This window comes from Oncorhynchus mykiss, chromosome 5, assembly GCF_013265735.2.
Source record: "Oncorhynchus mykiss isolate Arlee chromosome 5, USDA_OmykA_1.1, whole genome shotgun sequence".
In the NCBI taxonomy this organism is placed as follows: domain Eukaryota; kingdom Metazoa; phylum Chordata; class Actinopteri; order Salmoniformes; family Salmonidae; genus Oncorhynchus; species Oncorhynchus mykiss.
Window position 1 is genome coordinate 95,658,309 of NC_048569.1, and position 273,009 is coordinate 95,931,317.

General features: G+C 44.2%; 6 protein-coding genes and 1 non-coding gene across 16 annotated transcripts; 4 read left to right on the top strand and 3 right to left on the bottom strand.

Moving 5' to 3' along the window:
* Window positions 1-38,852: 38,852 nt before the first annotated feature.
* On the bottom strand, window positions 38,853-38,924 carry trnap-ugg. Its single transcript has one exon. It is a non-coding gene; the product is annotated as a tRNA-Pro (tRNA).
* A 2,203-nt stretch (window positions 38,925-41,127) lies between these two features.
* On the bottom strand, window positions 41,128-64,290 carry hdlbpa (high density lipoprotein binding protein a). 2 transcript variants are annotated; one of them, XM_036978909.1, is made up of 28 exons: window positions 64,156-64,290; window positions 62,572-62,643; window positions 58,059-58,173; window positions 57,683-57,834; window positions 56,765-56,980; window positions 56,140-56,346; window positions 55,526-55,741; window positions 53,506-53,709; window positions 52,936-53,043; window positions 52,741-52,845; window positions 52,166-52,244; window positions 51,880-52,019; window positions 51,690-51,794; window positions 51,008-51,121; window positions 50,668-50,754; window positions 50,405-50,536; window positions 50,010-50,228; window positions 48,445-48,666; window positions 47,931-48,149; window positions 46,175-46,331; window positions 45,664-45,824; window positions 45,407-45,511; window positions 45,087-45,221; window positions 44,734-44,877; window positions 44,305-44,484; window positions 43,659-43,775; window positions 43,098-43,250; window positions 41,128-42,779 (listed from the first exon to the last, which is right to left on the bottom strand). In XM_036978909.1, the coding sequence occupies exons 3-28, from the start codon at window positions 58,132-58,134 to the stop codon at window positions 42,684-42,686; spliced, it is 3,849 nt and encodes a 1,282-aa protein (XP_036834804.1). In that variant the 5' UTR covers window positions 58,135-58,173; window positions 62,572-62,643; window positions 64,156-64,290; the 3' UTR covers window positions 41,128-42,683. The 2 variants fall into 2 exon arrangements, with proteins under 2 accessions (XP_036834804.1, XP_036834803.1); XM_036978908.1 differs by having other exon boundaries at window positions 43,089-43,250.
* Window positions 64,291-77,019: 12,729 nt separating this feature from the next.
* On the top strand, window positions 77,020-118,488 carry LOC110524871 (ephexin-1). 4 transcript variants are annotated; one of them, XM_036978915.1, is made up of 16 exons: window positions 77,020-77,097; window positions 77,174-77,243; window positions 77,351-77,455; window positions 77,605-77,709; window positions 93,165-93,502; window positions 93,681-94,054; window positions 95,096-95,256; window positions 95,720-95,872; window positions 97,797-97,926; window positions 98,034-98,108; window positions 106,243-106,332; window positions 106,490-106,641; window positions 106,776-106,949; window positions 115,853-115,926; window positions 116,275-116,379; window positions 117,578-118,488. In XM_036978915.1, exons 5-16 carry the CDS (start codon window positions 93,184-93,186, stop codon window positions 117,763-117,765), a joined length of 1,995 nt encoding a protein of 664 aa, XP_036834810.1. In that variant the 5' UTR covers window positions 77,020-77,097; window positions 77,174-77,243; window positions 77,351-77,455; window positions 77,605-77,709; window positions 93,165-93,183; the 3' UTR covers window positions 117,766-118,488. The 4 variants fall into 4 exon arrangements, with proteins under 4 accessions (XP_036834810.1, XP_036834811.1, XP_036834812.1 ...); XM_036978916.1 differs by lacking the exons at window positions 77,020-77,097; window positions 77,174-77,243 and adding an exon at window positions 78,048-78,260 and having other exon boundaries at window positions 77,272-77,455; XM_036978917.1 differs by lacking the exons at window positions 77,020-77,097; window positions 77,174-77,243; window positions 77,351-77,455; window positions 77,605-77,709 and adding an exon at window positions 80,930-81,087.
* Window positions 118,489-118,639: 151 nt separating this feature from the next.
* On the top strand, window positions 118,640-215,058 carry farp2 (FERM, RhoGEF and pleckstrin domain protein 2). 5 transcript variants are annotated; one of them, XR_005051919.1, is made up of 27 exons: window positions 118,640-118,786; window positions 126,152-126,400; window positions 149,918-150,022; window positions 153,456-153,498; window positions 153,598-153,676; window positions 154,699-154,796; window positions 155,093-155,207; window positions 161,941-162,088; window positions 162,211-162,306; window positions 165,114-165,277; window positions 165,481-165,549; window positions 165,636-165,693; window positions 166,255-166,624; window positions 183,163-183,356; window positions 183,726-183,815; window positions 184,026-184,159; window positions 187,639-187,720; window positions 187,995-188,232; window positions 189,196-189,326; window positions 191,565-191,633; window positions 192,649-192,738; window positions 194,763-194,845; window positions 195,038-195,156; window positions 197,992-198,155; window positions 206,215-206,354; window positions 210,158-210,265; window positions 211,404-211,422. XR_005051919.1 is itself a non-coding variant. In XM_036978910.1 (27 exons), exons 2-27 carry the CDS (start codon window positions 126,200-126,202, stop codon window positions 211,999-212,001), a joined length of 3,291 nt encoding a protein of 1,096 aa, XP_036834805.1. In that variant the 5' UTR covers window positions 118,640-118,786; window positions 126,152-126,199; the 3' UTR covers window positions 212,002-215,058. The 5 variants fall into 5 exon arrangements, 3 of the variants coding, with proteins under 3 accessions (XP_036834805.1, XP_036834806.1, XP_036834807.1); XM_036978910.1 differs by lacking the exon at window positions 206,215-206,354 and adding an exon at window positions 211,911-215,058 and having other exon boundaries at window positions 211,404-211,555; XM_036978911.1 differs by lacking the exon at window positions 197,992-198,155 and adding an exon at window positions 211,911-215,058 and having other exon boundaries at window positions 211,404-211,555.
* A 4,997-nt stretch (window positions 215,059-220,055) lies between these two features.
* boka (BCL2 family apoptosis regulator BOK a) lies at window positions 220,056-231,745 on the top strand. Its single transcript, XM_021604830.2, has 5 exons — window positions 220,056-220,342; window positions 220,767-221,162; window positions 222,932-223,060; window positions 225,435-225,598; window positions 230,227-231,745. The coding sequence occupies exons 2-5, from the start codon at window positions 220,940-220,942 to the stop codon at window positions 230,350-230,352; spliced, it is 642 nt and encodes a 213-aa protein (XP_021460505.2). The 5' UTR covers window positions 220,056-220,342; window positions 220,767-220,939; the 3' UTR covers window positions 230,353-231,745.
* A 4,889-nt stretch (window positions 231,746-236,634) lies between these two features.
* Window positions 236,635-255,525, top strand: atg4b (autophagy related 4B, cysteine peptidase). Of its 2 annotated transcripts, XM_036978919.1 has the most exons (13): window positions 236,635-236,961; window positions 238,184-238,285; window positions 239,208-239,279; window positions 239,420-239,518; window positions 240,039-240,140; window positions 242,269-242,341; window positions 242,576-242,655; window positions 244,526-244,728; window positions 244,944-245,022; window positions 247,158-247,303; window positions 254,056-254,112; window positions 254,396-254,492; window positions 254,828-255,525. In XM_036978919.1, exons 1-13 carry the CDS (start codon window positions 236,952-236,954, stop codon window positions 254,899-254,901), a joined length of 1,194 nt encoding a protein of 397 aa, XP_036834814.1. In that variant the 5' UTR covers window positions 236,635-236,951; the 3' UTR covers window positions 254,902-255,525. The 2 variants fall into 2 exon arrangements, with proteins under 2 accessions (XP_036834814.1, XP_036834813.1); XM_036978918.1 differs by lacking the exon at window positions 236,635-236,961 and having other exon boundaries at window positions 238,150-238,285.
* Window positions 255,526-255,565: 40 nt separating this feature from the next.
* dtymk (deoxythymidylate kinase (thymidylate kinase)) lies at window positions 255,566-264,071 on the bottom strand. The gene is made up of 5 exons (XM_021604832.2): window positions 263,815-264,071; window positions 263,466-263,574; window positions 258,590-258,680; window positions 256,236-256,433; window positions 255,566-255,829 (listed from the first exon to the last, which is right to left on the bottom strand). The coding sequence occupies exons 1-5, from the start codon at window positions 263,942-263,944 to the stop codon at window positions 255,674-255,676; spliced, it is 684 nt and encodes a 227-aa protein (XP_021460507.1). The 5' UTR covers window positions 263,945-264,071; the 3' UTR covers window positions 255,566-255,673.
* Between the last annotated feature and the right edge of the window lie 8,938 nt (window positions 264,072-273,009).

A 273,009-nucleotide genomic window follows, 5' to 3' on the forward strand; every position in this document is an offset into this window, starting at 1 on the left:
ACAAGCTGCTTGTGGAAGCCAGGGGAAGATGGCTGATAATAGGAGCTTCACATCCCAACTGACCTTTTTCCTACTCTCCCCCCCCCCCCCCCCCCCCCCCCCCCCTCCTCCTCAATTGCAGTGACAGAAGAAAAACGCAAACAATCTGTGCAGGAGAGGACACACAACCTGCACCTTCTAAACCAAGGAGCTTGGTCCTGAATGGCGAGAGGTCCCCCAATCTGTGTCACCGTCGTGACCTGCCTTGACACGTGCTCCAACTTGTTCTAATACACATCAGAACATTTCCCAACCTGAGGCCATTTAACCTCTGACAAATCGTTAAATTATACACTAAGTGATAGACACCGGAAATGACTGACATGTATTTAGGAACAAGGAAAGGTTAAATTACCAGATTGATCTACATTGTAAAAAAATATATTGAGGTCATGAACTAATACGGGGGGGGGGGGGGGGGGGGGGGGCAGGTAGCCTAGAGGTTTGAGAGGCGAGCCAGCAACCCGGAGGGTTACTGATGTCAAATCCTAGATGCCATTGCCTGCCGTTGTGCCCTTAAGCAAGGCACTTAATCCCACACAACAGCAGCTCCCCAGTGTGACGCCCCCCGTTGGCTCCTATCCTAAACCTGTGTATGTGTGTCATTCAGAGGGGTTGGGGGTTAAGAGCAGAAGTAACCGTTCAGTCGGACCTTTGAAAAAAAGCAGTCGCTCTTCTTAATACCAATCTTTAACTTCAGAGTTACATAAAAGTACATTTGCTTCCATGGCAACGGGCCAATTGATGACAGGTTGTTGTTGTTTTTTGTGAGTAATCCATGTAATGTAATTAACTTCCTGTATGCCTGTATTGTCTGCAGACACCAATGGTCAGGGTAAACAACAATGGGAGTGTGTACAGTACTCTTAGACATCACGGCCATGCCTCTCGTCAGCCTTCCGGGTCTCACATGGACCTCGACGTTGACGTTGCCTCTTCACCTTTCTGGAATAATCTAAATCACGATAACAGGAAGTCAAAAGAGATGTGGCTAGCGTCAACAAGTGTGTGTGCGATAGATAAATACAAAACATCTAACAGAAAGACGGGAGTTTGTAACCTAGAACCCGTGGAACACTGGGGAACGTGCAGTGCAACATGAACTGTTATTGATAAATGTATCGTCAAAAATATGGCCGCCACTTGAGGACGTAGAAATGTTAACAACCTTTCCATATCCTCTTTCCAGGACACACAAATGGAGCTTCGGTGTATAACGTCAAACCTGTTTATTCAAAAGTGTGTATATAAAACTCAGCTGAAATGTCAGGGTCAAACTCAGAAAGAGTTCAAACTCTGCGTCCACCCCGATAAAAAAAAAAAGAGAAAAAAAAAGAAGATTTGCAAAGAATAAAAAGTGATTCGGGAGATACGGCCGGCCCTCATGTGGGGCGGCTGGTTGCAGGGGATATGTATAACTGCAGATAAAGGCTTCTGTTCAGAAACTGTATTTATCAAGCCTTTTAGATACACATCAGCCGTGAAGACATGGGTCGGGCCTTCATTATACCATGTGAATCTTCCCTCATTTACCTGGGATAGCATCTCCTTTATTTCACCTTCGAATACCCCTATCCACACTCCCATTCGCTCCGCTCAGCTGACAAACAAGATGTTGCCCGTTGATGCTGGCAACAGTTGGTAACAAATGTCTGGCTTTTGTTCAGCTGTCTCAAAGACCTCCCAGTCATTCTAGAAAAACCTAGAAAAATAACTGTTTGGGAAATCAAAGGTGCTCACTAGACGATACAACTCGGGTGGGGTGTGGCATGCAAAAGACCCTGGTCCTGATAGGCTGAAGAGATAAGGGGGTCCGGTTCATCCCCATCCTCAACAATCAAGGAATAATAAACCATATTATACAAAAATACCACATCTAGCTTCAAATTTTTTTCAAAGTTACCTCAAAGTCAAAATGAGTTTGTTTCACAGTGATCTTTTGAGCACTTAAAAGACAAAATCTCGGCTGTTATTTCAACAAAAGATGTGTTGCTACGCTGCGATGTGATCTTTTTAGAAAACGTGGTCAATTTGAAGATTTCTTTCTTCTTCATAATAACTTCGTGGACAAAAAAACAATTCAACGTGTAATGTTAGGATGTGTCACCTCCCAACCATTTATTTGTCGGGTATTTTATAGCAACTGTAGATAATAAACGGGTCTTTCATGTTATGTTCTTCTGAAATTGGATTGTGATGAAAGTGAAAAACAAAAACGGGACTGTCATCCATGTGTGTGTTCACAAATATGTTCCCAACATCTCAATAAAATAAAACCTTGTGTTGCCTAAGTTCATGGTGGGTTCAAGCAGCAAATGGAAGTGTGGCAATGATAACTGAAATGTTGACAATGCGTGGAAACACAAGCAGTCGTACACAATTACATGCAAAGCAAAGTCAACCGTATACACTCAGTGGCCAGTTTATTAGGTACACCGCCCCATTCACGAACATGGTTAGCTCTTACAGACAGTGAGCCACGTGACCGTGGCTTTCTATATAAACCAGGCAGACAAGCGTTGAGGCATTCAGTTACTGTTCGATTGATCGTTAGAACGAGTGACCTAAGCAACGTTGAGCGTGGTACGATCGTCAGCGCCAGACGCGCCAGGTTTCCATGTATCTCAAAAAACACGGCTTCCTGGGTGTTTTACCGAGGATGATGGTGCAAACAAACCTCCAGTCCTGAGGGGGCGAAAAAAAAAACAGCAGTCACTAACAGGCAAATAACGGAGCAGTACAACAGCGGTGTGCACTACGGAATCACGGAACGCACCAACTCGTCGGTCCTGGTCACGGATGGGCTATTGCAGCAGACGACCACACCGGGTGCCCACAAGACGAAGCGGCTTCAGAGAGCACGCGATAACAAAACGCTGGACAATTGTGGAAGTGGAAAAAACCATCACCTGGTTCGATGAATCCCGTTTCCTGTTACGTCAGAGTCAGGATGTGACGTAAGCAGCATGACTGCGAGGACCCCATCCTGCCTGGTGTTAACAGTACAGCATGGTGGCAGAGGTGTAATGGTGTGAGGAATGTTTTCCTGGCACAAGTTAGGTCCATTGATACAAACTGAGCAACGTTTCCATGCCCCAAAGAATTCCGGCTGTTCTGGAGGCATAGGGGGGGGGGTACTAGATGGGTGTACCTAATAAACTGGCCACTTAGTGTACATCAACTTCAATTAGAACTGAATTCACTTGAAGTCATTCTGTAATAGAGGACATAATCCCGACTGGCATGGAATTACTTCCTTACCTTGCTTCCTTACCTTACTTCCTTACCTTACTTCCTTACCTTGCAAAGTGAGCGAATGAGGCTCTCTTCAAAAAGCAATGACAGCAAACAAGAACAAATGTGTAGCCTTTTAAACTACAGTATATATTGGGAAATATAAAACTGTAAATAATGAATCATGTTACCATAACCACACCAATGTTGTGCATTCTAGCTAACAGATAGATAGATCCCTGTCATATTTCTCTGGCTGACTAGACTAAGCACAATACCCCAACAGTGTTTTGAATGTGAGCTTTTCACATTTACATGTTATTAGGGGATTTCTATAGAATGATAAAAGTTGCATCCTGAAACCTATACATGATGGCAAACAGAATGTAGTGTCAAAATAAATACATATTAACACCTTAAACAATTTATTGATGGCAATACTGTTGCCAGTAACCATATTCACTTCTGCTGAGAACGATACCTTAAACAACTTTGATATTTTCAAATGTTAGAGAAGCTATAGAAAATGTTTGATTATGGATTTCCCCTTTCCATTGGTTTTGGAATTTCCTAATCCCAAGTAAACAAATTAAAATGTGTTAATCTTTTACGTCTCTTTATCTATAGCGCTGTTTCATTTTCTTGTTTTAATTGTCAGTCTGTGGAGCCACATTCCACCACACAATGTGTAATCAGTGTTTGCTGTGTGCTACAGGGGTTTGAGCAGAGCTGTGAGGCGTGGGGTGATGACCTCAGAGAGGACCTTTCTAACAGGGTAATTACAGAGCCCTCCCTTGGCCCACTGAGGGGGTGGCCTTTCTCATCGCCACAGTACTGTTACACACACACAGACACACAGACACACACACACACACACACACACACACTCACAACCTCACAACTTAACCTAACAAAACATCTCAAATAAATATTGGATCAAAATATTCTATCACAAATGTATGGTGATTTTACACGGCTATATATATGCACACACTGTACCAATAGAGTGTCTATGTTAGGGAAAAGATCCCGCCCATCTCATTGGCAAGATGTGCCCGGAAACCCTCAACCCTCTATTGACATTTTTCCCCCCTAAAGAACAGGCCAGGGCAGCATAAACATCAGCAAGCTAAGCGTGCTCTCTCTCACTGATGTTGCGATGGGACCTGTCCCACTATCAGATCCCTGTCATATTTCTCTGGCTGACTAGACTAAGCACGAGTCAGAGGTATGAGCCGATAAAGGTTGTCTTTCACACAGCAACAACACGTACCCGTGTGCTTATCGCCTCGCCTCCTCACATGCAATCACTAGGACAGGAGGAAGGATTGTTACATTTTGACGATTTGTTTTTGCTTCCCGGGGACCGATAAAGAATGTGGGAATCTAAAGAAGGAGAAAGACTCATCTCTGGAGACACGGCAGGAGGTCAAGGGTCAAGGGGCAGGCCTGGATCTGTGAACCAGTGTCTTCATGCAAACAAAAGGGCCTTTCCTGTCTTTAGAGGTTTATTGGATGTTTATTGAAATAAGCACAAAATAACTATCAATTACACACCACTACACAAGAAAGGTTATCAGGAAGTAACAAGACAACTCGGAATGTTGTTTTTGCATGTTTGTATACAGACAGACAGACAACAACAACAACAAAAAGCATGTTTGAGTCTAACAGCAGTATTAATACGTGGATGGGTGTTAGATAAACCCCAATGGTAACCGTACCAACGCTTCTTCGTGTGACGAACGGTAACAGAAACATCTTCAAAGACCTTTTGGCATATTTTTTGTTAAATCAACAACAACAACAACAACCAAAAAAGAGAGGAAAAAGGGTGAGGTTTTACATCCATTTACCAAACGCTATCCTGTAAAACCTTGTTTGAAGGCTGGTTTGATCTTCTGAGACATTACTGTGCCCTTTTTAAGTCCTAACCTCGCAGTCATCCACCGAGGCTCCCGCTCAGCCTTTATTCCTTCATCCATAATGGCAGCAATTAAAGTATAAGGTAAACTTTTCAACAGCCCTTTTCTACCGGATGAAAAGCATTGTGTTGCAAATTGGTAATAATATATTCATCCCTAGGTAAACATGCCTGCCATGTCCCTTATACACAACGGAGGCGAACAAAATGAAAGTGATAATTTCTCTCCCTTTGAGAATTCTGTTCTTTAATTCTGACAGTAAACTCGTGGCTGTTACAGGGTGTTAAGTAGGATTTAAAACTTGTCAGACAAGACATGTTTGAAATTGCTTTAAATAAGAGCACTGTGTTGCTGTCAACCAGAGGCTTAGAGAAACATATCCTCACAATTGAGGCACTCATCCAGGCTCAGAGAGCCGTGGCCCTAGCACCGACTTCTCCATACTGGTCTTTACAGTCTCTTAGCACTGTCTTAGCACTGTGACCCAGCGCCCCCTGCTGGGGGAAACAGACACTGCCTCTGTCTCGTATTGGAGAGACAACACTGGATGAGAGGAAAAGCTTCCATGCTCTTGTTATGTTATGTTGTTATGACTTTTTTAGGGAGGTAAGGATAAGTTTATTTACGAAACAAAAGCTAGCATTCAGTATAAAGATTGACGTTTCTATATAACTAATGCTTGAAGCTTGAATACTAAGGGGAGGGGGCCTTATGTGTCCGGGGTGGAGTCAGCTCCTTCCGGGGAGGAGTCAGCTCCTTCCGGGGAGGAGTCAGCTCCGTCCGGGGTGGAGTCAGCTCCGTCCGGGGTGGAGTCAGCTCCTTCCGGGGAGGAGTCAGCTCCGTCCGGGGAGGAGTCAGATCTGTCCAAGGTGCTCCATTTTTTCACAGCAGAACCGCAAAACAGACACTAGCATTTTAACAACTTACTAGCCACTTGCTTATTGAAAACCCTGTAGGCAACAGTCATTGCATGATAAAATAGGGGTTTCATTAACATATAGCATTGGACTTAAAAGATCCTTTTAAACTCCTACACAGTGGAAGAAAAATAAAAAAGCCAGCGTCTGGTATCAGGATACTCTTTCTCCCAAGACAATGGTCTTATAGGGATACTTCAGGATTTTGGCAATGAGGCCCTTTATCTACACTGAACAAAAATATAAAACACAACATGTAAAGTGTTTGGTCCCATGTTTCATGAGCTGAAAAAAAAGATCCCAGAAATGTTCCATACACACAAAACAAGCGTATTCCTCTCGAAAGTTTGTACAAATTTGTTTTACATCCCTGTTAGTGAGCATTTCTCCTTTGCCAAGATAATCCATCCACCTGACAGGTGTGGCATATCAAGAAGCTGATTAAACTGTATGATCATTACCCAGGTTCACCTTGTGCTGGGGACAATAAAAGGCAACTCTAAAATGTGCAGTTTTGTCACACAACACAATGCCAGATATGTCCCAAGTTGAAGGAGCGTGCAATTGGCATGCTGACTGCAGGAATGTCCACCAGAGCTGTTGCCAGATAATTTAATGTTAATTTCTCTACCATAAGCCACCTCCAACATATGTCCAACCGGCCTAAAACGCAGACCACGTGTAACCATGCCAGCCCAGGACCTCCACATCCGGCTTCTTCATCTGCGGGATCGTCTGAGAACAGCCACCCGGACAGCTGATGAAACTGTGGGTTTTCACAACTGAAGAATATCTGCACGTTGTCCTCACCAAGGTCTTGACCTGACTGCAGTTCGGTGACATCAGTGGGCAAATGCCTACCTTCGATGGCCACTGGCACGTTGGAGAAGTGTGTTCTCCATGGATGAATCACGATTTCAACTGTCCTGGGCAGATGACAGACAGAGTGTATGGCGTAGTGTGGGCGAACGGTTCGCCGATGTCAACGTTGTGAACAGAGTGCCCCATGGTGGCCGGTGGGGTTATGGTATGGGCAGGAACAAGCTACAGACAACTAAAATGTACATTTTATCAATGGCAATTTGAATGCACAGATATACCGTGACGAGATCCTAAGGCCCGTTGTCATGCCATTCATCCACCATCATCACCTCATGTTTCAGCATAATAATGCACAGCCCCATGTCGCAAGAATCTGTACACAATTCCTGGAAGCTGAAAATGTCCCAGTTCTTCCATGGCCTGCATACGCACCAGGCATGTCACCCATTGAGCATGTTTGGGATGCTCTGGATCGACGTGTACAACAGCGTGTTTCAGTTCCTGCCAATATCCAGCAAATTCACACAGCCAATGAAGAGGAGTGGGACAACATTCCACAGGCCACAATCAACAGCCTGATCAACTCTATGCGAAGGAGATGTGTCTCGCTGCGTGAGGCAAATGTTGGTCACACCAGATACTGACTGGTTTTCTGATCCACGACCCTACCTTTTATTTAAGGTATCTGTGACCAACAGAAGCGTATCTGTATTCCCAGTCATGTGAAAACCATAGATTAGGGACTAATTAATTTATTTCAATTGACTGATTTCCTTATATGAACCGGAACTCAGACTTTGAAATTGTTGCATGTCGCATTGATATTTAGGTTCTGTGCACTTCCCCAGAGTCGGATGAGGATGCTAGCAGATAGCGCAATGACGGGAAGTCTATGGATAACGCTTGTTAACATTGGCTTCGAAAACTACCTTTAACTTCCTGTGCTAACTAGCGTTAGCGCAATATAGATACCCTTAGACTTTCAGTCATTGCATTAGCGCTAGTTAGCATTTTCCTTCATACTGGACACACAGACATACAAAATGGTGTCCACGAGTTCATCTGACTCTGGGGAAGTAGATACAGTCCCGAAGTATCCCTTTAACTGGAGATACAGTCCCTTTAATTGGAGAGAAGCATTAGTCGAGTAATTAGACGAGCATCGGAAAACGAGGAAAACACAACACGGCGTCTCGTTCTTTGCGCCAGAGATGGGTAAATGATATCTGTTCGCTTTTGGGATAATTGAACTGAGTAAATAATCTCAGAGAGAGAAGGGAGTCAATAAACCAACAGCAGTTTAATCTCTTGTTAATGGCCAGAGTCACGGATTACTTCCTCTATTACTCCCTTCTAAGAAAAGATAACCACTAAGCCTTTAACGTTTTTCTCCATTTTGACTGTCATGTCCATGTTTTAGTGTTGACCCATACACAGGGATGTTAAGGTTGCACCCGTCCTTCAAAAATCTGCAAATATATATATATATATATATATATATAGGTAGCAAATATTGTCATTTGACAGTCTACTAACAATCCATATCTGACTACCCAACTACGAAGGAAGTGTCAAACGCCACCAACTAGTACTGTGTTCTTTTAGCTCATTAACAGGGATTAAACACTTTACAAGATGGCGCGGGGAAACAACATTTACCACCAGCATCCTGTCTATAATTTGTGTTGCGCTCGTCAGTGCAATAACATAATGTGTAGGTCTCTTTCCCATTAGGCCTAGTAGTTTGGCTGGGGAAGAGAGGGAGGCGGGAAGGAGCTAGGTTGTGATGTGAGGCAGGGACTAAACCTCCCCGAGTACCTTGTCCTGTGAGCTAGCACACTCTCCTGCCAAGGCGAGCCTTTATCATACAAAGGGATTAGATCGCCCAGTGTAAGTGCCTTCAAGTTATTAGCACCTTCTTATACAAAGTATAACAGCAATCCCAAAGACATTGATTGCAGGGAACAGTTCAAATATGAATTCCTTATAGCTATTAATATGTATGCCTTAAATAGAAGCACACTGCTAAGCAGCTTATGATATTAAGAAAAGAATGTTCCCTCAGGGGCATAATATGCCAGTAGTGACAGTAAGGATAGAGATTCGTATTTACCCAGATTGGCTGTACTTACGTCAAGCATTCTCCAAGCTTGTGGGAGGGAAGATGGGGCAGTGGCAACAGCCTGGTTTCGATAAGCACTTACCGTGAATAAAAGACAAGCATGAAAGTGAGGTTTAGCCTCTTTAAAGATTCCCTACCAAATGTAGAGGCAGATAGGGCAGGTGCCTTTGGTTCCGGACGTGATTAACCGTCTGTGCCGCACTGTTCCCGTAGAAACGAGACATTGCAGAGACATTGTCCAAGCTTGTCCAGGTGGGGGACCCGTCATCCCAAACCAGAGCTTAGCAGTGCGTCGCTTCGAGCGAAAGATTAGGACCCGGGGAATTCAGATTCTTCTATTTTTTTTCATTCTCCAATGCATGCTTAATCCCAACCAAAAAAAAATCCCTCTCCTCCACATCTTCTTCTTTCCCTCTCTTGCCTCACTTCCATCTTTCATTCTGTTTCTCTATTTTATTCATCTTTATCTTCGTATTCTATTCAACATTTTTTGTCATTTTCACAAGCAGACTTGGGTTTGATTTGCTACTCAGTTATGCAGACAGTTTTTCCAGGGATAAAATAAGAGGGTTGTCCACCTGGATTTGTTGGGATAGGCTGGTACAGTCGTGTTCTCCACAGATAAATAAACAACAGTCGCTCCTGTATTGTTGGGGAAAGTGAGATAATATTGCTGAGCCAAGCAAAATTTCACCATCCCAGACCCATTTTCATTTTACAATGCTTATGTCCTCCTAGTAGTTTATATAATTCAATCCTGAGTAGATGCAACCATTCAGAGGGACTTCAGAGTGTATGGGATGCATTAGGCAGCCGGTAACAAGGTACACGTGTTCATATCTTAAGGCTGATAGAGGTTGAGTAGAGTTGGTGTCTTTCCATAGGTCTAGGTCAAAACAGGGTTTAAATATTTCCAGTAAGATCAGCTAGATGGTTGATACCTTTGCAGACATAGTGGCTGAGGCTGCTGGTGAATCTTGGCAACAGTGATGTGTACAGCATCTGTCTAAAGTCCTGTTATTTGTCATAATCTTCCATGTACATTTGAGTTACTTAGAAGTACGCTCTTATCCAGAGCAATTGGGGTTAAGTGCCTTGCTCAAGGGCACATCGGCATATTTTTTTTACGTAGAAATTAGCTCCACTTGGGTCAGCCACTCACTGTATAATCAACGTTAAAAAGGGACCCATTCTAAATAACCCACTGGTAAACAGTGTGTTTAACATGCATCATGTTGTTTTTATCAGGAACCATTTTGAAAACGTGACGGTTTCTCTCAACAAAAGGAAGTCATCGTCCTGTACAGATTTAATAAATATATCCGCTTTTGTCAAGGAAAAGGATCTGATTTTGGTTATTTAACCATCAAGAACAACTGAAGAGATATGACCTAAGATCATTTATACACTCAATGTTAGGCTGAAAACCCCCCCCCCCCAAAAAATACACTTTGTAATAATAAAATATATTGAAGTGAGATTGTGTAAATGTTGCTCAGATGTCACCCATTCTCCTTCCCCGAAACGAGGGTTATCAACTGAGGGTAAGGGTTTGCAAAATGTGGCATTAGGCATTTAAAAAAAAAAAAAAAAAGAAAAATGTTAAATAAGCTTTTTTTGAGTAAAAGCCTTCAAGGTGCTCTGTCAGTAAATAATATATAATTCTGCACACAGGCATGTGATAAGACAACTTTGTAGATATGTTGACACGCAGACAGAAACGTGTAAAAGGCCTCGACTTTCTATGTGCTGCTGATTCTGATCACACATTGGAGGACACGCAGATTCCACCGGAACATGTTTCAGCCCCAACAACAAGCGGGAAAATAGAAACAAATATGGTTCATATATGTCTGTAAATTAGACAACACGCCACTTTAACAACCAATGATTCCAACCCCCCCACCAAAACCCCTTATGTTTACCAACTCAATTATCCTTTTATCTCCAAGTGGAATTCGCTCGATTTGCCCGGGACACTTATTTACTACTTGTCCCCACGGTGTAAATGATGAAAGGAAGTGAAAGGGGATTCAGCAGGGTGGGAGGGGGGGGGGGGGGGGGGGGGGATGGAGAAAGAGTCAGTGTTTCATTTATTAGAGTAGGGAGGCATTATACAAGAGCATTTACCTATAATGGGTAAATGATGAAGAAAGATTAAAGCCCTCCTAGTACCCTAGGTTGTTTTCTAAAAAATGGTCACAACAAGTCGTACTGGTGACAATAGAGAGCAGAGAGCTCCAGACACCATTACGTCTCAGACACCAGACAGAAAGACCACTGTTAAAAGCCCCATCAGCTGGTCAGAAGATGGGAAATATGAATAAGGTGTAATATGAATAAGGTGAACTAAGTGCTCTTCCTTTTCAATGTCTTGTGCTATGGAAGAAAACAAGAGGAAGGGCATCTGTGTCATGAAACTGAGTAAGGAGGACCTACAATTGACAACATTTGATCTCACAAACCATGATTACACTGAATGCCTTCAAGTGCTCCGACCGGAGGCTCTAACAACGTAGCCTAGATGCTCTCTGCTGTAGTCTACCGCTCCTCTGCTGTAGTCTACCACTCCTCTGCTGTAGTCTACCACTCCTCTGCTGTAGTCTACCACTCCTCTGCTGTAGTCTACCACTCCTCTGCTGTAGTCTACCGCTCCTCTGCTGTAGTCTACCACTCCTCTGCTGTAGTCTACCACTCCTCTGCTGTAGTCTACCACTCCTCTGCTGTAGTCTACCACTCCTCTGCTGTAGTCTACCGCTCCTCTGCTGTAGTCTACCACTCCTCTGCTGTAGTCTACCACTCCTCTGCTGTAGTCTACCACTCCTCTGCTGTAGTCTACCACTCCTCTGCTGTAGTCTACCGCTCCTCTGCTGTAGTCTACCACTCCTCTGCTGTAGTCTACCACTCCTCTGCTGTAGTCTACCACTCCTTTGTTGTAGTCTACCACTCCTCTGCTGTAGTCTACCACTCCTCTGCTGTAGTCTACCACTCCTCTGCTGTAGTCTACCACTCCTCTGCTGTAGTCTACCACTCCTCTGTTGTAGTCTACCACTCCTCTGCTGTAGTCTACCACTCCTCTGCTGTAGTCTACCACTCCTCTGCTGTAGTCTACCACTCCTCTGCTGTAGTCTACCACTCCTCTGTTGTAGTCTACCACTCCTCTGCTATAGTCTACCACACCTCTGTTGTAGTCTACCACACATCTGCTGTAGTCTACCACTCCTCTGCTGTAGTCTACCACTCCTCTGCTGTAGTCTACCACTCCTCTGTTGTAGTCTACCACTCCTCTGCTGTAGTCTACCACTCCTCTGCTGTAGTCTACCACACCTCTGCTCTAGTCTACCACGCCTCTGCTGTAGTCTACCACGCCTCTGCTGTAGTCTACCACTCCTCTGCTGTAGTCTACCACTCCTCTGCTGTAGTCTACCACTCCTCTGCTGTAGTCTACCACTCCTCTGCTGTAGTCTATCACTCCTCTGCTGTAGTCTACCACACCTCTGCTGTAGTCTACCACTCCTCTGTTGTAGTCTACCACTCCTCTGCTGTAGTCTACCACTCCTCTGCTGTAGTCTACCACTCCTCTGCTGTAGTCTACCACTCCTCTGCTGTAGTCTACCACTCCTCTACTGTAGTCTACCACTCCTCTGCTGTAGTCTACCACTCCTCTGCTGTAGTCTACCACTCCTCTGCTGTAGTCTACCACGCCTCTGCTGTAGTCTACCACTCCTCTGCTGTAGTCTACCACTCCTCTGTTGTAGTCTACCACACCTCTGCTGTAGTCTACCACTCATCTGCTGTAGTCTACCACTCCTCTGCTGTAGTCTACCACACCTCTGCTGTAGTCTACCACTCATCTGCTGTAGTCTACCACTCCTCTGCTGTAGTCTACCACTCCTCTGCTGTAGTCTACCACTCCTCTGCTGTAGTCTACCACTCCTCTGCTGTAGTCTACCACACCTCTGCTGTAGTCTACCACTCCTCTGCTGTAGTCTACCACACCTCTGCTCTAGTCTACCACTCCTCTGCTGTAGTCTACCACTCCTCTGCTGTAGTCTACCACTCCTCTGCTGTAGTCTACCACTCCTCTGCTGTAGTCTACCACACCTCTGCTGTAGTCTACCACTCCTCTGCTGTAGTCTACCACACCTCTGCTGTAGTCTACCACTCCTCTGCTGTAGTCTACCACTCCTCTGAACATAGTACTTTTTTTAAAGTTCCAATGCAGCTGTTTTATCTCAATATCAAATCACTTCTGTGTAACAATTAAGTACCTTACTGTGATAGTTTTAAATTAAATTGCTTCTTAGCAAAGAGAACTTTCTCAAGTAAGAATTTTGCTAGGACTCTCTGGGAGTGGTCTGAGTGGGGAGTGGTCTGAGTGGGGAGTGGTCTGAGTGAGGAGTGGTCTGAGTGAGGAGTGGTCTGAGTGGGGAGTGGTCTGAGTGGGGAGTGGTCTGAGTGAGGAGTGGTCTGAGTGGGGAGTGGTCTGAGTGAGGAGTGGTCTGAGTGGGGAGTGGTCTGAGTGGGGAGGGGGAAAACTGAAAACTCTTATTGGTCTATTGATTTACCACCTCGTGATAAAGGGCATTATCATCATTTTCACAAATTCACTGTATTATTTCAACCTCATAGTGTGGAAATATATATGAAACACAGGAAAATCTCGTTTTTGACAGCACTGGGCCTTTAAAGGAAAAATCCACTCAAAAACTTTTGGTATTTTCTTCCATTTGTCCACTGTTAACACAGTCCCAAAAATGTTTTTGATATCAGCAGTTAAGTTTTCAAGATATAGCATTAGCAAGAAGCAAAATGTCACATCATCGTCATGACGTAAAACGCATCATCATTATGATGTGGCAAGTGACATTTTGCTTCTTGAAAATCCTATATCTTGAAAACCTGACTGCTGACATCAAAAACATTTTTTTTTTGGTACTGTATTAACAGTGGACGAATGGAAAAAAATACCAAAATATCGTTTTTGAGTGAATTTGTCCTTTAAAACTGCTTCCACTCCTCTCGAGAAAGTTATATCTTTGTCCCTGTGAGCTGGTTGACTGATATTACGCTCACAGTGGTCCATAAATTTTTTGACTGGACCATTTTTAGACTTGATATTGGTCAGGCTACACATTGGTCAGGCTACACATTGGTCAGGCTACACATTGGTCAGGCTACACATTGGTCAGGCTACACATTGGTCAGGCTACACATTGGTCGTTATAATGCCAAGAAACACAGTGGCATGACAGGAGTGAAAAACCTACCCTGAAAAGCTTGTTAATGACTTCCCATCCCAGTAATCATGGTTAGACATTGAAAAACATCTGGCTAACACAGTGTTATGCAGGACACTAGTGATGAATTTACTCCCTAAACATGTTCCTTTGTGTATTCCCTACCATCACACAGATCTAAGCCATCGTACACAGAGAAGCAGCCGACAGAGAAGCAAGTGACCGAATTTTCTGGGTTTATCAGGTACGAGTTATTAGGCACCTAAGAGTGTGGGAAATCCTATGGAGAAATATTATTCCCAGTAAATCTCAAAACTGTGAATAACACGAGCCAAGCAATTTACGCCAGAAGGTCATAGCAAAGTAAAGCAGGAAAATTGGCAGGAAAAACGGGCTTTTCCGGGAGAGTGAAATAGATGAGAGATGAAGGCAGATGGTAAAGTTGACGGCCTACCCAGGCGGGTATACAAAAAGTAATGAATATCCCTTGGTGTGCAGCGATTTTGAAGAACTGTCATTCTGAATGAAGTGAGATAAAAAAAAATATATATATATATATATTTTACCCAGATAAAGAAAGAAAAAAAGCCAGACCTTATACAAAAGCAGAAAGGACATGTGTCTGGCTGATGCAGTCCTTAACCCAGGCCTGACACCCTCCACCAACCATGTCGACGCAACTGAAACATCAAAACACCATTAGAGCTCTTAGTTCCAATACAAAATCCATTGAAAGCCTTTGGGCGTGCCGCCTAAGTCCAAACTGTGTCAAAAAATATATAATAATACGGATACTTTTCTGGGTGGAAAAACGCTTTCAGTGTAAACCGAAACGACTAAAACCCAGATGAGTAGAGTGCCAGTCAAAGTGAGACGTGAATCAGGCCTTCGTGGTCAAATTGCAGCAAACAAACCACTACTAAAGGACACCAATAATAAGAAGAGTCTTTCTTGCTTGGGCCAAGAAACACGAACAAAGGCCATTAGACCGGTGGAAATCTGTCCTTTGGTCTGATGAGTCCAAATTTGAGATTTTTGGTTCCAACTGCCGTGTCTTTGTGAAATGCAGAGTAGGTGAACAGATGATCTCCGCCTGTGTGGTTCCCACCGTGAAGCATGGAGGAGGAGGTGTGATGGTGTGGGGGTGCTTTGCTGGTGACACTGTCTGTGATTTATTTAGAATTCAAATTACACATTTAATCACCATGGCTACCAGAGCATTCAGCAGCGATATGCCATCTGGTTTGACCTTAGTGGTACTGTCTTTTTCAACAGGACAATGACCCAACATAGCTCCAGGTTGTGTAAGGGCTATGTGACCAAGAAGGAGAGTGATGGTACTGGATCAGATGACCTGGCTTACACAATCACCCGACCTCAACCCAATTGAGATGGTTTGGGATGAGTTGGACCACAGAGTGAAGGAAAAGCAGCCAACAAGTTTTCAGCACTCAAGACTGTTGGAAAAGCATTCCAGGTGAAGCTGGTTGAGAAAATGCATTGAGTGTACAAAGCTGTCATCGAGGCAAAAGGGTGGCTACTTTGAAGAATCTCAAATATCTCAAATTTGTTTAACACTTTTTTGGTTACTACATGATTCCATATGTGTTATTTCATAGTTTTGATGTCTTTACTGTTATTCTACAATGTAGAAAATAGTCTAAATAAAGAATGAGCAACTTTTGACTGGTACTGTATATATTTTTTTTATAATATAATATTTGAATCTAACAATCTACAAAACAAAAAGCTAAATTCCAAAAACAATGAATTTATGAATAAAGATTTTGTTATTATGCTTTAGCAAAAGAACACAGCATTAGCCATGACAAAAATGCATAGTATTGCAGGAAATTTACTTAAAAACTACATTTTGGTCTCAGTTGCATGGCAAAATGTGTAGAACTGCAGGGAATTAATTAGCTTTAACACTGCAACACCACCAACAAACAATCTGCTTCATGGAGCAGATGTCGAATTGTAGAAAATTAATTACACAGCCAAAATGGTGGCCTCTAAAATGCTCCGAAATTCAGCCACGCCGACCGCACCCCCTGCCACGCCCACCACCTAAGCAATAGATTGTTCCCATAATAATAATGTTGTATCATACACAAAACATAAGCTACAATAAGAAGAAGAATGACATAGAAACAAATGTAATAGATAGGTTCCATGCAAAGCAGAGGCCTAGATTGTTTTGCTGAAGAGTTCCACTTTGTTGACGTTAGCAAGCTTACTCACAACGCACAGAATAACTGGTAGTAGCATGGTAGCAAGAAGCCAAATGACTTCCTCGTAATTAACTATGTAGCTGACACCGGCCATTGTTTAGCATGACAGCGTCACTAGCCTAATTCTAGCTAAAATAACATCTCCACGTCGTTTTATTACAGCAGCTGCATTCAAACAAAAGTTTATCCTGAAACTTCACCTTTTCCACGGTTGCATCCAATATCAGGTGCAACGTTTTCTCTACCCCCCCCCCCCCCCCCCCCCCCCCCCCCCCCCCCCCCCCCTCCCACACACACACACTAGCTTTTATCTTATCTTTTTTTAAACACAGAATGGATTGAAAGCAGTCATAGAATTTGCTCCTGTCGTTGCTGCAGGAAACTAACGTGTGTCCTTCGAAAAGAGAATACAGCTGTGCTTCTCATTCCGAAGTCTTGATGCTATTTCCTTGAATAAATCATCCACGTCTATGGAATCCTTTCGGTTTCACAACACAAGACCTCTATTCAAGACGGAGAGAAAAGATTCTGAATTACTTTGAGATGGAGAGTTACCTAGCATAGAAAGGAATTAGGACCAGTTGCCAATATTGTGGATCAACTATGCACTGAATAAAAGGGGGTATTCTTGTGTTACCTGGCTAGGGACTAAAGCCACAATGGTCTTCAAACAAGGACCAACGCACCATTCATGCATTGATTTTTACTTCGGGGACCTTGGACTTTTCACAACAGACAATATCCCGGGAAGACAGGCATAAAGAGATGAATGGTCTGAATAGTCGCTGTATTACCCCTCTGGCCTTTGTGGGAGAGGAGTATAGGAGCTGTTTGAAGCACACCTCAATAGGTGACCTCAATCTCATACTCTCCTATTGTGATTTCTGAAAGCAGAATTCTGCTTTGAACGCTGTTGTCTTACATTGTTTGGCAGCTATTTGGTACGGAACACAACTTTGAAAGTTTTCTGCCATATTTTTTTGTTTAGCTACCACCTTCACTTCACCCTTGTGTATTGTACTGAATTTTCTAATGCTGAATTGTAAAATTTTCTGGGGAGGGGAAACACACAGACAAAGCAGAATAACAGGAAATGACTGCACTCTCCCTGTGGAGGAGACAGAATAATAAAAACTCTGGAAACATTTATTTTCCCCCCGACTGTCACGGGACTTTACCTTGAGTACTCAACAATTAGGATACTGTAGACCCAGGTATTCTCAAACTGGGGTACGCCAAATAAAACTGTGATTCGCTTTTCTTTCTTTTTGTTCTTCACATTTTTCACATGTTCATTTTTATTTTCCAAATGAGGCTATACATTTTTGGTGAGTTATTTTTTCCCCCCTCGCCTGCGTTGTCTAGTTTCACGGCCAAAAATAAAATTAAGCCATCTAGTGTTCAGCGAAATAACAACACAATAACAAATACAGGTAACCTAGTCAAATAATTAACATCCAATCACATTAACCGTTACTCATCCAATCACATTCACCGTTACTCATCCAATCACATTAACCGTTACTCATCCAATCACATTAGCCGTTACTCTCTCGTGGGAAACCTTCACTCTTGCGCAGACATTTAGAAACGAAACATGACCATTTGAAAAATAAGATGGGAGTTTTTGAGTGAGAATAAAGATGACTTTCGAGTAGTAAGACATGTATAAAAGCAACAGATTCCATTAATAAGAAGGGGCTAGAAGCATCTTATATGGTGAGCTACTGAGTGGCTGGGACAGGCAAGCCCCATACTATTGTGGAGGACTTAGTTCTTCCTGCTGCCGTGGATATGGCTGGGACAATGCTGGGGGGAAAAGGCAAAAAAAAACTATACAGACAATGACTTCATCAAACTACACTGTTTCACGGCGCATCAGTGACATGGCAGGAGATGTTTTGAAACAATTACTGCTTCACATATAAGCCAGTGAATTCTATGCGTGACAGCTGGATGAGTCAACAGACTGGCACAGCTCCTGGTATATGTCCGTTACGTTTATGGGGGGTCAATTAAGGAAGACATCCTCTTCTACAAACCACTGGAAACCAGGACAACAGGAGAGGATATTTTTTAAGTACTGAACAGCTTTGTGACATCAAATGGACTTTGGTGGTCAAGATGTGTTGGTATCTGTACTGATGGCACAAAAGTCATGACAGGGAGACATAGTGGAGTGGTAACGCACGTGCAAGAAGTTGCTCCCGACGCCACTTGGGCGCCACTGCATTATCCACCGAGAGGCTCTTGCTGCCAAGGGAATGCCTGATAGCTTAAAATATGTTTTGGACACTACAGTGAAAATTGTTAACTTTGTTAAAGCAAGGCCCCTGAACTTGTATATTTTCTGCATTATGCAATGATATGGGCAGCGACCATGTAACGCTTTTACAACATACAGAAGTGCGCTGGTTATCAAGGGGCAAAATATTCACACATTTTTAATTCATTGAGAGACGAGCTTAACGTTTTCTTTACTGACCATGATTTTCACTTGTCTGACCGCATGGATGATGACGGGTTTCTCACACGACCTGCCCATATGGGTGATGTTTTCTCTCACCTGAATGATCTGAATCTAGGATTACAGGGACTCTTCGCAACTATATTCAATGTGCAGGACAACATTGAGGCTGTGATTAAGAAGTTGGAGCTCTTCTCTGTCTGCATTAACAAGAACAACACACAGGTCTTTCCATCATTGTATGATTTTTTTGTGTGCAAATGAACTCAAGCTTACAGACAATGTCATATGTGATATAACGAAGCACCCGAGTGAGTTGGGTGAACAATTACGCAGGTACTTTCCCGAAACGGACAACACAAAAAAAACTGGATTCGTTATCCCTTTCATGCCCTGCCTCCAGTCCACTTACCGATATCTGAACAAGAGAGCCTCGTCGAAATTGCAACAAGCAGGTTCTGTGAACATTTTATTGAATCAGAAGTCACTGACAGATTTCTGAATAAGGCTGCGCTCAGAGTTTCTTGCCTTGACAAGTCACACTGTTAAGACACTGATGCCCTTTGCAATCACGTACCTATGTGAGGGTGGATTCTCGGCCCTCACTAGCGTGACAACTAAATACAGGCACAGACTGTGTGTGGAAAATGTGTGTGTGTGTGTGTGTGTGTGTGTGTGGCAGGCTTACAATGATGGCAACAACAAAAACACATTTGAGAGTGCGCTGACCCTGGTGCTAGATGGGGTACACAGCTGACCCTGGTGCTAGATGGGGTACACAGCTGACCCTGGTGCTAGATGGGGTACACAGCTGACCCTGGTGCTAGATGGGGTACACAGCTGACCCTGGTGCTAGATGGGGTACACAGCTGACCCTGGTGCTAGATGGGGTACACAGCTGACCCTGGTGCTAGATAGGGTACACAGCTGACCCTGGTGCTAGATGGGGTACACAGCTGACCCTGGTGCTAGATGGGGTACAGCTGGTGTTTGAATATTTGAAGGGGTACGGGACTATCTGACGTAGACTATAGTTAGAATGATGTTCAAATAGAAGGAAGATAATAAATGTGTCGATAAACTAGTAGAAAGTAAGTTCAAGAACAATAAAAGGAAATGACCACAATTATCTGACAAATATGGCGAATAAGAGAAGTAGCCTATATAGTTTATCCATCACCACATACATGAGGCAGTACTATTTGTATATGCCTGAGTTTCTATAAAGACATTGCCATCCATTTATGTTTTTTCTCTCTGTGTGCCCACCACCACCTCCCCCCCAGCTGCTCCAAGGGAGAGGCGTAGGAGTCCTGCCCTCAACTCCCACCTGAGTGACACTCGCTTGGTCTCTGCTGCTCGGCTCTAACCCCCCCCCCCCCCCCCCCCCCCCCCCCTCTCTCCTCCTAGCTCCTCAAACAAGAAGATAACACAGCTCTCGTATCACCTCCAAGAGGAGAGATTTGGCCTCTGTCCAAGAGAACCAACGAAGCAAGAAAACCACTGTCTAGACACTTAAGATGAACGAAAGGAAGGAATGCCATGTTTGACAGGAAATACTAAAAAAGGGCTTTTCGCTGGTGCCGAGCAAGTAGAGGACGCTGTAGTTCAGACGATGGATACGTTCCAAATGGCACCCTGTTCCCTATATAGTGCACTACTTTTGACCAGGTCCCATAGGCTCTCTCATCAAAAGTAGTACACTATATAAGGAATAGGGTGCCATTTGGGACGACAATCAATGTCATTGTGCTAGAGACCGTCTTGCCAAATCCTCTTTTCTAGAAGCAGTAAATGGAATGTTAATAACATGAATCTTAGTGCCGGACTACGACGCTCACTTGAAAAGACAACAATCAATAGTCCTTCATTACTAAGGTCCTATACTCATTACTAACAGACTATACTCATTACTAAGGTCCTATACTCATTTCTAAGAGACTATACTAATTACTAAGAGACTATACTCATTACTAAGATATTGTACTCATTACTAAGAGACTATACTCATTACTAAGGTCCTATACTCATTACTAAGAGACTATACTCATTACTAAGGTCCTATACTCATTACTAAGAGACTATACTCATTACTAAGAGACTATACTCATTACTAAGAGACTAGACTCATTACTAAGATACTAGACTCATTACTAAGTCCTATACTCATTACTAAGATACTATACTCATTACTAAGGTCCTATACTCATTACTAAGATACTAGACTCATTACTAAGATACTAGACTCATTACTAAGATACTAGACTCATTACTAAGAGACTATACTCATTACTAAGAGACTATACTCGTTACTAAGAGACACATTCACAATTGATATAAACATTGGTATTTATATCATGTACTGCATTTTTCACAAGACTTGGCCGAGACCCTTATCAAATCAAATGAAAATGTTATTCATCACATGCTTGGTAAACAACAGGTGTAGACTAACAGTGTAATGCTTGGTAAACAACAGGTGTAGACTAACAGGGAAATGCTTGGTAAACAACAGGTGTAGACTAACAGTGTAATGCTTGGTAAACAACAGGTGTAGACTAACAGGGAAATGCTTGGTAAACAACAGGTGTAGATTAACAGTGAAATGCTTGGTAAACAACAGGTGTAGACTAACAGTGAAATGCTTGGTAAACAACAGGTGTAGACTAACAGTGAAATGCATGGTAAACAACAGGTGTAGACTAACAGTGAAATGTTTGGTAAACAACAGGTGTAGACTAACAGTGAAATGTTTGGTAAACAACAGGTGTAGACTAACAGTGAAATGCTTGGTAAACAACAGGTGTAGACTAACAGTGTAATGCTTGGTAAACAACAGGTGTAGATTAACAGTGAAATGCTTGGTAAACAACAGGTGTAGACTAACAGTGAAATGCTTGGTAAACAACAGGTGTAGACTAACAGTGAAATGCATGGTAAACAACAGGTGTAGACTAACAGTGAAATGTTTGGTAAACAACAGGTGTAGACTAACAGTGAAATGTTTGGTAAACAACAGGTGTAGACTAACAGTGAAATGCTTGGTAAACAACAGGTGTAGACTAACAGTGTAATGCTTGGTAAACAACAGGTGTAGACTAACAGTGAAATGCTTGGTAAACAACAGGTGTAGACTAACAGTGTAATGCTTGGTAAACAACAGGTGTAGACTAACAGTGTAATGCTTGGTAAACAACAGGTGTAGACTAACAGTGTAATGCTTGGTAAACAACAGGTGTAGACTAACAGTGTAATGCTTGGTAAACAACAGGTGTAGACTAACAGTGTAATGCTTGGTAAACAACAGGTGTAGACTAACAGTGAAATGTTTGGTAAACAACAGGTGTAGACTAACAGTGTAATGCTTGGTAAACAACAGGTGTAGACTAACAGTGAAATGCATGGTAAACAACAGGTGTAGACTAACAGTGTAATGCTTGGTAAACAACAGGTGTAGACTAACAGTGTAATGCTTGGTAAACAACAGGTGTAGACTAACAGGGAAATGCTCTGTAAACAACAGGTGTAGACTAACAGTGAAATGCTTCAGAAACAACAGGTGTAGACTAACAGTGAAATGCTTGGTAAACAACAGGTGTAGACTAAAAGGGAAATGCTTGGTAAACAACAGGTGTAGACTAACAGTGAAATGCTGACTTGCGGACCTTCCCCAACAATACAGAGAGAAAGAAAATAGAGAAGTAAAATATTTAATAATGAAAGTAATAGATACACAATGAGTAATAACATGGATATATACACAGGGTACCAGTACCGAGTCGGTGTGCCAGGGTACGAGGTAATAACATGGATATATACACAGGGTACCAGTACCGAGTCGGTGTGCCAGGGTACGAGGTAATAACATGGTTATACACAGGGAGTACCAGTACCGAGTCGGTGTGCCAGGGTACGAGGTAATAACATGGTTATATACACAGGGTACCAGTACCGAGTCGGTGTGCCAGGGTACGAGGTAATAACATGGTTATATACACAGGGTACCAGTACCGAGTCGGTGTGCCAGGGTACGAGGTAATAACATGGTTATATACACAGGGTACCAGTACCGAGTCGGTGTGCCAGGGTACGAGGTAATAACATGGTTATACACAGGGTACCAGTACCGAGTCGGTGTGCCAGGGTACGAGGTAATAACATGGATATATACACAGGGTACCAGTACCGAGTCGGTGTGCCAGGGTACGAGGTAATAACATGGTTATATACACAGGGTACCAGTACCGAGTCGGTGTGCCAGGGTACGAGGTAATAACATGGTTATATACACAGGGTACCAGTACCGAGTCGGTGTGCCAGGGTACGAGGTAATAACATGGTTATACACAGGGTACCAGTACCGAGTCGGTGTGCCAGGGTACGAGGTAATAACATGGATATATACACAGGGTACCAGTACCGAGTCGGTGTGCCAGGGTACGAGGTAATAACATGGTTATATACACAGGGTACCAGTACCGAGTCGGTGTGCCAGGGTACGAGGTAATAACATTGCTATATACACAGGGTACCAGTACCGAGTCGGTGTGCCAGGGTACGAGGTAATAACATGGATATATACACAGGGTACCAGTACCGAGTCGGTGTGCCAGGGTACGAGGTAATAACATGGATATATACACAGGGTACCAGTACCGAGTCGGTGTGCCAGGGTACGAGGTAATAACATGGATATATACACAGGGTACCAATACCGAGTCGGTGTGCCAGGGTACGAGGTAATAACATGGATATATACACAGGGTACCAGTACCGAGTCGGTGTGCCAGGGTACGAGGTAATAACATGGTTATATACAGGGAGTACCAGTACCGAGTCGGTGTGCCAGGGTACGAGGTAATAACATGGTTATATACGGGGAGTACCAGTACCGAGTCGGTGTGCCAGGGTACGAGGTAATAACATGGTTATATACGGGGAGTACCAGTACCGAGTCGGTGTGCCAGGGTACGAGGTAATAACATGGTTATATACGGGGAGTACCAGTACCGAGTCGGTGTGCCAGGGTACGAGGTAATAACATGGTTATATACGGGGAGTACCAGTACCGAGTCGGTGTGCCAGGGTACGAGGTAATAACATGGATATATACACAGGGTACCAGTACCGAGTCGGTGTGCCAGGGTACGAGGTAATAACATGGTTATATACGGGGAGTACCAGTACCGAGTCGGTGTGCCAGGGTACGAGGTAATAACATGGTTATATACGGGGAGTACCAGTACCGAGTCGGTGTGCCAGGGTACGAGGTAATAACATGGTTATATACAGGGAGTACCAGTACCCAGTCGATGTGCAGGGGTACCAGGTAATTGAGGTAGATATGTACATATACAGTGCTTTCTGAAAGTATTCAGACCCCTTGACTTTTTCCACATTTTGTTACGTTACAGCCTTATTCTAAAATTGATTGAATCTGTTTTTTTCCCCCCTCATCAATCTACACACAAAAAATCATAATGACAAAACAAAAACAGCTTTTTAGAAATGTTTGCAAATGTATAAAAAAAAAAACTGAAATATCACATTTCCATAAGTATTCAGACTCTTTTACTCGGTACTTTGTTGAAGCACCTTTGGCAGCGATTACAGCCTCGAGTCTTCTTGGGTATGACGCTACAAGCTTGGCACACCTGTATTTGGGGAGTTTCTCCCATTCGTCTCTGCAGGATCCTCTCAAGCTCTGTCAGGTTGAATGGGGAGCGTCGCTGCACAGCTATGTTCAGGACTCGCCAGAGATGTTCGATCGGGTTAAAGTCTGGGCTCTGGCTTGGCCACTCAAGGGTGCACAGTCATGGGAAGCTATTGGTTAACTAACAAACTAACTAGAGACATTGTCGTGCCCTCTTCACGACTGTGTTGGTGTGTATTGACCATGATATATATTTAGTTAAGTGGACACCGAGGAACTTGAAACTTTCAACCCGCTCCACCTCAGCCCTGTTGATGTGGATGGGGGCGTACTCGGCCCTCTGTTTTCCTGTTCTCCATGATCAGATCCTTGGTCTTGCTGATATTGAGGGAGAGGTTGTTGTCCTGGCACCACACTACCAGGTCTCTGACCACCACCCTATAAGCTGTCTCATCGCCGTCAGTGATCAGGCCTACCACCATCGTGCCGTCTAATGATGGTGTTGGAGTCGTGCTGAACAGGGAGTACAGGAGGGGACTAAGCACGCACCCCTCAGGGGCCCCCGTGTTGAGGGTCAACGTGGCGGATGTGTTGCCTACCCTCACCACCTGGGGGCGTCTCGTCTGGAAGTCCAGGATCCAGTTGAGGGAGGTGTACAGTGTACAGAGGGCTCCCGAGTGGTGCAGCGGTCTAAGGCACTGCATCTCAGTGCAAGAGGCGTCACTGCAGTCCCTGGTTCGAATCCAGACTGCATCACATCCGGCCGTGATTGGCCCAGCATGGCCAGATTTGGCCGGGTTAGTCCATCATTGTAAATAAGAATTTTTTCTTAATTGACTTGCCTGGTTAAATAATAAACTTTTTTTAAATACAGTGATGGTGTTGAATGCTGAGCTGTAGCCAATGAACAGCATTCTTACATAGGTGTCCCTATGCATCATCTGTGTATCTGTTGGGGCGGTATGAAAATTGGAGTGGGTCCAGGGTGTCTGGGATGATGGTGTTGATGTGTAGCATTTCATGGCTACAGATGTGAGTGCTTTGGGGCGAACGTCATTTAGACTGGTCACTTTGGTGTTCTTGGGCACAGGGACTGTGGTGGTCTGCTTGAAACATGTACGTATTCGCCTGGTCTTGTGAATATCAACTGTTTAAAGGTCTTACAGTCGTCCAGAACAGCTGGTGCTCTCAAGCATGGTTCAATGTTGCTTGCCTCGAAGCGAGCATGGAAAAGCATTTAGCTTGTCTGATAGGCTTGCATCACTGGGCAGCTCGCGGCTGGGTTTCCCTTTGTAATCCATGATAGTTTGCAAGTCCCGCCACATCTGACGAGCCGGGTGTATTAGGATTCGATCTTAGTCCTGTACTGACGCTTTGCCCGTTTGATGGTTCGTCTGAGGCCGTAGAGGGATTTCTTATAAGCATCCCGGTTAGAGTCCCGCTCCTTGAAAGAGGCAGATCTAGCCTTAAGCTCCGTGCGGATGTCGATTGTAATCCATGGCTTCTGGTTAAAATATGTACGTACGGTCACTGTGGGGACGACATCATCGATGCACTTATTATTAATGAAGCCGATGACGGATGTCAGACCCTAACATCACGCCATACCTTTTGTGAGATAATAGTGTGTCATCACTTGAACGCAAGAGCAACCCAAGAACTAACAGCATTCTCAGTGGGTTGTATTTTCAGGAACAATTGTCATGACAAGTATTGTACGATTCTGCATAGGTCAAGTCTAAATATTAAAAAAAAACATGCAAATAGATCTGCAGACCAAAAAATAAATAAATAATGATATTCTAAGTCTGAATCAGGCTCCATGAGTGGAAGAACAAAAGCCAGTCATGGCCAATAGTAAAAACAGAAGAAAACCCCAGCCAGAGATCCCGACGGCCACAGGTCAGAACATGCAAGAGCGTGTTGTTATCGCTGTTTTACACCTCTGTAGATATCAAAGAGAAACAGCTCTGCTTCAAACCCAGCCAGGTGATTAGCGCACTATAAACACATTGCTTATCACTCTCTTTATGGGACTCAACTCCTCTGAGATTCCTCAGAGAAATGTCATGATTTTAATATGTAGATAAAGTAAAGTTGTATTGTAAGCTCCTCAGACCACCCAGGGCCTCAAATTAATATTTTCAAATAATTCACAGTAACCATATTTAACTGAATGGCAATGATGTCACGACTGTCATAGTCAATGCTGCCTTGTAGGAAACGCTTGTAGGAATATCACTTATTGGGATTCAACAATCCATTAATATTGTTGGCAAATGGTTACGCACAACTTGGCCCAACACAACCAAGTCTAATATCATAAAGAGAGTAAAGAAAAATAACTCAGAATATTTACTGTCATTTGATGGCATTTTAAATGATTTAGCCTTTTTCTGCCAGGGCACATTGTATCCTCATTCTTCCTATTTCAGCGGCCTCTGGTACATTCTAATGCCTTGATCTGAAATACACAGCGAAATTATGGAATACTTTGTAGTTTTTACCTCCCAGATTGGATTTTCTTTTGTATGGAGTAGAAAGACATGACTTTACAACTTAAAATGACTGGAAAATGTATGAATTCAAACTGTATTACTAATTGTTTTGGATATTGTCTTGGTCTATATGATCAGGACTATTTTCTAAATAAGATCACTTTTTAAAACATTGAATCTGTCTTCTCTTGAGATACAAAAAAAAAAAAATGTTATTTACAATTTTACTGCAAGATATGAATTGCCACAATGATGTTTGTTCTTAAAATTATTTATTTGATTAAAAACAGAAAAATTACGTAAATAGCCCACATTATCTTGAAAAATAAATGTAACATTTTGTTGTCAGAGTTTTTTGATGTTATAGAAAAACAACTACATGTGTTTTAAGTCCACAACAACGCTTAACATCGCATCAGGAGAACACTTTTGAGGTCTCGGAAAAATCTGAGAAATGTAGATGTTGGTGTGTAGTTACCCTTAATTCAAGTGCAAAACTTGAACTTCAAAACTTTTTTAAAAAACCTAGCAAGGGGCTGTTTGCTGGGTTTTTACAACGCATGTGATGCTAGAGTTTGCAAAAGAAACCAAGAAAATCCTTGGGTTTACTTGTCCCGATGCAATACAATGGACATATAACCACGTTGCATGATTTATGGATGGCAAAGGGATATAGATCGACTTTATTTCAGTCAATTTGACACCTTTTTATAAACTCGTCAACACTTGCTGTTCAGTTGTCAATCAACGCACAGTAAATAGTCTACTGTGCGCCAGGACTCCGTGTGGCTGGCTATGTGAAACACGCGAATGAAAATAAATGAATGTCAGAAAATTGTGATTAGGCTAAGTTGTTGATTTTGCCTCATCGTTACGACATTACATAAGACGTGCAAATTCACGAGCATCGCGCTCTCTCCCTCCGTGTAAAGAAATGTGACTAACCACATATATGACGAGATGCTCATGTCTCCGCCCTAACAATGGGAGTCGTTTTCCCAAAGGCAGGAAGGCAGGCGACAAGCTTAGGTCCAAAATAAGCCCATAGAAAAGCGTTGAGATATTTTGGGCAGATTTTGGCGAGAGTGAAACCTCTCGCTGCGCCTCTTCCTCTCTGCAGCGTTACTCTGTCACGGCTTGCTTTGTGACTGACAGGCGCCTATCCTACTAGTAGATCGCCAGAAGGTGCATATTGTTAATTCCAGTGGGACAGGGCTTGACCTACTAGTGAACTGAAACGTTTAAATAAAAAAGTAGCCTAGTTAATATGAAGTGGAAAATGTAGCCGGCTGAAAATGAATCTGCAACCGGCAGCCGACAGCCGGCGCTAATGGAAAACACTGACTGGGGAGTCCGCAGTCTGATGCGTCCCAAACTGAACTTTATTTCCCACAGCCCCACGGCTCCTGGTCAGAAGTAGCGCACTATATAGGGAATTTGGGATACAAACATGTGTCTGTCTACCATTTACTGGCCCGCCCATTGAAATAACAAAAATCCACAATGACCTGGAGACACAAAACTAACGGCTGTTCCATAATACAGAATATATCAACATGATCATTAGTTTGTATAGGCACATCCAAGTACAACTACAAAACAGACAAAAAAGACATTCAATACATCACACTCAATGACAACAAATGAATCAAGCAAATATATTATTCAAATGCATACTCATGATTATAAAACGTCATTGACAGGCCGACACAATCATTGTCATAAAATGCCTTTTACACAGATTACTGTTAGTTTGGCATTCATATTTATTCACCAGACTCAATGTCATGTCCAATACTTGTCGCCAAGTCACATCATATAGGGCGGGGGGGGGGGGGGGGGGGGTGATCAGGAAATATGATCAAAACTGATAAATGCCATGTATCAACACACATAGGAAACATGTTACGACGTGTAGGCTACCTTCTAGGTGCCAGGCCGCAGTGTCGAAACATGCCCTGCATCCGGGAAATATGAACCAAACTGATGTCGGAGAGAGAGAAAAAAAGACATTCAATTTGGAAGTAAATTATTGCCATCTAGCGAACAAGTAAGGACACTGCTTTCAGTAAACGTGGGGAAAGTGCGCCCTCCAGGGGTAAAGTTAGGTTATGGCATGGTAAGACCATGGCTTACATTTGGTTTGGTTTCTTGTCAAATCATTTGTTTAAAAAAAAAATAGATTTTTTTAAAGATGCAATTTGTGCACATTTTTTAAATGTGTATTATTTTTATTTTTATTAATAATACGTTAAAATGTTGTACCACAGGGATGTGACGTGTGGTTGCATAGTGGTAGTAGATTTACATCATGAAATACATGTCTACAACAAACGTTATCAAATTTACTAAGGCAATTAGGTGTGATACAAAGGAAATATTGGTCACATTGTTATCATGGACAGACATTTTAATTAGTATTCAAGAGCTTGAGTGAGAAAGACAGTGATGAAAGAGAAAGAGAGAAAGAGTGAGAGAGATAATGACAAAGTAAGAAAGATGGTGATGAGAGAGTGATGGAGACAGAGGCAGCAAGAGAGAGAGAGAGAGAGAGAGACAGAAAGAGAGAGGCAGCGAGAGTGACACAGAGTTAGAGAGAGAGAGAGAGACACAAAGAGAGAGAGAGAGAGAGAGAGACACAGAGACAGAGAGAGAGAGAGAGAGAGAGAGAGAGAGACAGAGAGAGAGAGACACAGAGACACAGAGAGAGAGAAACACAGAGACAGAGAGAGAGAGAGAGAGAGAGAGAGAGAGAGAGAGAGAGAGAGAGAGACAGAGGCAGAGAGAGAGAGAGACAGAGACAGAGAGACAGAGACAGAGAGGGAGAGAGAGAGAGAGACAGAGACACAGAGAGAGAGAGACAGAGACAGAGAGAGAGAGACACAGAGAGAGAGAGAGAGAGAGAGAGAGAGAGAGAGAGAGAGAGAGAGAGAGAGAGAGAAAGAGAGATTAATAAGGAGACATAGCCCAGTAGACTTATTTTAGTTATAAGTGTCAGACCGAAGCAGACGTTCGGCAGCAGAGAGACTGGTAATAAGATGACAGGTTCATGGAAAGACAGACAGACAGACAGAGAGCGCCCGGCTGCCCGCCACTCGAATGATCTTTCCAGTGTAGCAAATCGAAACCAAATTCCCTTCCTTCCTTCCAGGCAGCCATCAACGAGGAAGAGAGAGACAGAGATACCTAGGGCCACCTGGGTCTGACTCCAAAGACTGTCAAAAATCTGCGTCCCAAATGACACTCTATTCCCTATATACGTAGCACTCTACTTTTGACCAATGCCCCATAGGGCTCTGGTCAAAAGTAGTGCACTATATATATATATATATATATATATATATATATATATATATATATAGAGAGAGAATAGAGTGTCATTTGGGACGTAGCACTCGCCAAGACAATTTCCCTCCAATCACCTCTCTATCTTAATCTGACAGCCAGACTCGATTAGGAGGCGTGGAAATTACTTCTCTACCCACCAGCTGTCGTCGAGAAATTATCTTAATTGTGCCATGATTATGCCTCTAAGCTTTGGTGAGAGGTAGGTATACCGTACCTACTGTACATTGCTCCTTTTTAAAAAAAGGCACAGAAGGGATGGAGTGCTTTCTAAAGTATGTGGCAGGGTTGGGGTCAATTCGAATTGAAGCCAATCAATTCAGGAAGTGATTTGAATTTAAAATGGGGGGAAAAAAACAAGGTACTACTTCTGAAATCAATACCTCCTACTTTTCAGCTTATTAAGAAGTCATTGAAAATAAATGCCCTTTTTTTTTCAATTACTAAATTGGAATGTCAGTTTACTTCCTGGATGGACTGACTTCAATTCAAATTGACCCCAAAATCTGGTTTGGCTTAGGTTACTACTCTGTAAGTACGAGAACACACGCACACACACGCACACACACACACTCTCTCATAAATCAATCCGGTAGAAACAGGCCAACTACTAAGGATCACCTGAGCAACTTCAACCACCCACTGTCAGAAGACATGGGATGTGACAGGAGACATAAGAGTTCTGCTTCTGTCAGTTAATGACAGTGAAAGAAGAGATCAAGGCTGTCAACCTGTCACTGACAAAAGGCCAGGCCTTACTGCAGTGGAAATAAGGCCAGGCCTTACTACAGTGGAAAAAGGGCCAGGCCTTACTGCTGTGGAAAAGGGCCAGGCCTTACTGCAGTGGAAAAGGGCCAGGCCTTACTGCAGTGGAAAAGGGCCAGGCCTTACTACAGTGGAAAAAGGCCAGGCCTTACTGCAGTGGAAAAAGTGCCAGGCCTTACTACAGTGTAAAAAGGCCAGGCCTTACTGCAGTGGAAAAGGGCCAGGCCTTACTGCAGTGGAAAAGGGCCAGGCCTTACTGCAGTGGAAAAAGGGCCAGGCCTTACTACAGTGGAAAAAGGGCCAGGCCTTACTGCAGTGAAAAGGGCCAGGCCTTACTGCAGTGGAAAAAGTGCCAGGCCTTACTACAGTGGAAAAAGTGCCAGGCCTTACTGCAGTGTAAAAAGTGCCAGGCCTTACTGCAGTGGAAAAAGTGCCAGGCCTTACTACAGTGTAAAAAGGCCAGGCCTTACTGCAGTGGAAAAAGTGCCAGGCCTTACAGCAGTGGAAAAGGGCCAGGCCTTACTGCAGTGGAAAAAGGCCAGGCCTTACTACAGTGGAAAAAGTGCCAGGCCTTACTACAGTGTAAAAAGTGCCAGGCCTTACTGCAGTGGAAAAAGTGCCAGGCCTTACTGCAGTGGAAAAAGGCCAGGCCTTACTGCAGTGGAAAAAGTGCCAGGCCTTACTACAGTGTAAAAAGGCCAGGCCTTACTGCAGTGGAAAAAGTGCCAGGCCTTACTACAGTGTAAAAGGGCCAGGCCTTACTGCAGTGGAAAAAGGGCCAGGCCTTACTGCAGTGGAAAAAGGCCAGGCCTTACTGCAGTGGAAAAAGTGCCAGGCCTTACTACAGTGTAAAAAGGCCAGGCCTTACTGCAGTGGAAAAAGTGCCAGGCCTTACTACAGTGTAAAAGTGCCAGGCCTTACTACAGTGTAAAAAGTGCCAGGCCTTACTGCAGTGGAAAAAGGCCAGGCCTTACTGCAGTGGAAAAAGTGCCAGGCCTTACTACAGTGTAAAAAGGCCAGGCCTTACTGCAGTGGAAAAAGTGCCAGGCCTTACTACAGTGGAAAAGGGCCAGGCCTTACTACAGTGGAAAAGGGCCAGGCCTTACTACAGTGGAAAAAGTGCCAGGCCTTACTGCAGTGGAAAAGGGCCAGGCCTTACTACAGTGGAAAAAGTGCCAGGCCTTACTGCAGTGGAAAAAGGGCCAGGCCTTACTACAGTGGAAAAAGTGCCAGGCCTTACTACAGTGGAAAAGGGCCAGGCCTTACAACAGTGGAAAAGGGCCAGGCCTTACTACAGTGGAAAAAGTACCAGGCCTTACTGCAGTGGAAAAAGGGCCAGGCCTTACTACAGTGTAAAAAGGCCAGGCCTTACTGCAGTGGAAAAAGTGCCAGGCCTTACTGCAGTGTAAAAAGTGCCAGGCCTTACTGCAGTGGAAAAAGTGCCAGGCCTTACTACAGTGTAAAAAGTGCCAGGCCTTACTGCAGTGGAAAAGGGCCAGGCCTTACTGCAGTGGAAAAAGGCCAGAACTTACTGCAGTGGAAAAAGGCCAGGCCTTACTGCAGTGGAAAAGGGCCAGGCCTTACTGCAGTGGAAAAGGGCCAGGCCTTACTGCAGTGGAAAAAGGCCAGGCCTTACTACAGTGGAAAAAGTGCCAGAACTTACTGCAGTGGGAAAAGGCCAGGCCTTACTACAGTGGGAAAGGACCAGGCCTTACTGCAGTGGAAAAAGTGCCAGAACTTACTACAGTGGAAAAAGGCCAGGCCTTACTGCAGTGGAAAAAGTGGCAGAACTTACTGCAGTGGAAAAAGGCCAGGCCTTACTACAGTGGAAAAAGGCCAGGCCTTACTGCAGTGGAAAAAGGCCAGAACTTACTGCAGTGGGAAAAGGCCAGGCCTTACTGCAGTGGGAAAGGACCAGGCCTTACTGCAGTGGGAAAGGACCAGGCCTTACTGCAGTGGGAAAGGACCAGGCCTTACTGCAGTGAAAGGGAAGAGCTACCCATCAGTGCCATAGACTGCTAAATCATTTATTATGATTGACCCAGCCATAACAGTAGTCCATCATGCCCCTAACAACAGTAGACCATCATGCCCCTAACAACAGTAGACCATCATGCCCTAACAACAGTAGACTGTCACGCCCTAACAACAGTAGACCATCATGCCCTAACAACAGTAGACCATCATGACCCTAACAACAGTAGACCATCATGCCCTAACAACAGTAGACCATCATGACCCTAACAACAGTAGACCATCATGACCCTAACAACAGTAGACCATCATGCCCCTAACAACAGTAGACCATCATGCCCTAACAACAGTAGACTATCATGCCCTAACAACAGTAGACCATCATGCCCCTAACAACAGTAGACCATCATGCCCTAACAACAGTAGACTATCATGCCCTAACAACAGTAGACCATCATGCCCCTAACAACAGTAGACCATCATGCCCCTAACAACAGTAGACTATCATGCCCTAACAACAGTAGACCATCATGCCCCTAACAACAGTAGTCTGCTTTTAACAACAGTAGTCCATCATGCCCTAACAACAGTAGACCATCATGCCCTAACAACAGTAGACTATCATGCCCTAACAACAGTAGACCATCATGCCCCTAACAACAGTAGACCATCATGCCCCTAACAACAGTAGACTATCATGCCCTAACAACAGTAGACCATCATGCCCCTAACAACAGTAGTCTGCTTTTAACAACAGTAGTCCATCATGCCCTAACAACAGTAGACCATCATGCCCTAACAACAGTAGTCCATCATGACAAAACCGACCATACAAAGCCAACTGAAGCACATATGACATGGAGTAGGGATGTGGGGGTCATACATACAGTAGAGTATCGCAATATTATTTTTTGAATATATAATATTGATTGTCTAACTCCAAGTATCAATTCTGCCCCCCAAAAATAAGCTTTTTTTTGCTAAGCAGTTAAAGTTAGCTAGAGCTAGTCAGCTGTTCTACCTGTGCCAAAAATCTGTTATTTCACCTTCTATAGCTTGGCATCAATCTTTTTTTCTTTTTTTTTTAATGGTGAGCTAACACATTTTCAGCACTTTAATTTCCATGGCTGATTAAAACTCATGTTCTCATGGCTCTCTCGTGTCCCTCTGTACCAGTCATGGTGAGCAATATGTTTGAAACACTGAATAAAAATAAAAATCACATTGAGACACAGTACATCTAGAATAGTGATAAATCGTGATACATATAGAATAGCAATACATATATCGTGATACTGCGGTAAGTTGCGGACATTGAGGTCCATGGCGATTCCCAATCCTAACTTGGACTAGGTGGCCAAATCAACTTTAAAAGTAGACACGTTACCCCTGGTGCTGTGACCTTCTTACTGTGGATTGTGATCACATTTATATTACATTACATTCTAATCAAGAACTGAATGTGTACTCTGTAGGACCCACTACATTCCCATAAGTATGTGGACACCTGCTTGTCGAACATCTCATTACAAAATCATGGGCATTTATATGGAGTTGGTCCCTCCTTTGCTGCTATAACAGCCTCCACTTTTCTGTGAAGGCTTTCCACTAGATGTTGGATCATTGCTGCGGGGACTTGCTTCCATTCAGCCACAAGAGCATTAGTGAGGTTGGGCACTGATGTTGGGAGATTAGGCCTGGCTTGCAGTTGGCGTTCCAATTCATCCCAAAGGTGTTCGATGGGGTTGAGGTCAGGGCTCTGTGCAGGCCAGTCAAGTACTGTGCGCAGGGGCATTGTCATGCTGAAACAGGAAACGGCCTTCCCCAAACTGTTGCCACAAAGTTAAGATCTCTCTTCACTGGAACTAAGGGGCCTGAACCATGAAAAACAGCCCCACACCATTATTCCTCCTCCACCAAACTTTACAGTTAGCACTATGCATTGGGGCAGGTAGCGTTGTCCTGACATCCGCCAAACCCAGATTCTCCCGTCGGACTGCCAGAAAGTGAAGCACGATTCATCACTCCAGAGAACGTGTTTCCACTGCTCCAGAGTCCAATGGCGTCGAGTTTTACACCACTCCAGCCAAGGCTTGGTATTACGCATGGTGATCTTAGGCTTGTGTGCGGCTGCTCAGCCATGGAAACCCATTTCATGAAGCTCCCAACGAACAGTTCTTGTGCTGACTTTGCTTCCAAAGGCAGTTTGGAACTCGGTAGTGAGTGTTGCAACTGAGGACAGACCATTTTTACAGGCTTCAGCACTCGGCGGTCCTGTCCTGTGAGCTTGTGTGGCCTACCAATACCAATTCTGAACTGAGCCACTCCTAGAAGTTTCCACTTCACAATAACAGCACTTACAGTTGACCGGGGAAGCTCTAGCAGGGCAGAAATTTCACAAACTGACTTGTTGGAATGGTGGCATCCTATGACGGTGCCACTTTGAAAGGCACTCAGCTCTTCTGTAAGGCTGATGGAGATTGCAATGGAGATTGCAATGCTGTGTGCTCGATTTTATACACCTGTCGGCAACGCGTGTGGCTGAAGTAGCTGAATCCACTAATTTGAAGGGGTGTCCACATACTGCTCTTATGTTCTAGTTCCTTTCTGTGGGAACTAACTTGTGTGTGTTTTTCATAAAAAAATGCAATGCATTTAAAATGATATAAAATGGAAAACCGCTTGCATTTGCAGTCTTACCTTACATCATTTGGAACAAGATATTTCAATTCTACCTGTGTATTTTGTGCAACAGTTTGGCTAGGTTATGAATTAGATTGGCATAGAAAGAAACTGTGAGGCATGCTGTATCTGTGTACTTAAAGACCAGAAAAGGCCTTGTACTGAGGGGACTTTAACAAAGGTCTTGTGATGGAAAATCAAGATGGCGGGTGATGGTGATGTGATGCGGTTAAGGTTTACCTTAAAGCCAGGGCGTCCTGAGGAGGTTTTGAAGCCTCTCAGTTTTCCGCTAGTGTGCTGGGCCCCTGTGGCGGGGGGGGGGATTTAGCAGTCAGTGTCTGTCTCCTGGCTACTCCCATCCAGGCATCAGCTTTGACAGATCCCCTTAGCACGGCTGTGTCCCAAATGGCACTCTATTCCCTATTTAGTGCACTACTTTTGGCCAGAGCCCTATGGGGAATAGGGTGCCATTTGAGACGTAAAGTCAGTGTCTAACCTCCATACGACTCCAAGGTCAGCCTTCTGAAAAGAGGAGGGATTACGGCTAGTTGTGACACTGACACACTTTTGTATTTTTCTCAGAATATTGTATTTGAGTAGAAGAAAATGATATGAAACGGAAAGTCAAAATGAAAGTAAAATCTATAGCTAAATGTAAGCATTGCTATTTGCTACAATGTCAGACGTGGATCAATCGCTCCAACTATAACCACTCAATGATATATTGCTGACCTATTAAGGCAATCACAAAGACAACAGAATTTAAAAGATGCACTGCAGCCTCCCTAGCAACTCATTTAAAAAATGCACTGCAGCCTCCCTAGCAACTCATTTAAAAAATGCACTGCAGCCTCCCTAGCAACTCATTTAAAAGATGCACTGCAGCCTCCCTAGCAACTAATTTAAAAGATGCACTGCAGCCTCCCTAGCAACTCATTTAAAAGATGCACTGCAGCCTCCCTAGCAACTCATTTAAAAGATGCACTGCAGCCTCCCTAGCAACTCATTTAAAAGATGCACTGCAGCCTCCCTAGCAACTAATTTAAAAGATGCACTGCAGCCTCCCTAGCAACTCATTTAAAAGATGCACTGCAGCCTCCCTAGCAACTAATTTAAAAGATGCACTGCAGCCTCCCTAGCAACTCATTTAAAAGATGCACTGCAGCCACCCTAGCAACTCATTTAAAAGATGCACTGCAGCCTCCCTAGCAACTCATTTAAAAGATGCACTGCAGCCTCCCTAGCAACTCATTTAAAAGATGCACTGCAGCCTCCCTAGCAACTCATTTAAAAGATGTACTGCAGCATCCCTAGCAACTCATTTAAAAGATGCACTGCAGCCTCCCTAGCAACTCATTTAAAAAATGCACTGCAGCCTCCCTAGCAACTCATTTAAAAGATGCACTGCAGCCTCCCTAGCAACTCATTTAAAAAATGCACTGCAGCCTCCCTAGCAACTCATTTAAAAGATGCACTGCAGCCTCCCTAGCAACTCATTTAAAAGATGCACTGCAGCCTCCCTAGCAACTCATTTAAAAGATGCACTGCAGCCTCCCTAGCAACTCATTTAAAAGATGCACTGCAGCCTCCCTAGCAACTCATTTAAAAGAAACACTGCCTCCCTAGCAACTCATTTAAAAGATGCACTGCAGCCTCCCTAGCAACTCATATATCACCTGCTTTACTTAAAGCCGCAATAAGTCCATTTTTGGGCAACCCAACCAAATTCACATAGAAACATGTGTTATCTGACACTTCTCATTGAAAACAAGTCGAATAAGCAGTAGATATATTCTATGTGCATTATTTCTATGCTTTGCGTTATTTAACAGCTGAAAATACAATATTTTTAGTTATGGAAAATCTATTTTACAGTAGTTTAGATGGCATGGGATTTCTGCATAGTGCAGCTTTAACAAAAGGCACATCTCAATAGGTGGTCCAGGTATCATGACAAGGCACAAGTGTGTGTACTTTACTGTATTACCACTTTAAATATAGTTTTTCAACCAGAAAAGTGCAAAAAATAAATAAATAATAATTAAAAAAAAAAAAAAAAATGTAAATAGCTGGAGTGCGTCTTTAAGTTGGAATTCAGTTGCGTTGGTCGGGAATTGAAACCCGGGTCACTGCTGCTGCGGGTTCGCGTGGGATCGAACCGCGTCTCAAAAATCAGCAGAAAAGGTGCACTAAATAAGGTCACCAAAATGTCTGTTTTCGGGCTATACATGTCTGGCTGCGGTGCTGAACACCATACCACCAACGCATGAGATCTGATGAGAATGTTCCCAGTTGAATGTGGTGCAGAGGTTGTCTCCGCAATAGTAATTCGCATAATCTTCGTGTCGTGAGATTCCATAAAAACACCATTCCGATATTAGGAGAATTTACGCAGCAGGTTAGGATAATTAACATAGCAGGTTAGGAGAATTAGGTTAAGGTCAGGAAAAGGGCTATGAAAAGCCAACTGACATTTACTCCTGAGGTGCTGACCCGTTGCACCCTCTACAACCACTGTGATTATTATTATTTGACCCTGCTGGTCATCTATGAACGTTTGAACATCTTGGCCATGTACTGTTGTAATCTCCACCCGGCACAGCCAGAAGAGGACTGGCCACCCCTCAGAGCCTGGTTCCTCTCTAGGTTTCTTCCTAGGTTCCTGCCTTTCTGGGGAGCTTCAAAAATCTGCATTGCTTGCAGTTTGGGGTTTTAGGCTGGGTTTCTGACATCGGCTGATGTAAAATGGGATTTGACCCATTCATTGATTGATTATGGAAAATGCTCTCCTAATCTGCTACAAATAAGTAACTTCCGGTTGCAGCTGTATCAAAGTGGCGTGTTTTTAGGGAGTCCCTTAGCATAATAGCTAGCTAAATAGTATGATCTCTTCAAATATGTTGATTTTCAATGTACCGTTGAGCTTCAAAATGTTGGGCTCGTCCGGGATTTGAACCCGGGACCTCTCGCACCCAAAGCGAGAATCATACCCCTAGACCAACGAGCCAATACAAACTCAGTAGGCTAAAAAGGTCAATAACACATTACAACCAAAGATACATAGAGCTAATCCAAGATAGTCAACTGCCTGTCATTTTTAATGGAAGCAAATTACTCCTCGTGGGCAGAGAGAAGCATATTTTGCACATTTCCGTTAGGGAACGCCTACTCTGTGAAGTGGGCGCGTGCAATTACTAAAATCGCCCTCTTTCTAAACAACGCAGGTTCACTCAGTTCCTTACAGATTTTAGTTTTGGAAACAGAAAACTGTATTGACATGTATGAAATGTTTTATCGATGAGAAAATTTGCCAAAAAAGTCGGCCAAAATCCATCTCGCTCCATTTTCTCCCAATGCCGGCCACTGGGCTTCCTCTCACCACCATATTTGGTAGTGAGTGGAAACAACTACCGGATGCTTCACATTTACACATTCGGTGAAATATCTGTTTCATTGTTCTGTGTTTTGTTACATTATATAATTAATTACATAACATTTGGATTTGTTCTCTGCTAGCTTTGAAGTGACCGAGTTGTGCTTTTTAATTATATTTATAGCTACTTGCTAGTAGCCTCTGTCACAGGTTTTCATCGCGTATATTTGTTTCAACGTGAAATGGGGCCGAGGCTAACTTGATAACTAGCTATCAAGATAAGAAGATGAATGCGTTGTGCTTCACGGCTCTCTGGTGGCAAAATGCAGTTGCATTCGCTAGTAAGTTGTCTTTGGCTAGCTAGCTACATGCATTACAGTATACGAACAGTTTTTTTTTTTTTTACTCTTTAGTTAGCTAGTAACTAACACTTGGCTGGCTCGTTATCAACTCTGTCTTCTGAAATATTCACTCCGGGGTTACACTACAATTTATATAACATTATTATGATGATGATATACCATGAGTTACACATTCACCTACCATTTCATGTCTGTGACTCCATTCAGACAGTTTTACTTCTGTCAGCTTCCGGTGCAGGAAGTGTTAAGTACGCTGGACGTTCACCTCAAATCAAATTGTATTGATCACATGCGCCGAATACAGCAATCTAATCACTTCAATGCTGGTAACAGGAAATAGGAAAGAAACAGGAAACGGCCTTCCTCAAACTGTTGCCACAAAGTTGGAAGCACAGAATCATCTACAATGTAATTGTATGCTGTAGCATTAAGATGTATCTTCACTGGAACTAAGGGGCATAGCCCGAACCATGAATAACAGCCCCAGACCGTTATTCCTCCTCCACCAAACTTTACAGTTAGCACTATGCATTAGGGCAGGTAGTGAGCTCCTGGCATCCGCCAAAGATTCTTCCGTCGGACAGCCAGATGGTAAAGTGTGATTCATCACTCCAGAGAATGCGTTTCCACTGCTCCAGAGTCCAATGGCGGCGAGCTTCACAACACTCCAGCCACGGCTTGGTATTGCACATGGTGGTGATCTTAAGCTTGTGCGCGGCTGCTCGGCCATGGAAACCCATTTCATGAAGCTCCCGGCGAACATTTATTTTGCTGGCATAGCTTCCAGAGGCAGTTTGGAACTCAGTAGTGTGTTGCAACCCGAGGACAGATGATTTTTACGCGCTACCGGTTTCAGCACTCGGCAGGGCTGTGAGCTTGTGTGGCCTACCACTACCAATTCTCAGCTGAGCCGCTCCTAGTAGTTCCCACTTCACAATAACAGCACTTAGTTGAGCAGGACAGATATTTGATGAACTGACTTGTCAGAAAGGTGGCATCCTATGACGGTGCCACGTTGAACGCCACTGATCTCGTCAGTACAGCCCCTTCTACTGCCAATGTTTTTCTATGGAGAATGCATGCTCGATTTTATACACCTGTCACCAGTGGGTGTAGCTGAAAGACAAATCCACTTATTTCAAGGGGTGTCCACGTACTTTCGGCCACGTAGTCTGTTTTCCACCAAGCCATCTTAAGATCTGGATTTTGTATTCCTTACAGAACATAAGGATCTTGTGCCCTCTGCTCCAGGTGTTGCCATGTCAGACCCTCTGCCTTAAGCTCCTGCTCTCTCTCTCTATGTGAGTGTCCTGATCTGGTGCACTTTAAATGCAGTTCAAAACAAGTACAATTACCAGTAGTAGTCCTCATCTTGCAACTGGTGGGGGGGGGGGGGGGGTGTCAGGTTTTCATGCAGCCTAAACTCTAGTTAAAGTAGCTAGCTACATGTTCAACTCAACAAAAAAAAAAATATATACAATTTTCAATTTTTATTGACTTTTTGGACAATTTCATTTCCAGTGTCATCCATATTTGTTTCACTTCTTCTTGTAATGGTTTTTGCATAATCTTTCATATAAGGCTAGAATGATATAGACCAGGATTAGACAATGATGTCATATCTTTCAGGAAGTGTGCATCACCGGAAAAAATAAAAATAAAAAAATGAACCACCCACTGCCATGAACTGAATGAGACGACTGAACATTTATCCACAGCATTGTACTGTACGCCTCCTGATCTCCTCGGGACTGTGACATCACCTCTGGGGTCTGGTTTATATCACTCTAGAGCTAAGGCTGATAAGAGGGCCATTGCTATGGTTACAGAACAATCTGCATAGCAACTGGAAGACAAAAAGGGACTGGACACTGACCCCGGGTAGGTAGCAGGATGAGTAACATCACTAGACAGAAGACAGTTCATTGGCACAGAATGGTCTGCTCTTTTGCTTCCGAAAGCCACGAGTAGAGAGTTAAAAACTTCATTTTCAAAATGTCACAAAAAAAAAAAAAAAAAAAACTACAGTATGGAACAAGTATGGTACTTTAACAGTTAGTGTGTAGGGTATTGAAACTTCTGGAGCTCTAGTGTTGCAGTAGGATGATTACAGTACAATCTCCAAAAGCATCTGGCAGTTTGAGAGAGAGTGTGTGAAATAGTATATCTGTAGTGAATCACCCCTCCAAAACAAAAAAAGTTCAACAAATGAATAAGGCTGCATGATTACAACACATCACTACCTGGCCAGACACCTCACAAGCACAGTAACAAGCAGACAGGATGAAAGACTGGAGGACAGAACCACTCCGATGCAGCAATAAGACTGAGACCTGAATGAGATGACGTAACACAGTTCCACGAGGAGTGGAGGGAGAGCAGTTGAAAACAGACAGCTGGCCACCACGGTGGTCAAGCTTCTTCACTTCAAATCAAAAGCTGAAAATGGTCAGACGTGCGTTAACATGTCGCCAGAGGTAAGTCAACTCCCTCCCTCCCTCCCCCAGCCCCACACACCCTGCAAAGGCAACTAAGGGGCAGCTCAGTAAACCTAAGAAGCGTTGCTTGGGTTCCCTTTAACAGCTTTGGATTTGGTAACACATTTCAAAATCATTATGAAATGTCAAGTTTCGGAAAAAAAACACTGAACGTCTACCTGAATATAGACATAACCCAACAACCCAGCAATGTTTCTTATAATAAGTATAATTTGTTTGTTTTTTTTTTTGTTACAGAAAGACCCATTACTGAATGCAAGAAGACACAAAGCTGAAGTTACAGGTCCAAATACAGTTTGGTTGAAAGCATTTCAGACTACACCGTAAAATCTACAAAAAGGCAAACCAAGTTATGTAGACAGAAGAGAGAAGCATGAAACATTTCCAGGACTGCAGAGACTTCTGTGGGGGAGGGAGGGGGGGTCAGCGGTCAGTCCAGGTCCATAGGGTTGGGGCAGGCGATGGAGGGGAAGATTGTGTCGTCAGGTGGAGGTGAGGGCCGTCTTGTCTCCTTCGTAGCAGCACAGCTCTGCTCAGAAGCGCTTGGGTCCCCAGGGAGAAGCCTTGTTGGTGGCCGCCACAGGAGCACCAAAGCTGGGGAAGTCCTCTGAACTGCTCATGTCTGGGGCCTGGAGAGAGAAAGAGAGAGAGAGAAAGAGAGAGAAAGAAAAAGAGAGACAAAAAACAAGTACATGTCAGTGATCATCGAATGACAAATGACTGCATTCCAAAACAAATCAATGAAAAAAAAAATTATTTTTTATAATAAGGACAATACAAACGTATCCTGGATCCCAGATCTGTGCTAAATACAATAACCACAGGAAAAAATATGGCAAGACATTATAAAAAGATACGGGACCAGGCTAGCACAAAAAAAGGTAAATGGGTCAGATTTGTCAAAGGAGGGGGAAAAAAAAGAAAAAAAGATTCATCACCTCTCTCACCTTCTCACTGCCAGTTTGCCACGGTGCCTCCCTCACCACGAAGCCTTTGGAGGAGCCTCGCTCTCGTCCTCCCTCATCCATCGAGGACGCACCGCGGTCACCAGTGGGCTTCATGTACGTCATCTTAGATTCATTCTCATTCACGTCAGCCATCTGAAAACAGGTTTGATTTTTAAAACGCTATGGGGGGGGGGGGGGGGGGGGGGGGGTTGTTGAAGGTACTCTACATTCAAAGGGAATCAGAAAGTGTGTTCAGTCAAATGAAGAACCAAAGATTATCGTGGGGGGGGGTCACAGAGGACAACGCATCACAGAGGATATGGAGAGCCGTGGTGGACACCAAGGGCCAAGAGGATTAAGTCAATGGAGGATGCCCAAAATGGCTTTCAAAGCCCAGGGTGAAGTTTCCCCCTAAGTACAGATCAAGAATCAGCTTCCCTTCCTGAAATCCTAACCTTACCCATTAGTGGGGGGGGGGGGGGGGGGGGGGGGGGGGGAAGAGACCCAGGATCAGCATTTAGGGGTAAATTCACCCTCCACCACTTCGACAAGAGTACTCACATATTCCTCTTCCAGGTTGAGGAGGTGGTCGATGGCTTCGTCCACCAGCTCAGGACGACCAGTAACAAACACCTGATTGGGGTCAGCAGCTCCGGGCTGGGGGAATCTCAGATCCACCTAAAACAAAAACACAGGAAGAAAACATGGTCAGTTCATCTGGTCATTTAAAGTGGAGGTCCTATGTGATGTTCCTCCAGAAACAAAAATAGCATTAATAAATACATTAAATATATATATTTAATAAATACATTAAATATATATATTTAATAAATACATATATATATATTTAATAAATACATTAAATATATATATATATATATATATATATATTTTTTTTTATTTATAAATTCTTGTCTTTTGTCCATTTCAAATGAAGCCAAAGAGGCATTTTTATATGAATCCTGAAACACATCAAACAGTATGTACAGATTGAATACGTTGAATAGATTCCCAGAATTCAAAGCGACAAGGCAAGACTACCCTGTAAGATCTGTTCCCACAACCTTATCCAAGACAGACGAGCCCTGGACTAAAATCCTATTTCAATAGACAATTTTCATGGAGCATGCATTTGAGTCCAAGACTGGTATTTATGTATCAGGGAAACTAGCCCACTGATAAAGGCCACCCCCCCCCCCCCCCTCACCTTGAACTCATCCATGATCTTGCGGATGCCTTTGCCACGGGCCCCGATGATACGGGCGTGGACGCGGGCGTCCAGGGTGATATCCTCGGAGATCATCTCCTCCAGCTCGTCCACGATGGCCTGGATGGCATCCCTGGCAGCTGTAGCCTTGTGCTCATACCCCGTGATGGTGATCTGGTCCTGGTGGTGGGGGGGGGGGGGGGGGGGGGGGGCATGTCAGGACTATAGAACTTACATGAGGGGAACATCAAGTTGAAGGCTTTCAATGAGCATTTCCTCATTTACTTGCATAAACCCACCCCCCCACCCCAACCCCATTGGAGAAGATCCAAGACCAATTTCCTCTGGCTTTCAACAATGCTTTTTTTTTTTTTTTGTTGCAAAGGACAAGTGGCTTGAGGACAGAAGAATTGACCACAGACGGTGTACCTGGTTGTCGTCGTTCTTGTCTGGGAACTGGATGTTGACGTCGTGTTCCGTGCGGATGTTGGTTATTTTGGCCCCCTTACGGCCAATGATCTTGGGGTGATACTTAGGATCCACAGTGATGGTCAACTTGAAGCTCCTGAGGGACTGCAAATGAGCGACGAGCACAAAACATCCCCAGTCAGAACCATGTCACTCGTTCGCCTGGTCTTACAGCCGGTTTTGGGGGCCGAACGCCAGATGGCATAACAATGACTCGGCAACAGACTTAGTAACTTGTGATTGACTTGCAGTCCAACACGTTTTAATACTGTGGTTCTGAGATGTAGAAGAGCAGTGAAGAGAGCAACACGTACCCGATCCTCCTGCTCAGCAGTCAGCTCTTTAACGCGCTCCAGGAGACCCTCCTTAGCGCGGTCCAGGTGATTGGCCAAGCCAGTAATGGAGATTATGTCGGACTGCAGCTCAGGAGCAGGCACTTGAATATTAACCTGGCGGTGGAGGCAATAGTAAAAAAAATAATAATAATTTTAAAAACCATTACAATGTTGAATCAAACATCCAGACAGAAGAGACTGTATCCTGAATGAGTCCCATTTCAGCTACTCAACTAAATTTAAAAAAAAAAAATTAGAATACATTTAAGTAAAAATTGACAATGAAACTACTCACGTACCTCAAACTCATCCATCATCTTACGAATTCCACTTCCTTTCTGCCCAATGATGTAACGGTGAAGCTCAAAAGGCACTTCCACTTCAGTGGTGACAGGGACCAAAGCCTGTGGGAAGAAAAGGTAGTGAAACACAAGTTGAACTACACATGGAAAAAAAACACACTGCTCTATACGAGTCACATATAACCTCCGTAAAGAGAGTTTACTGTACCAGCACACAGACAGACAATTTCAAAATGTCCAAGAGAAGGAGTGACCTTGAGTGCCTCCACAGCAGCCTCGCATCGCTCCTTGCGGCCAGAAAGCACGATGACGTCACACTTCTTCGGTGCAGTGGGATCCACAGGTGCTGCCGGCTCTTCAACCATCTCCCCGTTAGCCTCTCCATTCTCCTGCACTGCAGCCTCGGCCGGGGGAGCTGGGGAAGAAGAGAGGGGGGGGGGGGGGAAAGGTTGATTAGAGAGAATGAACCAGGCAGTTGGAACAGTAGAAATCTGAAAGACTTGCTTCAAAAAAAAAAAAAAACCTTCTCTTAACAGTCTAGGATCATTACATTTAGGTCATGTAGCAGGCGCTCTTATCCAGAATGTCTTACACAGTGCATTCAACTAAACTAAAAAACAAAAAAAACAGTAGATCAACCCATACATCAGTCATTGCCTGTAAAAGTCTTTGAGTGCCGATCTTAAACTAGTCAAAACTGATCCCATAACAGCCTCAGCCTCCTCTGACTCTGAATTACTGCCCGAGAATGACGGGGTGCTTTACCCGCTGGGCCTCCTTTCCCCGGGCCGTCCACTCGCTCAGGGAATTTAATCTGCACGTTGTGGTCCCTGGTGATGCCCTGGATACGGGAACCTTTGGGCCCCATGATGGAACGGTGGAACTTCTGAGGAATCACACACTCCATGGTCACCTGGGCATCCTGGAGACAGAGGAGGAGGACCGTTAGCCAATCAGAGAGGACGGGCTAGTTATGACATGGGCATCATGGCACTGGGTGAACGAGACTAAAAGATTGATGCGTCCTTATGTCCCAGGGGACGAGTATGAGGCAGTACCGCCTGAGACTCCCCCCTCATCAGTGGGGTCACCAGTGTTCTATGTGAAATGTCAGCTCTAGTGTGACTGTGTTCCCATCAGGAGTGACACCAAAGACCTGTGGCGAACACAATCAACAACCTCTGCATCAAGACCGTTGCTTTCTGAGGCGTTAACCCATGTTCAGAGAGAGATCTATACACACACACACACACACACACACACACAGAACAAAATAATATATTAAAAACAATTGTTTTCCTTAAGGCACAAAAAGCTCCTCAAATTCTGTGCACTAATTTCTTTATATCCCTGTTAGTGAACATTTCTCTTTGCCAGGATAATCCATCCACCTGACAGGTGTGGCATATGAAGCTGATTAAACAGCATGATCATTACACAGGTGCACCTTGTGCCAGGGACAATAAAAGACCACTTTAAAATGTGCAGTTTAAAAATCACACAATGCCACAGATGTCAAGTTGAGGGCGTGCGCAATTGGCATGCTGACTGCAGGAATGTCCACCAGAGCTATTGTCAGAGAATCGAATGTTCATTTCTCTACAATAAACCCGCCTCCAAACTCATTTTTAGAGAAGTTGGCTGTACATCCAACCGGCCTCGCAAACGCAGACGTTATGGCGTCGTGGGGCGAGCGGTTTGTTAACAGTGTCCCATGGTGGCAGTGGGGTTATGGTATGTGCAGGCATAAGCTACAGACAACCAACACAATGGACAGAGATACCGTGACGAGATCCTGAGGCCCATTGTCGTGTCATTCATCCGCCGACATCACCTCATGTTTCAGCATGATAATGCACGGCCCCAGTCTCAAAGGATCTGTACACAATTCCTGGGAGCTGTAATTGTCCCAGTTCTTCCATGGCCTGCATACTCACCAGACATGTCACCCCATTGAGCATGTTTGGGATGCTCTGGATCGACAGCGTGTTCCAGTTCCTGACAATACCCAGCAACTGTACAACCATTGAAGAGTGGAACATGTCACAGGCCACAATCAACAGCCTGACGAAGGAGATGTGTCGCGCTGCATGATGCAAATGGTGGTCCCACCAGAAACTGACTGGTTCTGATCCACAACCCATTTATTTTTTTAATAAAGGTACAGTAGATCTATGACCAACAGATGCATATCTATTCCCAGTCATGTGAAATCGATAGATTAGGTCCTAATGAAATTTTATTTCAATTGGCCGATTTCCTTATATTGAACTGTAACTCTGAACAAAAAATCTAAATACAACAATTTCAGTGTAAATGCCAGCTGAAAAGTACTAGTGGTCAGGTTGAGACCCCGATTAAGAGCAGGACCACGGAGGCCATGGCCTTGAGAGACACTGGAGCTGGGCCGTGGAAGTGGAATCAAAAGGACAGCCCTTTTAGGTAAAACACCGAGGTAAGTCTCCAGTGGGAAAAAAAATAAATCGGTCCTAAATAAGTTCGTAAAGCCCTGTGAACTCACCAGGTCCTCGATGATCTCCAGCATGCGTTTCTTGGCTGCCTCCACGCAGTCTTTGGCTCCCTTCAGAGTGACCTTGTCGCTGTTGGCGCCGCTCCTGGGGAAGCTCACCATCACGCCGCCGTACTCGTCAGCGATGTCCCTCAGCACCTGCCCACGGCGAGCCACAAAGTACCGGTGGTGCTTGGGGTCCACATTCATTACATCCTCCACCACGTTATCCTGAGGGATGACAAGCAAGCACGGGGTTTAAAATATTCAAAATGTGTCAAACTAAAACACAGTGAGTGTATAATCTAAAGTTTGGGGTCAGTATCGAAATGACAGTTTCCTCCCTTACACTCTAAAAAATACACAGGAGAGTTTGATTCTGCTGTAAACACAAGTACGTAACATCAATACAAAACAATGCTGTCAGGAGAGTCTTTTGATAGGGGGGAAAAAAAAACAGGAGAAATTGACTAATCAAATCAACAAAATGTATTGATAATTTTTTTTATTTTTTATAAGTCTTTACCAAGCTCTTGATGAGTTCCTCCAGTTCCTTCTGGGCCTCTCTGACGGCCTCCTCTGTCCCCACCACGGTGATCAGCTCCTGGTCCTCGTCATCAAGTGTCGGGAAGATAATCCTGGCTCCAGTACTGTCACGTACTTTACGGATGTTACCGCCTCCTTTACCGATCAGGAACTTATGGTACTCTGGCTTGGCCTTCAGCTCAGCCGTGTGACTCTTGGTTTGCTAAGGGAAAGAGAGAGAGAGAAGGAAACATTTCTAGAATGTGCTGCAACATAATGGTGGAGCTGGTTAGTTCAGTTGACTTCTTTTAAAAAGTGTACATGGACTACTGACGACCAGGTTTGGGATTAGGGTGACCACGTCCCAGATTGTACCGGGACAGTCTCGCATTTTGGCTCTTTATCCCCCTACCAAACAATTATGTGCCGTATTTTACCAACAAATTAAATCTACAAAAAAAAATGTTTTTATCAAATAAATTGTCGCCTCAGAGGTGTCGGTTTCATTTATAACTGTCCCAGAGTTCCTGTTAGAGGACTGATAATCATCATAAGGAAACGAAGAAGAAGAGACTGGCAGTAGGGTAAGTGAGGTAGTGTATAGTGGTTTATGGTCATCCAACCACTAACACAGTTAGGAAGGTTGTTCAGGAAGGGTCCAGTATCGTGTTGAGGAGTTCTGACCCGTTGTCTCTCTGGACCTCTGTGTCCAACTATAGAACCGACTATTGGGGGTTTGAGACCCCTTCACAGCCTGTGATTGGCTGACCAGGTCAGCCAATTACAGGCAAGGGAGTGTTCTAGAAGGGCCCTTGGCGACCCCCTAACAACGCCAGAGGTCCAAAACCAGGGGATGGTAGCCTCTGCTGGGCTGGAGAGTTTCTCTCTAAAGTTTGTGGCTGTGTGTCCCAAGGCCAGAGAGGGTTTTTAACAAGTCCATGTGTCCCGTATTTCATTCAGACATTCCAACCGGTGCCGTATGTTGTGCTTATGACCAGATATATCTTAAGGACGTGGTGCTGGTGACGTTTAACACTGTTCCAATCGTCGTTGAGATCTGATATTCCGCGCAGCGCAAGATGACACGTAGGCCAACGTCATATCGTCAACCAATCACATTTGTCGAATCCTTTTTGGACTAAACTCCAGCTAAACTTGGAGAGGACCGCTAACTACTTACAAAAAGCGTGCTTCAAACGAATAACTACCATAGTAAGTAGGCCTAAGTAGCTGTAGCCTTATTAGACAAAGAGAAGGTCATTTCACCACACTTGGTAGGCTCTCAATTAGCTTGTATAAAACAGCCAGTCTCTCATTTCCGCATCACTGAATTTTGCACTTCAAAATCATCCCATATTTGGGCATTTTTAAAATGTGGTCACCCTAGTTGGGATGAACTCTATTTCAATTGCTTTTTAGTGAAGGAAAATTGGGAATTTCAGTTTACTTCCGGAAACTGAACCCAACCCTCATGACAACCATAGCCAACTGAACAAATAAAAAAACAAACCTGGTCCTCAACCTACTGATAAGTAAAGCCTAAATAAGATAAGAACAGGATCAAACCTTATCCTGGGCCAGAGAGAGCAGCTGTTTCTTCGCCTTCTCCACCTCCTCAGCAGGGCCCCTGATGGTGACCGTGTCGATGCCGGAGCCCTCGGTGGGGAAGTGGATATGGACGCCGCCACACTCTTCCATGATGGAGCGGACGAAACGGCCCTTAGAGCCAATCAGGGAGTTGTGCAGCTTTGAGGGGATGGACACCTCCATCTCTGTAATGTTGGCCTGGGTGGGAGGGACACAACCGTGGCATATGTAGTTCACCGGGCACAGAACGGAAACATGGTTTCGTAGGAGAGAGAAATTAGAAACGTACGAACATTATATCCTTATCGGCATTGACATAGAAGAACACAGGCCATCTTAGATGGCAATCATCCTGAGAAAAGCAAGTAACTTACCAGTTCTTTCTGGATAGACAGGATGCGGATTCTTGCGGCCTCACAGTTTTCCTTCTTGCCGGTGATGACGATCATCTCAGAGTTGCTGTTCTCGGCAGGCAGGTCAATCCTGGTGTTAGTTTCCTCACGAATCTGGAAGGAATTACTTTGTCACGTAATACCATTTCCTCCTCCCCCTTATTTTAAAAAGCCTGAAATTGTTTAAGAACTGTTCCCCCCAAAGTAAGTTTAAATTCATAATCTTATTAAATGAGAATATACACCTTCTTGATGTTGGCGCCACCTTTCCCAATAATGTTCTTGTGGAATTGTTTGAAGATGGGAACTGAGAGAAAGAAGCCATTCTCCACCTGAAAAAAAGACAAAAATCAAATCGTAGATAAAACAGCAAAGCAAGATTTGACATGTTCAATACACTTAAGGAAAGAGCTATCAAAATCATACAGAATCAAATGAAGTACTTCACCAGCACAATGTCTTGAAAGCCAAATGTACTTAACACAATTACACTAACCTTATTCAATGTCAAAAAAATAAGTTAAAAGTTAAACCTAGTTGTCTAAACGATCGACTCTGTGACGTTTTGTTTCCTGATCTACATACCATGTCAGCAACCATCTTCGCCATGAACTTGGAGCATTTCTCCACCTCATTTCTTGGACCACGCAACTGAACGATGTCACTCTTCGCTGCCGGGTCTGGGAAGTTGATGATGACCTGCAAATCGACACATTATTACTTTATGTACAGCTTGGAAAACTTTAAATATATACCTTCTCATATATATATATATATATATATATATATATATATATATATATATATATATATATATATATATATATATATATATATATATATATATATATATATATATATATATATATAGTAAGTGCTCATCCTAACCAAAATTAACATAGTTGTTTACTGTAACTATACAGCAAAATGTTATAGCTGTATACACTGAAGCATTTTATAGCATTTACCAGAGCCACACATGTACAGCTAGTCTAAATATATGGATCTGGCACACACGATCGTCATGGCTTCTAAGGCTGCGTTTAAAATCAGGCCCGGTTCTGAGCTTCCCTCCCCACCCCTCCCACTAATTGGTCTTTTGAGCCATAAAATAGAAATATATATATATTCTGCTCTGTTAATAATTGGGCCAAAGAGCAGAATCGTGCTGCCTGTGTAAATACAGCCTTGCTGACTGAAGTCTCACTGAGCCACGGTCTACGGCGTCATCGGGAGCGTTGCCACGGCAACATGGTTTGCGACTCACCTCAGGGAACTTGTCACGAACGTCCTTGATCTTCTCCCCTTTTTGGCCAATGATGGCTCTGTGAAAACGCTGTTCAATGATCAGGTCCTTTGTACGCTCGTTCTCCTGCAAGAGAGAGACGAAAGGTTGAGGGACAACTCCCACGGGGACATTTACAGTGACGAGAGAGAGAGAGAATCGTGATACTCACCATGCGCGACGCTAGCTCAAGCAGCTCCTTACTGGCTTCCTGAACCCCCTGGGGATCCCCCTCGATGCGGATCAGGTGGCTCTTCTCGTTGTCAGGGGGGATACGCACAGACACCTTGTGCAGATCTTTGATGCGGTTTACTGAACAGGGCAGGAGAATAAAAAAGTCACCCACCATTTAGTAATACGCTAAATATCTTAAAATACATTTGTGTATCTTTTTATTTAACATCTTACTCGCCCCACTTCTCAAACCAACCCCTGCTTTGCTTAAAAAAAACACTTACTGTTGGCACCGCCCTTCCCAATCAGGTGTCTGTGGAATCTGGGGTCCACACTGATCTCCATATAATCCATGCGGCTCACCTAGAAGGGGAAAGGAAATACAATCATTCATTTGATGCCATGTTTAACTAAGTCCTAAAACCAAGGAAACCAGTGTTGTTTACACAGTCTGTCGTTGGGACAATGAAACAAACTAGGCCTAGACTCAGATTAAGCCTACTCTTTAACTACAAAGCTAAAGCTCAAGGGAGACTCTCCATTGAATGCGCTTTAGCCCAGTAATCTAATAGGCTTAATCTGGGTTTTGGTAAACGGACGTCTGCATGGAGCCGACGAGGCTGTGCCTGGTCCGACTGCTTGGAGCGGACGAGGCTGTGCCTGGTCCGACTGCTTGGAGCGGACGAGGCTGTGCCTGGTCCGACTGCTTGGAGCGGACGAGGCTGTGCCTGGTCCGACTGCTTGGAGCGGACGAGGCTGTGCCTGGTCCGACTGCTTGGAGCGGACGAGGCTGTGCCTGGTCCGACTGCTTGGAGCGGACGAGGCTAGCCTGGTCCGACTGTATTCAGACGGTCTTTACCAGGTCAGTGACGATGGCTTCCATCTGACTCTGCACCATCTGCATGTCTTTGGTGGGGCCTTCCAGGGTGATCTTATCCTCGCCCTCAGTGAACTCAATGTGCACCTGCAATACACAGAGAAAATACCAAGTCAGACCGTGAGCTGCATCCCCCTCTGGAACAAACACACGCCAGCCACACACACACACACACACCTTGGGCATTTGCTGGGTAATCTTGGCCAGGTTCTGCCCCTTCTTGCCAATGATGAAGCGATGAAGCCAGGAAGGAGCTACGACTGAGGACACAGTATAGCTGTTGGCCTGGGAAACACACAGGGTCACGTTTAGAAACCGAGAACCCACTGAGGTCATGGGACATCCTCTTGGACCAGAGGCCCTGAAAAGGTGCTATGGTTTACACGTTAGTCATTTAGCAAGTAGCCTTATAGGAGATCTACTTACAAGTACATTCAACTAAGGTAAAAAAAACACATTCATTCACATTGCAAGTAAAACCTTTAAAATAATAATAATAATAATAATAATAATAATAATAATGCATCTACCTTGGACTAAACGTCAGTGAATGCCAGGCCCAGGCCGTGTGAAAGGTGCTGCGTATAGGTGTAATGTATATCTACCATGGCCCCAACTTCAGTGAGGCCTGTATAGTACGTACTGTGTAGTAGTGTGTGTTGCAATGTGTAACATATCTACCTTGGCCCCAACTTCAGTGAGGCCTGTATAGTACGTACTGTGTGTTGCAATGTGTAACATATCTACCTTGGCGTAAACTTCAGTGAGAGCCTGACCCAGCCGGTCTGGCTCCCCGCGCAGGATGACTGTCTCCGAGTTGCTGTCTGGGGGTGGGATCTCGACCGAGACGCCAGTTTTCTCCAGGATCTCCTGCAGGGTGTTTCCTTTGGGGCCGATCACGTACTTGTGCTGAGATTTCTTCACCTCTACCGCGATGGTGGTGGCATTTTTCTGCCGGGAGAAAAGGGTAAACAGAGCACTGGAAATTAGTGCAAAGATCAAGTGTAACTTGGTGCATTTGACAGTTACAAATATACCATTTTGAATATGTATTGGTCCCAAGTCAAATAAAATGTCAAATCTGAAAAGAAAGAGACACAGTCTAAGACTGCAGTCGTGCCACTGACACTAGTAGGAACCTTCACAAGACCTCAGATTACGGAGACAACTGAAGTCACGCCCTGGTACCCTGGGGCTACGTGACAACATTCCATACATGTTAAACGCAGACACTCAAATCATTCCTGTTTAGCACAATTTTAGCTAGCAGGACATAACAGTTGAAGTCTGAAGTTTACATACACCTTAGCCAAATACAGTTAAACTCAGTTTGTCCACAATTCCTGATATTTAATCCTAGTAAAAAAATCCCTGTTTTAGGTCAGTTAGGGTCACCACTTTATTTTAAGAATGTGAAATGTCAGAATAGAGAATAATTTATTTCAGCTTTTATTTCTTTCATCACATTCCCAGTGGGTCAGAAGTCTACATAAACTCAATTAGTATTTGGTAGCATTGCCTTAAAATTGTTTAACTTGGGTCAAACATTTCAGGTGGCCTTCCACAAGCTTCCCACAATAAATTGGGTGAATTTCAGCCCATTCCTCCTGACAGAGCTGGTATAACAGTCAGGATTTTTAGGCCTCCTTGCTCACACACCTTTTCAGCGCTTGGGGGTCATTGTCCATTTGGAAGACCCATTTGCGACCAAGCTTTAACTTACCGACTGATTTCTTGAGATGTTGCTTCAATATATCCACATAACAGATGGCATCATGAGGGAGGAAAATTAAGTGAAGTGCACCAGTCCCTCCTGCAACAACGCACCCCCACATGATGCTGCCACCCCCGAGCTTCACGGTTGGGATGGTGTTCTTCGGCTTGCAAGCCCCCCCCTTTTTCCTCCAACATAACGATGGTCCTTATGGCCAAACAGTTACTAGAGGACATTTCTCAAAAAAATACAATCTTTGTCCCCCATGTGCAGTTGCAAACCGTAGTCTGGAATTTTTTAATGGCGGTTTTGGAGCAGTGGCTTCCTTGCTGAGCGGCCTTTTAGGTTATGTCAATGTAGGACTCATTTTACTGTGGATATAGATACTTTTATACCTTTTTCCTCCAGCATCTTCACAAGGTCCTTTGCTGTTGGTCTGGGATTGATTTGCACATTTCGCACCAAAGTACGTTCATCTCTAGAAGACAGAACGTGTCTCCTTCCTGAGCGGTATGACGTCTGTGTGATCCCATGGTGTTTATACTTGCGTACTATAGTTTGTATAGATGAACGTGGTACCTTCAGGCATTTGGAAATTGCTCCCAAGGATGAACCAGACACCTCTAATTGACTCAAATGAAGTCAACTAGCCTATCAGAAGCTTCTAAAGCCATAAAATAATTTTCTGGAATTTTCCAAGCTGTTTAAAGGCACAGTCAACTTAGTGTATGTAAACTTCTGACCCACTGGAATTGTTATAAGTGAAATAATCAGTCTAAACAATTGTTGGAATAATGACTTGTGTCATGGACAAAGTAGATGCCCTCACCAACTTACCAAAACTATAGTTTGTTAACAAGACATGTGTGGAGTGGTTGAAAAACGAGTTCATGACTCCAACCTAAGTGTATATAAACTGACTTCGACTGTACCTTCCCCTCCAATCACATTCATCATAGCAATAGTAATATTTGCCATAAAGCAGGTTCAAAAGGACCATAACATTTCATATTAAAATCCTGTTGAAGACGACAGAGCATAGACCTTACACACCTTCCCCTCATAAATCTTCTTGATCATAGCCACAGCAAGGGCCACCTGCTCTTTCTCCCCAGTAATGACGATCTCCGTCTTATTGACGCTGGGTGGAGGGACGTTGATGCGGGCTCCCGTCTCCTGCATCATATCTGCCACCAGCTTGTTGTAGGCACCAGTGATGAAGGGGTGGAACACCTTGTCGATGTTCACCCTCTCCACAGCACGCTTGTCCTGGAGAAGGGGGGGGGGGCAGAGAGCAGACAGTCGTCAGCTAGGTTGTCCAACACGTCGGACTGATATAACAATTTCACAAACTGAACTGGCTCGCTTTCCGAACTGTGTTCATGGCAGTGTAATTACAGCGAGGCTAGCGTTAGTGGTATAGGGGCATGTTCATTAAGTGGGGTGGTTAACTTAAAAAAAAATGGCCGAAATTATAAAAAGATAGTTTTAGATAAAAAGGTAACAGATATGACCTGAAGTGGAAAAAAAAAATGTTGTGCCGCAAAGGATTCCATAGCGAGTTAAAGAGGTCATTGTGTGATAGTTTACTCTCCACTCGCTAAGTTGTTCTAGACGATGACACTAGAGCGATCGCTAGGTGACTGATACGACACCAGGTTGGCTACCTGCTCGGCAGAGATGAGCAGAATCTCGTGCTTGGCCTTCTCCAGGCCCTCCTTGGTGCCCGAGATCTTGATATGGTTGCTGGGGTCATCTGGTCTTGGAATCTGGATCTTGGTGGCAGTCTTGAGCTCCAACTCCTGCAGCTTCTCCCCATTCTTGCCGATGACAAAGCGATGGTGTTCTTTGGGGATTGCCACAGTAGCTGAAGCCTGGTGTAAAAAAAGAAATTATATATATTTTAAAAGCAACATGAAGGAAAATATGTTTATAAACCTAAGTTAATATTACCACAAAGGTAAATAAATAAAAGTAGTCACCTTCGATTAACTTCAGTAACAGTGCATGAATTCATATTGAAATGTGATGACTCATTTCATTTTTATTTATTTAGCCTTGATAGTCCACTCAGTAAGAATTGACACTTTTTTTCCCCAGGGAGTCCTGAGGTGGGGGCCTCAAAACCACACACTAATAGTACAACAGTTGGGAAATCACAAAGATCAGTCTAAATGCATCTCTGATATATACAATGCAACCTATATTGTTATAATGAATACAACAACCAAATAAGAACTCATCCCATCTACACAGACCGGAGTCTGCAGTCGGGACACCAGCTACACTGACCTGAGTCTGCAGTCGGGACACAATCTCCTTGCGGGCTTTCATCACTGCGTCCAGTTTCCCAGACACCATGATGGACAGGCCCTGGTCTTTAGCCATGGAGAGTTCCAGGTGGGCTCCAGTCTTATGCATGATGTCCACACAGACCTTCGCCTGATCTCCTTCACCGAACTGGTTGATGTCCTTGTACTTGCGCTCTTCCAGAGGAACGTGGAAAACCTAGCGAGAGTCATAAGTTAGCAGAGAGCAAACATCACATGTTTGAATAGACTTTTTAAAGGTCTACACACCCAGGTTTACCAAAGGCAGAAGGAAGTGTTATTCGCTACAACAAACATGGTGCAGTGTCCCCAATGGTATCCCTATTCCCTACATAGTGCACTTCTTTAGACCACAGCTCTATGGGCTCTGGTCAATAGTAGTGCACTATATGGAAATTAGGGATACCATTTGCTACAACAACAGTTTCTTACTCCTCCAATGCAACAAAGTGTTGCGTAAATGCTGCAGCTAACCTGGGTGACGACAGAGGGGGCGTAGCTAACCTGGGCGACGACAGAGGGGGCGTAGCTACCTGGGCGACGACAGAGGGGGCGTAGCTACCTGGGCGACGACAGAGGGGGCGTAGCTAACCTGGGCGACGACAGAGGGGCGTAGCTACCTGGGCGACGACAGAGGGGGCGTAGCTACCTGGGCGACGACAGAGGGGGCGTAGCTACCTGGGCGACGACAGAGGGGGCGTAGCTACCTGGGCGACGACAGAGGGGGCGTAGCTACCTGGGCGACGACAGAGGGGGCGTAGCTACCTGGGCGACGACAGAGGGGGCGTAGCTACCTGGACGACGACAGAGGGGGCGTAGCTACCTGGGCGACGACAGAGGGGGCGTAGCTACCTGGGCGACGACAGAGGGGCGTAGCTACCTGGGTGATGACAGAGGATTTGAGGGGCCGGATCTTGGAGGTCCAGGCATTGACTGGTTCCTGGGTCCCCTCGGGTGAAGCAGCCTTCTCAGGCAGCGGAGGGAAGGCATCCTTGTAGGCTGGGGCCTCCTCATCTCCAGCAGAACTAGACCCTGTGTCAGAACCATTAGAAACAAGCCACCATATTAAAAAAAAATATTAAAAAAAATAAAAAAATCACTGACTACGATTGTCTGATAAATGACAGGTACATGATCGGTTAAACGGCAGTTAACACAACTCATGTCTTGTCTTGGGTAGCATATTTGTTGAGATGGTCATTGATAACTGAACGCCAGACTACTCTACCCAGAGGAACAAATAAAAAAAAACTCACCACCTGCCTGCTCTGCAACGAGCCCAGAGCGGTGCTCGTTGAAGCTTTCCTGCGTAAGTACAGCGACTGAGCTCATGGTCGAAATCCCACGTTTACACGGAGTACGAGTGTGTCACTAGTAAAGGAAAAGAGGTCATCGTTAAATCAGGGTTAAAAAAAATACAACAAAATAGCCTGCATAGCTAAGACATGACAGACTCAAAAAGGGCAAGATCATTAAAAATCATTGATGTCTTTATATAAGGCCTTGTCTCATGGCTAGAAAATACAATAAACCATGAAAACAAATAAACCACTTATAGTTAAGGGTTAAATATATAGTGGTACAAAAACACATTTATCAGCTTGAATGGACTTTGATGTTAGGCCCCACTGACTTATCTACCGTTATCAAAAGAAGCCATGCCTTTCCAGGAGGGATAATCTATGTTCTAGCTATTACCTATTTCACACAGCAACACTTTCTTAGAATGTCTTGACAAATAGCTTTAGTGCACAGATTAGGCCAATTTAGCATAACCAAGAGGACAAACTGACTCATTGCAGTAGCAACATGTGATGTTGACACTACACACTGATCTCTGTTCAGTTCAGCATTTCCCACACTAAATGTTAAGGTTAGGATTGGGGGTGAACCTAAAGGCCTGCTGATAGCGATATTAATCTGGTGTGGATGGTTTCAATTTACTGTCCAAAACGCATTGTACGCAGCAAGCAACACAGCCAATGGACCGGTTTGTACCTTTAATAAAAATAAAATATAAATTAAATTCTCCATTCAGGTTGCAAAAGTATCGATTTCCTCCTTAACTAGATTTAATGGCGAGAAGGAAAAATAAATATTGGAAAACGTGTACTTTCTTAATGAAACGCCATTTCCGTCACCATGTTAGTGGCTAATGCTACTTCCTGATGTTGTAGGTTCAGCAAGAGGTAAACAGACTGATGCAACCTGATTGGCTGACCGCGATACACAACATCCGGAACTAGCATTCCTAGGCATTAGCCACTTTATCACGGTGATGGAAAATTGTGTTTTACAGAAAGAATTCATATTTTTTAGTCTAGTTAAGAAATTCACACCATTACAGCCTAACTGGAGAAAGTCCTATGTTTAAACCTGTCCACGTGAGATATGAGTGTATTGCCGGCTGCATGCAAATTCATCTGGACAGTAAGATGGAAACTAATCAAAATTGACATCTGCCTGCCTCTGGGCTAGGGGAGGGGAAGTGGAGCCTAGATCTGTACCTAGGGTAAACTTCACCACTACCTACATGAACAAATTACCTCGACTAACCTGTACCCCCACACATTGACTAGGTACCGGTAACCCCTGTGTATATCGCCTCTTATTTTATTGTGTTACTTTTCTTACTTTAGTTTATTTGGTAAATATTTTCTTAAAACTTCATGAACTGGTTTAAGTGCTTGTAAGTTAGCATTTCACAGTAAGGTCTACACTTGTTGTATTCGGCACTTGACAAATACATTGATTTGAACAACTAAGTTGAGTTGTTGGCCTAGGCCTTTCTAAGCTGGGTGAATGAGCTTTCCAAGGTTAAGAGGATTTCCCCGCTGACCCGTTCAGTTCATCCACCCACTGGAGCTTCCCCTAGGTACAGATCCAGGATCAGCTTCCCCCTCCCCAGTCCTAACCAAGTAGATCAGACTAGACCCTTAGCACATGCGCTAGGTGTAGGGTGAAGTTCTCCCAGGACACTCCACTTGGGTCAGTTTTGTACTTGCCCCACTAATGGTTAAGGTTAGGATTTGGCAAAGGGGGGGGGGGCCTGAGAACATTTACTAGGCTATTCCTCTGCAAACTAGTTTTGCTTCAAATGAATGAGAAGCAGTGTGTGGGGGGGGGGGCTTTATACATTCAAAATAGAATCAAACCAATCACATAACATCTACTTGAATGGGAAGGTCCACTCTAGTAATTATATTTTGTACTGGCACACAGCACAGTCAGTGGAGATGGTGCCTGGGATCCTTAGCATGGCATTAGTACAGCTGTATTCACATGCTTTCCAGAGCAGCACCCTTTAAGGGGCCTCTTCCTTCTAGGCTAGGCATCTTTAAGGCTGAGCAGGCCGAGTCAGTGGTGCTTTAGCACAGTGAACTACATACAGGCCAGCCCAGGAAAGCCATACTACTGGCGCCTCATTGGTTTAACATGGAGCAAGAAAAACAGCCTGGAAACGAAAAATGTAAAACGTTGAAAAGATTTCACAAGGTAGACTACTGAAGTGTTTCAAGCCTTCTCTAGAAAGATTATTTGAGAATGTTATATACAGTACCAGTCAAAAGTTTGGACACGTATTCATTGAAGGGTTTCTTTAATTTATTTTTTTACATTGTAGAATAGTGACGACAAAGCTATTGTAACGGATGTGAAACGGCTAGCTTAGTTAGTTAGCGTGGGCGCTAAATAGCGTTTCAATCAGTGACGTCACTTGCTCTGAGACCTTGAAGTAGTAGTTCCCCTTGCTCTGCAAGGGCCGCGGCTTTTGTGGAGCGATGGGTAACGATGCTTCGAGGGTGACTGTTGATGTGTGCAGAAGGTCCCTAGTTCGCGCCCGGGTATGGGCGAGGGGACGGTCTAAAATTATACTGTTACACTATGAAATAACAAATGGAATAATTCACACACACCCCCCCCCCCCCCCTCCCCCTCTTAGCTGTCATCCAGACAAGCACACTCAACCAGCTTCACGAGGAATGCTTCTACACCTGCATTGCTTGCCGTTTGGGGGTTTTAGGCTGGGTTTCTGTACAGCACTTTGAGACATCAGCTGACGTACGAAGGGCTATATAAAATACATTTGATTTGAATGCTTTTTCAGTCTTGAAGTTCAACATGTGCTGAGCACTTCTTGGCTGCTTTTTCTTCACTCTGTAGTCCAACTTATCCAAAACCACTTCAAATTGGGTGTAGGTCAGGTGATTGTGGAGGCCAGGTCATCCGATGCAGCACTCCATCACTCTCCTTGGTCAAATAACCCTTACACAGCCTGGAGGTGTGTATTGGGTCATTGTCCTGTTGAGAGAAAAAAAAATGATAGTCCCACGAAGCGCAAACCAGATGGGATGGCGTATCGCTGCAGAATACTATGGTAGCCATGCTGGTGAAGCATGCCTTGAATTCTAAATAAAATCTTAGAGTGTCACCAGCAAAGCACCCACACTTTCTCCTCCATGCTTCACGGTAGGAAACACACATATGGAGATCATCCACACTTCCTCCATGCTTCACGGTAGGAAACACACATATGGAGATCATCCACACTTCCTCCATGCTTCACGGTAGGAAACACACATATGGAGATCAGCCATTCACCGACTCTGCATCTCACAAAGACACAGCGGTTGGAACCAAAAAAAGCTCAAATTTGGACTGACCAAATGACAGATGTCCACCGGTCTAACGTCAATTGCTCGTGTTTCTTGGCCCAAGCCAGTCTCTTCTTATAGTTGTCATTTAGTAGCGGTTTCTTCGCAGCAATTCAACCATGAAGGCCTGATTCACGCAGTCTCCTCTGAACAGTTGATGTTGATATCTGTCTGTTACTTGAAGTCTGTGAAGCATTTATTTGGGCTGCAATTTCTGAGGCCTGGTAACTCTAATGAACTTGTCCTCTGCAGCAGAGGTAATTCTGGGTCTTCTTTTCCTGTGGCAGGTCCTCATGAGAGACAGTTTCATTATTCCGCTTGATGGTTTTTGCGACTGCACCTGAAGAAACTTTCAAAGATCTTGAGATTCTCCAGATTGACTGACCTCCATGTCTTAAAGTAATGATGGACTGCCGTTTCTCTTTGCTTATTTGACCTGTTCTTGCCATAATATGGACTTGGTCTTTTAACAAATAGGGATATCTTCTGTACACCACCCCTACCTTGTCACATCACAACTGATTGACACAAATGCATTATTAAGGAAAGAAATTCCACAAAGTAACTTAAGGTACACCTGTTAATTGAAATGTCATGAAGCTAGTTGAGAGAATACCAAGAGTGTGCAAAGCTGTCATCAAGGCAAAGGGTGGCTACTTGGAAGAATATCAAATATATTTTGTTGTTTAACACTATTTTGGTCACTACATGCTTCCATATGTGTGATTTCATAGTTTTGATATCATCACTATTGTTCTGCAATGTAGAAAATGGTCAAAAGAAAATAAAAACCCTGGAATTAGTAGGTGTGTCCACCTACTTGACTGGTACTGTATACACTAATTCAAAGTATTGCAATGAAATCCAGATAAATCTGACAAGCATCTGGTTTGTGATTGACCCAATAATATATAGCGTGCCACCCCCCCCCCCCCCCCCCTCTCTCCCCCTCTCTAGTATTCAAAAAGTAAATTGTCAGCTTTTGATCTTTATTTACTGAGCCAGTGGATGTGGCCAACAAGGCCATCTATTCCACTGCCTCCCATTTGAAAACTGCAGGTTAGAAGGGACTGCAGCATGGCTATAATTAAGAGCTTAGAGTAGTGTCACTTCTTACCAGCTAAATGGTCAGTTACCAGATAATCCGTCCTGTAAAGCTGCCTGTTCGTGTCAGCCTGCCAGCTTTTGCCTGAAAAGCACAATTAATAAATAAAACATACTGGTTTCACAACAGACAGTCACGTGATAAAATACTGGACATTCAATTAATAGATTAAGTGGTATATTCACATGTGAGGATTTATGGGGTGGGGGGGGAAATTAAACTAAGCTTTGACATCCAATTAATGGCTGGAGGGATCCCCCTATAGAAGTAGCTAGCATACAAATCTGGGCCTACTTGCTTGAAGGTAAAATGTAGTTTAGAAATAGATAAACCAAACATTGTTGTTTGATATTAGACCATTGTATTGACCACTAAGTATTATATTCTACTACTAGACTTGGCCAGCTTTGTCATATTAGCCTAATGAGGTGTACGTTGATACCTATTCCAGTGAGGACCACAGACTCCATTAAATTTGGCCTTTAAAATCTAATGCTAAATTAGCCTCATTCATATAAACAGGCATTTATTGAACTTTCACCCTAGTTCGTCAACAGTGATAGATTTAACGTGTTGGTGTTTTGCAGCTGAAAAGCTAAACAAGACATAGCTAGCTAACGTTAGCTAGCCCACTGGCCTACTTCTCTCCCTCATTCACAAGCTAGCAAAAAAAAATAGCTAGTTAGCTGGCTAGCGTTGAACCAAAAACAAACAAAAATACATAATTACCTAGCTAAAAAAAAAATAATCAAACGATGTGGAAAATTTGACAGACTATAACACGACAACAGATGAATATATATAAGGTAGCTAGCTAGCTAACCGAGCAAAGACATGTTAAAATAGATAAGCCAATATTCCCTGGTTCCCACCACCACGGCTAGTAACTGCGTCGACAAATGGACGCTTTAACATAAAACATATCTAAATAAAAAACGTTATTTGCGAAGTATTAGAAAAATAAAAAAATAAAATAAAAAAATAATTGCATTCCAGTAAAAAAAAAAAAAGAAGGTAAATGTAAACGCCCTATTGCGTTTTGTGTTTGTGAGACATTACTTGTACTGAAAAACTTTGTGTCGTCGCATTAGTTTCCTCGGTAATAAAACTGGTATAAAACTTGGACCGTCCGCGGTAATGACACGTAGCTGCAGTGCTAAGCGGCTAACTAGCTCCGGAGGCTAACAACCAGTTGTACCAGTGAAACTCATTATTAAAAATGTAATAACATTTTAAAAAAAACATGAAATCGAGAACAGTGTTTAGGTCTTACATTTTATTTCTTTTTTAAAATCAAAAAATAAATTGATAGCTACATATATTCTCCCATTTTAATACGGAAACGTTAGCATCCACAATAAAAGCTACACAAAGTCCACGTAGGCATTAAGGCAGCCGAACAAGGGCAGAAATGACATGGAGTCGACTCAGGCCAGAGCACATTTTTTTTTTTAAGACAGTGATAATATTTCACTGCGTCCTCGACAAAACTATCAGCCCCTCCAAATTGGCTAAATGTCGACGGAAATAATGAGCACATCGTCTTTAATGTTCCTCGTACACGTTACATTGTGAAACAATTTCTTAGCTACTTACTCGTGTTTATGTTCTCGTCTGCCCTGGGTGGTGCAGAAGCTGTGCTGAAACTCCACTGGCGAGAAGGTGGAAGTGTAGGCCGAAGGAGGGCTATATACCTGCACCACCCTCCAATCCTATCCTCTAACGTCACGCCAAAGAGCCTCTGATTACAGATTACAGATTTGTCATACAGTGAGAAGAAAAAGAAAATAGTATATTTTCATTGTAACACTATGACTACATTTGATTATGATTTAATCGTGTGGTGTATGTATCTGAAATGTTTCAGTTTTATACCGAATAGTTTTTTAAAAAATCCTACAGCTTGAGAAATCAAACACACATTATTAAACTCTTGACGAAAGATGACGTTTCATAAACCCCGAGTAGCTACAATTCAGTTTTTTTTTTGTCGCTATTTCTGATGCGGTAACTGTAGCCGAAAATGCGATGAGTGACTGTAACAAGTATTCTCAGCTGACATTTCATGCGTTTTGCAACATTGTAGCCAGTTGTTACATTGTTGTTGCACTGTCGCAGATAGTTAACCCCTAGTTCTCGGTCGATGATGTGGCTATAGGATTCGTGAAGCACTCGATGACGCCTTTAGTATAATCAAATGTACACGTATGCATTTTACTTTATTTACTTTACATATCTGTGCTTTAAAATGAATATCTATTTTTGATAGTCCAACTCATTCACATTTCCTTATAAATACGCCATTATAAATGAAGGATAAATGAATGAATGACGAATAAACCTTTTGGACAGATACTTTCTGATAAATAAGTCTTGACAATTATCGGCGCCTTTAGCAATGGAGCAAACGGAGCGGCTGCATCCCACTTCCAAAATAGGGGTGCGAACGTGTGTTTTTGCACAACCACTTTTTTTTTACCAGATAATTATGATCCATTTGGTAGCCATTTTCAATGACAGCAAATAATTTGAGCTAGTCTGTATTCAAATAGATATGTCCATTTTATATACAGGGTTGAGTCGGTTACTTTCTAATTGTAATCAGTTACTAGTTACCTGTTCAAGTAATCAGTAACACAATTTTTGGATTACCCAGACTCAGTAACGTTATCTGATTACGTTCCGTTACTGTTAGATTACTTTCCCCTTAAGATACATTAGAAGAAGACATACATGTGTATTACCAATTGAATGACATCTATTTGCAGGATAAATCAATGTTAACATTAACATAGCTGGCCATATATGGATGTTACATTTTATTTTATGGGTTGGTTATGTAGGCTTCTTCTAACCCATCGCTTTCTACTACATATAATAATAATACGCTTAAATTACAGTTGAAGTCGGAAGTTTACATACACCTTAGCCAAATACATTTAAACTCAGTTTTTCACAATTCCTGACATTTAATCCTAGTAAAAAGTCCCTGTCTTAGTTCAGTTAGGATCACCACTTTATTTTAAGAATGTGAAATGACAGAATAATTGTAGGGAGAATGATTTATTTCAACTTTTATTTCTTTCATCACATTCCCAGTGGGTCAGAAGTTTATATGCACTCAATTAGTATTTGGTAGCATTGCCTTTAAATTGTTTAACTTGGGTCAAACGTTTCAGGTAGCCTTCCACAAGCTTCCCTCAATAAGTTGGGTGAATTTTGGCCCATTCCTCCTGACAGAGCTGGTGTAACTGAGTCAGGTTTGTAGGCCTCCTTGCTCGCACACGCTTTTTCAGTTCTGCCCACAAATTTTCTATAGGAATGAGGTCAGGGCTTTGTGATGGCCACTCCAATACCTTGACTTTGTTGTCCTTAAGCCATTTTGCCACAAATTTGGAAGTATGCTTGGGGTCATTGTCCATTTAGAAGACCCATTTGCGACCAAGCTTTAACTTCCTGACTGATGTCTTCAGATGTTGCTTCAATATATACACATAATTTTCCTCCCTCGTGATGCCATCTATTTTGTGAAGTGCACCAGTCCCTTCTGCAGCAAAGCACCCCCACAACATGATGCTGCCAGCCCGTGCTTCCCAAAGCCTCCCCCTTTTCCCTCCAACATAATGATGGTCATTATGGCCAAACAGTTCTATTTTTGTTTCATCAGACCAGACGACATTTCTCTACAAAGTACGATTTTTGTCCTCATGTGCAGTTGCAAACCGTAGTCTGGCTTTTTTATGGCGGTTTTGGAGCAGTGGCTTCCTTGCTGAGCGGCCTTTCAGGTTATGTCGATATAGAACTCGTTTTACTGTGGATATAGATACTTTTGTACCTGTTTCCTCCATCATCTTCACAAGGTCCTTTGCTGTTGTTCTGGGATTTATTTGCACTTTTCGCACCAAAGTACAGTACGTTAATCTCTAGGAGACAGCACGCGTCTCCTTCCTGAGCGGTATGACAGCTGCGCGGTCGCATGGTGTTTACACTTGCGTACTATTGTTTGTACAGATTAACATTGTACCTTCAGGCATTTGGAAATTGTTCCCAATGATGAACAAGACTTGTGGAGGTCTACAATTGTTTTTCTGAGGTCTTTTCTGATTTTGTTTGATTTTTCCATGATGTCAAGCAAAGAGGCACTGAGTTTGAAGGTAGGCCTTGAAATACATCCACAGGAACACCTCCAACTGACTCAAATGATGTCAATTAGCCTATCAGAAGCTTCTAAAGCCATGACATAATTTTCTAGAATTTTCCAAGCTGTTTAAAGGCACAGTCAACTTAACGTATCTAAACTTCTGACCCACTGGAATTGTAATACAGTGAATTATAGGTGAAATAATCTGTCTGTAAACAATTGTTGGAAAAATTACTTGTGTCATGCACAAAGTGGATGTCCTACCCAATTTACCAAAACTATAGTTTGTAAACAAGAAATTTGTGGAGTGGTAGAAAAACGAGTTTTAATGACTCCAACCTAAGTGTATGTAAACTTCCGACTTCAACTGGATAGCTTTACATTAAAAACTAAATAAGTCGATCAGAATTCCATTCATTCCAATAAATGTTATACCCCTTCATCTTCAAGAATAGGACTTGGAAATATGGATGAAAAGATTGGCCAAATTGTTTTACCTGAGCATAACCCCAAAACTAAGGAGTTATTAGCCAGCCCTACTCTGTTGTTGACGATTCTGTTGTCATGGACGACTGATTGGGCTCATTGATTCTCATTGGATGGCTTTGAGCACCACTGAAAAGTTATATTTACCTGTGAAAAAGAAATACCATGTGCTGCATTTGCTATGGGCCTATTGTTTACCTTTTAGTTGGTTACACTTTGATATCTTAATAATACGCAGCTGTTTAAAGGGCAAATCCACAGATGAAACAATAACAAAATGGTTGCCCCGTCTCTGTTTTGGTAAAAAAAAAAAAAAGCTGAGGGATGGGCCTGGAGAAATGTAACCACTCTCAGATTAATAGACAGAGCAATGGATGCGAGGACTGACCATCCATGATATAAAAATAATTGTTTTATCCATGCTATGAGGCTATACAGTGTTTGTTTACATTGATAATGTTCACAAACATGGGAATAAAACAAGTTCACGCATATGGAATTATTTAGTGACCAAAAAAGTGTTAAACAAATCAAAATATATTTTAGATTTTAGATTATTCAAATCTAAAATTCAAATCTAAAAGGGGGATTCTTGATGACAGCGTTGCACACTTGGCATTCTCCCAATCAGTTATGCCTGGAATGCTTTTCCAACAGTCTTGAAGGAGTTCTCACATATGCTAAGCACTTGTTGGCTGCTTTTCCTTCACTCTACGGTCCAACTCATCCCAAACCATCTCAATTGTGTTGTGGTCGGGTGATGAGTTGATGCAGCACTCCATCACTCTCCTTCTTGGTCAAATAGCCCTTACACAGCCTGGAAGTGTGTTGGGTCATTGTCCTGTTGAAAAACAAATGATAGTCCCACTAAGCCCAAACCAAATGGGATGGCGTATTGCTGCAGAATGCTGTGGGTGGCTATTTGAAGAATCTCAAATATAAAATATATTTAGATTTGTTCAACACTATTTTGATGACTACAAGTTTCCAAATGTGTTATTTCATAGTATTTTTGATTGCTTCCCTATTATACTACAATGTAGAAAATAGTTTTAAAAAATAAATCTAAACCCTTGAATGAGTAGGTGTTCTGTAACTTTTAACCGGTAGTGTGTGTGTATATATATACAGTGGGGAGAACAAGTATTTGATACACTGCCGATTTTGCAGGTTTTCCTACTTACAAAGCATGTAGAGGTCTGTCATTTTTTATCATAGGTACACTTCAACTGTGAGAGACGGAATCTAAAACAAAAATCCAGAAAATCACATTGTATGATTTTTAAGTAATTAATTTGCATTTTATTGCATGACATAAGTATTTGATACATCAGAAAAGTAAAACTTTATATTTGGTACAGAAACCTTTGTTTGCAATTACAGAGATCATACGTTTCCTGTAGTTCTTGACCAGGTTTACACACACTGCAGCAGGGATTTTGGCCCACTCCTCCATACAGACCTTCTCCAGATCCTTCAGGTTTCGGGGCTGTCACTGGGCAATACGGACTTTCAGCTCCCTCCAAAGATTTTCTATTGGGTTCAGGTCTGGAGACTGGCTAGGCCACTCCAGGACCTTGAGATGTGTCTTACGGAGCCACTCCTTAGTTGCCCTGGCTGTGTGTTTCGGGTCGTTGTCATGCTGGAAGAACCAGCCATGACCCATCTTCAATGCTCTTACTGAGGGAAGGAGGTTGTTGGCCAAGATCTCGCGATACATGGCCCCATCCATCCTCCCCTCAATACGGTGCAGTCGTCCTGTCCCTTTTGCAGAAAAGCATCCCCAAAGAATGATGTTTCCACCTCCATGCTTCACGGTTGGGATGGTGTTCTTGGGGTTGTACTCATCCTTCTTCTTCCTCTAAATACGGGGAGTGGAGTTTAGACCAAAAAGCTCTATTTTTGTCTCATCAGACCACATGACCTTCTCCCATTCCTCCTCTGGATCATCCAGATGGTCATTGGCAAACTTCAGATGGGCCTGGACATGCGCTGGCTTGAGCAGGGGGACCTTGCGTGCGCTGCAGGGTTTTAATCCATGACGGCGTAGTTTGTTACTAATGGTTTTCTTTGAGACTGTGGTCCCAGCTCTCTTCAGGTCATTGACCAGGTCCTGCCGTGTAGTTCTGGGCTGATCCCTCACCTTCCTCATGATCATTGATGCCCCACGAGGTGAGATCTTGCATGGAGCCCAAGACCGAGGGTGATTGACCGTCATCTTGAACTTCTTCCTTTTCCCGCAGGACAGGCGGGAGACTCCGGCAGCTCCGGAGTGAAGGGCGATTCTGGCATCGCCTGGCTGACTGACGGCTCTGGCAGCTCCTGGCTGTCTGACGGCTCTAGTGGCTCCTGGCTGACTGACGGCTCCTGGCTGACTGAAGGCTTTGGAAGCTCCTGGCTGGCTGACAGCTCTGGCGGCTCCTGGCTGACAGGCGGCTCTGGCGGCTCCTGGCTGACTGGCGGCTCTGGCGGCTCCTGCTGACTGGCGGCTCTGGCGGCTCCTGGCTGACTGGCGGCTCTGGCGGCTCCTGGCTGACTGGCGGCTCCTGGCTGACTGGCGGCTCTGGCGGCTCAGGACAGACTGGTGGCTCTGGCGGATCAGGAAAGACGGGAGACTCTGGTGGCTCAGGACAGACGGGAGACTCTGGCGGCTCAGGACAGACGGGAGACTCTGGCGGCTCAGGACAGATGGGAGACGACGCTGGAGAGGAGGAAGGCTCTAGCAGTACTGGACTGGCGGGAACACCTGTAGGCAGAAGACGGAGAGACAGCCTGGTGCGGGGGGCTGCCAACGGAGGGATGGTGCGTGGAGGTGGCACTCTGTAGACTGGACCGTGCAGGCGCACTGGAGCTCTTGAGCACCGAGCCTGCCCAATCTTACCTGGTTGAATGCTCCCCGTAGCTAGGCCAGTGCGGCGAGATGGAATAGCCTGCACTGGGCTGTGCTGGCGAACCGGGGACACCATGCGTAAGGCTGGTGCCATGTGCGCCGGCCCGAGGAGACGCAATGGAGACCAGATGCGTAGAGCCGGCTTCATGGCACCTGGCTCGATGCCCACTCTAGCCTGGCCGATACGCAGAGCTAGAATGTACCGCACCGGGCTATGCACCCGCACTGGGGAAACTGTGCGCTCCACCGCATAACACGGTGCCTGCCCGGTCTCTCTCGCCCTCCGGTAAGCACAGGAAGTTGGCGCAGGTCTCCTACCTGGCTTCGCCACACTCCCCGTGTGCTCCCCCCAAGACATTTTTGGGGCTGCCTCACGCTTCCAGCCGTGCTGCCGTGCTACCTCCTCATACCAGCGCCTCTCTGCCTTCGCTGCCTCCAGCTCTGCTTTGGGGCGGCGATATTCCCTTGGCTGTTCCCAGGGTCCTTTGCCATCCAGAATTTCCTCCATTGTCCAGGAGTCCTGTGGTCTTTGCCGCTGCTGCTGCCTGTTACCACGCTGCTTGGTCCTTTGTTGGTGGGTGTTTCTGTAACGGCATTCCTCCTGAGGAGGAGTAGCGAGAAGGATCGGAGGACCAATGCGCAGCGTGGTAAGTGTTCATAATGTTTATTTAAAGACAAAAACTGAAGACTACAAAACAATAAAATAGAAAACGAACGAAACCCGAAACAGTACCGTGTGGCAACAAACACACACACGGAAAACAAACACCCACAAACCAAAAGTGAAACCCAGGCCACCTAAGTATGATTCTCAATCAGAGACAACTAACGACACTTGCCTTTGATTGAGAACCATACTAAGTTGAACTCAAAACCCCAACATAGAAAAACACACATAGACTGCCCACCCCAACTCACGCCCTGACCGTACTAAATAAAGACAAAACAAAGGAAGTAAAGGTCAGAACGTGACAACAGGTGTCTTTTATACAGGTAACGAGTTCAAACAGGTGCAGTTAATACAGGTAATGAGTGGAGAACAGGAGGGCTTCTTAAAGAAAAACTAACAGGTCTGTGAGAGCTGGAATTCTTACTGGATGCTAGGTGATCAAATACTTATGTCATGCAATAAAATGCAAATTAATTACTTAAAAATCATACAATGTTATTTTCTGGATTTTTGTTTTAGATTCCGTCTCTCACAGTTGAAGTGTACCTATGATAAAAAAAATTACAGACCTCTACATGCTTTGTAAGTAGGAAAACCTGCCAAATCGGCAGTGTATCAAATACTTGTTCTCCCCACTGTATATATAAACGTTATATATATATATATATATATATATATATAATTTATAAGTCCAAAAATGGATGTAGCAACTACAGATTGCCCCTTTAAGTGTGTCTAAAGTGTGCAAGTTTGAGCATGTGTCCATTAGTCTTATGGATTATTTTTATCAGCATGAATTAGATTGAGCAATAAAAGCCCTATTGTTATTCCATAGGCTTGGCTCTGCACGATGCATCTGTTATTCCATTGGCTTGGCTCTGCACGATGCAACTGTTATTCCATAGGTTTGGCTCTGCACGATGCATCTGTTATTCCATAGGCTTGGCTCTCCACGATGCATCTGATATTCCATAGGCTTGGCTCTGCACGATGCAGCTGTTATTCCATAGGCTTGGCTCTGCATGATGCATCTGTTATTCCATAGGCTTGGCTCTGCACGATGCATCTGATATTCCATAGGCTTGGCTCTGCACGATGCAGCTGTTATTCCATAGGTTTGGCTCTGCACGATGCAGCTGTTATTCCATAGGCTTGGCTCTGCATGATGCAGCTGTTATTCCATAGGCTTGGCTCTGCACGATGCATCTGTTATTCCTTAGGCTTGGCTCTGCACGATGCATCTGTTATTCCATAGGCTTGGCTCTGCACAATGCATCTGTTATTCCATAGGCTTGGCTCTGCACGATGCATCTGTTATTCCACAGGCTCTGCTCTGCACGATGCAGCTGTTATTCCATAGGCTCTGCTCTGCACGATGCAGCTGTTATTCCATAGGCTTGGCTCTGCACGATGCAACTGTTATTCCATAGGCTTGGCTCTGCACGATGCAGCTGTTATTCCATAGGCTTGGCTCTGCACGATGCAGCTGTTATTCCATAGGCTTGGCCATTCGTCTTTCCATTAAATATGTATGCTGCTGAGACTAATTAATAAAAAAAAAATGTTCATAGTGATGGCACCAAAAAAATTCAAGACCCCTGCTCCCAAGCTTTTACTTCTCTACCTTCAGACAGTCAGGCATCCATGTTGACAACTGACCTCAAGACCCCAATCCATCCAAGGTTTAGCAAATCAATCAGAGAGAGGAGTTAGATCACATCACAGGTGACCACTGACCACTATTTGCTCCTGATAGACTTTAAGATAACTATTGTCATTGGCATTTTGGGTTTATATTTAATCAACAGGGCACTGAGGGCAGAAAAGAGCACGAAAAGATAAAGTTAAATAGCCAAATTGATTGTTTTACAAACAGTGGACCTACCACATGGATGGACATTCATAAAATTCCATTGCGGGCCCGAGACATGCTAGGCTACACACCAGTAAACGGGGACCAACGCCAATGTCTTTTGGGTATCTATTTTTGTTGGTGTCTAAATGGCAGGCCTACCACATAGGGCAAAAAATTACATTTTTTTTATCTTGCCTAGGGAGGCAAAACGGCCAGGACCGGCCCTGCATTTATCATATCTAACATTTCCAAATCACTAATTCCAGTCAATCACCTATGTCTCATCATCAAGTCTGATAGAGTTGGTCATAGACAGGAGATCTATGATAACATATAAACACTTCAGTCGGGGGCACCCTGGAGGTCAGCCCCCCACAGATAGCATATGGACACATCATAAATTAGCAGTAAAATGTCTAAATCTTCCCTTAGTCTCGTGGCTCTAGCTTTTTTCGGGGCCCGAAGCGAGAGAGAAAAAAATGTACGTTTTAAATTTCTACACATTTTGCCGTGGGGCGTAGAGAATGTTTTGCAGCGACCCCTTGGAATATGTTCTGGGATTCCTCCAATGGCATTGAGGAGTACACCACATCAGTCATTGGCTTCATCAATAAGTGCATCGATGACGTCGTCCTCACAATGACCGTAAGTACATACACTAACCAGAAGTCATGGATTACAGGCAACATCCGCACTGAGCTAATGGGTAGAGCTGCCGCTTTCAAGGAGTGGGACTCCTTGCTTATAAGAAATCTTATAAGCTTATAAGAAATCCCGCTATGCCCTCTAACAAACCATCAAACAGGCAAAGCATCAATACAGGACTAAGATCGAATCTTACACCACCGGCTCTGACAATCGTCGGATGTGGCAGGGCTTGCAAACCGTTACAGCCTACAAAGGGAAGAACAGCCAGGAGCTGCCCAGTGACACAAGCCTACCAGACGAGCTAAACTACTTCTATGCTCACTTCGAGGCAAATAACACTGAAACATGCATGAGAGCACAAGCTGTTCTGGAAGACTGTGTGATCACGCTCTCCTCAGCCGATGTGAGTAAGACCTTGAAACAGGTCAACATTCACAAGGCCGCTGGGCCAGACGGATTACCAGGACGTGTACTGCGAGCATGAGCTGACCGAACGGGCAAGTGTCTTCACTGACATTTTCAACCTCTCCCTGTCCGAGTCTGTAATACCAACATGGTTTAAGCAGACCACTATAGTACCTGTGCCCAAGAACACTAAGGTAACCTGCCTAAACGACTATCGACCCGTAGCACTCACATCTGTAGCTATGAAGTGCTTTGAAAGGCTGGTCATGGCTCACATCAACACCATTATCCCAAAAACCCTAGACCCACTCCATTTTGTATACCGCCCCAACAGATCCACAGGTGATGCAATCTCTGGTATGGCAACTGCTCGGCGTCTGACCGCAAGGTACTATAGAGGGTAGTGCGAAAGGCCCAGTACATCACTGAGGCCAAACTTCCTGCCATCCAGGACCTCTATACAAGGTGGTGTCAGAGGAAGGGCCTATAAATTGTCAAAGACTCCAGTCACCCTAGTCAAAGATTGTTCTCTCTGCTACCGCACGGCAAGCGGTACCAGACCCCAAGTCTAGGTCCAAGAGGCTTCTAACTTTTAAACAGCTTCTACCCCCAATCCATAAGACTCCTGAACACCTAATGAAATGGCGACCCAGACTATTTGCATTGTCCCCCCCCCCCCCCCTTTTACACCGGTGCTACTCTCTGTTGTTATCATCTATGCAGAGTCACTTTAATAACTCTACCTACATGTACATATTACTTCAACTAACCGTTGGCCCCACACATTGCCTCTGTACCAGTACCCCCCTTGTATATAGTCTAGCTGTTGTTATTTTACTGCTGCTCTTTAATTACTTCTGACTTTTATTTCTTATTCTTATCCGTATTTTTTTTTAAACTGCATTGTTGGTTAGGGGCTCATAAGTAAGGATTACACCTGTTGTACTCAGCGCATGTGACTAATAACATTTGATTTGGAAGGATTTGGAAGGATTTGTATACAGTACCAGACAAAAGTTTGGACCTATTCGTTCAAGGGTTTTTCTTTAGTTTGACTATTTAGACATCAGAACTATGAAATAACACGTATGGAATCATATTTTAAACCAAAAACATTGTTAAACAAATCAAAATATATTGATGACAGCTTTGCACACTCTTGGCATTCTCTCAACCAGCTTCATGAGGTAGTCACCTGGAATGCATTTCAATTAACAGGTGTGCCTTGTTAAAAGTTCATTTGTGGAATTTCCTTCCTTCTTAATGCGTTTGAGCCAATCAGTTGTGTTGTGACAAGGTAGGGGTCGTATACAGAAGATAGCCATATTTGTTAATTAAAAGACCAAGTCCATATTATGGGAAGAACAGCTCAAATAAGCAAAGAGAAACAACAGTCCATCATTACTCGAAGACATGAAAGTCAGTCAATGCGGAAAATGTATAGAACTGTGAGCGTTTCTTCAAGTGCAGCGCTATGATGAAATTGGCTCTCATGAGGACCGCCACAGGAAAGAAAGACCCAGAGTTACCTCTGCTGCAGAGGATAAGTTCAAGTAACAGACACATCTCAACATCAACTGTTCTGAAGAGACTTAGTGAAACAGGCCTTCATGGTCGAATTGCTGCAAAGAAACCACTACTTTAGGACACCAATAAGAAGAAGAGACTTATTGGGCCAAAAAACACGAGCAATAGACATTGGACCGGTGGAAATCTGTCCTTTGGTCGTATGAGTCCAAATTTGAGATTTTTGGTTCAAACCGCCGTGTCTTTGTAAGACACAGAGTAACCATCCCATCTGATTTGCTCTTAGTGGGACTATCATTTGTTTTTCAACATGACAATGACCCAAAACACACCTCCAGACTGTGTAAGGGCTATTTGACCAAGAAGGAGAGTGATGATGCTGCTTCAGATGACCTGACCGCCACAATCACCCGACCTCAACTCAATTGAGATGGTTTGGGATGAGTTGGACCACAGAGTGAAGGAAAAGCAGCCAACAAGTGTTCAGCATATGTGCGAACTCCTTCAAGACTGCTGGAAAAGCATTCCAGGTGAAGATGGTTGAGAGAATGCCAAGAGTGTGCAAAGCTGTCATCAAGGCAAAAGGGAGGCAACTTTGAAGAATCTCAAATATATTTGGATTTGTTTAACACTTTTTTGGTTAGTGCATGATTCCATATGTGTTATTTCATAGTTTTGATGTCTTCACTATTATTCTACAATGTAGAAAAAAATTTTAAAAAATAAAGAAAAACCCTTGAGTGAGTAGGTGTGTCCAAACCATTTTTCAACAACCTATTGTCAGTCTAGTTAGTTGGTCATCTACGTGTTACTAGCTATACATGTAGTTATGTGTCTGTCATAATGAGCTATCTAGCTATAAGTTAACCCTGACCAATCAAATGGATAGGTGTAAGCCATTATGGTCATTCCAACTGATCTTAACTAGGTGTCTTTACTAGACAGACAGTCAGACAGAGCGAGAGAGAGAGGGTGGAGAGAGAGGGGACAGAGAGAGGACGAGAGAGAGGGGGGAGAGAGAGGGGAGGCAGAGAAAGGGGGGAGAGAGAGGGGCAGAGAGAGGGGACCGGCAGAGGGGGGAGAGAGTGGGTAGAGAGGGGGAGAGAGAGGGGACAGAGAGAGGTGGCGGAGAGAGAGGAAGAAAGTAAGAAAAATAGCAGTGCACATTTACTTAGACTTGAGTATTTCAACAACTCTTCTCTTCCAACTTGTTAGGCAATCACAGGGGAAGGATGGCCAGCCACACAGGAGGGTGATTTTCACTACGGAGTAGGAGGCCGTGCTGATGGAGATGCATGCTGGCCATTTCGGAGTGAAGCGTATCCTTGGCAAAATAAACCTACGCTTCTTCTGGAGTGGGATTGTCAAGGATGTGGACAGCTGGGCAAATTAAATAACCTTTTGTTTATCAATCACATTCTATTATATCTGACATTGACTGTCATATCAGAGAGCACACAATGTTTCAATGTGCCACGTTGTGCCTAAAGGTCAGTACCTGTCTAGTCTGCCAGAAGTTTAAGAGGGTGAAGACTGTGGCGCCGGAGTTGATGCCCATCAGTTGTTTCACCGTGGCACATGATTGGTCAACCCATCAGTTGTTTCACCGTGGCACATGATTGGTCAACCCATTAGTTGTTTCACCGTGGCACATGATTGGTCAACCCATCAGTTGTTTCACCGTGGCACATGATTGGTCAACCCATTAGTTGTTTCACCGTGGCACATGATTGGTCAACCCATTAGTTGTTTCACCATGGCACATGATCGTAAGTGGCACAAGTCACATTTTACTAAGTTGTTTTGTAATGGCTGCTTTTATTTGACCACAACAGAGTTCAATATTATAGAAATGTGTTTGTGTGTCAGTATCCTTACACATATGAGAATCTGCATACTGTAGGACACAGATACGGGTAAGAATAAAGTCAACTTCTCTGTAACACTTTAAATGTTTGGGGTGGAACTCATCGTACTCTTCACTAAATCCAGGATTGGCAACAGCTGGTGTCTGACGGTGACCGATCACTTTACCAAGTGGGTTGAGGCTATACCCATTAAGGTCAGTAAAAGGAAGACAGCGTGCTTAACTCTCCATTCCCATCTGTAACCCATTAAAAAGGGTGGTAGGAACCAAACAGATATTTGTTTTGTATGATACCCATCAAGGATGAAACTGGCGAGGCCACCTCCAAGGCGATGATTGACATTTTCAAAACCCACGGTTCTCCTGAGGTCATCTCGAATCACCGAAGTCGTGAACTCTGGAACAAGGTACGGATGTTATAAGTTATTTTCTGTTACCAATGGTTTGTTTTATTTTTTTTTTTACAATTCATTTTTTGTTTTCCATGGTACACAATCAGACATATTTCAACATCTTACATTGTCAATAGATATTTCTTTCCTACCCCCTCCTCCAGGTTTGGATGAATGGACTAACCAGACCCTCAAGACCCTCTGTAAAGGCTTTCCTCTTCATCTGAAGAGGAGAGGCGAGAAGGATCGGAGGACCACTATGCGGCGTGGTAAGTGTCCATGGTTCTTTTAATAAGAAATACTTAACATGAACACAACGGATACAAAAACAATAAATGTGAAACGAACGAAAACCGAAACACAGACACGGAAACAAACACCCACAAACACACAGTGAAACCCAGGCTACCTAAGTATGATTCTCAATCAGAGACAACTAATGACACCTGCCTCTGATTGAGAAACATACAAATCCCAAAATCATAGAAAAACAAACATAGACTGCCCACCCCAACTAACGCCCTGACCATACTAAATAAATACAAAAACAAAAAAAATAAAGGTCAGAACGTGACACCCTCAAGACAAGTCCCTTGATGGGTTCCAGGAACGGTCCACACGACAGCAGCATCCAGGCCTCCACCGAGTACTCGTCCTACCGCCTGCTGTACGGACGTGAGACCTGCAGATGTTGACTGATGGTCACCAATGCAAAGAAAAAGCCGTATCTCAGACTGGCCAATAAAAAAATGGAGGCAGAAGAACTCTGCCTAGAAGGTCAGCATCCCGGAGTCGGGATGCCGACCTTGTGATCTGTAAGGTAAGTTTAATGTTTAACTTTAATGTGTCAAGCAGATTACCACTTTTCTTTGCTATTTTCCAAAACGTAGCAACGCTTAAGCCATGGATTTCATGTTGAAATGTTAATTAACAAGGTACCCAAAAAGTAGTTTGAAGTAATATTTCCATATTATTAGCTTATCAAAAGAATGTCACGGAAATCGGCTTTGTTTGCATAGCGGGGATGAAAAGAACATAATTTAGGCTGTAATGATCTCCACAGTTCAACGTATTTGGGTTATCACACCGTTGATATAGCAACAGACGCTAATAGTTTTTTTTAATACCATTGTGAAGTGGGGGGGGGCACTTTTGGGCAGCGGGACATTATTTGGATTGACAGGCCCCCTGGAGGTAGGTGCCCCGGGGCCCCCGATGATGTGATCCGGCACTGGTCATAGACATGCTGTGCTTGAATTGGGCCATCCTGGTACACACGGGAGCCGAGTGCCAGGCAGCTCCTAAAATGTTTGACTGCTTGGGTACCAGCACCTGGCTTTAAAAAAAATATGACCAGCACCCAAATTGAAAAATATTTCAGTAAGTGTCGACATCATATAGGAGGATATGTTACTTTCATCACCCTTTACCGCCTCATCAAAACAAGATCAAGTTATTTGCAGGCTTTAATAGATAGAGGTCGAAGGTCGAAACAACACCAGTTCAGCTGAATTTTCTTGCAGCTCAGTTTCCCTGTAAAAAAAAAATGGGAAGTGCCAGGGTGCGGATCTAGTATCTAGTCCACCCTGTCTTACTCATTATGATCCTAAGACCAGCTGTCAAACACGGATCTGTTTTTACCTGTCTTTGTGCTAGACCCCCCCCCTCCCACCAGGTGTCTCCCATCTCCCCCTGCTATCCCCTGTGTGTTTACATATACCTGCGTTTTCTGTTTGTCTGTGCCAGTTCGCCTTGTCCCGTCAAGATCTACCAGCATGTTTCTCTGCACTCTAATTTTTTGTCCTGACCCTGATCCGGCCTTCCGTCTTGTACCTGCCTGAATCTGATTTGGATTACGACTCTTTGCCTGCTTTGACGTACCTTTTTGCCTGCCCCTTGTACTATAATAAACTCTGAGACTCGTACTATCCGCCTCCAGTGTCTGCATCTGGGTCTTAGCCTGAGCCAGGTCAGGTCGGAGGTCAACCCGCCCTGTGCAATTGGGTCCTGGACTTGACGGGCCCCCCCCCCATGGTGGTGAAGGTGGGAAACAACATCTCCACTTCGCTGATCCTCAGCACTGGAGCCCCAATAGGGTGTGTGTTCAGCCCTCTCCTGTACTCCCTGTTCACCAATGACTGCGTGGCCGTGCTCGCCACCAACTCAATCATCAAGTTTACAGACGACACAACAGTAGCAGGCTTGATCACCAACAATGACGAGGCAGCCTATAGGGAGGAGGTGAGGGCACTCGGAGTGTGTTGTCAGGAATACAACCTCTCACTTAACATCAACAAAACATAGGAGATGATCGTGGGCTTCAGGAAACAGTAGATAGAGCACCCCCCCCCTATCCATATTGACGGAAGGTGGAAAGATTCAAGTTCCTCTGCGTACACATCAAGGACAAACTGAAATGTCCACCCACAACCTCAGGAGGTTGAAGAAATTTGGCTTGTCATCTAAAACCCTCACAAACTTTTACAGATGCACAATTGAAAGCATCCTGTCGGCATCCTGTCGGGCCTGGTACGGCAACTGCCATGCTCTCCAGAAGGTGGTGTGGTCTGCACAACGGATCACCGGGGGCAAACTACCTGCCCTCCAGGACACCTGCAGCATACGATGTCACAGAAAGGCCAAAAAGAGAATCAAGGACAACGACCACCCGAGCCACTGCCTGTTCACACCGCTACCATCCAGAAGGCGAGGTCAGGACAGGTGCATCAAAGCTGGGACTGAGAGACTGAAAAACAGATTCTATCTCAAGGCCAGACTGTTAAACAGCCACCACTAACACTGAGTGGCTGCTGCCAACATATAGACTTGAAATCAATGGCCACTTTAATAAATGGATCACGAGTCACTTTAACAAGGACACTTTAATTAATAATGTTTACATATCTTACATTACTCATCTCATATGTATATGCTGTATTTTATACCGTCTATTGCATCTTGCCTACGCCGCTCGGTCAACGCTCATCCATATATTTATATGTACATATTCTTACTCCATCCCTTTAGATGTGTGTGCATTAGGTCGTTGTTGTGAAATTGTTAGATTACTTGTTAGATATTGCTGCACTGTTGGAACTAGAAGCACAAGCATTTCGCTACACTCGCATTAATTAACATCTGCTAACAGTGTGTATGTGACCAATAAAATTTGATTTGATTTGAGGCTCTCTGTGGAGACAATGCCTCTCCTGGGTGATTTCCTGCCCTGTGTGTCCTCTCATGCCTTTCTTACTCTCTAAAACCCAAACCCTAGGCTGTTAAGCCAGAGCATTTTAAAAATGGTGGGAGGCAAGGCGGATGTCTGGATAGATAGTGCCTCTGTAGCTTGGATGTCTGGATGTGAGCCAGCTCGACAGGTAGAGACTAGTCTCCCTCATACTCCATATTCCCATAACTTTTACAGTTAAATCCCCCCCCCCCCCTCCCCCTTTAAGTATCTGCTAGTGTGCAGACAGTGGCTGAATCAGGTTCACAAAGAGAGAGACTATATGGGCCTGTGCTGATGCACTATGTTATGTCTGATAGACTGACGTTTCATTGTGCTGAACTCAGGGAAAGAGATAGCAACGTACTGTGAGACAATACAGCTACGGAGAACACCGCGGATTTGGACGGTCAGAACTGAGGTGAGTTTGGGAACCTTGCGGCTGCTGTTTATAATACGAAGGAATACTGAGCCACGAACCAGACGACTTACCCCCACAGAGTCCTCAGTCAAGAATCAGCATTAATTGATAGCTGTAGATGTCATATGAATTCAGGTGCAATAGGGTGTACAATAAATAAAGCTATATCTTTAATTCTATCGCTACCACCAAAATGTGTTCTGGCTGTATTTAGTCAACAGTAGTTACAGTTGAGACCTCCGCAGTAAAGTTGTTGTTGTTGTTGTTTTGTTGTAGCTTTTTTTTCCAAAGAGGCTACTGTTATTTTTAGTCAAATGTTTAGATCCAAGGACACACGTGAAAACGTTCACTTTCCCTGCCTATCTTATCTCCTGTACTACTTCTTTAGAGAGCGTATAAACAGATGCACCCACTGGGTCCATGGACTTACGATTATTATCCTGTCTATGTGGTAGGGGGTAAACAGGGCTTTGTGTATTACTATGCTAATATCCTGTCTATGTGGTAGGGGGTAAACAGGGCTTACTATGCTAATATCCTGTCTATGTGGTAGGGGGTAAACAGGGCTTTGTGTATTACTATGCTAATATCCTGTCTATGTGGTAGGGTAAACAGGGCTTTGTGTATTACCAGGCTAATATCCTGTATATGGGGTAGGGGGAAAACAGGGCTTTGTGTATTACTATGCTAATATCCTGTCTATGTGGTAGGGTAAACAGGGATTACTATGCTAATATCCTGTCTATGTGGTAGGGTAAACAGGGCTTACTATGCTAATATCCTGTCTATGTGGTAGGGTAAACAGGGCTTTGTGTATTACCAGGCTAATATCCTGTCGATGTGGTAGGGGGAAAACAGGGCTTTGTGTATTACCAGGCTAATATCCTGTCTATGTGGTAGGGGGAAAACAGGGCTTTGTGTATTACTATGCCAATACAGTAGTCATTGGACTGGTTCTTGGCGCTGTAATTGTCTAATTTTGTAGCAGTGTTTTTAGATACTGACAAAGCCACTGAACGTTTACTTTCATTCACAATCTGATATATCGGTATTGTATGGTATGACTCCAGTCCCAAGTTCAGACACCAAGTACAGACACTAAGTACAGACACTAAGTACAGACACTAAGTACAGACACTAAGTACAGACACCAAGTACAGACACCAAGTACAGACACCAAGTACAGACACCAAGTACAGACACCAAGTACAGACACCAAGTACAGACACTAAGTACAGACACTAAGTACAGACACTTAGTTCAGACACTTAGTTCAGACACTTAGTTCAGACACTAAGTTCAGACACTTAGTTCAGACACTAAGTACAGACACTAAGTACAGACACTTAGTTCAGACACTAAGTACAGACACTAAGTACAGACACTAAGTACAGACACTAAGTACAGACACTAAGTACAGACACCAAGTACAGACACCAAGTACAGACACCAAGTACAGATACTTAGTTCAGACACTAAGTACAGACACCAAGTACAGACACTAAGTACAGACACTAAGTACAGACACTAAGTACAGACACTAAGTACAGACACTAAGTACAGACACTAAGTACAGACACTAAGTACAGACACTAAGTACAGACACTAAGTACAGATACTTAGTTCAGACACTTAGTTCAGACACTAAGTACAGACACTAAGTTCAGACACTTAGTTCAGACACTAAGTTCAGATACTTAGTTCAGACACATCCCAAGGGTGGAAAAAGAGACAAAATGGCCTTACGTTGACGACTTTACGTTGATGACTTTACGTTGATGACCTTACGTTGACGACTTTACGTTGATGACCTTACGTTGACGACTTTATGTTGATGACTTTACGTTGACGACTTTACGTTGATGACCTTACGTTGATGACCTTACGTTGATGACCTTACGTTGATGACCTTACGTTGATGACCTTACGTTGATTACTTTACGTTGACGACTTTACGTTGACGACTTTACGTTGATGACCTTACGTTGACGACTTTATGTTGATGACTTTACGTTGACGACTTTACGTTGATGACCTTACGTTGATGACCTTACGTTGATGACCTTACGTTGACGACTTTACGTTGATGACCTTACGTTGACGACTTAACGTTGATGACCTTACGTTGATGACCTTACGTTGATGACTTTACGTTGACGACTTAACGTTGATGACCTTACGTTGACGACTTTACGTTAATGACTTTACGTTGATGACTTTACGTTGACGACGTTGATGACTTTACTTTGATGACTTTACGTTGATGACTTTACGTTGATTACTTTACATTGATGACGTTGATGACTTTACGTTGATGACTTTACGTTGACGACTTTACGTTGATGACTTTACGTTGATGACTTTACGTTGACGATGTTGATGACTTTACGTTGATGACTTTACTTTGATGACTTTACGTTGACGACTTTACGTTGATGACCTTACGTTGATGACTTTACGTTGATGACCTTACGTTGATGACCTTACGTTGACGACTTAACGTTGATGACCTTACGTTGATGACTTTACGTTGACGACTTAACGTTGATGACCTTACGTTGATGACCTTACGTTGACGACTTTACGTTGATGACCTTACGTTGACGACTTTACGTTAATGACTTTACGTTGATGACTTTACGTTGACGACGTTGATGACTTTACTTTGATGACTTTACGTTGATGACTTTACGTTGATTACTTTACATTGATGACGTTGATGACTTTACGTTGATGACTTTACGTTGACGACTTTACGTTGATGACTTTACGTTGATGACTTTACGTTGACGATGTTGATGACTTTACGTTGATGACTTTACTTTGATGACTTTACGTTGACGACTTTACGTTGATTACCTTACGTTGATGACTTTACGTTGACGACTTTACGTTGATGACTTTACGTTGACGACTTTACGTTGACGATTTTACGTTGATGACTTTACGTTGACGACTTTATGTTGACGACTTTACGTTGATTACTTTACGTTGATGACTTTACGTTGACGACTTTACGTTGACGACTTTACGTTGACAACTTTACGTTGATGACTTTAGTTTGACAACTTTACATTGACGACTTTACGTTGACGACTCTACGTTGATGACTTTACGTTGACGACTTTACGTTGACGACTTTACGTTGATGACTTTACGTTGATGACTTTGTTGACGACTTTACGTTGACGACTTTACGCTGATGACTTTACGTTGATGACCTTACGTTGATGACTTTACGTTGATGACCTTACATTGATGACTTTACCTTGACGACTCTACGTTGATGACTTTACGTTGACGACTTTACGTTGACGACTTTACGCTGATGACTTTACGTTGATGACCTTACGTTGTTGACTTTGCGTTGATGACCTTACATTGATGACTTTACGTTGATGACTCTACGTTGACGACTTTACGCTGATGACTTTACGTTGATGACTTTACGTTGACGACTCTACGTTGACGACTTTACGTTGACGACTTTATGTTGACGACTTTACGTTGACGACTCTACGTTGATGACTTTACGTTGACGACTTTACGTTGACGACTTTACGTTGATGACTTTACGTTGACGACTTTACGTTGACGACTTTACGTTGATGACTTTACGTTGATGACTTTACGTTGATGACCGTACGTTGATGACTTTACGTTGATGACCTTACGTTGATGACCTTACGTTGACGACTTTACGTTGACGACTTTACGTTGATGACTTTTAGCAGAAAAACTATCGGTTTTCCACATTGATACCACATCATCATATGGATTTCTGTTGGGGAGAGTTGAAATTACAACCAGTTTTTTGCACAGTGGGATTGTATCTGTTTTGATCCACTTGATTTCTATCATACTGTGCAACGTATTCTTTCAGACTACATAAATGGTTATGTGAAAGTGCTGTCTGGAGTTTGGGCTTGCAAGTCCATTAGTAATCGAAGATCTCTTATGTCTTGAACCTAAAATCTAATTAAGACAAAAAAATGGTCTGTTTGGCCATAGATAAGGGACTTATTTTAGCCTTCGTCATGAGTCCAGAATATAAAATCTGTTTTGTTATTTAACCATCTTTGAGCTCCGTCAATGAGAATGAAGCCAATGACATATAGTACCAGTCAAACGTTTGGACATACCTACTCATTCCAGAGTTTCTTTATTTTTACTATTTTCTACACAAGACTTGCCTAAAGCTCCCCCAGTACCAGTTGAAAAAATTTATGGAAATACTGTATACAGTGCCTTGCGAAAGTATTCGGCCCCCTTGAACTTTGCGACCTTTTGCCACATTTCAGGCTTCAAACATAAAGATATAAAACTGTATTTTTTTGTGAAGAATCAACAACAAGTGGGACACAATCATGAGGTGGAACGACATTTATTGGATATTTCAAACTTTTTTAACAAATCAAAAACTGAAAAATTGGGCGTGCAAAATTATTCAGCCCCCTTAAGTTAATGCTTTGTAGCACCACCTTTTGCTGCGATTACAGCTGTAAGTCGCTTGGGGTATGTCTCTATCAGTTTTGCACATCGAGAGACTGAAATTTTTTCCATTCCTCCTTGCAAAACTCGAGCTCAGTGAGGTTGGATGGAGAGCATTTGTGAACAGCAGTTTTCAGTTCTTTCCACAGATTCTCGATTGGATTCAGGTCTGGACTTTGACTTGGCCATTCTAACACCTGGATATGTTTATTTTTGAACCATTCCATTGTAGATTTTGCTTTATGTTTTGGATCATTGTCTTGTTGGAAGACAAATCTCCGTCCCAGTCTCAGGTCTTTTGCAGACTCCATCAGGTTTTCTTCCGGAATGGTCCTGTATTTGGCTCCATCCATCTTCCCATCAATTTTAACCATCTTCCCTGTCCCTGCTGAAGAAAAGCAGGCCCAAACCATGATGCTGCCACCACCATGTTTGACAGTGGGGATGGTGTGTTCAGAGGGATGAGCTGTGTTGCTTTCACGCCAAACATAACGTTTTGCATTGTTGCCAAAAAGTTCAATTTTGGTTTCATCTGACCAGATCACCTTCTTCCACATGTTTGGTGTGTCTCCCAGGTGGCTTGTGGCAAACTTTAAACGACACTTTTTATGGATATCTTTAAGAAATGGCTTTCTTCTTGCCACTCTTCCGTAAAGGCCAGATTTGTGCAATATACGGCTGATTGTTGTCCTATGGACAGAGTCTCCCACCTCAGCTGTAGATCTATGCAGTTCATCCAGAGTGATCATGGGCCTATTGGCTGCATCTCTGATCAGTCTTCTCCTTGTTTGAGCTGAAAGTTTAGAGGGACGGCCAGGTCTTGGTAGATTTGCAGTGGTCTGATACTCCTTCCATTTCAATATTATCACTTGCACAGTGCTCCTTGGGATGTTTAAAGCTTGGGAAATCTTTTTGTATCCAAATCCGGCTTTAAACTTCTTCACAACAGTATCTCGGACCTGCCTGGTGTGTTCCTTGTTCTTCATGATGCTCTCTGCGCTTTTAACGGACCTCTGAGACTATCACAGTGCAGGTGCATTTATATGGAGACTTGATTACACACAGGTGGATTGTATTTATCATCATTAGTCATTTAGGTCAACATTGGATCATTCAGAGATCCTCACTGAACTTCTGGAGAGAGTTTGCTGCACTGAAAGTAAAGGGGCTGAATAATTTTGCACGCCCAATTTTTCAGTTTTTGATTTGTTAAAAAAGTTTGAAATATCCAATAAATGTCGTTCCACTTCATGATTGTGTCCCACTTGTTGTTGATTCTTCACAAAATAATACAGTTTTATATATTTATGTTTGAAGCCTGAAATGTGGCAAAAGGTCGCAAAGTTCAAGGGGGCGAATACTTTCGCAAGGCACTGTATACGGCTTAGTAGAAAAGTTATTTTATATACACACAATCACCTGACCTCAACCCAATTGAGATGGTTTGGGATGAGTTGGACGGCAGAGTGAAGGAAAAGCAGCCAACAAGTGCTCAGCATATGTGGGAACTCCTTCAAGACTGTTAGAAAAGCATTCCAGGTGAAGCTGGTTGAGAGAATGCCAAGAGTTGTCATCAAGGCAAAGGGTGGCTACTTTGAAGAATTTAAACTCTAAAATATATTTTGATATGTTCAGCACTTTCTGGGGGGTTACTACATGATTCCATATGTGTTATTTCATAGTTTTGATGTCTTCACTATTATTCTACAATGTAGAAAATAGTAAAAGTAAAGAAAAACCCTTGAATGAGTAGGGGTGTCCAAATTTTTGACTGGTACTGTACGTGCGATATCTCTGTCAAATCCAGCTACAGTATTTGTTTGCCTTCAGCTCAATGCACTTACCATTTCTACATGTATAAAAACATTTGTTTTAAAAGTGAGAGGAATAGAGGGGCTCGCGCAATTGGCCCAGCGTCGTCCGGGTTACGGGAGGTTTTGGCCGGCAGGGATGTTCTTGTCCCATTGCGTACTAGCGACTCCTGTGGCGGGCCGGCCACAATGCACGCTGACACGGTCGTGTACTGTGTTTCCTCCGACACATTGGTGCTGCTGGCTTCCGGGTTAAGCGGGCATTGTGTCTAGAAGCAGTGCGGATTGGCTGGGTTGTGTTTTGGAGTAAGCATGGCTCTCGACCTTCACCTCTCTCGAATCCGTACGGGAGTTGCAGCGATGGGACAAGACTGTACTACCAATTGGATACCACAACATCGGGGAGAAAAAGGAGTAAAAATAAAAAATTTACATAAAAAAAGGAGAGTAATGAGGAGTTTTCTCTGGGGCAGTATGTACTGTATCTAGCATCTCAGAGTAGGAGTGGGAATCTAGGATCAGGCCCCTACCGTCAATGAATCTGTGATCTAAAATTAAAACTGATCCTAAATCATCCCTCTTCCTCTGAGACGCTTCATACATATGGCTCCTCTACACAAAGACCCATTCACAAAAGCGCTGGCTAAATGCTTCCGCAGATGCAAAACTCCATTAGCTCATTCTGAGGGAACTTACCCAGCTGTTCACACCCAGCCACACTAGGCCATTTCACAGTTAAATTCCTCTGTTATTAGCTTTTAAATGAGGGGGTTGGGTTGGAAGCTCCAGGCTACCATAAAATGTTTACCCGAAAGATGTAATGTCTCTGTTTACATCCTAAATGGCACCCTATTCTCTAGTTAGTGGACTACTTTTCACCAGAGCTCTATGCACTACATAGGGAATAGGGTGTGATTTGGAACGCATCCTATGACTGTCATTAGAACAGTTGCCAACAAGCAGGGGCAGGGTGAGATCGGCAGTCTGTTACAGTTCCTGGTTGTAAAGCTGTGTTGACTGTGAAGGCCACTTGCAGGTTTCCTCTGTGGATCTTAGTGGGGGAAGGGACTTTCTGGCAACTTTCACATTTGTTATTCAAAAAAATATATATACAGTGGGCTCCAAAATTACTGGCAATGCACAAACAATACTTAAAATAAAGGTAATTATAGAGATGAACTCAAAATACCAACATGTGAGAAATACTACACTTTATTAATGTTTCAGTGGAACCAACCAAAATCATACAATTATTTAATACAAAATACATTTCACCAAAATCAAGGTTTCATAATTATTGGCACTCGTCATTTAGTACTTAGTGCATCCACCTCTGGCAAGGATAACAGCATGGTCTTTTCCTGTAATGTTTGACAAGGTTAAGGAACACATTTGGAGGGATTTTGGACCATTCCTCTATGCAGATCCTTTCAAGATCCTTCACATTCTTGGGTTTGCTCTTATCAACTGCCCTCTTCCACTCAGCCCACAGGTTTTCCATTGGATTGAGGTCTGGCGACTGAGATGGCCATGGCAGAACATTGATTTTGTTGTCACAGAAACATTTCTGTGTGGATTTTGAGGTATGTTTTGGGTCACTGTCTTGTTGGAAAGTCCACATACGGCAACCAGATTGTCAGCCAAAATTGCCTGATACTTGGTGGAATTCATTATGCCATCAATCTTAACCAGTGCCCCTGGACCTCTGGAATTAAAACAGCCCCAAATCATCACTGACCCCCCTCCATATTTCACCGTGGGTATGAGGTGCCCCTGAACCTCTGGAATTAAAACAGCCCCAAAACATCCCTGACCCACCACCATATTTCACCGTGGGTATGAGGTGCCTCTCCTTGTATGCCTCCATGTTTCACCGTGGGTATGAGGTGCCTCTCCTGGTATGCATCTCTGTTTCACCGTGGGTATGAGGTGCCTCTCCTGGTATGCATCTCTGTTTCACCGTGGGTATGAGGTGCTTCTCCTGGTATGCATCTCTGTTTCACCGTGGGTATGAGGTGCCTCTCCTGGTATGCATCTCTGTTTCACCGTGGGTATGAGGTGCCTCTCCTTGTATGCATCTCTGTTTCACCGTGGGTATGAGGTGCCTCTCCTTGTATGCATCTCTGTTTCACCGTGGGTATGAGGTGCCTCTCCTTGTATGCATCTCTGTTTCACCATGGGTATGAGGTGCCTCTCCTTGTATTTCTGTTTCGATGCCAAACATGCCGATGCTGTATCTGACCAAAACGTTACATTTTGGTCTCATCTGACCAGAGCACCTTCTTCCAATCATAACTTAAATGACGTTTGGCAAACTCCAAGCGTTTGCGTCTGTGTCTTGGGGTCATTAAGTGCTTTCTTCCGGCAACCCTTCCAAAGAGCCTGTGGATGTGGAGTTGGTGTCTGATGGTGCTTTTTGAAACCTGGTGACCTCAAGACGCCACCAAGGCCTGCAATTCTTTCACACTGATTCTGGGGGTTTTGTTGCTTCTCTCACGATCCTCCTCCCTATCCTGGGTGGCAAAACAGTTTTCAACTGTTCCATATCTTTTGAATGTTTTTATAATTGCCCTGACAGCGCTCAGTGGTATATTCAATCATTTGTGGATCTTCTTGTAGCCATTACCAGATTTATGAAGGTCTACGACCATCTGTCTCTTTTGAACAGCCAGTTATTTTGTTTTCTTCATGGTGTTGGATGACAGCGGGATATTGCATGTGTGTTACCTCATTTTTATACCTTAGTGAAACAGGAAGTGATGTAATGGCTCAATATAGTTCCTTAATTCCTGGTTTAATGTTGGTAGATGTTATTTACAATAATATTTAAGGGTGCCATTAATTGTGAAATTTTGATTTGGAGGACATTGATTTTTTAATTAAATCAATAAATTATTTTGGTTGGTTCCATTGAAACGTTAATAAAGTACAGTATTTTTCACATGCTGTTATTTTGAGTTTATCTCTATAATTATATTGTTTATATTTTTTTAAGTATTGTTTGTGCATTGCCAGTAATTTTGGAGCCCACTGTATATATATTTAACCTTTATTTAACTAGGCAAGTCAGTTAAGAAAAAAATGTATTATTTAGAATGACGGCCTACCGAAATGCAAAAGACCTCCTGCGGGGACGAGGGCTGGGATAAAAAACAAAAATAAACATTTAATAAAAATACAGGACAAAACACACATCACGACAAGAGAGACACCACAACACTACATAAAGAGAGCCCTAAGACAACACTACATAAAGAGAGACCTAAGACAACACTACATAAAGAGAGACCTAAGACAACAACATGGCAAGGCAGCAGCATAGCATGACCGCAATGCCTATTGCATTGCTTCACCTTTCACCTTTGTCACAGTTTTCTCTGCCATCACAAATCCTCTCTAGACAAAGTTTGGGTCAATTCCATCAAGAAAATGGGAAATTGAATTTCAGTTTACTTCCTGAATGTGTTTCATACATACACGGAGCCATACACCTCGTACACGGAGCCATACACCTCGTACACTGAGCCAGTCACCTCATACACGGAGCCGGTCACCTCATACACGGAGCCATACACCTCGTATACGGAGCCATACACCTCGTACACTGAGCCAGTCACCTCATACACTGAGCCAGTCACCTCATACACTGAGCCAGTCACCTCATACACTGAGCCAGTCACCTCATACACGGAGTCATACACCTCATACACTGAGCTAGTTACCTCATACACTGAGCTGGTTACCTCATCCACTGAGCCGGTCACCTCATACACTGAGCCAGTCACCTCATACACTGAGCCAGTCACCTCGTACACTGAGCCAGTCACCTCATACACGGAGCCATACACCTCGTACACTGAGCCAGTCACCTCATACACGGAGCCGGTCACCTCATACACGGAGCCATACACCTCGTACACGGAGCCATACACCTCGTACACTGAGCCAGTCACCTCATACACTGAGCCAGTCACCTCATACACTGAGCCAGTCACCTCATACACTGAGCCAGTCACCTCATACACGGAGTCATACACCTCATACACTGAGCTAGTTACCTCATACACTGAGCTGGTTACCTCATACACTGAGCCGGTCACCTCATACACTGAGCCAGTCACCTCATACACTGAGCCAGTCACCTCGTACACTGAGCCAGTCACCTCATACACTGAGCCAGTCACCTCATACACTGAGCCAGTCACCTCATACACTGAGCCAGTCACCTCATACACGGAGTCATACACCTCATACACTGAGCTAGTTACCTCATACACTGAGCTGGTTACCTCATCCGCTGAGCCGGTCACCTCATACACTGAGCCAGTCACCTCATACACTGAGCCAGTCACCTCGTACACTGAGCCAGTCACCTCATACACGGAGCCAGTCACCTCATACACTGAGTCGGTCACCTCATACACGGAGCCGGTCACCTCATACACTGAGCCAGTCACCTCATACACGGAGTCATACACCTCATACACTGAGCTAGTTACCTCATACACTGAGCTGGTTACCTCATCCACTGAGCCGGTCACCTCATACACTGAGCCGGTCACCTCATACACTGAGCCAGTCACCTCGTACACTGAGCCATACACCTCGTACAGTGAGCCATACACCTCGTACACTGAGCCGGTCACCTCATACACTGAGCCAGTCACCTCATACACTGAGCCAGTCACCTCATACACTGAGCCGGTCACCTCATACACTGAGCCGGTCACCTCATACACTGAGCTGGTCACCTCATACACGGAGCCAGTCTCCTCATACACGGAGCCAGTCACCTCATACACTGAGCCAGTCACCTCACTGAGCCAGTCACCTCATACACGGAGCCAGTCACCTCATACACTGAGCCAGTCACCTCATACACTGAGCCAGTCACCTCATACACTGAGCCAGTCACCTCATACACTGAGCCAGTCACCTCACACTGAGCCAGTCACCTCATACACTGAGCCAGTCACCTCATACACTGAGCCAGTCACCTCATACACTGAGCCAGTCACCTCATACACTGAGCCAGTCACCTCACACTGAGCCAGTCACCTCATACACTGAGCCGGTCACCTCATACACGGAGCCGGTCACCTCATACACGGAGCCAGTCACCTCATACACGGAGCCAGTCACCTCATACACGGAGCCAGTCACCTCATACACGGAGCCAGTCATCTCATACACTGAGCCAGTCACCTCATACACTGAGCCAGTCACCTCACACTGAGCCAGTCACCTCACACTGAGCCAGTCACCTCATACACTGAGCCAGTCACCTCATACACTGAGCCGGTCACCTCATACACGGAGCCGGTCACCTCATACACGGAGCCGGTCACCTCATACACGGAGCCGGTCACCTCATACACTGAGCCGGTCACCTCATACACGGAGCCAGTCACCTCATACACGGAGCCAGTCATCTCATACACATTGTTTCTTCACATTCCTGTAGGTGCTTTTTGGAGATCCCATGCATCCAAAGGTATGCATGGGTACTGAGAACACATCAGGGCTCCTACCAACCTCTCTACTTCCTAAAGGCCCATTTCCCTACCGGGTTCCACCCAAACCCCAGCCCAGAAGGGAACGATGGCACTGGGCCACAGACACTGTAACTGTCCTGAACAGGAACACCTGTACAGGTGAAGCAGGGGACCATGGTCAGGAGAAGGGACAACTGACCAGGAACAAGTCCATAGCACCTCTCATCAATAGCCAGGGGGACTGTATTTCGTCTGAAGTTATGACCTCTGGCTCTTCCAGGATCCAATCTGCATCTTCAATGACACCAGCGGAGGAACAGTGGGCTTCCATCGGATTCACACCTGTTCCAAAGCCTCGTCTCATAGTCGGACCAACACCTGCAGAGGAACAGTGGGCTTCCATCGGATTCACACCTGTACCAAAGCCTCGTCTCAGAGTCGGACCAACACCTGCAGAGGAACAATGGGCTTCCATCAGATTCACACCTGTACCAAAGCCTCGTCTCAGAGTCGGACCAACACCTGCAGAGGAACAGTGGGCTTCCATCAGATTCACACCTGTCCCAAAGCCTCGTCTCAGAGTCGGACCAACACTTAACCCACACAGCAGAGACTCAGGTAGGACCCTTCATTTATTAAACTATTGTGTCTTTATTGTGAGAGCTCTGGTAAGACTTCCAATGTATTCATTACAGACGGCGCATGAACTTGAAACTTACTAGTGAACACAGTACATTGGCATCTCTAATACCTTGACGGATACAGTATCGTGACAGCTTTCTTGTTTCCATAACAGGTCTGGCAGCAGGACATATGGAGGAGCCCTTATGCTTACGTACCAACCCCGTCCAAAGACTTCCTCCCCCTAACAAGCCCCTCCCAACTTTAAAAAGAAACGGTATTGTTCAGAGAATGGTCCACACGAACACTGAGAACAGAAACAGTGGATCCATGGTTGTCATTGACACTGAGGGCTCAGGAGCGGATTTGCATTATGCACAGCTTCCAAGAGGCAGCCGGGAGAGGCTGAACACTGCTGTGACAGACAAGCTGAACGCAAACTGCAGAGAGAGAAACGGTTTATTAGAAACCTTGTGGCAGGAACGCAAACTGGTGCAAGAGAGCGGAATACTGCCGTACCTCAACAAGCAAGAGCTGCTGCTACAGGAGGTATACGGTATCATCAGTGGGTTTTCTACTGTTGGTAAAACATTTATATTTTCTTAACAATAGGTGTCTTGTTCATTGTGATTGATGGGCACCATTGTATGGATAACTGCATTGGATCTCTCACTCTTTCTCTCTCTCTCTGTCTCCCTCCCTCTCTCCTTTTCTCTTTCTCTCTGTCTCCCTCCCTCTCTTCCTTTCTCTTTCTCTCTGTCTCCCTCGCTCTCTTCCTTTCTCTTTCTCTCTGTCTCCCTCCCTCTCTTCCTTTTTCTCTCTCTCTGTCTCCCTCCTCTCCCTTTCTCTCTCTCTGTCTCCCTCCTCTCCCTTTCTCTGTCTCTCTCCCTCCCTCTCTCCCTTTCTCTCTCTCTCTGTCTCCCCCCCTCTTTCCCTTTCTCTCTCTCTCTGTCTCCCTCCCTCCTCTCCCTTTCTCTCTCTCTCTGTCTCCCTCTGTCTCCCTCCCTCTCTCCCTTTCTCGCTCTCTCTCTGTCTCCCCCCCTCCTCTCCCTTTCTCTCTGTCTCTCTCCCTCCCTCTCTCCCTTTCTCTCTCTCTCTGTCTCCCTCCTCTCCCTTTCTCTCTCTCTCTGTCTCCCTCCTCTCCCTTTCTCTCTGTCTCTCTCCCTCCCTCTCTCCCTTTCTCTCTCTCTCTGTCTCCCCCCTCTTTCCCTTTCTCTCTCTCTCTGTCTCCCTCCCCCCTCTTTCCCTTTCTCTCTCTCTCTGTCTCCCTCCCTCCTCTCCCTTTCTCTCTCTCTCTGTCTCCCTCTGTCTCCCTCCCTCTCTCCCTTTCTCGCTCTCTCTCTGTCTCCCCCCTCCTCTCCCTTTCTCTCTGTCTCTCTCCCTCCCTCTCTCCCTTTCTCTCTCTCTCTGTCTCCCCCCCTCTTTCCCTTTCTCTCTCTCTCTCTCTGTCTCCCTCCCTCTCTCCCTTTCTCGCTCTCTCTCTGTCTCCCTCCCTCTCTCCCTTTCTCTCTCTCTCTGTCTCCCTCCCTCTCTCCCTTTCTCTCTCTCTCTGTCTCCCTCCCTCCCTCCCTCCTCTCTCTCGTGTCCCAGAGTATGTATGAGGTGGTGACGACAGAGCAGTCCTACCTGGAGAGGCTGGGTGTCGCTGTGAACCATTTCATGAAGTCATCTACCCTGCGTCTAGCCCTGTCACCCAGAGACCACAAGTCCCTTTTCTCTAGTATTGCCAAGATCAGGGAGATTAGCCAGAAGTAAGCCTGCCTGTTGCACAATCTGGGCACCAATCTAAAGGTGCAAGACTTCATTACTAGTCTTACCTGTACAAAGACCAATGCATTTGCATGAACTTCTTGTGCCTTTGAGGACTGATCTGAGAAGATCGTTATGTTGTCAGATTTTTAGATGCGATGAAGGAGGAGCTGGAGTCTAACCTGCTTTGTGACACGTTGTATTCTCAGCTTTCTAGACGTAATGAGGGAGGAGCTGGAGTCTAACCTGCTTTGTGACACGTTGTATTCTCAGCTTTCTAGACGTAATGAGGGAGGAGCTGGAGTCTAACCTGCTTTGTGACACGTTGTATTCTCAGCTTTCTAGACGTAATGAGGGAGGAGCTGGAGTCTAACCTGCTTTGTGACACGTTGTATTCTCAGCTTTCTAGACGTAATGAGGGAGGAGCTGGAGTCTAACCTGCTTTGTGACACGTTGTATTCTCAGCTTTCTAGACGTAATGAGGGAGGAGCTGGAGTCTAACCTGCTTTGTGACATGTTGTGTGATGTCATCCATCGCCACACCAGCAGCCACTTCGGTGTCTATGTGGACTACATCCGTAACATGCCTTACCAGGAACAGACCATGCACAACCTGGGGTATGTAAAGAAAATTGGTTAATATTGCCTCGGCTCTTTCCCAATTCCTCTTTACTCAAATCCTCTTTCCTCACCTCCTCCTCAGAAGACATTGGAGGAGATGGCTAGAGAGGAGGGACATGGGATGTTCTCATCCAATGCGATTTGAGAAGGATGCGAGGAGAGAGGATGCAAGGAATCAAGGAAAACGTTAATTTAGAAAGAGCCCTGGTCTCAGATGTGCTCATTCCATGTGTCAGTTGTATTGGTAGTATCACGTTTCGGGTATGATCCGGATGCAGACAGTTTCAAATAAAACAAAAGTGTATTTCTTATACAGGCAAATGACAGGTCAAAGGCCAGGCTGGGGTCAATAATCCAGTGAGGTGGGGCAATGTACAGAACGGCAGGCAGGCTCAGGGTTTGCAGGATTTCACCTGGAAGGACAGATCCCGGGTGGACAGCCATACCTTCTGCCCGAGACGATACCGGGGAGCCGGGGCCTGGGTGGCGATCGGCTTGTCGTCGATACCTGGAGGTGGTCTTGAGGAGGGCCGAACGGGCTCTCTTCCAGGTACGACGACAGCGGCAGACAAACATCTGGGCAGAAGGTATGCCGACCTCTTCTTTCTGCTCAGGAAAGAGCGGTGGCTGCTAACCAAGGGAATGGTGATAGGCCCGTGGCAGAGCAGGGAAGGGGGTTGCAGGCGTATTCGACCCACACAAGCTGCTGGCTCCAGGTGGTGCGGAGACCAGGCAGCGCAGAGTAGTCTCAAGGTCCTGGTTGGCTCGCTTCGACTGGCCGTTGGACTGGGGGGTGGAACCTGGAGGACAGGCTGGCTGACGACCCAATGAGGGTGCAGAACGTCTTCCAGAACCGGGACGAGAAGCCAGGATGCTGTAGCCCCAGGTAAAGCGTCAGTAAAAGTTGGCGAAACCCAGGAACCGCTGCAGCTGTACTCTGGATGTAGGCTGCGGACAATCCACCACCGCTCTTACCTTCCCGGGATCCAGCTGCTCCCTGCAGCAATGATGTAACCCAGAAAGGGGATAGTGGAGTGATGGAATTCGCACTTCTGCTTTTACAAAAAGCTGGTTCTCCGGGAGGCATTGGAGAACCTGTCGGACGTGGAGTACGTGTGCTTGGACGGAGCGAGAAAAGACGAGGATGTCATCGAGGTAGACGAAGACGAACCGGTTCAACATGTTGCTGAGAACATCAATAACCAGAGCCTGGAACACAGCAGGAATGTTGGTAAGGTCAAAGGGCATGACCAGGTACTCGTAGTAGCCACTGGTCGTGCAGTCATTCACTCGTCCCCTCCCGTGGAGCGGCTCGAAGGCCGAGGAGATGAGAGGTAGCGGGTAGCGGTTCTTCACCGTGATGTCATTGAGACCTCGGTAGTTGATGTACGGGCGCAGGGTTTTGTCCGTCTTCTCCACAAAGAAGAACCCTGCACCGGTGGGGGAGGCAGAAAGACGGATCAACCCAGTAGCTATGAACCCAGCAGTCCTCAATGTACACCACCCTGCCAAAGTTCTCAGGGTCAGGGCAGATGGGATTCAATAATCTGGTAAGGTGGGGTAAGGTACAGAACGGCAGGCAGGCTCAGGGTCAGGGCGGGCAGAACGATCAAAACCAGGAAGGACTGGAAAACAGGAGCAGGGAAACAGGCAGGAACAGAGGAACGAACACTGGTAGGTTTCACAAACAAAACGAACTGGCAACAGACAAACAGAGAACACAGGTATAAATACACAGGGGATAATGGGGAAGATGGGCGACACCTGGAGGGAGGTGGAGACAAGCACAAAAACAGGTGAAACAGATCAGGGTGTGACAGGTCGTGAGACAGGACAGAGCATTATTGGTACTGTATTGTATTATGCTACAACAGAGACTTAGTTTGTTCCTGTTTTGTAACTCTAATGCGTCTCTGAGCAGGAGGGAGAACCCCCAGATCATGGAAATATTAAGGGAGCTACAAGATGACCAACGCTGTTATCGTCTGCCCCTGAAGTCCTTCCTGGTCCTTCCCTTTCAGAGGATCACACGACTCAAGATCCTCATAGAGGTGAGAGGTGTGGAGATGATACGTTGTATCCTATTGAATAAATATGACCTGGTACTGCCATTATGCAAGATAATGCAGATTCATATTGATGGTGCTCCTGTTCCTAGAACATTTTGAAGAGTACAGAGCGGGGGTCAGAGAGGCAGGTGTCCGCAGAGAAAGCACTGAGAGCACTCATAAAGGTATACAACTTTTCACCTGTTATTAGGCAGAGATTGTCGTGTAGGTCTTTCGGAGCATGCAGTTGCATGGTTTGCTAACTATGTGTCTGATAGAACTCAGTGCACTCAATTTGATGGGCTCATGTCAGTTACATTGTCTGTCTGTAATGGTGTGCCCCAGGGCTCTGTACTTGGTCCCCTCTTACTCACTATTTATATTAGACAAAAATGCGCAACTTCACTTTTATGCTGACGATACTGTTATTTACTGTTGTGCCTCGTCTCTTACAAAAGCTTTCCAGAACTTGCAAACTGCTTTTTATACTGTTCAACATACCTTGTGTCAATTGAAGCTTATCCTCAATAATGACAAAACTAAACTAATGGTGTTTTCTAAAGCAAGAATTAGACCTCTGAACCTTTCACCTGTTACTACAAGTCAGGGCAATGAGATTGCGACTCTAACCTCATATAAATATCTTAGAATTTTAATTGATGACGGCCTCTCTTTTAAATGGCATATTCAACAACTTACAAAAAAATTGAAGCTGAAATTGGGATTTTATTTTAGGAATAAGGCCTGTTTTTCTTTTGAAGCCAGAAGGAGGCTAGTAAATCAGCTACATTTCTGCCTTTACTAGACTATGGAGATATTTTAAATATGAATGCTTCCACTCAGTTTTACCATGGCACTTGAGTTTTATATTAAACTGCAAAACCCTTACGCACCACTGCACTTTGCATACCATGGTTGGCTGGCCTTCTCTAGTCACTCGTAGGCTCAGTCACTGGTATCTTATATTATTTACAAAGCCATTTTGGGTTTACTACCATTTTATTTGTGCATTTTTATTGTTAACAAATGTGGTGGGTACTCTCTTCATTCGCTGGACTTTATCCTGCTAACTGTTCCAAATGTCCGAACTGAATTTGGTAAAAGGGCTTTTATGTCCTCTGCGCCATCGGCTTAGAACGCCTTAAAAAATACTTTTAAACTGGAAGAACTTGTTCCGATTGGTATTTTTAAATCACTGATGAATGATCTTGAGGCTGATTCCCTGACCTGTCAATGTTTTTAATTTGCTGTTTTGGATTTTGTTATACTCTTGTGAATTCTATGGTTTTTACTAGATTACTTGTAGTTTTTCATGTTGTTTGTCTGTAATTTTTGTAATGACTTGGTACAGTGCCTTGCGAAAGTATTCGGCCCCCTTGAACTTTGCGACCTTTTGCCACATTTCAGGCTTCAAACATAAAGATATAAAACTGTATTTTTTTGTGAAGAATCAACAACAAGTGGGACACAATCATGAAGTGGAACGACATTTATTGGATATTTCAAACTTTTTTAACAAATCAAAAACTGAAAAATTGGGCGTGTAAAATTATTCAGCCCCTTTACTTTCAGTGCAGCAAACTCTCTCCAGAAGTTCAGTGAGGATCTCTGAATGATCCAATGTTGACCTAAGTGACTAATGTTGATAAATACAATCCACCTGTGTGTAATCAAGTCTCCGTATAAATGCACCTGCACTGTGATAGTCTCAGAGGTCCGTTAAAAGTGCAGAGAGCATCATGAGGAACAAGGAACACACCAGGCAGGTCCGAGATACTGTTGTGAAGAAGTTTAAAGCCGGATTTGGATACAAAAAGATTTCCCAAGCTTTAAACATCCCAAGGAGCACTGTGCATAATATTGAAATGGAAGGAGTATCAGACCACTGCAAATCTACCAAGACCTGGCCGTCCCTCTAAACTTTCAGCTCATACAAGGAGAAGACTGATCAGAGATGCAGCCAAGAGGCCCATGATCACTCTGGATGAACTGCAGAGATCTACAGCTGAGGTGGGAGACTCTGTCCATAGGACAACAATCAGTCGTATATTGCACAAGTCTGGCCTTTATGGAAGAGTGGCAAGAAGAAAGCCATTTCTTAAAGATATCCATAAAAAGTGTTGTTTAAAGTTTGCCACAAGCCACCTGGGAGACACACCAAACTCATCTTGTTGGCTGACGAAAAGTAAATGTGGACAGTTCTTCCAATATTTTCAATATGTACCTTGGAATTGGATAAGGACGCACGCAGTTGTGCGTCCCCGATACGTCTTTCTTCACTTGTAGCCTGTGAGAAAGACCCGTTCACGTGAGCCATGTGAGTGAGAGATGCTTCTGAGCACCTTCAGGGATGAAGGGCACAATGCCACACTCTGGGTCAAGGGCACAACCGCCACTGGCCGCAAAAGGCATGGATTTGCTTTGGGGGGTGGGCATTACGACCACACAAGGGGGACGTCCCCGGGAAAATATGAAGCATTAGCAAGTTCTTGTCAAATTGTGAATGAGAGACTGATGAAGTGTGTACAGCCTGCAAAACAACAAAACAAAGCAGAGCTCATGCCTTTCAAGCAACTTTTTTCAAATCATCATTAGAGTCTCATCATTCAACCTTACAGCGTATTAAACATCAAAACATATAGCCCAACGTTTGTAGAACAACTAAAGTTACATTCATTACTCTAAATTAAGCATATTGGAGTTTCTATTTCTTTGTTAACTCCCTCAAATCGTTTGGAGAAAATATCCTTTCTATTTAATTCAGCTTTGTTCAATTGTATTCTTGTTACTATAATATTAAATAATCCAAATTCAAAGCACATCTTGACTGCTAAATTAACTAATGCAGCCCACAGCCATATGGCAAAGCCAGATCATGGCCTAACATGAGGACAACTCAGAGTATGTGATTCTGTTCTTCTGAAATAGACTACCTTTTTCTTCAAATCATGTTTCTTTAGACCGGTCTAAAATAAATAACGGATTTATTGTGATGGTGTAGACTATATTACTTTTTAAATGTAGATGTTCCAAAGGTCTGCATCAGTGGCTTGTAGTCTATGTGTGGAAGCCAGGAGATGCTAAATGTGTTTATGTTAATTAACAGTTAATTATCGTGAGACCGGCAGTTATTTGCTTGACAATCACTGGCTGCCGTAATGTCATGACCGCCGCAGCCCTAATTACAATACTTAATATGTCATGTACTGTCATGTTGTGTCTTGTCTCTGTCCTTTCCCTTCACCCTGTCTCCCTCTGCTGGTCGTTGTTAGGTTACCTTTTCTCCCCCTCTTTCCCCCAGCTGTGCCTTGTCTCCTCCTAACCACCTCGTCACCCCTTTTCCCACCTGTTCCCTTTTTCCCTCTGATTAGGTCCCTATATCTCTCTCTGTTTCTGCTCCTGTCTTTGTCGGATTCTTGTTTGTTGTGTTTCATGCCTGAACCAGACTGTCGTCATGTTTGCTGTAACCTTGTCTTGTCCTGTCGGAATCTGCCGGTCCGTCTGAGCCTACCTATGTTTGGTAATTAAAGAAGCTCTGTTTAAGTTAATTCGCTTTTGGGTCCTCATTCACGCACCGTAACAGAAGAATCCGACCAAGAATGGACCCAGCGACTTCGGATCCTCTCCACTCAGCCGTCGGGATCCAGGGAGCGATGCTAGGCAGACACGAGCAGGAATTGTCTGCTGCTCGACATGCCGTTGAGACCCTGGCCACCCAAGTCTCCAACCTCACAGAACAGGTTCACCATCTCCGCCTCGGTCCACCGGCCACTTCCAGGGCTTTCGAATCTCCGGAGCCCAGAATCAATAACCCGCCGTGTTACTCTGGGGAGCCCACTGAATGCCGCTCGTTCCTCACCCAGTGTGATATTGTGTTTTCTCTCCAGCCCAACACTTACGCCAGGAGCACTGCTCGTGTCGCCTACGTCATATCTCTCCTTACTGGACGGGCTCGTGAGTGGGGCACGGCAATCTGGGAGGCAAGGGCTGAGTGTACTAACCAGTATCAGGACTTTAAGGAGGAGATGATACGGGTTTTTGATCGATCTGTTTTTGGGGAGGAGGCTTCCAGGGCCCTGTCTTCCCTATGTCAAGGCAATCGATCCATAACAGACTACTCTATTGAGTTTCGCACTCTTGCTGCCTCCAGTGGCTGGAACGAGCCGGCCTTGCTCGCTCGTCTTCTGGAGGGTCTCCGCGCAGAGGTAAAGGATGAGATTCTCTCCCGGGAGGTTCCTTCCAGCGTGGATTCCTTGATTGAACTCGCTATTCGCATTGAGCGACGGGTTGATCTTCGTCACCGAGCTCGTGGAAAGGAGCTCGCGCTCTCCGTTGCCCCCCTCTCCGCATCACTACCATCTTCCTCTGCCGGCTCGGGAGCTGAGCCTATGCAGCTGGGAGGTATCCGCATCTCGACTAAGGAGAGGGAACGGAGAATCACCAACCGCCTCTGTCTCTATTGCGGTTCTGCTGGTCATTTTGTCACTTCATGTCCAGTAAAAGCCAGAGCTCATCAGTAAGCGGAGGGCTACTGGTGAGCGCTACTACTCCTGTCTCTCCTTCAAGATCCTGCACTACCTTGTCGGTCCATCTACGCTGGACCGGTTCGTCAGCTTCCTGCAGTGCCTTAATAGACTCTGGGGCGGAGGGCTGTTTTATGGACGAGACCTGGGCTCGGGAACATGACATTCCTCTCAGACAGTTAAAGGAGCCCACGGCCTTGTTCGCCCTGGATGGTAGTCCTCTCCCCAGGATTCAGCGTGAGACGCTACCTTTAACCCTCACTGTTTCTGGTAATCATAGTGAAACCATTTCTTTTAATTTTTCGTTCACCTTTTACACCTGTTGTTTTGGGCCATCCCTGGCTAGTTTGTCATAATCCTTCCATTAATTGGTCTAGTAATTCTATCCTCTCCTGGAACGTCTCTTGTCATGTGAAATGTTTAATGTCTGCTATCCCTCCTGTTTCCTCTGTCTCTTCTTCACAGGAGGAGCCTGGTGATTTGACAGGGGTGCCGGAGGAATATCACGATCTGCGCACGGTGTTCAGTCGGTCCAGGGCCACCTCTCTTCCTCCACACCGGTCGTATGATTGTAGTATTGATCTCCTTCCGGGAACCACCCCCCCCCCGGGGTAGACTATACTCTCTGTCGGCTCCCGAACGTAAGGCTCTCGAAGATTATTTGTCTGTAGCTCTTGACGCCGGTACCATAGTCCCCTCCTCCTCTCCCGCCGGAGCGGGGTTTTTTTTTGTCAAGAAGAAGGACGGGTCTCTGCGCCCCTGCATAGATTATCGAGGGCTGAATGACATAACAGTGAAGAATCGTTATCCGCTTCCTCTTATGTCTTCAGCCTTCGAGATCCTGCAGGGAGCCAGGTTTTTCACTAAGTTGGACCTTCGTAACGCTTACCATCTCGTGCGCATCAGGGAGGGGGACGAGTGGAAGACGGCGTTTAACACTCCGTTAGGGCACTTTGAATACCGGGTTCTTCCTTTCGGCCTCGCTAACGCTCCAGCTGTCTTTCAGGCATTAGTCAATGATGTCCTGAGAGACATGCTGAACATCTTTGTTTTCGTTTACCTTGACGATATCCTGATTTTTTCACCGTCACTCCAGATTCATGTTCAGCACGTTCGACGTGTCCTCCAGCGCCTTTTAGAGAATTGTCTTTTTGTGAAGGCTGAGAAGTGCACTTTTCATGCCTCCTCCGTCACATTTCTCGGTTCTGTTATTTCCGCTGAAGGCATTAAGATGGATCCCGCTAAGGTCCAAGCTGTCATTGATTGGCCCGTCCCTAAGTCACGCGTCGAGCTGCAGCGCTTTCTCGGCTTCGCGAACTTCTATCGTCGTTTCATCCGTAATTTCGGTCAGGTGGCAGCTCCTCTCACAGCCCTTACTTCTGTCAAGACGTGCTTTAAGTGGTCCGTTTCCGCCCAGGGAGCTTTTGATCTCCTCAAGAATCGTTTTACATCCGCTCCTATCCCTGTTACACCTGACGTCTCTAGACAGTTCGTTGTCGAGGTTGACGCGTCAGAGGTGGGCGTGGGAGCCATTCTTTCTCAGCGCTCCCTCTCTGACGACAAGGTCCACCCATGCGCGTATTTTTCTCATCGCCTGTCGCCGTCGGAACGTAACTATGATGTGGGTAACCGCGAACTGCTCGCCATCCGGTTAGCCCTAGGCGAATGGCGACAGTGGTTGGAGGGGGCGACCGTTCCTTTTGTCGTTTGGACTGACCATAGGAACCTTGAGTACATCCGTTCTGCCAAACGACTTAATGCGCGTCAGGCGCGTTGGGCGCTGTTTTTCGCTCGTTTTGAGTTCGTGATTTCTTATCGTCCGGGCTCTAAGAACACCAAGCCTGATGCTTTGTCTCGTCTCTTCAGTTCTTCAGTAGCCTCCACTGACCCCGAGGGGATTCTCCCTGAGGGGCGTGTTGTCGGGTTGACTGTCTGGGGAATTGAGAGGCAGGTAAAGCAAGCGCTCACTCACACTCCGTCGCCGCGCGCTTGTCCTAGGAACCTTCTTTTCGTTCCCGTTCCTACTCGTCTGGCCGTTCTTCAGTGGGCTCACTCTGCCAAGTTAGCCGGCCACCCTGGCGTTCGGGGTACGCTTGCTTCCATTCGCCAGCGTTTTTGGTGGCCCACCCGGGAGCATGACACGCGTCGTTTCGTGGCTGCTTGTTCGGTCTGCGCGCAGACTAAGTCCGGTAACTCTCCCCCTGCCGGCCGTCTCAGGCCGCTTCCTATTCCCTCTCGACCGTGGTCTCACATCGCCTTAGATTTTGTCACCGGACTGCCTTCGTCAGCGGGGAAGACTGTTATTCTTACGGTTGTCGATAGGTTCTCTAAGGCGGCTCATTTCATTCCCCTTGCTAAGCTTCCTTCTGCTAAAGAGACGGCACAAATCATCATCGAGAATGTTTTCAGAATTCATGGCCTTCCGTCAGACGTCGTTTCGGACAGAGGTCCGCAATTCACGTCTCAATTTTGGAGGGAGTTTTGCCGTTTGATTGGGGCTTCCGTCAGTCTCTCTTCCGGCTTTCACCCCCAGTCTAACGGTCAAGCAGAACGGGCCAATCAGACTATTGGTCGCATCTTACGCAGTCTTTCTTTTCGCAACCCTGCGTCTTGGTCAGAACAGCTCCCCTGGGCAGAATACGCCCACAACTCGCTTCCTTCGTCTGCGACCGGGCTATCTCCTTTTCAGAGTAGCCTCGGGTACCAGCCTCCGCTGTTCTCATCTCAGTTCGCCGAGTCCAGCGTCCCCTCCGCTCAGGCTTTTGTCCAACGTTGCGAGCGCACCTGGAAGAGGGTCAGGTCTGCACTTTGCCGTTATAGGACGCAGACTGTGAGGGCTGCTAATAAGCGTAGAACTAAGAGTCCTAGATATTGTCGCGGTCAGAGAGTTTGGCTCTCCACTCAGAACCTTCCCCTTAAGACGGCTTCTCGCAAGTTGACCCCGCGGTTCATTGGTCCGTTCCGTATTTCTCGGGTCATTAATCCTGTCGCAGTTCGACTTCTTCTTCCGCGATACCTTCGTCGCGTCCACCCGGTCTTCCATGTCTCCTGCATCAAGCCCGTCCTTCGCGCCCCCGCTCGTCTTCCCCCCCCCCCCCCCCCATCCTTGTCGAGGGCGCACCCATCTACAGGGTCCGTAGAATTTTGGACATGCGTCCTCGGGGCCGTGGTCACCAGTACCTCGTAGATTGGGAGGGGTACGGTCCTGAGGAGAGGAGTTGGGTTCCCTCTCGGGACGTGCTGGACCGTGCGCTGATCGAGGATTTCCTCCGTTGCCGCCAGGTTTCCTCCTCGAGTGCGCCAGGAGGCGCTCGGTGAGTGGGGGGGTACTGTCATGTACTGTCATGTTGTGTCTTGTCTCTGTCCTTTCCCTTCACCCTGTCTCCCTCTGCTGGTCGTTGTTAGGTTACCTTTTCTCCCCCTCTTTCCCCCAGCTGTGCCTTGTCTCCTCCTAACCACCTCGTCACCCCTTTTCCCACCTGTTCCCTTTTTCCCTCTGATTAGGTCCCTATATCTCTCTCTGTTTCTGCTCCTGTCTTTGTCGGATTCTTGTTTGTTGTGTTTCATGCCTGAACCAGACTGTCGTCATGTTTGCTGTAACCTTGTCTTGTCCTGTCGGAATCTGCCGGTCCGTCTGAGCCTACCTATGTTTGGTAATTAAAGAAGCTCTGTTTAAGTTAATTCGCTTTTGGGTCCTCATTCACGCACCGTAACATAATACTTTATATTAGACACACAGGACTAGCACAATTTCCACCCAATGGCATTGAGCGCATCGTGCCCTCTGACCCCTCAGGTAGTTGAGGCCTGCAATAGGGAGGTGGGGAGGATGAAGATGATGGAGGAAATCGTTCACATCGCCAACAAAACTGAGTTTGAATGTAAGGTGAATAAAAATGCTAAATACAATGTTGATGTTCAATTAAGTATCATTAAATGGTGATAAATGATAAATCAGTAGAGATCCCGAGAATGAGATTTAACCAGAACTCTTAATCAAACCTTAAACGGTCCTAGTCACACATGTGTTTTCCCTCTTCAAGGCCCTGCTCCTGGTGTCTTCCTCTCGCTGGCTCGTCAGACAGGGGCAACTAGCTCAGCTGTCAGAGAAAGAAAACATCTTTGGTCACCGGAAACTCTGTCACATCTATCTTTTCCTCTTCAATGACTTACTGCTGGTGACCACCAGGAAAGGGTCTGTGGGGATGTATCATCTTACACTTACTATACAGTCCTAGTATAGTAGTCTGCGTTTCAGTCTCGAGTCACAATACACGGACTGTTATGATGTTGGTGTGTCTGATAACAAACATTTTTATTGGATCTTAGCATGGATCGGTTTGTGGTGCGGGATCATGTCCACCGTTCCCTGATAGAGGTGAGTGAAGGACTGGAGGAGAAGGAGGATTTGGTGTGTGCTTCATGGGAGAGGATGTTCTGCCTCGCTCTGCTGAAGAACCAGAGGGGAACAACATCTCAGTTCCTGCTGCAGGCCTCCACACAGTAAGTTTACCACATATCCTAAAGATCAGCAAAACCACATCTTAGTTCCTGCTTCACCCACCTCGTAGTGAGTTAGTTTACACATCCTAGATCAGACCAATGAAGCATGTAACCACACAGAATATGTATATCTATGGATCAGACAGGCAGTACTACTACACTAGCCCACATAAAAAATACTAGGGTACTGCATACTATGGTATAAATACTATAGTATTACTATATTTATTTACTATAGTATTCACTGTAGGGTTTTTGCAGACATGACTGTATTATACTGTAGTATGTATGGTCTACTATAGTATAAATACTGTAGTATTACTATAGTTAATTGTTACGCGGATTGGAACAGGGAAACCCAAGAGCAGACTCAGACGAGGAGACTGGGATGGTGTAACCAAGGTATTTATTGAAACACAGGGGGAAGATGGAGTGCAGGTCAGGGGAAGTATAGACGGGTTGCAGGAAACCAGGTGAGGAGGCTGAGGCTGGAGCGAGAGGGGTTGGGACAGGGTAAGCAGGTGCGGAGGCTGAGGCTGGAGCGAGAGGGGTTGAGACAGGGTAAGCAGGTCCGGAGGCTGAGGCTGGAGCGAGAGGGGTTGAGACAGGGTAAGGTCCAGAGGCTGAGGCTGGAGCGAGAGGGGTTGAGACAGGGTAAGCAGGTGAGGAGGCTGAGGCTGGAGCGAGAGGGGTTGGGACAGGGTAAGCAGGTCCGGAGGCTGAGGCTGGAGCGAGAGGGGTTGAGACAGGGTAAGGTCCAGAGGCTGAGGCTGGAGCGAGAGGGGTTGAGACAGGGTAAGCAGGTGAGGAGGCTGAGGCTGGAGCGAGAGGGGTTGAGACAGGGTAAGCAGGTACGGAGGGGAATCCGAGGGAGTAGTAGAGTGGGGAATACAGGACAGAGTAGCAGGATGACGAGACGTGGGACTGGAGACATGGACCAGATTCAGAGTGGGCAGAACTGTAGCGGAGAGGAAAACAGAGTCAGACAAGGGAAAACAGAATCTAAATAGTAACAAACGGCTAGAAACGTAGACTGACAGAGCAGAGATTACGATCTGGCAGCGTGGAAGTGGCAGGGCTGAGTATTTGTAGAGGTCTTGATTATGGAACAGGTTGCAGCTGGTGGGGGATCTGCTCTGACACCTGTCTCCGCCCACACAATTACACACACAGAGAGGGAGAGAGCACTGGAGGAGTGGCGGCAGGTCAAGGAGACACAGAATGAGCAGTAGAGGGCGTGGCAGGAGCAGATTTGACAGTTAAAAGTGTTTTTGTTTTATTATCTTTGACATACAGTATAAGTAGGGTATTTTTCCTTGAGGGACAAATACTAAAAGTTATTACCTACCTAGAGGTTATTTTCCATAACCTCTAGGTAGGTGGAACTGTAGTCTGAACAAATAGTTCAGAGCTTCTGCTCTTTTCTATAACTTGTAGGGAACAGAATACATGATCTATACTTGGCAGGCAAGTTTCTCACTTATGGGTGGCACAAATTGGGACATGGGTTAGCGGAATGGGTGGGGTAAATGAAAAATGTAATACTGTAGTATTACTAAAGTTAAAAATCTGTAGTGTTTTTGCAGACACTAGTGTGTTTGCGGAATTACTGTCGTGTTGATTGCAACGAATACTGTAGTAGTCTACGGTAAACTACGAAAACCTATAATAAGTACTACACATGATCGAGGGATACTGTAGTGTGTATTATAGTATTGTACAGCATACTACAGTTTACTTCAGAATTCTAAAGTAAGCACTACACAATCAAGGGATACTACAGTGTGTAGTATAGCATTCTACAGTATACTACAGTTTACTTCAGAATTCTATAGAATTCTATAGTAAGTACTATAGTATTCTATAGTAAACTGTAGTATTTTTTCTATGTGGGATACTCCTGATGACCAGTCGACCGATTGGCCCAATATGGTCTGAAAGAATGGGATCTCAGCAATGCTTTAAAATAGGCTATCACTGCCCCTTAAGATATTTAATGGTGTCCCTTCATTTTGAAAGTAATGGAAAGTCCTAGGTGTAGGGTTTGATACATCTATCTTAAGGGCAAATCAAGTCTGACATTTTGAAATGGAAATGTCAAACTTTAGAAGCCTTTTTTAAACCTTGAATACACTTCAAGTTTTCATTTCCTGCTGTGCAGGAAAATTCTTAGCAACAAAATAAAAAAAAAAATTAAGATCCTACATCTGTAAATATTTTGCTGTGGGACCTGGAATTTTTATTTGGTAGCACTAGTGTTCCACACCTGGAAAAATATTCAACCTGATAACAAATTAAATGACAAATTTATACGTGTGCCATTGTGGGCAAGCAAAGTTTTTACACTTTTATCATAATTGTTTTGTGTCCAGTTTTCTCTGACTGTAATTACAATAGTATTATTATTTGAGCAGCGTACATAGTGAGCAGTCTATACATTCAGCAACTCTTGGAGGACAGACCGTAAGTTGATACAAACGCGTCTTTATTGTTAAATCAACACGTTCGGGCGTCAGCCTTCATTAGAGATTTACAGTTGACATTATTAAAGAGACTTTTATATGTTTCAAAATGGTCTCCTATGGGATCAACGACAAATCACAGTGGGAATACACAGCAAAAAAAAAAAAATTGACCAATGAGAGGCGATTTTGAAACTTTTATAAAGCCTCAATTTCTTCACCTCTAAGCTGTAAGACAAGCCATCTCTCCACACCATTCACCCCAGAAGCTGGAGTCCCTCAAGGTGCAGTCCTCAGCCCACTTCTATTCATCATCTACATCTCAGACATCCACCTTCTGTCTGACAAGTAGCACAATTTGCCGATGACTTATGCTACTGGACCAACTCAAAGTTTCTACAAGTAGCTTCCAAGAAAAAAAAAAAACTCAACAAGTGCATAGAAGAAAGAGAAAAGTGGTGAAACAAGTGAAACTCAACCCTCAAAAGACATAGTGTGTCCTATTCACCAGACACGCAAACCAAAGGAACACATAACTCTCAAAATTAAATAATACAAAATAGAAAGAGATGCAAAGTTTCTGGGGGGTTAATATTTCAAAGCAACATGTTGTTGATGTTGTTGATGACCCATATTGAGAACGTCGAGAAAGAGGGACGGCAAGAAGACTAATCACCTGAAAGCACAACAGGAAACCATTTTAGAAGTGTATATTTTAGCTACATCAGATTACTATTCGAGTACACACTACCCTCCTTTGGATCACAGACTTCACACCACAAATGAACCGACTGCAAAGAATCCAGAACCAAGAAATAAAACTGCATTCAGCAGGTGTAAAGTACTTAAGGACATTTTTTTTTTTAAGTATTACTTAAGTCGTTTTTTAGGGTATCTGAACTTTACTTTACTTTACTATTTATATTATTGACAACTTTTGCTTTTACTTCACGACATTCCTAAAGAAAATAATGTACTTTTTACTCCGTACATTTTCCATGACACCCAAAAGTACTCGTTACATTTTGAATGGCTAGCAGGTGTCACGTTCGGACCTTAATTCTTTTATTATGTCTTTGTTTTAGTATGGTCAGGGCGTGAGTTTGGGTGGGTTGTTTTGGGATTTCTGTGTTTGGCCTGGTATGGTTCTCAATCAGAGGCAGCTGTTTATCGTTGTCCCTGATTGAGAACCATATTTAGGTAGCCTGGTTTGACTTTTGAGTTGTGGGAGATTGTTTTCTGTTAGTGTGTGTTGCACCTGACGGAGCTGTTTCGTTTACTCTCGTTTGTTATTTTGTATATAGTGTTCAGTTCAGTTTATTAAAAGGATGAACACTTACCACGCTGCGCATTGGTCTGACATTTCTTACTCCTCGTCAGAGGAGGACGAAGACAGCCGTTACAGCAGGACAGGAAAATTCATGCACTTATCAAGAGAACATCCCTGGTCATCCCTACTGCCTCTGATCTGGCGGACTCACTAAACAGAGAACATCCCTGGTCATCCCTACTACCTCTGATCTGGCGGACTCACTAAACAGAGAACATCCCTGGTCATCCCTACTACCTCTGATCTGGCGGACTCACTAAACAGAGAACATCCCTGGTCATCCCTACTACCTCTGATCTGGCGGACTCACTAAACAGAGAACATCCCTGGTCATCCCTACTACCTCTGATCTGGCGGACTCACTAAACAGAGAACATCCCTGGTCATCCCTACTGCCACTGATCTGGTGGACTCACTAAACAGAGAACATCCCTGGTCATCCCTACTACCTCTGATCTGGCGGACTCACTAAACAGAGAACATCCCTGGTCATCCCTACTACCTCTGATCTGGCGGACTCACTAAACAGAGAACATCCCTGGTCATCCCTACTACCTCTGATCTGGCGGACTCACTAAACAGAGAACATCCCTGGTCATCCCTACTACCTCTGATCTGGCGGACTCACTAAACAGAGAACATCCCTGGTCATCCCTACTGCCTCTGATCTGGAGGACTCACTAAACACAAATGCTTTGTTTGTAAATTATGTCTGAGTGTTGGAGAGTGCCCATGGCTATCCATAAATAAAACAACAAGAAAATGGTGCCATCTGGTTTGCTCAATTTAGGGATTTTTAAATTATTTATACTTGTACTTTTACTTTTGATACTTAAGTGTAAGGGCACAAGGCCAGACCCAGATGCAGACACAGGAGGCAGATGGTTTGAGTCTGTGATATTTATTAGTTTCCAAAAAGGGTAGGCAAGAGAATGGTCGTGGACAGGCAAAAGGTCAAAACCAGTTCAGAGTCCAGAAGGCACAGTGTGGCAGACAGGCTTGAGGTCAGGCAGGCGGGTACAGAGTCCAGAAACACGCAAGGGTCAAAACCAGGAGGACTAGCAAAAGATAATTTTAAAAATCAGGAGCACAGGAAAAACACGCTGGTTGACTTGAACAGACAAGATGAACTGGCAAAGAGAGACAGGAAACACAGGGATAAAAACACCGGGGAAAATAAGCTACACCTGGAGGTTGGTGGAGACAATCAAAAGGACAGGTGAAACAGATCAGGGCGTGACACTTAAGTATATTTTATCAATTACATTTACTTTTGATACTTAAGTATATTTAAAACCAAATACTTTTAGACTTTTACTCAAGTGGTATTTTCCTCAGTGTACTTACCTACCAACCTTTTTACTGTTTACTGTTTAATTAATAATTAATAATAAGTTTATGCTATTTATCAAGTACCCTACCCTAGTCCTTACCTTAAGGTTTCGTATCTATGTCCTCCAACCCAGGGTTTGTATCCTTCTTCTTTTATTAACGCTCACTAACTTGTTGTTACCAATAACATCTTACTCACTTGTTGTTACCAATAACATCTTACTCACTTGTTGTTACCAATAACATCTTACTCACTTGTTGTTACCAATAACATCTTACTCACTTGTTGTTACCAATAACATCTTACTCACTTGTTGTTACCAATAACCTCTTACTAACTTGTTGTTACCAATAACATCTTACTAACTTGTTGTTACCAATAACATCTTACTCACTTGTTGTTACCAATAACATCTCACTAACTTGTTGTTACCAATAACATCTTACTCACTTGTTGTTACCAATAACATCTTACTCACTTGTTGTTACCAATAACATCTTACTCACTTGTTGTTACCAATAACATATCACTAACTTGTTGTTACCAATAACATCTCACTAACTTGTTGTTACCAATAACATCTTACTAACTTGTTGTTACCAATAACATCTTACTCACTTGTTGTTACCAATAACATCTTACTCACTTGTTGTTACCAATAACATCTTACTAACTTGTTGTTACCAATAACATCTTACTCACTTGTTGTTACCAATAACATCTTACTAACTTGTTGTTACCAATAACATCTTACTCACTTGTTGTTACCAATAACATCTTACTAACTTGTTGTTACCAATAACATCTTACTCACTTGTTGTTACCAATAACATCTTACTCACTTGTTGTTACCAATAACATCTTACTCACTTGTTGTTACCAATAACATCTTACTAACTTGTTGTTACCAATAACATCTTACTCACTTGTTGTTACCAATAACATCTTACTCACTTGTTGTTACCAATAACATCTTACTCACTTGTTGTTACCAATAACATCTTACTCACTTGTTGTTACCAATAACATCTTACTCACTTGTTGTTACCAATAACATCTCACTAACTTGTTGTTACCAATAACATCTCACTCACTTGTTGTTACCAATAACATCTCACTCACTTGTCGTTACCAATAACATCTCACTCACTTGTCGTTACCAATAACATCTTACTAACTTGTTGTTACCAATAACATCTTACTAACTTGTTGTTACCAATAACATCTCACTAACTTGTTGTTACCAATAACATCTTACTCACTTGTTGTTACCAATAACATCTTATTAACTTGTTGTTACCAATAACATCTCACTAACTTGTTGTTACCAATAACATCTTACTCACTTGTTGTTACCAATAACATCTTACTCACTTGTTGTTACCAATAACATCTTACTCACTTGTTGTTACCAATAACATCTCACTAACTTGTTGTTACCAATAACATCTTACTAACTTGTTGTTACCAATAACATCTTACTCACTTGTTGTTACCAATAACATCTCACTAACTTGTTGTTACCAATAACATCTTACTCACTTGTTGTTACCAATAACATCTTACTCACTTGTTGTTACCAATAACATCTCACTCACTTGTTGTTACCAATAACATCTCACTAACTTGTTGTTACCAATAACATCTTACTCACTTGTTGTTACCAATAACATCTTACTCACTTGTTGTTACCAATAACCTCTTACTAACTTGTTGTTACCAATAACATCTTATTAACTTGTTGTTACCAATAACATCTCACTAACTTGTTGTTACCAATAACATCTCACTAACTTGTTGTTACCAATAACATCTTACTAACTTGTTGTTACCAATAACATCTTACTCACTTGTTGTTACCAATAACATCTCACTAACTTGTTGTTACCAATAACATCTTACTCACTTGTTGTTACCAATAACATCTTACTCACTTGTTGTTACCAATAACCTCTTACTAACTTGTTGTTACCAATAACATCTTATTAACTTGTTGTTACCAATAACATCTCACTAACTTGTTGTTAGCAATAACATCTTACTAACTTGTTGTTACCAATAACATCTTACTAACTTGTTGTTACCAATAACATCTCACTCACTTGTTGTTACCAATAACATCTCACTAACTTGTTGTTACCAATAACATCTCACTAACTTGTTGTTACCAATAACATCTTACTAACTTGTTGTTACCAATAACATCTTACTAACTTGTTGTTACCAATAACATCTTACTCACTTGCTGTTACCAATAACATCTACCTCACTTGTAGTTACCAATAACATCTTACTCACTTGTTGTTACCAATAACATCTTACTAACTTGTTATTACCTATAACATCTTACTAACTTGTTGTTACCAATAACATCTTACTAACTTGTTGTTACCAATAACATCTTACTCACTTGCTGTTACCAATAACATCTTACTCACTTGTTGTTACCAATAACATCTTACTAACTTGTTGTTACCAATAACATCTTACTCACTTGTTATTACCATAATGAACATATTACTAACCTGTTATTACCATAATTAACATCTTACTAACTTGTTATTAACAATAACGTCTTAGAATTTGTTATTACAATAACATCTTACTAACCTGTTATTACCATAATTAACATATTACTAACTTGTTATTACCGTAATTAACATAATACTAACCTGTTATTACCATAATTAACATATTACTAACCTGTTATTACCACTAACATATTACTAACTTGTTATTACCATAATTAACATATTACTAACTTGTTATTGCCGTAATTAACATATTACTAACCTGTTATTACCATAATTAACATCTTACTAACTTACTAACGGCAGGTAGCCTAGTTGTTAGGGTGTTGGGACAGTAACTGAAAGGTTGCTAGATTGAATCCCCGAGCTGAGAAGGTAAAAATCTGTCGTTCTGCCCCTGAACAAGGCAGTTAACCCACTGTTCCTAGGCCGTCATTGTAAATAAGAATTTGTTCTTAATTAACTGACTTGCCTAGTTAAATAAAGGTCAAATAAATAAAAAAAACTTGCTATTATGACTAACATCTTACTAATTTGTTATTACCACCAACATCTTACTAACTTGTTATTAACAGATTTAAGGTCTTACTAACTTGTTATTGTCGCTAACATCTTACTAACTTGTTATTACCAGATTTAACACCTTTTTGTTAAACTCTTTATTTCTTATAATCTTTTAACTTATTAGTTTGTTTTAATTAAAATCAGTTCAGGAAACGAGCCAATCACGCTTTTGTGATCCACAAACACTTCCACAAGCCTCCTTTAATACCAAACCCTCCCCTCTTTGCCCCCTGCCTGCCTTGCCTCCTCCTCTCATTCCATGAGCAGAGTCTCTGAACTATCCAATCAGGCCCCAGTCCAGCCAGGCACCTGTAAAATCTTGGTCCTGATGAAAACGGAGGTGTATTAAACAAACTAAACCCATTTTTAATTTTAACAATAAAGAAGCGTTTTTATCCTTCCACTATCCTTCCACTATCCTTCTCAATTTCCTCTTCACTTGAGAGTGAGATAGCAGAAGTGTTCACTTCCCTTTAAGAGAAGCTTGATTAAGGGAAAGTGACTGGTTTCGCAGCACCGCAGCTTCCGGGTACCATAGACTATAAAGCACCGCTGATTTTTCTAGTGCTAAGTAACGTTTGGTGCTCCTAGCTTTTAAGTTGGCAGCACCAGTGCTATCAATAGAGAAAATGTTTTAGAGCCCTGAGTGTGACAGTTTGACTTCTCGTCTTCCGCTGCTGTAGGGCAGAGAAGATAACCTGGATGGAGGTGTTGAGCCATCGAGTGGACGGGATGGAAGGAATCTATGAAGAATGGGGTGAGTGTCATTCAGGGACCTTATCTTTCTACCAACAGATAACTCAGGAATAAATTAGATTGGACCCTGATCGTGTTCTTGCCTCCAAAATGGAAATGGCACAGGCCTGTCAGATTATCTCAAAGGCCCTGTTGTTTCTCGTCTTTCCACTAGAGGTCAGAACACTCAACGATATACGGCAGAGATTTAGCATGGTTCAGTTTCCATAGGCCTCCTCAGTGGGACTTCTGTTTATTCATTCATTGTTGTGTTTAAAACTAATAAGTCGAACGACAACGCATATTCTAAGGTGTAATGCACATTTCTAAACACACGTGTTTAGAACCTTAAACACGTCGCCTGTCTCAGACTGTCCTCAGGTACGATGCACTGAGGTCTACGTAGCACAGCAGCCAGGGGAACTGAGTGTACAGCTGGGTGATACCATCAACGTCATACAGAAAACTGCTGACGGTAGGTTTATGTGGACCAGAAAATCATGACAGGGTTTTTCACTCAGGTACTACTACTCTCTACCGGGTACAGTCAGAGGAGGATGGGGCCAACCCCCCCACTGAGTCTAGTTCCCATAGAGATCCTATTAAATTACTACGGGGTCTATGTCGTAAACCCTCAAAGTGCCTGAAATTGGGTGAAAATGGCAGCCATCTTGGTCAGGGAGAAATCCAAAACCAGTCTATTTGGATTGAATGGCAGTGGAGGCATTGGTGATGCATTTTCTGCTTTTCCTCATGCAGGACAATAAAAGTAAGGCATGTGATGTATCAGAAATTGTGTAATGGAATTAAAGTCAACCTAAAATATTGATATATAATGCTAAATACAGTTTATACGGGTTGTATATCAGTTTTCTGTAAATAGCCTCTAAAATATATGTAAACAGACTATAATGTCTCAGATTTAGTTTTCTTGTGAAGCTGTGAGTGATGTTATATGATACAATATCAGTACTTGTTGCATTTACAACTTGTCTAAGTCCTATCATCGACTGGACTGACTGCATTGTTTGAACAGAATGTTGAAAGCTCCTGAGTGGCGCAGCGGTCTAAGGCACTGCATCTCAGTGCTAGAGGTGTCACTACAGACTCTGGTTCAATTCTAGGCCGTATCACAACTGGCCTTGATTGGGAGTCCCATAGGGAGGTGCACAATTGGCCCAGGGTCGTACGGGTTTGGCCGTGGTAGGCCGTCACTGTAAATAAAAAAATATTGTCTAGCTAGCTAATTCACATACAGTGCAGATAAATTCTTCACATTCACTGTTTTACACAATATCTTATCACAGCACTGGCAAACCATGGTTGACCAACTCCCTGACCAACATGGCTGACTTTTGGACCATCATAAGAAGGTCCCATGCTAGTTAATATTCTAACTCCTCATTCTATGATAGTTATTCTCAAGGTGTATTCCTTCCACAGAGTTTTTCCTTGCCACTGTGCTTCTGCTTGCCCTTTGAGGTATAGGGTATAGGCCGGGTTACTGTAAAGCACTTCAGGACAATCTCCTGTGGATGTAAAAAGGGAAATATAAATCAATGTGATTTTACAGGTTAATTTGCTTTTCTCAATCCCAATACTGCTTGTAATCATGTCTTGGAAGTCCATCTTCATACCCCCCCCCCCACTAACAACATGTCTCGCTATCGCAGGTTTCCTAGAGGGCAGGAGACTTGCGGACGGTGAGCGGGGCTGGTTCCCGGATTACTGTGCGGTGCAGGTCACCAATGAGTACGTCCAGAGGAAACACCTCAGGCAGCGCTACCATGTTTTACAGACTGCCAACCGCATCCTGAACCGACGGCACACTGTTCCCCAGGCAACTGCCTGCTTCAGATAGAAAGGTCTTTCTGAATGAGGTCTGCATCTCAAATGGCACCCTATCTATGCCTTATATCAGGGCGTTCACAATAATTAGACGGTTGATGAACTGAATTAGGTTCGTTTCAAATGGGGTTGGAGTGAAAACCTACAGGATGGTAGCTCTCCAGGAACAGGGTTGGAGAGCCCTGGTGTAAACTTACAGGAGGGTAGATCTCCAGGAACAGGGTTGGAGAGCCCTGGTGTAAACCTACAGGAGGGTAGATCTCCAGGAACAGGGTTATAGAGCCCTGGTGTAAACCTACAGGAGGGTAGCTCTCCAGGAACAGGGTTCGGAAGCCCTGGTGTAAACCTACAGGAGGGTAGCTCTCCAGGAACAGGGTTAGAAAAGCCCTGGTGTAAACCTACAGGAGGGTGGCTCTCCAGGAACAGGGTTGGAGAACCCTGCATGATGCACTTCTTCTGATCAGGGCCAATAGGGCTCTGGTCAAAAGTAGTGCACTATATAGGGAAAGGGTTGCCATTTGGGATGCAGAGGAGATATAACCAGTCACACTCTTGATGTATTTCAGTCAGTTGATAATGTTCAGCTTTTAATTTACTCTGAACCTAAGTGTTTATTCTTACTATGTTTCTTATTCTGTTTATACACATTTTATTTCATTGAACTGACATATGACAGAATATCGTTATAACTTACTGCAATTGAATTCTTTATGAAAATAAACTACAACGTATGAAATTGATTTTGATTAATAACCGCAATATTTCTTATAATATTCCATATATCAGATTAACCAATTACAATAACTTCCTTGGTTACTTTTCATCCAATCTAGATTTGTAAAGTAATTCCATAAATCCCCATATTCACCAATCGTAAAGGACCTATCAAATGCAATCTGAACCAATAAGAGAGCGAATTAGTTGTGTTCTGTCCAATGACAAAGTGTCTTGTGGCTTCGAGCTTTTCCCGGAGACCCATCCAGTATATCGTATTCATTATTGGAGTTCCAGGATTTCAAGACGAAGGACAGAAGGTACGATCTCTTTTTTTAACGGATTTATTGTTGCAATTTACTGTTATTACTATTTTTTGTTGAAAGATTGATTTATCAAATGCACTACAGAAAGATACAAAGTAACCAACGTTCAGAAGTTACTCAATCAGTGGGGAATGCATGTTTTTTTATGTAGGCTTCTCGTCGGTGTAACGTAACTTTTTCTTCGGCATGAATTATAACCAACAGTAAATGTCACTGTTTTCGAGGCTCGTGATTTCTTCTTTAGGTTATTTTAACTTGCGCTTTCACAACAATCTCATGGCCACTATAATTAACTTTGATTGCAAAAGCAGCTATAACCAGCAGCTATAACTAACTATACGTTAATTTGTTTAACTTTCCCATCGGATATAGTGTTGCATATGTAGATCAATCGCTGATTATTTTTAATTTAATGTTTTAATACACATGTGATTTTTATCGACCACGATGTCAAATGAAATCGTTTTGCACTTAAAATGTCCGGTCGTACGTTGGACCAAATAAAAGTAGCATTTGTGGGGGTGGCCAGGGGTTGTCCTGGGTGCAACATGCAGAATTCATTACAAATCCAATATATTTTAAACATATAAATCTGTAGGAATATGGACAGGGCAGACATGGTTTTGAGTTTATCTGCAACGCATTGAACCACTGAAGCAAACTGTCTGAAGAGTAACCGCGAGGCCTCAGGCGGAGGAGCCACTTACTCACTACTAACGTTACCTGTTGCATTTCTTTTCACAGAAGTTCAGATTTTGACTTCATTCATGCGCCATTGTGTTATTCATAGGTAACACGTAGTTAATCAATTGCATTTAGATGTATTATCAAAACAACGTTAAGCAAAGGCCCAAGTCCTACACAGACAGTGTGGAGATAGAACACGTCGACACATAATGTGGTAGACTGACTGAGATTTGGGGTTAAGAGTTTGAGACCCAAGAGTGCCAACCAACCCTATGCCTTCCCACAAAAAAAATGCCTAAACGGAAATAATTATATCAGAAATAGAAAGGCACTAAAATATAAAACAAAAGGCATGAGGGGGATTTTTTTTTTTAAACCTTTTTTTATAATTGTTATTTTCAACTAAAATGTTCTGTTGTATTTTAATGGACTGAGACTCTAAACCACAATAGTGCTATTTCAGACCAAACTTTTCTCATCTCTGAAATCAACTCTCAACTGATTGAATGACAGACAGGAGTCCTTGGGAAAGGAGATATTGATTTGAATTAATCAATTCGGTTTAGTCTTATGACTGATTCCTCACAAAACCCAGACAAAAAAAATACAATTATTTTGGGGGATTTTTATTAAATGGATTCCATAGAATAGTCACCTGGAGGAATAATCTAAAAGCATAATTATTGTTTTTAATCAAAGTTGCCATATTTGTATGTATTTTTTATGTGGAACTGACAGCATTGTAACTACGTTTTCTATTTGTATCATATCAGTCAAAAATATAAAATTCCCAGTTTATGCTACAATACAACTTTTGGGTGTGTTCGTAAATTCAATCTGGTGTGTCAGAGTGCGCTCTGGGCGTTTGTAACATTGTCACATTGTCTGTTTGTAAATTCAGAGCATTTTGCTCTCGGAGCGTTCCCGACCGCATTCTGGATGATGAATTGCGTTGATCTGAACTTTCTGACCTCACAACGGCAGTCACGCTAACTGGCTAATGTTGGCTAGCTTGCTAACTACTTCCAGACAAATGAGAGAACATCTCACTCTGACCATTTTACTCTCCCTAGCAGAGGTGATTAGGCTGTTGTTATCCAGAGCGTTGGTGACTGCAACTGTGCCATTGGCAAAAAAAATCATTATGCTTTTTTGCCGACTTTTACTGACACCAGACATATTCAACGGATGTTGAGCGTTCGTAAATTCGTCAGTTATTCTGCGCTGTGGCACACTCAAATGAGAGTGCTCTGAAATCGGAGTAGATGGCCAGAGCGAATTTACGATATAAGAGGTTTTAAAAATAGATTCTATTTGACTCAAATTCCATGACTTACAACAGTAAGACATTGTTGGCAGAATAGATGGATGCAGTTCAATGCATGACTAATATAAATTCACCAATACATTTCTTGGTAGTGCAAAAAAATGGTGAATTGGTTTGCTAGCTAGCTATGCTGAACTTACGCTAACTAGATAAGTTGTCAATCTCTTGCTTTTGTAAAGTCACTCTGGCTACTCCGATTTCAGCGCACTCTCGTCTGAGTGCCAGAGTGCAGAATAACTGATTCATTTATGAACGCTCAACACCGGCTAAATATGACCGGTGTCAGTAAAAGTTGACCCCCAAAAAAGTTGTACAATTGTTTTCAGCAGCACAGTTTGTCACGAAATAACATAAATACAGCCTAGTTAACAACCTCTGCTAGTGCGATTTAAAAAATATATATATATATATATATACGATCAAACTTGACTATCTAGAGGAGGTAAAAGTCGTAACAATGTTTCCGTAGGTGAACCTGTGGAAGTATATATATATATATATATATATATAGTGGGCGGTATAGAGGTGATATACCTCATTTTACGATCTACCAGTATTGATGCACATACCGGTTTGGCTTTTTACTTTACCTTCTATAATGGTATTTGAATGTTTAGGTTATTAAATGTGATATGGGGCTACCGAGTGGCACTGTGGTGTAAGGTTCTGCATCTCAGTGCTACTACAGACCCTGGTTCGATTATAGGCTGTATCACAACCGTCCGTGATTGGGAGTCCCATAGGGCGGCACACAATTGGCCCAGCGTCATCCGTGGTTAGGGTTAGCCCGGGGTAGCGCTCTCCGGGTTTCCACACAGACGACCACGAGACTGCTTGTTGATGACAATGATGCTGTTTTCACTTCTTATTATAAATCCATTGGTGTTCTATAATTTTTTTTCTTATTTCTGCAAATGGCTAGTTTTTGTCTTTTCTTTGGCCCTAGATCGTGTTAGCCTCTACCGCTAGTAAATGTACTGATTCAGAGCAAACGTAGCTAGCTATACAGCCTGATAATACCAGCGAAGGTGTCAGATGTCACTCTGGATATGTGAACAATGGCACTTTAATAGCGTTAACATGTATCTCACACTACTCATCTCATATGTCTATGTACTGTACCTGTATACCATCTATTGCACTTTGCCTATGCCGCTCGGCCATCGCTCATCCATATATTTACATGTACATATTCTCATTCACCCCTTTTTTAGATTTGTGTGTATTAGGTAGTCGTTGGGGAATTGTTAAATTACTTGTTAGATATTACTACACTGTCGGAACTAGAAGCATAAGTATTTCGCTACACTCGCATTAACATCTGCTGACCATGTGTATGTGACCAATACAATTTGATTTGATTTGCCTGTAGCGTATATTATTTTAAACAATATAACTTAAAATGAGTTAAATCAAAAAATGGGAAAATTTGCAATATTCTTGTTTTATATTTTTCAATAATCATAAAGTCATGTAAACATTTTATAAAAACAAAAATGACATCAAAATACTAGTGTTTCCTGGTTTTTGTTGTTGTCTAGGTTTGTTGAGGAACCTTATTGATACTATAGATAATATTAGTCACGTCTCAAGTTTCTTTCGCAAATTATTGTGAGCAATCTCCTGAGTAAACGTAATGCATTTTCTACAGAAGTTTGAGAAGGAATTGTTTTGTTTGATTATAGAGGGTAAATCAGGGCAGGCCGTGATAAGGTATGTAAGATATCCTAACCATGCCTCATTGATACCTCCTACACACTTGTCACTGTGTGATGAATGGTTGTAAAGTAGTAATTTCCCCTTTTTTATTTTTCTGACATCAAGAGGCTGTGTTTAGCCAATTCATTAGACAGAGTGAAAAACAAATATTGCTATCTCAATTACAGATATGACCTTTGGTTTTGTGTGGGGTTTTTGTATGAGTCATCCAGAAATACCTCCAACCTTCTTAAAGTTCCAATGCAGCTGTTATAAAAATAAAAAAACTCTATCAAATCCTTTCTAGGTAAAAGTTAAGTAACTTACTGTGATTTGTTTAAAATTTTAAATGGCCAAAAAGAATCACAAATAGCTTCCTTAGCAAAGAGCAATTTCTCAAGCAACAATTTCTCAAGCAACTATTTTGCGAGGGCTGTCTGGGAGTTGTCTTACTGAGGAGAGTAAAATGGGAAACTGTTATTGGCTGTTATTGGCAAGAGAGGTTTGGAACCCTCTTCTTTATTCATGTTTTTAACTCATTTACCGCCTAGTGATGTCACCAAGCAGGCCAAAAATTCCATCCCACCAAAACAGGCTGAAATTTCAGGTGTTCTTTTCAAACCGCTCTTACACTAAAAGGGCATGATCATTTTCACAATATTATTCAAAACCTCATAGTGGGGAAGTATGTACAGTGTATGTACAGAGATCCTCACTGAACTTCAGGAGAGAGTTTGCTGCACTGAAAGTAAAGGGGCTGAATAATTTTTTGCACGCCCAATTTTTCAGTTTTTGATTTGTTAAAAAAAAGTTTGAAATATCCAATAAATGTCGTTCCACTTCATGATTGTGTCCCACTTGTTGTTGATTCTTCACAAAAAAAAATACAGTTTTATATCTTTATGTTTGAAGCCTGAAATGTGGCAAAAGGTCGCAAAGTTCAACGGGGGGCCGAATACTTTCGCAAGGCACTGTGTATATATAAAACACAGGAAAATCATGTGTTTGACTGCACTGAGCTTTTAAACCATATTTAATGCAGAACCCTGATACCGCAACCTTTTTTAAAAAGAGATCTAGTCTCTCACCTTTCAAACAGACTGTTTCTCTAACTTTTTTGCCGAATTTTCTTTTTATATTTGATAGGTATTACTGGCAACGAAGCCTGTACTTTTATTTCCTGCAACCAACCTAGTCGAGATTGCGGTAATGTATTGTAAAAGTCCTGCCAACCCCGCAGTATAAACGTCACCTTACATCTTACCGTCTTGGGCACGTATTAACAAAATCAACATTCTATTGCTGTCTGACATCAAACTCGTCCTTATAATTTTTTTAAAACTATAAACACAAAAAAAGGCAGTCTTGCATGACATCGCAGCAGCCTGGTCCAAATAGTAACGTTACATGCTCTATTTTCTGCACCTAAAACCCCATCCATTTTAAAATGTGTTTAGGATAGCTATGTCAGTCCAACAAGCCAGGAAACTAAAAGCAACTTTCTCTAAACAATGTTTTGGTTTGCGTTAGCCTGTTAGCTAATGTAGCTATCTAACATTAGCTGGCTAGCCAGCTCGTATTATACCAGAACATATCTGACAATGTTTTGAGTTGAACTTTTTTTTCTTTTCTTGTTACATTACACAACCTTCAATGTTATGTCGTAATTACGTACAATTCTGGCAAATTATCTGCAATGAGCCAGGCTGCCCAAACTGTTGCAAATACCATGACACAATTTCACCTGGTTAATATTGTCTGCTAACCTGGATATATTTGAGCTAAATATGCAGGTTTAAAAATATATACTTCTGGGTATTGATTTTAAGAAAGGCATGGGTGTTTATGGTTAGGTACAGTCGTCCAACAATTGTGCTTTTTTTCGGAAATGCTCTTTTGTTAAATCATCCCCCCCAGCGTCGCATCGATTATATGCAACGCAGGACACGCTAGATAAACTAGTAATATCATCAACCATGTGTAGTTATAACTAGTGATTATGATTGATTGTTTTTTTATAAGATAAGTTTAATGCTAGCTAGCAACTTACCTTGGCTTCTACTGCATTCGTGTAACAGGCAGGCTCATCGTGGAGTGCAATGAGGCAGGTGTTTATAGCGTTGGACTAGTTAACTGTTAGGTTGCAAGATTGCATCCCCCGAACTGACAAGGTGAAAATCTGTCATTCTGCCTCTTAACAAGGCAGTTAACCCACCGTTCCTAGGCCGTCATTGAAAATAAGAATGTGTTCTTAACTGACTTGCCTAGTTAAATAAAGGTATACATTTTTTTTCTCTCCAAGTCGGCAAAATCTGCGCCCAAAAATACCAATTTCCGATTGTAATGAAAACTTGAAATCGGCCATTCCGATTAATCAGTCGACCCCTAGCACACTCTACCGACCTGTTTCAGCTGGGACCCCGTTAGCCTCTGGAATCCGAATGTTAGCAATGCTAACAAGTACATGTACAATGCCAGAATGCTAACGAAATGCAAACCTTTTTACAGTCTCCGACCTAAACTATTTGCAAAAAAATGCTGCTCCCAGTTTGCTGCACGGACAGAACAAATATTAGACAGCAAGGCTCTTGATCCCGGAGGGGATTCTCTGCTGTTAGGCTTTGAAGTGGAGCTTGCTTTTTGGAATACGTTAACATTGTAGACAGTCAACTTAATAGTTATAAGATATCTAGCTGGTAAACATTTTAGTTGTGAATTCCGTACTGTAACTAGATCACCTGGCGTGTGCTGCACAACAGTCAGTGACTCACAAGGCTCCGGTCTCTCGTCGTTGCGTGCTTGTAAACAAACATCACGTGACTGGGGAGTACTGGTAAGCTTCATCATGAAACACTGTGGCAGGTGAGATGAAGAACGCCATCTTTATCTTCTAACGTATTGCACAAGTTGACTGCAGGTATTTACTTAAAGTAACTACAAATATTCAAATGTGTATATATAAAAAAATAACTTTCAATAAATAGATTCAATAGTATTGGAAAACCCTTCCTTGGCAATTTCCAAATACCCAGATACCCCAATGTATATGGTACACTGCCCAAGTCTAATAAACATTGGCCAATACATTTTCACCCAATTCTTTCTCTCTCTTCAGTGGTAAACAGTTTGACATGTTGATTTGACCACTGCATCAAACATACTTGTATCCTTTTGTTGTCAAGCAGAGATACTTGTATCCTTTTGTTGTCAAGCAGAGATACTTGTATCCTTTTGTTGTCAAGCAGAGATAGTTGTATCCTTTTGTTGTCAAGCAGAGATACTTGTATCCTTTTGTTGTCAAGCAGAGATAGTTGTATCCTTTTGTTGTCAAGCAGAAATACTTGTATCCTTTTGTTGTCAAGCAGAGATACTTGTATCCTTTTGTTGTCAAGCAGAGATACTTGTATCCTTTTGTTGTCAAGCAGAGATACTTGTATCCTTTTGTTGTCAAGCAGAGATACTTGTATCCTTTTGTTGTCAAGCAGAGATGCCACCTGCCTGAGACTGATTTATCCTGAGGCCTGAAGATCCTTCATTCTAGAAGCCTATTTACATTAGTTGCCGCCTTTTGCAGCACACCACAGATTTGAAACTTTTCTATTTACTTTGTCCTTAACTTGAACTGTTCTGAATGTCTGTTTCTGCAGGAGTGAGTGACCCAGTGGGCTGGTTGGTGTGAGGGGAGAGCAGCAGCTATGGGTGAAATGGAGGGCTCCTACAGGGCCATACAGACCCCTGGCACCCGGCTGGGGGCCCAGTTCAATGCTGGGATCAGTACCTTGGAGCCGGGCCAGAGCCTCAGTAATGCCCTGGGCCCCGGGGGTAGGAGCCCAGGCAGAGGACTACAGCTCAGGGTCCAGGGCCTGGACGACTCCCAGGAGTTTTACGACTTGGAGGTGAGTTGCCCATAGAATTACTAATTCGCGTTGCGGTCATGCTAGTTTTTGACGACTCTTTATTAATATTCAGAGGGGGTAGTTGGATTCCACTTGTAGAACAGATCCACACAGCTTCATTATATGGTCATAATTAAATAAATCAAACACATATTTTGTTACATTTACGGGGAGATCAAAATGCAATGCACGTCTTTCTGTTGGTCAGAAAAATCCCATTGCAACAGTATCTTTCCTAATTTGTCAAGTAAGAGAAGCCGTTCTGTAGCAGAGGCACAACAGCAGAGCACGTTGTTCCCAAGTCCCTGACTCGGGTGGTGACAGCTGCCACATGGCTTTGGTCCACAAATCCCTTCCCACCCCCCTTTAAGACCGCTTACTGTTGGGATGCCCTGGTGTTACTTTAGTCTGATTAACACTATGGAGTTGGGATGCCCTGGTGTTTACTGTATTCTATTTTACACCATGGAGCCGGGATGATCCTGGTGTTACTGTATTCTGTTTTACACTATGGAGCTGGGATGCCCTGGTTTTACTGTATTCTGTTACTTTTAATGCTACTGTTACTCACTATTGTCCCTACTGTGGCTGTGATCTATGCCTCGCTTCCCTGCGGTTTGGCTGTTTGGTGTAGCCCGGTCAGTGAGGTGTGGTCATGACTGCAATATGATGGCCACATTGCCTTACCCATTCCTTTCCACCTGACCAAGACATCTATCCTTCCTGTGCTTTGATGTTCCTCCAGTCTGTGCTGACTCCTCTTCTCTCTGGCTCGTAGTCAGGTCACAGCACACTGTCAAGTTGAGCAGACAACGACTTCAATTAGGCCTCTCCCAAATACTGTCAGGAAAACTGTAAATCACTATGGAGAGATGGAAGAGAGAGAGGGAGCATGTGTTTGTCACTTTGCTTTACACGTGCGAGCACGGTTTTACAGTTCACACACGACTATGGTTATGAGGCAATGCCATGGCTGTATATTTGAGGAGTTCGGGTTTTCTACTAAAGAGGTTTTGTATTTGTTAGTCCAGTTGTCACTCAAGTATGACACACGACTTTAGCTCCATATGGTTTTTCTAGCCTGTAACCTCAGAGGTGCTAGTGGTAGGCCAGCATTTTGTATCATGGTGGGGGGGGACACACTGGCTTTTGACCCTGTCAATAGTCAAGGCCACCACTGAAATCTAATGCATGGTTACTCTCTAGTGTCTCCTCCTCAAGCTACTGGTTATTAAAATGAACTCTGGCTAAGGGAACTTTACCCTGCTAATTATACCAGGACATAATATAAGTAAAATGAACTCTGGCTAAGGGAACTTTACCCTGCTAATTATACCAGGACATAATAGAAGTAGTAATAGATTGGGTTCTGATGGACTGGCTCTTAGGCCTTAGATAATGATTTGCTGCTGTCTTGCATAATGTTTTCGTTCCCCACTTGTCTTGTATTTGTGGCTGGTTTGCTGTCTGTTTATCCTCTGCCTGCCTGTCTACCTGGGTGGGTGATTTAGCTGGCTCTGCCTGTCTGGCTGGCTTGGTGGTAAGTTGGGCTGGCTGTCTCTCTGCCTTGGCGTGTGCAGGACCTCATTCACTAGGCTAATAGGAAGTGATGAGGAAGTCACTACATCACGCCACGTTTCCTGCTCTCTGGAGGGAGAAAATCCATCCAAGTAGAGTTTCCACTATAAATTAACACTGAAGCACGTCGGTTACCACTAGGGCTGTTGCAGTGACCATATTACCGCCACACTGGCAGTCACGAGTCTTGAAGGCAATCAAATTCCACGTGACTGTTTATTCACCATAATTAGACTTCTCCAAGCTCTGATGCTGCTGATGGTCATTAGTAGCCAACCAAACTTGCTAACTGCCTGATACAGCCAGTGTCTGATTCAATTTGCGATTACATTTTCATTGATGTCAAACACGTTTTGAGAGCCCGTGAGCTCATGTTGCGCGACATTTCTATAGGCTATGCAATTATGAGAGAGAAGAGAGTGATGGCCTCTATTAAAAAGAGGAGGATCCCCATCAGCTTTCAATGGGCTAGGTCTACTATGTTTATTTATCAACTTTCCTAATATTATGCAATGTGCTTATTTTTACAACAGGAGTATAGCCTACTTGGCTGGCATGAAAATGAACCATGGGAAAGCATCCTCCATTCACTATTTTTAAGTGGATAGATGACAGTTATTTATTTGTCTCTGTTTTGAGACGTGTGCATGATAATGTTCTAAATCAAATATTACATATTTGGCCAAACTGATTAATCTGGGGGAGAATGATCAGTGAGGTGACCAAGAACCCAATGCTCACTCTGACAGACCTCCAGAGTTCCTCTGTGGAGTTGGGAGAACCTTCCAAAAGGACAATCATCTCTGCAGCACTCTACCAATCAGGCCTTTTTATGGTAGAGTGGCTAGAAGGAAGCCACTCCTCAGTAAAAGGCACATGACAGCCCACTTGGAGTTTGCCAAAAGGCACCTAAAAGGAATCTCAGACCATGAGAAACAAGATTCTCTGGTTTGGTGAAACCAAGATTAAACTCTTTGGCCTGAATGTCAAGCATGTGGAGGAAACCTGCCACCATCCCTACGGTGAAGCATGGAGGTGGTAACATCATGCTGTGGGGATGTTTTTCATCAGGATACTTGGGGAGAGATTGAGAGGAAATAGGTGTTTGGTGAAACAATTCTCCATAAAAATGCACATTTTTGTAATAAAAGCATTACATGTATAATCACATTTTACGGTAATTTGAGAATGGTGTTTTCACACATGTATTTATGTTGGAACATTCGCACTTGTGCTGTGTACGCATTGCTGTGCTTATGTGAAGAAAATAGCCTAATACTTTATCAACATTTTTAAGCTAAACATTTTGATCTGTTGTGTCAGCCTCAGCCTACTTGTTTAAAAAAAAAAAAAACATTTTTTAAGGCTGGTGGTTGTATTAATTTGGAATCTATAGCATCCCACAACTGTCCCAGACTGTTTGGAATATTTACATAGTACATTGACATGGACTAGTGTTTTTGCTGTTCTTTAGGCCTACTCATCTTGTTGGATGACAAAGTAAATGTGGACAGTTTTTCCAGTATCTTCAATTATGCACCTCAGAATTCAATAAGGACGGGCGCTGTTGCGTCCTGTCTGTCTTCACTTGTAGCCTGTGAGAAAGACTCAATCACATGACGGGCATTGGCTAATAAGAGTTGAGATATCTGAGAGAGCCATGGAGTGAGAGGTGCTTTAGAGCTCGCAGCTAGGAGAAGGGAATTATAATTATTATATTCAACCCAAGGCACAGTGGCCACTGGCTGCTAACGGTATGGATTTGTTTTTTGGGGGCATTACGGCCACAAAACGGGAATACTGCTGGGAACTTGGAGGCATTATAAAGTTGTTGTCAAATTGTGAATGAGAGACTGATGAAGTGTGTGCAAACGGCTCAAAAAGAACAATGTCATGAGGTCATGTTTTCCATTGAACGTTCGTCAAGTCGTTAGTTGCATCATGCAGCCTTACAATGTATTAAACGTTCAACAAAACACAAAGCCCCAATGTTTTTATCACAGCTAAAGTTGCATAAATAACTCTAAATTAAGCATATAACCTATCTTTGTTAACCGCTCAATACAGACTAGCTGCGTGTGTGCACTCCCTCATCGTTTGGAGACAATATCCTTTATAGTTTATTCAGCTGTGTTCAATTGTATTCTTCATACTATAAAATAATGGCATGCATAAGCACATCTTTTCATGGGGACACTGCTGAGACAATATAACAACCATGACCCAGATTATTTATTTTTATTGGCGGCAGTGTAGCCTAGTGGTTAGTGGTTAGAGCGTTGGACTAGTAACCGAAAGGTTGCAAGTTCAAATCCCCGAGCTGACAAGGTACAAATCTGTCATTCTGCCCCTGAACAGGCAGTTAACCCACTGTTTCTAGGCCGTCATTGAAAATAAGAATTTGTTCTTAAGAACAAAATCTTATTTACATCAACGGCCTACCCCGGGCAAATCCTCCACTAACCCGGACAATGCTGGGCCAATTGTGTGCAGCCCTATTGGGACTCCCAATCACAGCCGGTTGTGATAGTCTGGATTTGAACCAGGGTGTCTGTAGTGACGTCTCTAGCACTGAGTTGCATTGCCTTAGACCGCTGCGTCACTCGGAAGCCCGAGATGTAGCACGGGGACACTGCTGAGACAATATGTCAACCGCAATGCCGCCGGGGCGAGATCCCAGCCGCAATGCTGCCGGGGCGAGATCCCAGCCGCAATGCTGCCGGGGCGAGATCCCAGCCGCAATGCTGCCGGGGCGAGATCCCAGCCGCAATGCCGCCGGGACTAGATCCCAGCCGCAATGCCGCCGGGGCGAGATCCCAGCCGCAATGCCGCCGGGGCGAGATCCCAGCCGCAATGCCGCCGGGGCGAGATCCCAGCCGCAACGCCGCCGGGGCGAGATCCCAGCCGCAACGCCGCCGGGGCGAGATCACATGATTCAACCTAGAGAATCTTTTATAAACAACTGCAATGAAGATGTTGTTAAATGTTTATAAAACAGAACTATTATAAATATAATACTACTTTTTACTTCACTACATTCCTAAAGAAAATGATGTACTTTTTACTCCATACATTTTCCCCTGACACTCAAAAGTACTTTACATTTTGAATGCTTAGCAGGACAGGGAAACGGTCTGATTCACACACTTATCAAGAGAACATCCCTACTGCCTCTGATGTGGTGGACTCACTACACACAATGCTTTTTTTTGTCAATGATGTCTGAGTGTCGGTAGTGTTCCCCTGGCTATCTGTAAATGGGGTGGGGGTCTTGTTTGCGTAATATAAGGAATTTAAAATTATTTTTTACTTCTGATACTTTAGTATATTCTAGCTATTACATATGAATTTTCTTTTGATACTATTTCAAACCAAATACTATTAGTCAAGTATTTTGACTTACTTGAGCCATTTTCTATTAAGGTATCTTTACTCAAGTATAACAATTGGGTATCCCCCCCTCCACCCACCTCTCTATCTGCTCAGTGACATGGGGTGGGATACTAATGGAGCTCTCGAAGACAGAATGTCACTCTCTAAAAGTGGAGTTCATTCTTCTAAACTTGTAGTTTCCTAACGTGCCATTGACTTTCATTTAAGATAGCTGGCTAATGTGTTTTGTAGTAGAAAAATGCATAATTCCATGTTTCTAGAAGTGTATTTGGAGTAATGATTCATCAGAAAGTAGGTATATACACCATGTATTTCCTCGTTGACTATGAATATAAATCTAGATTTGTGCTTTTTTTTTGTTGTTGCCAATTTAAACATTACCGATGAGGATATGATGAACACTGCTTTAATACTCTACTCTTTATAGCTACTATGGCTTGTAATTTTAATCTTGCTTGAAATTTTCCCATGTGGACTTTGTGCATAAATAGATACTAAATTGCAGTGTTTGATGTTTCAAATTGCTGTGCCCTTCAACAAACTGTCATCCTCCACAAATCCAACCAGGGCTACAAATCCAACCAGGGCTTTGATGTTCTGAGTACTGCCTCTGGTCTGGTCCACAGCTGCAGGTAGCTGGTATGGTCAATGTCAGCACAGTCACACATTAGCCTGTGTGGTTCTTGTCCAGGGCTCCAGGCCCCTCCTACACCTAGAGCAACAGGAGAAAGCCCATCCTTGTGGTGTCTGGCCAGGAAGGCAGGGCAGGGAACACAGGGTTCTTTTATCAAGCCAGCCCCTCTCTTTACTGACCTCCACTTCTCAGCTCTCTACTCCAACTCACCATGCAAGTAGGGGGCGAAGGGGTGGGCTGTGGAACCAAGCGGTGTGAGAATGCGGGAGACGGGAGGTGGGGTAGACGGGGCTAGCTCAGCATGCGGGACTGGAGGAACCAGGTGGTGGGGTAGACGGGCTAGCTCAGCATGCGGGACTGGAGGAACCAGGAGGTGGGGTAGACGGGCTAGCTCAGCATGCGGGACTGGAGGAACCAGGAGGTGGGGTAGACTGGCTAGCACAGCATGCGGCACAGGGAGGTGGGGTAGACGGGCTAGCTCAGCAACTGGGACTGGAGAGGGACAGGGAGGTGGGGTAGACGGGACTAGCTCAGCAACTGGGACGGACAGGGAGGTGGGGTTGACGGGGCTAGCTCAGCAACTGGGACGGGAGGGACAGGGAGGTGGGGTAGACGGGGCTAGCTCAGCAACTGGGACGGGAGGGACAGGGAGGTGGGGTAGACGGGGCTAGCTCAGCAACTGGGACGGGAGGGACAGGGAGGTGGGGTAGACGGGGCTAGCTCAGCAACTGGGACGGGAGGGACAGGGAGGTGGGGTAGACGGGGCTAGCTCAGCAACTGGGACGGGAGGGACAGGGAGGTGGGGTAGACGGGGCTAGCTCAGCAACTGGGACAGGGAGGTGGGGTAGACGGGACTAGCTCAGCAACTGGGACGGGAGGGACAGGGAGGTGGGGTAGACGGACTAGCTCAACGTTAGCAAACAAGTACATAAATAGTGAGGTTGACATCCAAGTGGGGGACTCAGAGGAGGGGGAGGAGAGAGGGGCAGCTTGTGTTTTTTTTTTTTAAAGACCAGTTGTGTCTGAGTTTGGGGCCATAGAGGAAGGGGGGGGGAGGGGATGAACTCAAGAGTGAAGCTGCTTAGAGAAGCCCCACAGGACTTGTTGCCAAGGAATTTCAACAACTGATAATTTAAACATTTAACCCGTTCAGTGACAGTCTCAGCCCGGAGAGGAGAGGCTGTTCCAGTGTTCCAGTATTGATTTCATGAGTTTCTTGTTTTGTGAAACCAGCAGAAGTTTATTTAGGACATGCAGTATGTGTTGGTAGAAAGTGGAACTCATAGTATATAAAAGCACGTATTGTGAGTCACATGAAGATTCTGCTTGAGTTGTTTAATCTGTTTTGTTCCAATTTTTATTTGAGTTCAGTTCACCCATGTTTTGCTTAATCATGAACTGCTGAAGGGTGATGCAATCGAAGCTCTGAATTTTATGGAACCTTCCCCTGGCATGACAAGCTCCCTGTCGCGCATGCTGAGCTAGCCCCGTCTACCCCACCTCCCTGTCCCTCCCTGTCCCACATGCTGAGCTAGCCCCGTCTACCCCACCTCCCTGTCCCTCCCGTCCCACATGCTGAGCTAGCCCTGTCTACCCCACCTCCCTGTCCCTCCCATCCCACATGCTGAGCTAGCCCCATCTACCCCACCTCCCTGTCCCTCCCGTCCTGCATGCTGAGCTAGCCCTGTCTACCCCACCTCCTTGTCTACCCCACCTCCCTGTCCCGCATGCTAAGCTAGCCCCGTCTACCCCACCTCCCCTCTCCAGTCCAGCATGCTAAGCTAGCCCTGTCTACCCCACCTCCCTGTCCCTCCCTGTCCCACATGCTGAGCTAGCCCCGTCTACCCCACCTCCCTGTCCCTCCCCGTCCCGCATGCTGAGCTAGCCCTGTCTACCCCACCTCCCTGTCCCTCCCCGTCCAGCATGCTGATCTAGCCCTGTCTACCCCACCTCCCTGTCCCTCCCTGTCCTGCATGCTGAGCTAGCCCCGTCTACCCCACCTCCTTGTCTACCCCACCTCCCTGTCCCTCCCGTCCCGCATGCTAAGCTAGCCCCGTCTACCCCACCTCCCTGTCCCTCCCGTCCCGCATGCTAAGCTAGCCCCGTCTACCCCACCTCCCCTCTCCAGTCCAGCATGCTAAGCTAGCCCCGTCTACCCCATTTCCCTGTCCCTCCCGTCCCACATGCTGAGCTAGCCCCGTCTAGCCCACCTCCTTGTCCCTCCCGTCCTGCATGCTGAGCTAGCCCCGTTTACCCCACCTCCCTGTCCCTCCCGTCCTGCATGCTGAGCTAGCCCCGTCTACTCCACCTCCTTGTCTACCCCACCTCCCTGTCCCTCCCGTCCCGCATGCTAAGCTAGCCCCGTCTACCCCACCTCCCCTCTCCGGTCCAGCATGCTAAGCTAGCCCCGTCTACCCCACCTCCCTGTCCCTCCCGTCCCGCATGCTAAGCTAGCCCTGTCTACCCCACCTCCCCTCTCCAGTCCAGCATGCTAAGCTAGCCCTGTCTATCCCACCTCCCCGTCCACCCCACCTCCCTGTCCCGCATGCTAAGCTAGCCCCGTCTACCCCACCTCCCTGTCCCTCCCGTCCCACATGCTGAGCTAGCCCCGTCTACCCCACCTCCCTGTCCTTCCCTGTCCCTCCCGTCCTGCATGTTGAGCTAGCCCCGTCTACCCCACCTCCCTGTCCCTCCCGTCCCGCATGCTGAGCTAGCACCGTCTACCCCACCTCCCTGTCCCTCCCGTCCCACATGCTAAGCTAGCCCCGTCTACCCCACCTCCCTGTCCCTCCCGTCCCACATGCTGAGCTAGCCCCGTCTACCCCACCTCCCTGTCCCTCCCTGTCCCTCCCGTCATGCATGCTGAGCTAGCCCCGTCTACCCCACCTCCCTGTCCCTCCCGTCCTGCATGCTGAGCTAGCACCGTCTACCCCACCTCCCTGTCCCTCCCGTCCCACATGCTGACCTAGCCCCGTCTACCCCACCTCCCTGTCCCTCCCGTCCCGCATGCTAAGCTAGCCCCGTCTACCCCACCTCCCCTCTCCAGTCCAGCATGCTAAGCTAGCCCTGTCTACCCCACCTCCCTGTCCCTCCCGTCCCACATGCTAAGCTAGCCCTGTCTACCCCACCTCCCCGTCCCGCATGCTGAGCTAGCCCTGTCTACCCCACCTCCCTGTCCCTCCCCGTCCCGCATGCTGAGCTAGCCCTGTCTACCCCACCTCCCTGTCCCTCCCTGTCCTGCATGCTGAGCTAGCCCCGTCTACCCCACCTCCTTGTCTACCCCACCTCCCCGTCCACCCCACCTCCCTGTCCCTCCCGTCCCGCATGCTAAGCTAGCCCCGTCTACCCCACCTCCCTGTCCCTCCCGTCCCACATGCTGAGCTAGCCCCGTCTACCCCACCTCCCTGTCCCTCCCTGTCCCTCCTGTCCTGCATGTTGAGCTAGCCCCGTCTACCCCACCTCCCTGTCCCTCCCGTCCTGCATGCTGAGCTAGCACCGTCTACCCCACCTCCCTGTCCCTCCCGTCCCACATGCTGAGCTAGCCCCGTCTACCCCACCTCCCTGTCCCTCCCGTCCTGCATGCTGAGCTAGCCCCGTCTACCCCACCTCCCTGTCCCTCCCGTCCCACATGCTGACCTAGCCCCGTCTACCCCACCTCCCTGTCCCTCCCGTCCTGCATGCTGAGCTAGCACCGTCCCACATGCTTGACATGTGGTTTTCAGAACAGGGATATCACAATGTCAGGATTAAAGGGATACTTTTGTACATTGGGATTTGGGGTAATTTCCTAATTGCCCAGAGAAAGACGAACTCATGGATACCTCCTCCTCATCCCCCACTTTGTACTCCAAGTATATATTAAATCATAATTTGATTTCAACGTTAGTAGTTTTGAAAATCAATTTTTTTTTAATTTTTATTTTTTAATTTTTTTTTTATTTATTAATTTTTTAAAAAAATAATTTTTTCCTCCGAACTATGCATTTCATTCATCCGCTGTGACGGTGGGCGCAAGGATAGCCTGCAGCATGACTGTCAACACAGCTGGTTTGCTGAGACATCGGGACAGCGGCAGTTATGAACGTGTTTGCTAGATATCAAGTAAGCTAAGTGTGGGAAGAGGACATCCAACAGACTGCCATTGCGCTCCTCAGAGCTAGTAACATTTAGCTAGTTTGCGACACTATTTTATTTATTTTTACCGGGGAATTATTTTAAGAGGATGGAACTGACGAGCGATAAAAGACCCCCCCCACTGTATTCCCCCCCCCCCACTCCCCAGGGATAGTGGTCCCCCCCAGCCGCGTTCCCCCCCACTGTATTCCCCCCCCCCGGGATACAGTGGTCTCCCCCAGTGGCGTTCTACGCACATCGAACAAAGCCGAGTGGGGTTAAGTGTTACGATTATCTAACATTTTGATTTAATAGTAGCTAGCTGTTCTCATGATAATGTGATGGGCTGTCCGTGTCATCTGCAGCATCTGTGTGTGAATGCCCTCCTCTCAAAGACGAAGAATAACGGAGTACAACTTATGTTCTTATTTTTCAGAGGAAATAATCTCGTATGTAATGTCCTTGTGTTTTAGATTGTATTCACTGGTTTCTTCTCTTTCCTCATTTGAGCCACTCAAAAGATGTCAATGTTGTTTACCCAAAACCAAGAAAAACAGTGGATTGTGTGGCCAGCATATCAGCCCACCACTTAAAGATATAGGAATGACCTGATGGAGAGTACTCTGCTTGGACAAATACTGGGAGCCCAAAATCCTGTGGAAGAGGTGGTCGTCTGGCAGCCAACTTCACCCCTGTCGCAAAAACTTAGCAAGGAGGTCTGCAGTGACATGGTTCAAGGACACTTGGGGGGGGGGGGGTTTCTGACACCCCTAACTCACCCACTATCCATGAACATGGTCCTACTACCTACCTAATAGAAACACTCATGGGACATCAGTCGTTAGCTTCTGGTTATTATCACACTGTCTTGTCTATGGGACATTTACGGTCATGGGACATCAGTCGTTAGCTTCTGGTTATTATCACACTGTCTTGTCTATGGGACATTTACGGTCATGTGACATCAGTCGTTAGCCTCTGGTTATTATCACACTGTCTTGTCTATGGGACATTTACGGTCATGTGACATCAGTCGTTAGCCTCTGGTTATTATCACACTGTCTTGTCTATGGTACATTTACGGGCATTGATCATGTAAATGGTCTTTTCCGGTTCATGGATGATCGTGTCGTTACATACTGTTGGTCTATGCTGTTTTTTTATTGGCTTTTACCAATCTGGTATATTGACCTTCAGTATTCAGAATGTTATCGAGATCTGTTATATTGACCTTCAGTATTCAGAATGTTATCGATCTGTTATATTGACCTTCAGGATTCAGAATGTTATTGAGATCTGTTATATTGACCTTCAGTATTCAGAATGTTATTGAGATCTGTTATATTGACCTTCAGTATTCAGAATGTTATTGAGATCTGTTATATTGACCTTCAGTATTCAGAATGTTATTGATATCTGTTATATTGACCTTCAGTATTCAGAATGTTATTGAGATCTGTTATATTGACCTTCAGAATGTTATTGAGATCTGTTATATTGACCTTCAGAATGTTATTGAGATCTGTTATATTGACCTTCAGTATTCAGAATGTTATCGATCTGTTATATTGACCTTCAGTATTCAGAATGTTATTGATCTGTTGTTGTATTCACATGTTGCTGATCTAATACAATACACTAGCATGTGGCATACTGTAATGAATCACTAGTAGCAGATGGTAACGAACAGATGGTACTACCATGTGGCATACTGTAATGAATCACTAGTAGCAGATGGTAACAAACAGATGGTACTACCATGTGGCACACTAATGAATCACTAGTAGCAGATGGTAACAAACAGATGGTACCAAACAGATGGTACTACCATGTGGCATACTGTAATGAATCACTAGTAGCAGATGGTAACAGATGGTACTACCATGTGGCATACTAATGAATCACTAGTAGCAGATGGTAACAAACAGATGGTACTACCATGTGGCACACTAATGAATCACTAGTAGCAGATGGTAACAAACAGATGGTACTACCATGTGGCATACTGTAATGAATCACTAGTAGCAGATGGTAACAAACAGATGGTACTACCATGTGGCACACTAATGAATCACTAGTAGCAGATGGTAACAAACAGATGGTACTACCATGTGGCACACTAATGAATCACTAGTAGCAGATGGTAACAAACAGATGGTACTACCATGTGGCACACTGTAATGAATCACTAGTAGCAGATGGTAACAAACAGATGGTACTACCATGTGGCACACTAATGAATCACTAGTAGCAGATGGTAACAAACAGATGGTACTGTCTCTAATGGTATTTATTACATCAATGTCTGACTGTGAAGCTAAGTCACCGTTGTGTAATTACAAGCGGCCCATTGCATCCTCTGCCTCCTTGATTACCATGTAGACTCCTGTCGGCGAGAGGGATATTAGTGGCACAAACGACACATGAAGGCAAGACTCTTCTGTTCCCTCGTCCTTATCCATCTCCCTTCACTGCCCACTCCAACAGCAGTCTTTCTGCAGTCAGCCTGTATTGACTGGGAACAGATGTTTTATTTGTTACTGTGTTCTGGGACAAACAGCCACTTACTCAACAAACAGCGGTCCATTCTGTCCAGCCGATATGGACTGCTTCTTGCAGTTTATATTGGGGACATGGACGAATGTGTTTTAACTCCAGGATTGATGAGCGGGAGAAATGTTCTCTGGGATTGTTTAGTCTCTGGGTGAGCTGCTTTCTTCACTGTAGATATCAAGCCCTCCGATCGATGGCAGTCACAAGTCCCACTCTGTGCAGCACGAAAACATGTTTTTGAAATGGTTGCCATTTCCCACAGTTGCGCCATCACTTCCCCTCCCAGACATGGCCGCCGCTCCTGGTAGCTCGTCTACCGGCTCCTCTGATTCAGCCTCCCTCCGTGCTCGTTAATTCCGTCTCTAATAATAAATATATCTCTGAATAAAAACGGTCTTCTCCCTCAGTCCGACATTTCTTTAATAAAGGTTATGATGATTTACAAATAATAAACAAACAAGCTACTAGAGTACCAACAGCTGAATGCCTTCTGGGAGTTTTATTTACAAAACCATACCAAGTCTCACAGGAAGAGAGCGCAGGCAGAATCCAAAGTAGTCCCTAGATGAGGAATCTCCTTTCTTACGATTATCAGTAAAATAATTGTGATTTATATCTTATAAATTAGTTATGTATAGCTTTGTAACACTATCAATGACCAACCATCCAGCTTTGGAGTAGTTAGGTCAGGGTGTCCCATAGGGGTGAGCATTTTGGTTTTTGCCCTAACACTACACAGCTGATTTCATATAATCAACTAACCATCAATCTTTGGATCATTTGAATCAGCTGTGTAGTGATCGAGCAAAAAACCAAAAGGACCCCTTGAGGTCCTGACAGTGTCATTACATGTAGTAATATTTGGGGAGGCCAGCAGAGTGGAACAGAACGGTTAGGGAAGGCAGGCAGGTAAATCTAATCTCTTCCCCTGATCCTGATTAGCGCTAGTTAGCTAACCATCCCACTGTTATCAACTGACAAACACACTCTCTCTCTAGTTAGCTAACCATCCCACTGTTATCAACTGACAAACACACACTCTCTAGTTAGCTAACCATCACACTGTTATCGGCTGACAAACACACACTCTCTAGTTAGCTAACCATCCCACTGTTATCAACTGACAAACACACTCTCTCTAGTTAGCTAACCATCCCACTGTTATCTGCTGACCAACTCTCTAGTTAGCTAACCATCCCACTGTTATCGGCTGACAAACACACTCTCTAGTTAGCTAACCATCCCACTGTTATCAACTGACAAACACACTCTCTCTAGTTAGCTAACCATCCCACTGTTATCTGCTGACCAACTCTCTAGTTAGCTAACCATCCCACTGTTATCGGCTGACAAACACACTCTCTAGTTAGCTAACCATCCCAATGTTATCTGCTGACAAACACACGCTCTCTAGTTAGCTAACCATCCCACTGTTATCGGCTGACAAACACACTCTCTCTAGTTAGCTAACCATCCCACTGTTATCTGCTGGCACACACTCTCTCTAGTTAGCTAACCATCCCACTGTTATCGGCTGACAAACACACACACTCTCTAGTTAGCTAACCATCCCACTGTTATCATCTGACAAACACACACTCTCTCTAGTTAGCTAACCATCCCCACTGTTATCGGCTGACAAACACACTCTCTCTCTAGTTAGCTAACCATCCCACTGTTATCTGCTGACAAACACACTCTCTCTAGTTAGCTAACCATCCCACTGTTATCTGCTGACAAACACACGCTCTCTAGTTAGCTAACCATCCCACTGTTATCGGCTGACAAACACACTCTCTCTAGTTAGCTAACCATCCCACTGTTATCTGCTGGCACACACTCTCTCTAGTTAGCTAACCATCCCACTGTTATCGGCTGACAAACACACACACTCTCTAGTTAGCTAACCATCCCACTGTTATCATCTGACAAACACACACTCTCTCTAGTTAGCTAACCATCCCCACTGTTATCGGCTGACAAACACACTCTCTCTCTAGTTAGCTAACCATCCCACTGTTATCTGCTGACAAACACACTCTCTCTAGTTAGCTAACCATCCCACTGTTATCTGCTGACCAACTCTCTAGTTAGCTAACCATCCCACTGTTATCGGCTGACAAACACACTCTCTCTAGTTAGCTAACCATCCCACTGTTATCAACTGACAAACACACTCTCTCTAGTTAGCTAATTATCACACTTTATCTGCTGACAAACACACTCTCTCTAGTTAGCTAACCATCCCACTGTTATCAACTGACAAACACACTCTCTCTAGTTAGCTAACCATCCCACTGTTATCTGCTGACCAACTCTCTAGTTAGCTAACCATCCCACTGTTATCGGCTGACAAACACACTCTCTCTAGTTAGCTAACCATCCCACTGTTATCTGCTGACAAACACACTCTCTCTAGTTAGCTAACCATCCCACTGTTATCGGCTGACAAACACAATCTCTCTAGTTAGCTAACCATCCCACTGTTATCGGCTGACAAACACACTCTCTCTAGTTAGCTAACCATCCCACTGTTATCGGCTGACAAACACACTCTCTCTAGTTAGCTAACCTTCCCCACTGTTATCTGCTGACAAACACACTCTCTCTAGTTAGCTAACCATCACACTGTTATCAACTGACAAACTCTCTCTAGTTAGCTAACCATCACACTGTTATCGGGTGACCAACTCTCTCTAGTTAGCTAACCATCCCACTGTTATCGGCTGACAGTATTTGGCCAGCTGGTCGTATACGTAGGGCGGTTCCCACCCACAGCTGGTATCGGTACTGTTTAGGCCTACAGCAAACATTGTTGATTTAGTATTGGACTCCTTCCTCAATATATGAGGTGAGATTTGACATTTTGTAATACTCCTTCCTTTTTAATTGATCACCAGACTGCAGGAGTTTCAGAACCCCTGGAATAAAGGGAAATATAGTGTTGTAGTAGCCCACTTCAACATTAAAAAGCAAAACTCAGACTGCTATTATTTAATGAATTATAAAGGACAGTTTGGAGACTTCCTGTAGTGAAAGTGGCCACACGATCGTGTTGTTTAAAGCTGTTTTTTTTTTTTTTTTTTTTTTAGTGATGTGCAGTTCACAAACGGTTTTGTTAATTTGGTACAACTCTTTTTACTGACTCAAGTCGTGCTTCGTGTTTTGTTGTTGTGAGTGACTCGTTCATTTTAGTAATTCGTTTTGACCTGCTGACCGCAGTGAAGTCCTACAGCAGGATTACTACACTCTCCTCTTGCTCAGTGGCTCCAGTGAAGTCCTACAGCAGCATTACTACACTCTCCTCTGGCTCAGTGGCTCCAGTGAAGTCCTACAGCAGGATTACTACACTCTCCTCTGGCTCAGTGGCTCCAGTGAAGTCCTACAGCAGCATTACTTAACTCTCCTCTGGCTCAGTGGCTCCAGTGAAGTCCTACAGCAGCATTACTACACTCTCCTCCGGCTCAGTGGCTCCAGTGAAGTCCTACAGCAGGATTACTACACTCTCCTCTGGCTCAGCTGCTCCAGTGAAGTCCTACAGCAGCATTACTACACTCTCCTCTGGCTCAGTGGCTCCAGTGAAGTCCTACAGCAGCATTACTACACTCTCCTCTTGCTCAGTGGCTCCAGTGAAGTCCTACAGCAGCATTACTACACTCTCCTCCGGCTCAGTGGCTCCAGTGAAGTCCTACAGCAGCATTACTACACTCTCCTCCGGCTCAGTGGCTCCAGTGAAGTCCTACTGCAGCATTACTACACTCTCCTCTGGCTCAGTGGCTCCAGTGAAGTCCTACAGCAGGATTACTACACTCTCCTCTGGCTCAGTGGCTCCAGTGAAGTCCTACAGCAGCATTACTTAACTCTCCTCTGGCTCAGTGGCTCCAGTGAAGTCCTACAGCAGCATTACTACACTCTCCTCCGGCACAGTGGCTCCAGTGAAGTCCTACAGCAGGATTACTACACTCTCCTCTGGCTCAGCTGCTCCAGTGAAGTCCTACAGCAGCATTACTACACTCTCTTCTGGCTCAGTGGCTCCAGTGAAGTCCTACAGCAGCATTACTACACTCTCCTCCGGCTCAGTGGCTCCAGTGAAGTCCTACTGCAGGATTACTACACTCTCCTCCGGCTCAGTGGCTCCAGTGAAGTCCTACAGCAGCATTACTACACTCTCCTCTGGCTCAGTGGCTCCAGTGAAGTCCTACAGCAGGATTACTACACTCTCCTCTGGCTCAGTGGCTCCAGTGAAGTCCTACAGCAGCATTGCTACACTCTCCTCTGGCTCAGTGGCTCCAGTGAAGTCCTACAGCAGGATTACTACACTCTCCTCTGGCTCAGTGGCTCCAGTGAAGTCCTACAGCAGCATTACTTAACTCTCCTCTGGCTCAGTGGCTCCAGTGAAGTCCTACAGCAGCATTACTACACTCTCCTCCGGCTCAGTGGCTCCAGTGAAGTCCTACAGCAGGATTACTACACTCTCCTCTAGCTCAGCTGCTCCAGTGAAGTCCTACAGCAGCATTACTACACTCCTCTGGCTCAGTGGCTCCAGTGAAGTCCTACAGCAGCATTACTACACTCTCCTCTGGCTCAGTGGCTCCAGTGAAGTCCTACAGCAGGATTACTACACTCTCCTCTGGCTCAGTGGCTCCAGTGAAGTCCTACAGCAGCATTACTACACTCTCCTCCGGCTCAGTGGCTCCAGTGAAGTCCTACAGCAGCATTACTACACTCTCCTCCGGCTCAGTGGCTCCAGTGAAGTCCTACTGCAGGATTACTACACTCTCCTCCGGCTCAGTGGCTCCAGAGAAGTCCTACAGCAGCATTACTACACTCTCCTCTGGCTCAGTGGCTCCAGTGAAGTCCTACAGCAGGATTACTAAACTCTCCTCTGGCTCAGTGGCTCCAGAGACGTCCTCCGACCAACTACTGTCTGTCATGTAGCCGTGCAGGAAAACAGATCGTGCTGTAGGCAGCATAGACGAAAAAGACATGTTTAGAAATGATCATTGGTCGCATAGTGCAAGAATGAATACAATGAGTTGTTGAATGTTGTGATGGACACAGCTTTGTAGAAACAAAACAACTCTGCTCAACACTCAAACTTGAAAATTAATATTTTTTTGTTGGGGGTGGGGGGCAGTCTGCAGTTCACAAGTGCTATTGTGCTCATCACTAGTGATGGGGGGGGGAAAAATCTATACATTCACATCGCAATATTTATTTTGGACGATTTTTGTAAATTTTATTTTTGCTAGGTAGCATTAGCTTGTGCTGGTCAGTTGTACCTCTGCCAAAATTCATATTTGTCATCCTATAGCTTGTAATCCATCTAATAAATAAAAAAATAGTGAGTCAATGTGTGTTCAGCACTTATATTTCCATGACTGATCAAAACCCATGTTCTCATTGGCCTTCTCTCTTGTCGCTCTGCAGCAGACATGGTGGGCAATATGTTTGAGACATCAAATCACAATACGTATTGGTATCGACGTCACGATACCATGTCGCGAGGTCCCTGTCAATTCCCAACCCTACTTATCACCCTCACGACAGTCAAGCAATGCATTCCGGCGAGAGTCGGTCACAATCTAGTCCGCGGTTGTGGGGCCCCGACTAGACCTCGTTTCAAATGTATCAAGAAATAATCATATTTGTTTGGCTTGCAATTGTTAGTTTTTTTTAAAGCACACATTTTTACAAGTCTCAATCACAAATCACCACTCCAAATGTCCAGTTCAGCGGTAGAGGGTGTCGAATATCTGAGTCAGTAAAAACTCTCCATAACTAGTGTTTTTTTTTTTTTTGTGTGGGGAAAATCTCTGACTAATATTAGGAGCTAGACAATGACTCCTCTCACTGAGGCAGATACAACAAGGCCCAACACAACCCTGCTAGTACGAGGTGATTTTAAACAAGCCAATCTGTTTTGTGTGTAAAATCAAGTGCCAAGAGAGGTGCACTAATTTGTTGTTGCTCAATGCCAACACATTCTCGGTTTTGGAAATGTGTTTGGAGTGTAAATTCTCCTGTGAAGTATTGTATTCACCTTGCTTCTCCCTCAAGCTGGATTCTAAACCGATTTCAGGCTCTTTCACATGCAGAGAGCCATGTCTATAAGGAATGTGTTTGACATGGCTCTCTGCTCATCTATAAGGAATGTGTTTGACATGGCTCTCTGCTTGTCTATAAGGAATGTGTTTAACATGGCTCTCTGCTCGTCTGTAAGGAATGTGTTTGACATGGCTCTCTGCTCGTCTGTAAGGAATGTGTTTAACATGGCTCTCTGCTGGTCTATAAGGAATGTGTTTGACATGGCTCTCTGCTGGTCTATAAGGAATGTGTTTGACATGGCTCTCTGCTTGTCTATAAGGAATGTGTTTGACATGGCTCTCTGCTTGTCTATAAGGAATGTGTTTGACATGGCTCTCTGCTCGTCTATAAGGAATGTGTTTGACATGGCTCTCTGCTCGTCTGTAAGGAATGTGTTTGACATGGCTCTCTGCATGTCTATAAGGAATGTGTTTGACATGGCTCTCTGCTCGTCTATAAGGAATGTGTTTAACATGGCTCTCTGCTGGTCTATAAGGAATGTGTTTGACATGGCTCTCTGCTCGTCTATAAGGAATGTGTTTGACATGGCTCTCTGCTCGTCTATAAGGAATGTGTTTGACATGGCTCTCTGCTCGTCTGTAAGGAATGTGTTTATCATGGCTCTCTGCTGGTCTATAAGGAATGTGTTTGACATGGCTCTCTGCATGTCTATAAGGAATGTGTTTGACATGGCTCTCTGCTGGTCTATAAGGAATGTGTTTAACATGGCTCTCTGCAGGTCTATAAGGAATGTGTTTGACATGGCTCTCTGCTCGTCTGTAAGGAATGTGTTTGACATGGCTCTCTGCTGGTCTATAAGGAATGTGTTTGACATGGCTCTCTGCTCGTCTATAAGGAATGTGTTTGACATGGCTCTATGCTGGTCTATAAGGAATGTGTTTAACATGGCTCTCTGCTGGTCTATAAGGAATGTGTTTAACATGGCTCTCTGCTGGTCTATAAGGAATGTGTTTGACATGGCTCTCTGCTCGTCTATAAGGAATGTGTTTAACATGGCTCTCTGCTGGTCTATAAGGAATGTGTTTAACATGGCTCTCTGCTCGTCTATAAGGAATGTGTTTAACATGGCTCTCTGCTGGTCTATAAGGAATGTGTAACATGGCTCTCTGCTGGTCTATAAGGAATGTGTTTGACATGGCTCTCTGCTGGTCTATAAGGAATGTGTTTAACATGGCTCTCTGCTGGTCTATAAGGAATGTGTTTGACATGGCTCTCTGCTGGTCTATAAGGAATGTGTTTGACATGGCTCTCTGCTCGTCTATAAGGAATGTTTTTGACATGGCTCTCTACTGGTCTGTAAGGAATGTGTTTGACATGGCTCTCTGCTGGTCTATAAGGAATGTGTTTGACATGGCTCTCTGCTGGTCTATAAGGAATGTGTTTGACATGGCTCTCTACTGGTCTGTAAGGAATGTGTTTGACATGGCTCTCTGCTGGTCTATAAGGAATGTGTTTGACATGGCTCTCTGCTGGTCTATAAGGAATGTGTTTAACATGGCTCTCTACTGGTCTGTAAGGAATGTGTTTGACATGGCTCTCTGCTGGTCTATAAGGAATGTGTTTGACATGGCTCTCTGCTGGTCTATAAGGAATGTGTTTAACATGGCTCTCTGCTCGTCTGTAAGGAATGTGTTTGACATGGCTCTCTGCTGGTCTATAAGGAATGTGTTTGACATGGCTCTCTGCTGGTCTATAAGGAATGTTTTTGACATGGCTCTCTGCTGGTCTATAAGGAATGTGTTTGACATGGCTCTCTGCTCGTCTATAAGGAATGTGTTTAACATGGCTCTCTGCTGGTCTATAAGGAATGTGTTTGACATGGCTCTCTGCTCGTCTATAAGGAATGTTTTTGACATGGCTCTCTGCTGGTCTATAAGGAATGTGTTTTAAGGCCAAGGTTAGAAATGCACCTAGACCTATGAGAAAGCTGTGTGACCACACCAACCGGTCAGACATTACGTTAGATATGAGGTGTTTGGCACAGCAGGAATGTAGGTGGAGGTGTACGTGCGTACACAGCTGCTTCACTGGGCCCTTTTTTTGTTTTCAAACTAGACGCTGTGTACAGTGGTCTACCTTTTCCTTCCTCAAGACGTCTGGGAGCAATTTTAAGCAGTGACAAATGTCACCTACCTCTGACACTACCTCTGACTCTACCTCTGACTCTACCTCTGACTCTACCTCTGACTCTACCTCTGAGTCCCAAATGGCACCTATTTCCTATATTGTGCACTGTGTTTGATCAGAGCCATATGGGCCCTGGTCAAAAGTGAATCGGTGCCATTTGGGGATTCCCCTCTCCTTACTACCTCGCCTTACTATCTCTTCCACTTGTGATTGTGGGAGATGGTGCTGAGTGTCCCAGGCAGCCGGAGGAAAAGGAGACCAGAGGATTTCATTCATAAGCTTTTCGTTTCCTCTTTTTCTTCAGCGTTCCTTTTTTAAGAAAGGTTCATGATTAACACGCGGTCAGGATTCTGGAAACTTCTCCTCAGATTTATCAAAGTGGGGTAACGTTAAATCTCTTTCTTCTCCTCAGATTTATCAAAGTGGGGTAACGAAAGGCTTGTTGTTTTTGAATAGGGTTAATGTCAAATCAACTCCCAGTCAACGGTTACGAAGTCAAAATTTCCCTTAAAAAAAAATAAAAAATTATGAGTCTTTATATAATTATATAGTGTATCACTGGCTTTGTACATCTGGCAGACATTTTTAAACAACCGTTATAAGAATGATTCTGAATCTGTCTGCGTGTGATTTAGACCATATCAACCCCAAACAAAGGCCTTTAAAGTGGCACTTCGGTCATCCTTTTCACCTCTATTTAACACCTGATTTCCTTAACAAAAAAGGCACATCTCAACAGGTGGCCCAGGTAAGTCATGACATGGTGGGGGGGGGGGGGCGCTTTCTTCTTTTTGTTTGTTATTGTTCCTCAAGCAAGGGGGGAGGCTGATGACATCACGGATTCCCATCCTTGAATGTCCTACTCCTTTCAAGTTGTCTTTAACAACAACAACAAAAAACGCTATTTTGCTCAAGACATTTTTTTTTTTTTCTCACCCTTTTAGTGCAGGAGTGTCAAACTCATTCCATGGAGGGCCTAGTGTCTGCAGGGTTTTGGTTTCTCCTTTCAATTTACTGATCAGTGACCTTAATTCCTCAATGAAGTACAAGGGAGAAGCGAAAACCAGCAGACACCCTCTGGAACAAGTGTGACGTACTCTAACTGTATTTATACTTGAGATTTAACTTTTCAACAGGAAAAGTTTTTTTTTTTTTTTTTTTTTTTATCCCTGGAGGACATATTTTTAAGGCTATTTACATGATCTCCCTAGTCTTTGTGGAAACAGAGAGATGTAATGGTAGTGTTGCCAATGCAAACCAGACTTTTTTTAAATTTTTTATAAGGTTTTTAAAAATACAATTTTAAATTGCAACCAGATGTCTCACACTATAATTTTCTATGGAAGTCACGGGTTAGGATTCCAAACCCCAACTGCAGTGTGTTCCTCGTTAGGGTTGGCCGGTATCTAGATTTTCATACCTTCGTATCATTCCTGCTCAAAATACCCCCAGTATACCGCTGTAGTCTATTCCTGGTTCGTAGTAATTAGTGAAGAACTTAGTGGAAACAAACCCAACGGTGTTGCAAAGGTAAACTGGAGGACGGGAGAGTTCCTTTCCATTCCCCTCCCATGTGAATTTACAGTACCCGGTTCAGGTCCAGGGAAGGGCCTGTTTAGTTAGGTTGTGCATTCTTAGACGAGAAAGGATCACCAATCCTGTTATTTGTTGACACACAGCTCAAGCGAACGACTTCCCATGGCCAGCGGCCACTGGTACAGGCCACTGGTACTGCTATCAGACAGACAGTCAGGCCACTGGTACTGCTATCCGGCTGACAGACAGCCAGGCCACTGGTACTGCTATCCGGCTGACAGACAGCCAGGCCACTGGTACTGCTATCCGACTGACAGACAGCCAGCCAGGCCACTGGTACTGCTATCCGACTGACAGCCAGGTCACTGGTACTGCTATCAGACCACTGGTACTGCTATCCGACTGACAGACAGCCAGCCAGGCCACTGGTACTGCTATCCAGCTGACAGACAGCCAGCCAGGCCACTGGTACTGCTATCCGACTGACAGACAGACAGACAGCCAGCCAGGCCACTGGTACTGCTATCCGACTGACAGACAGCCAGCCAGGCCACTGGTACTGCTATCAGACCACTGGTACTGCTATCCGACTGACAGACAGCCAGGTCACTGATACTGCTATCAGACAGCCAGGTCACTGGTACTGCTATCAGACAGCCAGGCCACTGGTACTGCTATCAGACAGCCAGGCCACTGGTACTGCTATCAGACAGCCAGGCCACTGGTACTGCTATCAGACAGACAGCCAGGCCACTGGTACTGCTATCAGACAGACAGCCAGGCCACTGGTACTGCTATCAGACAGACAGCCAGGCCACTGGTACTGCTATCAGACAGACAGCCAGGCCACTGGTACTGCTATCAGACAGACAGCCAGGCCACTGGTACTGCTATCAGACAGACAGCCAGGCCACTGGTACTGCTATCAGACAGACAGCCAGGCCACTGGTACTGCTATCAGACAGACAGCCAGGCCACTGGTACTGCTATCAGACAGACAGCCAGGCCACTGGTACTGCTATCAGACAGACAGCCAGGCCACTGGTACTGCTATCAGACCACTGGTACTGCTATCCGACTGACAGCCAGGCCACTGGTACTGCTATCCGACTGACAGCCAGGCCACTGGTACTGCTATCCGACAGACTCTCACCTCAACTGTGTTCTCAAGCCTTATAACAGATTATGACTCAAATGCAAATTACGTTATGTAACCTGAATGACTCCCTTTGTCATATTCAGACTGAGACTAAATTACCTTGATTGACTTGTGTGTTATGTTATGAGTGCAGGTTAGTTATTGGAGAACCACTAGACATTGTATTTCTTTTTTTAAATCACTGACTTGTGAACAATTGACCAGTATTTGTGTTCAGACAAGGTGCTGTAAATCTAGACGGGGATAGTCTGCATTGTTCATGTCATAAAATCTTTGTTCTCACAGAAAGTGGTGATGTTCTCTCCGTCTCCTGTAGTCCAGAGCTGACGGACAGACTCTTCTCTCTGATGTGTTCCGGAGGAGCAACCTAATGGAGAGTGATTACTTTGGCCTAGAGTTCCAGAACATGCAGATGAGCTGGGTAGGTACTCGAACTAACTATGACTTGTTCTTGAACTTGATAAATGAGATCACTGGGAAATAAGCTGTTTTGATTATTCTCTACAGAAGGGAAAGTCCTAGAGGATCCTTGGGAGTTTTAAAAGTCAGTATTTTCTCAGCTGCTCTCTAGACTTCAGACCCATGGCTTCTCCTTGCTCTGCAGAGTATTGGTTCGAACTTGTTTGTAAAGCACCCAAATAAAATGTTAAGAACTGGATGTTGTTGAAACATACAGTACTAGTCAAGTTTGTACACACCTACTCATTCCAGGTTTTAAATTTTTTTTTGTGACTATTTTATACATTGTAGAATAATAGTGAAGACATCAAACTATTAAATAACACGCATGGAATCATGTAGTAACCCAAGTGTTAAACAAATCAAAATATAGTAGCAACCCTTTGCCTAGATGACAGTTTTCCACACTTTTGGCTTTCTCTCAACCAGCTTCATGAGGTAGTCACCTGGAATGCCTTGTTAATTTGTGAAATTTCTTTCCTTCTTAATGCATTTGAGCCAGTCAGTTGTGTTGTGACAAGGTAGGGGTGGTACACAGAATATAGCCCTATTTGGTAAACAACCAAGTCCATATTATGGCAAGAACAGCTTGAATAAGCAAAGAAATGACAGTGCATCATTACTTTAAGACATGAAAGTCAGTCATTGGGGAACATTTCTAGAACCGTGAATGTTTCTTCAAGTGCTGTCGCAAAAACCATCCAGCTCTATGATGAAACTGGCTCATGTGAGGACTGCCACAGGAAAGGAAGACCCAGAGTTACCTCTGCTGCAGAGTTACCAGCCTCAGAAATTGCAGCTCAAATAAGTTCTTCCGAGTTCAAGTAACAGACACATCTCAACATCAACGGTACAGAGAAGACTGCGTGAATCAGGCCTTCGTGGTCAAATTGCTGCAAAGAAACCACTACTGAAGGACACCAATAAGAAGAGACTGGCTTTGGCCAAGAAACACGAGCACTGGACATTAGACCGGTGGAAATCTGTCCTTTTGGTCTGAGTCCAAATTTGAGATTTTTGGTTCCAACCGCCGTGTCTTTGTGAGACGCAGAGTTGGTGAAAGGATGATCTCCGCATGTGTGGTTCATGGAGGAGGTGTGATGGTGTGCGGGTGCTTTGCTAGTGACACTGTCGGTGATTAATTTAGAATTCAAGGCACACTTAACTAGCATGGCTACAACAGCATTCTGCAGCGATACTCTATCCCATCTGGTTTGTACTTAGTCCCACTATCATTTGTTTTTCAACAGGACAATGACCCAACACACCTCCAGGCTGTGTAAGGGCTATTTGACCAAGAAGGAGTGTTTTAGTGCTGCATCAGATGACCTGGCCTCCAATCACCCAACCTCAACCCAATTGAGATGGTTTGGGATGAGTCGGACCACAGTGAAGGAAAAGCAGCAAACAAGTGCTCAGCATGTGACAACTCCTTCAAGACTGTTGGATAAGCATTCCAGGTGAAGCTGGTTAAGAGAATGCCAAGAGTTTGCAAAGCTGTCATCAAGGAAAAGGGTGGCTACTCTGAGGAATCTCAAATAATAAAATATATTTTGATTTAAAACGGTTTTGGTTACTACATGATTCCATATGTTTTATTTCATCGTTTTGATGTCTTCACTATTATTCTACAATGTAGAACATAGTAAAAAAAAAAATTTAATGAGTAGGTGTGTCCAAACTTTTGACTGGTACTGTACATAAAAATGGACCGAATGTGGTGTATAAAAAAAATCCTGTCTTAATTAAGATGTATGAAAAGGAATCTCAGACATATGGGAGACTGTTAGGATGTATGAAAAGGAATCTCGGACATATGGGAGACTGTTAGGATGTATGAAAAGGAATCTCAGACATATGGGAGACTGTTAGGATGTATGAAAAGGCATCTCAGACACATGGGAGACTGTTAGGATGTATGAAAAGGAATCTCGGACATATGGGAGACTGTTAGGATGTATGAAAAGGAATCTCGGACACATGGGAGACTGTTAGGATGTATGAAAAGGAATCTCGGACATATGGGAGACTGTTAGGATGTATGAAAAGGAATCTCGGACATATGGGAGACTGTTAGGATGTATGAAAAGGCATCTCAGACACATGGGAGACCAGTAGGATGCCTTGTTCAAAGAAGACAGACTCAGGGACGTTTTCAGATGCCTGCGAGGTTCACTGGATCCATCCTGTGGTCTGTCCAGGGGAGGTCGGCTGTTCAGTCGGATCACCGTTAAGGCAATCTAAAAGCCAACTTCTTTAATAATAATAAAAAATAAAAACCTTATCACCCGTTACACATCTTTGCTGTCAGATTTGTGAAAGGAGTATTGTCATGGAGACCATAGCAGTCGCTCTGAATCAATAACACCAGGACAAAGATGTGCTGTAGAAACTGTAGAGATGGATACTCCATAGTTTAGACCAGGGATGGGAAAACTTTGATGGGGGTGGGGGCCACAAAGTCATCATGAATGGCCGTAGTAGCTCGCACCCCCCCCCCCCCCCCGTGACCGTGAAGAGAAACAATTTAAGTTTTAAAGCACATTTCTTGCAATTTTGCTATAGGGTGGAGGCAAATGTTTGCAACGGGCCCCACCCTGGTTGGTCATTTGTGCATGCTTTTACTACAAGTTTAGATAGCTGGCCGCTAGACTCATTTACCAATCTAAAAAAAATAATAATAATGTGCTAGACAACGGGCTAGTTAAGTGACTCGGTGACATAACGACCACATTTTTATTTTTTGAATTGTACCTCGTGTGTTCCACTATTCTAACTCTCAACAATAAGTTCAGACGCCGACGGAGTTTGTGCGTACACAAAAAAGGGGGCTAGTTGCCAGTTGCCCATCCCTGGTTTTGACCTTCCACAATTTAAGTGATCTTTCAACTGGAATCCTTTCCGATATGTTGCTGATGTCCTCTCCTCACCTAAGGTCAAAGGTTATCCCGGGTGGCTGTTGTCTTAACCACACTGGACTCCTGCTGTCCTGTGTCCCTTTCATATAGAGAGGAGCTGAGGACTGCTATAGAGGTGTGAACTGTGTAGGAATAGAAGGTGCATTCCTCTCTCCATCAGGTCCCGGATGTGATGAAGGGAGAGGGGTGGGGGGGGAGTGGCCTCCGCAATGTGGCTATGGAGCCAACCCTCAAATACTCCCGAACCCCGCCCCTCAACTGTCACTCACAGCGTCCACCACTGTCACCAAGGCAGCCATCTACATAGCTGTGGTCCCATCACGCCTGAATTATGACTGTTGGACAGTACTTTCTCTTGGACCCACTAGGCCACAAACAGCGCAGAGAGGAAGGACTATGTTTCCTAAGCTCTCAAGCATTCTTTAAAAAAAAAAGATAAAGGCTTATCGGTAATTTTTAAACTTTTTTTTTTTCCAGGTTTGGTTGGAACCCACGAAGCTTGTAGTGAAACAAGTGAAGAGTAAGTTCACATAGACATGGAGCATTTCTAACACAACAGAACTGGACTTATTGTGAGGTGTAGTTTTTAACGTCTTGGTTGTTTGTTTGTTTGTTTCAGGACCCATGAACACCCTCTTCAGGCTGTCCGTGAAGTTCTTTCCCCCTGACCCTGGTCAGCTGCAGGAAGAGTACACTAGGTCTGATTGTCCCTCACGCTCCCTGTGTCTCAAATGGCACTTTTATTTAGTGTACTACTTGTGGTACACTATATGGGGAATAGGGTGCCATTTGGGTCAAAAGTAGTGCACTATATGGGGAATGGGGTGCCATTTGGGTCAAAAGTAGTGCACTATATGGGGAATGGGGTGCCATTTGGGTCAAAAGTAGTGCACTATATGGGGAATAGGGTGCCATTTGGGTCAAAAGTAGTGCACTATATGGGGAATAGGGTGCCATTTGGGTCAAAAGTAGTGCACTATATGGGGAATGGGGTGCCATTTGGGTCAAAAGTAGTGCACTATATGGGGAATAGGGTGCCATTTGGGTCAAAAGTAGTGCACTATATGGGGAATAGGGTGCCATTTGGGTCAAAAGTAGTGCACTATATGGGGAATAGGGTGCCATTTGGGTCAAAAGTAGTGCACTATTTAGGGAATAGGGTGCCATTTGAGACATCCTCTGTGCCGTAGTCGCAATAAACATGAACAGGACAGCTGTCATACGCTTTTTAATTGTTCAGTCGTTGACGAGCTTAACCGGGCGTTATTATTATAGAGGCCGATGACCAGATGTACACTATAAACTAAAGTCCTGCCTCTGTTGTTTCACTAAAGTCCTGCCTCTGTTGTTTCACTAAAGTCCTGCCTCTGTTGTTTCACTAAAGTCCTGCCTCTGTTGTTTCACTAAAGTCCTGCCTCTGTTGTTTCACTAAAGTCCTGCCTCTGTTGTTTCACTAAAGTCCTGCCTCTGTTGTTTCACTAAAGTCCTGCCTCTGTTGTTTCACTAAAGTCCTGCCTCTGTTGTTTCACTAAAGTACTGCCTCTGTTGTTTCACTAAAGTACTGCCTCTGTTTCCTTCCCAACTACCTGTTGGTCCTAGACATGGAAACACGATTTCTCTAGTACACCAGGGTGTATACTTCAGTGTAACACACCGGTGTCCATATTGAAAAAGCAGCGTATAAACTAAAGCCCTGTGTGTGTGTGTGTTTCCCCCCCAGGTACCTGTTCTCCCTGCAGATGAAGCGAGACCTGCTAGAGGGCAAGTTGAGCTGTACAGAAAACACCGCTTCCCTGCTGGCCTCGCATCTCCTTCAATGTATGTCTGATGATACAGGCTCTTTTTCGTCTAGTGTCGTAGAGAAACGATTACTCTTGATTTTGAAGAGCGTGTACAGTATGTGCTGATTGACTGTGTTATGAAGTCTGTCCCTAAAGGCTACCCTTTCTATAAAGGGTTATCAAATAAACAACCGGTATAGCTGCATTACATACACGTTTTATATTGACGATGGATAAATCTGATTTTGATGACCTTTTTTTTTTTAGTAGCATTATTAACATGGTGCTATGTTGCTGCATTTATAACACCGCATCCCTCTCCTCCAATCACAGCGGAGATAGGGGACTATGACGACCTGGCGGACAGGGACTTCCTGAAGCTGAACAAGCTGCTGCCCAATCAGGAGAGGATACAGGAGAGGATCATGGAACTGCACTACAGACACCTGTGAGTCGCTACGTCCTTCTGTCCTCTCCTCTCCTCACACCCAGTGAAACTAACCTCTGTCCTAGCCTGGTCCCAGACCTGTTTGTACTGTACAACCAACTCCTATGTCTATCTGCATGACATACTCAGTCCGTGTTCATTTCGCTCCTTGCTATTGGCAGTGCGATTTCCACGTTGTACTGACGACAGATATATATATATATTTCTTGTCACTTTTTTTCCAATGTTTTGAGAGGACATGAAAGGTCCTTTTTTGTTTAACTTCACCACTTCACAACATGAATGAATTTCCTCCTTGGAAGCAGGAGTCTTCGTCTCTCTACGTCATGAGTTACAGGTTTCTTCTAACAGGTACATGCCAGTACTCCCCAGTAACCTCAGCCAGTGTCTTATCCACCTGTGTCCTAAATGGCACCCTCATCAGATCACGTGTTTAGCAGATGTTATTGTGGGTGTAGCGAAATGCTTGTGTTTCTAGCTCCAACAGTGTAATAATATCTAGCAATTCTCAACAATAAACGCAAACCTAAAAGCATAAGAATGGAATTAACCTCTAGCGTCGAGCAATCCCGTATCCGGGAGCGTAATCATAGCCTCAAGCTCATTACCATAACGCAACGTTTCCTATTCATGAAAAAGTTCAAATGAAATTAAATAAATATATTGAAACACAAGCTTAGCCTTTTGTTAACAACACTGTCATCTCAGATTTTCAAAATATGCTTTATCCAAAGCTACACAAGCATTTGTGTAAGAGTATTGATAGCCTAGCATAGCATTAAGCCTAGCATTCAGCAGGCAACATTTTCACAAAAACAAGAAAAGCATTCAAATAAAATCATTTACCTTTTGAAGAACTTCGGATGTTTTCAATGAAGAGACTCAGTTAGATAGCAAATGTTCATTTTTTCCAAAAATATTATTTGTGTAAGAGAAATAGCTCCGTTTTGTTCATCACGTTTGGCTAAGAAAAAAAAACGAATATGCAGTCAACACAACGCCAAACTTTTTTCAAAATTAGCTCCATAATATCGACAGAAACATGGCAAAAGTTGTTTAGAATCGATCCTCAAGGTGTTTTTCACATATCTATTCGATAATCTATCAGTGGTGGCAGCTGGCTTCTCATCAGAAGAAAACTGAAAAATACTGCAGCTGGAGATTACGCAATAATTGCGACGGAGGACACATTGCGACGGAGCGACCACCTGGTAGATGTAGTCTCTTATGGACACATTGCGACGGAGCGACCACCTGGTAGATGTAGTCTCTTATGGACACATTGCGACGGAGCGACCACCTGGTAGATGTAGTCTCTTATGGTCAATCTTCCAATGATATGCCTACAAATACGTCACAATGCTGCAGACACCTTGGGGAAAACGTGGAAAACGTAAACTGACTCCTAGCTCCTCCACAACCATATAAGGAGTCATTGGCATGCAGGGCTTTCAAAAAATGGGGCACTTCCTGGTTGGATTTTTATCTGGGTTTCGCCTGTAACATCAGTTCTGTAGCACTCACAGACGATATCTTTGCAGTTTTGGAAACGTCAGAGTGTTTTCTTTCCAAAGCTGTCAATTATATGCAGAGTCGAGCATCTTTTCGTGACAAAATATCTTGTTTAAAACGGGAAAGTTTTTCATCCAAAAATTAAGAGCGCCCCCTATATATATATATATATATATATAAATATATATATATATATATATATATATATATATATATATATATATATATATATATATATATATATATATATATATATATATATATATATATATATATATATATATATATATAAATATTTATATATAAATATTTATATATATATATATATATATATAAATATATATATATATATATATATACATATATATAAATATTAGGATGAGTAATGTAGGAGTGGCATTGACTAGAATACAGTAGAATAGAATACAGTATATACATATGAGTAAGGCAAAATATGTAAACGTTAGAGTGGCTGGTGTCCCCGCTATTAGAGTGGCCGGTGTCCCCGCTATTAGAGTGGCCGGTGTCCCCGCTATTAGAGTGGCCGGTGTCCCCGCTATTAGAGTGGCCGGTGTCCCCGCTATTAGAGTGGCCGGTGTCCCCGCTATTAGAGTGGCCGGTGTCCCCGCTATTAGAGTGGCCGGTGTCCCCGCTATTAGAGTGGCCGGTGTCCCCGCTATTAGAGTGGCCGGTGTCCCCGCTATTAGAGTGGCCGGTGTCCCCGCTATTAGAGTGGCCGGTGTCCCCGCTATTAGAGTGGCCGGTGTCCCCGCTATTAGAGTGGCCGGAGTCCCCGCTATTAGAGTGGCCGGAGTCCCCGCTATTAGAGTGGCCGGAGTCCCCGCTATTAGAGTGGCCGGAGTCCCCGCTATTAGAGTGGCCGGAGTCCCCGCTATTAGAGTGGCCGGTGTTCCGTGTCTATGTATATAGGGCAGCAGCCTCTAAGGTGCAGGGTTACATAACTGGGTGAAAGCTGCCTAGTGGTGGCTATTTAACAGTCTGATGGCCCTGAGCTGGGTTTTTTTCTCTCTTGGTCCCAGCTTTTATGCACCTGTACTGACCTCGCCTTCTGGATGATAGCGGGGTATTTGTATTTATTATGGATCCCCATTAGTTCCTGCCAAAGCAGCAGCTACTCTTCCTGGGGTTTATTATGGATCCCCATTAGTTCCTGTCAAGGCAGCAGCTACTCTTCCTGGGGTTTATTATGGATCCCCATTAGTTCCTGTCAGGGCAGCAGCTACTCTTCCTGGGGTTTATTATGGATCCCCATTAGTTCCTGTCAAGGCAGCAGCTACTCTTCCTGGGGTTTATTATGGATCCCCATTAGTTCCTGCCAAAGCAGCAGCTACTCTTCCTGGGGTTTATTATGGATCCCCATTAGTTCCTGCCAAAGCAGCAGCTACTCTTCCTGGGGTCCAGCAAAATTTAAGGCAGTTTATACATTTTTAAAACATTTACAATACATTCACAGATTTCACAACACACTGTGTGCCCTCAGGCCCCTACTCCATCACTACCACAGCTACAGTACTAAATCCATTCGTATGTTATCGTGTGTGTGTGTGCATGTGTCTGTGCCAAATGTTTGTGTTGCTTCACAGTCCCCGCTGTTCCATAAGGTATTTTTTAAAATCTGTTTTTTTAAATGTAATTCTACTGCTTGTGTCAGTTACTTGATGTGGAATAGAGTTCCATGTAGTCATGGCTCTATGTAGTTCTGTGCGCCTCCCATAGTCTGTTCTGTACTTGGGGACTGTGAAGATACCTCTGGTGGCATATCTTGTGGGGTATGCATGGGTCTCCAAGCTGTGTGCCAATAGTTTAAATGGACAGCTCAGTGCATTCAACTTGTCAACCTCTTATAAATACAAGTATTGACAAAGTCAATCTCTCCTCCACTTTCAGCCAGGAGAGATTGACATGCATATTATTAATATTAGCTCTCTGTGTATGTCCAAGGACCAGCCGTGCTGTCCTGTTCTGAGCTAATTGCAATTTTCCTTAGTCCTTTTTTTGTGGCACCTGACCACACAACTGAACAGTAGTCCAGGTGTGACAAAACTAGGGCCTGTAAGACCTGCCTTGTTGATAGTGCTGTTAAGAAGGTAGAGCAGCTCTTTATTATGGACAGACTTCTTCCCCATCTTATCTACTGTTGTATCAATATGTTTTGACCATTTGACCATGACATCTCGACTTGCTCAATTTCCACATTTATTTATTACAAGACTTAGTTGAGGTTTAGGGTTTAGTGAGTGTTTTTGTTCCAAATGCAATGCTTTTAGTTTTGGACATATTTAGGGCTAACTTATTCTTTGCCACCCACTCTGAAACTAACTGCAGCTCTTTGTTGAGTGTTGCAGTCATTTTCAGTTGCTGAAGTGTATAGTTGTTGGATCATCCACATACATAGCCACTCTGGCTTTACTCAGCCTGCGGCATGTCGTTAGTAAAAATTGAAAAAAAGCAAGGGGCCTAAACAGCTGCCCTGGGGAGTTCCGGCCATGGCTCCGGGTGTTTGTTGTCCTGCAGTCCACTTGTCAAAACTAGTGCACTATATAGGGAATAAGGTGCCAAATGGGACGCAGACTCATATGGCACCTTATGAAGCTGAACCCAAGATGCATTTGTTTTAGCTGTTTCAGATCGTCTGCTTCACCTCCAGCACTGAACGTCTAATGTCCCGGAGTCATCTTGGACATAGACTTTTTTTTAGTTTTTAGTTTGTTTTACAAGTGGTTCCGGCAGCACTAAATTGCTTTGAATAGTTTGATAATAAGATTACAAACAAGGTTTATTTGGATATCCATAAACCTGTGTTAACTTTTTTACCTAAAAAAGGAACATTATCTCAGATATTTCTGCTGACATAGACACTTTTTAAAATCGCACATAAAACATACTAAATGTGACTGTGTCTCTGGGAGGAGTTGAGTCTGGCAGCTGTTCAGAATTCAAAGGGCTCTTCGTGGTAATCTGGGTGTTCTAGCTCACTACCCTTTTCCCACATTTTCAGCCTGCCTGTTCAAACACCCTCCTTGAGCTTCTAGTGACTTTCCACTCCTTTTCTATAGACTGTGCTCCCTCTGGTCCCTGGTTAGAAGTAGTGCACTATAAAGGAAATAGGATTGCATTTGGAATGCACACTGCCTCTCCTCTTCTCTTCTCAGAGTGACAATAGGCAGGTTTCCATTGACCCAGGTTTATTCCACAAAAGCAATGTTGCAGAAGAAATCTTTGCATCACATGCAATGGACAGATGTATAGGGGGGGGGGGGGTATTTTTTTAAAGATCAACAAAAATGTTATGTGACCAACTTCTTTACAATTATAACACTATAATACTCCACTAAACTTAATTCCAAATACGTACTGCTTGCTAAAATAAAAGCTTTTCCGAGATCATCCTGACTTTCTAAAATGCTTGAATTTCTTCGACTTGCTTTTCTGGAATGCAAGTTTCACCATCCAAATCTTCACCACCATGTCCCAGGTTGTGGTGATACGTTGGCACATGACAATTATTAAAACGTGGCAAACCAATTCTTGCATTCTATCCATGCTGGCTTTCGCCGGCTGTTTGAGACATGAAACAGATAGGTGGGGAGGGCATTTCAGGTTGTCTCCAATTTTATTAATGTCGATTTTGTCTAAAATGGTAATGGTAACATTGTTTGTAAGCTTGTGTAGTCAAATTAATCTGTGTATGTTATCCATTTGTTTGTATGCTGTTCTTTGTATGACAGTTTTAATATTTGATTATTAACCAATGATATTAGGCCACTCTTGGCCATGATTACAGACACCTGTGTCTTTTGACACTATATAAACGAGTCATCCCGCAGTGTTTGTGATTTATACCCTGATGAAGACAGCTTGGCTGTCAAAACGTTGGTAATTAAATTATTGCATCTGACCTCCTAGAGTGTGCGGCTCTTTTATTTTCAAATGGTAACATTTCAACCATTAAATTTAAGTAAAACAAATCCATGCAAGACTGTGAGACGGAAACATTCTACATGTAGACAACAAAATCAGTGGATAAGTTCATGGAAACATAGCTGTTGATATAGCAACTCCTAGGTTGGCGGGCAGGGTGGTGGGTTATCTCCCCCCTCTGGCTGTTGCTGTTGGGGAGGAAGCGCTGGCTGTTGGGGAGGAAGCGCTGGCTGTTGGGGAGGAAGCGCTGGCTGTTGGGGAGGAAGCGCTGGCTGTTGGGGAGGAAGCGCTGGCTGTTGGGGAGGAAGCGCTGGCTGTTGGGGAGGAAGCGCTGGCTGTTGGGGAGGAAGCGCTGGCTGTTGGGGAGGAAGCGCTGGCTGTTGGGGAGGAAGCGCTGGCTGTTGGGGAGGAAGCGCTGGCTGTTGGGGAGGAAGCTCTGGCTGTTGGGGAGGATGCTCTGGCTGTGTCCCATATGGCATTCTATTCCTTAAATAAGGCTTAAGGGCCCTGGTCAAAAGTAGTGGACTATACTGGGAATAGGGTGCCATTTGGGACTTAGACTATGGCTTGTGCATGGCTCCTAGCCTCCTCCCTAGCACCCTGATCTAATCCCCCTCGTGTCAGGCCAGGCTATTTGATTAGCCAGACAGCCAGGAGGGGAGAGGAGGAGGGGGGGCAAGGGGAAGAGGGGTGGAGGAGGGGCATAAGGAGATTTCGCAGCTTAAAGGATGAACAAAATTAGAATGCTGGGTGATGATCTGGCATACTGCCACCCGACTAACCAAAGACGAGCATCATGATTTAGTTTGTACACACACACACGCGCGCGCTCTACTAGAAAACATTGAGATGATTGGCGATTGGATGGCTCTCCTCTTCTCCAACATGTTGTTAGTCAAACATTTTGACATGTTCTCATTTAAGTCCTTGTAAGAGGTTAGGGCTGGGGAGGGGAGCTTTCATTGTCTTTATTTTTTATTGCTAGAGTCACTCTTCTTCTCAGGAGAATCACCACAACTCATGTTGACACACGTCAGCCATTTTGTAAGTTGAACAGCCAGCCAGCCGTTCTCTCTGATCTTTCCATAGGTTGTAATACCAAGTAGACTGTTAATATTCAGTTTTCCACATCCTCGCTCATATGAGACACATTCATAAATAAGACCAATGAAGTGAGCCAGGGATGGAACTGACGAATAGACATTCTTGTTTGCAAAGACAAACTTTCACTGACCTGAAGTGAACGGAACTCAACATCCCCTGTGTCTCTCCCCCCCAGCGGGCAGACTCCAGCCGACTCAGACTTTCAGGTTCTGGAGATCGCCCGTAAACTGGAGATGTACGGCGTCCGTTTCCACCCAGCAGCCGACCGTGAGGGAACGAAGATCAACCTGGCTGTGGCTCACATAGGCCTGCAGGTCTTCCAGGTGACTTGTAGTTCTACTGCTGACACACACACACACACACACCTCGCTGCACCTTTGAGAATGCACCCGAGGCCTCATCCCACCGGTTTCAGATTTTTGTCTTCTGTATCATTTTCTCCCAGGGTAACACCAAAATAAACACCTTCAATTGGTCCAAGATCCGAAAACTGAGCTTCAAGAGGAAACGCTTCCTGATCAAGCTATACCCAGAGGTTCATGTGAGTACTGTATTTCTGTCATCAACGCATTGGAGGCAATCAGCAGCTGAAAAAAATTAAGTGTTCTCGCTTGTCTCTGTTTTGGTAAAAAACTGAGGGATGGGGCTGAAGAAATGTAACCAGTCTCCAATTTATAGACCAAGCTTTGGATGAAAAGATTGACCATCCATGATATCAACATTGTAGTTTTAATCATTTTACCTGTATCGTTAATTCGTAAGTCCAAAGATTGATGTAGCATCTGCAGATTCAACACAAATTGGCTAATTGGGTGTCATCCAGAGTGTCTGGTGTTGTTCTCTACCCTGTACAAGAAAAAAGTATTTACAAATCTATGTAAAGGGATCTGTGTTTTTTATCCTGAAGGTCTGTGCCAAGTTTGAACCATATACAGTGCATTCGGAAGGTATTCAGACCCCTCAACCTTTTCCACATTTTGTTACGTTACAGCCTTATTCTAAAATTGTGGAATAAAAAAAAAAATGTTTAATCCGTTTACACACAAAGTAAAAACAGGTTTTTAGAATTTTTTGCAAATATGACATTTACATAAGTATTCAGACCCTTTACTCAGTACTTTGTTGAAGCACCTTTGGCAATGATATTACAGCCTTGAGTCGTCTTGGGTATGACGATACAAACTTGAAACATCTGTTTTTGGGACGTTTTCCCCCTTCTCTGCAGCTCCTCTCAAGCTCTGTCAGGTTGGATGGGGAGCGTCTCTCCAGAGATGTTCAAACTGGTTCAAGTCTGGTCTCTGGCAGGGCCACTCAAGGACATTGAGACTTGTCCTGAAGCCACTCCTGCATTGTCTTGGCTGTGTGCTTTGGGTTGTCATTTTGGAAGGTGAACCTTCACCCCAGTCTGATGTCCTGATCGCTCTGGAGAAGGTTTTTCTCAAGGATTGCTCTGTACTTTGCTCTTCATCTTTCCCTCGATCTTGACTAAAGGCCTGATTGGTGGAGTGCTGCAGAGATTGTTGTCCTTCTGGAATGTTCATCTCCTCAGAGGAACTCTGGAGCTCTGTCAGTGACCATCAGTTTCCTTGGTCACCTCCCTCTCTCCCTATTGCTCAGTTTGGCTGGGTGACCAGCTCTAGGAAGAGTGTTGGTGATTCCAAACTTCTCAATTTGAGAATGATGGAGGCCACTGTGTTAATGGGACCTTCAATCCTGCAGAAATGTTTTGGTACCCTTCCCCAGATCTGTGCCTCGACACAATCCTATCTCGGAGCTCTACGGACAATTCCTTCGACCTCATGGCTTGATTTTTGCTATGGACATTATATAGACAGGTGTGTGCCTTTCCAAATCATGTCCAATCAATTGAATTTACCACCAGGTGGACTCCAATCAAGTCGAAGAAACATCTCAAGGATGATTCATGGAAACCGGATGCACCCAAGCTCAATTTCGAGTCTCATAGCAAAGGGTCTGAGTAGTCATAAATGTTTTTTTACAATCTTTTAATACATTTGCAAACATTTATAAAAAACCTGTTTTCATTTGGTCATTTATAGGGTATTGTGTGTAGATTGAGGATTTTTATTCATTTGAATCCAGTTTAGAATAAGACTTGTAATGTAACAAATTGTGGGAAAAGTCCAAGGGGTTTGTGAATACTTTCCAAATACACCGGGAAATGCATCATCTAGTGAATTTAGGATGCTGCAGAATGCACAGAATAAAGCAGCAAGGATTGTTTTAAGGCGGAGATATGGTTCTTCTGTTGCAGTCATGCGCAGTGCTCTTGGTTGGTCATCAATCGACAAGATAATTGAAAAAAACATGCTTATCTTATTTTATAATATACATCATTTAAAACGGCCAAGTTCTATTCACAACGGTATTCAGTTGGTAAGAGACAGACATTCCCTAGATACTAGGAATAGATTGTCCACCATCTATGCGTTATCCAGACAGAAAAGAGAAATGGGCAAAAGAACATTTCGATTTAGAGCAATAAAGAAATGGAATAAATGTACTGAGCAAACTAGAAACCTTTCAATATATAAGTTTAAACATTATTTAAAAACAGTATATATATATAGTATATAGAAATGTTGTGGGACTATAGTAGATGAAGAATCAATATTTTTTAGATTATTTATTGTGTCATTATGTTTGAAAGATTAGTGGAATCTGTGTGAGTAGCTGGACAGGTAGGATGACTGACAGTGAAGGTGAACAGGTCACGTGTCAGGTGACAGAGGAATGGATGAGACTGAGGCAGGAATTCCTTTAACCATAGTGGTATATTTACTGAGTAGTCTGGTGGATTCATGGACGCACAGAACTTCTGGATCAGATGGAGTTAAGGAAGAGAAAGCAGCGAGATCAGGCGATGGCAATTTCCTCCTTTTATGGAGTTGAGATCTGTCTGACATTTCCACCTGACCTAATTAGAGCGCCCCTGGCCCAGCTGAGTAAATGGCAATGAATTAAAGGAGTATTCCACCAACTCCATGGGCCTTTTCTACAATGTTAGTATATTATGTATGTTTGTAATAGTGTGTTATATGTGAAAGTGTGTTTGTATTATAAATGGTATTTTATTGTTTAAGGACTCTTGGAAGATTAGAGTCCAAATGGGGACTAAAATATATTCCTAATCAAATCAAACCGTACATGTTTACAGCAATTATCCATGAGTGTAAACGTTAGCATTCCAGTAATATTATATTGGACTACTTTGGGTATAACTGTTTTTTTTTAAAGTTCCTGCTTTCAACTATCCTCTGGGACGACGTGTACATATTGTTCCATTTGTATTTCATTTTAAAATTAAAGGTCATGTTTGAATTGTAGGGGCCTCATCAGGATACCCTGGAGTTTCAGATGGTCAGTCGGGACCAGTGCAAGATCTTCTGGAAGAATTGTGTGGAACATCACTCGTTCTTCCGCCTCTTGGATCAGCCGCAGCCCAAGTCCAAAGCCATTCTCTTTAGTAGGGGATCGTCGTTCAGATACAGGTATCTCTGCTTTCTGCTGAATCATACAGAGGTAGATTTTGTTTAAAAATATATATATTTTTTTATTTTTTAAATGGCCGTTATGTTGAGGTAAAATTTTCACTGAAGTGTAACCATGTAGTGTACAGCTTCAACCCATAGGAGACTCTATGGCTCTTGCTGTTGTTGTTTGATGGTATCTGTGTTGACTCTTCCTGGTTTAGTGGGAGGACCCAGAAGCAACTAGTGGAATATGTCAAGGACAGCGGAGCAAGGAGGACACCATATCAGAGGTGTGTGTGACTCTCTCTGTCTCTGGTCTCTCTGTGTCTTTGACCTCTGTTTTAAACTCTCATGTGATCTCCTGTCTCTCTGTCAGGAGGAACAGTAAGGTGAGGATGTCGGCTCGCTCCCTGGCCCTCGATGTGCCAAAACAGGTCAGTGGGATTACCAAGACTAATGCATCTTTCTGACCGGGTCAGTGAGGGGCCTTTACGACCGGGTCAGTGAGGGGCCTTTACGACCGGGTCAGTGAGGGGCCTTTACGACCGGGTCAGTGAGGGGCCTTTACGACCGGGTCAGTGAGGGGCCTTTACGACCGGGTCAGTGAGGGGCCTTTACGACCGGGTCAGTGAGGGGCCTTTACGACCGGGTCAGTGAGGGGCCTTTACGACCGGGTCAGTGAGGGGGGTCTTTACATCGGGGTCAGTGAGTGGTCTTTACGACCGGGTCAGGGAGCGGCCTTTACGACCGGGTCAGTGAGTGGTCTTTACGTCAGGGTCTGTGAGTGGTCTTTACGTCAGGGTCTGTGAGTGGTCTTTACGTCAGGGTCTGTGAGTGGTCTTTACGACCGGGTCATGGAGGGGGGCCTTTCCGACCGGGTCAGTGGGGGGGGTCTTTCCGACAGGCTAAAGCATTTTAGGAAGGAGGTGCAGAGTAGTTGGAGACTAATGGAACCCTCTCTCCCCATCTCTCCTCTTTCTTTCATGTCATTTCAGACGTTCTCGTTCAATGACAGCCTGCGGGCGCCAGGTTCCCCATCCTCTGCGACCGGGTCCTTCCACTCCATACAAGTCTCCAGCTCCCCCCCACGTCCGGAGCCCCAGGCACAGTCTATACAGCCTCCTCCCCAGAGCCAGGCCCAGTCTACACAGCCTCCTCCCCAGAGCCAGGCCCAGTCTACACAGAGCCAGGCCCAGTCTACACAGCCTCCTCCCCAGAGACAGGCCCAGTCTACACAGCTTCCTCCCCAGCAGCAACAGACCCAGCTCCTGCCCCCACAGCTGGCCAGGCCCTCCAGCCCCCCAGCGAAGGAGGACCCCCACAAGGCCACCGACATCCCCCCATGTCACCACGCCTTCTCACAAGGTGCCCCAAGTTCCCCGGCGGCAGGAGACTGCAACCCCTCGTCTGTGTGTGTAGAGAGTAGCGCTTCCCATCCGCAGCAGCAGCCCTCCCAAAATGGCAATGAGGGTAGTGAGCAGGGTGGGGGATGGGGATCGAGGTGCAGGGAGGGGGGAGGGGGGGAGACTAGAGTGTTCCTCTCAGCTGATGTGTTTGAGGCGGAGCTTCTCCGAGCCAGGCAGAAGCCCCTGTTCCCATTGGCTAACACCCAGCTCCATGTCACAGAGGAGTTCATAGATGATGACCCCACTGAGATGTCGTTCTATGGTGGCGGGGCCGAGGCCTATTACGGCTATGAGGAGAAGTGGGGTCAGTATGGCTGTTATGGGGAGGGTGCTTACACAGAGGGTGGTGGTGGTGGTGGGGACCTCACTAAAACCAGGGGTGTCAGTCTGGGTCTGGAGGACCTGAACAGCAACACTAACCTCTTCTCTGACCACAGCGTTGTTGGTCGCTCCGAAACCAGCTCTCTGGTTAACAACAGGTCAGAGTGTAGTTCCCTTGACAACCTGGGGCTTAGTTCCGCAGGTGACTCCCGGTCTCTGGGCTTCGACGGGCCAGAGTTCTCCTCCTCCCTCCGCCTCCCGGGCTCTGACAACCCGTCTGAGGCTAGCTCCATGGTTAACTTCCCGGCGTACTCAGTCCGCTCGGAGACTAGCTCGGCGGTGCAGTTCAGCGACCTATTGGAGCAACTGGAGCACCTCAGCTATCCTCCTACGACCACGGAGGGGTCGGCTAACGGCAGCGACGATTCTGACTCAGACTGGGGTTCAGACAGCGGTCTGCCCCCTGAGCAGAATCTGTTCTATAGCAATCCTCTAGCCGGAGGGCCAGGTGGGGTGGAGGGGTTCCTTCTGCAGTGTCATGACCTGCAGGCCCTAGCCCTGGGGGAGTCCTCTGGTGGACCCCCACATTAACATGTAGGCAGTCACTCTACTTACTTAGCTAACGTTACACAATATTATTGTGGTTTTGGCGAAGATTTTAATATTCGCGGAACATTTTGAATCAGATTTGAATCTTAAATTTTTGTGATTAGGGAACGGCACCACTTCTGACTCATTTGATGCCTTTTTACGAGCCAGCCAGTCACATTTGACCTTTACTAGCCAGCCAGTCACATTTGACCTTTACTAGCCAGCCAGTCACATTTGACCTTTACTAGCCAGCCAGACACATTTGACCTTTACTAGCCAGCCAGACACATTTGACCTTTACTAGCCAGCCAGACACATTTGACCTTTACTAGTCAGCCAGTCACATTTGACCTTTACTAGCCAGCCAGTCACATTTGACCTTTACTAGCCAGCCAGACACATTTGACCTTTACTAGTCAGCCAGTCACATTTGACCTTTACTAGCCAGCCAGTCACATTTGACCTTTACTAGCCAGCCAGACACATTTGACCTTTACTAGTCAGCCAGACACATTTGACCTTTACTAGTCAGCCAGTCACATTTGACCTTTACTAGTCAGCCAGTCACATTTGACCTTTACTAGTCAGCCAGTCACATTTGACCTTTACGAGCCAGCCAGACACATTTGACCTTTACTAGCCAGCCAGTCACATTTGATGCCTTTACTAGCCAGCCAGTCACATTTGATGCCTTTACTAGCCAGCCAGTCACATTTGATGCCTTTACGAGCCAGCCAGTCACATTTGACCTTTACGAGCCAGCCAGTCACATTTGACCTTTACGAGCCAGCCAGTCACATTTGACCTTTACGAGCCAGCCAGTCACATTTGACCTGTACTAGCCAGCCAGACACATTTGACCTGTACTAGCCAGCCAGACACATTTGACCTTTACTAGCCAGCCAGACACATTTGACCTTTACTAGCCAGCCAGACACATTTGACCTGTACTAGCCAGCCAGACACATTTGACCTGTACTAGCCAGCCAGACACATTTGACCTGTACTAGCCAGCCAGACACATTTGACCTGTACTAGCCAGCCAGACACATTTGACCTGTACTAGCCAGCCAGACGCATTTGACCTTTACTAGCCAGCCAGACGCATTTGACCTTTACTAGCCAGCCAGACGCATTTGACCTTTACTAGCCAGCCAGACGCATTTGACCTTTACTAGTCAGCCAGACGCATTTGACCTTTACTAGCCAGCCAGACGCATTTGACCTTTACTAGTCAGCCAGACAAATTTGACCTTTACTAGTCAGCCAGACACATTTGACCTTTACGAGCCAGCCAGACACATTTGACCTTTACTAGTCAGCCAGACACATTTGACCTTTACTAGTCAGCCAGACACATTTGACCTTTACTAGTCAGCCAGACACATTTTACCTTTTTTTAAACAGATCAATTGTAGCACTTACCCAGACATCCTACCTACTAATGACTGTTCTCCCTCTAGCTCTGCTAATGGGTGCTGGCCATGCTTGTGTTATTGAAACCAGATCTTTTTTAAGACTCTTTTTTATGCCTCATAACAGTGGTCTGGCATTACAGCCATCAGCTCACGTTGCATCGCACGGCTCGGTAACAGTAAGAGCACAATACTGAAGTCCTAAGTGGTCGAGTACAGGGATAGAACGAATATAATATTGCTTGCCTATGTGGCTGTACTTAATAATTGGAGAGTTATTTAATGAGATACGGATGCTATCATATCCCCCTAGCATACAGCGATGGCTCTAAAGTTGTTGGTGGTTTTCAATCTGTCGGTACCATTATGGTGACTCTATTTTTTTTTGTCCGCTCTTCCGTACCACTACGCTACACAGTCTTTGACCGTGCGTTGATTTGGCCTTTGTCACAGCTCTGTAGTGTTAGGCACTTTGCATTTAGCCTTTGTGTCACAGCTCTATAGTGTTAGGTACTTTGCATTTAGCCTTTGTTTCACAGCTCTGTAGTGTTAGGCACTTTGCATTTAGCCTTTGTCACAGCTCTGTAGTGTTAGGCACTTTGCATTTAGCCTTTATCTCACAGCTCTGTAGTGTTAGGCACTTTGCATTTAGCCTTTATGTCACAGCTCTGTAGTGTTAGGCACTTTGCATTTAGCCTTTGTCACAGCTCTGTAGTGTTAGGCACTTTGCATTTAGCCTTTATCTCACAGCTCTGTAGTGTTAGGCACTTTGCATTTAGCCTTTATCTCACAGCTCTGTAGTGTTAGGCACTTTGCATTTAGCCATTATGTCACAGCTCTGTAGTGTTAGGCACTTTGCATTTAGCCATTATGTCACAGCTCTGTAGTGTTAGGCACTTTGCATTTAGCCTTTATCTCACAGCTCTGTAGTGTTAGGCACTTTGCATTTAGCCTTTATCTCACAGCTCTGTAGTGTTAGGCACTTTGCATTTAGCCTTTATGTCACAGCTCTGTAGTGTTAGGCACTTTGCATTTAGCCTTTATCTCACAGCTCTGTAGTGTTAGGCACTTTGCATTTAGCCTTTATCTCACAGCTCTGTAGTGTTAGGCACTTTGCATTTAGCCTTTATCTCACAGCTCTGTAGTGTTAGGCACTTTGCATTTAGCCTTTATCTCACAGCTCTGTAGTGTTAGGCACTTTGCATTTAGCTTTTGTCACAGCTCTGTAGTGTTAGGCACTTTGCATTTAGCCTTTATCTCACAGCTCTGTAGTGTTAGGCACTTTGCATTTAGCCTTTATCTCACAGCTCTGTAGTGTTAGGCACTTTGCATTTAGCCTTTATCTCACAGCTCTGTAGTGTTAGGCACTTTGCATTTAGCTTTTGTCACAGCTCTGTAGTGTTAGGCACTTTGCATTTAGCCTTTATGTCACAGCTCTGTAGTGTTAGGCACTTTGCATTTAGCCTTTATGTCACAGCTCTGTAGTGTTAGGCACTTTGCATTTAGCCTTTATCTCACAGCTCTGTAGTGTTAGGCACTTTGCATTTAGCCTTTATCTCACAGCTCTGTAGTGTTAGGCACTTTGCATTTAGCCTTTATCTCACAGCTCTGTAGTGTTAGGCACTTTGCATTTAGCCATTATGTCACAGCTCTGTAGTGTTAGGCACTTTGCATTTAGCCATTATGTCACAGCTCTGTAGTGTTAGGCACTTTGCATTTAGCCTTTATCTCACAGCTCTGTAGTGTTAGGCACTTTGCATTTAGCCTTTATCTCACAGCTCTGTAGTGTTAGGCACTTTGCATTTAGCCTTTATGTCACAGCTCTGTAGTGTTAGGCACTTTGCATTTAGCCTTTATCTCACAGCTCTGTAGTGTTAGGCACTTTGCATTTAGCCTTTATCTCACAGCTCTGTAGTGTTAGGCACTTTGCATTTAGCCTTTATCTCACAGCTCTGTAGTGTTAGGCACTTTGCATTTAGCCTTTATGTCACAGCTCTGTAGTGTTAGGCACTTTGCATTTAGCCTTTATCTCACAGCTCTGTAGTGTTAGGCACTTTGCATTTAGCCTTTATCTCACAGCTCTGTAGTGTTAGGCACTTTGCATTTAGCCTTTATCTCACAGCTCTGTAGTGTTAGGCACTTTGCATTTAGCCTTTATCTCACAGCTCTGTAGTGTTAGGCACTTTGCATTTAGCCTTTATCTCACAGCTCTGTAGTGTTAGGCACTTTGCATTTAGCCTTTATGTCACAGCTCTGTAGTGTTAGGCACTTTGCATTTAGCCTTTATCTCATAGCTCTGTAGTGTTAGGCACTTTGCATTTAGCCTTTATCTCACAGCTCAGTGGTGTTAGGCACTTTGCATTTAGCCTTTGTCACAGCTCTGTAGTGTTAGGCACTTTGCATTTAGCCTTTATGTCATAGCTCTGTAGTGTTAGGCACTTTGCATTTAGCCTTTATCTCACAGCTCAGTGGTGTTAGGCACTTTGCATTTAGCCGTTATGTCACAGCTCTGTAGTGTTAGGCACTTTGCATTTCAAATCCCTTCATCTTTAACTTTTTTTTTTTAAAGGAAAATATTTCTTATGTGTTCAAGACACGTGTTGCTTATTCAGAATAAGACATGAAAATGTATTGCGACGTGAATGTTGGGAGGAGAATATTTCTCCAGATGATTAGTATTGATTGTCTGTCATTCTGAAGGAATATATATTAGTTCACCGTTGTTGAGGTTCGATGCGTGGAAGCAGGGTTAGACTTAATCCAGCTTTGATTTTAAATGTATCATTTTAAATATAATCGATTTTGATTCAGGGGATTCAGACTGTAGCCGTCTCTGTGACTTGAATATGTGTGTTCTTTGTCTAAATTTAACACCCCTGAAAGTAAATTCGATTTTTTTTAATTTTAACAGCACTTTTCATAATTTATAGTGTAGTATTTTACTTAAATTTTTTTTTTTTTAAATAGTAGGCAACAATATGTGATTTGTCACATGCTTTTTGTGAATCAGAGATTAATATTTGTGTCATACCACTCAGATCTCAGGGGTAGTAATGAAATCGATGCTGTTCCTTCATTAGTGTAACACAGTCTCGTAAATCCTTCATTGGCGTAACACAGTCCAGTAGTATGTCAGTGTATTCTCTGTCAGAGGTTATACAGGCCTCTGGGACTGTTATAACATACAGATATATAGCACACTGCTGCTAAAGATAGAAATTCAACATTGTTTGCATCCCAAATGACACCCTAATCCCTACATAGTGCACTACTTTAGACCAGAACCCTATGGCACCCTATTCCCTACATAGTGCACTACTTTAGACCAGAGCCCTATGGCACCCTATTCCCTGTATAGTGCACTACTTTTGACCAGAGCCCTCCTATAAAGGCACTACAATGTGTGTTTTTATAGAGCCTTTATATCATGCTACTACTGTCTTGGAAGATTTTGTTCCATTGAGACATCTGCTGGTCCATAATAACCTGGACTTTCCTGTCCGTTAGTGAGTAACGGAGTAATGCACAGCCTCAGTCTGGGGTTCATGTAAGGTACTGGGTTAACAGAGTATTAGGCTATATCGTTCTGTCGTTCTGCCCCTGAACAAGGCAGTTAACCCACTTCCTAGGCCGTCACATCGCAGAGTTTTTTTCTTATGAAGAAAAGATGTAGACGAATGAAACGAGGACACAAGCACATTGTAGATTTGAGTCGGTGTAGATTTCAGTTTAAAGAATGCAGGGCAGTGTTCTGCTGAGGCAGTGTTAAAGACACACCACAGCCAACAACGTGAATGTACTTTTAACAAACCCAAATATGACGTTTCTCCTTCAGTAATAACAGTAGCTTGTATGCCAATAGATTACGAACTGTTTAGATGTCTTAAATGTACTATAAGCGAAGGTAGAAGCCCTCAGTAAACAGTAAGAAGCATTTATACTTAGTCTGGTTTATATTCCTTCAGTGGAAGTCATGGGGAATCAATGAAGTTCTTAACAGATTGATGATGAGGTTTTACGATGTCACCATATCATTGTGCAGGAAGTGTTTGTTTTTTGTTGTATCTGTTACTTTCATCTGATCGTTTACTGTAAACATGTTGCATGAGATTTTATACACAGTCTATAATGACTTCCTGTAGCTGCGTCTGAGGCACTTCAAGACAATAACACTAACAGCCGCAGGAAACAAGGGACATTTCTCACGTTGGTCCTTAATCTTGTCACTTTTTTTTTATATAACCTGCCATTTTGAGATTCATCTTAGCAGTTAATTTTATTATTATTTTTTCTTCTAACTATAATATCATTTGATGAATGAACGGATATACAGCCGTAGCCATTGGGGTCCAGTCCAGTGACGTATTGTGGTGTTGACATCCAAGCCACAGATATGTGTTGGGTTTCTGCTCGGGTCGGAGTAGGGAACAGTGTGGAGGTGCCATGGTAAATAAAGTCCCGTTGAACCGACGTAGAGTTTTGAGTCCCAAATGGCAACCAATTCCCTACTTAGTGCACAATGGGGCCTTGGTTAAAAAGTAGTGCACTTACATGGGGAATAGGGTGCCTGTTTTTTTTTGGGGGGGGGGGGGGGGTAACCATAGCAACGGAGTCAACGGAGTGTTTCTCTGCTTTGTTATGAGGAGGAAATGACATCATCAATCTAAACTCTCCAAGTCCCATTTTTTTTTAAAAATTTCCTGTCATTTGAAGCCGCTAGCTTTAATCTGCCCCAAAAAGGCCTCTGACTTGGCGTTCTGCAACACCAACTGTTCTGTTTTCAGTACGTTTTTAGAACACAAATCTATTTGGATTTGTCATCTGTAGCACAGTAGAGTCTGCTCACTCTGAAGGTTATTTAAAAAAAAAAAAAAATAAAAAAAAAAAATTGTCATTTAGCAGACGCTCTTATCCAGAGCGACTTGGGGTTTAAGTGCTTTGCTCAAGGGCACATTGACAGATAAAATAATTCACGTCGTCGGCTTGGCGACGCTAAACCAGCTGTGGTCTATGGACTTTTGTCTGTACTGTTTTGACTAATGTTGCTCAATTCCTTAAGCCTTTTTATTGTTTGCCTCATTCACTTAATATGTATTCATATAATGGACCGCGGATGCTTAGAGGTGAATTTTAAGATTGTTTTTAAATATTTTGCTGATTTTTCTACATTAATGTCAAAATGGTGTTTTGGGGGGGGGGGGGGGGGGGGGAGTATATTTGAGTGATTTCTACATGTGTTTATGAATGTAAAAGTGTGTGGGGGGGGTATATTTGAGTGATTTCTACATGATTGTTAAAATGGGGGTGGTGGGTGTATTCTACATGCGTTTATGAATGTGAAAAGGGCGGTGGGGACTGGGTAATTTTTTTTACTTCTTTAAACCACTTGGCGATCAAGAAAACAAACAAATATTTTAGCTGTTGGGTAAAACTGCTACGCTACATCGTTTCTATTCTCTAAAACTCTACAACCCAGCTTCTCATTGTCATTTTGGTCGAATGCCCCACCCCCCCCCCCCCCCCCCCCCGTAAAAGGGTTCATAGAAGTGCGCTTGCGGAGCCTCGCTCTCTACCATCACAAGTGAGTCAAACAGCAGTCCTCTGAGCCTCCTAGAGAGGGTCGGGTCAAAGTTCAAATACCCAGAAAACACACACACAAAAAACAAAAGAATGCACAGATGGAGACCTTTGACCTGCGGTTGTTGACCTCTGTTAGAACATTCTGTCTTTGATTCGTGGCCTGCAGATTCCCCCACACCCCCCACACCTCTCTTGAATCAAGTGCACGGTGTACTAAGAGACAATTTATTCACCTAGCTTTTGATCTACTGTAGCTTGCAACTTACAATGGCATCAAATAATGCGACTTGCATTTCTTAATCAACATGTATGGTTACTGATTCTAAACTAAAGTGTACTCTTACGGTTTTGTATGTTTCTCCTCTTAAGAATAAAGGAATCACTTTTTGGGTATCTTTTTTTTTTTATTACATTTTTTTTAAATGTCAGACTTAAAATGTATTTTCAACATTTTGTTGATTTTACTTTCCATCAAGGAAGCAGAGAATCATGTGCAGAAGAGGTTTTGGTGATCAATTCTGTGGCTTTGGAATTTAAATAGTCCTCTACTGAACTTGACAGCCATCAGCTGGATTATTCATTTTCTTTTCATGTTAGTGGATATTGTTATATTGCTTAAACGGATGGTCCCGACAACAAAGTGTTGATTCAATACTGTTTAAACTGATGGATTTTTAGCTACAGCTAAAACCTGCCTATTCATCCCACTAAGACTGACTCTTCACCTTGTCCAGGAGTGGAGGTGGAATGCTAGAAGTGGCGTCTGCACGCGAGAGGCTTTAGAGAGATGAATTTGGACGGACCAGTTCACCTTGTCCTCGCTCCACCTAACCCTACCTCAAACCCTCTAACACTCAAGCAGCTACCCTGAACCCTCTAATGTTGCAGTGTTTAGTTAGACACCAGCGCTGTGGACCTCACACTCGGGGGGGGGGCGGCGAACGGCTAGTGTTTTTACCTGGTCTGGTACACCTTAGAGAAGTATACCACAATCTCAATAGGACAAAAATACATTAACAGTATCTGGTTTTGGGGAGACATTTTGATCATTTAATTCTATATCCTTTTGGAAATTGCTACCATTTTTAATGTTACATGTCACCATCATTCCTATGGTTTTGTGAAACCACGGTGCCTGGCCAGAGCATGTCGTTTAGGATTAGGGCTTCATCTGGGGCTTAAAATGCAGGAGCTGTCTGCTTTGTTTAGAATTAGAGAATACAAACACATGTTCCTTATTTTAATCTAGGCCGTGTTCCAAGTGGCCCCCTATTCCCTATATAGTGCACTACTGTTTAACCAGAGCCCTAGGGCTGCTCCTCAAATACTACATTCCACAGCCTGTGCACATGCTCCCTGTTTAGACAGGCGCTCAGCCAAGTCATTCCACACAGCAAACCCCAACTTCCCCCTTCCTGTGACTGGACTGTCCGTCTCCACTCCCCCCCTTCCTGTGACTGGACTGTCCGTCTCCACTCCCCCCCCTTCCTGTGACAGGACTGTCCGTCTCCACTCCCCCCCCTTCCTGTGACAGGACTGTCCGTCTCCACTCTCCCCCTTCCTGTGACAGGACTGTCCGTCTCCACTCCCCCCCTTCCTGTGACAGGACTGTCCGTCTCCACTCCCCCCCCCTTCCTGTGACAGGACTGTCCGTCTCCACTCCCCCCCTTCCTGTGACAGGACTGTCCGTCTCCACTCCCCCCCTTCCTGTGACAGGACTGTCCGTCTCCACTCCCCCCCTTCCTGTGACAGGACTGTCCGTCTCCACTCCCCCCCCTTCCTGTGACAGGACTGTCCGTCTCCACTCTCCCCCCCCCCCCCCCCTTCCTGTGACAGGACTGTCCGTCTCCACTCCCCCCCCTTCCTGTGACAGGACTGTCCGTCTCCACTCCCCCCCCTTCCTGTGACAGGACTGTCCGTCTCCACTCCCCCCCTTCCTGTGACAGGACTGTCCGTCTCCACTCTCTCCCCCCCTTCCTGTGACAGGACTGTCCGTCTCCACTCCCCCCCCTTCCTGTGACAGGACTGTCCGTCTCCACTCCCCCCCTTCCTGTGACAGGACTGTCCGTCTCCACTCCCCCCCTTCCTGTGACAGGACTGTCCGTCTCCACTCCCCCCCTTCCTGTGACAGGACTGTCCGTCTCCACTCCCCCCCTTCCTGTGACAGGACTGTCCGTCTCCACTCCCCCCCTTCCTGTGACAGGACTGTCCGTCTCCACTCCCCCCCTTCCTGTGACAGGACTGTCCGTCTCCACTCCCCCCCTTCCTGTGACAGGACTGTCCGTCTCCACTCCCCCCCTTCCTGTGACAGGACTGTCCGTCTCCACTCCCCCCCCCCCCCCTTCCTGTGACAGGACTGTCCGTCTCCACTCCCCCCCTTCCTGTGACAGGACTGTCCGTCTCCACTCCCCCCCCCTTCCTGTGACAGGACTGTCCGTCTCCACTCCCCCCCCTTCCTGTGACAGGACTGTCCGTCTCCACTCTCTCCCCCCCCTTCCTGTGACAGGACTGTCCGTCTCCACTCCCCGCCTTCCTGTGACAGGACTGTCCGTCTCCACTCCCCCCCTTCCTGTGACAGGACTGTCCGTCTCCACTCCCCCCCCTTCCTGTGACAGGACTGTCCGTCTCCACTCTCTCCCCCCCCTTCCTGTGACAGGACTGTCCGTCTCCACTCTCTCCCCCCCCTTCCTGTGGCAGGACTGTCCGTCTCCACTCTCTCCCCCCCCTTCCTGTGACAGGACTGTCCGTCTCCACTCCCCGCCTTCCTGTGACAGGACTGTCCGTCTCCACTCCCCCCCTTCCTGTGACAGGACTGTCCGTCTCCACTCCCCCCCCTTCCTGTGACAGGACTGTCCGTCTCCACTCCCCCCCCTTCCTGTGACAGGACTGTCCGTCTCCACTCCCCCCCCTTCCTGTGACAGGACTGTCCGTCTCCACTCCCCCCCCCTTCCTGTGACAGGACTGTCCGTCTCCACTCCCCCCCCTTCCTGTGACAGGACTGTCCGTCTCCACTCCCCCCCCTTCCTGTGACAGGACTGTCCGTCTCCACTCCCCCCCCCTTCCTGTGACAGGACTGTCCGTCTCCACTCCCCCCCCTTCCTGTGACAGGACTGTCCGTCTCCACTCCCCCCCCCCCTTCCTGTGACAGGACTGTCCGTCTCCACTCCCCCCCCCTTCCTGTGACAGGACTGTCCGTCTCCACTCCCCCCCTTCCTGTGACAGGACTGTCCGTCTCCACTCCCCCCCTTCCTGTGACAGGACTGTCCGTCTCCACTCCCCCCCTTCCTGTGACAGGACTGTCCGTCTCCACTCCCCCCCCTTCCTGTGACAGGACTGTCCGTCTCCACTCCCCCCCCCCCCCCCCTTCCTGTGACAGGACTGTCCGTCTCCACTCCCCCCCTTCCTGTGACAGGACTGTCCGTCTCCACTCCCCCCCTTCCTGTGACAGGACTGTCCGTCTCCACTCCCCCCCCCTTCCTGTGACAGGACTGTCCGTCTCCACTCCCCCCCCTTCCTGTGACAGGACTGTCCGTCTCCACTCTCTCCCCCCCCTTCCTGTGACAGGACTGTCCGTCTCCACTCCCCGCCTTCCTGTGACAGGACTGTCCGTCTCCACTCCCCCCCTTCCTGTGACAGGACTGTCCGTCTCCACTCCCCCCCCTTCCTGTGACAGGACTGTCCGTCTCCACTCTCTCCCCCCCCTTCCTGTGACAGGACTGTCCGTCTCCACTCTCTCCCCCCCCTTCCTGTGGCAGGACTGTCCGTCTCCACTCTCTCCCCCCCCTTCCTGTGACAGGACTGTCCGTCTCCACTCCCCGCCTTCCTGTGACAGGACTGTCCGTCTCCACTCCCCCCCTTCCTGTGACAGGACTGTCCGTCTCCACTCCCCCCCCTTCCTGTGACAGGACTGTCCGTCTCCACTCCCCCCCCTTCCTGTGACAGGACTGTCCGTCTCCACTCCCCCCCCTTCCTGTGACAGGACTGTCCGTCTCCACTCCCCCCCCCTTCCTGTGACAGGACTGTCCGTCTCCACTCCCCCCCCTTCCTGTGACAGGACTGTCCGTCTCCACTCCCCCCCTTCCTGTGACAGGATTGTCCGTCTCCACTCCCCCCCTTCCTGTGACAGGACTGTCCGTCTCCACTCCCCCCCTTCCTGTGACAGGACTGTCCGTCTCCACTCCCCCCCTTCCTGTGACAGGACTGTCCGTCTCCACTCCCCCCCTTCCTGTCACAGGACTGTCCGTCTCCACTCCCCCCCTTCCTGTCACAGGACTGTCCGTCTCCACTCCCCCCCCCCTTCCTGTGACAGGACTGTCTGTCTCCACTCTCCCCTTCCAGGACTGTCCGTCTCCACTCTCCCCTTCCAGGACTGTCCGTCTCCACTCTCCCCACACACACACACTCCTCTCCATCTGTAGAGACTTTAGACCAGGGATCATCAACTAGATTCAGCTGCGGGCTGATTTTATATATTTTTCTTGAGTGGATGGTCAGGGGCTGGAACATAATTACAAATAAGTGGTAGACTGAAGTTGACGTCAAGAAGTCCAAATGAGATATGTCTGACCACAACAGTCATTTCAAACCTCGTTTCCGTTAGTATACGATCACGTCTTTCTGTGTGTGGGAATATTTAAATACAGATTTCCAAAATGAAAATCACTTGTATCTGATTTCCTGGTGTTGTACAGTCTGTTATGTCCCGTTCTGTGTAGAGGGACTGCAGGTTGTGCTATCTATCTTATCTCCTCAGTCGCCGCCCGTCCTGTGTTGTCTCCCGTGGGGCTGTAAAACAGTTAAACTATAAACCACCGCCTGTCTGCCAGGCCGCCGCCGGGCTGTTCCGAGCCGTGACTCAGGGAACTGTTTCCAGGTCGGAGAGGAATCTTTTTTTTTTTTTTTTCTCTTCCTGGTGTGTCGTTCTGTTTCTCTTCTGTGAGAAATGGGAGAACAGCTCTGACTTCCTGTCAGGAAGAGTTCAACCAAAACGTCTAGCTGGTGTGGAGTTTGATTCTCTCCACTTCCTCCAATAGGGAATCATCACACCGCAGACTCCTCCCAATAGGGAATCTTCACACCGCAGACTCCTCCCAATAGGGAATCTTCACACCGCAGACTCCTCCAATAGGGAATCTTCACACCGCAGACTCCTCCCAAAAGGGAATCTTCACACCGCAGACTCCTCCCAATAGGGAATCTTCACACCGCAGACTCCTCCCAATAGGGAATCTTCACACCGCAGACTCCTCCCAATAGGGAATCTTCACACCGCAGACTCCTCCCAATAGGGAATCTTCACACCGCAGACTATGGGGATTAGGGTGCCATTTGGGAAGCAGCTTCAGTTCTCGAATGTAATTCGCTTCAAATAAGAGCTGGTGATAAATCATTCTAGTGGACTGCAGCTCTGAAAACAATGGCTGGAGAGAGAATGTGGGAGCCATTATCTTTCTCTATTCATGTTAAAGTGTGTGTGTGTGTGTGTGTGTGTGTGTGTGAGTGAGAGAGAGTGAGCGAGTGAGAGAGAGTGAGCGAGTGAGAGAGTGAGCGAGTGAGAGAGAGTGAGCGTGTGAGAGAGAGTGAGCGTGTGAGAGAGAGTGAGCGTGTGAGAGAGAGTGAGCGTGTGAGAGAGAGTGAGCGTGTGAGAGAGAGTGAGCGTGTGAGAGAGAGTGAGCGTGTGAGAGAGAGTGAGCGTGTGAGAGAGAGTGAGCGTGTGAGAGAGTGAGCGTGTGAGAGAGAGTGAGCGTGTGAGAGAGAGTGAGCGTGTGAGAGAGAGTGAGCGTGTGAGAGAGTGAGCGTGTGAGAGAGAGTGAGCGTGTGAGAGAGAGTGAGCGTGTGAGAGAGAGTGAGCGTGTGAGAGAGAGTGAGCGTGTGAGAGAGTGAGCGTGTGAGAGAGAGTGAGCGTGTGAGAGAGAGTGAGCGTGTGAGAGAGAGTGAGCGTGTGAGAGAGTGAGCGTGTGTGAGAGAGTGAGCGTGTGTGAGAGAGTGAGCGTGTGTGAGAGAGTGAGCGTGTGTGAGAGAGTGAGCGTGTGTGAGAGAGTGAGCGTGTGTGAGAGAGTGAGCGTGTGAGAGAGAGTGAGCGTGTGAGAGAGAGTGAGCGTGTGAGAGAGTGAGCGTGTGAGAGAGTGAGCGTGTGAGAGAGTGAGCGTGTGAGAGAGTGAGCGTGTGAGAGAGTGAGCGTGTGTGAGAGTGAGCGTGTGTGAGAGAGTGAGCGTGTGAGAGAGAGTGAGCGTGTGAGAGAGAGTGAGCGTGTGAGAGAGAGTGAGCGTGTGAGAGAGAGTGAGCGTGTGAGAGAGAGTGAGCGTGTGAGAGAGAGTGAGCGTGTGAGAGAGAGTGAGCGTGTGAGAGAGAGTGAGCGTGTGAGAGAGAGTGAGCGTGTGAGAGAGAGTGAGCGTGTGAGAGAGAGTGAGCGTGAGAGAGTGAGCGTGTGAGAGAGAGAGTGAGCGTGTGAGAGAGAGTGTGAGAGAGTGAGTGTGAGAGAGTGAGTGTGAGAGAGAGTGAGCGTGAGAGAGAGTGAGCGTGAGAGAGAGTGAGCGTGAGAGAGAGAGTGAGCGTGTGAGAGAGAGAGAGTGAGCGTGTGAGAGAGAGAGAGTGAGCGTGTGAGAGAGAGAGTGAGCGTGTGAGAGAGAGAGTGAGCGTGTGAGAGAGAGAGTGAGCGTGAGAGAGAGAGTGAGCGTGAGAGAGAGAGTGAGCGTGAGAGAGAGAGTGAGCGTGTGAGAGTGAGCGTGTGAGAGTGAGCGTGTGAGAGAGTGAGAGAGAGTGAGCGTGTGTGAGAGAGAGAGAGAGTGAGCGTGTGAGAGAGTGAGCGTGTGAGAGTCATATAGTTAACAGCCTGTTTCTTTATGGTTCTGTCAAATGGGATAATACAGTTTGGATGAGCAATAATACCTTTTATTAGCATATTTAATCTTTTAAAAAAATAATGTTTTATTCAAGTAGGTCCAAATGTATTCTCGACTCTGTACCTATTTCCTGAATGAAGTGGCCTTTCCCCTCTTCTGTGATTTCCTGTTGTTGCCTGGAAATTCCTCCCACCTTTTTCCAAAGCAGAGACTTGTACAGTATAGAGCAGATCCCTCCTGCTCCCCTAAGCACCTCTCTCCCTGCTGCCTCCTGTGGGATTCATTTAGAAATATACAAGATTATTTTCATGTCATGTTAAGGTAGGGTGTGTTGTTTTCACTCATGCTGTGTGTGTGTGTAGATACTTTTTTTTGGGGGGGGGGGGGATAACAGAGGAGAGACGATGTGGTACTCTGTGTTGTCTGTCTCATTCGTGGGTTTCATATATTTACTACATAATCAAAAGTATGTGGACACCTGCTCGTCGAACATCTCCTTCTAAAATCAGGGGCATTAATATGGTGTTGGTCCCCCCCCTTTGCTGCTATAACAGCCTCCACTCCTCTGGGAAGGCTTTCCACTAGATGTTGGAACATTGCTGCTATAACAGCCTCCACTCCTCTGGGAAGACTTTCCACTAGATGTTGGAACATTGCTGCTATAACAGCCTCCACTCTTCTGGGAAGGCTTTCCACTAGATGTTGGAACATTGCTGTGGGGACTTACTTCCATTCAGCCACGAGCATTAGTGAGGTCGGACACTGATGTTGGACGATTAGGCCTGGCTTGCAGTCGGCGTTCCAATTTATTCCTTAGGTCTTCGATGGGGTTGAGGTCAGGGCTCTGTGCAGGCCAGTCAAGTCCTTCCACACCGATCTCGACAAACCATTTCTGTATGGACCTTGCTTTGTGTACGGGAGCATTGTCATGCTGAAACAGGAAAGGACCTTCAAGATCTCCCTTCACTGGAACTAAGGGGCCTAGCCCGAACCATGAAAAACAGCCCCAGACCATTATTCCTCCTCCACCAAACTTTACAGTTGGCACTATGTATTGGGCCAGTTAGTGTTGTCCTGGCATCCGCCAAACGCAGATTCATCCGTCGGACTGCCAGAAAGTGAAGTGTGATTCATCGCTCACGAGAACGCGTTTCCACTGCTCCAGAGTCCAATGGCGGCGAGCTTTACAGAGACTCTTGACATTACCCATGGTGATCTTAGGCTTGTGTGCGGCTGCTCGGTCATGGGAACCCATTTCATGAAGCTCCTGACGAACAGTTCTTGTGCTGCCGTTGCTTCCAGAGGTAGTTTGGAACTCGGTAGTGGAGGGTTGCAACCGAGGACAGATGATTTTCACGCGCTACGCCCTTCAGCTCTTGGCGGTCCCGTTCTGTGGCCTACCACGGCTGAGTCGTTGTTGCTCCTAGACTTTTTTTTCACTTCACAATAACAGTGGCATTGTATGTTGAAAGTCACTGAGCTGTTCAGTAAGGCCATTCTGCTGCCAATGTTTTTATCTGGAGATTGCATGGTTGTGTGTTCGATTCTTACCTGTCAGCAACGGGTGTGGCTGAAATAGCTGAATCCACTGATTTGAAGGGGTGTCCACATACTTCTGTGTGTGTGTGTGTGTATATAGTGTGCAGCAGAGATGGAATATGAATTCAATCATTTAGAATTTGTATAGACACGTTTTGAAATGTCATTCATAGTTTGACTTGTTTTCGTTGCTCTTTCCCGTCTCCCAGGGTCCTCTATGGACAGCCCCCAGCTCTCCCCGTTCAACTCCAAGAGCTCTCCCCTCTGCCTGTCCCCTTCCTTCCAGATGTCTACGCTGAGTCTCCCTGGGGCAGGCCAGGCTCCCTCGCCCCTACAGAGCCCCATCCTGAGTGAGGTGGGCACCAACAGGCTAGAGGAGGAGGAGGAGGAGGGCAGGAGGAAGGTACACTGCCTGCCTCTATGGATCTGTCAGATGATTAATTAATCAACCTGTCATTCAATCACATTTTGTTTTAGGTGGATTTTTTTAATGTATTTTTTTTATATGGTGATTGGGTGTGAAGTTTTGTTAAATCATAATTGTAAGAGATAACAAACTGTCCTTTCCTCTTAAAATAAATAGATTTTAAATCGTTTCTAGAGGCCTGTGCTTTGCAATTTGCGCACAGTAATGTTGCATGAGAATTTTATCAGGGCCAAATTCACTTTATTTTAATCTTTATGAGCTATATTTTCCATAAAGCTGTTTTGATTATTGGCTGAATACTGTGCGTATCCAGTGTTGACATGACCTGATGGTCTCATTCCTCAGCGATATCCCACCGACAAGGCCTACTTCATTGCCAAAGAGATTCTAACCACAGAGAGGACCTACCTGAAAGACCTAGAGGTCATCACAGTGGTGAGCGATACACGCAGTGTGTGTGTGTGTTTCATCTGTGGCTGTGTACAGTATTATGTTGTTGTTTTTTACTGTGGTAGCCTGGTCCCAGATTAGTTTGTGCAGTCTCTCTCCATAAGAATATGCTGCACAACCCAAACAGATCTGGAACAAGGCTTGTGTTTTTAATGCTAAAAATCTGTCTTTTTTCTCTTTCACTTCCCCCGTCAGTGGTTCCGCAGCGCGGTGATCAAAGAGAACGCCATGCCAGAGGGGCTGATGACCCTGCTGTTCTCCAACATCGACCCCATTTACGAGTTCCACCGGGGGTTCCTCAAGGAGGTCGACCAGAGACTAGCTTTATGGTCAGTGCTGCTCTCCTCACATGTACCTGCATATGTAAAACATTGGACGAATCTACATATGTAAAACATTAGACTAATCTACATATGTAAAACATTAGACTAATCTACATATGTAAAACATTAGACTAATCTACATATATAAAACATTAGACTAATCTACATATATAAAACAGACTAATGCTGTGGTAATCTACATATATAAAACAGACTAATGCTGTGGTAATCTACATATGTAAAACAGACTAATCTACATATATAAAACAGACTAATGCTGTGGTAATCTACATATATAAAACAGACTAATGCTGTGGTAATCTACATATATAAAACAGACTAATCTACATATATAAAACAGACTAATGCTGTGGTAATCTACATATGTAAAACAGACTAATGCTGTGGTAATCTACATATATAAAACAGACTAATGCTGTGGTAATCTATATATGTAAAACAGACTAATGCTGTGGTAATCTACATATATAAAACAGACTAATCTACATATATAAAACAGACTAATGCTGTGGTAATCTACATATGTAAAACAGACTAATCTACATATATAAAACAGACTAATGCTGTGGTAATCTACATATGTAAAACAGACTAATCTACATATATAAAACAGACTAATGCTGTGGTAATCTACATATATAAAACAGACTAATCTACATATATAAAACAGACTAATGCTGTGGTAATCTACATATGTAAAACAGACTAATGCTGTGGTAATCTATATATGTAAAACAGACTAATGCTGTGGTAATCTACATATATAAAACAGACTAATCTACATATATAAAACAGACTAATGCTGTGGTAATCTATATATGTAAAACAGACTAATGCTGTGGTAATCTATATATGTAAAACAGACTAATGCTGTGGTAATCTACATATATATAAAACAGACTAATGCTGTGGTAATCTGCATATATAAAACAGACTAATGCTGTGGTAATCTACATATATAAAACAGACTAATCTACATATATAAAACAGACTAATGCTGTGGTAATCTACATATGTAAAACAGACTAATGCTGTGGTAATCTACATATATAAAACAGACTAATCTACATATGTAAAACAGACTAATGCTGTGGTAATCTGCATATAATAAACAGACTAATGCTGTGGTAATCTACATATATAAAACAGACTAATCTACATATATAAAACAGACTAATGCTGTGGTAATCTGCATATATAAAACAGACTAATGCTGTGGTAATCTACATATATAAAACAGACTAATCTACATATATAAAACAGACTAATGCTGTGGTAATCTACATATGTAAAACAGACTAATGCTGTGGTAATCTACATATATAAACAGACTAATCTACATATGTAAAACAGACTAATGCTGTGGTAATCTGCATATATAACCAGACTAATGCTGTGGTAATCTACATATATAAAACAGACTAATCTACATATGTAAAACAGACTAATGCTGTGGTAATCTGCATATATAAACAGACTAATGCTGTGGTAATCTACATATATAAAACAGACTAATCTACATATATAAAACAGACTAATGCTGTGGTAATCTGCATATATAAAACAGACTAATGCTGTGGTAATCTACATATATAAAACAGACTAATCTACATATATAAAACAGACTAATGCTGTGGTAATCTACATATGTAAAACAGACTAATGCTGTGGTAATCTACATATATAAACAGACTAATCTACATATGTAAAACAGACTAATGCTGTGGTAATCTGCATATATAAACAGACTAATGCTGTGGTAATCTACATATATAAAACAGACTAATCTACATATGTAAAACAGACTAATGCTGTGGTAATCTGCATATATAAACAGACTAATGCTGTGGTAATCTACATATATAAAACAGACTAATGCTGTGGTAATCTATATATGTAAAACAGACTAATGCTGTGGTAATCTACATATATAAAACAGACTAATGCTGTGGTAATCTACATATATAAAACAGACTAATGCTGTGGTAATCTATATATGTAAAACAGACTAATGCTGTGGTAATCTACATATGTAAAACAGACTAATGCTGTGGTAATCTACATATATAAAACAGACTAATCTACATATAAAACAGACTAATGCTGTGGTAATCTACATATATAAAACAGACTAATGCTGTGGTAATCTACATATGTAAAACAGACTAATCTACATATGTAAAACAGACTAATGCTGTGGTAATCTACATATGTAAAACAGACTAATGCTGTGGTAATCTACATATATAAAACAGACTAATGCTGTGGTAATCTATATATGTAAAACAGACTAATGCTGTGGTAATCTACATATGTAAAACAGACTAATGCTGTGGTAATCTACATATATAAAACAGACTAATGCTGTGGTAATCTACATATATAAAACAGACTAATGCTGTGGTAATCTACATATATAAAACAGACTAATGCTGTGGTAATCTACATATATAAAACAGACTAATGCTGTGGTAATCTACATATGTAAAACAGACTAATGCTGTGGTAATCTACATATGTAAAACAGACTAATGCTGTGGTAATCTACATATATAAAACAGACTAATGCTGTGGTAATCTATATATGTAAAACAGACTAATGCTGTGGTAATCTACATATGTAAAACAGACTAATGCTGTGGTAATCTACATATATAAAACAGACTAATCTACATATATAAAACAGACTAATGCTGTGGTAATCTACATATATAAAACAGACTAATCTACATATGTAAAACAGACTAATGCTGTGGTAATCTGCATATATAAACATTAGACTAATGCTGTGGTAATCTACATATATAAAACAGACTAATGCTGTGGTAATCTACATATATAAAACAGACTAATCTACATATATAAAACAGACTAATGCTGTGGTAATCTACATATGTAAAACATACTAATCTACATATATAAAACAGACTAATGCTGTGGTAATCTACATATGTAAAACAGACTAATGCTGTGGTAATCTACATATATAAAACAGACTAATCTACATATATAAAACAGACTAATGCTGTGGTAATCTACATATATAAAACAGACTAGTCTACATATGTAAAACAGACTAATGCTGTGGTAATCTGCATATATAAACATTAGACTAATGCTGTGGTAATCTACATATATAAAACAGACTAATGCTGTGGTAATCTACATATATAAAACAGACTAATCTACATATATAAAACAGACTAATGCTGTGGTAATCTACATATGTAAAACATACTAATCTACATATGTAAAACATACTAATGCTGTGGTAATCTGCATATATAAACATTAGACTAATGCTGTTATACTAAGCCTTCTGAGAAAGGGAAGAGTACGGCAACACTGAAAGATGGAACGCAGCAATTATATTTATTTAAAAAAATAACTTGATATTTTTTTACTGTCAAAGCTAAGGTATGTAGTCAAAAGTATTTATTTTTGGGGGGTTTGTTTGTGACCAGGGAGGGGCGCTCTAACGCTCATGTGAAGGGAGACTACCAGAGGATTGGAGACGTCATGCTGAGGAACATGTGTGCTCTCAAGGTGAGACTGGACTCCTGTCACCACCTGGTTGTTCAGACGGGTTACTGTTACACACTATAGTCAGATGGGAGACTGCAGCTGTACGAAACAGGGATGGAAAGTGATGGGATAAACCATCTTAACTCCCATTGTCATGTGTAAGCTTAGTACTGCATCTGTTTACATTATGTTGGGAAGTGATTTTAAACACGGTGTCCACACTACTCAGACCATTACCGTGTTTTTATAAAGGGATCCCTGCTTTGAGCTTGTTGTTTCATGCTTCTCTCCTCAGGAGTTCACCAACTACCTGCAGAAACATGACGAGGTGCTCACCGAGCTGGAGAAGGCCACCAAGCGCCTGAAGAAGCTGGAGACGGTGTATAAGGAGTTTGAGCTTCAGAAGGTGTGTTACCTGCCTCTCAACACGTTCCTGCTGAAGCCCATCCAGCGCCTCATGCACTACAAACTGATCCTAGAGAGACTGTGTAAACACTACAGCCCAGACCACCCCGACCACAACAACTGCAGAGGTGAGAATGCTTCGTGGTTGATGGGTGGGTGGTCCGTCAGGGGACCGTAGAGCTGTCACATTGAGAATGCTACGGGGTTGATGGGTGGGAGGTCCGTCGGGGGACCGTAGAGCTGTCACATTGAGAATGCTACGGGGTTGATGGGTGGGAGGTCCGTCGGGGGACCGTAGAGCTGTCACATTGAGAATGCTACGGGGCTGATGGGTGGGAGGTCCGTCGGGGGACCGTAGAGCTGTCACATTGAGAATGCTACGTGGCTGTTAGGTGGGAGGTCCGTCAGGGGACCGTAGAGCTGCTACATTGAGAATGCTACGGGGCTGATGGGTGGGAGGTCCGTCAGGGGACCGTAGAGCTGTCACATTGAGAATGCTACGGGGCTGTTAGGTGGGAGGTCCGTCAGGGGACCGTAGAGCTGTCACATTGAGAATACTACGGGGCTGATGGGTGGGAGGTCCGTCAGGGGACCGTAGAGCTGCTACTTTGAGAATGCTACTTGGGCTGATGGGTGGGTGGTCCGTCAGGGGACCGTAGAGCTGTCACATTGAGAATGCTACGGGGCTGATGGGTGGGAGGTCCGTCAGGGGACCGTAGAGCTGTCACATTGAGAATGCTACGTGGCTGATGGGTGGGTGGTCCGTAGAGCTGTCACATTGACAGTCAGAGCATAGTAATAGAATCCAGAGAATGGGCGTGCCCTTCAGTTAATGAGGGCATAATTGCCAGGGGTTAGAGGTGCCAATCCTTTTCATTTGGATTATAGTCAGATACCTAGCCCTCCTGCTCATTTCTCCTTAAGAGACCGGGGTCATGTTCAGCAGGGAGAAAATGTTCTGAATGGGTTGGTAATCCTGGGCCGAGCTAAGCAACCGCCATCTTGTCATATTCCCTGATGTTTGGTATCCCTCCTGTGTGGATCCTCAACCCTCCTGTATGTACCCTTATCCCTTTGTCCCTCGTGTACAGAGGCCCTGAAGGAGGTGGCAGAGATGACCAATCAGCTCCAGAGTAGTTTGATCCGTCTGGAGAACTTCCAGAAGCTGTCCGAGCTCCAGAGAGACCTCATCGGCATCGAGAACCTCACTGCGCCTGGCAGGGTGAGTCTAGTACCTCGTAGAACCTCACTGTGCCCGGCGGGGTGAGTCTAGTACCTCGTAGAACCTCACTGTGCCCGGCGGGGTGAGTCTAGTACCTCGTAGACCCTCACTGCGCCCGGCAGGGTGAGTCTAGTACCTCGTAGAACCTCACTGTGCCCGGCGGGGTGAGTCTAGTACCTCGTAGAACCTCACTGTGCCCGGCGGGGTGAGTCTGGTACCTCGTAGACCCTCACTGTGCCCGGCGGGGTGAGTCTAGTACCTCGTAGACCCTCACTGCGCCCGGCGGGGTGAGTCTGGTACCTCGTAGACCCTCACTGCGCCCGGCGGGGTGAGTCTGGTACCTCGTAGACCCACACTGCGCCCGGCGGGGTGAGTCTAGTACCTCGTAGACCCTCACTGCGCCCGGCGGGGTGAGTCTAGTACCTCGTAGACCCTCACTGCGCCCGGCGGGGTGAGTCTGGTACCTCGTAGACCCTCACTGCGCCCGGCGGGGTGAGTCTTGTACCTCGTAGACCCTCACTGCGCCCGGCGGGGTGAGTCTGGTACCTCGTAGACCCTCACTGCGCCCGGCGGGGTGAGTCTGGTACCTCGTAGACCCTCACTGCGCCCGGCGGGGTGAGTCTGGTACCTCGTAGAACCTCACTGCGCCCGGCGGGGTGAGTCTGGTACCTCGTAGAGGGAGACGGCACCAGTACTGTAGTACTCGAGTCCAGGAGATAGACCTGAACAAACGCTGGAGACTTGAACACTTAGTGACTTGACTACATCACTGCACAAAATGCTCAACTAAGTTCTGTAGGGTGAATGAGTCTTTGGGTGCTGTAGCAGGAGTAATCTGAATGTTTTGAAGAAGACGGCAAGCACTGACTGATAAAGTAGATCTATTTTTACATCAGTGGTCAGGGCGAGAGGAGAGGTAGACTGGGGGGCGGGAGCAGTATTCAGGAGAGGTAGACTGGGGTTGGAGGAGAGGTAGACTGGGGACGAGGGGCAACTAAGGTCACAGTTATGAAAACTTAGGACACTAAAGAGGCTGTTCTACTGACTCTGAAAACCACCAAAAGAAAGATGCCCAAGGTCACTTCTGATCTGCGTGAACATGCCTTAGGCATGCTGCAAGGAGGCATGAGGGCTGCAGATGTGGCCAGGGCAATAAATTGCCATGTCTGTACTGTGAGACGCCTAAGACAGCGCTTCAGGGAGATAGGACGGACAGGTGATCGTCCTCGCAGGACAGGATCGGTACATCCGAACATCACACCTACGGGACAGGTACAGGATGGCAACAACAACTGCCCGAGTTTCACCAGGAACACACAATCCCTCCATCAGTGCTCAGACTGTCCACAATAGGCTGAGAGAGGCTGGACTGAGGGCTTGTAGGCCTGTTGTAAGGCAGGTCCTCACCAGACATCACTGGCAACTACATCGCCTATGGGCACAAACCCACCGTCGCTGGACCAGACAGAACTGGTAAAACATGTTCTTCGCTGACGAGTCACGGTTTTGTCTCACCAGGGGTGATGGTCAGATTCGCGTTTATCGTTGAAGGAATGAGCGTTACACCAAGGCCTATACTCTGGAGCGGGATCGATTTGGAGGTGGAGGGTCCGTCATGGTCTGGGGCGGTGTGTCACAGCATCATCAGACTGAGCTTGTTGTCATTGCAGGAAATCTCAAAGCTGTGCATTACAGGGAAGACATCCTCCTCCCTCATGTGGTACCCTTCCTGCAGGCTCATCCTGACATGACCCTCCAGCATGACAATGCCACCAGCATTACTGCTCGTTCTGTGCGTGATTTCCTGCAAGACAGGAATGTCAGTGTTCTGCCATGGCCAGCGAAGAACCCAGATCTCAATCCCATTGAGCATGTCTGGACCTGTTGGATCGAAGGGTGAGGGCTAGGGCCATTCCCCCCAGAAATGCCCGGGAACTTGCAGGTGCCTTGGTGGAAGAGTGGGGTAAAATGAGGAGATGCACTGCAGTACTTAGTATTTGCTGTGGCCACCAGCTGCATTGACTGTTTCTTTTGATTTTAACCCCCCCCACCATTGTTCAGGGACACATTATTCCATTTCATGTCTGTGGAACTTGTTCAGTTTATGTCTAAGTTGTTGAATCTTGTTATGTTCATACAAATATTTACACATGTTAAGTTTGCTGAAAATAAACGCAGTTGACAGTGAGAGGACGTTTAAAAAAAAAATAAAACTTCATCTACTTTTCTGGTTTTCAGGAGTTCATTCGAGAGGGTTGTCTGTACAAGCTGACCAAAAAAGGGCTGCAGCAAAGGATGTTTTTCCTGGTGAGTTTCAGCGTTTCAGTTTCAACAATCCCTTTTGTTTGTTGATTTCTATACAAGCTGAGAAAATGATTAGTGTCACTCAGACAAATGTGAGTTTCTCGTTTATTTCATGTCTTTCCTCTGTCTCCTGTATGATTTCTATTGGAGTCATTTGACTTACTGTACACTGTTATAAACCAGAGATGATCTCAATGAGTCAAACCCGGACAAATAAAGGTTAAATATATTGATGTGCATCTTTCCTCTCGGTCTTCAGATATGTCATGTTTTATGCCAGTTAGTGGTCCCCTCAGTATAAACTATTAGGATTAGCGTTGTCACGGTACCGGTATTGCCTTACTAGGAGGTAAGGAAGGAAAGGAAACATTCATTTCCTTGGACTTCATTTGTTGAGGAAAACAGTCCTAATGTTAGGGGGGAAAAAAACAGCCTTGTGTTGTCTGCCACAGTCACCTTTATTTTCCAAGCTACATCACACAATATGTTACATACGGTTTTTAACAGACTGAAGAGTTTAGTCTGCTTTGGGAGTTCTTTTCTGCCGTTCGAAAGTCTGGTATCGTAGTATCACCATGCTGTTATCGTAGCCTCTGCCGAGTCCACAGCAAACCGAATGTTCTGGTTTTCAAGGGAAATGTAAAGAGACTGTACCTTCCTTTTTTTGGGGGGGACGTTAACAAACAGGCATGTTCGACATTACAGCTGACAATGCAGGCGACTGCCTACCGACTGATCTACAAATCAACTTTCATCATAAATAACGACTCCGTTTTATTATTTGTAGATCAGTCAGTCGCCATTTACCCACAACGCATCATGGATCGGATGCTTTCAAACACTCATCCACATTTACAGAATTGCTTAAACAGTTTTCTTTTGGGGGGGGGATCTAATTTCAACCGTTTCTTTTACGCATGCAACATTAGGTTACTGGTGTCATGACAACCCTAATTAGGATAACAATAGTTTGTGTCGTGGTGTATCTCATGGTCTATGTTCGGTCTTTCCCTCTCAGTTCTCCGACCAGCTCCTGTACACAAGTAAAGGTGTGACGGCCACCAACCAGTTCAAGGTCCATGGCCAGCTGCCTCTGCACGGCATGATCGTGAGTATAAAGCTGCCTGCCCTGTTTTTGACCCCTGACCTTTACCCTGTTAGCCGTGACCTCAGGTTAATCTGGCTCTGACCTAGCTGTGGTAACCTGACCTAGCTGTGGTAACCTGACCTAGCTGTGGTAACCTGACCTAGCTGTGGTAACCTGACCTAGCCGTGGTAACCTGACCTAGCCGTGGTAACCTGACCTAGCCGTGGTAACCTGACCTAGCCGTGGTAACCTGACCTAGCCGTGGTAACCTGACCTAGCTGTGGTAACCTGACCTAGCTGTGGTAACCTGACCTAGCTGTGGTAACCTGACCTAGCTGTGTGTAACCTGACCTAGCTGTGGTAACCTGACCTAGCTGTGGTAACCTGACCTAGCTGTGGTAACCTGACCTAGCTGTGGTAACCTGACCTAGCTGTGGTAACCTGACCTAGCTGTGGTAACCTGACCTAGCTGTGGTAACCTGACCTAGCTGTGTGTAACCTGACCTAGCCGTGGTAACCTGACCTAGCTGTGGTAACCTGACCTAGCCGTGGTAACCTGACCTAGCCGTGGTAACCTGACCTAGCTGTGGTAACCTGCTGCTAATAAAATACATACTAGGGTTGCAAAATTCATAAATCTTAGTTGTAGAATTACAGAATTCCTCCTTTCCCTCCTGATTCTGGAAATCTTTCAACTGAGTTTTCTGGAAAACCTAATAATTAGGTAAATGACTGTTTCCTTCCTATTTTGGATTGAATTATTACTCATGTTTTTGTGCAACTGTCTTGATTCAGCAAGTCGTCCCCATGACGACAAAATGGACATTTCAGAAAACATCACCTTCATGGGCCACTGTGAGAGCTCGATTCAATCCGTAGTGCAGAAGATCTGCTTTCTAGCGCGATTTACTCTTTTTTTAAAAAAAGGCAATGTTACCGCATTCCCCCGGAGACCGCATTCCCCCGGAGACCGCGTTCCCCCGGAGACCGCATTCCCCCGGAGACCGCATTCCCCCGGAGACCGCATTCCCCCGGAGACTGCATTCACGGAAAACGCTGAATATGTCGTCTCCATCGGGAAATGACCCGTGCTACAACGCAGATCTTCTACGCTACGGATTGAATTGAGCCCCAAAGTTACTGAAAGGTTTAATATCATCATCTTTCCTCAGCTGGTTGTTCAGTTTGTGTCGGGAGTCAGACAGAAGGAAACCGAGGGAGATAAGTCACTGCTAAGGGAGGGGGGGAATCTAACACCAGATCAGGGAGATGTGAGGTGTTTCCATTGCATTCTACAAAAAAAATAGAGTAGCACTGTGTTGAGTTGGGGGGGAAGTTGGGAGGTCAGGGTGGGGGTTTGACTGAGGTCCAGTTTGTTTGTCAGTGAGACTACCTCGAGGTCCCCTGCCTTGGTCTAACCTGCGTCTCTGCTTCTCCATTTGTGATGCAGCTCATAGTTTTGGAGGCCCCGGTGAGTACTCTGGGTTCTGTTAGCTAGGGCACGCTGCTCCCTCTCCCGTACTGGTGTAGACAAAACAACGCTTAGATGTGGGCTCTGACGAGACGTCTGTGAATGGCTGCTAAAGGGAGAAAGAAGCTGTGTTTAGAATTAATTTATTTATTTTAACTTTATTTAACTAGGCAAGTCAGTTGAGAACATTCTTATTTATAACGACGGTATACTGGGGAACAGTGGGTTTAACTGCCTGTCAGTAGATACCCCCCCAGGCCAGACGGATGTGCAGTAGATACCCCCCCCCCCCCCCCCCCCCCATGCCAGACGGATGTGCAGTAGAAACCCCCCCCCCCCCCCCCCCCCCCCAGGCCAGATAACCCCCCCCCAGGCCAGACGGATGTGCAGTAGATAACCCCCCCCCAGGCCGAGACGCTTTTGGCAGGCCTTCCTTTGATCTGCTTTACCTCCAGTTCCCCTGCTGCTCTTGTCCAATCCCATGAGAGCAGGTGGTTGTGGCCAAAGGCCAACGTATCTTTTGCTGATCAACCATCTTACTGTGTCCCCCCCCCCCCTTCCCTTCCATCCTTAGGTGGAAGAGAGTGAGAATGAGTGGTCTGTTCCTCACTGCTTCACCATCTACTCTGCCCAGAGGACCATTGTGGTGGCAGCCAGGTAAACACACAGGAGTTTCTCTCACACACACACACACACACACACACAGAACAGTTATGCTTTTTAATCTAAAGACAAATACAAGTCTTCATTTTAATAGTGAACCGGTTGGTTAAAGTCCTGAGTCGTAAACCCATCCTGCTCACTTCCTCAGCTGATCTGTTTCACCTCCCTGTGTGGATGTGATTGTAGCTCGAAGGTGGAGATGGGGAAATGGATAGAGGATCTCAACATGGCAATAGAGATGACCAAGAAATCTCAGGAGAAATCAGACCTGTTCCTGGATCCAGGGCTGTGTGATCGCTCCAACAGTAAGACAGAATTACCCCTCTCTGTGATCGCTCAACAGTAAGACAGAATTACCCCTCTCTGTGATTTCTCCAACAGTAAGACATAGAATTACCCCTCTCTGTGATCGCTCCGACAGTAAGACATAGAATTACCCCTCTCTGTGATCGCTCCGACAGTAAGACATAGAATTACCCCTCTCTGTGATTTCTCCAACAGTAAGACATAGAATTACCCCTCTCTGTGATCGCTCCGACAGTAAGACATAGAATTACCCCTCTCTGTGATCGCTCCGACAGTAAGACATAGAATTACCCCTCTCTGTGATCGCTCCGACAGTAAGACATAGAATTACCCCTCTCTGTGATCGCTCCGACAGTAAGACATAGAATTACCCCTCTCTGTGATCGCTCCAACAGTAAGACAGAATTACCCCTCTCTGGGATCGCTCCGACAGTAAGACATAGAATTACCCCTCTCTGTGATCGCTCCGACAGTAAGACATAGAATTACCCCTCTCTGTGATCGCTCCGACAGTAAGACATAGAATTACCCCTCTGTGATCGCTCCAACAGTAAGACATAGAATTACCCCTCTGTGATCGCTCCAACAGTAAGACAGAATTACCCCTCTCTGGGATCGCTCCAACAGTAAGACAGAATTACCCCTCTCTAGCAATCTTAGCATTACCCCGCCCTGTGGCGACCCTCAGCCTTACCCCTCCCTGTGGCGACCCCCAGCATTACCCCGCCCTGTGGCGACCCCCAGCATTACCCCGCCCTTTGGCGACCCCCAGCCTTACCCCTCCCTGTGGCGACCCCCAGCCTTACCCCTCCCTGTGGCGACCCCCAGCCTTACCCCTCCCTGTGGCGACCCCCAGCCTTACCCCTCCCTGTGGCGACCCCCAGCCTTACCCCGCCCTGTTGCGACCCCGGCCTTACCCCGCCCTGTGGCGACCCCGGCCTTACCCCGCCCTGTGGCGACCCCCGGCATTACCCCGCTCTGTGGCGACCCTGGCCTTACCCCGCCCTGTGGCGACCCCGGCCTTACCCCGCCCTGTGGCGACCCCCAGCCTTACCCCTCCCTGTGGCGACCCCCAGCCTTACCCCGCCCTGTTGCGACCCCGGCCTTACCCCGCCCTGTGGCGACCCCGGCCTTACCCCGCCCTGTGGCGACCCCCGGCATTACCCCGCTCTGTGGCGACCCTGGCCTTACCCCGCCCTGTGGCGACCCCGGCCTTACCCCTCCCTGTGGCGACCCCCAGCCTTACCCCTCCCTGTGGCGACCCCCAGCCTTACCCCGCCCTGTTGCGACCCCGGCCTTACCCCGCCCTGTGGCGACCCCGGCCTTACCCCGCCCTGTGGCGACCCCGGCCTTACCCCGCCCTGTGGCGACCCCGGCATTACCCTGCTCTGTAGTGTATAGTTAGGATCTATACTACTTGTGCACCTGGCTGTAGCCTACAGCATTACCCTGCTCTGTAGTGTATAGTTAGGATCTATACTACTTGTGCACCTGGCTGTAGCCTACAGCATTACCCCGCTCTGTAGTGTATAGTTAGGATCTATACTACTTGTGCACCTGGCTGTAGCCTACAGCATTACCCTGCCCTGTAGTGTATAGTTAGGATCTATACTACTTGTGCACCTGGCTGTAGCCTACAGCATTACCCTGCCCTGTAGTGTATAGTTAGGATCCATACTACTTGTGCACCTGGCTGTAGCCTACAGCATTACCCTGCCCTGTAGTGTATAGTTAGGATCTATACTACTTGTGCACCTGGCTGTAGCCTACAGCATTACCCTGCCCTGTAGTGTATAGTTAGGATCTATACTACTTGTGCACCTGGCTGTAGCCTACAGCATTACCCTGCCCTGTAGTGTATAGTTAGGATCTATACTACTTGTGCACCTGGCTGTAGCCTACAGCATTAGATCCCTCTTTGTTTTTATAGTGATGATGATTTTATATTGTCTTTTCCCCTTTTGTTGTGGAACCATCTAGCCTCTTGGTCTGGGTTTGAAACCATCTAGCCTCTTGAGCTGGATGTTGTGGAACCATCTAGCCTCTTGAGCTGGATGTTGTGGAACCATCTAGCCTCTTGAGCTGGATGTTGTGGAACCATCTAGCCTCTTGAGCTGGATGTTGTGGAACCATCTAGCCTCTTGAGCTGGATGTTGTGGAACCATCTAGCCTCTTGAGCTGGATGTTGTGGAACCATCTAGCCTCTTGAGCTGGATGTTGTGGAACCAACTAGCCTCTTGAGCTGGATGTTGTGGAACCAACTAGCCTCTTGGTCTGGGTTTGAAACCATCTAGCCTCTTGAGCTGGATGTTGTGGAACCATCTAGCCTCTTGAGCTGGATGTTGTGGAACCATCTAGCCTCTTGAGCTGGATGTTGTGGAACCATCTAGCCCCTTGAGCTGGATGTTGTGGAACCATCTAGCCTCTTGAGCTGGATGTTGTGGAACCATCTAGCCTCTTGGTCTGGGTTTGAAACCATCTAGCCTCTTGGTCTGGGTTTGAAACCATCTAGCCTCTTGAGCTGGATGTTGTGGAACCATCTAGCCTCTTGAGCTGGATGTTGTGGAACCATCTAGCCTCTTGGTCTGGGTTTGAAACCATCTAGCCTCTTGGGCTGGATGTTGTGGAATCATCTTGCCTCTTGGTCTGGGTTTGAAACCATCGCTATATGTGTTGTGTATTCTTATGTCAGTGGATTTTCTGGTGCATCCATGGACTGTTGGAGCCAGATGGTGCTCCTATTGGGTGGACTTGACTACAAATGTACTGTAACCCCTCCCTTTAGATGTAGCTAACCCCTCCCCCTCCTCCCTGCCCCTCCCCTCCTTCCTCAGGGTCGTCGGATGAGGTTTCTCTGGATCAGGAGTCAGAGGATGACATGTCGTCGTCCCGTAACTCTCTGGATAAGCAGACCCATCACCGTGCCAACAGCACCATGCATGTCTGCTGGCATCGCAACACCAGCGTGTCCATGTCAGATCACAGCCTGGCTGTGGAGGTAGAGACTACACACAGAGAGAGAGACACACACACACACCACATCCGTTGACTTCATCGCTGCTTGTGGGTTCTCTGATGACTGTATAGTCCGATGCAGGATGCATACTATCTGCCACAGACACAACACGGAGAGGCCTGTCCCCCGTAGAGCCACAGACACAACACAGAGAGAGAAGCCTGTCCCCCGTAGAGCCACAGACACAACACAGAGAGAGAAGCCTGTCCCCCGTAGAGCCACAGACACAACACAGAGAGAGAGGCCTGTCCCCCGTAGAGCCACAGACACAACACAGAGAGAGAGGCCTGTCCCCCGTAGAGCCACAGACACAACACGGAGAGGCCTGTACCCCGTAGAGCCACAGACACAACACGAAAAGGCCTGTCCCCCGTAGAGCCACAGACACAACACAGAGAGAGAGGCCTGTCCCCCGTAGAGCCACAGACACAACACGGAGAGGCCTGTCCCCCGTAGAGCCACAGACACAACACGGAGAGGCCTGTCCCCCGTAGAGCCACAGACACAACACGGAGAGGCTTGTCCCCCGTAGAGCCACAGACACAACACGGAGAGGCCTGTCCCCGTAGAGCCACAGACACAACACGGAGAGGCCTGTCCCCCGTAGAGCCACAGACACAACACGGAGAGGCCTGTCCCCCGTAGAGCCACAGACACAACACGGAGAGGCCTGTCCCCAGTAGAGCCACAGACACAACACGGAGAGGCCTGTCCCCCGTAGAGCCACAGACACAACACGGAGAGGCCTGTCCCCCGTAGAGACACAGACACAACACGGAGAGGCCTGTCCCACGTAGAGCCACAGACACAACACGGAGAGGCCTGTCCCCCGTAGAGACACAGACACAACACGGAGAGGCCTGTCCCCCGTAGAGCCACAGACACAACACGGAGAGGCCTGTCCCCCGTAGAGACACAGACACAACACGGAGAGGCCTGTCCCCCGTAGAGACACAGACACAACACGGAGAGGCCTGTCCCCCGTAGAGCCACAGACACAACACGGAGAGGCCTGTCCCCCGTAGAGACACAGACACAACACGGAGAGGCCTGTCCGCCGTAGAGACACAGACACAACACGGAGAGGCCTGTCCCCCGTAGAGACACAGACACAACACGGAGAGGCCTGTCCCCCGTAGAGACACAGACACAACACGGAGAGGCCTGTCCCCCGTAGAGCCACAGACACAACACGGAGAGGCCTGTCCCCCGTAGAGCCACAGACACACACACTATTTCGTGGGTGCTTATAATTGTCCTATTTCACACATGTACACGTGTGTTACATGTGTGAATTGGATATTCGTTTTTTGCATTACCCACCCTCGTAGAGTTATCAACGGTGACCCTGGAGCAATTAAGATTAGGTGCCTTGCTCAAGGGCACATCGACATATGTTTCACCTTGTCTGCGATTCGTCTTAACAACCTTTCGGTTATTGTCTGGCGACACACATACAAATCAAATGTTATTGGTCACCTGCACCGAATACAACGGATGTAGACTTTACCGTGAAATGCTTATGAGCCCTTCCCAACAATGCAGAGTTAAAAAGTAAAGAATTATAATAGTAGCACGGGGAATAAAATGAAATATACAAGAATGGAGCTACATACAGGAAGTACCAGTACCAGATCAATGTGAAGCTATATACAGGGAGTACCAGATCAATGTGAAGCTATATACAGGGAGTACCAGATCAATGTGACGCTATATACAGGAAGTACCAGATCAATGTGAAGCTATATACAGGGAGTACCAGATCAATGTGAAGCTATATACAGGAAGTACCAGTACCAGATCAATGTGGAGCTATATACAGGGAGTACCAGTACCCAATCAATGTGGAGCTATATACAGGGAGTACCTGATCAATGTGGAGCTATATACAGAGAGTACCAGATCAATGTGGAGCTATATACAGGGAGTACCAGTACCCAATCAATGTGGAGCTATATACAGGGAGTACCTGATCAATGTGGAGCTATATACAGGGAGTACCTGATCAATGTGGAGCTATATACAGGGAGTACCAGATCAATGTGGAGCTATATACAGAGAGTACCAGATCAATGTGGAGCTACATACAGGGAGTACCAGTACCAGATCAATGTGGAGCTACAGTGCCTTGCGAAAGTATTCGGCCCCCTTGAACTTTGCGACCTTTTGCCACATTTCAGGCTTCAAACATAAAGATATAAAACTGTATTTTTTTGTGAAGAATCAACAACAAGTGGGACACAATCATGAAGTGGAACGACATTTATTGGATATTTCAAACTTTTTTAACAAATCAAAAACTGAAAAATTGGGCGTGCAAAATTATTCAGCCCCCTTAAGTTAATACTTTGTAGCGCCACCTTTTGCTGCAATTACAGCTGTAAGTTGCTTGGGGTGTCTCTATCAGTTTTGCACATCGAGAGACTGACATTTTTTCCCATTCCTCCTTGCAAAACAGCTCGAGCTCAGTGAGGTTGGATGGAGAGCATTTGTGAACAGCAGTTTTCAGTTCTTTCCACAGATTCTCGATTGGATTCAGGTCTGGACTTTGACTTGGCCATTCTAACACCTGGATATGTTTTTTTTTTAACCATTCCATTGTAGATTTTGCTTTATGTTTTGGATCATTGTCTTGTTGGAAGACAAATCTCCGTCCCAGTCTCAGGTCTTTTGCAGACTCCATCAGGTTTTCTTCCAGAATGGTCCTTTATTTGGCTCCATCCATCTTCCCATCAATTTTAACCATCTTCCCTGTCCCCGCTGAAGAAAAGCAGGCCCAAACCATGATGCTGCCACCACCATGTTTGACAGTGGGGATGGTGTGTTCAGGGTGATGAGCTGTGTTGCTTTTACGCCAAACATAACGTTTTGCATTGTTGCCAAAAAGTTCAATTTTGGTTTCCTCTGACCAGAGCACCTTCTTCCACATGTTTGGTGTGTCTCCCAGGTGGCTTGTGGCAAACTTTAAACGACACTTTTTATGGATATCTTTAAGAAATGGCTTTCTTCTTGCCACTCTTCCATAAAGGCCAGATTTGTGCAATATATGACTGATTGTTGTCCTATGGACAGAGTCTCCCACCTCAGCTGTAGATCTCTGCAGTTCATCCAGAGTGATCATGGGCCTCTTGGCTGCATCTCTGATCAGTCTTCTCCTTGTATGAGCTGAAAGTTTAGAGGGACGGCCAGGTCTTGGTAGATTTGCAGTGGTCTGATACTCCTTCCATTTCAATATTATCGCTTGCACAGTGCTCCTTGGGATGTTTAAAGCTTGGGAAATCTTTTTGTATCCAAATACGGCTTTAAACTTCTTCACAACAGTATCTCGGACCTGCCTGGTGTGTTTCTTGTTCTTCATGATGCTTTCTGCGCTTTTAACGGACCTCTGAGACTATCACAGTGCAGGTGCATTTATACGGAGACTTGATTACACACAGGTGGATTGTATTTATCATCATTAGTCATTTAGGTCAACATTGGATCATTCAGAGATCCTCACTGAACTTCTGGAGAGAGTTTGCTGCACTGAAAGTAAAGGGGCTGAATAATTTTGCACGCCCAATTTTTCAGTTTTTGATTTGTTAAAGTTTGAAATATCCAATAAATGTCGTTCCACTTCATGATTGTGTCCCACTTGTTGTTGATTCTTCACAAAAAAATACAGTTTTATATCTTTATGTTTGAAGCCTGAAATGTGGCAAAAGGTCGCAAAGTTCAAGGGGGCCGAATACTTTCGCAAGGCACTGTATATACAGGAAGTACCAGTACCACATCAATGTGAATATATATACAGAGAGTACCAGTACCAGATCAATGTGGAGCTATATACAGGAAGTACCCGTACCAGATCAATGTGGAGCTATATACAGGAAGTACCCGTACCAGATCAAAGTGCAGAGGTAGATATGTACATGAAGGCAGGGTAAAGTGACTAGACATCAGGATAGATAATAATAATAGTAGAATAAAGATCAGAGCAGTGAGTGTGTGTGTGTGTATATATATTGTGTGTGTGTATATATATTATATGTGTGTATATATATTATATGTGTGTATATATATATATTATATGTGTATATATATATTATATGTATGTGTGTGTTTATCTCACTCACTACCGGTCAAAAGTTTGAACACCTACTCATTCAAGGGTTTTTCTTTATTTTTTCTATTTTCTACGTTGTAGGATAATAGTGAAGACATCAAAACTATGAAATAGCACATATGGAATCATGTAGCAACCAAAAAAGGGCTAATGAAATCAAAATATATTTTATATTTGAGATTCTTCAAATAGCCACTCGTTGCCTTGACAGCTTTGCACACTTGGCATTCTCTCAACCAGCTTCATGAGGTAGTCACCTGGAATGCATTTCAATTAACAGGTGTACCTTAAGTTCATTTGTGTAATTTCTTTCTTAATGCATTTGAGCCAATCAGTTGTGTTGTGACAAGGTAGGGCTATGTTCTGTATACCACCCTATTTGGTAAAAGACCAAGTCCATATTATGGCAAAAACAACTCAAATAAGCAAAGAGAAACAACAGTCCATCATTACTTTAAGACATGGAGGTCAGTCAATACGGAAAGTTTCAAGAACTTTGAAAGTTTCTTCAAGTGCAGTCAACCGAACCATCAAGCGCTATGATAACTGGCTCTCATAGTGACCGACACAAGAAAGGAAGACCCAGAGTTACCTCTGCTGCAGAGGATAAGTTCATTAGAGCTACCAGCCTCAGAAATTGCTGCCCAAATAAATTCTTCACTGATTTCAAGTAAAAGACACATCTCAACAGCAACTGTTCAGAGGAGACTGTGTGAATCAGGTCTTCATGGTTGAATTGCTGCAAAGAAAGCACTACTGAAGGACACCAATAAGAAGAAGAGATTTGAATGGGTCAAGAAACACGAGCAATGGACATTAGACTGGTGGAAATGTGTCCTTTGGTCTAGAGTCCAAACTGGAGATTTTTGGTTCCAACTGCTGTGTCGTTGTGAGACGCGGTGTGGGTGAACGGATGATCTCCACATAGAGGACGAGGTGTTGTGGGGGTGCTTTGCTGGTGACACTGTCACTGATTTATTTAGAATTCTTAACCAGAATAGCTACCACAGCATTCTGCAGCGATATGCCATCCCATCTGGTTTGTACTTAGTGGGACAATCATTTGTTTTTCAACAGGACAATGACCCAAAACACACCTCCAGGCTGTGTAAGGGATATTTTACCAAGAAGGAGAGCGATGGAGTGCTGCATCAGATGACCTGGCATCCACAATCCCCCGACCTCAACCAAATTGAGACGGTTTGGGATGAGTCGGACCGCAGAGTGAAGGAAAAGCAGCCAACAAGTGCTCAGCATATGTGGGAACTCCTTCAGGACTGTTGGATAAGCATTCCAGGTGAAGCTGGTTGAGAGAATGCCAAGAGTGTACAAAGCTGTCATCAAGGAAAAGGGTGGCTGCTTTGAAGAATCTCAAATATAAAATGTATTTTGATTTAACACTTTTCTGGTTACTACATGATTCCATATGTGTTATTTCATTAGTTTTGATGTCTTCACTATTATTCTACAATGTAGAAAATAGTTTTTTTTTTTTTTTTAAATACAAAAAATAAAGGAACACCTTTGAATGAGTAGGTGTGTCCAAACCTTTGACAGGTACTGTACATAAAAATGGACCGGATGTGGTGTAAAAAGTCAACCTGTATGAAAAGCCGTGCCCCTTCTTCATGACTGTGCGGTGTGTGTGTGTGTGTGTTTGGACCATGTTAGATCCTTAGTGATGTGGACGCCAAGGAACTTGAAGCTCTCAACCCACTCCACTACAATGGATGGTGGCTTGCTCTTCTCTCTTTCTCCTGTAACACACGATCAGCTCCTTGATCTTACTGATGTTTAGGGAGAGGTTGCTGTCCTGTCACCACACTGCCAGGTCACTGACCTCGTCCCTGTAGAGCTGGCTCATCAGGCCTACCACCTTCGAGTCGTCCGCCAACTTGATAATGGTGTTGAAGTTGTGCCACGCATTCGTGGGTGAATGGGGAGTACAGTAGAGGGTTAAGGACACACCCCTGAGGGGCCCCCGTGGTTAGGGTCAGCGTTGCGGAGGTGTTGTTGTCTACCCTTACCACCTCAGGGAGTCCAGGATCCAGTTGCAGAGGGAGGGGTTCAGTTCCAGGGTCCTTAGCTAGGTGGTGAGCTTGGAGGGGACTATAGTGTTGAACGCTGTAGTTATTCCCCCTCTTGTCCGGGGTGGGAGAGGGCGGTGTGACGTGAAATCTGTAGATTTGGATGTGTTGGTGCGGTATGTGAATTGGAGTGGGTCCAGGGTGTCTGGAATGATGGTGTTGATGTGAGACGTGACCAGCCTTTTTCAAAGCACATCCTAATTCCAGATGTGAGTGCTGCAGGACGACAGTCATTTAGGCAGGTTACCTTGGAGTTCTTTGGAACAGGGACAATGGTGGTCAGCTTGAAATATGTTGGGATTACAGTGAAGAAACTGGCCGAGCTGGTCTGTGCATGCTTTGAGTACGAGCCCTGGTATTCCTGTCTGGCCCGGTGGGCCTTGTGATTCTTAACCTGTTTAAAAGTATTACTCACGTCGGACAATCTGGAGAAACGGGTGCTTTCACGGAGGAACAGTGTTCTATTCCTCGAAGCGCGCATAAAAGGGCATTTAGCTCATTTGGGCGTGGCTGGCCGTTTGGGCGTGGCTGGCTGGGTTTCCCTTTTGTAATCAGCTATCGACCTGCCACATACGACGAGCGTTGGCGCCGGTGTAATAGGACGCCACTTTCCTCCTATATTGTCCTGTCGCATGTTTGATGTCTCATCGGATGTTGTCGCGGGCTTTCTTGTAAACTGTAGCTCTAGCCTTTTAGCTCAGCGTGGCTATTGTCTGAAATCAATGTAATCCATGGTTTTTGATTTGGATACGTTCTTAGAGTCACTGTGGGGAAGACATCGTCTGTGCTCTTATTGATGATAAAGCCTGTGACGGTTGTGCTGAACTTCTCAGAGTTATCCGATGAATCCCGGAACATATCCCAGGCCGTTACTAGCAAAACACTCCTGTAACCTCACTTCTGCTTCATCCAACCACTTCTGTATTGAGCACATCACTGGTACTTCCTGTTTGAGCTCTTGTTTGTAAACAGGAAGCAGGAGTTTTATTTGTATGTTTAATTTACTTTTATTTAACCAGGGAAGTCAGACGGCCTACCAAAAGGCAAAAGTCCTACTGTGGGGGGGGGGGGGGGGGGGGCTGGGATAAGAAAAATAAGGATTTAGGGGCAGCTGTCAGTCAGAGCTGCAGGATTTTGGGGCAGCTGTCAGTCAGAGCTGCAGGATTTAGGGGCAGCTGTCAGTCAGAGCTGCAGGATTTTGGGGCAGCTGTCAGTCAGAGCTGCAGGATTTTGGGGCAGCTGTCAGTCAGAGCTGCAGGATTTAGGGGCAGCTGTCAGTCAGAGCTGCAGGATTTTGGGGCAGCTGTCAGTCAGAGCTGCAGGATTTTGGGGCAGCTGTCACTCAGAGCTGCAGTATTTGGGGAAGCTTTCATTGGGCACACAGAGCAGTGGATACACGGCCTGTCCTCATCTCCTCACCCCATAGTCATTCTCCTGCACCTCCCTGCTCCACTCTCTCTCCCATGATTCATCTCTCTCCTCTGATGATCTTTTCTGTTTCATTTCAGTGTTTCACTGTTTCATCACTTCCTTGCACTGAAGTCTTGTCTTTGTGGAAAACACTCCAATCAGAAGCATGTGTTCTTTATCTATGACCAATCTTGTTCCGTCTTTAACTAACTCCTCCCCTCCACAGCCCTGGCTGAAGGACTTTCTAATCTACCGTTTTGTTTCTGTCACTGAATGTAACCTGCCAACTCATCCTATGTTGCTTTCCTCCTTTATCCACACCCCTTTCTTTCTCTGTCCTTTTTGCTTTCTGCCCCTCTTTCTTTCTCTCCCTCTCTCTACTTGCCCTCTTTCTCTGTCCTTTCCTCTGTCTCTGCCCCCCCCCCCCCCCTCCCCCCAGTGTTCTGTTCCCCAGCCGTGTCTCCAGAGCTCCCTCCTCGTTACCTGCTGGGTCAGGGCCAGAGACCCAACACCATCACACACGTCTGCTGGTACCGCAACCAGAACCTCTCACTCACTGATTATCTGCGCATGAACCAGGTACCACCACTAGCAGAACCAGGTTCCAGACTGTAGAACCAGGTACCAGACAAGAACCATACTTAAACCATTTTAGAACCAGGTACCAGACTAGAACCATGATAGAAGCAGGTACCAGACTAGAATCAGCCTAGAAGCAGGTACCAGACTAGAACCATACTAGACCAGGTACCAGACTAGAACCATGGTAGAACTAGGTACCATACTAGAAGCAGGTACCAGACTAGAATCATACACCATACTAGAACCAGGTACCAGACTAGGACCATACACCAGACTAGAACCATGGTAGAGCCAGGTACCAGACTGGAACCGCACCAGACTGCAACCATACCAGAACAATGATAGAACCAGATACCAGACTACAACCATACTTGAACCAGGTATCAGACTAGAACCATGCTAGAACCAGACTAGGACCAGGACCAGACTAGAACCAGGTACGTACCAGACTAGAACCATGGTAGAACAAGGTACCAGACTAGAACCAAGCTAGAACCAGGTACCATACTGCAACCATGCTAGAACTATGGTAGAACCAGGTACCATACTAGAACCGTACCAGACTAGATCAATGATAGAACCAGGTACAAGACTAGAACAGTGGTAGAACCAGGTACAAGACTATAACCTTACTAGATCCAGTTACCAGGCTAGAAACATACACCAGACTAGAACCAAGTACCAGACTAGAACCATGGTGGAACCATGATAGAACCAGGTACCAGACTAGAACCATGATAGAATCAGGTACCAGACTAGAACCATGACAGAACCAGTTACCAGACTAGAACCATGGTAGAACCAGGTACCAGACTAGAACCATGGTAGAACCAGGTACCAGACTAGAACCAGGTACGTACCAGACTAGAACCAGGTACGTACCAGACTAGAACCAGGTACGTACCAGACTAGAACCAGGTACGTACCAGACTAGAACCAGGTACGTACCAGACTAGAACCATGGTAGAACCAGGTACCAGACTAAAATTATGGTAGAACCGTTCTCCAAACTAGAACCAGGTACCAGACTAGAATCATACCAGAACCAGGGTAGAACCAGGTACCAGACTAGAGCAATGGTAGTACCAGGTGCAAGACTGGAATCATACTAGAACCAGGTAACAAACTATAGCCATTCTGGAACCAGCTACCGGACTAGAACCATGGTAGAATCAGGCACTATAGTAGAACCATGATAGAAATAATTACCAAACTGATGGTAGAATTTCACAGGGAGACGCCAAATGATGCATACAGTTTACTGATCTGCAGTGTTGGGGGAGCTACTCTGAAAATATCGTTTACCAAGCTTCAATTACTTCTCACTGGAAGAAGATAATCTACACTTAAACTACCCCAAAGACAAAAATATAGTTTACTTAACTAAAGTTACTTTGAAACAGTAGTTCACTATGTCTAAACTACTTTGGTGTAAAAAAAAAATTATATGAAAAATCTGAAATGTCAGACGACAAATCACAAGGACAGATCCCTTTGGGGTCATAGGTTAATGTGAAATTTAGCCTATTAAACACAGACTCCAGCGCCTTCAGAAGGTATTCACACCCCTTGACCTACACACAATACCCCATAATGTCAAAGTGGAATTAGGTTTTTAGACTTTTTAACAGATTCGTTAAAAATGAAAAGCTCAACTGTCTTATTACGTTTTCAACCCCTTTGTTATGGTAAGCCTAAATCATTTCAGGAGTAAATATTTGCTTAACAAGTCACATACTAAGTTGCATAGACACACTCTGTGTGCAATAATAGAGTTTAACATGATTTTTCAATGACTACGTCATCTCTGTAACCCACACATACAATTATGTGTAAGGTCTGTCTGTCGAGCTGTGAATTTCAAACACAAATTCAACCATAAAGACCAGGGAGGTTTTCCAACGCTTTGCAAAGAAGGGAACCTATTGGTGGATGGGTAAAAAAAAATCAGCAAATATTGAATATCCCTTTGAGCATGGTGAAGTTATTATACTTAACAAAAATATAAAACACAACATGTAAAGTGTTGGTCCCAGGTTTCATGAGCTGAAATAAAACATCACAGAAATGTTCCATGCACAAGCTTATTTCTCTCAAATGTTGTGCACAAATTTGTTTGTGTTTCTGTTAGTGAACATTACTCCTTTGCCAAGATAATCCATCCACCTGACAGGTGTGGCATATCAAGAAGCTGATTAAACAGCATGATCAATACACAGGTGCCCCTTGTGCTGGGGACAATAAAAGGCCACTCTAAAATGTGCAGTTGTCACCCAACACAATGCCACAGATGTCTCAAGTTTTGAGGGAGCGTGCAATTGGAATGATAACTGCAGGAATGTCCACCAGAGCTGTTGCCAGATAATGTCAATTTCTCTACCATAAGCCGCCTCGATGTCGTTTTTGAGAATTTAGCAGTGCGTCCAACCGGCCTCACAACCGCAGACAGCGTGTATGGCATCGTGTGGGCGAGCGGTTTGCTGATGTCAGCGTTGTGAACAGAGTTGCCCCATAGTGGTCGGTGGGTTTATGGTATGGGGCAGTCCCAAGTTACGGACAACGAACACAATTGCATTTAATGGATGGCAATTTTAATGCACAGAAATACTGTGACGAGATCCAGAGGCCCATTGTGAGGTAACTATGACCAACAGATGTGTATCTGTATTCCCAGTCATGTGAAATCCACAGCTTGGGGACTAACTCATTCATTTCAATTGACTGATTTCCTCATATGAATTGAAACTCAGTAAAGTCTCAGAAATTGATGCATGTTGGTTTATGTTGTTCAGTATAATTACACTTTGGATGGTGTATCAATACACCCAGTCACTACAAAGATACAGGCGACCTTCCTAACTCGGTTACCCAGAGAGGAAGGCAACCGTTTATGGATTTCGCCATGAGGTCAAGGGTGACTTTAAAAACCGTTAAACTTTTAAATGGCTGAGAACCTGAGGATGGATCAACATTGTAGTTACTCCACAATACGAACCTAATTGACAGAGTGAATAGAAGGAAGCCAGTACAGAGGCACTAAAGTAAAACAGCAACAAAAACAAAAACGTTTTTGTTCTGAATACAAAGTGTCTGTGGAAAATGTACTTTACTGAGCAGCACGCACCATATTTTTAAGCATAGTGGTGGCTGCATCATTTTATGGGTATGCTTGTTATCATTAAGGACTGGGGAGTTTTTCAGGATGAAAAAGAAACGGAATGGAGCTAAGCGCAGGCAAAAATCCTAGAGGAAAACCTGGTTGTCTGCTTTCCACCAGACACTGGGAGACGAATTAACCTTTCAGCAGGACAATAACCTAAAACACAAGGCCAAATATACACTGGGGTTGCTTACCAAGACGACAGTGAATGTTCCTTAGTCGCCGAGTTACAGTTTTGACTTAAAGATACGTAAAAATCTATGGCAAAACCTGGAAATGGTTGTCTAGAAATGATTTTTTTTAAACTATTTAACAGAACTTTTAAGAATTTTGAAAAGAATAATGGGATAATGTTGCACAATCCAGGTGTGTAAAGCTCTTAAGTCGAGGGGTATGAATACATTCTGAAGGCACTGTATGTTTCAACAGAATTAGGCAAGTCTGTAGTTCCAGTAGTTAGCTACACAGCTAAATGGTAAAAGAAAACGTCATTGACTACTGAAAACACAATCTAGATTTGAATTTTGTTCAACTAACACCAAGCTACTGCAAAAAAATGTTGTTAAATGACTTGAACTACAAGTAGTTCACTACTCTTCAACACTGCTGACTGTCCTGTCCTTTCCGGTCCTGTCTTCAGAACCAGCTCTCAGGTTACCTCCTACGGAAATTCAAGAACAGCAACGGCTGGCAGAAGCTCTGGGTGGTCTTCACCAACTTCTGTCTGTTCTTTTACAAGACTCACCAGGTACTGGCCACACGCCGAACCCTGAACACACACTGAACACACACCGAACCCTGAACACACCCTGAACACACCCTGAACACACACTGAACACACACTGAACCCTGAACACACACCGAACCCTGAACACACACCGAACCCTGAACACACACCGAACCCTGAACACACACCGAACCCTGAACACACACCGAACCCTGAACACACCCTGAACACACACTGAACCCTGAACACACACTGAACCCTGAACACACACTGAACACACACCGAACCCTGAACACACACTGAACCCTGAACACACACTGAACCCTGAACACACACCGAACCCTGAACACACACTGAACCCTGAACACACACTGAACCCTGAACACACACTGAACCCTGAACACACACTGAACCCTGAACACACACTGAACCCTGAACACACACTGAACCCTGAACACACACTGAACCCTGAACACACACTGAACACACACCGAACCCTGAACACACCCTGAACACACACTGAACACACACCGAACCCTGAACACACACCGAACCCTGAACACACACCGAACCCTGAACACACGCTGAACACACACCGAACCCTGAACACACACCGAACCCTGAACACACACCGAACCCTGAACACACACCGAACCCTGAACACACACCGAACCCTGAACACACGCTGAACACACACCGAACCCTGAACACACACCGAACCCTGAACACACACCGAACCCTGAACACACACCGAACCCTGAACACACACCGAACCCTGAACACACACCGAACCCTGAACACACACCGAACCCTGAACACACACCGAACCCTGAACACACCCTGAACACACACCGAACCCTGAACACACACTGAACATAACACAAAATGGCTGTCAGAAGTTCTAGGTGGTCTTCACCAACTTCTGTCTGTTTTACAAGACTCCGCAGGTACTGGCCTAACACTTGACTTTTAATACTGCAGGATGGCTTTTTACACAACCAATTTACATGTTTGTTGTACTGCAAATGCAGCCTAGATGCTTATAAACGTCTCAATTTCAGACTCCTTTGCTGAGACCAAATGTCCTCTGTTGGGTTTTATGTTGAAGTGTTCTCTGGATGGTAAGGTATCCCAGCCAACTGTCTATTTCTGTGTTCAGGATGATTTCCCGCTGGCCAGCCTCCCGTTGCTAGGTTACACCGTGAGCAGCCCGGGAGAGTCAGACAGCATCCACAAGGAATACGTGTTCAAACTGCACTTCAAGTCCCACGTCTATTTCTTCCGGGCGGAGAGCGAGTATACATTCGAGAGGTATAGTGACCGTTTCATTCATTATTTGACTCCTTCCAACAAAGCGTCATTGTGATTCCAGAACATTTCCTTGGACGCATTTTAATTGTAAAACTTGGCCGCAGTTTTTGGCTAAACAGGTCAGTGTTACGGAGATGGAGTGGTGCTTTGTGTTTACACTATGGCTGTAATAGCTCTGATGTCTCTCTTTCTCTCTCTCTCTCTCCCTCGCTCTCTCTTTCCACCCCCTCTTTTTCCCTCTGTTTCTCTCACTCCCTCGCTCTCTCTCCTCTCTCCCTCTTTCCACCCCCTCTCTCCTTCCCCTCTGTTTCTCTCTCCCTCTCTCTGTTCCTCTCTCCTTCCCTCCTCTCTACAGATGGATGGAGGTGATTAAGAGTGCGGCCAGTGCTACTGGCAGGATGAGTCTCCTCATACCTAAAGGTCCCCTGCAGATGAATGGGAACTAACTGCGCTCTTTGATCTGATCTACTGCGGCTTAGAAGCTTCTATCTAATCTGCGTCCCAAATGGCACCCAAGGGTCAGGCCTAGAGAGCAAAGGGCTGGGCCCAATAGACTCTGAGACAATACTGTATAATACCATCTCTCTCTCTCTCTGTTTCTCCCTCTCTCTCTCTCTCTCTCTCTGTTTCTCCCTCTCTCTCTCTCTCTCTCTCTACGGGTTCTCATTGGCATCATGTTAAAGTGGCACTCATGTCTTGGATTTATTTGGCAGATAAGGGCTCAGTGAGTGACTGGAAGTTATTATATATATTATATTAATTCTCTCCTTATGGAATGGTCAACCATTGTTATGTGAGAATCTGTTGAAACAATGTATCAGCGGGGGAACAGAGTAACATTCTAAATCCAGTAATTGGATACGTGGTTCAAGAGAGAAGGATATACCAGTGCTATCACGATCAACAAGGATGCTTGAGGACATCCTGTCAAGGGTGAGTGTACACACTCAGCCAGCTGAGAAAGGGAACTAAAGAGAGACTCATAACCTTCTCATGGCAGCCAGTGTAAAACAACTACATCACAAAACATAGGATTGGTTTCCCACACTCGGATTAAGTCTAGTCCTGGCCTAAAAAAACTAATTTTTTTTTTTTTAATGAACAATCACCTTTTTGAAATTGTTTTTTTTTTACTCCAGAACTAGACTTAATCTGTGTCCAGAACTAGACTTAATCTGTGTCCAGAACTAGATTTACTCTGTGTCCAGAACTAGACTTCATCTGTGTCCAGAACTAGACTTAATCTGTGAACTAGACTTAATCTGTGTCCAGAACTAGACTTAATCTGTGTCCAGAACTAGACTTAATCTGTGTCCAGAACTAGACTTAATCTGTGTCCAGAACTAGACTTAATCTGTGTCCAGAACTAGACTTAATCTGTGTCCAGAACTAGACTTCATCTGTGTCCAGAACTAGACTTAATCTGTATCTGGAAAACCGTTTATCCATCAGGTTATGTTCTAGAGAAGTTTATACAGCGTTAGTCTAAAGACTGTTGTTTCCTTTTAGCCAGTGAAAGCATTCTGCGGACGGTCGTTGTCGAGTCTGTATCGTGTCTGTCTACACGAAGATACAGGTGTCGAAAGGGAACTGGTAGGTGGAGGAAGGCAGTGATGATATTACGGAGGTGCAGAGCATGTAGGATTTATTTGACTAGGGACTGTGGAAGGGTAACTAGCTGGAGAACAACCTCAGATACCACGTTTAAAATAGCTGGACTTGAGGTAGCTCTGGTCCAGGGTGTTGTTTCTACCACTAAGGAATTAGTGGAGGAATGAATGCCCTGGACCAGAGCTCTGGTACAGCAAGAGAGGTAGGGAGGTACCCAGTGAATGTCCTTTATTTTTTCATTGATAAAAGGAAGATGGTATTGTATGTTGCAATGAGTTAGGAACACAAGCAGTCAAATCTCCTTTTTTTTTAGGGTAACTTCTGTAATAGACTTGGGAGGCATTATTCCGTTCTTTTGAGAATTTCGTAGTTCTCATTTGTTCTGTTGTCACACGGAGGTATTAATGGCCATGGGAGTTACATGAAAAATTGAGTAAAAAACACAATTCTGTAAGGTACGTTTCCCATCGAAGTGTTTCAAGGGGTCTATATTCATGTTAATAAATGTACAAGTACTTTGTTGGTCCCCGAGATAAAATTTTTTTTTTGTTAATGAAGTTTTCCTGTACTATCAATATGTAGTTCTATTTTATTTTTAATACATTGACAATAGTCCAACCTAATTCTGGCCTAATTCATAACCTCAAATGTTGTTAAAGTCAAACATACTTAAAGCATTTAATTGTTGTGTTATTGACTTGTTATTAGTCAGTGTTGGCCAGTTCTACTGTTTGTCTAATTTCCTAGTTTTGACGACAGTCAGGAAGTCAGGCAGGAAGTCAGGCAGGAAGTCAGGAAGGAAGGTGCTACATTTGATTCATGTTTTGTTTGGCTTGCTGGGCTTGTATAGTTACTACCATGTGTTCTGGATTATAGTTAGTTTTTTTGTTGTTCATTTAACATAGGGATGACGATGACCTCGTAAAATTAATATGCAGTGTATATCCTAATATCTAAAGTCTTTTTAAAGTTACGGATTCCATTCTGATATGTCGTTAAGGCTGAAGAGCTTGGATCGGTCCCAAATTGGGATCCTATTCCCTATGGGCCCTGGTCAAAAGTAGTGCACTTTTTTAAAGGGAATGAAGGTGCCATTTGGGACTCCTTCCACTTTAGAAGATCTGTCGTGGTCTAACTGTCTTGCTGTATGTAGTGGGCCTTGTGAGTATTGTGATTTTAATAGGCAGGAGATCAGGATGTGTATATTCTCTAAGTGTCTCGGTGTAGAGCTGATTTAGGATGAGTTTTTTTTGTGTTTTTTTCCCTTGTAAATCGTACGCATAAGAGGGGAGACCTTCTCCTAGATGAGCACTCCTACTTTAAGACGCTAGATGCATCCCGGCCTCTGTCCGTTCGTCATCAGAAAGCCCCCCCCCACCCCCCCCCCCCCCCCCCCCCCCCGTTACTGTCTACACATCATGGTATTATCTTTCTGTCTCCGGAGTGATAGGGGCCAGTGAGGTGTAAGTCCTGTCATCTTCCCATGTTGGACTGGAATGAATCACAATGTTTAGGGCGCACCTCTATCTCATCCCTGTGTGTGTGTGTCCCAAATGGCGCTCTATTCCTTATATAGTGCACTACTCTTGACCAGGACCCATAGGGAATAGGGCGCCATTTTGAGATGCATCTATGAACTACAGGGGGGGGGGGGGGGGGGGGGGCAGCAGCACCACCTCTCTTAACTCCTTTCCCACTTCATCTCTCTGTGTTCAGGTGTGCTAACCAACCAAGGCCTCACTGGCCCCCGTCTGCTGTTCCAGTCGGATGTTCTTCCTATTTATTGTGTAGCAGCATGTCATTGGAGCCCTTCTTGTTCCTGTATGTTCTGCTTCTTGCTCCTGTTATTATTGCATTGATAACAAATAAAGTTGAACAGCTGCAAAACAACAGTCAGGTTTTCTTTTCAAACTGTTTGCCTGTTTGCTTTTAGCCTGACACCCAACGATACAACATTTGGAAGGATGGCCCCCTACGAGACTAGTTTGTCATCACCTGTCCCATCTGACGCTCTACCAAGGTTACCTGTCCCATCTGACCGTTCTACCAAGGTTACTTGTCCCATCTGACGCTCTACCAAGGTTACCTGTCCCATCTGACGCTCTACCAAGGTTACCTGTCCCATCTGACCGCTCTACCAAGGTTACCTGTCCCATCTGACCGCTCTACCAAGGTTACCTGTCCCATCTGATGCTCTACCAAGGTTACCTGTCCCATCTGACCGCTCTACCAAGGTTACCTGTCCCATCTGACCGCTCTACCAAGGTTACCTGTCCCATCTGACCGCTCTACCAAGGTTACCTGTCCCATCTGACGCTCTACCAGAAGGTGGCAGTGATGGGTTGTTGACCTAATGCTCATATTACCATGACTGCTGCAGGTCGTTCTGTTCCCACTAGATGGTCAAGTTGCAAAGTTAATTTAACATGTGGGTAAGGCATCAAGGTTAGCAGTGTGGTTAAGATTCAGGTTAGGTTTAAAAATATGTATTTTAAGATGAGAAATTGTAGAAGGCTTTCGACTTGTCCAGATAGTGACGGCCGTGGTGTTCCCACTGAGTGGAAACCTGGACGAACTGGAGGAGCAGAGAGAGAATGGGGAACTCTTGACACCCATAGCAGCTTACACAGCGACTTGCCCTGGGAAACTACTCAAACAGGTGGAGGAATCTTATGAGAAGGTATTCTCTGGGCATGCCTAAACAAAACTCCTTGTTCCACAGTAATATCTGTATGTGAGGGTGTGGTGAAAACCGTTCACTGTAAATACACAGGAAAAACCATCCTGGCTACAAACTTGTACAATAGTAACAAACAATATTAACTCCATGTGGAGACACTGTGTCTTCAACAATACATTCTTTAGAATCAAGTGTTCTCAGAATGTGACCTGGGTTTGAGCCTCCGGTCTGCCGTAGCAGGGAAGGACCATTTTATTATAGATTATATAATATTTCTCCATTTTTTTTACCTTTCATTTAACTAAGCACGTGCCAGTTAAGAACAAATTCTTATTTACAATTACGGCCTAGGAACAGTGGGTTAACTGCCTTGTTCAGGGACAGAATGACAGATTTTTACCTTGTCAACTCGGGGATTCGATCTTGCAACCTTCCAGTTACCAGTCCAACACTCTCTCCACTAGGCTACCTGCCGCCCCTACATGATGCATGGTCTTGATAACGTCAGTCTATTTTTTTTCTTTGCCCAGGTTTTTATTGAGCGAACCAAAATCATGAACTGATAACAGAAAGAGAACACAGCATTAAATCCTGTTTGGACCATCAGGGCAGGTAGCCTAGTGGAGAGAGTGTTGGACTGGTAACTGGAAGGTAACCTTGGTAGGACTGTTGTGTGTGTGTGTGTGTTTGATCAATTCCAAGGGGCCATCTGTAATCTTCATATGGAAGCTCCAGAGAACTACCTTTTTTTTTTTACTTTCCTAAGATAACATTCCGTTTTAGCCAGGTAGGGAAGGAGAAGGGAGCGACTGTAGTGACATGTGGTTTGAGCCAGGTGAAACAGTGCCCAGGCTCTCTGCCTGTTAACATTCTGTTCTACTGTAGATAGAACATGTTATGTAGATGTTCAGCAGCTAACATCTGGTCAAAAGCTGTTGTTGTTTGTCGGCGTCCATTACTGCTACTGTTATTTTTCCCCTTTTTACTGTTTTTATTTATTTACTTACCTACTGTTCACCTAATACCAGTTGTATTTTTTGTTTGTTTACTTAAATTGCACTGTTGGTTAGAGCCTGTAAGTAAGCATTTCACTGTAAGGTCTACTACACCTGTTGTATTTGGCGCACGTGACAAATAAACTTGGATTTGATTTATTATTATTCTTCTGTAAGGTAATAATATTAAAATGTAAATTCCACAGAGTAGGTAGTGCCTAAGGTGCAACTTGTCATGATGGTAACAAAAACATGAGCCACCACCCTCTTACGGTGGTGCTATAACAAGTGATTGAAAATGCGATTTTTTTTTGAAAGAGCACGCCCCTCGCTCTGTTTGGTCTAGAGTCATGAAATTCACTACATACAGTGCCTTGGGAAAGTATTCGGCCCCCTTGAACTTTGCGACCTTTTGCCACATTTCAGGCTTCAAACATAAAGATATAAAACTGTATTTTTTTTGTGAAGAATCAACAACAAGTGGGACACAATCATGAAGTGGAACGACATTTATTGGATATTTCAAACTTTTTTTAACAAATCAAAAACTGAAAAATTGGGCGTGCAAAATTATTCAGCCCCTTTACTTTCAGTGCAGCAAACTCTCTCCAGAAGTTCAGTGAGGATCTCTGAATGATCCAATGTTGACCTAAATGACTAATGATGATAAATACAATCCACCTGTGTGTAAGCAAGTCTCCGTATAAATGCACCTGCACTGTGATCGTCTCAGAGGTCCGTTAAAAGCGCAGAGAGCATCATGAAGAACAAGGAACACACCAGGCAGGTCCGAGATACTGTTGTGAAGAAGTTTAAAGCCGGATTTGGATACAAAAAGATTTCCCAAGCTTTAAACATCCCAAGGAGCACTGTGCAAGCGATAATATTGAAATGGAAGGAGTATCAGACCACTGCAAATCTACCAAGACCTGGCCGTCCCTCTAAACTTTCAGCTCATACAAGGAGAAGACTGATCAGAGATGCAGCCAAGAGGCCCATGATCACTCTGGATGAACTGCAGAGATCTACAGCTGAGGTGGGAGACTCTGTCCATAGGACAACAATCAGTCGTATATTGCACAAATCTGGCCTTTATGGAAGAGTGGCAAGAAGAAAGCCATTTCTTAAAGATATCCATAAAAAGTGTTGTTTAAAGTTTGCCACAAGCCACCTGGGAGACACACCAAACATGTGGAAGAAGGTGCTCTGGTCAGATGAAACCAAAATTGAACTTTTTGGCAACAATGCAAAATGTTATGTTTGGCGTAAAAGCAACACAGCTGAACACACCACCCCCACTGTCAAACATGGTGGTGGCAGCATCATGGTTTGGGCCTGCTTTTCTTCAGCAGGGACAGGGAAGATGGTTACAATTGATGGGAAGATGGATGGAGCCAAATACAGGACCATTCTGGAAGAAAACCTGATGGAGTCTGCAAAAGACCTGAGACCGGGATGGAGATTTGTCTTCCAACAAGACAATGATCCAAAACATAAAGCAAAATCTACAATGGAATGGTTCAAAAATAAACATATCCAGGTGTTAGAATGGCCAAGTCAAAGTCCAGACCTTAATCCAATCGAGAATCTGTGGAAAGAACTGAAAACTGCTGTTCACAAATGCTCTCCATCCAACCTCACTGAGCTCGAGCTGTTTTGCAAAGAGGAATGGGAAAAAATGTCAGTCTCTCGATGTGCAAAACTGATAGACATACCCCAAGCGACTTACAGCTGTAATCGCAGCAAAAGGTGGCGCTACAAAGTATTAACTTAAGGGGGCTGAATAATTTTGCACGCCCAATTTTTCAGTTTTTGATTTGTTAAAAAAGTTTGAAATATCCAATAAATGTCGTTCCACTTCATGATTGTGTCCCACTTGTTGTTGATTCTTCACAAAAAAAATACAGTTTTATATCTTTATGTTTTGAAGCCTGAAATGTGACAAAAGGTCGCAAAGTTCAAAGGGGACGAATACTTTCGCAAGGCACTGTAGGTCACTTCTCCTCACAAGGAACACATTTACATCCACGACCCATAACGTCTGCCATGATGGATCTTTTATCATTTGTTTTTTTATGGAGTGTTTTTTCCCCCAAAACTTAAGCTACTCTTCTGACACCGAATGACTGATCTGCACCAAACTTGATATGCGGCATCTATTAACAAAAATGTCTCCCAACTAACATTTTCCAGACTAGTATCTAAAACAACATGAACGCTATTGGCCAATAAACATTCTTGTGGGTGTGGTCCGGCACATAAATTAATATAAATCAGTCACGGATATTCTAATTGTTACAAAATTTGGTACACATGTTCCAACCACTGAAGACGCAACACATGCAAGCACATTCAGATCGACCTCACGGCGGCGCTATAACGTGCACATGTTTACATCTCTTGATCTGTTTGACTCTGTGTGATGAAATTTGGCACATGTGCTCAGGGAAACGAGTCCAGCTGACCTGTTTTGCCGGATGGTGGTGCTGTAGGTCACGAAAACCCAGCTCATTGGCTCCTAGCGGCCATATTGTTTGAGCTAGAGTCCCTGGTACATTTTTGGAACACAAACATTGAGTAATAAGGGAACTGAAAGTGTAGGCTGCAGTTCTTCCAGGGAGATTCGGCTGAACTGTTGCTCTACAATAATTACAGGGCATGTCTTGGCATGGTGAGCTAAGGCATGGGTAATGACTTTTCAGAAGGATTTCATTTGAGGAACCAGGGTTGGAGTTTGTATGTGTGAGTGTAAAGTTCAAAATATGCTATATTTGTATATTGGGAAAAGACAATACATCCCAGTTGTGTTAGAATTTACACAAGATTCTAGCAACACTTGCTATTCACTTTTGGAGGTAGATTTTTTTTTTTAGATATAGAAGTAGATAGGCTAGATTTATCGGGGCATCATTCTAGAGAAGATGTTGTTGGATGATAATTATCATGATTATGTATTAATACAATAGGCTTGATTATCATGATTATGTATTAATACAATAGCTTTGTGGAGTTTTGGACTACATAATATTGCAATATCTTGTTTGTTACAAGATAGAAAACACATTCCTTTGTCTGCCACACCCCTACCCGACTTGCCTAGTTAAATAAAGGTTAAATTAAAAAAAATACCCATCAAGGAGATTTCCTTAGAAATCTGCTACTATGGGATGGGCGGGGCATATGTAGATAATGTATCATTGTCCCTGCCTTTATATCCAAACGGTCCATAGAAGGAAACTTTGCTCGAGTGTGGGGGCGCGCTTCTCAGCTACCAACCCTGGCTGTGCCAAACGGTATAAATCAATGGTCAAGAAAGCGTTTGGAGTATCGGTAAGGAACTGACGCCATGAAGACTTCACAGCAGTGTTTTTTTTTTTAAAACAGAGAATGAACTGTTTTAATATATACCTAATGGCCAAGTGGTAGATGTGGATATCCTGTAGCCTATAATCACGACGGCGCAGACCGTGCGCCTGTAGACTACAGGACTGGACGCGAAAGGTATTTGGACATTTGCTTATCTGTTTACAGTAGCATATTCTATTTACGTTATATTTGAATGGATATTGTAACGAAATACATTTTAACTGATAAACTCCTGCAATAACCTGCTCACTTTACAATGGTAAACTATCACAATCAAATGCAGTTGAACATTTTTTACAGAGGTTTCTGTGTAGTTACAATGGGTAGTTTAAATCAAATGTTATTGGTCACATACACATGGTTAGCAGATGTTATTGCGAGTGTAGAGAAATTCTTGTAAATCTCGCCATTAACTCAAGGAAGCTGAGTTTTGTCAAACTGCGAAAGGATGGCATTATGGGAGCCTATGGGCACCTATATTTTGTTGACGATGACCGAATAAACTAATTCAATTCTGCGCTACTGAAAATCAATGAAATAATGCCCCTTTTCCAAACAGGCAGATTCTCTTCGAAACGCCCTCAGTCCGAGGGAGGAGAGTAAGAGAAGTAGCATTCTGGTGACAAAGAGGACCATACACGGCGACAGAGGTTGAAGATTGAGGTGGATCAGAGCCAGAGCCAGCGCCAGGCGGGTTGTTTGTGATTAACTGCTGCTTGGGGACTCTGGGGTATGGAGATGTTGCGTCGCTCCTCCGTATTCGCGGCTGAAGTGATGGAAGTATTCGACCGCTCTCCCACAGACAAGGAGCTGGTGTCACAGGCGAAGGCTCTATGCAGGGACTACATCCATTCCAGGCTGAACCGAACCGGGATAGGGTGGTCCAAACCCGAGCATCAGCTGTCAGCATCTGGTGGGATGCTTGGAGAGGTATCCTCTGTCCTCATGTGGTTAGGTAAGAGGACGTCAGTGCGCAGTTTGTGTACATTGGTGGGTTCGGGTCTGTGTGAATGACAGGCTGTGTACCTATTGGAGATAAATTCAGCAGCATATCCTATAAAAAACATTTTTAGAAAGCAAATGGTAATCGATTTTCTACAATGTCCAAATAGTATGTTATTTGTTTATTTTATAGATTCTGCTATTAGCCAAGCCTACTTGGTCACATTAGCTTGATGTTGGAATTTTGCTCTCTGTTGAGACTCCTCTCTAGACATTCAACTGGTGTCATGCGTTTGTTGAGGTTACCTAGGTTACTCAGTGTTGGATTGTACAAAACCTTCCCTCTGTTTCCTATTACACCCCCCCTCCTCTGTATTATTTTGAGAAAGAGAAGCTTACTGTCTCCTGAAAAATAGACACTGATGAATCACTGTCTGAAGCCTGCACAGTGCATCACGTGAACATCCTGTTACTTAGCAACGGAGAATACCTCTAAATAAATACCTTCTAACCATGAACAAGATATTAGCCATGTTTGTGTACCAAATGGCACACTATTCCCTGTTTTTAGTGCACTACTTTTGACCAGAGCCCTGGTCTGTTTAGTAGTGCATTGAATAATGGTGCCTGAGAGTCCAAGGCTCCTGACATTCAGCTAATAGCAGAAATGATACCAGTGAATCACAGAGAATCACAGAGAGTAAAGGGAGTTAACTTATTCAAAGATGTGATGCCTGAGATAGTACCTGCAGCACTAGTGAACAGGGAAGTCACTAGCCTGGTCCCAGATCTGTGCTGTTTTGTCCACTTTAAAAATGTTTTTTTTGTGTATTTTACCTTTGTTTAACCAGGTAGGCAACTAGAGAACAAGTTCTCATTTACAACTGCGACCTGGCCAAGATAAAGCAAAGCAGTTCGACACATACAACAACACAGAGTTACACATGGAGTAAAGCAAACATACAGTACAAAAACAAGTCTATAATCAATGTGACCAAATGAGGTGAGATAAGGGAGGTAAAGGCAATAAAAAAGGCCCTACAGTGGCGAAGTAAATACAACATAGCAATTAAAAACACTGGAACGGTAGATTTTGCAGTAGGTGAATAGACTTTATCAAGGGTTAGGGGTTCTAGGAAATATATTTCACAGTGGTTTTAGATTCTACATTGATTCTCTTTTTTTTTTGTTGTCACATAAACTGAAATTAGGGGAACTATTTAGAATTGTAGCAACCAGGAAATGGCGGCACGATATCTGCATAGTGCAGGTAGCTAGCTACAAACACACACACACACACACACACACACAAACTCGACCGGTGACCGCATCTCTCAAACCATACATGTTTGGATACCGGGTGCGCACAATCTCTGTACAGGGCAGACTGGGGTGCAACCGGACACACACAATCTCTGTACAGGGCAGACTGGGGTGCAACCGGACACACGCAATCTCTGTACAGGGCAGATCAACAGGCGCAACCAGCGGATGGGGATGGGGGTACGAACTCGATAACGACTTGCGGGCAGTGGGTTCCGAACAAAGATGACAAAAATATGAATACAAGGGGCATGTGCTCTGCACACATTGAACCTTATCTGTATACAGGCACAAATATCTCTGACCAAGCTGGGAAACCAAACCCCCTCACTGGCTCACTACCTGTCCTGTTGTTCACTAGAGGATGAGTTGGACTTCCTGATTGGCTCACGACCTGTTCTGTTCCCTAGGTGATGAGTTGGAGTTCCTGATTGGCTCACGACCTGTTCTGTTCCCTAGGTGATGAGTTGGAGTACCTGCGGCCCAACATCTACCGTAACGTAGCTCGTCAGCTGAACATCACCGTTGCGTCTGAGAGCGTGGTGTCTGATGCCTTCCTGGCTGTGGCTGCAGAGATCTTCTCCACCGGTAGGTCAATGCCTATTCACTACTACACCAGTGGGACAAGATCTCTCTGATAACCAGCCTGGGGTAAAACAAACCTCATACATGATCTCGCCGACCCTAACCAAACTGTGCTGACGCAGCATGGTTCCGGCTACTATCTATGATGGATTCAGAACCAGGCCAGCTCAGCTTGGCTCGGTTGTGGTCTTTAGTAGTATGAAAAGCCCTGGAATGTATGGACAACTGGTTATAATGTGCCTGGGTTGTAACATGATGGCAGTGTTGGTACAGATTTCTTTCTAGTATTGTGGCAAATATTAGCAAGAATATTAATGGGGGGGGGGGGGGGAGTAACCAATCACAGAGGTTGCTGGGGGAACTATTAGCAGTGTGTTGTATAGAAAAAGAGGAACTAGTGGATTCATTATCAATGAAACACAATGAAGATGTGTAACGTTAGGGAGAACAAGTTGACTTTGAAGAAGGATGTCGGAGGTAACTGAGACCAGGGAACCTAGACTAGAAAGTAGTGCACTATATAGGGAATAGGGTGCCTTTTTGGGACACAGACCAGCTCTCAGTATGGTGTTACACCGCTCTTTACAGGTCTCTTTTTTTTAAAAGTGATTTACTGGCAGGGGCCAAGCATAGTTCTGTGAGAAAGGTAAAAATATACATTTTCTGACATTTTTGTACACATTCAGTCTTGGCTGTCTCTTAGCGCTTCAGGGGACTGTACAGCATAGCACTCTGGGCACCGTGCGCCTGTAGAGTAGAGACTGTAACTCTGGGTTTGGCAGATGCCAGGAAAACACTACCATAGTGTTAACTGTAAAGTTTGGTGGAAGAGGAATAATGGTCTGGGGCTGTTTTTTTCATGGTTTGGGCTCCTTAGTTCCAGTGAAGGGAAATCTTAATGCTACAGCATACAATGACATTCTAGAAGATTCTGTGCTTCCAACTTTCACAAAGCAAGGTCCATACAGACATGGTTTGTCAAGATCGGTTTGGAAGAACATGACTGGCTTGCACAGAGCCCTTACCTCATCCCCACCAAACACCTTTGGGATGAATTGGAATGCAGACTGCGCGCCAGGCCTAATCTCCCAACAGCAGTGCCCGACCTCACTAATGCGCTTCTGGCTGAATGGAAGCATGTCCCCACAGCAATGTTCCAACATCTAGTGGAAAGCCTTCCCAGAAGACTGGAGGCTGTTATAGCAGCAACGGGGGGGGACCAACTCCATATTAATGCTCATTATTTGGAATGAGATCTTCGACGAGCAGATATCCACATACTTTTGGCCATGTAGTAGTGTATCTTAGATTAAATCTGACTTTTTAGGAAGTGTACACTGGCTACGGCGTCTCAAAATGGACAAACAGTACTACTTTTCTCGTTTTTCAAATGAAGGTATTTTTATTAATTAAGGTAGTATGCGAGCACATTTGTTTTTAACTCGGCTAGGTTTCAGCTGAACTGAAGCGTGCTGACGCCTTAAGTTGCATTGAATAAAAGCATCTGTTAAATGGCTTTTTAAAATTATTTTTTTTTTGGGGGGGGGAATGGTCCATAGTTAGTCTGTCACAAGAGACTAACCAAAGTCTAGTTGTGGTGATTAACATGATCCCATTCTGTCAGGGAATGATCGTTGAATCCATGACCTTGGACTTAAAACCTTACATTACACACACACACACAGTCCATTATGTTGTCAGTTGATTCTTTTACATTTTCACTCCCTAGAAATATCTGGATTCCAAAGTAGTGGTAAATCCCTCCTATGATCCTTAGACGTGAAAGGAGCTGATTTCTACAAAGGAATGAGTCTGTGCATCAATGTCAATGTAGGGCTATTCACTGTCCTCCATAGTCTGAACACATTACCATAAATGGTAGCGTACTAGTTAAAATCCTGACTGAAAAACAAGGGCTTCAAGTTTGCTAAACGTCTGCTGTCTGAGCTAATAAAGAATAATATACCAGTTTTAGACTGCCTTTTATGATGTATTGTTTGGCGGATGGGCATGTCGGCTGAATGCCTGGAGGCTACATCTAGTTATGTCTTTCTCTCTCGGTCTCCCTTCACTAAAGGAGTTCCTGGCAGAGATGCAGTCAGCTCCTCAAACCCACTCGGCTCACTCAGTCACCCTCCCTCCCTTCAGGCAGCACGATCATGTAAAAACCCAAACAATGATCTCATGTAATTGCTATCCAGTCAGAAGTAACGATTTTACATCTTTTTTTTTTGTAATAAGCTGAAATTAAATGGCTAAATAAATAAATGTACATTGGACACTGCTAAGATTATTGGAATGTGTGTGAAAGGGGTATCCCGGGTGTTTGATTCTGGACGTTTTCGTGTCTGAGTCTCTTGTCTGCATCTCTCCTCAGGTATAACGTGGGGGAAGGTGGTGTCCCTGTATGCGGTAGCTGGTGCCCTGGCAGTGGACTGCGTGAGGCATGGTCACCCAGCAATGGTCCACACCATTGTAGACTGCATGGGGGAGTTTGTCCGCAAGAGCCTGGTCTCCTGGTTGAAGAGGAGAGGAGGATGGGTAAGAGAAACAGAAATACATTAGAATCTATAGAACGTTCGAGGTTCCATTTTTATTGACTATTTCTATGCTTACCGCACCATAGTTTTACCGATAGACAAACAATTACTAGAAAGGGAGAAAACACTTCAGACAACTGCAATGTGACAATACGTATATGGGTAGGTATTCAGGCCTTTTGTTCTCAGACTTGGCGCTCTGGTACCACTTGCCATGCGGTAGCAGGAGGGTGGCTGGAGTCTTTTTGACAATGTTTAGGGCCTTCCTCTGACACCGCTTGGTCTAAAGGCCCTGATTGGCAGGGAGTTTGGCCCCAGTGATGTACTGAGCCGTACGCACTACCCTCTGTAGCGTCTTGTGGTCGGATGCCGAGCAGTTGCCATACCAAGCGGTGATGCAGCCAGTCAAGATGCTCTCAATAGTGCAGCTGTAGAACTTTTTGAGGATCTGAGGACCCATGCCAAATCTTTTCAGTCTCCTGAGCGGGAAGAGGCGTCGTAAGTGAAGACACTTGCCAGAATGGTCAGCACGTGCTCTGAGTACGTGTCACATCGACTATGGAGAGTGTGATCACACAGTGCTCCGGAACAGCTGGTGCTCTCACACATGGTTCATTGTTGCTTGCCTTGAAACGAGCATAGAAGGCATTTAGCTCGTCTGATAGACTTGCGTCATTGGACAGCTCACGGCTGGGTTTTCATTTGTAATCCGTGATAGTTTGCAAGCCCTTCCCCATCCTACAAGTGTCAGAGTCTCTACTACACCAGCTATCTTAGTCCTGTATTGACCCCTCGCCTGTTTCCCAGTGGACCCTAATAGCGTTTGAATTAATGCATAGATGTTACATTTAGAAACATATTTTAGGCTATCTGATTGAGAACATGCGTTGCACAAACAACTTGCTGATTATATACCACCACTGGTAGCAACCTGTATTAGAGCTAACATTTGCTTTGCCCTAGCTAGTGGATTTTATCTTAAGGGCATTTAGCTAGCTAGCAATTAGCATTAGTGATTTAGTTTTAGGCACATGCCAGCTTCCTTAGATTAACTAACTCTCATTTAGCATAAAGCAAGATAGACAAACTAATATTATAAAAGAGAGAACACGTGGATTCATACTTAGAAGCAACTTGGGAAAGCAGCATTGTTTAGAAGTATCTGAGAGGAACAGGCACAGCGTCTAGGAACTGTGTGCTGCTAGCCAGCCTGTTGAGTGATTTTGAGGAGTGTAGAAAAGTGTTCGGACGAAACATTGTTATGCGTTTTAGTTTTTTTTGTCTTGCCGCACGGTGCTCCCAGAATAAAACACCAAAATGATTGGTCGTACTTTAGAGCCCTGCCTGCGGTTCAAGTGATTGACTGAGTCTGTGCACCTCGAAGGTTTATTTAGGAAAGGCTGTGTGTTGATGACGGACATGGGCTATTTTAATCACAGAAAGTGTGCATACAGTAAGCCCATGTCTGTGCAGACATCATCTCAGATAACCCAGCACTAACAGCTTGTGTTATTTAGTCAGATGATCGATCGATCATCTTTGGTACCATTTCTGTTGACGTCGTCGTCGTCTGTCCACGTGAGGTTAGTGCAGACTCCGTGTCGCACGACTGTGATGCCTGTATGCGTTTCCCTATGGTGTACATATTTGAATTCAGACTGCCTGCAGGTCATAGGTCATGGTCTTCCATACCCACCTAATCAGGGGTGTCCTGAACATGTCACTCCAGGTGTCTACTGAGAGACTAGCTCAATAAAACTGAGAGAAACAAGAGCCTGAACACAATACAACCATGACTGCAAAACGCAACTCCCTGTCCTGTACATGGTAGAAGGGCAGGGTGTTTTCCACATTGACTTTGACTAACTCAAGGCTTTTGTCCTCAAAGCATGAGGTGTCTGTAACGGCTATTTCTAAAAGCCAATTGTCTCGCTGTTGAGTTGAATTCAGCTACTACTTTAAGAAACTCCCAAAAAATGTCTCGTATAGATTTAGATAGTCTTGCTCTAGAGATCATCTGATGAAAATCCTTCGAGAGCAAAGCGTGGTGCTCAACTGGTATTCAAAGCTGAGAGGAGGCCTGGCAAAGAGCCTCGGCCTAAATCTGTGAACTCTGCTCTGTTGGCAAAGTCAACCAAGAATCCCTCTGAAGCAGGCCTGTGTTCCCAAATCGACCCCCGATTCCCCTATATAGTGCACTACTTTCGACCAGGACCCATAGGGTGCTATTTGGACTCAACCTTGGAATGGCCCGTTTGGAAGTTGACCACGCCAGATAATTAAAGATCATAAACTGTTGAATTGGACTGGAGTTTGATGCTGATATACACCAAAACATTGAAGGAAATGGCTGTACTATTAGCTAGTAGAACTGTGTGGATGTAGCCTCCCAGTGGCCACCGACATCCTTTTAGCATCTAGTTTTGATTGACATTTTGGTTGAGATTTCATCTAACGTGAAATCAACAAATCATTTCACCATTGGATTTAGGTAAAAAGTTAGGTGAAAAACAAAATAGGAAAGTACCTTACGTCAATTACTTTTTTGCAAATCCAATCAGTCGTCTGCATGGATTCAAGGTCCATCAGATCAATTTGTTGTTGTTGAAATGACTTGGAAACAACGTGGATTCAACGTCATCAGATCAATTTGTTGTTGAAATGACTTGGAAACAACGTGGATTCAACGTCATCAGATCAATTTGTTGTTGTTGAAATGACTTGGAAACAACATGGATTCAACGTCATCAGATCAATTTGTTGTTGTTGAAATGACTTGGAAACAACATGGCTTCAACGTCATCAGATCAATTTGTTGTTGTTGAAATGACTTGGAAACAACATGGATGCAACCTGTCTTGATGACTCATTCTTCCCCCTTATTGTGCTGTTTTTACTGCTGTTCTAAACCTTTGACCATTTTGTTTTCAAGTGGTATGTTGAAATATGTGTCGTTTAAGATTACAGTGTTGAGTTTGGCTGAGACGTTGCTTAGTTGTTAACTCGCTGCATTTCATCTCTTTCTTTTTTTTATGTGATCGTGTATACGTTTTCTTAATTTAGTTTTTATGAACGTTTTTAACCTGACTTTTTTTTTTTAGATGAGACCAACATCTCTCAAACACGTTTGGTAATCTAGTCCTGTTAACGCATGTTATTTATCAGACATTCCTTGGTTACTGACTAACTCATAAAGGGTCCCACCCTGTTTAAAGGAAATTGATGTGTGTGTGTGTAGGGAATCCCTCACTGCCTTTTGAAACTTTGCCTTGTGACATCAGTGCCCAGCCTCTGCTCAAAGGTCTGTGTCCTAATTTTCCACCCTTCTCTCACACTAGTCCCCTCGTGGATTTAACAGTATTTATTGCTGTAGGAGTGCCAACCATTGTTAAATCCATGATGGGACAGTTGGAGAACGGATGCAAGAATTGAGACTTAGCCCTTGGCAGGGTAGCCGAGTGGTTAGAGCGTTGGACTAGTAACCGGAAGGTTGCAAGATCAAACCCCCGAGCTGACAAGGTACAAATCTGTCGTTCTGCCCCTGAACAAGGCAGTTAACCCACTGTTCCTAGGCCGTCATTGAAAATAAGAGTTTGTTCTTAACTGACTTGCCTAGTTAAACAGAGGTAAAATAAAAATGTGGACACCCCTTTAAATGAGTGAATATGGCTATGTCAGCCTCACCCGTTGCTGATAGGTGTATAAAATCGAGCACACAGCCATGCAATCTCCATATCATTGGCAGTAGAATGGCCTTACTGAAGAGCTCAGTGACTTTCAATGTGGCACTGTCATGGGATGCCACCTTTCCAACAAGCCAATCTGTCAAATTTCTGCCCTGCTAGAGCTGACCCCCGTCAACTGTAAGTACTGCTATTGTAAAGTGGAAAAGTCTCGCTTTAGGCACCAGCTGTCAGAGCAGCTCACAGATCATTGCACCTGTACATAGCCCATCTGTAAACAGCCCATCCAATCTACCTCATCCCCATACTGTATGTATTTATTTATCTTGCTCCTTTGCACCCCAGTATCTCAACTTGCACATTCATCCTCTGCACATTCCAGTGTTTTAATTGCTATATTGTATTTACTTCACCACCATGGCCTATTTATTGCCTTTACCTCCCTTATCCTACCTCATTTGCACTCACTGTATATAGATTTACTGTTTCATCATGACAAATCCCCCGTGCACAAAGCAAGGTCCATACAGAAATGGTTTGTCACGATCGGTGTGGAAGAACTTGACTGGCCTGCACAGAGCCCTGACCTAAACCCCATCGAACACCTTTGGGATGAATTGGCACGCCGACTGTGAGACAGGCCTAATCTCCCAACATCAGTGCCCGACCTCACTAATTCTCTTTTGGATGAATGGAACCAAGTCTCCGCAGCAATGTTCCAACATCTAGTGGAAAGCCTTCACAGAAAAGTGGAGGCTGTTATAGCAGCAAAGGGGGGGACCAACTCCATATTAATGCCCCTGATTTTGGAATGAGATGTTAGATGAGCAGGTGTCCACATACTTTTGATTATGTAGTGTATATTTCAATAATGCTGGCTAGTATCTGAGTTACTTTATTCTCTTCCCTCTCTCTGAGTTGCTGTCATCTCTCTCTTCCCTCACAGGCTGATATCACAAAGTGCGTGGTGAACACAGACCCCAGCTTCCGCTCCCATTGGTTGATGTCTGCTGCCTGCGCCTGTGGACATTACCTGAAGGCCATGGTGTTTTACCTGCTCCGGGACAAGTGACAACGGAGGAGGAAGGTCACAGACACACGACGAGCATTCTGCCCTATACGAACACAGCCACCCCCTATCCATCAGTGGAGTACAGGACAGGACAAGCAAGCCCGGTCCCAGATCATTTTTTGCTCTTGACAACTCCAGTGATGTCATTGTCAAGCCAAACCATGTTTGTCATGACAATGAGTGACAAGGAGTTGCACAAACAGACTGGTACTCGGGGCCGGCCAGCCAGCCTCCCTCCCCTTCCTCTCGCCCTCTGTCCCTCTGTCTGCGCGGCAGCCATCACTGCTTTAGCGTCTAGATATGTTGTTGTTGTTTACACCTGCAGAAGTTTGCTCCAACACTGCCACAGGCGAGCACCTTGGGACTTCACAAACGCACTGGCCTGGAGCATCAATGTGAATTAGCCTTGTCCGCTTCGAACACACTATAGGGTATTTATTATTTACCTTGACGGCAATATTTTGTGACGTGCTGTACAGATCCTCCAGCTGGATTGTGAGGTAGTAGTCTAGTCATATAGATCTATAGAATGGAATGCCACCCATCAACCATTGACTTGAATGCGAATGTCCTTTCTACTCATTCTATTTCTGTATTTGTTTTTCTTCAGTTACATCCGAGAGTCACTTTCCTTGCTTTAATTAGTTTTTATTTTAATAAAATGTATTTAACTAGGCAAGTCAGCTTAAGGACATTTTCTTATTTACAATGACGGCCTACCCCGGACAACGCTGGGCCAATTGTGCGCCGCCCTATAGGACTTCCAATCACGGCCGGTTGTGATACAGCCCGGATTCGAACCAGGGTGTCTGTAGTGACGCCTCTTGCACTGAGATGCTGTGCCACCCAGGAGCTTTATGCTTGCATTACTCAATGGCAAATATTCTATTCAAATCAATGGAATATTTCTATACATTTTGAGTTTCTGTTCTACACCTGTTCGAGCAAAGGGGATATGGGCCCAGACAGTGTGCCTGTAAATAAACCAGTATTTTCATCCAGGGGGTCATACTCTCCCTGGTGGCTGAAAACAAGAATGACCAGAACCCCTATTTTGATGACGATTTGAAAAGGAACATTTTGTGAAATTATTCGGAATTCCTCAGTTTGGATGGAAATATCGTTTAGATTCTAAGGTTTTGTCTGCATGATCCACGTAGTTGATGAGTGTGTGAATTTACACAATCTGGGTGAATAAGTGTGTCTTTTTGTAAAATATTGTGTAATTATGGATCACTCTTATCACCTGAAACTTGAATCCCATTCAGACATTTTTGTCTGTTTTCTACAAATGTATTTGTATTCTGTGAATAACTACACAGTAGCTTACACATACACTGTATTTGGCATGCAGCACTGAGTGTCTTCAGAAATAAAATGTTTTACATTTCAACATTTTTGTTTTCTTATTTATTAACAGCATTATACATTGAAAAGGTATACCAATTTAGCCTACTAACAAGTGAATGGTCAGACCAAATATTCCAAGTCTGCCAAATGCGGTCTTGAATAGCCAACTTTATTTATCATGATTTACTGCCACCTACTGTCCAATACAAGTATAACACAACGTTTGTCTATTTCAATAGTAGAGAACCTTTTATTCTGATCACTGTAGGATACGCTAAACATTTGCATGGTTGAAAGTTAAGGTAATGAAGAGGCTTTTTAATCTTCCCACTAGACCTAAATGGCTGTGTTCAAATATAATATGCCATTTAGCAGACACTTATCCAACGCGACGTATTCACGCATGAATACATTTTATGTAAATTCGCAATCTGGCCATCAAACCATCACGGTCACCTAATAATCCCCAGTTTACAATTGGCTCATTCATCCCCCTACTCTCTCCTGTAACTGTTCCCCAGGTCGTTGCTGCAAATGAGAACGTGTTCTCAGTCAATTTACCTGGTAAAATAACGGATAAATAAATAAAATAAAATAAAAATGTTTGGGTGGCTCCAGCTGGAACCGAACCAACACGCCTCGATGTTGCAAGCGCCACGGTCTACTGACTGAGTCACTTGTGTCGTAAACAACCATGTGTAGACGAACAGTGAAATGTTTTCTTACGGGGCCTTTCCAACAATGCAGAGAGAGAATGTTTTTGAAAAATAAAATAATTTGATTAGTTTTAATTGTCACGTGTACAAGGTTGCAGATGTATTTACAGGGTACAGTGAAATTCTTGAGCTCCAACAATGCAGGACAAAGTAAAATAAAATGTAATGATAATAAGCAAAATAAATAAGCACATAATAGGATGAATAAATACACAATGAGTAACGAGAACATGGCAATATACAGGGAGTAGCAGTACCCAGTCGATGTGCAGGGGTACGAGGTAATAACATGGCTATATACAGGGAGTAGCAGTACCCAGTGGATGTGCAGGGGTACGAGGTAATAACATGGCTATATAAGGGGAGTAGCAGTACCCAGTCGATGTGCAGGGGTATGAGGTAATAACATGGCTATATACAGGGAGTAGCAATACCCAGTGGATGTGCAGGGGTACGAGGTAATAACATGGCTATATACGGGGAGTAGCAGTACCCAGTGGATGTGCAGGGGTACGAGGTAATAACATGGCTATATACGGGGAGTAGCAGTACCCAGTCGATGTGCAGGGGTACGAGGTAATAACATGGCTATGTACAGGGAGTAGCAGTACTGAGTCAATGTGCAGGGGTACGAGGTAATAACATGGCTATATAAGGGGAGTAGCAGTACCCAGTCGATGTGCAAGGGTACGAGGTAATAACATGGCTATATACACAGACTCCGTACTGGTATCCCGTGTGCAGGGGTACGAGGTAATAACATGGCTATATACACGGGGTACCAGTACGGAGTTGATGTGCAGGGGTACGAGGTAATTGAGGTAGATGCACTACATGATAATTGTATGTGGACACCTGCTTGTCGAACATCTCATTCTAAATCAGGGGCATTAATATGGAGTTGGTCCCCCCCTTTGCTGCTATAACAGCCTCCACTCTTCTGGGAAGGCTTTCCACTAGATGTTGAAACATTGCTGCAGGGGACTTGCTTCCATTCAACCACGAGCCTTCGTGAGGTTGGGCGATTAGGCCTGGCTCGCAGTCGGTGTTCCAATTCATCCCAAAGATGTTCAATGGGGTTGAGGTCAGGACTCTGTGCAGGCCAGTCAAGTTCTTCAACACCGATCTCGACAAACCATTTCTGTATGGACCTGGCTTTGTGTGCTGAGGATTTGTCACTGGAACTAAGGGGCCTAGCCCGAACCATGGAAAGCAGCCCCCGACCATTATTCCTGATTGGTATTTGGCCATGATAACTACTAGTTTAGAAAGCTGGCTAGACTAATTTACCAATCAAATTTTTTTGCTGACATGGCTAATAGAGTGACTGTCAGTGACTGACATAACATGAGAAAAATTGCTGATGCACAACCAAATTTCGAACTTGCACCCTGTGTATTCACCCTGTGTATTCACCCTGTGTATTCACCTTGTGTATTCACCCTGTGTATTCACCTTGTGTATTCACCCTGTGTATTCACCTTGTGTATTCACCCTGTGTATTCACCCTGTGTATTCACCCTGTGTATTCACCGTGTGTATTCACCCTGTGTATTCACCTTGTGTATTCACCTATTCTAACTCTCAACAGTAAGATGAGACGCCAACCAAATCGCGCTTAGAGCCCCCCAAAAGGCTAGAGTCAAATCAAATTCAAATCAAATGTATTTATATAACCCTTCTTACATCAGCTGATATCTCAAAGTGCTGTACAGAAACCCAGCCTAAAACCCCAAACAGCAAGTAATGCAGGTGTAGAAGCACGGTGGCTAGGAAAAACTCCCTAGAAAGGCCAAAATCTAGGAAGAAACCTAGAGAGGAACCAGGCTCTGAGGGATGGCCAGTCCTCTTCTGGCTGTGCCGGGCGGAGATTATAACAGAACATGGCCAAGATGTTCAAATGTTCATAGATGACCAGCAGGGTCAAATAATAATAATCACAGTGGTTGTCGAGGGTGCAACAGGTCAGCACCTCAGAAGTAAATGTCAGTTGGCTTTTCATAGCCGATCATTGAGAGTATCTCTACCGCTCCTGCTGTCTCTAGAGAGTTGAAAACAGCAGGTCTGGGACAGGTAGCACGTCCGGTGACCAGGTCAGGGTTCCATATGCGCATGCAGAACAGTTGAAACTGGAGCAGCAGTACGGCCAGGTGGACTGGGGACAGCAAGGAGTCATCATGCCAGGTAGTCCTGAGGCATGGTCCTAGGGCTCGGGTCCTCCAAAAGAGAGAAAGAAAGAAAGAGAAAATTAGAGAGCAATTAAATTCACACAGGACACCGGATAAGACAGGAGAAATACTCCAGATATAACAGACTGACCCTAGCCCCCCAACGCATAAATACTGGAGGCTGAGATAGGAGACATTGTGGCCCCATCCGATGATACTGCCGGACAGGGACAACAGGCAGGATATAACCCCACCAACTTTGCCAGAGCCGGCCCTGAATGTAAGAATTGGCTGAATGGGGGGGGTTCGCCCACGGAGCCATACAAGCTGGAACCACCACTGCTGTGGATTGTGTTACTGTCGACCAATCACAAGGCATATGCTGTAGCTTGAGAATGCACAGCAAATCTGTCAGTGAACCACATGCAGCCAGAACAAGCCTATTGCAATATTTCAAATACTCCTGCTTAAAAGTGAAACAATTATTCTGACTTTAGGCTATCCAAATATTTCATCAACTTCCACATAGGCCTATGGAGCGAACATTGTTTTACGAAGTAATACAATAAGTAATACAAGAGAGATACGCTTTTGGCATGAGAGTATCGGCCATTTTGTCCATTTATTGATCTCAGATTGTCGGTGTCAAAGTCACCTGTCTTTTCCATCATTTGTGTGGTATTAAAAAATACTACTAAAGTCTGAAAAGTGCCTGCAATGTGTTTATAAAAGGCCAAATTCTTCCCAGACCCAAGTACAACTGTTTCTGTCTTCTCTACTGCTCCATGCTACTTTGCAAATGTGATTATATGCATGCACTGCTTTATTCTAAATTAGATTTTTTTTTTTGTCCATTCCAGTGCCTCAGAGACACCTAGTTCACTTTTTTTCCCCCCGGCACCTCCCTATTTACAATTTAAGAAATGGTGAAGACTCTTGTCAGCGCATGCTCTGAGTACACGTCCTAGTAATCCATCTGGCCCTGCGGACTTGTGAATGTTGACCTGTTTAAAGGTCTCACTCACATCAACTATGGAAAGCGAGATCACACAGTCGTCCGGAACAGCTGGTGCTCTCATGCGTGGTTGCGTCACTGGGCAGCATGCGGATGGGTTAACCTTTGTAATTCGTGATAGTTTGCAAGCCCTGTCACAGCCGACAAGCATCAGAGCTGGCATAGTAGGATTCGATCTTAGTCCTGTATTGACTTTTTGACTGTTTGATGGCTCGTCGGTTTAACAGGATTTCTTATAAGCTTCCGGATTAGTGCCCCACTCCTTGAAAACGGCAGCTCTAGCCTTTAGCTCAGTGCAGATGTTGCCTGTAGATCCATGAATTCTGGCCGATGACTGATGTGGTACTCTTCAATGTTATAGGATGAATCTTTGAACACAATTGGCTAAACATTTAAATAATGAAAACAAAATATATCTTTGGTCTTAATTCAAGGTTAAAATGATAAATAAGGTTAGCAGTGTGGTTAGGGTTAAGGTTAGGTACAAAAAATATATATATATCATTTTAAGAAGATACATTTCAGAAATAGGTGGGGTTTATGACTTTGTGGCTGTGTTAACTAGTGACGACCGCGATCGAGAGCATCAAAACCGTGATGGATCATGGGTAAATTGTGAAGAACTGACTGATATTCAAATAATAATGAGTCGTTATTTATTGGCTCAACACAAATCAATAAATATTAATAATAAATAATAATAATAAAATAATAATAAAACTATTACAGGTGAGTTGAAAACTGAGGGGAACGAGGTAAACAATGATTTTGCCTAGAAGGGATACAGTTTATGTCAATATTTTACAGAATTGTCTTTTCGTAGCAGGTTAGGAGAATTTACGCAGCAGGTTATGAGAAATTAGATTAAGGTTAGGAATATGGTTAGAGTTAGCTAAAATACAATAACAAAAATACATTTTTGACGTCAGTGTGACATAATCTATATCCCAACTAGCCATGACCGTAAACAAGTGATCACGGGACGGACACGTTGGACAAATTCCTTTCTTCTCTGACTCTTCTCTTTCCTGTTTACTTTAGTTGTTCTTGGCTGGCAAGGCGGTCAGTTTGCCAAGTTTCGCTGATCTTCATACTATAAGTGGCAAAGAAAGCGCGTTGAAATTGCTTTCCTTGCACCCTAATCAACACCAACAGATCTGCGAAAATGTTCCGCCTAAAATGAGTCCGGCGGCTTCTTATTGGACGAAATAGTTGCCCCGCCCAAAACAAGAAATCCTATTGGATATTACAAGGCGATTTCGGCAGTATTGAATTCTCATTGGCCGTATGATATTTCACACTGCTGGACCGGCCAACAACAACAACAAGATAGGGTGAAGAACTGTCAGGATGGATGCAGGTAGGAAATATTTCTTAATTAAGGAAACAATGATTTAACACTTTTGTGTTTTAGAGTCACTCTGTACAAAGGCACGGCATATTTAGCTATTCCATAATGGATTCCAATTTGTACATCAGTTGAGGTTTACATCTATTTTGAATGTGAATCAAAATAGTCTTAGCTTGTCTGTTAGGCAGATACTGTTACTAGCTAAAATCAGCAGATGTCAGTTTGGTAGATTATATAAAACATTTTGCTGGTGAACTAGCTAGCTAACCTAGCAATCATTATACTTTTGACTGAAAACGACGAAACTAAGGTGAAATAAACCCCATGTTTAGCTGCGGCTATGTTCTGTCCTTGACATCAGTTTAACGTTAGCATAATTGGGTCCCTGACTCCCAAGACAAATCATCTTTTGCCGTATATACCCATGTAACATAACGTTATTGTCCAGTGTCACTAGCAAACCAACTAGCTACCTACCAACAACTGCTGAAAGGATGGTCACGTAGCTAGCAAGCCAAATCTGTATTTGCAATGTCATTCTCTGTCGCAATCCCATTTTTGGCTAGCTAGCCAGCAAGCTCAACTGTCAATCTGCATTGAGTATGTTTTGCAGTGCTTGGAAGCTAGCTATCTACTAGTCCCGTTACTGAAATAAATATACACTGAGTGTACAACATGCTCATTCTATGACATAGCCTGACAGGCGAAAGCTATGATCCCTTATTGATGTAACTTGTTAAATCCACTTCAATCAGTGTACATGAAGGGGAGGAGACATGTTAAGGAAGGATTTTTAACCCTTGAAACAATTGAGATTGTGTATGTGTGACATTCAGAGGGTGAATGGGCAAGACAAAAGATTTAAGAGCCTTCGAAATGGGTATGTTAGTACGTGCCAGGTTCACCGGTTTGTGTCAAGAACTGCAACGCTGCTGGGTTTTTCACGCTCAATAGTTTTCTGTGTATCAAGAATGGTCCACCCCCCAAAGAACATCCAGCCAATTTAACACAACTATGGGAAGCATTGGAGTCAACATGGACCAGCGTCCCTGTGGAATGCTTTCGACAACTTGTAGAGTCCATGTCCCGACAAATTGAGGCTGTTCTGAGGGCAAAAGGGAGTGGTGCAACTCAATATTAGGAATGTGTTCATTAATGATTCCTTGTTCAAGTGTGTGTGTGAGAGCCATGTAACAAGGTGTTCTGAATCAGATGCACTTTTATATTTCAGCTACTCTCACATACGACACCCTTGGCTTTGGAGAGTTTGACGATTTTCCAGAGACCTCAGAGCCAGTGTGGATCTTAGGGAAAGAATTCAATGCACTCACAGGTACTGAAGACATGGGATCATAAAACGGGTGTACTGTTGCCCCAGTATATGTGTGTTAGAGATGTCGACGATGGTGGCAGCAGACTGTATATAAAGACCTACTGTAAGCAGCAGACTGTATATAAAGACCTACTGTAAGCAGCAGACTGTATATAAAGGCCTACTGTAAGCAGCAGACTGTATATAAAGACCTACTGTAAGCAGCAGACTGTATATAAAGGCCTACTGTAAGCAGCAGACTGTATATAAAGGCCTACTGTAAGCAGCAGACTGTATATAAAGACCTACTGTAAGCAGCAGACTGTATATAAAGACTTACTGTAAGCAGCAGACTGTATATAAAGACCTACTGTAAGCAGCAGACTGTATATAAAGGCCTACTGTAAGCAGACTGTATACAAAGACCTACTATAAGCAGCAGACTGTATATAAAGGCCTACTGTAAGCAGACTGTATATAAAGACCTACTGTAAGCAGGAGACTCTATATAAAGGCCTACTGTAAGCAGACTGTATATAAAGACCTACTGTAAGCAGCAGACTGTATATAAAGACCTACTGTAAGCAGCAGACTGTATATAAAGACCTACTGTAAGCAGCAGACTGTATATAAAGACCTACTGTAAGCAGCAGACTGTATATAAAGACCTACTGTAAGCAGCAGACTGTATATAAAGACCTACTGTAAGCAGCAGACTGTATATAAAGACCTACTGTAAGCAGCAGACTGTATATAAAGACCTACTGTAAGCAGCAGACTGTATATAAAGACCTACTGTAAGCAGCAGACTGTATATAAAGACCTACTGTAAGCAGCAGACTGTATATAAAGACCTACTGTAAGCAGCAGACTGTATATAAAGACCTACTGTAAGCAGCAGAAGGCATGCTTCTTAGCTAACTCATTATCTTTGCTTATCCAGAAAAGGAAGACATTCTTTCACATGTCACTTCACGACTATGGTTCACCTACAGAAAAAACTTCCCGCCCATTGGTGAGTAGCCTAAACCTACTGTAGCAGGCCACATAATAAACCCTAGGACATTACTAATACGCCTACAGTACCATAGCACTTTGATTGTATATGCCAATAAGATTAGCCTATCAGGTGCAGATTGTTTCACTGTGTTCCAGGAGGGACAGGGCCTACGTCCGACACAGGCTGGGGCTGCATGCTGCGATGTGGACAGATGATCCTAGGCGAGGCCCTGGTCCGCAGGCATCTAGGCCGAGGTATGAATGACTGCTTTTCTAAATCCTGTGCCGTAATCTGTTCCCTGAAGCACGCAGCTCGTTTTATTGTGTGTACCCTTCAACATTTAACTTCTGTTATTCAGTAGTATCAAATGTACTTCACAAGTATCAAATGTACTTCACAAGTATCAAATGTACTTCACAAGTATCAAATGTACTTCACAAGTATCAAATGTACTTCACAAGTTATCAAATGTACTTCACAAGTTATCAAATGTACTTCACAAGTATCAAATGTACTTCACAAGTATCAAATGTACTTCACAAGTTATCAAATGTACTTCACAAGTATCAAATGTACTTCACAAGTATCAAATGTACTTCACAAGTATCAAATGTACTTCACAAGTATCAAATGTACTTCACAAGTTATCAAATGTACTTCACCAAATAATCTCCGGCGCAGTTGTGATACAAATCTCTTATTGCACTTGTACTATGTGTGTTCTGTACAAAAGGGTTTCAACCAGCCATTGATAATGGTGTGTTTGTTAAGCAGACTGGAGATGGGTGAGGAGCCAGTCTCAGAGAGAAGACTACATCGGTATCCTCAACGCCTTCCTTGACAAGAAAGACGGCTACTATTCTTTACATCAAATCGGTGAATACTGACTTGTAAATCTTGTAAAAAGACAGTCATACTTTATATTCAGAAAGGAATGGGTAGTATTTCTGACAACAATAGCATTATACTATATTTACTATGATGACATCAGTGGCATAACAACATCTGTCTTTATTAGGATAAGACATCTGTGTACTGCAGCCTATGATGACATCATTATTAGGATAAGACATCTGTGTACTGCAGCCTATGATGACATCTTTATTAGGATAAGACATCTGTGTACTGCAGCCTATGATGACATCATTATTAGGATAAGACATCTGTGTACTGCAGCCTATGATGACATCATTATTAGGATAAGACATCTGTGTACTGCAGCCTATGATGACATCTTTATTAGGATAAGACATCTGTGTACTGCAGCCTATGATGACATCTTTATTAGGATAAGACATCTGTGTACTGCAGCCTATGATGACATCTTTATTAGGATAAGACATCTGTGTACTGCAGCCTATGATGACATCTTTATTAGGATAAGACATCTGTGTACTGCAGCCTATGATGACATCTTTATTAGGATAAGACATCTGTGTACTGCAGCCTATGATGACATCATTATTAGGATAAGACATCTGTGTACTGCAGCCTATGATGACATCTTTATTAGGATAAGACATCTGTGTACTGCAGCCTATGATGACATCTTTATTAGGATAAGACATCTGTGTACTGCAGCCTATGATGACATCTTTATTAGGATAAGACATCTGTGTACTGCAGCCTATGATGACATCTTTATTAGGATAAGACATCTGTGTACTGCAGCCTATGATGACATCTTTATTAGGATAAGACATCTGTGTACTGCAGCCTATGATGACATCATTATTAGGATAAGACATCTGTGTACTGCAGCCTATGATGACATCTTTATTAGGATAAGACATCTGTGTACTGCAGCCTATGATGACATCTTTATTAGGATAAGACATCTGTGTACTGCAGCCTATGATGACATCTTTATTAGGATAAGACATCTGTGTACTGCAGCCTATGATGACATCTTTATTAGGATAAGACATCTGTGTACTGCAGCCTATGATGACATCTTTATTAGGATAAGACATCTGTGTACTGCAGCCTATGATGACATCATTATTAGGATAATACATCTGTGTACTGCAGCCTATGATGACATCTTTATTAGGATAAGACATCTGTGTACTGCAGCCTATGATGACATCTTTATTAGGATAAGACATCTGTGTACTGCAGCCTATGATGACATCATTATTAGGATAAGACATCTGTGTACTGCAGCCTATGATGACATCTTTATTAGGATAAGACATCTGTGTACTGCAGCCTATGATGACATCTTCATTAGGATAAGACATCTGTGTACTGCAGCCTATGATGACATCATTATTAGGATAAGACATCTGTGTACTGCAGCCTATGATGACATCATTATTAGGATAAGACATCTGTGTACTGCAGCCTATGATGACATCATTATTAGGATAAGACATCTGTGTACTGCAGCCTATGATGACATCATTATTAGGATAAGACATCTGTGTACTGCAGCCCAGATGACATCTTTATTAGGATAAGACATCTGTGTACTGCAGCCTATGATGACATCTTTATTAGGATAAGACATCTGTGTACTGCAGCCTATGATGACATCTTTATTAGGATAAGACATCTGTGTACTGCAGCCTATGATGACATCTTTATTAGGATAAGACATCTGTGTACTGCAGCCTATGATGACATCATTATTAGGATAAGACATCTGTGTACTGCAGCCTATGATGACATCATTATTAGGATAAGACATCTGTGTACTGCAGCCCAGATGACATCTTTATTAGGATAAGACATCTGTGTACTGCAGCCTATGATGACATCTTTATTAGGATAAGACATCTGTGTACTGCAGCCTATGATGACATCTTTATCAGGATAAGACATCTGTGTACTGCAGCCCAGATGACATCATTATTAGGATGTCACTAACATCAGTTGTCTGTGTACTGCAGCCCAGATGACATCATTATTAGGATGGCACTAACATCAGTTGTCTGTGTACTGCAGCCCAGATGGCATCGTTATTAGGATGGCACTAACATCAGTTGTCTGTGTACTGCAGCCCAGATGGGAGTCGGGGAGGGGAAGTCTATAGGCCAGTGGTATGGACCGAACACAGTGGCACAGGTACTGAAGTAAGTACAGTCTCCAGTCTAGATAATGACCGACTCTGTGGTACAGATGATGACTGCACCTAGCCTGGTCCCAGATCTCTGTGTGTGCTCTTGCCAATATCCATTGCTGTCATTGTAAAGCCAGACATTGGCATTTTAGCACAAACAGACTGGCACTCAGGCTATGGCTGCACAGTGTGTGATACAGATGATGACTGCTACACTGTGTTGAATATCACCCGTCTTGCCCCTCAGGAAACTAGCTGTGTTTGACTCGTGGAGTCGCCTGGCTGTACACGTTGCTATGGACAACACTGTGGTGATCGAAGAGATCAGTGAGTAGTGAACACAGTCATGGTACTACAGGATTAACACAGGGCCTCGTCAATCTATAGAACATACATGGTTATAGAGGAAGGGGCCATCAACTGTTAGGTCTACTCATACATGGTTAAAGAGGAAGGGGCCATCAACTGTTAGTCCTACTCATACATGGTTAAAGAGGAGGGGGGGCCATCAACTGTTAGTCCTACTCATACATGGTTAAAGAGGAGGGGCTATCAACTGTTAGTCCTAGTCATACATGGTTAAAGAGGAGGGGCCATCAACTGTTAGTCCTAGTCATACATGGTTAAAGAGGAGGGGCCATCAACTGTTAGTCCTAGTCATACATGGTTAAAGAGGGGCCATCAACTGTTAGTCCTACTCATACATGGTTAGAGGATGGGGGCCATCAACTGTTAGTCCTACTCATACATGGTTAGAGGATGGGGGCCATCAACTGTTAGTCCTACTCATAAATGGTTAAAGAGGAAGGGGCCATCAACTGTTAGTCCTACTCATGTTAGCATTCATCCAGTTCTGTATTGCGTGTAGTCCAGAATACCCAAGCCAAGGGCTTTTATGGACCAATCTCTGCCATAATAGTAGATGGGAACAGGCTATTGAGATGAGTGAGCTAGAATCTAATTCAAGCTGACCTCCTGTCCTGTTCCCCAGAGTGGTTGTGTATGTATAGACGTGTACAGGCACTTCGGAAAGTATTCCGTTCTCTCAGGCACTTTTTCTCCGTTTTGTTTTACATTACAGCCTTATTCTAAAATTTAATGAATATATTTTTTTCCCTCATCAATCAACACACAATACCCCATAATGATAAAGCGAAAACAGGTTTTTAGAAATTTTAGCAAATGTATATTTAAAAAATGGTGACCAACAACCCCTGATGGTCACTCTGACAGAGCGCCTGAGTTCCTCTGTGGAGATGGTTGTCCTTTTGGAAGGTTCTCCCATCTCTGCAGCACTCCACCAATCAGGCCTTTGTGGTAGAGTGGCCAGACGGAAGCCACTCCTCAGTAAAAGGCACATGACAGCCCGCTTGGAGTTTGACAAAAAGGCACCTAAAGGACTCTGACCATGAGAAACAAGATTCTCTGGTCTGATGAAACCAAGATTGAACTTTTTGGCCTGAATGCCAAGCGTCACGTCTGGAGGAAACCTGGCTCCATCCCTACGGTGAAGCATGGTGGTGGCAGCATCATGCTATGAGGATGTTTTTCAGCGACAGGGACTGGGAGACTAGTCAGGATTGAGGCAAAGATGAACAGAGCAAAGTACAGAAAGATCCTTGATGAAAACCTGCTATAAAGCGCTCAGAACCTCAGACTGGGGCGAAGGTTCAAGTTCCAACAGGACAACGACCCTAAGCGCACAGCCAAGACAATGCAGAAGTGGCTTTGGGACAAGTTTCTGAATGTCCTTGAGTGGCTCAGCCAGCGCCCGGACCCCGATCTAACATCTCTGGAGACCTGAAAATAGCTGTGCAGCGACACTCCCCATCCAACCTGACAGAGCTTGAGAGGATCTGCAGAGAAGAATGAGAGAAACTCCCCAAATACAGGTGTGCCAAGCTTGTAGCATCATACCCAAGAACACTCAAGCAGGAATCGCTGCCAAAGGTGCTTCAACAAAGTACTGTGGAAAGGGTCTGAATACTTATGAAAATTTATTTTAAATAAATTAGCCGGGGGAAGAAAAAAAACGGTGTTTTTGCTTTTTCATTGAGGTATTGTGTAGATTGATGAGGGAACAAATATATTAAATCCTTTTTTAGAATAAGGCTGTAATGTAACAAAATGTGGAAAAAGTCAAGGGGTCTGAATACTTTCCCGAAGGCACTGTTTGAAACGTTGCTGTTCTCCCCAGAGCGGTTGTGTATGCCCTGGCTGGACTATGGTGGAGCAGCGTGTGTGGATCTCCAGGGGGGTATGTCAGAGCGTAACGGCTGCCTGGAGGGGGCCTGCGCCCTCGCTGAGGAAGAGACCGCTCTCTGGAACCCCCTGCTCCTCCTCATTCCTCTCAGGCTGGGCCTAAGCGATATCAACGAGGCCTACATCGAGACCCTGAAGGTGGGCCAGAGAGAAATAGCTTGGTGCCAGATCTGTTTGTTTGTGCTGTCTTACCAACTCCTACGGTTGTTGTCGTGCCATGAGAGTTGGCTATATAACAAACTTATCTGGGGCCAGGCTAATAATCACCAACAAAACTAAAGTGTAATGATCTTTTTTACGTGTATACAGCCAGGTCCAATTCTGTCCCCTCTTTCTGTGTCTCTTGTTCACAGCAGTGCTTCCAGCTGCCCCAGTCCCTGGGTGTCATCGGAGGGAAACCCAACAGTGCCCATTACTTCATAGGCTATGTTGGTATGTCCTGTACACTAACATTACTTCATAGGCTATGTCCTGTACACTAACATTACTTCATAGGCTATGTTGGTATGTCCTGTACACTAACATTACTTCATAGGCTATGTTGGTATGTCCTGTACACTAACATTACTTCATAGGCTATGTCCTGTACACTAACATTACTTCATAGGCTATGTCCTGTACACTAACATTACTTCATAGGCTATGTTGGTATGTCCTGTACACTAACATTACTTCATAGGCTCTGTCCTGTACACTAACATTACTTCATAGGCTATGTTGGTATGTCCTGTACACTAACATTACTTCGTAGGCTATGTCCTGTACACTAACATTACTTCATAGGCTACAGTGCCTTGCGAAAGTATTCGGCCCCCTTGAACTTTGCGACCTTTTGCCACATTTCAGGCTTCAAACATAAAGATATAAAACTGTACTTTTTTTGTGAAGAATCAACAACAAGTGGGACACAATCATGAAGTGGAACGACATTTATTGGATATTTCAAACTTTTTTAACAAATCAAAAACTGAAAAATTGGGCGTGCAAAATTTTGAAGCCTGAAATGTGGCAAAAGGTCGCAAAGTTCAAGGGGGCCGAATACTTTCGCAAGGCACTGTATGTCCTGTACACTAACATTACTTCATAGGCTATGTTGGTATGTTCTGTACACTATCCAGTCTATGGTCTCTAGTTATTTATATCCAGTCTATGGTCTCCTCTAGTTATTTATATCCAGTCTATGGTCTCCTCTAGTTATTTATATCCAGTCTATGGGCTCCTCTAGTTATTTATATCCAGTCTATGGTCTCCTCTAGTTATTTATATCCAGTCTATGGTCTCCTCTAGTTATTTATATCCAGTCTATGGTCTCTAGTTATTTATATCCAGTCTATGGTCTCCTCTAGTTATTTATATCCAGTCTATGGTCTCCTCTAGTTATTTATATCCAGTCTATGGTCTCTAGTTATTTATATCCAGTCTATGGTCTCTAGTTATTTATATCCAGTCTATGGTCTCCTCTAGTTATTTATATCCAGTCTATGGTCTCTAGTTATTTATATCCAGTCTATGGTCTCTAGTTATTTATATCCAGTCTATAGTCTCCTCTAGTTATTTATATCCAGTCTATGGTCTCCTCTAGTTATTTATATCCAGTCTATGGTCTCCTCTAGGTATTTATATCCAGTCTATAGTCTCCTCTAGTTATTTATATCCAGTCTATGGTCTCCTCTAGTTATTTATATCCAGTCTATGGTCTCCTCTAGTTATTTATATCCAGTCTATGGTCTCTAGTTATTTATATCCAGTCTATGGTCTCTAGTTATTTATATCCAGTCTATAGTCTCCTCTAGTTATTTATATCCAGTCTATGGTCTCCTCTAGTTATTTATATCCAGTCTATGGTCTCCTCTAGGTATTTATATCCAGTCTATAGTCTCCTCTAGTTATTTATATCCAGTCTATGGTCTCCTCTAGTTATTTATATCCAGTCTATGGTCTCCTCTAGGTATTTATATCCAGTCTATGGTCTCCTCTAGTTATTTATATCCAGTCTATGGTCTCCTCTAGTTATTTATATCCAGTCTATGGTCTCCTCTAGTTATTTATATCCAGTCTATGGTCTCTAGTTATTTATATCCAGTCTATGGTCTCCTCTAGTTATTTATATCCAGTCTATAGTCTCCTCTAGTTATTTATATCCAGTCTATGGTCTCTAGTTATTTATATCCAGTCTATGGTCTCTTCTAGTTATTTATATCCAGTCTATAGTCTCCTCTAGTTATTTATATCCAGTCTATAGTCTCCTCTAGTTATTTATATCCAGTCTATGGTCTCTAGTTATTTATATCCAGTCTATGGTCTCCTCTAGTTATTTATATCCAGTCTATGGTCTCTAGTTATTTATATCCAGTCTATGGTCTCCTCTAGTTATTTATATCCAGTCTATAGTCTCCTCTAGTTATTTATATCCAGTCTATAGTCTCCTCTAGTTAAAATAGATACTTCCTGCTTTGCACTATTGCGACCCTCTGCTCACTAGGAGCTAAAAGTCGAGCTTCAATGACTCTGTTGAATGGTCTCGTTCTGCTAAGTAGAGCTTGTTGTCCTGCATCTGGCCCCCCCAGGAGAAGAGCTGATCTACCTGGACCCCCACACCACCCAGCCTGCGGTAGAGCCCTGTGAGGACAGCCAGGTCCCAGATGACACTTACCACTGTCAGCACCCGCCGTGCCGCATGCACATCTGTGAAATAGACCCCTCCATCGCAGTGGTAAGAGAACCAGAGACTTAGGGCTATGAGGTCAAAGGTAGAGCAATACTTCAGCTTGCTTACACTTTTCCCAAGCAGCAGGTATATCTTAAAGATAGCATTTTGCTAAATATTGCTTTGCTGAGCACTATTTGAAGTGAATCGACTCAACGTTGCCTCTCTACGTTGTGGTTAGGCGTGATTTCAGTTCTAGACATTAGTGTTTTGTTTTGCTGACCACTATTTGAAGTGAATTGACTCAACGTTGCCTCGCTACGTTGTGGTTAGGCGTGATTTCAGTTCTAGACATTAGTGTTTTGTTTTGCTGACCACTATTTGAAGTGAATTGACTCAACGTTGCCTCTCTACGTTGTGATTTCAGTTCTAGACATTAGTGTTTTGTTTTGCTGACCACTATTTGAAGTGAATTGACTCAACGTTGCCTCGCTACGTTGTGGTTAGGCGTGATTTCAGTTCTAGACATTAGTGTTTTGTTTTGCTGACCACTATTTGAAGTGAATCGACTCAACGTTGCCTCTCTATGTTGTGATTTCAGTTCTAGACATTAGTGTTTTGTTTTGCTGACCACTATTTGAAGTGAATCGACTCAACGTTGCCTCTCTATGTTGTGATTTCAGTTCTAGACATTAGTGTTTTGTTTTGCTGACCACTATTTGAAGTGAATCGACTCAACGTTGCCTCTACGTTGTGATTTCAGTTCTAGACATTAGTGTTTTGTTTTGCTGACCACTATTTGAAGTGAATCGACTCAACGTTGCCTCTCTACGTTGTGATTTCAGTTCTAGACATTTAGTGTTTTGTTTTGTTGACCACTATTTGAAGTGAATCGACAACTTTGCCTTTCTATGTTGTGATTTCAGTTCTAGACATTAGTGTTTTGTTTTGTTGACCACTATTTGAAGTGAATCGACTCAACGTTGCCTCTCTACGTTGTGATTTCAGTTCTAGACATTAGTGTTTTGTTTTGTTGACCACTATTTGAAGTGAATTGACTCAACGTTGCCTCGCTACGTTGTGGTTAGGCGTGATTTCAGTTCTAGACATTAGTGTTTTGTTTTGCTGACCACTATTTGAAGTGAATCGACTCAACGTTGCCTCTCTACGTTGTGATTTCAGTTCTAGACATTTAGTGTTTTGTTTTGCTGACCACTATTTGAAGTGAATCGACTCAACGTTGCCTCTCTACGTTGTGATTTCAGTTCTAGACATTTAGTGTTTTGTTTTGCTGACCACTATTTGAAGTGAATCGACTCAACGTTGCCTCTCTACGTTGTGATTTCAGTTCTAGACATTTAGTGTTTTGTTTTGCTGACCACTATTTGAAGTGAATCGACTCAACGTTGCCTCTCTACGTTGTGATTTCAGTTCTAGACATTTAGTGTTTTGTTTTGCTGACCACTATTTGAAGTGAATCGACTCAACGTTGCCTCTCTACGTTGTGATTTCAGTTCTAGACATTAGTGTTTTGTTTTGTTGACCACTATTTGAAGTGAATTGACTCAACGTTGCCTCTACGTTGTGATTTCAGTTCTAGACATTAGTGTTTTGTTTTGCTGACCACTATTTGAAGTGAATCGACTCAACGTTGCCTCTCTACGTTGTGATTTCAGTTCTAGACATTAGTGTTTTGTTTTGCTGACCACTATTTGAAGTGAATCGACTCAACGTTGCCTCTCTACGTTGTGATTTCAGTTCTAGACATTAGTGTTTTGTTTTGCTGACCACTATTTGAAGTGAATCGACTCAACGTTGCCTCTCTACGTTGTGATTTCAGTTCTAGACATTAGTGTTTTGTTTTGCTGACCACTATTTGAAGTGAATCGACTCAACGTTGCCTCTCTACGTTGTGATTTCAGTTCTAGACATTAGTGTTTTGTTTTGCTGACCACTATTTGAAGTGAATTGACAACTTTGCCTCTCTACGTTGTGATTTCAGTTCTAGACATTAGTGTTTTGTTTTGTTGACCACTATTTGAAGTGAATCGACTCAACGTTGCCTCTCTACGTTGTGATTTCAGTTCTAGACATTAGTGTTTTGTTTTGTTGACCACTATTTGAAGTGAATCGACTCAACGTTGCCTCTCTACGTTGTGATTTCAGTTCTAGACATTAGTGTTTTATTTTGCTGAGCACTATTTGAAGTGAATCGACTCAACGTTGCCTCTCTACGTTGTGGTTAGGCGTGATTTCAGTTCTAGACATTAGTGTTTTGTTTTGCTGACCACTATTTGAAGTGAATTGACTCAACGTTGCCTCGCTACGTTGTGGTTAGGCGTGATTTCAGTTCTAGACATTAGTGTTTTGTTTTGCTGACCACTATTTGAAGTGAATTGACTCAACGTTGCCTCTCTACGTTGTGATTTCAGTTCTAGACATTAGTGTTTTGTTTTGCTGACCACTATTTGAAGTGAATTGACTCAACGTTGCCTCGCTACGTTGTGGTTAGGCGTGATTTCAGTTCTAGACATTAGTGTTTTGTTTTGCTGACCACTATTTGAAGTGAATCGACTCAACGTTGCCTCTCTATGTTGTGATTTCAGTTCTAGACATTAGTGTTTTGTTTTGCTGACCACTATTTGAAGTGAATCGACTCAACGTTGCCTCTCTATGTTGTGATTTCAGTTCTAGACATTAGTGTTTTGTTTTGCTGACCACTATTTGAAGTGAATCGACTCAACGTTGCCTCTACGTTGTGATTTCAGTTCTAGACATTAGTGTTTTGTTTTGCTGACCACTATTTGAAGTGAATCGACTCAACGTTGCCTCTCTACGTTGTGATTTCAGTTCTAGACATTTAGTGTTTTGTTTTGTTGACCACTATTTGAAGTGAATCGACAACTTTGCCTTTCTATGTTGTGATTTCAGTTCTAGACATTAGTGTTTTGTTTTGTTGACCACTATTTGAAGTGAATCGACTCAACGTTGCCTCTCTACGTTGTGATTTCAGTTCTAGACATTAGTGTTTTGTTTTGTTGACCACTATTTGAAGTGAATTGACTCAACGTTGCCTCGCTACGTTGTGGTTAGGCGTGATTTCAGTTCTAGACATTAGTGTTTTGTTTTGCTGACCACTATTTGAAGTGAATCGACTCAACGTTGCCTCTACGTTGTGATTTCAGTTCTAGACATTTAGTGTTTTGTTTTGCTGACCACTATTTGAAGTGAATCGACTCAACGTTGCCTCTCTACGTTGTGATTTCAGTTCTAGACATTTAGTGTTTTGTTTTGCTGACCACTATTTGAAGTGAATCGACTCAACGTTGCCTCTCTACGTTGTGATTTCAGTTCTAGACATTTAGTGTTTTGTTTTGCTGACCACTATTTGAAGTGAATCGACTCAACGTTGCCTCTCTACGTTGTGATTTCAGTTCTAGACATTTAGTGTTTTGTTTTGCTGACCACTATTTGAAGTGAATCGACTCAACGTTGCCTCTCTACGTTGTGATTTCAGTTCTAGACATTAGTGTTTTGTTTTGTTGACCACTATTTGAAGTGAATCGACTCAACGTTGCCTCTCTACGTTGTGATTTCAGTTCTAGACATTAGTGTTTTGTTTTGCTGACCACTATTTGAAGTGAATCGACTCAACGTTGCCTCTCTACGTTGTGATTTCAGTTCTAGACATTAGTGTTTTGTTTTGCTGACCACTATTTGAAGTGAATCGACTCAACGTTGCCTCTCTACGTTGTGATTTCAGTTCTAGACATTAGTGTTTTGTTTTGCTGACCACTATTTGAAGTGAATCGACTCAACGTTGCCTCTCTACGTTGTGATTTCAGTTCTGGACATTAGTGTTTTGTTTTGCTGACCACTATTTGAAGTGAATCGACTCAACGTTGCCTCGCTACGTTGTGATTTCAGTTCTAGACATTAGTGTTTTGTTTTGCTGACCACTATTTGAAGTGAATCGACTCAACGTTGCCTCTCTACGTTGTGATTTCAGTTCTAGACATTAGTGTTTTGTTTTGCTGACCACTATTTGAAGTGAATCGACTCAACGTTGCCTCTCTACGTTGTGATTTCAGTTCTAGACATTAGTGTTTTGTTTTGCTGACCACTATTTGAAGTGAATCGACTCAACGTTGCCTCTCTACGTTGTGATTTCAGTTCTAGACATTAGTGTTTTGTTTTGCTGACCACTATTTGAAGTGAATCGACTCAACGTTGCCTCGCTACGTTGTGATTTCAGTTCTAGACATTAGTGTTTCGTTTTGTTGACCACTATTTGAAGTGAATCGACTCAACGTTGCCTCTCTACGTTGTGATTTCAGTTCTAGATATTTAGTGTTTCGTTTTGCTGACCACTATTTGAAGTGAATTGACAACTTTGCCTCTCTACGTTGTGATTTCAGTTCTAGACATTAGTGTTTTGTTTTGTTGACCACTATTTGAAGTGAATCGACTCAACGTTGCCTCTCTACGTTGTGATTTCAGTTCTAGACATTAGTGTTTTGTTTTGTTGACCACTATTTGAAGTGAATCGACTCAACGTTGCCTCTCTACGTTGTGATTTCAGTTCTAGACATTAGTGTTTTGTTTGGTTGACCACTATTTGAAGTGAATTGACTCAACGTTGCCTCGCTACGTTGTGGTTAGGCGTGATTTCAGTTCTAGACATTAGTGTTTTGTTTTGCTGACCACTATTTGAAGTGAATCGACTCAACGTTGCCTCTCTACGTTGTGATTTCAGTTCTAGACATTAGTGTTTTGTTTTGCTGACCACTATTTGAAGTGAATCGACTCAACGTTGCCTCTCTACGTTGTGATTTCAGTTCTAGACATTATTGTTTTGTTTTGCTGACCACTATTTGAAGTGAATCGACTCAACGTTGCCTCTCTACGTTGTGATTTCAGTTCTAGACATTTAGTGTTTCGTTTTGTTGACCACTATTTGAAGTGAATCGACTCAACGTTGCCTCTCTACGTTGTGATTTCAGTTCTAGACATTTAGTGTTTCGTTTTGCTGACCACTATTTGAAGTGAATTGACAACTTTGCCTCTCTACGTTGTGATTTCAGTTCTAGACATTAGTGTTTTGTTTTGTTGACCACTATTTGAAGTGAATCGACTCAACGTTGCCTCTCTACGTTGTGATTTCAGTTCTAGACATTAGTGTTTTGTTTTGTTGACCACTATTTGAAGTGAATCGACTCAACGTTGCCTCTCTACGTTGTGATTTCAGTTCTAGACATTAGTGTTTTGTTTTGTTGACCACTATTTGAAGTGAATTGACTCAACGTTGCCTCGCTACGTTGTGGTTAGGCGTGATTTCAGTTCTAGACATTAGTGTTTTGTTTTGCTGACCACTATTTGAAGTGAATCGACTCAACGTTGCCTCTCTACGTTGTGATTTCAGTTCTAGACATTTAGTGTTTTGTTTTGTTGACCACTATTTGAAGTGAATCGACTCAACGTTGCCTCTCTACGTTGTGATTTCAGTTCTAGACATTAGTGTTTTGTTTTGTTGACCACTATTTGAAGTGAATCGACTCAACGTTGCCTCTCTACGTTGTGATTTCAGTTCTAGACATTAGTGTTTTGTTTTGTTGACCACTATTTGAAGTGAATTGACTCAACGTTGCCTTGCTACGTTGTGGTTAGGCGTGATTTCAGTTCTAGACATTAGTGTTTTGTTTTGCTGACCACTATTTGAAGTGAATCGACTCAACGTTGCCTCTCTACGTTGTGATTTCAGTTCTAGACATTAGTGTTTTGTTTTGCTGACCACTATTTGAAGTGAATCGACTCAACGTTGCCTCTCTACGTTGTGATTTCAGTTCTAGACATTAGTGTTTTGTTTTGCTGACCACTATTTGAAGTGAATCGACTCAACGTTGCCTCTCTACGTTGTGATTTCAGTTCTAGACATTAGTGTTTTGTTTTGCTGACCACTATTTGAAGTGAATCGACTCAACGTTGCCTCTCTACGTTGTGATTTCAGTTCTAGACATTAGTGTTTTGTTTTGCTGACCACTATTTGAAGTGAATCGACTCAACGTTGCCTCTCTACGTTGTGATTTCAGTTCTAGACATTAGTGTTTTGTTTTGTTGACCACTATTTGAAGTGAATCGACTCAACGTTGCCTCTCTACGTTGTGATTTCAGTTCTAGACATTTAGTGTTTTGTTTTGCTGACCACTATTTGAAGTGAATCGACTCAACGTTGCCTCTCTACGTTGTGATTTCAGTTCTAGACATTAGTGTTTTGTTTTGTTGACCACTATTTGAAGTGAATCGACTCAACGTTGCCTCTACGTTGTGATTTCAGTTCTAGACATTAGTGTTTTGTTTTGTTGACCACTATTTGAAGTGAATCGACTCAACGTTGCCTCTCTACGTTGTGATTTCAGTTCTAGACATTAGTGTTTTGTTTTGCTGACCACTATTTGAAGTGAATTGACTCAACATTGCCTCTCTACGTTGTGATTTCAGTTCTAGACATTAGTGTTTTGTTTTGTTGACCACTATTTGAAGTGAATCGACTCAACGTTGCCTCTCTACGTTGTGATTTCAGTTCTAGACATTAGTGTTTTGTTTTGTTGACCACTATTTGAAGTGAATCGACTCAACGTTGCCTCTCTACGTTGTGATTTCAGTTCTAGACATTAGTGTTTTGTTTTGCTGACCACTATTTGAAGTGAATCGACTCAACGTTGCCTCGCTACGTTGTGGTTAGGCGTGATTTCAGTTCTAGACATTTAGTGTTTTGTTTTGTTGACACAGTAAATCAGATGTTTGTCCTGAACCCACAGGGTTTCTTCTGCAGAACGGAGGACGACTTTGACGACTGGTGTATGCGCTTCCGAAAGGTACTGTACGATGTTTCGTCAAAGGGATACAAATATAGGAGGTTTTCAATTCACCTCGGCACTAAACCTCTTTTCAGAACCGTTAGGGGTGTCAGTTGTCCCCGCTGAAAAAAAAAAAAAGAGTTATTTTTAACCTGAAATGGGTCAACCTGGTTAAATTACTGTTACTTCATCGGGGCAGTGGTTTTGTTGTGGTTCAGTGAGTCAGGTCCTGCGAGCATCGACTCCTCGCAATTCTCCCAGGGTGAACTAATCATTATTTTTCTGCCCTGTCTGTTTTCAGTTGTCCCACACTAGAGCAGGCCTGCCCATGTTTGAACTGATAGACTGTCAGCCATCTCACTTCGCCTGTTCTGTAGATGTACTCAACCTCAACCCTGGTAAACATCAAGACACTTGACCTACATTCTCTTGACCTGTACGGGGGGGAGGGGGGGGGTCAAGGAAGGGATATTGTGATTTAGTTCTCTTTACAGATTGAGGCTGGGATTCAGTCAGAGGTGCGTTGTCAACAAGCGCCTTTTTAAAGGCAATTATCCCTGCAGACCTTTAAATGCCAAGCGCTGTGTGCTCATCTACAACACGCCTTTGATCGAATCCTCGCCTAAATCTGGGTAGGACAATGAAGTGATTTAATGTGTTGTCTGAGGTGATTAATCTCTCTTTACAGACGTTGCGATACTGTTGATCAATCCATTATTTCTCCCCCTCCTAGATTTCTCAGACTCTGATAGGTTGGAGCGGTTCTTTGATTCCGAGGATGAAGAGTTTGAAATTCTGTCCCTGTGATCGATCGAATACAGCCATATGTCCCGGCAGAACCCCAACGATTCTTCTCTGTATCAGAAGGGGAGCCATAGGGGACAGGAGATAACAACAACATCACCTAGCCAGCCTGGCAACGATGGCGTAGTGATGTGTCAACACAGTTGTCTTCTGAACAGCCACTGACTGCCCTGTGTCCAATGAGGAGACTCCTTGCTAGGAGGTGGTGATACAAGGGTAGTGGGAGCTTTCAGGACATCTTCACATGTCTCCATGAAGTCTTAACACTTAAAAAGGAAATATTTAGTGATATGGTGCCTTGACCCCGCCCCCTCCCCATAAAAAGCTGAGTTTCCATAACACAGTTGACTAGTGTTTAATCCATAACGGTTTACTACTACTATACTTATTGCTTAGGTCACTGATATCTGAAGTCTCTGTATTAACGGATGAACACCGACATTTGGTTGAGTGAAATTCGCAGATCCAAATAGATTATCTTGTTCATTCAGAGTAACGTTGTCACGTTAAATCTCTCTGTACAAAACACTGGCTCATTGATTTTCCTCAATTCACGAAGATGAATGATGAACAGACCATTTGAAATGTTAATAAGGACAAAATAATAAAGCTTGGACATTTATTTAATTTACTTGTTTGTGTTTTTTTTGTTGTTGTTGTGAAATAATGATTTGAAAGAGTTGACTATACCCACTTAAATATCGTAACATACAGTTTGCAGTTTCATATTCAAGTCTTTTAGCCCCTCTGACGTCTCCTTGTGTACTAGGCACTGTTAGGAGGAATCTAACAGAGGATAAATTGGGTCTCCTCGTCCAGGCTCCTTCCACAGCTCCCCGATTGGCTCATTCTCTGCTGCCTTGATGGCATCAACACTTCGGTTCTTAATGTCAGCGTGCACATCTTCAATGTTCCTGGCTGCATCAATCACCTAGGAGATGACAACAATATCTTGGGTGAATTTCCCATTGGAAGACCACAATGTAACATCATGTTTGGACAAACCAATGGCCAAATCTCCACATTCTACCAGTGTGCACTTGCACACTCCCATTAATAGGGGCGGCAGGGTAGCCTAGTGGTTAGAGCGTTGGGACTAGTAACCGGAAGGTTGCAAGGTCAAACCCCTGAGCTGACAAAGTACAAATCTGTCGTTCTGCCGCTGAACAAGGCAGTTAACCCACTGTTCCCAGGCCGTCATTGAAAATAAGAATTTGTTCTTAACTGACTTGCCTAGTTAAATAAAGGTTAAAAAAGATAAACATTTTAAAAAATGATGGGGAGTGTGAAAGTGCAAACATAGGAAGTGTGGAGAATCAGGACACAGCTTCTTATACCTGCCACTTGACAGAGGGGTCCTTCATCAGAAGTTCAAACTTCTGCTGAACGGCCTTCTGGAAGACGGTGGTCTCATATCTCTCTGTCCCAAACTGACCCCGCTGGGCGGCCTCAGACGGGCTGAGCTGCAGGAACAACACAAGGTCTGGCTTGGGCAGCCCCATGTCAGGATTCATACACCAGTCCAGACTGAAACCCTGCTCGGCAGACAAACATGAACTTGCTCGTTATGGCATAGGAACTACTGGCCATTCAGAGTGAATGGATAGGTAGTTAGTGAAGGTATCCTGTTTTCCTATAGATTTTTCAGATTCAGACAAATGTTCTAAGTCCACAACAATGGTTAAACTGTCAGGAGACTATTTTTCAGGTCTGGGATAAATTTAAAAAATTATATATTTTTGGAGAGTGTAGTTGCCCTTTAATTCAATTGAGCAAAACAAAATGTCCTCCCCATTGACACAGCTCAGCATTAAATCGTTTTGTCAGGTAAGCTAACATTAAAGTCAACATTTAATTGTGAAAGTTTGTTTGTTAAAGCCTTTATTCATCCAAACAGTGAATGATGACCGGATTGAGCATCGCAAACTAACCACGACTAAGAAACAAACTTTTTCAATACCTGAACCAATAGGTTCACCATTGCAGGCCTAGGTCCAATAGGTTCACCACTGCAGGCCTAGGTCCAATAGGTTCACCACTGCAGGCCTAGGTCCAATAGGTTCACCACTGCAGGCCTAGGTCCAATAGGTTCTCCACTGAAGGCCTAGGTCCAATAGGTCCACCACTGAAGGCCTAGGTCCAATAGGTTCACCACTGCAGGCCTAGGTTCAATAGGTTCACCACTGCAGGCCTAGGTTCAATAGGTTCACCACTGCAGGCCTAGGTCCAATAGGTTCACCACTGCAGGCCTAGGTCCAATAGGTTCACCACTGCAGGCCTAGGTCCAATAGGTTCACCACTGCAGGCCTAGGTCCAATAGGTTCTCCACTGCAGGCCTAGGTCCAATAGGTTTTCCACTGCAGGCCTAGGTCCAATAGGTTCTCCACTGCAGGCCTAGGTCCAATAGGTTCACCACTGCAGGCCTAGGTCCAATAGGTTCACCACTGCAGGCCTAGGTCCACCACTGCAGGCCTAGGTCCAATAGGTTCACCACTGCACAAACAGGTCTATAATAGATATAACGACTGTTACAACCTCCCCCGTCTTCCCCAACAGCGAGTCAAGCAAATTCAGCCAAAGTGTGAGGCTATATTTCAATGAAAGTAAAAGAAAGTAGAAACCCCCAGGCGTCAATAGGCCATAAGATATATTTCAAGAAAGGAGAGCATATATTTGGCCTGGTGAAGCGCTTCTATGTGCCGACTGATTGGAAGCTGATTATGAGTTTGATTTACACCGCTGGTCTTGGGAAGAGAGTCCTCACGGTCCGAGACCAAGTCAAGACAGAGTACAAATGTATTCCAAACTGAGACAAGACCGACACACTCAATGTGTGGACTGGAGTACGACAACACTGCAAGAGGGGGTACTTCAGGCAGAGCAAAATGCGATTGGGGTAACCACAGACAGTACATACGGAACAGGTTTTGGCGCTGGTGAGAGGTGTGTGTAATGTTCTAATTAACTCACAGGCTTGGTGCTGGTGTGTGTAATGTCTTAATGAACTCACAGGCTTGGCTCTGGTGAGAGGTGTGTGTAATGTCTTAATGAACTCACAGGCTTGGTGCTGGTGTGTGTAATGTCTTAATGAACTCACAGGCTTGGCTCTGGTGAGAGGTGTGTGTAATGTCTTAATGAACTCACAGGCTTGGTGCTGGTGTGTGTAATGTCTTAATGAACTCACACAGGCTTGGCTCTGGTGAGAGGTGTGTGTAATGTCTTAATGAACTCACAGGCTTGGCTCTGGTGAGAGGTGTGTGTAATGTCTTAATGAACTCACAGGCTTGGCTCTGGTGAGAGGTGTGTGTAATGTCTTAATGAACTCACAGGCTTGGTGCTGGTGTGTGTAATGTCTTAATGAACTCACACAGGCTTGGCTCTGGTGAGAGGTGTGTGTAATGTCTTAATGAACTCACAGGCTTGGCTCTGGTGAGAGGTGTGTGTAATGTTTTAATGAACTCACAGGCTTGGCGCTGGTGAGAGGTGTGTGTAATGTTTTAATGAACTCACAGGCTTGGCGCTGGTGTGTGTAATGTTTTAATGAACTCACAGGCTTGGCGCTGGTGAGAGGTGTGTGTAATGTTTTAATGAACTCACAGGCTTGGCTCTGGTGAGAGGTGTGTGTAATGTTTTAATGAACTCACAGGCTTGGCGCTGGTGAGAGGTGTGTGTAATGTTTTAATGAACTCACAGGCTTGGCGCTGGTGAAGGCCACTCCAGAGAAGGCGTATCTATCCACCACCAGATTGATGCCCTGCTCCAACTTCTCCTTCATCAGAGGCCTGGAGGGAAAAGGACCCAGACATACAATCACAGCTAATAACACATCATTTCCTACTCCTTAAGACAGTATGGCAGCTCAACCACATCTAATAACACACCATCTAAATGTTTTTGCCATTTTAACCCTTGGACAGGCCACCTATGCATTTTTTTCCCCCAGTTCTCCTAAATCCAAATCCTAGATTTGGCCTTGTGTTTTCAGTTATTGTCTTGCTAAAAAGTGAATTAATCTCCCAGTGTCTAGTAGAAAGCAGATTGAAACAGTTTTTTTCTCTAGGGTTTTGCCTGTGTTTAGCTCCATTCCATTGATTTTTTTTTTATCCTGAAAAACTCCCCAGTCCTTAATGATTACAAGCACACTCATAACATGATGCAGCCACCACTATGCTTGAAAATATAGAGAGCGGTACTCAGTAATGTGATGTATTGGATTTGCCCCAAACATAACACTTTGTATTCAGGACTCACAGTCTTTGCAGTATTACTTGAGCGCCCTGTTGCAAACAGGATGCATGTTTTGGAATATTTTCATTCTGTACAGGCTTCCTTCTTTTAAATCTGTCAATTAGGTTTGTATTGTGGAGTAACTACAATGTTGAGCCATCTTCAGTTCTCCCATCACAGCCATTAAAACTCTGATTTCATGGTGAAATCCCTGAGCGGTAAACTGAGTTAGTCAGGACGCCTGTATCTTTGCACACAGAGTCCATGCAACAATTTTTACTCCTGAAATTATTTAGGCTTGCCATAAAAGGGATTAAATACATTTCATTTTTAATTAAAAAAATCATAAAAAGTGTTAATCCACTTTAAATTCAGGCTGTAACACAACATCACGTGGGAAAAAGCCAAGGGGTTTGAATCATTTCTGTAGGCACTGTATATATATATATATATATATATATATATATTTTTTTTTTAAATAATATAACCTCTTATAAACCAAAAATGACCAAGATAAAATACAAGTCAGTTTGGTGGAAACAACTGGTGGGAAAAGGTGCACATTTTCTTGATAAAGATTTTTTTATTTTGCATGAAAATGTGTCGCCAATTGTATACTAACCTAGCTACTCAGAAAGACTTGAACATTCCAAAAAACAATGAATTAAAGAGTACATTGTTAGTACATTAATAGTATTATGTTGACTGAAAAGAACACAGCATTAGCCATAGCAGAATGCAGGAAATTGGAATTAAAAATGGCAAAATGATTTCTTAGCTCAATGGCAGAATGCAGGAAATTGGAATTAAAATGGCAGAATGCAGGAAATTGGAATTAAAATGGCAGAATGCAGGAAATTGGAATTAAAATGGCAGAATGTACAGAGCCTTCGGAAAGTATTTAGACCTTTTGACATTTTCAACATTTTGTTACGTTACAGCCTTATTCTAAAAATGGATTTAAAAAAGAAATACATCTACACACAATACCCCCATGACAAAGCAAAAACAGGTTTAGAAAATTTAGCTAATTTACTAAGTAGTTAACCCACTGTTCCTAGGCCATCATTGAAAATAAGAATTTGTTCTTAACTGACTTGCCTGGTTAAATAAAGGTAAAATAAATTAGACATATTTTATATTAGTATTCAGACCCTTGAGGGACTTGAAATTGAACTCAGGTGCATCCTGTTTCCATCGATCATCCTTGAAATGTTCCTACAACTTGGAGTCTATCTGTGGTAAATTCAATTGATTGGACATGATTTAGAAAGACACACACCTGTCTATATAAGGTCCCACAGTTGACAGTGCATGTCAGAGCAAAAACCAAGCCATGGGGTCAAAGGAATTGTCCGTAGAGCTCCAAGACAGGATTGTGTCGAGGCACAGATCTGGGGAAGGGTAGCAAAAGGTGTCTGCAGCATTGAAGGTCCCCAAGAACTCAGCGGCCTCCATCATGCTTAGATGGAAGAAGTTTGGAACCACCAAGACTCTTCCTAGAGCTGGCTGCCCGGGCCAAATTGAACAATCGGGGGAGAAGGGCCTTGGTCAGGGAGGTGAGCAAGAAACAGATGGTCAGTCTGAAAGAGAACCTTACAGAAGGACAACCATCTCTGCAGCACTCCACCAATCAGGCCATTATGGTAGAGTGGCCAGACAGAAACCACTCCTCAGTAAAAGGCACGACAGCCCGCTTGGAGTTTGCCAAAAGGCACCTAAAAACAGAGCAAAGTACAGAGAGCTCCTTGATGAAAACCTGCCCCAGAGCGCTCAGGACCTCAGACTGGGGTGAAGGTTCACCTTCCAACAGGACAACAACCTGACAGAGCTTGAGGGGATCTGCAGAAAATAATGGGAGAAACTCCCCAAATACACATGTGCCAAGCTTGTAGGGCCCTACCCAAGAAGAATCAAGGTTGTAATCGCTGCCAAAGGTGCTTCAACAAAGTACTGAGTAAATACTTATGTAAATGTCATGCAGGTAGCCTAGTGGTTAGAGTGTTGGACTGGATCGAATCCCCGAGCAGATTATGTAAAAATCTGCCCCTGAACAAGGCAGTTAACCCACTGTTCCCCGGGCGCCGTAGATGCCGATTTAAGGCAGCCCCCTCCGCACCTCTCTGATTCAGAGGGGTTGGGTTAAATGAGGATTATTTTTTATTTAACTAGGCAAGTCAGTTAAGAACAAATTCTTATTTTCAATGACGGCCTATCAAAAGGCCTCCTGCGGGGACGGGGGCTGGGATTAAAAATAACAAATATATATAAATATAGGACCAAACACACATCACGACGAGACAACACAACACTACATAAAGAGAGACCTAAGACAACAACATAAGGCAGCTGCTACACATGACAACACAGCATGGTAGCAACACAGCATGGTAGCAACACAGCATGGTAGCAGCACAACATGGTAGCAGCACAACATGGTAGCAACACAACATGGTACAAACATTATTGGGCACAGACAACAGCACAAAGGGCAAGAAGGTAGAGACAACAATACATCACACAAAGCAGCCACAACTGTCAGTAAGAGTCCATGATTGAGGCTTTGAATGAAGAGATTGAGATAAAACTGTCCAGTTTGAGTGTTTGTTGCAGCTCGTTCCAGTCACTAGCTGCAGCGAACTGAAAAGACGAACGATCCCGGGATGTGTGCGCTTTGGGGACCTTTAACAGAATGTGACTGGCAGAATGGGTGTTGTATGTGGAGAATGAGGGCTGCAGTAGATATCTCAGATAGGGGGGAGAGAGTCCTAAGAGGGTTTTCTAAATAAGCATCAACCAGTGGGTCTTGTGACGGGTATACAGAGATGACCGTTTACAGAGGAGTATAGAGTGCAGTGATGTGTCCTATAAGGAGCGTTGGTGGCAAATCTAATGGCCGAATGGTAACAAACATCTAGCTGCTCGAGAGCACCCTTACCTGCCAATCTAGTAATGTCTCCGTAATCTAGCATGGGTAGGACGGTCATCTGAATCAGGGTTAGTTTGGCAGCTGGGGTGAAAGAAGAGTGATTACAATAGAGGAAACCAAGTCTAGATAGAGGACTCATCTCTGTAATTTAACATGGGTAGGATGGTCATCTGAATCAGGGTTAGTTTGGCAGCTGGGGTGAAAGAAGAGTGATTACAATAGAGGAAACCAAGTCTAGATTTAACTTTAGCCTGCAGCTTTGACGTGTGGAAGACCCATTTCAGTTGAAGGCATTCAGTTGAAGGCATTCAGTTGAAGGCATTCAGTTGAAGGCATTTCAGTTGAAGGCATTCAGTTGAAGGCATTCAGTTGAAGGCATTTCAGTTGAAGGCATTCAGTTGAAGGCATTTCAGTTGAAGGCATTCAGTTGAAGGCATTCAGTTGAAGGCATTCAGTTGAAGCCATTTCAGTTGAAGGCATTTCAGTTGAAGGCATTCAGTTGAATCCATTTCAGTTGAAGGCATTCAGTTGAAGCCATTTCAGTTGAAGCCATTTCAGTTGAAGGCATTCAGTTGTACAATTGGTATCCCCCCTCTTTCCTTATTTCCGTTTTTTAAATACAAATTCTAAAAAGCTGTTTTTGCTTTGTCATTATGGGGTATTGTGATGTCATTATGGGGTATTGTGATGTCATTATGGGGTATTGTGATGTCATTATGGGGTATTGTGTGTATATTGATGAGGAAAATTAACAATTTAATTAATTTTAGAATAAGGCTGTAACAAAATGTTGAAATAGTCAAGGGGTTTGAATACTTTCCAAATGCACTATATATACACACAGTACCAGTCAAAAGTTAGGACACGCCTACTCATTCATTTATTTTTCAACAGGACAATGACCCAACCCACCACCAGGTTGTGTAAGGGCTATTTGACCAAGAAGGAGAGTGATGGAGTGCTGCATCAGGTGATCTGGCCGCCACAATCACCCGACCTCAAACCAATTGAGATGGTTTGGGATGAGTTGGATCACACAGTGAAGGAAAAGCAGCCAACAAGTGCTCAGCATATGTGGGAACTACTTGAAGACTGTTGGAAAAGCATTCTAGGTGAAGCTGGTTGAGAGAATGCCAAGAGTGTGTAAAGCTGTCATCAAGGCAAAGGGTGGCTACTTTGACAAATCCAAAATATATTTGATTTGTTTAACATTCTTTTGGTTACTATATGATTCCATATGTGTTATTTCATAGTTTTGATGTCTTCACTATTATTCTACAATGTAGAAAATAGTAAAAAAAAATAAAGAAAAACCCTTGAATGAGTCAAGGTGTCCAAACTTTTGGCAGGCTCAAATATGCAAGCATGTATCTTATTTAATGATCAATGCCTCTGTATATTAGAGTATTACACGAGTTCCCATCGGTTGGCAGAGAACAGCAGGTGCACTGTATGGTCCTCCAGGTTGCTTTTGTTCTCCAGATAGGAGTTGATCAGCTGGCCGATCTTTGTAGTTCTTTCTGTACAAACAAGAGTAATACAGGAAGAGAAAGTAGTCAAAGACGAATTAATTTTGCACCGCCATGTGGACCAAACTCCACCCAGCCGGGGGAACCGGGCAAGGCAAAATTAGTTTGTATAATCCCATATATTTTGGTCTAGGTAAATTTGCAATCAAAGCGGATTGAAACAACACAATTATGAGAAAAATACATTTCATTTTGATGAATTAGCAGCCACGGATAATAAAGTTAATTTACCCGGAAATTTCATCATCTCAGTTTGCCGCCCGCTATCCTGCAGTGCTTGGACAAGCTTGTTACATTGTGTTGTTTTTCCTGCCTTGTCCACTCCTTCTAGCACAATGAGAGCCCCTCTTCTGCAAGTCATTATGAATAGCGATTATGAACAACGGAACTCACAAAAACTAAAATTACAGGCGCGTTGACCAGCAACAGGAATTGAGAAGCTCACCCGCGTAGACTATGGAACGCCGTTAGGGTCTTAAAGCACGTGGTCAAAACGCAAACTTTTTAATGCTACTCTGTAAAGTCAGTAAACTCAGAAAAACAGAAACGTATTTTTTTCAGGACCCTGTCTTTCAAATATAATTCGTAAAAATCCAAATAACTTCACAGATCTTGATTGTAAAGAGTTTAAACACTGTTTTCCATGCATGTTCAATGAACCATAAACAATTAATGAACAATCACCTGTGGAACGTCATTAAGACACTAACAGCTTACAGAAGGTAGTTAACTAAGGTCACAGTTATGAAAACCTAGGACACTAAAGAGGCCTTTCGACTGACTCTGAAAAACACCAAAAGAAAGATGCTCAGGGTCCCTGCTGATCTGCGTGAACGTGCCTTAGGCATGCTGCAAGGAGGCATGAGGACCGCAGATGTGGCCAGGGCAATAAACTGCAATGTCGGTACTGTGAGACGCCTCAGACAGGGCTACAGGGAGACAGGGTGGACAGCTGATCGTCCTCGCTGTGGCAGACCACGTGTAACAACACCTGCACAGGATTGGTACATCCAAACATCACACCTACGGGACAGGTACAGGATGGCAACAACAATTGCCCGAGTTACACCAGGAACACACAATCCCTCCATCAGTGCTCAGACTGTCCACAATAGGCTGAGAGAGGGTGAACTGAGGGCTTGTAGGCCTTTTGTAAGGCAGGTCCTCACCAGACATCACCGGCGACAACGTCGCCTATGGGCACAAACCCACCGTCGCTGGACCAGACAGGACTGGCAAAAAGTGCTCATCTCTGACGAGTCGCAGTTCTGTCTCACCAGGGGTGATGGTCAGATTCGCGTTTATCGTTGAAGGAATGAGCGTTACACCGAGGCCTGTACTCTGCAGCGGGATCGATTTGGAGGTGGAGGGTCCGTCATGGTCGGTGTGTCACAACATCATCGGACTGAGCTTGTTGTCATTGCAGGCAATCTGTTCGGGAACTTGCAAGTGCCTTGGTGGAAGAGTGGGGTAACATCTCACAGCAAGAACTGGCAAATCTGGTGCAGTCCATGAGGAGGAGATGCACTGCAGTACTTAATGCAGTTGTTGGCCACACCAGATACTGACTGTTACTTTTGATTTTGACCCCCCCCCCCCCCCCCCCTCTGTCAAGGGACACATTATTCAATTTCTGTTAGTCACATGTCTGTGGATCTTCTTCAATTTATGTCTCAGTTTTTGAATCTTGTTATGTTCATACAAATATTTACACATGTTAAGTTTGCTGAAAATAAACGCAGTTGACAGTGAGAGAACGTTTATTTTTTTGCTGAGTTTAGAATGTCTGTTCACCCCATTACCGTCCAGAAGGCTAGGCCAGTACAGGTGCATCAAAGCTGGGACCGAGAGAAAAACAGCTTCTATCTCAAGGCCATCTGGGATGTCCTGTGGGTAGTGGACTGTTAAACAGCCATCACTAACATGGAGAGGCTGCTGCCAACAAACAGACTCAAATCTCTGGCCACTAAATAAATCGACTTAATAAAGGTATCACTAGTCACTTTAAATAAAGCCATTTTATATAATGTTTACATACCCTACATTACTCATCTCATATGTATATACAGTGCCTTGCGAAAGTATTCGGCCCCCTTGAACTTTGTGACCTTTTGCCACATTTCAGGCTTCAAACATAAAGATATAAAACTGTATTTTTTTGTGAAGAATCAACAACAAGTAGGACACAATCATGAAGTGGAACGACATTTATTGGATATTTCAAACTTTTTTAACAAATCAAAAACTGAAAAATTGGGCGTGCAAAATTATTCAGCCCCTTTACTTTCAGTGCAGCAAACTCTCTCCAGAAGTTCAGTGAGGATCTCTGAATGATCCAATGTTGACCTAAATGACTAATGATGATAAAGACAATCCACCTGTATGTAATCAAGTCTCCGTATAAATGCACCTGCACTGTGATAGTCTCAGAGGTCCGTTAAAAGCGCAGAGAGCATCATGAAGAACAAGGAACACACCAGGCAGGTCCGAGATACTGTTGTGAAGAAGTTTAAAGCCGGATTTGGATACAAAAAGATTTCCCAAGCTTTAAACATCCCAAGGAGCACTGTGCAAGCGATAATATTGAAATGGAAGGAGTATCAGACCACTGCAAATCTACCAAGACCTGGCCGTCCCTCTAAACTTTCAGCTCATACAAGGTCAAGACTGATCAGAGATGCAGCCAAGAGGCCCATGATCACTCTGGATGAACTGCAGAGATCTACAGCTGAGGTGGGAGACTCTGTCCATAGGACAACAATCAGTCGTATATTGCACAAATCTGGCCTTTATGGAAGAGTGGCAAGAAGAAAGCCATTTCTTAAAGATATCCATAAAAAGTGTTGTTTAAAGTTTGCAACAAGCCACCTGGGAGACACACCAAACATGTGGAAGAAGGTGCTCTGGTCAGATGAAACCAAAATTGAACTTTTTGGCAACAATGCAAAACGTTATGTTTGGCGTAAAAGCAACACAGATCATCACCCTGAACACACCATCCCCACTGTCAAACATGGTGGTGGCAGCATCATGGTTTGGGCCTGCTTTTCTTCAGCAGGGACAGGGAAGATGGTTAAAATTGATGGGAAGATGGATGGAGCCAAATACAGGACCATTCTGGAAGAAAACCTGATGGAGTCTGCAAAAGACCTGAGACTGGGACGGAGATTTGTCTTCCAACAAGACAATGATCCAAAACATAAAGCAAAATTTACAATGGAATGGTTCAAAAATAAACATATCCAGGTGTTAGAACGGCCAAGTCAAAGTCCAGACCTGAATCCAATCGAGAATCTGTGGAAAGAACTGAAAACTGCTGTTCACAAATGCTCTCCATCCAACCTCACTGAGCTCGAGCTGTTTTGCAAGGAGGAATGGGAAAAAATTCAGTCTCTCGATGTGCAAAACTGATAGAGACATACCCCAAGCGACTTACAGCTGTAATCGCAGCAAAAGGTGGCGCTACAAAGTATTAACTTAAGGGGGCTGAATAATTTTGCACGCCCAATTTTTCAGTTTTTGATTTGTTAAAAAAGTTTGAAATATCCAATAAATGTCGTTCCACTTCATGATTGTGTCCCACTTGTTGTTGATTCTTCACAAATAAATACATATCTTTATGTTTGAAGCCTGAAATGTCGCAAAAGGTCGCAAAGTTCAAGGGGTCCGAATACTTTCGCAAGGCATTGTAGATATATTTTTTACACTCTTTTTTTCGCTAGGCCAATTGTGCGCCCCCAAATCGTATTTTTTTGCCGAGATGTTTGAGTAACGTTATTGTGTATTCTACGTCATGACGCAATTTTACGCGACGACGTCACAACGTAATCTTGCAAATTTATTCCACAAATCGACCTGCCTCTAGCAACTTCCCCTGAAAAGGAGTTGGCAACACTGCCTACATTACTCAAATGTATATACTGTCTTCTATACCATCTACTGCATCTTGCCTATGCCGCACGGCCATCGCTCATCCATATATTTACATGTACATATTCTTCACTTTACATTTGTGTGTATTAGGTAGTTGTTGTGAATATGTTAGATTACTTGTTAGATATTACTGCATGGTCGGAACTAGAACTAGAACTAGAAGCACACTTGCATTAACACCTGCTATACTTGCATTAACACCTGCTTACCATGTGTATGTGACCAATACAATTTGCTTTGAAACCTTCCCTGGTCGTGGTGGCTCTAATACCATTGTTTCTTCCCCGACACTCGTTCCTTCCAATTTTCTCACCGCCTCCAGATAGGAGACAAGCTGGACAGTCGTTACTCTTGCCACCTCATTCTCCTTCACCCTAACAGGAAACTCATTACCCTTGCCACCTCATTCTCCTTCACCCTAACAGGGCACTCATTACTCTTGCCACCTCATTCTCCTTCACCCTAACAGGAAACTCATTACCCTTGCCACCTCATTCTCCTTCACCCTAACAGGGCACTCATTACTCTTGCCACCACATTCTCCTTCACCCTAACAGGAAACTCATTACTCTTGCCACCTCATTCTCCTTCACCCTATCAGGGCACTCCTTACCCTTGCCACCTCATTCTCCTTCACCCTATCAGGGCACTCCAAGAATTCAGGTGCGTGTTCACCTCCACAGTTGCAGTATTTCCCTTCATCTGGAAAACGATATTCTTCCCTTCTGCACACTCTTGAAACGTAACCAAATACTTAACATTTATGACACTGAAGGGGATTGTGCACAAAAGCTCTTACAGGGTATCTCATGAATCCCCATATCCTAACCTATCCTCATATCCTTATATGAGAAGGGAGAGAGACTAAATCAAAGAACAGTAGCATGGATGAAGTGAATTAATTTTCTCCATCCACCACACAAGTCAGTGTGGACAACTTGAATGGACTTCGAGACAGCCATGTTATACCTTACTCTGATGACAGTACATGTTTTAGCCTGTCAGAGAAGGTTTACAATGTTGATACAGACTTTGGCCTTGCTCTTATGGCAGTGTTTTGAGAGCATCTGTCAATGCCTCCAGCACCATGTCAACACTGGCTTTGTTGCCGTGACAACCCATCAGTCCCAGTGAGCCAGTTGCACAAAGAAGGTATACTTGCCTATTGGTATCATTCCATCATCATTCCAGCCTGTACAGGTAACTGTCCTTAATGATACCAATAGGCCTGTACAGGTAACTGTCCTTAATGATACCAATAGGCCTGTAGGACTACCTGGCAGGAGCGGTAAAGATACTCTGAATGATCGGCTATGAAAAGCAAACTTCCTAGGTTTTCCTAGCCACCGTGCTTCTACACCTGCATTACTTGCTGTTTGGGGTTTTAGGCTGGGTTTCTGTACAGCACTTTGAAATGTTAAGGAGCTCTAATTTGTGTCATATGTCTCCACTACCATCTAGTGGACGAACTACTACAGTGGAGGATTCTCCGTGGGAAGAACAGCACAGGCTTGTGTTTGGCCAAGGGCCTGGGGAGAAACAGTGACACGACAGAACAGAAATACCAGTCTTGATGCACAGAAAGAAATTGGCCCTGGTCAGAGCTATTACTCTACATAGGGAACAGGGCCCTGGTCAGAACTATTACTCTACATAGGGAACAGGGCCCTGGTCAGAACTATTACTCTACATAGGGAACAGGGCCCTGGTCAGAACTATTACTCTACATAGGGAACAGGGCCCTGGTCAGAACTATTACTCTACATAGGGAACAGGGCTCTGGTCAGAACTATTACTCTACACTCTACATAGGGAACAGGGCCCTGGTCAGAACTATTACTCTACATAGGGAACAGGGCCCTGGTCAGAGCTATTACTCTACATAGGGAACAGAGCCTGGTCAGAACTATTACTCTACATAGGGAACAGGGCTCTGGTCAGAACTATTACTCTACATAGGGAACAGGGCCCTGGTCAGAGCTATTACTCTACATAGGGAACAGCGCCCTGGTCAGAACTATTACTCTACATAGGGAACAGGGCTCTGGTCAGAACTATTACTCTACATAGGGAACAGGGCCCTGGTCAGAACTATTACTCTACATAGGGAACAGGGCCCTGGTCAGAACTATTACTCTACATAGGGAACAGGGCCCTGGTCAGAACTATTACTCTACATAGGGAACAGGGCTCTGGTCAGAACTATTACTCTACATAGGGAACAGGGCCCTGGTCAGAACTATTACTCTACATAGGGAACAGGGCCCTGGTCAGAACTATTACTCTACATAGGGAACAGGGCTCTGGTCAGAACTATTACTCTACATAGGGAACAGGGCCCTGGTCAGAACTATTACTCTACATAGGGAACAGGGCTCTGGTCAGAACTATTACTCTACATAGGGAACAGGGCCCTGGTCAGAACTATTACTCTACATAGGGAACAGGGCCCTGGTCAGAGCTATTACTCTACATAGGGAACAGGGCCCTGGTCAGAACTATTACTCTACATAGGGAACAGGGCCCTGGTCAGAGCTATTACTCTACATAGGGAACAGGGCCCTGGTCAGAACTATTACTCTACATAGGGAACAGGGCTCTGGTCAGAACTATTACTCTACATAGGGAACAGGGCCCTGGTCAGAACTGTTACTCTACATAGGGAACAGGGCCCTGGTCAGAACTATTACTCTACATAGGGAACAGGGCCCTGGTCAGAACTATTACTCTACAAAGGGAACAGGGCCCTGGTCAGAACTATTACTCTACATAGGAAACAGGGCCCTGGTCAGAACTATTACTCTACATAGGGAACAGGGCCCTGGTCAGAACTATTACTCTACATAGGGAACAGGGCTCTGGTCAGAACTATTACTCTACATAGGGAACAGGGCCCTGGTCAGAACTATTACTCTACAAAGGGAACAGGGCCCTGGTCAGAACTATTACTCTACATAGGGAACAGGGCCCTGGTCAGAACTATTACTCTACATAGGGAACAGGGCCCTGGTCAGAGCTATTACTCTACATAGGGAACAGGGCCTGGTCAGAACTATTACTCTACATAGGGAACAGGGCTCTGGTCAGAACTATTACTCTACATAGGGAACAGGGCCCTGGTCAGAACTATTACTCTACATAGGGAACAGGGCCCTGGTCAGAACTATTACTCTACATAGGGAACAGGGCCCTGGTCAGAGCTATTACTCTACATAGGGAACAGGGCCCTGGTCAGAACTATTACTCTACAAAGGGAACAGGGCCCTGGTCAGAACTATTACTCTACATAGGGAACAGGGCCCTGGTCAGAACTATTACTCTACATAGGGAACAGGGCCCTGGTCAGAGCTATTACTCTACATAGGGAACAGGGCCTGGTCAGAACTATTACTCTACATAGGGAACAGGGCTCTGGTCAGAACTATTACTCTACATAGGGAACAGGGCCCTGGTCAGAACTATTACTCTACATAGGGAACAGGGCCCTGGTCAGAACTATTACTCTACATAGGGAACAGGGCCCTGGTCAGAGCTATTACTCTACATAGGGAACAGGGCCCTGGTCAGAACTATTACTCTACATAGGGAACAGGGCTCTGGTCAGAACTATTACTCTACATAGGGAACAGGGCCCTGGTCAGAACTGTTACTCTACATAGGGGACAGGGCCCTGGTCAGAACTATTACTCTACATAGGGAACAGGGCTCTGGTCAGAACTATTACTCTACATAGGGAACAGGGCCCTGGTCAGAACTGTTACTCTACATAGGGGACAGGGCCCTGGTCAGAACTATTACTATTAATCCCCCTCCCCACATGCTAATCAAGTGCCTATCCTCTATCCCGAGATCCCATTGACTGCAGTGAGAACCCCCTCCCCTGACTGTACTGCAGTGAGAACCCCCCCCTCCCCTGACTCGACTGCAGTGAAAACCCCCCTCCCCTCCCCTGACTCGACTGCAGTGAGAACCCCCCCCTCCCCTGACTCGACTGCAGTGAGAACCCCCTCCCCTGACTCGACTGCAGTGAGAACCCCCCCTCCCCTGACTCGACTGCAGTGAGAACCCCCTCCCCTCCCCTGACTCGACTGCAGTGAGAACCCCCCCCTCCCCTGACTCGACTGCAGTGAGAACCCCCTCCCCTCCCCTGACTCGACTGCAGTGAGAACCCCCTCCCCTCCCCTGACTCGACTGCAGTGAGAACCCCCTCCCCTGACTCGACTGCAGTGAGAACCCCCCCCCTCCCCTGACTCGACTGCAGTGAGAACCCCCCCCCCCCCTCCCCTGACTCGACTGCAGTGAGAACCCCCTCCCCTCCCCTGACTTGACTGCAGTGAGAACCCCCTCCCCTCCCCTGACTCGACTGCAGTGAGAACCCCCTCCCCTGACTCGACTGCAGTGAGAACCCCCCCCTCCCCTGACTCGACTGCAGTGAGAACCCCCTCCCCTCCCCTGACTCGACTGCAGTGAGAACCCCCTCCCCTGACTCGACTGCAGTGAGAACCCCCCCCTCCCCTGACTCGACTGCAGTGAGAACCCCCCCCCTCCCCTGACTCGACTGCAGTGAGAACCCCCTCCCCTCCCCTGACTTGACTGCAGTGAGAACCCCCTCCCCTCCCCTGACTCGACTGCAGTGAGAACCCCCTCCCCTGACTCGACTGCAGTGAGAACCCCCCCCTCCCCTGACTCGACTGCAGTGAGAACCCCCTCCCCTCCCCTGACTCGACTGCAGTGAGAACCCCCCCCTCCCCTGACTCGACTGCAGTGAGAACCCCCTCCCCTCCCCTGACTCGACTGCAGTGAGAACCCCCTCCCCTCCCCTGACTTGACTGCAGTGAGAACCCCCTCCCCTCCCCTGACTCGACTGCAGCGAGAACCCCCTCCCCTCCCCTGACTCGACTGCAGTGAGAACCCCCTCCCCTGACTTGACTGCAGTGAGAACCCCCCCCCCCCCCCCCTCCCCTGACTCGACTGCAGTGAGAACCCCCTCCCCTGACTCTACTGCAGTGACCTATACTGTAGGTCATATCTTATACTGTAGGTCATATCTAATACTGTAGGCCATATCTTATACTGTAGGTCATATCTTATACTGTAGGTCATATCTTATACTGTAGGTCATATCTTATACTGTAGGCCATATCTAATACTGTAGGCCATATCTTATACTGTAGGTCATATCTTATACTGTAGGTCATATCTTATACTGTAGGTCATATCTTATACTGTAGGCCATATCTTACACTGTAGGCCATATCTTATACTGTAGGTCATATCTTATACTGTAGGTCATATCTTATACTGTAGGTCATATCTTATACTGTAGGCCATATCTTATACTGTAGGCCATATCTAATACTGTAGGCCATATCTTATACTGTAGGTCATATCTTATACTGTAGGTCATATCTTATACTGTAGGTCATATCTTATACTGTAGGTCATATCTTATACTGTAGGCCATATCTTACACTGTAGGCCATATCTTATACT

Bases quoted from the DNA above. Each gene is read 5' to 3' on its own strand.
- hdlbpa (XM_036978908.1), bottom strand. From the start codon at position 58,134: ATGAGCTCAGTCGCTGTACTTACGCAGGAAAGCTTCAACGAGCACCGC. The intron at 51,795-51,879 runs GTGAGTATCACG...TCTCTCTTGCAG, and splicing joins TTGAGCTAGCGTCGCGCATG to GAGAACGAGCGTACAAAGGA. The intron at 43,776-44,304 runs GTGAGGGGGGGG...TTTTTGTTTTAG, and splicing joins AGATCATGGATGAGTTCAAG to GTGGATCTGAGATTCCCCCA.
- LOC110524871 (XM_036978914.1), top strand. From the start codon at position 92,872: ATGCATCCAAAGGTATGCATGGGTACTGAGAACACATCAGGGCTCCTA. The intron at 95,257-95,719 runs GTAAGCCTGCCT...TTGTATTCTCAG, and splicing joins ATCAGGGAGATTAGCCAGAA to CTTTCTAGACGTAATGAGGG. The intron at 95,873-97,796 runs GTATGTAAAGAA...GTCTCTGAGCAG, and splicing joins CAGACCATGCACAACCTGGG to GAGGGAGAACCCCCAGATCA.
- farp2 (XM_036978910.1), top strand. From the start codon at position 126,200: ATGGGTGAAATGGAGGGCTCCTACAGGGCCATACAGACCCCTGGCACC. The intron at 162,089-162,210 runs GTGACTTGTAGT...ATTTTCTCCCAG, and splicing joins TAGGCCTGCAGGTCTTCCAG to GGTAACACCAAAATAAACAC. The intron at 166,625-183,162 runs GTGCCCCAAGTT...CCCGTCTCCCAG, and splicing joins TCACCACGCCTTCTCACAAG to GGTCCTCTATGGACAGCCCC.
- boka (XM_021604830.2), top strand. From the start codon at position 220,940: ATGGAGATGTTGCGTCGCTCCTCCGTATTCGCGGCTGAAGTGATGGAA. The intron at 223,061-225,434 runs GTAGGTCAATGC...ATCTCTCCTCAG, and splicing joins TGCAGAGATCTTCTCCACCG to GTATAACGTGGGGGAAGGTG. The intron at 225,599-230,226 runs GTAAGAGAAACA...CTTCCCTCACAG, and splicing joins TGAAGAGGAGAGGAGGATGG to GCTGATATCACAAAGTGCGT.
- atg4b (XM_036978918.1), top strand. From the start codon at position 238,165: ATGCACTTTTATATTTCAGCTACTCTCACATACGACACCCTTGGCTTT. The intron at 240,141-242,268 runs GTGAATACTGAC...TGTGTACTGCAG, and splicing joins CTATTCTTTACATCAAATCG to CCCAGATGGGAGTCGGGGAG. The intron at 242,342-242,575 runs GTAAGTACAGTC...CTTGCCCCTCAG, and splicing joins ACAGTGGCACAGGTACTGAA to GAAACTAGCTGTGTTTGACT.
- dtymk (XM_021604832.2), bottom strand. From the start codon at position 263,944: ATGACTTGCAGAAGAGGGGCTCTCATTGTGCTAGAAGGAGTGGACAAG. The intron at 258,681-263,465 runs GTAATACTCTAA...TTTTCCCTCCAG, and splicing joins GCCAACCGATGGGAACTCGT to GCCTCTGATGAAGGAGAAGT. The intron at 255,830-256,235 runs GTATAAGAAGCT...GTCATCTCCTAG, and splicing joins ACCCCTCTGTCAAGTGGCAG to GTGATTGATGCAGCCAGGAA.